Raw genomic sequence first — 285,991 nt, 5'->3', positions numbered from 1 at the left:
TTAATACTGAAAAATCCCAATTGAAAAATACAGAAAAGCTGCATGAACTGAGAACAGATTTTGCTCAAACTTGAGTTGAATAGGAATGTTTACAAGCTGCTTTTTTATTCCAGGAAACAGTTCCTTATTCCTGGGAAGAGTTTTATGAAAGCAGAGCATCTCCTGTGATGGTGACAGCCCAAAGGTTCCAGTGCCCTGCCCTGCCAAGCACAGCCCAGGTAAAGAGTCAGGATGACTGAAGGAAAGGGCCCTGTTGTGTTGTCTAACAGTGGGAAATGGGGAAAAAGAAAAAGAGGGAGCGATCTGAATGAAAATTTGTCATCATTTAGAGCTCTGGTGCCACTATAATGAACTTCCTACTGTATTTCAGGTAAATACTATTAGAAGATTGAATTAATACAATCTACTTATATTCAGCATGTAAATTTACTGAAGAAGGGGGAGCTAATTACAGGAAATCAACAGAAAATATCAATGAAAGGAACAGTTCAAAACCACAAGAAAGAAATCAGTGTTGGTAATTATTATTTTCTCCAAGCATAATTATCAGCAGCTGAACTATGTTTTGCAATTGTGAAATTATATTGACAAGTAAATCCAGAAACTCTTCTCTAGAAATATTTATGGTAAGTTATTCTGTAAACTTGTAGGCCAAGAACTAAATATCTCCTTTTTAAGGCAAAGAAAAGGTTCATTCTCATAATGGTCTCTACCTTAAAGATAAATTAGCTATAATCTGTTGTTCTGAACATAATATTTCCTTTTAAGAAGAAACAATAAATCAGCTTATAGCTTTGTAGTAGCTGAATGCTTTAGTAGATGAGAAGCTTTCAAAGCACATAATGAATTGTAGAGATCCATCTTTAGTATGTCATAAAAAGAGTATATAATTTCTGTGAGTAGAAATCCTCCTGTAGGTATATGTAGATACTGGTAAATATAATAAGAACTCACACTGGTGGATGGTTTCTTACTGTTAACATTTGTTACTTGTAATAACAGCCAAAAACTTGGCTGGTTTGGATCTTTGCTTAAGAGGATTGAGCCTCCTATGTCATTTACTTTCATTTTATTAGGGAGACCTATCAGGTTATGTTTAGCTTCATATGCAGTATTTGTTTTCTCCATCTTTGGTTCCAGCTGGTGCAATCAAGTTGTTATTTATTCAAAGAATTAGTGGGAAAAGTAGTGAGGGCTGATGTTTGACATTATAAAAACAGGAGATACCAGCCAATGGATATTTTTTGCATCATCATGTGCATGTCCTACATCACTCTTGTCTGAGTGATGCAGTCATTCTGGTACCTGAGGAGAATACAGTCCTACAGCTGTGTGAAGCAAAACACTTCCTATTTATCAATAATTATTTTATGCAACAGAGTTAGAATTCTCAGCAGATGGTTTTGTCATGATCAGTACAAATGTGATACAGCCTTTACACATGCAGACAGATTTCTCAGCAATTACAGTCGTGGTTCCTGTACTCAACCAGCCTGGTGATCAAGGGTGTATGTGCCCAACTCTGTTTCTTCTGGTGCACACCTTGCCTCCTAAAGTTTGTGGTTGTTGCTAACCAGCAGTTCCTCATCCATTTTTCAGATGAACAACTGATTTCTTTTACTGTTCTTTCCCTTTCTTCCCTCCTGCCACATGTAACATGAATCACCTTGTTGCTTTTTGCTTGCCCAGTATCAAATTTGCATGTGGGTGTCAAGAGGAAAACAAGCAGAGAATTTCTGTTCTCTGCAGGGAGGCAGGAATGGACTGGGAATGGGGAGTCAATAGATCTGGAGCCTGTTTCATTTAGCCACCAGAGGACTCTGGTTCTGAAACAGGTTAGCTCAAAACAGGAGTTAAAACTGCTTCCCCCCTGACCTTGGGACCATGCAGCATCTTTATATCCTACAAGAATGATGCATTTATCATTTAATCCCATTATATAAATCACTGCTTGAATCTGCTTGTTTGCATTTTTTTAATCTGGCTGTATTGCTATTTCTCATTGAAAGCAGGATCCTGGAGACACAGGTAAGAGAACAACCTGCTGAACTGCAGCTGCAGCTTCTTGCAGCACCCTTGATTTTTGTAAAGTATCAAAAAAACCTTTTTATTATGAACACTGGGGAAAAAAAGTCAGGAATCTGAGGGATTGTCTCTTTTCAGTCACACTAAATCTGCTTAAAGAGCTTCAGTATTTCCTCTATAAGGTGAAATTAGAATCACAGCAGACTTTTCTTTGTGCTGAGCTGGATTCTTTCAAGCATCCAGATCTCAAAAGTTAGCACAATTTCTACAAACTTCTTGGGGAAATATCCTTTAAATAATATTTTTAAGCTATGATTTTTAGTCTTATTAAAAATGTACGTTAAACAATGAAGTGTGACAGTTTCATTTAATGAACCTTTAATGGCCCTGGGGCCATAATAATGATATGAAAAGGATATTTTCTATAGAAACAAACTGTTAGAAAAATCTTTTTACTATAGATGGAAAGTAAAAGATCGGTACCTCCAGGAAAAATGTAAATGATGGCATTTGTTTTGAGCTATTTTAGGGTAGTGTGTAATGAGTAACTAACAGTCACAGGTTTGTTTATTCTGAATTCCTGCATTAGAAATAAATTAGTTATAAATATAACTAATATAATTTATTTATAAATAATTTCTAAAGAGCATATGTGAGTTTAAAAAGCTGTTGCTTGCCTGAAGCTTTTCATTCTGGAATCTGCCCTCAGCATCATCTCCTTGGCCCAAGGTAGCATAAATTGGGTGTGTGTTTAGACTCCCTTGTTTAGTAAGATTTAATGGAGGCTTTGACATTGTAATATTTGAAGACATGTTTGGATTTAGAATTTTGCATAAACCCTGAAAACTACTCTCATTCAGTAGATCTGTGGAGTTTAATTTTTTTTTTACTTTAGCTAAAATGTTTTAGACACTGAATTAAATTTTTAATTTTATGAGAAAGTAGGAAAAAGAGAGAGCTGTAGATAATCACAGTAATGTAGTTAACAGAACATAGCAGGCAGAGGGCTGCAATTAGTAGCAAGTTGAAAAGCTGACAGGCTCTAGGAAAACTGATATGAAATAATAAAAAAATATTAGAAGTGGTGCAATTTAGGTAAAGAAATGTAACAAAGCCTTTGGAACAGGCTTTGAATAAAGGTCATGAGGTGTTCTGCTGGTAGTGGTTGTGAGGTAAGGCTTCTGATGATTTGATTTGGATTCAGTGCTGGAAGATGGGAGGAGCAATAGGACTACCAGTTTAATGTTTGCACCAAAAGTATTGTTTGACACTATTTGTTACCAGTTATATGACTAAAACAAGGGCCCTGTTGTACAGTTGCTTAAACTAACAGGGATGACTAGCAAGGAGCATCCAGAATTAGTCCACCCCTCTGTTCATTTTAAGTAAATACAGCTTTTATGGTACATGGAAACATTCACTTTCTTGCCTTACAAGTAAATAGATGGGGGAGTACAGAGCCCTGGGTAGTTTTTTCCATAGTCTTGCTGTGAATTAAACCTGAAACATCCTGTCCCAAGCATGCTCCACCCACACCAAGGCTGGTTTGCTTTGCAGTGCTGTTGGTCACTGTTGGGCCTTAGGAACAACATGGCTTTGGTTTGGCCTCTCTGATATTTCTGTTTGGGATCTTGGGACTGTGCAAATTGTAGTGATAGTCTTCAACTCTGAGGCTGCAAATTTCTGACAGATACCAGTCCTAATTGCAGAGCAAAGAATGTGAGCTTTATTTGGCTTTTATATTCCTTTATTGCTTAGTGAGCCTGTCAATGCCCAGAAATCTTATCCTGTAGCTGCAAAAAGCAGCCCATCCCAGCACAAATATTCTGTCTGGGTCTAGTGCAGGCTTGTGCAGCTTGCATGGAGGTAGATTTAGGCATAAAAGAAAAGGATTGTACCATCTTGTAAGGTGCAACATGTAAAAACCATTTCAAGATGAAGGTTTTTTCTGCTCTAAGTTACATGTAAGTTGCTGGCCTCATTTGTTAGGATTTATTTCGTGAAACTTGAAGTCAACCTAGAAATGTACCAGAACTGCAAAGGCAGGTTCTGTGTCAAACTATTACAGCCTGACATTCACGAGCCTGTTGTTCAAGTGACAAGACCGTGGCTGACAATTGCAGGGAACACAGTTTATCACAATGATGTGGGTTTTCTCTTACAGTCACACAATAGAGAATCCAAAGCAACTCTTCTCCACCAATTCCCACTGATAAATTCCCCTTACTTCACAGTCTGGCTTCCCTTCTAGCAGTAACAAGCTGCCCTTGTTACTGGAGGAGTGATCTGCCACTGGAGAATGCTTGATTGTGTCAAAATAATTTGCTAACCATCAGCAAGTTTAAGGAAAATAATAGGAAAAACAAAACAAAAAAAATCCTTCATAAATGCAGTGTATACAGAAGACACATAAATTTGAGGTTATCTGTTTATTCACTGAAAGTACAAGACTTGGAGAATGAGCAGCCATTTCCTTCCAGGAGACCAGCCTGTTACCCAGCCACTAAACACCAAAGATGCAACTCAATCAAGGTGATTAGCAGTTCTCTAATTGGTTTCCTTCATATAGCATCTAAAACACTTTAGATGACCTGAAGAAGAAAAAGAAGGGTTTTCTTGCAGCAGAGTTTTCTTTATTATGTTACTGGAAAGTTGGTTACAAGGAAGAGACCTTGTGGCTTTCTGCAGAGAATTGTTGGAACAAAGGGTTTGGAGAATTATCCCAAAATGAAAGAGCTAAATCAATCCTGACAAATAGAGTTTTGCTGCATATGATGACAAATTTTTACCATTGAAATACCCCCATTTTGTGTTCAGATATTTTCAAATCAAGTTTCTGGTGTTGAGAATCGATCTCTTAGAACCTCACTTAAAAATTTTCTTTCATTTCAAGTTGCATTGTCTACAATTATATGTTTGGATATGGTGCAAGGCACTCTGGAATAAAATCCACACTTTCTACAAAGTTAATATTTGTTATCTTAGATACTCCTAGTCACTATGGCTCTCTTTATACCATTAAGTAAAACATTTTAGATGATGTTCTCTGGCTCTGAAGGCCATGGCACAGCATGGCTTGCATCTCTTCCTCCTCCAGACAGGGTGGTCATTAATATCATCTCCAGTGACAGCCTCTGCCCTGCATTGTCCCAGGCAAGTGCCAGTTCATACAGAACCATGCCAGGGAAGGTGCTCACAGTGCATGCCTTGAGCCATTCTCTGGATTTTGTTTAGTTTACCAGTATAGAAGTAGCCTAAATAGCTGAACTGGTCTCTCTTACATCCTGAAGTAATTTGTTCAGTCATGTGTAGAAACTTCCATATTATACCATAGACCTGCTCTGGTGAGGTGCAGGAAGTGCTGCTGTAGTTGTGGTGCTGGAGGAGGTGCTTAGCTGTTGCAGTGCTGGGTTTCATAGGTTGAGTTGACTTTAAGGCATTTCCTAATGTAATTAATCTGTGTTTTCTTTAAGAAAATAGCTTCATTGAATGTTCTTTTTCGAAACTAGACTTAGTAAAATTAGGATTGCTTCAACTTGAGTGAATGAATTTGTGGAAATCTTGGCAAAAGAAAAGATTTGCATCTTAAAGCATTGTGAACTCATTAAAATTCTTCTCATGGATAATTAAAGAAAAGTGAATTAAAAAGAAAGTTTAACAGTAAGCAGCTCACAGGCACTGCGACATTTCAAGCATGTTAAAATCAGAAAGAAATAGCTTTTGTAGCAGTAGACTCCTCCTCTTGCATTACGTGGTGGTTTTTTCTAACAAATAACCAGTTACTGTTGGTTTCTTTGGTTCTCCAAGTAGCTCATTTATGCCTGATCTGCACAGTTCTTCAGCATATTTGTGACCAGCTTTGCAGGGTTTGTCAGCATGCCTAACAGTGGCGAGACTCTCACAACACAACTGCAGACTGAAAATGCAAGGAATGTTTCAGGAAGCTGTGAAAATGGGTAAAGTAGCTTGAGCATTTATTTTAACAAACTCCTATACTGATTTTTCCCAGCTTCTCTTGTGCTACTGTGCAGATGCACAAGAATTTTTCCTGGTGTCTCTACTATCTAATGAAGAATAAGGAGTATCTTTTGAGGCTAGAATAAGAGAAAATTGTTAATGAAGATTATAAATAGGTTTATTCTCCTTTGCTAAATCCTACTTTGGCTTTAAACCTACTAGCATCATTGAGTAGGTAATATGTTGCTTGTATCTTATTGGCATATAGGATACACCTGTATAATGTTTATTTTCTAGCACAGAGGCTATTTAGCCTCTTCTCTTGTGGATTTGGGGGGTAATCCTCAGGTAATAATTGATCTTTGTGACAGACCATCTTCTTCCTGTCAAAGGCAACAGAGCTTAACCAGGTAACCCAACTCTTAGAGGTGGGAGTGGGCAAGTGAGTTTTAGAGGAGTGTATTTTGATGTTTATGTTACCTTTTACAAAAATGATCCTGCTGGGTGCTGTCTCCTCCTTTCTGTCCTAGGCAGCCCAAAAAGAACATGTTGTGTCCTTCTACCTGTTGATCTATCACTGGAATGGGATCTCCTAAGAGACAATCTCCCCATCTCTAGAGTTTTTGGAAGTATTTAAGATTAGAACAAGACATCTCATGGGAAATATTTTAGCTTCTGATTGTTAGGAGTTTGTCAGTATTGCTAAGGACCAATATCCATTTCCAGAGACTGAATTTAGCCTTCTGTTAAGTTATATCTAACTTCACATTTATTTAGGGAATAACTTGCATGTTATGTCTCTTGGAAGATTTGTTTGATCCTTTCAGGTAAAGGATTGGTTGGGATAATTTCTGCCATAATGGTTTCTTCTGTTCTGGACTCTGTAATCCTGGATAAGAATCATGAGGAGCAATCCAAAGACTTAAGGTTTTCAGGACAGGAAGAAGTTTAAGAAATCTTTGAAAACTTTTGAATGTATTGCTGTTGTGTCTGGAATCCCAGTGTAGTTAAGTAGTAGAATTGTCATTTTTTGGTTTAATCTGTCCAAAGATCATAAACTATTATTTGACTTGTGATCTATATAGGTATGCATACACTCCAACTCATGAAAGTTAGGATTTTGCTAAGTTAGTAATAATGCCTCTATTTTAGTCCATGCATGCTTCTATTTGTCACATACTTAACTCAGATTTTAATTTTTTTATTTTCTTTATTAAAGAAAAAGGTTAAAGGAGAATTTAAAAGTACAATGGTTTGCATCCACTGCAAACAGGAAGTTTAAGGTTCCTGTATTAGAAATACGTTTAGCATTTGGGTTTTTACTGAATTTCTGATGGAAGAATATCAGACCCTAGAACTCAAAATACTTTTGATGCATTCAAAGTCTTTGGCATAAAACATCTGTGTTTGTTTGTTTTTGAAGATGCCAGTGCATGTTGCCATGTTTATGCTGTTGCATTAAATGCTGTTGTTTACCTGGTGTGGTTTGAAGTTAGGTAGCAAACTTCTGTCCTTTTTTTAGTATGCTGGAAGTAGGATTCCAAGTAGAAAGGACTAGACAAAGAAAATGAAGTTGTATCAAATGGAAATAGGAAAGGAAGATCTTTTATAAGGCTGAAATTGAATCAGCCAGTATGACCTTAAAAATGAGGCAGAGATGAAATAATGAGTTCTGTGTGACCTAACTTTGCTACATTCCCTGCAAATAGCCATTCAGAGACAGACACTGGGAGATTTCTGCTTCAGGTCTGGGCTTTTGCTGCACAGGGGAGGACAGAGCCAGAAAATCTGTCCCAAGGTCAGGGCAGGGTTGTAGTATGCTCCCAATTGCTGAATAGAGCCTTTTTGGGGGAGAAGAAAAAGGGCTCGTTACATTGTTTATTTCTTCCCATTCAGCCATGAAGTTCTCAGCTATCCTGAAAACTGCTCTGCTCACCAAAATAAATGACCTGATTTTTGAGGATGTTTATTCCTAACAAGAATAAAATGCTTCAGTTCTATTTTTTGCAAGTAAAGAAATAGGTTTTACTAGAAGGTGTGTGCCAGCTGTGTTATATGGTAAAATAGATCTCAGCTGTTTATCACTAGTATTTTGTTCTTTATTCAGCATTTGTTTAGCTCTTAAATATATCTTTGTGAGAGAAGAAGTTGTGTGTAATTTCACAAAGACTGGTTTCTTGTGCACTGGGAAAATCAAAGTGATTGTTGAATCAGCTGAGCCTTTTTGCAAGAATGGGAACATATCTGGGCTGATCTATGGCCCTGTTTTTAAATCTCATGAGGGCATGGAAACCAATTAACAGCTAAATCTAACCTGTTCTTCAAGGGCAAAGGGGAACTTTTAAATAGAATTAATAAGGAATGTATTCTAATATTGCCCTCATTTGAATAGAAGAGTAATTAGTAAATAAGATGACCAGTCATAATAGACAGCAGTGTCCTGTAAAGAGCCATGGGGACTTCCTGAGACTCTCTACTCATTATAGGAAAAATGTTTCATTACAGAAAAAGAGGGTTTAAAGAACTGATGTGGTGTGTCATTACTGTGGGGTTTTTTTCCCTTATGTTGTAAAAAATGAGAAAACATCTTCAGAACATCTTGGCTAACAGTTGGCAGCACCTCAGAGTCTGGAGACAGAGTATTTTCTTGACTGTTTCTGTGCCAGTCTCTTTAGCTGCCAATCTGTCAAAGCTGTGGTGCTATGTTGATTTAAGTCAGAGTGACTTTATTGTCTTTGTCTAGAACTCTAGGTCAGATCTGTGATTCTGAATTTATTGTCTTTGTCACATTGTAGAAATGTCCTCATTTCTACAACCAGTCCCTAGAGTTCTGTTTTAAAATACTGGATTTGGTATTTTGGTCTCTTATAGGATACATGGGGATTTGGGAAAGGATTTCTCATGAATGGGATCCAGATGAAGATATTTAGTTTCTGAAGTCTCTAGGCAAAATACCAGAATCATTACAGTTTTCAGAGGTTACCCATAGGTAGTTTAAGCCATTGCTTTTTGCTGCCAGAAGAGTTGGCAGATGAATACTTAATGATTCTCTCTTGAATTCAAATGTCCCAATGAGCTGTTGAAAATGTCTAACACCCAATGAAAGATTTTTAAGAATGTGCAGATGTAGACCCAAAACACTCCCCAAAGCAACTCTAATGCAGAGTAAGGCTGGTGGAATGTGTGTAGCTGGGTTGGCCTGGAGAACATGCAGCAAAAGCTTGGAGGGGGGAATTCCTCAGTGTTGGAACAGAGATCAATATTTAGGACACTTGTCACCAAGACTGAAACAGCACAAGATGGACACTTGATTAGAAGAAGGATGTTTTATCTTCCACTTTGTAGTGGATTCCTTAAATAATCAAGCCACTGAGCTGCAAGAGTTTAGAGAAGGAATTCACTAAGTTGTCCCCAAGAGAAGCAAGTAGTAAAAGATAAAATCAAAATTTATGAAGAAATTCTGTCTTGGAAAAAGGCATATTTTCCACTTCAACCTATTTTTTGTGTTTATTAAATAGGATTGATATTTAATAGTTAGGAAAACCAGTTCAACAAAGAAGTGTCTGAAAAAAAAGTGCTTGTGCAAATGGGGATCTGCACACATTGCTCCCTAAGATAAACACCTGTGTCTTACAAAACATTTCTTTGGGCAAGGCAAGCAAAGAAAGGAGTTTAATTAAAAGGTGGGGACTTTGTTGTAAGAAGTATGAAGTAACATGGCCACTGCCATGTGAATGCACTCTCTGGTGAGCCTGTAGGTGATATGCCCGGAGGAGCAGCAAGGCAGAGGAAGGAACTGCACTGCTTTGGATCATCACAGTGAGAGCAGAGCAGCACTGAGCTTTCCTGAGAGCCACTGAGTCTGGCAGCAGTGCTGTCAGAGCATCCCCAGGAGAAGCTGAACAGGATTGCTTTTTGGAAAAATCATGTAAGGGGCAGAGAAATTGTATGCACTCTGCAGCCACTGGAACTGAGCTTTCCCTCCCTACTGGCTGTGTTCTCTGTTGCAGACAGTCTGCAGGATAATTTCTTTTGAGAGGGCAAAAGCAGAAAAATCGTGCAATTGTGCAAGTTTTATAATAAAAGCTTTGGAAGTTAAGTAGACCTGAGCTGCAGTAACATAGCTGACCACAGCCAGAGCTTTGCACCTTGAACTTACTGTTCTTCTAAACAGAGGCATCACATCACAACCTCAGCTTATCCCATAATGAATGCAGCATCTTCAACAGTGACTATGTCTCATCCATTAAACCAGAATAAGAATAATTATTAATAAAAATATTTTGCTGCATGGTGATCTCACATGTAGTACAACAGTACCCAGGAGCAGGGTGGGAGTGGAAAAGCTGTGTAATGAAGAAGCCTCTGCAACAGGAATACCAGGAAAGGGAGGAGGAGATGATATCTTCCTTGTGAATCTGACAGCACAGGTCTGGAAGCTCAGAGTGTGGCTTTGAGTGAATGTGTGGTCTGAACTATCCACTGGTTTTATGACCAAAAAATGTTTGAGTCTTCTTTGTGAGCAGTTGTCAATGTGATTTCCAAATGTTAAAGTACTTTGGCTTGCTGTGTGTGCATAGAGGGTTCTGAGTAAATATTCTGACAGCTAAAGGAATACCCTGTCCTGAATAATGTATTAAGAATTTATGTATGTAATTATTTGTTTAAATGGCTTATTTTTGCAACTTTATAGAAAGCCTCTCTCTCTCTAGAAAGGCTGATCTTTTAAATTTTTGATAATTCCTGTAGAGAGCTGACTGGTAAAAACTTATCATTGACAAGATTACAGGAGTTGAACAGGAATAGGATAGGGAATGGGAATACCAAGAGAATGAGATGTCTTTTTATTTGCTCCCATACGTGATCTGCTTAATGAATAGGTTCCCCTTAAACTTCATAATAATATGATGGCTGCATAACAGTGTTCATATTCTCTTGGTGCAGATTGTGGTAGTAGAAATCAGTCTGCAGAAACAAGGCCAAAATGTATCCTAGAACATTAATTTCATAGTTTTTAAATTTGAGAGAAAAGCTACAACCTAATTATACAGGACACTCAGTGTATTCTGTAAGGCTTATTCAAGTGTGAGTTTCTATAAAATGTTTTTTCCAAAGAGGAAAATGGTTTATTATCATATTAAAGACTGACTTAGTAGACTCTCTTCAGTTTTATTGTTTGTATTTTCACCAGATTTTACTATGAGGAAACAATTTAGATGACAGCAAATATCTGTATCTGGCCTAGAGCGTGAGTTTAAGCAGAAATTCTAATTCCCAGAACAGGAAACAGAGCCTGTGGAAGGGAAAGGCTAATTCCAAAGTCCCTTAAAACAACAATGAAAAAATATGGAAATGAGTATCACGGTAAGTAGTGCCATTAATCACTAAGCATCATTATGGTAACAGAACAAACAGTTTTTCTAGTGTGCAATTAGCAAAAGAGCACTCATTTTGTTATGATAAAAGCAGAGATTTAGCTGTGGCATTAGTTTCTGTAGTTACAATAAGCAGTGATACTGTATTCAGTGGTTGCTATCAAATACACTCAGATCAACCCAGTAATTGCTATGACAGCAAATCCAGCTTGGATGCTTCTCCTCTGGTGACTCACACCCAGCAGGAAGGGCTGTCAGTAACATCTGTCATTATTTTACCTCACACACACATTGCTCCCTGGGTTGCAAAGACAAATCTCACTAGAGCTGTTACAGTCATGGAAACACAGAGGGAAAGGAAGCTCTCCCTTTGTTAATAGAGAATGTTCAGAATCTTGCTTTTCAGGTTGGCCTGGTGTGTGAGAGCAGCTTCAGTGTGGAATAGCATCCAGGGGGCACAGGGGAGTGGTGGGAGCTGTGGGTGGGGTGGGCAGTGTTGGGCTTTGCCCCAGAGCTCTGGATAAACCAGCCAGCCTGAGCTGTCTCAGGTGAGAGCAGAGTGTTGAATTCAGGCAGCAGATGAGGTCATGTTTGCTGGAGCAATACCTTGAAATGAAAACCCAAATTACCCCAGGAAATACTGTCATTCAAAAAACACCCATGCTAGTGGAGTTCTACAGAAATATGCTTTGGTTAGTTCTAGCTGGTCAGTGTTTTGGAACTCTATCTCAGTTTGTCCTAATTGACTTGTTCAAGTGATCCCTGCTGTTGAATTCAAGCTCTCTGTGATTTGCAGAGGTTTTTGCTTATTATCTTTGGAATTGTAAACTTGCAGAGACCAGATGCAGAAAGTCCACCTTTAAACTGGTAGTTGGATTTTGGAAGATGCTGGCCCTGCACTAATAACACTGAATAATTTATGCAGAACCTCAGTCTTAATAAAAAATTTAAGAGCCAAAATCCAGATCTCTGAAGCATTTTGGTTTTGCTGGGGCATCTTGGCACCATGCCATGGTTCTGCAGTGCCTTTTCTCCTTGCTGCAATTTATGCTCACTAAGCTCTTGATCAGGCAGCCCCACCAAATTCTGCTCAGTTCAGTCTAGAACAATTCCAGATACCATAACCATTCTTGGATATTTACTTAATTTTTAAAGGAATAACTCCTAATAAAAGGTGAAAGTAAAGTCATCAAAGCCACATTCTTTCAATCAGAAGCATTGGTTCTGAATATACACAGAAGTTGTTGTTGGAAGAGAAAATGTCTTAATTGTACTTTCAGGGAAAAAAACCTCCCTCTCAAATGAGCTGCCTGATTCATGGGGACAGGTAAGAACTGTGTGGCATGGAGTGTTCCCAACTTTAACACTCACAAAGGTACTGAATGTGTAGGGATCCTCGTGGAAGTTTTGCACCTTGAAGCGTTACCAGAGGAAGTCCAGAAGTTCAAATGTTGGTTGGCTGTTTTTCTATAAAGAGAATATAATGTAAACTGAACCAGTGTCCTATAATAGGTAAGAATACAGCAATATAAAGAAATATTAATCTGGGGAAAGTCATTACTAATGTTTATTAAGGTTTTGAGTATCATCAAATGAGCCTCTTTGGATACATTACTAATCAGAGTTGTTTTATTCAGAAGGCTTTTCTGCTGTTTGTTTTCATCAAAAAAGTTTTGGTTATCTTTGGACCAAGACTTCAGATTATTTGTTTTGTAAAATAATAAAAAGCTTTTTTATTCACAAGATATTTAAAGGAAAAGGTTCCACTGGATTGTTAAACATCAAATATAGTTCTTCTTTAAAATAGGAAAAGAATAAAGAATTCTATCAAGTGTTTTGAGATGGCAGACTTCCATATGTTCTTAAGTTATTTCAGATGAGGGTTTTTGGTTTTATTCCCAAATAGATCTTCCTGGTCTTTCATTCTATCTTTGCAATCCCACTTCATTAAGTCACCATTTCTTCCACATATCAAACACAGGCTTACCTTTCAAAATGTGGGATAATCCCCTTCTATATTTAAATTACTCCGTTTCTCATCAGCATCTGCCTTCGCCAAGCCAGTGACTATTTTCAGATCCTCATTTTGCTTATCAGGCAAGCCCTTTCATGTTTCATGCCATTATGCCATTAACAAGAGAGGAAGTATCCTCACAGGCAAGATTAGTGATGACTCCTTGTTTTTCTTCAGCTGCTTTTGTGACCTGTGCCCTGCTCTGAGGGTACCTGAGGCAGGAAAAGAACTGTGGTTGTCACTTCTGAGGGGTGAAGAGTTACATGGCCTGCTGCATTATTGTAAGGGAGATACAGCTTGCTTAAGGCTTTTGTGACAATAAGAAATTCTAGGAGTGTCCCACATATATAAGTGTTTTACAAGTGTGGTTGTTAATATGAAATGGGAAATAGTGCCTGATGTAGTGTTTGGTCCTGCTGTTTGCTCCCTGTCATCACTGTGTAAAAACTGCTTTTGAGGTTGCATTTATTTGAAAGCTGTGAGGGGTATTGTTTCAGCTTTTTTTTTCTACATTTTGAGTTAATTTATTACACTGTGGGGGGAAGGACTTCCTTCCTCAGGAAGCTTCACTCAGGACTCTTCTGTTGTATGTATGGAGAAAGAATGAAGGAAGTTCTAGCTTCTTCTTAGCCTCTAAGGCCTTCTGATTCCCACCATTTGTTCTATGAAATGAAACTAGCTAAGTTAAAAAATCTTTATGCTGCTATTCTTGCATAATCTGTAGTGCATTGCTATATTTGGTAATTTCTAAATGCTTATGTTAAGGTATTTTGCACATGGAATTTTTAGCAGTCTGTCACCTTACAGACTTTTTGGGTTAGAGTTTGTACTTGTACTTTAAACTTGGTCTGTTTACTTTTAGGAGAAGTTAATTTCATTCATGTGTTAATGATAATTTGTTGTGTTGGTAACATTATTGAGAAACTTTATTATTATTAGTAGTAGTAGTATTGTTAAAATTTCCTTCTCTTCCTGGCCTAAAAAAAAAAGCCCTGACTTCAGAGCTTCATCAGGTACCAACAGTGACAATTTACAAGGTGTTGTTATAGTAGCAGTGTCAGTATGATCAGGGTTAAGATTGGTAACTCATTCTTTATACTTGGATGGTTCATGGCCTCTTTGTGGAAGTTCAAAGTTAGTGTCTTCATCTGGTACATTCCATGATGTTTTAACCAAAAGTGTGAAATAAAGAATGTCATTCTTAGGGTAAGGCATTTCCATTGCACTGGGTCATAGTGGAGTGTGCAAGAGTGAGAATGTATTTGATAGCCCTGAACTTTCCAATTCCACCTGCTTGTATTTCAAAGGGCTTGCAATCTGTGTTTTTGTTTACCTTTTGATATCTATTTTGCATATTTGTATGTTGATTGTAGTAGATCCTGCTAGTGCTCCTGGATAACATCTTAATAGTTCTATTTGCTTTTAGAACCTTTACAGATGCAGAGACTGTCTGCAGGGATCTGCTGCCTCATTTGGAGGAGACCCAGGGTGAAGGCATAGAGCCAGCAGGTAAATATGTAAGAGATGATCCTTGGAAATTTGAGCTCTTCTTAGTTTTTTTTGTTTTGGTTTGGTTTTTTTAAATGTAATTTTTATGTCTATTCTAGCAGGTTTTGACCGACAATTTCTCAATGCATTAATGAAAGACAAAATTAAAACTGAAGTGAGTCAGGGCAGCTGAAAATTCTTCAGGAGTTGCCTGAAAATCTGCATGTGTTTCTGCCAGTGTTTGTCTGTATTTGAAATGATGACTAGATAAAAATTAAAAATAGCTTGATCTTATTGAGAATCATGCAAATTGTTGTGTTACCTTTGACATCACAGCCTACTCACCAGCTGTCACCTGGGCAGGATTTGTGTGCAGTGGAGGCTTTAAAGGAATATCTGTGCTTTGGTCAATTCTGGGTTGCCTCAGAGCATGTGCACACCGGTGTCATTGAATCCAGCTGCAGTGCTGAATGGCTTGCCTGAGCTGCTACCATGTGGCTTAAAGGAGGTTTGCTAGCAGAACTTTCTGAGATTCTTTGGAGGGTTGCAGCCCTAAGAGAGTTTTCTGTTGCCTTGGAGAGGCTGCTACTGGTATCTAAATGTGCTCATTACAACAAAACATTTGTTCTAGGAGAAAACTGAAGCAGTGAGCACATAGCTATCTGATCTATGTAGGAATCTTGCATGCAGACTTTATAGTGTGTATAAACATTTATCTGTATGGATATATAGTTACTTTTCAAGAGGCAGGCCTTTGATACACAGTAGGTTCTTTCCAAGAAGTGAACTGCTAGCTATATGCTTCCAGTGAGCAGGAAATAAATGTGGATGAATAAAGGCATTACCAACCTCCTGTTTTCAAATTTACAAGGTATCTTACTGTACTGTTTGAGCTACACGTTCTCTATGGAGATTGTCACTGAGACTGATTCTGCAGAGTGCTTGTGTGCCTGTGAAGGCTCTGACCTATTTTCCTAAGCATTTATCTGGGACAGTGGTTAATGCTGCCAGCTCCCTACCTGCTTCTCTCCCAGAGGTTGCTGCAGTTTAGAGAAGTAAGCTGGGCTGTAAAGCAGTGCTCCAGCAGGAATGCACGTGGCACTCAGCCACTCCTGCAGGGGTGACCACAGCCTCTCCACAAAGGTGAGGTGAAAGCTAAGGATAGAAGCCATTCCAGCTGTTCCATCATAATTTTCCTGCAAGCACAGGTCACACCTTATCCATTTTAATTAAGCAGTTCCTTTATTGGTGTTTAGATGTGTTTCTAGTTGATGAATCAGGAGCTTACAATTTGTTAGACTTTGTCTTCTATTTGACCTTGGGAATCTGTGGCACTACTTGTTATCCATTTAAATGGGAAGCAGTGTTTAACTTGGAAACATCATACTGCTATGCAGATGCTGAGTGGTGAAGTGAGGACTGGATTTCAAAAACTCCTCCCAGAAGATCTTTCATGAGAAGAAAATTCAGTGACTGGTTGCAGGAGGTCTACATTGTATATAAAGAGAAAAGGAGGAGATTCTGATGTCTTCTAGTTGTTCAGAACTGACTTCCTCACTTTATCATTGATACATTCTGCAACCTCAGATTTATCTAATGAGGACCACAGGTTGTTCTATAATTTTTTCCCCATTCCTTTCTACCAATGTATAGAAGCTCATTCCTGTGGAAGCAGGATTTGGGGGTTTTCTAATGCATATGTAAATCCAGAGTACCTTTACTGTTGGCAGCACACATTATATTGACTTAAAACCAGTGTGAAGTTAGAGGAGAACTCATCCATGCTGGTTTTATACTGATGGAATCAACAAAATAATTTATGTCAGAAAAGACCACTGGAGGGCAACTAGGACATCTTTCTGCTCATAGGAAGCCTTGTGGCTTTGTTCAGCTGAGTTTTGAGAACCTCCAGGGAAATTGTATAGCTTTTCAATACCTCTTCTTAGGCTGAGTCACCTACATTGTGAAATTCTTGATCCAGCAAGAATTTTCCTTGCTGCAGCTCATGTCAATTGCTTCTTGTCCTTCTGCTGTGTGCCTCTGAGAAAAATCTGTTTTCCTCGTAGTACCTGCTTCAGTCTTTGACAAACTGCAGGTAGATTCATTTTTTATCTTCTCCAGACTGGAGAAACACAGTTCCTGCAGGGCTTCTTGTATGTGGTGTGCTCCAGACCCCTGACTGCCCGAGAGTCCCTTTCTTGGGCTTGTGCCAGTTTGCTTGTCAGGATCTCTCTCTTGGACACTGTCTCAGGGGCAGCCTCAGGGGCACTGAGCAGGGGGAAAGAATCCCTTTCCTTGGTCTGCTGGCTTAATCTTGCCAGTGCAGCCAGGGGTGTAGTTAGCCTTCATCTCCATTGGGGCAGACATCTGACTCACAGCCAACCTGTTCAGCAGAACCATGGGGGTTTTCCTGCTGAGCCAGCTGGCATCCAGCCCATGCTGTGCCATGGGGCTGTCCTTCCCCGAGTGCAAGACCTGGCTTCACCCTTTTCAAGTTTTCAGGTTGTGTCAGCTCATTCTTCCAGTGTCCTGAGGTCCATCCAGATGGCCTCCCTGCCTTTTGTGCTGTCCATCACTTCCTCAGGTTTGCTCACTGGTGAGGGTGCATTCTATTGTCCAGGACAAGAGTGCCATCATTGTACGGTGTCATTCTCACAAGTAACCCCTGAAGAATGTCACTTGATATTGACTGCTAACAAGACTTAGAATTGCTGACCACTGTTCTTAAAGACTACTTGTCCAGTCAATATTTTATATACCTGTTCCTCCAATTGTAGCTGATTCAAACCTTCCAAGGATGCTGGGCCATGCAGAAGTTGTCAAAGACCTTGTTAAAAGTAGAGTAAGCAATGTGCTGCTGCTCTCACTGTGTCAGAGCTAGTCAACTCATCTTGGAAGGCAGGTGGGTTATATGTACAGGGCCAAGTTAAGGGTGGCCATTCTAGCTGGTTTCAGTCACCATTTTATAGCTCAAAGTGATTTCTAGGAGAGTTTTTTGTTCTATAGCATTTCCATGGACTGAGGTGAGGCTGATTGGCCCTTAGTTTTCTGCATCCTCTTTCTTCTGCTCTTTGAAGACAGGTGTGGCATTTACCTTTCTTCTTGTGATGGGGACCTCACCAGATTGCTGTGATTTCTAGAAGATGACAGAGAGCAGCCTTGGGATGGCTTTGACCTGGTTTCTCAGTGTCCACTCTGAAGGAACCCATCTGGTCCCATCAACTCTTGTATGTGTGCAGTTTGTGTAAATGGTCCCCACTTTGATATTCTGCTGCTGTAGGTAAAACATCTCACCTTCCACTAGGCATGGAAGCTCAGGAAGCCTGACCTTGCCAGTAAATACCAGGTGAAGAAGGCACTGAGAGCATCAGCCCTTTGCATGGCTCATGTCAGTGAGTTGCCCACAGTATCACTGGTTCTCCCTCTGGTTGCCACTGTACCTGTAAAAGCCCTTCTTGTGACTTTTCACATTACTCACCAATTTCAATTCTGAGTTTTGACTTTCCATTCCTGCATGCCTGGGCAATGTTTCTGTAGTGATGTTTCCTCCTGATTACACCCTGCACACGCTTTCATTTTGGTGCATCATAATCAGTTTTAGAAGCGTCAGTATTGTTAGGAGGCTTATTTTGTACTTGTCCTGGTGCACCACTCCCTCCACGTCAGCTCATGGAGGCATTCTTTGGAGGATATCTCATTTCTCTGGTCCACACTACAGGGGTTTACTGATATGAGGAGGAGAATGTTTTATTGTAATTAATAATTGTTCCCTTTTCCTGCAGTGGAAAAAGTAGAAGTTTCCATTAATTGAAATATTTTTGTGTGTTTTGGCTAATTTAAATATATTTCCTCTATTTATTGTCTTTTCTGTTAGAGAGGGTAAAATTATTTGTTTATTGTGGAAAACTGGTAATATAACAGAAAACCCTTTTCTTCCCCCAGCTGTGGCAAGACAAGCCACAGGATCTAGTTGGTGAGTTTTATTAGAAGAATCACTATGTGTTTGGGCTGGCTGAGACTTTCAGGTTCTCTTGAAATTCCAAAGTTCTGTACCTTTGTTTAATCTGTTTATTGGCAGAAGGAGAAGTTTGACACAGATGCCAAGCTTGCAGACTCTAAACAGTGTTTATTCAGCTCCAGCTCTTACTAAAATGAAGTTAATCTTTCAGGGTCACAGTCATCTTGAAGAAAAGTGAAAAAGAGTGGGTGAGAGGAGGAGTGGTGTATTTCTGTTTTCAGCAGAATGTGATGGCGTCATAGCTGTGGAATCTTGGATGATGACTGACAGGAATGCCTCCAGCAGAGAGCTGAATTCCTTCTCTTGTCATTAGGGCAGAGTGATGTTTTGCAGCATCTGGCATATAATCAAGACCCTGTTTTGTGAGTTAATTCTGATTCATTTTCAAGCAGAAGTGAAATTACTGGTTTACTTTTTGCTTCGCAGGGCATATCTATGGAATATCACTTGGAGCTGCTCAGATCATGCAGCAGGGCCATTCCACAATCAGGCTGTCTGTTTATCTGTCTGAAAGGTGACCTTGGGTCTTTTGCATTGTATATGACTCTCAGAGCTGTTCTTCCATAAACACCTGAATTCATTTACATTCTCAAATCCTTTCTGGCAGTCACCAGAATCCTTGCAGGTCAGGTAGCGAACAGAGAGAAGGTTTCACTAATGATATTAGCTTTAAGCTGTAGGATTAGTGTATTTCTCTTGATCCTTCATATATCCCAGAGGTCCAGCAGTTTCAGCCAGACTGATTATACATGGGGAAAAAAAAATTGTTATTTGTTTGTCTGTTTGAAGTAATTTTTCATATCTGGGCTTGTACCATGTCAGAACTTCCCATTTTACTTGGTGGAAGGAATAAACTGGCTGTTAAAAACCACAAAATGTGTAATGTGTTCTAAGTTGTGTGTAATTTCAAACTTGGTATAAAATACTTGAATAACAAATGTACTTTGTACACAGTATTCACATGTAAATGGTTCATAAGTTTAGGATTGTATTGTGAAAGATCAGTTGAAAACTGCAAGTGTGTATTTTAAGGGGTTCTTAACTAGGTTTTTCCTCCTGTTAAGTTTCTTGTTGAAAATTTACACTTTAGTTCCCATCATGGCAGGAAAACTGCCCATCTGAAATCCCAGGTATTTAGATCAGCTTTTCTTAGAACAATTCCCAAGACAGGCTGCAGTACAATGATCCTGTTATAACTAATGGATGAGACTACCCTGAGCTGTCTCTTCCTTCAGCAGGGAAGGCAGTGAAACATGAAAAATGAAGTCTGGTTATGGAGTTTTTGGCCTTGGAGGAGAATGACATAGGGAAAAAAATGTCCTTTCAGAGCCTCAAACAGTGACAGTCCAGATTTTATTACCTGAATCAAATCTCTGTTCTTATCTGACAATATAGCCTTCTTTAAGCAGAAATCTTTTTGCAACATCTCTGACCTTCAGAATTCATATGAAGGACATGAGCCAAGGTCATATAGTAGTGGATGAAAAAGCATTTTGAGTATGAAGTATAATGCAGGTAGCAGGAGTTAGTGGAAGAAAGAGGAAAAGAACAACTACTCTGCTTGCATATGGAAAACTTTTGGTGGCATCAAGTGCTTTGAGCTGGAGTACTGGGTTTTGTCCTTGTACTCTGTGAAGCTGCAGTTGTAGAACATCCAATGCTAAGAGTGTTATTGAGGGGTTTTATTCTGATCTCCACTTTGGTTTCAGGAAGTACTGAGTTGATTTCCAGCCTAGACATTGCAGTTTAACTTTCAGATGCTACTGAGGCAGAACACCTGTTTTGCTTCTCCCAACATTTATCATTGATGCATTTAGGATTTAGCCAGGCATTCCTTACCAGGCACTTTCTATGAAGAATGAGCCCTCTGCTCAAAATCCCTCTGCAAACTGACAGAGGAATATATTGTTCATGTTCTGGGTTTTTTTACTAACTCTGGGGACAGACAAATTAGATTTTTAGAATTATTTGGCTTATTGAGATTTCAGAACTGTTTTGAGATTTAAGTTCTACCTGCAAATACATGCAAAAGCAGACACTGAATGGGCATTCAGGTTTGTATTTGTTTGCACTGTATCTGGAGTATTATGAAGGTGATGCACAGAGTCTCTGAAAGTGATTCTGTTCCTTGTCTTTGATATGAATCAAAGATGCCTTTTTAACAGCAGAAAAACCTGCATAAGGAAAACAAAAGGAAACCCAGTTTTCAAGTACATTTTTTGGTTTCTATGTATAGATATTTCAGGGATTTGATTGATTTTCATTATTCTCTGGGAGCCGTGCTGTTGTTTGCTGACATGTGAAGTGAAAAGACACTATTAATGCAACTTCTGTAATGTTATTGTAGTAATGTTGCTAATATTTTCTGTTTCCTTCAAGAGAGGAACGTCTTTATTCAGGAATGTTTTTAATATATGGACCAGAATGTTGTATTTTAGCTCTGTGTGCTGTGACTTTGTTTTGAACAGAGCAGTCACCTACCTGTGTCCAAGCACACCTGCAATCCCTGATACCTTTGTTTTGGAAGCCAGAACATCTATATATATCATTTTTCATCTGGGCTTTGGTGTGTCACTGCATACAGCAAACATTTGGATTAACAATAGCTTCTGTCTCTGACAGGTCTTACCTCTCATCCTTTTCACACCTGCTTTGGGGTTAAGTGCAGAAACAGCTGCTTTGCCTCCTCAACTCATAAAGTATTTATTGGGTGCTACTGCTTACACTTTGATAAAGTCTGGCTATTGCCTAAACTCCTTTACAGCTATTTGTTTCTAAACTGTCTGGATTTATGATGCCCTTTCTCCAGTGACCTAAGCACAGCTCCACCCCTATGTTTTGAAAATCATTATGTGCCATTTACACATGAGAAAATGAAGGTGCCTGGAGATGAAGCAGCTCAATTTGTACTTATTGTTGTCATTAGCACCTTCTGTTTGTCAAGAGAACAATGCAAATCTGCCAGCCAGGAGCAGGAATGGAATGAAATGTTTGTGAGCTTGCAGTAGTTTGCTCTTGGTGCAGGCTGCAAGTGTGTTCTAAAGCACTGGTGTGGATCCAGCTGTGGCTGATGTGTTTCTGTATTGCCACAAGTGCTCAGAGAGGCAGTTCCCGGACCTCTGAAGCAACTAGAATAGCATTGGAGAGGGGTGTGATGCATGTTGTACTTTTGAACACTCCAAAACTGCTCTTTTTCAGCCACTGAGGTAGCAGGAAACAGCACAGATACTAACTGAGCTTGCTTTACAGTTTTTGCTTTCCATAGCTGTAGTAAAATACAATCATGCTTATTAACTTGTATTAGGAATTACAAAAAATACTGTTTTCTGTTACTCTTAATTCTTACAAACCCAAGCACTTTGGTCTGAAAATTTTTCACCAGCTCATTGTAGAATATATCCATTTTTATGCCTATGCTAAAAATACTGCTTCATTTATGAAAGTACATCTAAGAAAAAAATTCTTAAAAATGTTCTTGTACTGTTTTGTTCATAAGTATGGGAACTGTTTGATGGGGGAGTCATGGGAGGGTTTGTGCTTTCCTTGTGAGAATTCACCTGAATTTTGCCAACTTATAACCCCTAGATCCTCTAAGGAGTGTATTCACACTCAGCCTCTTGCAGGATTTGCAAGAGCCAAGGACAGTCTTTGAGGCAGACATTTCTTGTGAGTGCCAGGGACTGTCCCAGTCCTTGGCACCAGTGGCGAGAGCCAAGTGACATTTGTTGGTGCTCTGCATCTTTGTCCTGTCAAAAAGGGCAGAAAAAAATAACAGGGAGAAAAAAGTGGATGGTATAAAGACAGAGTGAGGAAGACAAGAACAGAAGATGAAAAATGGAACCATGGAACCAGGGCAAGACAGGAGTGAGTGGAATGGACACATTAGAACATGGGACAGATGACCAAGGGAGAAACTGTGGGAAGTAGTGAGGAACAGGGAGAGGATGAGGGAGAATAGCTGGAGGGGCAGGAGGAGGGAAGAGGTGTCACATGCACAAGGAGCTCGGGTACTGAACCGGGCCGGAGGTTTCGTATCTTGGATCTCTTCAGCCTTCAGATTCACCAGCTGCTCCATTGGCACAAGGGGGAGTGCAGAGCTGAGCACAGGCAAACAGATTCAGCTGGAACTGGGGGTGTGCCTGCAACACACATCATCAACATAATTCTGTATGGCACTTTCAGTCAAGATGCAGAATCAAGTACAAGAAATAAAGATTTCTCTTTCTACATGGTATATTTGATAATAAGAAAATTGGAAAACCCTTCTCTCAAGAGCTGGGGGGTGCCAGAGTTGTGCTTAGTCCTGGAGTCTTTATTCAATCCTCTTGTCTTCTGGTACACAGTCACATGGTATTTTTCAATTGCAGATTACCTTGACAATGGTGCTTTACCTTCCAGAATCTCTGTGGACTTCTTTTGCTGATGGCAGAGTCAGACTGAGAATAGATAACTCATGCCCACAGACTCCCATAACAGTTCATCAGATGTTCAGGGAAAGCCTGGAAAAATATGGATCCCTTAATGCTTTGGCCAGCAAAAAGAATGGAAAATGGGAGAAAATAACTTTTTCAGAATATTACTGCCTCTCTAGGAAAGCGGCCAAGAGCTTCTTGAAGGTAGGTGCAGGAAACAAAACCAATGCCTTTGATCCTTTTGTGTCCTTTAAAAACCTAAAAAACAAATTAATAAAAAAAGCCCAACCCTAAACTCCACAATATATAAGAAGGTTTTTGTATTACTTGAAGATCAGTATTCAATATTCTTTATTGAAATGATAATGATGAAAATGACTTTTGGTCAGAGGTAACACTGCTGTCAGGGAGCCTTGACTGCCAGTGAGGAGGTGCTGTGTTGCACTGTGTCTCTGGGACTTGGGTGCAGAGCTCAGAAGAGCTCAGTGGCCTTAAGATTAAAAAAAAAAAAATAGGGGAAGACTACTATCATGAATTTGGTGAGATAAAGACAATCTTGAAAACATTCTAAATATAGGGTAATATTAGTATTCATTATGCTCTTGTTCATATTGAAATAGTCTGGGTCTTGCGACTTTCTGGGCAGCAGAGTTCAAGCAGACAGGAGAAGGTAGTGGAAAATTCACATCCTTTTAATTGCTTATAAATACCAGGTTTGCTATGGATACCAAAACATGCTTTCACATGCCTTGTCAGTACTGTGATAATAAATCAAAAGTTTTCATGGTTTATATTTGTGTGTATGTTTCTCTCCAGTGGGCCTATATTATATAATCTTCTGTATATTATTTTTAAGCTTGGTCTTGAACGATTCCATAGCGTAGGAATCCTTGGATTCAATTCTCCAGAATGGTTCATCTCAGCTGTTGGAGCTGTTTTTGCTGGGTAAGATTTTTTGGGGGGGAGTTAATTTTTGAGGGGGATTTGGGGATTTCTGTTTTGCTAGGTCTGGGAATGTATCAAGTCAGTATTTTGTATCATATCTTGGAAGTTGTGTTGCTACTGATGGACACTTTCAGCAACCTGCTGGAGTCTTGCATCCCAAATAGTTCAGACATCATAAATGGATCCTGTTTACCACAGGCTTAAGCATGACAGTCACACAGAAGCTGTTGTACAGGATTTATCAATGTGGGATGTGGGAAATAGATGAGAATCCCAGTTTTATATTAATGATAATAATACAATATTAATGATATCTACGGTAAGATATATTCAAACAGATGAAGTAACATATGAATATTAACTACCCTGATTTCTTCTGCCCTGATACCTGTTAATTTGGGTTTTACTTCTTAAGCTGTTCTGTACCAATGGAATCCAAATTGGTATCTGTGTACAGCTGGAACAAAAAAAGGACATAAGTGAGGATTTTTTTACCACTTCCTGAGCTAACTCCTGTGTAACCTTAAGTGAGTTAAAACACTGAGTCCCAGCATCTTCTACTGGATAGTTTAGAGATTACTTTTTGCAATGAGCATAAATCAGAGATTCATGTATATCTGAATATTTGAAACAAACATTAGAGCTGTCCTGCTGTTTGCTTCCACATCTTCATACTCCTTCAGGTTTCATCTGATCTTTGATTATTATTCTCTTTTGATACTATGTGCATGTGTATATATATAAGTGTATGTTCTTATACATACATACATACATATTTTTATATATCTATATATATAAATTTTTGATGCAGAGGAATTGTCACAGGGATATATACAACCAATTCTCCAGAGGCCTGTCACTACATTGCCCATGACAGCAAGACTGATATCATGGTTGTGGAAAATCAGAAACAGCTGGACAAGATAATGCAGGTAACAAGGTGGCTGAATGATTACTGAAAAGCCACAATTTTTCATTTCTCAATGCTGTGTTGGTACCAAATACCATGTACACTCTGTGTATCATGAAACCTTTCTTTGTGAAGTGTGTGTTGTTACTCAGAGATCTGGTATCTGGTGTCAGAGCTCATGGGTGGCTCTGACCCTCTGCAGTGTCTGTGGCTCCAGAGAACTCACTGGATGGTTCCCTGCAGGTTTACCTGAAAAAACCCACATTTTGATCCCATACTTTTACTGTCACCACCTGATTCTGTTTGGAAAAACACCATCCACTTGAATGGAAGAGATTATGCTGATGTGGGTTTGTAAAGGTCTGTCATTTAAATATTAAGGATGTCAGTGTTCAGAATTTTCTCTTTCCAAGGTATCATCTTTTCCTGCTTGTAATATCAACCATAGGCTCTTGAGTTTACTGCACTTTGGCTAACATGAGACAGAGCTTAGTGAGCCAGCAGGATCTTCCTTAAGTGAACAGTCTCAATTTTGACAGAACTCTTGGGCAGCTGGGCCTGCCTTTCAGCAACCTTGCCAGATGGAAAGACCAATGTGATGGCAAGGTGACTTGGGAGAGGAGCACAGGCAGCTCTTGAGAAGGGCTTGTCTGTCTGTCAGATGTTGAGGGAAGCCTGTGGATTCATCAAACTTGCACCAAATGGCACTGTTAGCTGAAGCAGGAGGGCCCTCCATGATGGAGCTTTCTGCCAAGACCACATAGCTGCAAGAGAGAAAATATGCAGGTTTTTTTCAAATGTATTTAATATAAATTGTTCATTAATTACTTTGTATTTTGTAGTTGTGTTATATATGCAATATGGAGGAAGAGAGATTTGTGTAAGTATTCTATAAAAATACACAGTCAGATAAGCTTCTTGCAGTGTCATTGACACAATACCAGACTATGCTGTTGTGAACATGGGGAGAAGAATCCAAGTGGAACTCAAGGGGTTTGGTTCATACACATTATGTAGAAAAGGAGAGCTCTGGCCAGCACTGCTTTATCCAGCAGAAGGTTTTTTTGAAACTTTTTTTCTGGAACCCAAGACTGAAATAATAACATCTCAATTGCTATCCTTCTAATAATATGTACATACTGGCTACCATCAAGCCACTGCTTTTGTATTGTCAAAATTCAGTTCAAAATGTGATTAATTGAAAGGTGTCTGTGAGGCATGGGGTCTCACAGAATTCAGTGAAATCAATGCTTCCTATAGGCCATGCAAAGCACACAAAGAGCTGCTGAAAGCAGCAGCCACTGCTGTCTGCATGTAAGCCTGCAGCTTTAGATTTTTATTTATCCTTACAATGTGCATACAGCTTCCTTTGATTTTTTTTCCTTAAGGAAGTAGAACTTTTTTTAGCACTTGAACATCATTTTTTGCTGTGGGACTTTATAGGTAATCACAGGCCTGGGTCAGCTTCTAGCTTGGCCTGCACTGTTCCTTTGTGTGCCCTTTTGTGCATTATGAGAAAGGATGCTGAGGAGCCATTTCTGGTCTATTTTTCATTTTTTAAACCTTTTGACTGAAACTAGATTTCCTGGAGCAGACTGTGTAGTCTGTGTGGACTCTGTAGTTCCCTTCCCTCCCCCCTGCCTCTAGTTGAGCTGTTTGGTGATGAGTTTAGGGGAGATTATTTAGAGGTGAAGGGAAATGGGAGGTTTTTGTGCCTGTCAACCCATTACAGTTTTGGCAGCATTAGAGTGGATAAAAGGCCACACAAGATATGAGTAATAAATAACTTTGTTTCAAAAAATGCAACAGATCTGGAATCGGTTGCCCCACTTGAAGGCCGTGGTGCTTTATAAGGACTCCATTGCAGAGAGACATCCAAATTTGTACACGGTGAGTGAATACTAGAACAGAGGCATAACCAAATAATGCATGGGGTCACCCCCATGTAGTACAGTAAATATGTGGGCTGTTATTTATTTGATACATTTTTACTGGGATTATCTGCCTTTAGAATGCATTGCTGTGTTCCAGCAAACACATTCAACAGCTTTATCAGCTTTTTCTGTTCAATTTACCTTTGATACTTCACATTTAAGAAAAGAGCTACCTTGCTTTACTGTCTGTCTCATGTCCTCCTAATTTTTAACTTTACTGGGTTATTTAAACACCTGTAGGTTTAAAGTGGGAATGTGTATTCTCAAATGGTTAAAAAAAAAAGTTGCTCCCTGGTGCCTGTGAATTTGGTAATTTTTTAAAAAATCCAGTATTTTAACTGGACTACAGATCAGATTTTAGGCTGAAAAACTTCAGCTGTTGAAAATACATATTGAAGAGAAATACAATATGTATTTCTCTTTTTTATAAGATACAATATGTATATATTTATATATTTATAATATATATATATTTATAAAATACAATATGTATTTCTCTTTTTTATATTATATAAAAATATAATGGACAGTGAGCAGCATAGAAACACTTTAAAATACTTGCAATTTTGATGATCAAACAAGAAAAAAGTCTTCTGTGCCTTTTTTGTCTTGCATATAACTTAATAATAAATCATTACTGTTCCAATACTATACATACTGATATAGAGCATGCCTTGCATCTTGTACAATAAAAATGTTAATACAAAGATGATCTTACTATTTAAAAAGACTTGGTGCTAGCATTTAATTCTTGAACAACTTGCACTTACTGAAATCTAAATGTGTAAGAATTGCCGTATTTTTAAACACTGGTTCAGTGTTCAGGTGTCATGTTGGACATTTTCTCAGACGAGCAGGGTAGCTGTCTGACAGGTGCCATAGTTTATGTCATCTAAAGGAAAAATGAGAGCTCAGCTACCAGAGGCAGAGATGATTGTTGCTGAAGTGTGATGCAGAGCAAACCCCCGCCCACGCGGTGTTTGGTGAGAGGGATTTGTGCCGTGCGATGAGTGGCGGCAGGGGCAGGGCTGGCTGAGCAGTGCGTGTTTCCAGAAGGCAAATGCAGAGTCAGGAGTGTGGTGTGACTGTTTCTGTACCTTCCACACATGCTGGAATGCCAACACCATCTGTTGCAGGTGCTGCTCAGTAAACAAAGCCTGTGCAACAGATTCTCAGTGATCGGTGCATTCCACTGTGAGAATACAGTATGGTCAGGAGAGCAGGAACAACTGCTCAGTGACATACAAACAATTACGTCCTTCACACCACCAGGCTTTCCAGGAGCTTGTGAAATTGATGCAGCCACATTCTGTGGGGAAGCAATAGAATGTGACAAATCCCTGACTTGCTACAGAGCTGTGCAGTGCCTCTCTTTTCAGAGATGTGGTTTGTTGGAAGAAAGTATAAAACTGATGAATAATCCTTGGGACAGCCTTGCCACCCAAGAAAAGGCGATTAAGGTGCCACAGACGCTGACTATGGTAATCTTAGTAGCCCAGGGCAATGCCAGATGTCTGAAAGAAGAAATTAACTACCCTCAAGCAGAGGCTCTCCTTTTTTACCTCTGTTTTCTCATCATCCCCATTACTGCTTTGTGGTCCTAGATATAGCTCCAAGAAATTGCTGAAAAATGAAGGTACTGCACCTTGCATTTAAATATTGCACTTCTGTAGCACAGTATGAATCACAGGATTGCAATGGGAAACTGACCATTTGGTTATCAATTTTCTTTAAAAATTCTGTGATATTCTAGTTTCCAATTAGCATTGCAATCAATGCTACACTTAAGAGCATATTGGGGTGTGCAACAGAAGTATTGGGGAGCAACCCATATAATACAGAGGAGCAGGTTCAGGATTCCTCTAGGCCAATTTGTGTGGCACAAAAGTCCAGTGTCATAAAAGTTTTATCTCACTCTAGAATGAGTGAGATTTGAATGGAAGTTGTGACAAGCATCATCATATTTTTTCCTATAAAAGAGCACATAATTTGGGCAAACATTGACACATCTAGATAATGATGCTTTTCAAAGAAGCTTTCATTCAATTGCTTTATAGTTATATTTATATAGTGTACAATGAATGATAGATGGGCTGTCACAAGTGTACTTTTAAAAGTGATGCATCCAGATTCCTTTAAATAATACTCAAAATCATTCTTACAGTGTGAGAATGTAATAGAGTTTTAGCCTCTGTGACTTATTCATAGTACCCACGTTGGAGGAGGAACAGTATTACTATTCCTTCTTAGACATTAAAAAGATTCATGACAGCACAATTTTAGATAGTCTGTTTGCAATTCACACATTAAGCTCTAAGATAGACTCACCATATTTCTTCCATAGCCAAGGTCTGGGGAAACTTGCCTTGGACATGTGTTCAGCACTGAGATGTTCTAACATTTTTGAGACAGTAAAGATGCAGTACCGTGTCAATTTGTAGGAAGTCATTTGGTATGCTGTATTTTCTGTTCCATGTTCTAGATGGAAGAGTTTCTGGAGCTGGGAGGTGATGTCTCTGACAGTACTTTGGATGACATTATTAACTCCCAAAAGCCAAATCAGTGCTGTGTTCTGATCTACACCTCCGGAACAACTGGGAAGCCAAAAGGAGCCATGCTGAGTCATGACAACGTAGGTACTTTAGGCTCCTGTAGCAGAGGAACAGCAAAGTGTGGGGATATTTATTCCTGTGGTTTGAGATGGCTGGTACATCCTAGAGCCCTGAAATGCTTTTGCTTTTACAGCATGGATAGGGTACTGCAAAGCAAAGGGCAGTCAGCTGTTTCTGGTAAAGTACAAACAAGGTAAAGAATGAAACTCCATTCAAACAGCCCTTCACAAAGTGAACAGTTCTTTATGAATATGAAATTTTTATTTACGGTATTTCTTGTGAGATCTAATGCATAAATTCATAAATATAGTTCACAGATTGCCATAAAGTCTCTCGAGTGAATGTCATAGGTCACTGTGAAATGAGCAAATCATACACATCAGCCAGCTACTATCAAAACAGCCTGATGGACTGCTTTTGCAGATTTTATTAAAATTGGAGGTGGATGTGTGGATTTTTTACTTTGGTGCTTTTTGTTCCTGGACTTGTGTGCAGGTTTCTGTGTCTGCCACTGGAGGATAATACAGCTCCAGTGCTCAGTGCTGGTGCTGACAGTAACCCTGCCTGTGTTGTTGCAAACAGAAAATTTCCAGTTATAGACAGAAGCAAAGTTGTTTGCTAAAAGGACTTTCCACAGAGGTTTGCTTGGAAAGATATGTGTTTGGTGTCTGAGCAGGAGTGGAAGGTGGCAGGAAACCTTTCTGAATACATAGAGAATCTGTGCAAACGGATGGTCTAAGTCAAGACCTCACCCCTTAAAGCAGAAATTATTGCAGACATGCACAATGTGGAAACAGCAATTCACCCAGATGTAGGGAATTAGTGCACTAGTACCTGGAAGCAGAACATAATGAACTTGGGAGACAAAAAGACTGATTTGATGTTACAAATCTATGCTCTTTTATATCAAAGGAGTCTGGTGTCATTTCCATGCCAGCTGCCAAACTATTCTTGGCTGCTGATCACAAACAGGCTATTTTTATGTTGACAAACAGTGGAAAGCATGCCATGCCTGTAGCTTTGCTGCTGCCTTCTTTAGTCAAAGATGTTTGCCACTGTTCATGTGCAAAAGCAGTGCTGAATCAGTCCTGCATGACCCTCCCAGATCTGCTGTGAGTGTGCCTGTGTACTGTGAAGCTTGAAGTAGAAGCAATGAATACAGACACATCTTAAAGCCATCCTGTTCTTCCTACTGTGTGAGTCTCCCTTAGCTGCTTGTCCAGTGCTGCCACCTAAACTTGGATGGCCTGGCCTGGACTGGCAGCACACTGCTCCTTAAAACCCTCTCTTGAAAATCTCTGTTTCCTTAGGCCAAGCCTACACTTGCACCTTCTAATTTTTTACAAAGGAATGTGCTGTGATAACAGGAATACATGTTGTTTATGTCTGTACTCTGCCATCTTGAATACTCTCATTTCTGTATCCTGCACTACCCAGTTTAGATTACAGACTTGTCTGAGAAAGAGCTGTTTCTTTTTGTTGCTTGGCATTTTCTCGTTTGCTTTTTTGGTTTTTTTGGGAGGTGTTGTTTGTTTTGGTTGTTATTTTTGTGCACATATATCTTCTCCATTGTCTCTCACGCCATCACGTATATTTATGTGTCTTCCATATGCTGTGTTCTGATGATGAAGAATGCATATGCATATTTAGCATCCTTGAACTGCATCTTCTGAGATAAAATGGGAAATAGGAAGAAGGAGGGGGAAACATCATCCAGGTTCACTAAGTCAAGCAACACAACTTCAAAACTATTCATGTATGTGCTGCCTCTCATGAGAGGGTGGCTGTGTATGTGTCACTTGGGAACCACTGCAGTGAATATCCCAGAGGCTTCCAGAGGAATAGAGTACAGCTGCTTTCTTCCTCCTGAGTGCTTAGCCAGGGGATGATCAGTACCAGGCAATGAGCTTGTGGCTGATTCTAAATTGTTCTTTGAGCTCACTGATCACTGAGTATTTATTGTTCCTTTTCTAACTTGCAGATACAGCACTGGTGGAAGGTGCCAGTTTAATAGAAAGCCTGCAAAGATGGAGAGGTGGAAAGGAAGGGACAGATCAATTTGTTTGTCATCCATCCAGCCCATGGCTGCCTGGCTGAGTGTGTCACTAGGGCATGGGCAGCTGCTAGCGTTCACAGCCCAGTCAGGCAGTACAAATGCTGTATTTACTTATGTTATCTGCTCTTCTGTATTGCTGCAAAGGTAATCTGGCTTTTGGCAGTGTCCCCAGGGAACTGACAGACTGGTGTGTGGTCAATACTGCAATGTCTGTCTGTGAGCACAGATTTTTCACAGTTTCATTAGCATAGCAAGAGGATAACAAGTTAAGAGGAAGAAAGGAGAATAACCCAAACCAAAATCCCAACCATACCTAATGTGTTGTATCATTTATTTAAACAGATAACTTGGACATCAGCCCACTGCAGCAAAGCAGGAGGTATGCAACCTGCAGAGGTCCAGCAGGAGTCCATAGTCAGTTATCTCCCACTCAGCCACATAGCTGCACAGATCTATGACCTGTGGACTGGAATCAAATGGGGAGAGCAAGTTTACTTTGCTGAGCCAGATGCTCTAAAGGTACCTTGTCTTACATTACATCTAATTAAGATTGCACTTCATTCTCTTAAAAAACATCCCCAGGAGAGAATATGATATTTGAAAAGTTGTAGAGGATGAAGATTGAGAGTCCATTGTTGTAAAAGTTATGGAAAAATAAAGCTCATTGTATTTGTGCCCTGGTGCTCTAGATTCTAATTAAAATATATAATTCATATTCATAAGGCTCTTTTAAGGCAAAAGAGGGATAAGCAGTTATTGGAGAAAAGGGATGCTGGAGGAACTAACCATGTGTGGTTTTCTCCTCGTGTATGTACCTCCCCTAGTGTGTCACTGACACATATTAGTGCCTATGGGTGACTGATGTGAGCTCAGCCAGCCCTTTTTTATCTTCTACATATTTAGTGATGTTCTACAAAATGAAACATTCAGCTTTTACTTCACCAAAACTCCTTCTCTCTGCTGTGTGCCTTTTGTTGAAATTATTTCATTATTATAACAGGGCAGCTTGATCAACACACTAAAAGAAGTGCAGCCAACATCTCACATGGGAGTTCCCCGAGTATGGGAGAAAATCATGGAGAAGTTAAAGGATGCTTCTGCTCAGTCAGGATTTATGAAGAAGAAAATGCTTTCCTGGGCTATGTCACTTAGCCTAGAGAGGAACCTGAACGGCTCAAACAGGTGTGTAGTACAATGAGTGAGATTTCCAGCAACCTGAAAGTAGCAATTTGCTTGTAATAAACCATGAAGCCTCAGTGAGACTCTTTGTATAAGTGGGTAAAATCTGGCTTGGCAACACAGCAAATAGGGTACAGGGGGGAGGGTGTACTTATCAATTGCTATTGATATGAATTGTTTTACAATGAAGTGGGGGAAATTTCTTATGCAGAATGGTATTCCAAAATATCATTCCATGATATTCCTTTGCTCGTCTTATAATTCAGTTTCTCAGATAGATCTTGCAAATTTCAGATTTCAGTGGTGTAGGTTCTCAGAGACACATCTAACTGATAAAAAATCAGGTATACAAGAGCTGTGTTGTATAAAATATATTTTTATAGATTCTTTGTATTTGTTGAATTCAGATACCTAAAGAGTTGGAGGTAGGAAAGATCCAAAGATAGGAGAAACACCAAATAAATGAAAGAAGGATGAATGTGTCACCTTACTTAGGTTCTAACTGCTGTCAACACCCAAAACCAAATGACAAATACAAGTCCAAACAAAATCTGTGCCTGATTGTGTTTTGAAAACTTCCTTGGTTGCTCTGACTTACTTGTGTATTTGTACTCAGCAGTGATCTAAAGCAGCTCTGGACAAGATTAGCAGACTACTTAGTGCTTGCAAAAATCCGTAGTGCACTGGGGCTCTCTTCCTGCCAGAAGCACTTTTCTGGTGCTGCTCCTCTCAATACAGAAACACTGTATTTCTTCTTGGGTCTGAACATCACCCTCTATGAGGCCTATGGGATGAGTGAGACCACAGGCCCACATTGCCTGTCTGGGCCTTACATTTACAGGCAGCACAGGTAATTTTGCTTTTGTTACTATTTTTAAAATATGATCTGTTTCATTTTATCTATGAAAAAAGGATTTATTAAACTCAGCAAAGATACTACAGCTTATTTTATTTTCCAAGTGCATTGCCACTCTGTTGTGACTTTGGGAGTCAGAATAATTTCCAGGTCAGAATTTGAGCAGGTTGACTCCACAGCACACTGTGCCAGGAGCAGTGAAACTGAGTTGCAGCATTATAGCCAAACACAGTGACTACATCTGACATAAACCCTAACCCTTGCCCCAAGGGAGGAATGCAAGACCTCAAAACCAAAAATGCTTTTATGCCTGCAGATACAGGGGGGGAAAGCAGCAAGCACAGGCCAAGACAGACTGCCAGAAAGTGCTCAGACACCCTGACAAATCTGCCCTAATGAAGGAGTATTCCCTGGCTGTTGGACAGCTACAGCATGGTGATGATTGCAGTCATGGATACTTTGACAGTTTCAGGGATTTGGCATGTTGGCCAGCTTACCAGTATTATGTTTGATGTTTCTGTGATACTTGTGGGGTTTTTCTGCTCTTCTCTGGTAGCTGTGGTAAACCAGCACCTGGATGCAGAGTGAAACTGGTGGACAAAGATACAGAAGGCAATGGAGAAATCTGTTTCTGGGGAAGGACTGTTTTCATGGGTTATTTAAATATGGAAGACAGAACAAAAGAAGCCTTTGATGAGGAGGGGTGGCTGCATTCTGGAGATTTAGGAAAGCTAGACAAGGATGGCTTTCTCTATGTCACTGGAAGAATTAAAGGTAATAGGCAAAACCTTGCTCTCTGTTTATGGTAAATGTTCAGCACTATTCAGTCATCTCTCAGTTGTCCATCTAATGAAGTGTCTTTCCTCTAATACCGGCAGCATTGCCCTAACAGGAAGGTAAAATAAACTTTGCTATGAGAAAACCACAGTGTGCTCTGTGTTCAGGGAAGGTATCCCTCTAGTCTGTAGTAGGTGGAGATAATTCAGTTCCTACAACCAGGCTTTCTATCTCCCACACCTTTACTCAGTATTAATTACAATTAGAAATATAAACTACAAACACAGGTTTAATGTGTCATGTTTGATTTGAATGATATCATTAAGATGTCCAGTCTCCCTCTGAATCTTGCCAGTGTCTTAATTGCACATTAGAATGTTTAGGGGGGAAGGAGAGGCACCCTCTGCTACAGAGAAATTGGTGCTGTAGGTCAGAGGTTGCTTCCTCTGGTGTCTTAGGTTAAGTGTTTGCAGAGACCAGAGCTGAAGCTGGAGAGCAGAAGGGAAGCTCCAGCTGAAGCAATGCACTGAGGTGTTACCACAGGACACTGGCTGGAGGCTCATGAGACTGAGACTAGTCACTGCTGACTTGGAGGCTTCCCTCATGGTATGTATTCACACAGTGGGATTGGTCACAGGCACGATGTAACTGAGGAGGATTTAAGAATTGAGTAAATATCATCTTAGAACTTCAGATGAATCACTAGGGAGATAACACAGATGAGTGAATCTGTCACAGGTGGCATCATGTCCTGCTGGGAATCAGGACTGAAGTTGGTAGTATTAATAGCCTGCACCAAATGCAGCTGTCTTGATTTTAACTTTTCTTGTCTGATTCATTTTCCTTTAGCACAGCAGTAACAACCCCTTGTCTCAATTCATAACATTTGTGTTTCTCTTCTATCTGGCTGGATTGCTTAACAGCAGTTACTGTAAATGACAGGATAGGTAGATAATGTGAGATAAAATAACCATATGTCCAGTTTCACTGAAATTTGAAGTCCAAGTAAGGACAATGAAAAACTAAGGGCCAGAGAGATTGGTAGAGGATCTGAGACAAAGACAAGACTATTACAAAAGGAGGGTGGAATGAAAGGAAAAGTTAGACTTATAAAAGCCTGTCTCTGTTATTTGTTGGAGCATGTTCTGAACTGCTGCAAAGACAATTATTTGAGCACAACTGGAAGTCACCAATATAACATAAACAAAGAATTGCAATTTACTTAGAGAATACTCAAGTTTGTAATAATTTCATGGAATATATATATTACACTTCAGAACAAATGTTGTTTTTATCAAGCCTTCCTCCAGTAGTAACTTATTTTTGTCTGACCTCTCTTGGTGGATTCGAGAATTGGTTTTAATCACGATAACAATGAACAATGAACTTGCTTTTTGGTGAGATAGCAATAATAGAATAGTGGTTGAATCCTATGCTAATTTGGAAGAGATGATCCCTCAAAGAAAAATTCCAGTTATGTAACAGTCCCTTGAGAATAAGCTGTTACTGGATAATGTAAAAAATATCTGGAGCAAATATACTGAGGGACAGCTGAGAACTTGAGCACACATTTGAAAAATAGTAGCATTTTTGTTTTGAAGATAATTAATAGGATTTGTGGTATTTGAAAAATATTATCTTGGAAAAAACACCTTGTATTTTTTATGTCAGAATAAGAAGAGCAGGTTGAGCCAGACATCAGCCTGATCTCTGGAATTTATTTGAATGCAACTAATAGCCTTTCTTTTTTTACCTAGATTTAATTATTACAGCTGGGGGTGAAAACGTGCCTCCAATTCCAATTGAAGATGCTGTTAAAAAAGAACTTCCAATTGTTAGTAATGCTATGGTGATTGGAGATAAGAAGAAGTTTTTGTCAATGTTCCTGACCCTAAAGGTAAACCAGTTTTAATACTGCCTTCAGTGAAGTTACACACCTGCATCTAACAAAAGAAGAATAATTTTGAACCATTTGTAAAAAGACCTAAAATTAGATAGGAAGATACTAGCAGTGGGAAAAAATATGTAGCAACTACAGACAAATCCTGCTGGCTCTAAACCTAGGGTTACCTGGTCTGCTAAACATCCACATATTTACTGCTGTTTCTCCTACATGTACAATAAGAGCTATTTTCTATTTAAATGCAAATTTTTATATAAGAAATGCTGGGAGGTTGAGAAGTCTTTGTTACAGAACACAACAATATCTTTTATGCTTACACATGAGCAAAACCAACAAATGTTTCTGTTATGGGCAAACTCAGAAACCTTCCAACAGAAACATTTCTCTGCAATTTGTTATTTTTATAACACAAGAATGATGACTGTGGAACAAAATAATTAATAGCCTTGTTGTGGTATAAGCTTCAATTGAGAAATCACTGTTCTCCTGAAACATTTGCAATTCAGTTCTGTGAACATACCTAGTGAATGCCACTTTAGGTGTTTTGAAGTTGTTTACCTCTATGACTGATACTCTCTATCTTCAGGTACAATAGAAATAGTAATTTAAGAAGTCTAGGGACAGTTCTATCTCAAGCTGTTTACATGACACCATAATAATTCCATTGAACATGAGCTAAATGTTTCCTTGTAACAATGGAGTCATTTGGAAAATATGGCAGAAATTCAAGGTCAGAGATGGACTCTGTGGCCTAATTCATTCACACGTTTTAAGTCTGTTCATGACATCTGCATATAAGCTGAAAATATTTACATTGGTAGCCAAGTGGAAAGTAAAGCCCTTCATGATCTGTAGGTGTTTCTGCTTTTTAAGGCTTACAGAATGTTTGTGTGTTTATCCTGAGCCTTCTTCCCAAGGGGGAGGGCCTGGTCAGAGAACCTGTTAATGCCTTTTAAGAGCGAATGTTTAATGATTCACTTCATTTGATATTTTAGAGTGTGCTGGACCCAGATACATCTGACCCTACTGACATTCTCACAGAGCAAGCCAGAGACTTCTGCCACAGGAGTGGTAGTAAAGCCACCAAAGTGTCCGAGATTGTGGCTACAAGAGACGAGGCGATCTACAGAGCCATCCAGGAGGGAATCGACAGAGTCAACAGCACTGCTACCAACAGGGTTCACTGCATTCAGAAATGGATCATCCTGCCAAGAGATTTTTCCATTTCTGGGGGAGAACTAGGTAAGACTTACTGTTTTATCTTGAGGTACACAAAGTTAAAAGGCTGCTAATCTAAGAATATTCAGTAGAGGAAGAAAAAGTGGTTATGTAGTGTGTGGTAACGAATACAAAAATTGGAGTTTTTGCTGTGCACACATTTATGAATCTGTGCTCATTTGCATGTAGAGCTCTTAAATGTCAGATTGTTTGGGGTAATTAAGCAATTTTGGTAAACTCCGTATGCATTAAAGTATTAATAACTTCCTGTAATAATACTGAAAGTGATGCCTGGAATGGCTACCTAGAACAGAGGCTAGACAGAGTTAAAAGAGAAAGGATAGGTTCTTATTGAAAGGCCTTCACAAGATGTATCTTGTGAATGCCTTTCAATAAAAGTGCAGGGGTGTCACAGAGACTACACCCAAGATGGGCAACCATCACATATTGTTTGGTCAGTTTGCATTTTGGAGGTTAATGTCCAGTTACAGCTTTGGGCAGTGGAGTCTCATTCCCCTAGTTTGCCTCCTGCCTCCCTACCACTTCACTGTAGTTTACATGTTTCAGGGCCTGTGAAAATAAGGTAGCCTTGGGTTTCAGGCCTAGAAAGAAACTGTTTTTTCTGAACTAAGTGGGAGAACAGTAGCTGATAGGCTGTGGAGTTTGAGAGCTATACACTAAAGCAGTCCTGATCTGGAAAACATAAAAGCTAAAACTTAAGGCATCAAAAGTTTCTCCTTAAAAGAAAACAAAAAAAAGCAGCAAGATAGTGAAAGCCTGATAATGAGCCCAAAGCACATTACCAGGCTCTTTGAATAAACTGGGAATCATTTAAAAGCTTCCAAAAACGTATTTTTAGCAAAAAACCAGTAGCCAGTTACCACTTTATCTGCAGCTCCCTTTGAAGTCCTCATGCTTACGTGGAGGCAACCTCATGTATCACACTTACTTCTCACTTTTAGCATTTATCTGTGCTGAGAGGGAGGTGTGTTCTTCCCAACAGGCTCTTCAATAAAAAACTCAGGCACCAAAGCTCAAACTGAGTAGGAATTTTTGTTCCTATTTCTGGAATTGATTCTCCCTCTTTTAAGGTCCCACAATGAAGCTGAAGCGACTCGCTGTGCTCGAGAAATACCGAAATGAAGTAGACTCCTTCTATAAAGAATAAAAAGTGTTTCCTCCAAGCATTAAGAAAGATCTGTGAACAAAAGGAAGTATTTTCTCATCAAAAGCATTAACAAAGATTTTTGCTTTAAGTTTGTAGTCTATTGAACCAAACCACTTGAAAGCTGCTGTCAATTTAATTGTTCCTGATACTCACCTGATCATTTGTCCTCTTTTTACAGAAGCATTTTTCTACAGTGTGTCCATTCTCTAATACTGCTTTTACTTTATGACCTTAATGACTAAAACATCTTTCTGTGTTATATAAAGCAGATATAACTAAATCCTCTAGATCGAAACATAACAAGTTTTTTATACAGTCTTCCATTTTTCTTTTTTTTTTCTTTTGTTCTACAGGATGTTTCCTGCAGCTCATGATATATTTAGCTAGATAGCAGTACTACCTAATGAAACTGTCATACCACTCCAGTGATAATTATTAAAAAAGTTTAAAAAATCAAAAGGGCTGGGATATTTTTTCCCTTCCCAGAGAACACTTTCTTGTTCACTAACACATTTCAGAACCTGAAGACATCTTGTTTCTGTAATGTCTAGAATTCACACTTCTGTGAACATAGCAGTTTGCTTCTTAAGTCCATGTTGGAATAAGCATTGTTATTTCTCATAAAAACAAATAATCAGAAGTAGGGGAATAGCTTCTTAAGACTGAAAGGCACAAAGGAATAACTACAGGAGCTCTCACATTAAAATGCTATTACAGAAACTTCTTTAAAATTGTTTACAGTGCTATTCTTTGAGCAGTGTTTGTTAAGTGTGTATCTGTATGTTCCAGTATTCACATTGCACTAATTCTGACAAATGTGGGCTACATTTCTTCTTACCCATATGCAAAATAAATCATATTATGAGAAGGAAATGCTTGGCATGAAGTTGTCTAAAGGGTGTGCTGTAAGTGATCTCTGGCAGACAGCTCTAGTAGCTCACACAGGCAAGGCAGGCCACAGCCCGTTACTGAGACAAAGAAATGATGCAGAACAGGATAAGGTTTCCATAAAAGTTCCATTACCAATCTCACACATCTTACAGACCTAAGATTTGTTGCAAGTACCAATAATCAGCTCAATATATAAGACAAAACAGCAGCCTAGGATTATAAAAACAAAACGAGCAATAGGACTTTGAAAAGTTTATTCTTCCCCATTTTGTGCGCAATGGTAATTCAGAATTTCTTTAACAATATTAATCTGAAGGAAACAAGGAAGCAGCAGCTGGGAAAACACAGAAAGAAATGTTGCCCTATTCACAAAAAGCTGAGTGTGGGAGGAATAAATCTCCTCCAGCATGTTGTCAGACTGTATAAAAAAGCTGGGATGCTTACTTTAGAGAGTGACACAAGAAGTTGTTACTCCAAAGTTGTTTTACTTCTGAAACAACCAGCCCTAAACAGTCGTACTAGATATTACTCCACTTAGTTGCTTTCTATTAATAAAATGAAGCTGTAAGAAGCCTGCTTCTGGCAGGAGGGATAATCCTGTGCTATACTAACAAGTATGAAAATACATATTTACTTGTCAGGTGCAAGAATGGCAGCAATACCTTGATAGTTACAGATCAGAATGACTCGAGGGACAATCTGCATCTGATGGGGAGGCAAAGGGAGGGCAACGAGTTGCTTTTGCACCCATTAAGCTTAGTAAGCAAGGAAAAAATAGATTCAGATCCCCTTGAATAGGGATGAAATGTATTTCTGGAACATAGGCACCAGAGCCAAACCGCTGATCTGTCTTAATCCATTTAGGACTTGTCTCTTACATTCAGTTTCTAGAATAAAATTACTAGTCAATACAGCACGACACACTGAGCAGACTGTGCAGAAACTACAACACAAAAAGCATTCCAGCCGAAGTCATGAAATATTTAGTGTAAATTTGTAAAGTTAATACTTTCCTCTCACGATATATGGTGGAAGTAATTTTGTGTTGTTTGTCCTCATTAGAACTCTATTGTAAAGTGTGTTTCAGAGAGGAAAACTTGTAAGAATTATTTTGGTATATAGATTTGAAAAATAACTTCAGCATTAATTTTCACCCCTTGTTAATGGTTGTAAGTTTGTTTAAATACAGAAATAGATTAAATCTCTAGAATTTAGTATTTCTTAATTCATGCCTTTTGTGGGCAGGGCTGTATTTCATGAATCACCAGAGTATTAAAGTGGTTTTCTTGTTGCTTCTAACACAAAATTGCTATTTTAAGTTATTTCATACCCGTTTCTGTGCATGAAGATCATCTTGTGCTACTCTTAGGCTGAAAACCTATCTTTTTAATTTCAACAAGATCAATAAAGTAGGTTTTAAACATTAAGGTGCATTTATATTTCACTAATCCGTTACTGGTTTGTTTGCCTAATTTTTCTATGTGGAAAGTAAAACTCTCTAATTGAAATATTAGACAGTTACAGTGCCAATAAAGGAATTCACTTACATAAAAATGTTCACCAGATAGAAAAAAATAAATAAAACAAAGCACTTGGAAAAGTCCACCGAAAGCAGGCACAAGCATCATTTGTAGCCATTTGGACTAGATTTATTAATGGAGAGGCCTCAGCTAAAAAGTTTGCTCTCAGGAGATAAGCAAACTCTATGCATGTGGATATCAGGTTACATATATTGTACTCTGTGACATGTCCTTCCAGAGTCCTCAGCAGCAGCAGGAGCAGGTTTAGTCTTTGTCCTGTACTCGGCGGCAGATCTCCTCTGTGAATTCCGAACACTTGGCATTGCCGCCCAAGTCTTTTGTCAAGACCTGAAAGAAAGAAAGAAAAATCATAACCTTACTGAAATGTATTATGGGGCAGTCTTGTCTCTGAACAATTCTGGATGTTCTCATGATATGTTGTCTATGGATGGTAAATAAGGTGAGCAGGAATACATCAAGTTTGAGTTCTGAATCCCATAGAGATTTTGTCAAAAAGGACTGTGCAGGGAGAGAAAACCTGAGTATCCATATAGTACTTATAACATTACTAGATTTGAATGTGATTTTAACATGGTTTTATCCTAACTACAGGAATAAAGTGTGTGTGGTCAAAGCTCTACAAAGTGCTTTAATGGTGTAATTAATGATTAAGTATTTACATTTCAGTAAGAAGTTTGTCCTTTGGAAGTAAAATTCATATATGAAGGCTCAGCACAAGGACAACTAATTGAGAGTAATTCAGAAATATTTGGTCTTTTTTTAAACAAAACCCATGCAGAACAAGCACACATAACTCTTAGTGCTGCATGTTAACAATTCTCAAAATTTGCTTCATTTATTTAAGAGAGAGGAAATATAGAGTTCAAAATCTCTTTCATCAAGTACAACTCCTGTCTGGCATCATGAAAACGGTAAAATAAAAATAAAAAAGTGGGCAACATTACTTGCATTACTCCATTACATTACTCCAACCTAGCTAGATTAAAGCACTCTAGGAGATAATTAAAATTATTAGTTTCCCTCCCATGCACACGTATCTTAATTAACTTTTTGAGGGGAAGGAAGGAATAACAAGCAAGAGAAGCAATCATGGTTACTATTTTAGGATCTTGTAATTTAAATTGCATTATGGGGCTTTTCAATTAAAAGATTGTCTCCATTGTGAGCATATAATTGTAACATTGTAAGTAGCCATGTCACGAAACTTGGACTGTTATCTTCCATGGAATTACTGACCTGCTGATGGAGGATATCATTTCCAGAGCAGTGAGTGGGAACTTTACAGGAGCACCTCTTTATTCAGTTGTAAGTTTAGATTTTAACTGGCTCCTACATACAGCAAGATAGCTGCAAACTTACAAAATGATGACAACTTTTGGTTTCAGCATTCTTGTTACTTTTAATTACAAAGCAGCTTCTCATGGTCCTGCCTAAAATAAATGAACCAGCATGACTAGCTAATCCTCTTTAACTGCAATCTTCAAAATCTTGACAACTATGTTTTCAAGAGATGGACATGAATTTAGAAGAGTGAACCAATAATGGTAAGACCACAAATTTGTCATGTTTCAGAGCCTAAGTCCCCTCTCCCCCCAGTATCCCATCTGAGTCCTTAATCTGAAGACACTCTCTTCCAAAGAGAAACATATACAATTCTCAGAGAAAAAAGTTAATACTGGATAAAAACTGTGTTCTTTTCTAGTCAAAAATGAGTGAAAGCCATAAGAATGAAAAAAGAAAATAATTGAGCTGAAAAAATAGAAACAGAAGTATTACAGTCAGTACTGAAATGCTATACACAAAGTGGATGATGAAGCCTGGGAAAGGCAAATGAGTGTCCTTCACTTCAGGATCCAGATATCAATATATATGCTTTGTAGGTTTTATAAACTTTATAAGTGAAATGCTAAGAGTTGCTTAAAACTCTGATCCCCTTCTTGAAAAGCAGCCATCCAGTTCACTATTCTGGAGTTCATAAAGCTGTGGAAATCTAATATGAGCATTGCTGAGACAGAAGGAATGCTACAGCCTGTCCCCTTATTACTGCAGGGCTATTTAATATCACCAAAGATAACAGAATTACTGTCTGAGGACAGTGGCACTGCTCATGCAACAAGCTAGCTCAGCAGGCCATCCCCCACCCTGGTGTGAATCTTCCATGTTAATTCTTGCTTTGATAGGACATGATTTTAATTCAGTGCATTTATTTGCACACCCACACGTTACCTTTCCATCTTTAATTGTATCAAAGCAAGCTGACTCAATCTTGGAGGCGTGTTTGTGCATTCCCATGTGGCGCAGCATCATCACAGCACTCAGAAGGAGGGCAGTTGGATTTGCCATGTCTTTTCCTGCAATGTCTGGTGCTGTTCCATGAACCTAGAAATGAGAGTAAACCTATCTGTTATGTCATTAGGGCTGATTAAAATGTCCTAGGCAATTGTGCAAGCAACCTCAGCCACAGGTCTTCATGTTAAAACAGGACTTACTTTGCTGTGATACAGTCAGTGGATAGGAGATAAGGCTCAAAACAATTCAGTTCAAAGACCTCAGAAAAGGAAAACTAGGTCACCTAAGACCTTTAAGTTGAGCCCATCAAGTTCTATTTCATAGAATGTATTTATCATATGAAAAAGTGGGAAAATAAAGTATCGGCCAAAAATGGATATGCAAAAAACATACATGGAATATTTACTTGAACCAGTCTCTCAGGGTAAAGCTTGAGAATCTTCACAGTAAAGAAGAGTTCTAGGAAGAGCTTTGTTAGATAACTGTCAGCCACATTGTATGGCATGGAAAAGTTTCGATTCTCAAGCTGAGACAAAGCTATCACTGATCTCCCTTTGTGTGTAACAAGAACTTACGGATTCAAAAATGGCCACGCCATTGGCGCCAATGTTTCCGCTGGGTGTTACTCCAAGACCCCCAATGAGTCCAGCACACAAGTCACTGAAAAAAAACCAACCACCAAATTAAAGAATCCATGAGTTTTTCCATATATGGTTTCCTCTCTGCAAGGTATTAAAATATTTTTGTTTATCAGTCAACTGCAACTATAACTTAATTTATACACCTGTACAGTCTGAGAATAATAAGGAAAAAGAGCAGATGCTGTTAGCCACCTGTATCCCATCAGAACATTGGAAAATTCTTAGAACTTAGCAGAAGATAATGTAATAAAGGAAAACTAAAAGGAAATTCTAAATACTAGAATAAAGCTGATAAGACACAGGCAAATCAAGAAGTACTAGAAGCACAGCATATGTACAGAAGTCTCAAAAACTAATTATGTACAGTTCCCTGTAACTATACAAAAATCCTACTTCCTCTGAAGGGGCCCAGAACTACTTTTCATATGTAAATTCCTTCTAAAAATGTGGAGGAATTTTGCTCAGGTAGGTGAATTACTGGTGGTTTTGTGGTGTACTGTGTGCAGCCTAAGGAACGTTTTCCAAGTGACACCAGACTAGCTTTTCCCCTCTTTATTCAACAGCCTGCAGGTCACAAGTCTGCCATTAGCAGATCATCAGATATAAGCAATCTGCATTTGGTTTCCACCAGAATTACCATGGGGAACAACAAACCAACTGTGCCTGTTGTCATCATCCTGTAAGCCCCAAGCTGAACACACTGATTAACAAAGCTCTTAAAACTCTGTTTCACATCCATTCACATCCAATTATTGCCTACAAACTAAGCTAAGTTAGTCCTTAGCTTAGGACTAACAAGGAGAAAATTTTGGATGACTTTACAGAACAATATTTTAAGCTAAAAATAAACCACTTAAGTTACAAAGAGCCTGGGGAAAAACTGAATACAGTCTGTATTTGTCACTCTAAATATTTAATGCTTAAAGAGAAGAGATTGTCTTCTACCTGTTCAGTCTAAGGAATATACCTGGCATTTTGTTCATACTTTTAGAGCAGCAGGTGAGACCTCACCCAGTGGTGGCAGTGTCCTCTTCAAGAACAGACTCAAATTTATTGAAAATTTTTAGAATGATGAAATTTTTATGGACTTTCTATGAGAACTTTAAAATGGTTGACAATGAACTGTCTGAAAGGGTATTGATGATGACACTCCTCTGATTTGATCTCTCTTAGTTAATACACAGTAAGAGCTGCTGTGAGGGCCCTGTGCACACCTTCACCAATTCTTAAAACAAGAGGCTTTAGTCAGAAATCTGATTTTTCTTAGCGTGCACAGCCTTATCACAGAGAGAGTGCTGTTTTAAGAGAAGCTTAAGAACCATTTCTTCTTATACTTAAGTTACCTTTAAATTTATTATCTGTACAAAACCAGGAGATGGATTCGAACATGTGAATAGTCAAACTTGTAAATAAAAATTCCAGTTCAGGATCTTTTCTCAATCTCTCCTTAGAGGTGTGAGAAGAAACTATTTTACATAATACACTTAATAGTCCAGATTTAAACACTTCATTTTACAGGTGTTTAATGGAATTTACCAAATAATTTTACAGATGGAAAATGTGTGCTGATAGGTTTTGCCTTCAAGACACAAAGAACCTCTAGTATTAATGTTATTCAAATATAAAATTTAATTTGACAGTAAGAAAAAGTAATACATAAAGCAAGAGCTGGCAGAATATTAAGAGGCCACACATTTAGTTCTTCAGTGACTATGCAGACTGATTTAAATGTATGATGAGCTCCCTGTGTACATCATACTCCCACAGAACCCTACACAATCTTTATTAGTGCTGAGGATGAGAAAATTTTTCTCCAATATCTAACCAGGCATTCATTCTCTATTTCAATGTAAGCCATTATATTCTTCACACATTTGGAGAAATTTCTGTCTGTACCATCTGAACAATATTCACAGCCTCCATAAGCAGAAACAGATTTTTTAAAATAAAAAGTACATTCTCATCATACAGCCCCTCCCATTAGTGTATTAGTAATTGAAGCAGTTAATGTCTGTTAAGAAGTCTAAGTGCATAAGATGATCTGACTTGCATATGACCTCAGTGATTGCTGGGAAAGTATCAGTATTTTACATGTTGAGGGTATAAATGAAAATCTCCATACCTGAGGATGTCACCGTACAAGTTTGGCATAACAAGCACATCAAATTGAGATGGATCTTGAACCATCTAGAAGGAAGTATATTTTCATTCAGGTTAAGAATTTAAACTAAAAAAAAAAATAAATAAAAATAACCACAACTAAAACATAAATACTCACATTCAGACATACAGTATCCAGATACATTTCATTAAATTTAATATCTTTACAGTTTTCTGCTGCCTCCCTGCATTTTCTCAAGAAAAGCCCATCAGACATTCTCCTGCAATTAGACAAGCAAGAGAATATTGCAGTTATTGTAAGGAAGCATTACTGGAGATAAAGAAAACTGCATGCAGCAGGGGTTTAATTAGAATTCAGAGACTTGATTTGTGACTATTTATCCCTCCTAAAATATTTCTGTATCAGTAGTTTTAACAGCATACATTAATTCTCAGAAGAACTTACATTCATTTATGAAAGGCTTAGTGAATTTGTGAAGGTGATGTCACACAATATCACGTGTTATGACTCAGTTCAGTTTTAAGTGGTGTGGCAACTGCAAAAGACACCAGCCACTTTCATCCTCAGTTTTAAAATTAATTTTCGTTGTTTAAAGTTTCTAAAATAAGAAGTCTGGGAGGAAGGATTACTACAAACTTGCTAATAAGAACATTAGTACACAATTACCAAAGCATCAGTATTGCCCATTTTTCTTAGGAGGCATTTACTTGAAATTTTCCCATTTTACTGACTCCGAGTGCCATCAGCAGAAGTTTCACATTTGAATAAGACTTAAGCAGTTATTTATGATTAAATTTTTGCGGATTTTCTTTTTGTTTTTCTCAAAGTAAGTGTCAACATACATGATATTTGCCTTGTGCACAGCAGTCACGTGGCTTCTCTGATTGTTTCTGGCATACTCAAAAGCAAACTCTGCAATGCGCTTGCTGGCTTCCTCTGTGATCAGCTTGATGCTTTGCACAACCCCATCAACAATCTGAAAGACAGGAAATGCATCAGCAGTGCAAGTTCATTCTTCCCATTTGGAACCAAGCAGCAGAATTCTGAGTGAGGCAGAATGTATTTCACAATGGAGAAACTTTTTTATGGGTGCCAAATGTAAAAAAAAAAAATCCCACTGAACCCCAGTGAGATGGGCAAAGTTAGCAGTGCTGTGTGGGAACCCAGGACATCCCTCTGGCTGTCCAGGATGGCCAGGACCCCTGCCAGGGGGCTCAGAAGCCCTGGCATGGAGCCCAAAACACCTGTGGGTTTGATCATGACCCAACTTTATATGAAGATCAGCAAGCCACAATAGTTTAAGTAGAATATTAGTGAAGTTATCATGGGTGGAAAAGTAGATTTTAGGGTTTTTGGTATGGGGGTTCAGAAGGCAAGATGGAGGGAACTGGGTGTGTCCAGCCTTTCTGCTTCTTCTTCTTGGCCTCCATCTTCTGCTGTGATGTTGGCACTTTTGGATTGGTTTAGAGTAGAAGCTCACTGTCTAACATAGGTGATGGGTATTGGGAAGTAATTGTAAACATTGTATACATAGTTTTTAGTATAAAGACATAGCACCACCCTGGGGCAGGCAGAGTGCCTGGAACTGTCCTGCTGGACGGACCTCAGCAGGGCAGGAGAAAATTTTTTATAGATAAGACACAATAAACACCCTTGAGACTGAGCAATGAAGAGCTCAGACTCATTCTCCAAGCGCTTGGGCTGGGAAAAGAGACTTTTAACAATCTCAGGCTGGCAGTGACCCAGAAAGGCCCTGAGAGTGCTGCAGCACAGCGGCAGCAGAGGCAGCACCCACCACGTGCTCGATGCCGCTGTACTCGCCCTCGGTGTTCTCGCGGATGGTGACGATGTTCACGTCCGTGTAGGGCGTCTTGTAGCCCTCGATGGACACGCACGGACGCACGTTGGCGTAGAGGTCAAAGGTTTTACGCAGCAGCAGGTTCATTGATGGGTGCCCTGCAGCAATTGGGGTCTTCAGAGGCCCTACAGGAAAAAAGGTACACGAGGATGAACAAGAAAATAAACCCCTCCATGGATCTGAGAGCAGAAACTATAGGTAAGGTTGGACTCCTACAGAGGATCTCCAAACTCCTGTTTAACCCTTATACTGCAATGCCATGCAAATTCTCTGTTCTGTCAACTACTGCACAGGCACATTCATCAGTGGGGTAAAGGCGAAACTGTGAGCCTTACATGGAACAGATTTTACAAAATGTATTCATTAAAACATACAAAGGTACTGTTCATTAGTAATGTAGTTATTGCATACTGCTGTGTATCTTAGGAATGCCTTCTGTAGAGAGTCCAAAGGTTGTTATGTACCCAATTATAACTACAATAACTGTCAAACTAAGGGCTTGGAAATTGCAGGAACCTTTCCTGCGAGGACTGTTCCAAGATTACAGACAACTACCTGCCAGGCTCTCCCCTATTTTATTGTGCTACTCTGGCTTTACATCAAACTCATGAGAAACACAAAAGTATTTAATATCTGTGTATTAACCCCTAAAATACCTTTTAATCCCATTTTGTTTTTATCCATGGATTCTTTGGCTTCTGGGGGTATCATCCACTTCCCTCCTGGTCCTTGGATAGCCGTAACATTCCTCTCTTCCCACTGAATAGGTGCCTAAACACACACAATCTATGTTAACTTTCATGTCATAACTTTGCTTCAAGTTTTAACTATCACAAGAAGATGTGTAAGGAATTTTGACCAGGCCTTTCTAAACAGTATTTTCTCTGGTGAGTGAGGGTTTGAACTAAAGTAATTTTTGAAAAATGTAATTAAGTAAGTGGAAATTAAATAGTGTGAGCAAATCATCATAAATGTGAATACCACAATGGCACCCTAGATGTCATATACACAAGTGCTATTTCTTTAAAGGTTTCAGAGCTGTTGAGTTCCTTGTATACAAGGGACAACATTTTAAAGCTGGATTCATTGAGGACTCATCATCCCCACTGACTGGAAGACTGTGTATGACATAGATATGTATCTGTTATCTCACTGAAAATCTGCACATGCTCCACAATGCTTTCTGAATTTGCATTCACCACAGGACTCTAAGTGGAGATAGGCTGCCACCCATTCATTTCATCAGGAACGACCACAAAAGAAAAGGTACGTCAATAAAGAAACTTCACGTTTTCAAATCCATGTTGGATAGTTGTAATACAAAGGGAATATGCCTGGATACTGTTACTAATGTGGAACAATTTAACAGGCATCTTGCCTGAAGAGCTGCATTTCCTTTCAAGGAAACTTGACAAGCTCTAGTGAAGTTTCTCAGATAGGTAAGGGAAAGTTGTTGGATACAGTAAGTTTTCATCTCACTGAAGTGAATGTGTTTGGCAGCACAGCAATTGGATTGCTAAAATGAGCCAATCCTTTCACACACACTTTTGACCTGCACTTGAAGTCATAATAAATGAAAGAACATCCTCTGTCAGTTGCTCAGGATTACTAGATCAACAAGGTGATTTCACATGACACCGAGTTCGTGTTTCCAAAAATCAAACACAGCATTTGCTCTCAAGTCTTTCCTCCTCTGTCAGCTCTGCCAGTTTCAAGGCGTGCCTTGCTATCACATTCCTGTCAGTTATTAGCTGAAGCTTCAAACTCTTTCTATTGGAAAGAGGTTTTAATAGCTTAAATATGACTTAATCTCTTAAAAGAGATTTTAAGCTTTTTAAAATATGCCTAATTAATATTTTTTTGCTGTAGTTCAATTTGCAATGCTTATAGCAAGAAAATATGACTTACTTTGGCAGCATCAAAGATCTTCATGACAGCAGCAGAAATCTCAGGTCCTATGCCATCTCCTGGGATTAAAGTTACTGTTTGTACCTAGGTAAAGAAATATCAGTAGTACAACAAATGAATGTTTGTTTTCTACATAGAAAACATCTTCATGTGTTGTAGGAACCAAGTAACTATTAGAAAACAAAATAAATTTTCCTTTACCAAATATTCACTATGAAGAACAGCAGTCCTGGACAGGAGAAGGACTGGCTTGCTTTCCAAGGGAGTGTACAAATGTTTTGAGAGAAATGTTTAAAAATTCACCTACTACCTATTCCTATTTCACAACAGAGGCTGAATATGAAAGGCATATTCCTGCTCAGTACTGCTTGAAATTAATTAATGTAGCATGCTTTCCTCTGGAAATCTGGAGAGCAAGTTTTATTACCTCGTTATGGCTCTGTTCCACATATGTCTACAATATTATCAACATGCTGCATGATACTGACACATGCTAGAAATGATTACATATATGAAAAGATACATTCACCTTAAAAAAAAGGTCATGCCAAGCTAAACTTCTCAAGTGACCTCCTAAAAATCTCAGACCCATTTTAAACAATACAAACTTATTTACCTCTCATAATGTCCTCAGTTTTGTTTCTTTTATCATTATCAAACAAGTAAAAGAATGCACAGCTGAGGCTCAACAAATAGAAGGAGAAGAATGTATTCTTCTTTGAAGAAAAAATAAATTACGATCACTGTTCTAAGGGTATGTGCTCCAGCTCATTTTGTTTTATTTAAAGAGATCCAACAGCTTTTATGGGCTCATTATTACCTACAGAAAAGGCAGCTCACATACATTATTTGAAAAACCCCCAGCAGAATCAACTCACAGGCCAGAACTTCAGTATGTATTGACAGACTGATTTTTTAACTTTTGAGCCAAAGAAATTCACTGTGCACAACAAAAAACCAGAGCTTCAGATAAAAGAACACTGCTGCTGAGCAAGCTGTCACTGATGAAATGCCTTGAGAACAGTATAGTGCTGTCTGTCAGCACTGCAGGGTCCACCTGAGCCTGAAACTGTTGTGTTTTCACTAGAACCAGGGGTGCCTCACATTCTGATTCTTATACTCTATAAGTGACCCTTCAGTTTCTTTTCTAACTTTGTACCTGCTACCTGTTCTACAAAACTTATCATGTTAGATAAGTTCCTCTAAAAGCCACAGTTCCTCTTTAAGATTAAGTCCTGCTTAAGAGTGCTGAGCCCTGCTCCTGTCTTCACCAAAAAGAAGGCCCATGGGCACTTCAAACACATACACAAAGAAGAAGGTAAAACATCTACAGGGAAATTCACAACGTCTAAGATAGTTTAAAGAGGACCTTGAAAAGGCAGAATTTTAGATGCAAGGAGTTCTAAAAGCAGCAGTAAAGTAAATCTAGTGCCTAGAGGGAAGTCTGCAAAAGAAAGAAAATGAGAAGCTTCTCAACAATCTTTCTGCTTTGCCCAATATATATTTGCTCATTCCCAGATGAATTCCAGAAGACTGGCTTATGTCTGTATTTTGTGAAAACTTTCCATACCACTTCTATTTTTTGCTAGAGCCTTTTATATTCTCACATTGATGTGCAATTGCCAATGACAATGATTAACTGATATAAATCCAGGATGGCATTAAGAGCACGCATGTTCACTTGTTTGACCCTTATTTTTTGGGAACGTAAGAATAACAACAGTGATCTTAAAAATTGCCAAACCCGCTTATTGAGAAACTTCTTAAAAGAAAAAAATGGGACTATTATACTCACAGCATTACCAAAACTTCTGGTCACCTTTTTTTGGCTTTTGAAAGCACCTAGCAATCGAGAAACCTGCAAAAATCCAAAGCAAAAAGATGCTCTTTTACTGCACAAACGGGATTTTACAAGTTTAACACCATTGCAGCAAATCTTCTTTTTAAAGTGATATTGCTTTAAATCTCCTATCTCAAACTAGTATAAAAATCCAAATGAAACCAGAGTACCCAGTGCTTTGCCAAGTTGCAGTCGAACACTCAGAGCAGCAACGCCTTGTGGGTATTCTTAGCACAAGGTGAGCCCAGGACAGCCGTGCTCTGCCCCATGCTCCTGTCCTGCCTGGGGGCCCCTGCACCCCACCTGCAGTCCTCTCACACTTGATGTTGGAAGCAAACATGCAGGAAAGCAGCAACTCTAACTAAACACATCATATGCTAAGGACAAAGACATGCGGAAAGCAAAGTGAAAAACCAAACGCTTCACTGGACAGTATCTTTACACATTTTAGGTGATGTTTCCAAAACTACTTTACATTTTAGTGTCACTTCTTCCATTCAAACTGTGGTGAATTTTGTTCTTCTACCTTTTATACCTGTAGGTGTTGTACTGTTGCCTTCTGCATGCCTGATGGTTTTTTAAAAGTGGAACTGAAATGCACATTGAAGACAAAATTCACCATACCAACAAGTCTACACATCACAGTTAAAGAATTACATTTTCTGAGTATTCTGAACTGGCATTAAGCTTCAAAACTGGGTTGGTATCTAAGCTTGGGCTCTTGCCCAGCTGAGCACCATGGACAAAATCCCTACCCTGCAGAAAAATCACAGCCTCCCAATCTTAACCTCTCTAGGATTATTGATGCCTCTGGGACTTAAGAGCCAGAAGACTTCTAACTGCTCACCCTACTTCAATTCTGCCATACTCACATATGCAGGCTGTCTGCAGCTATCAGGCTAGAAATGACTGACAATTTGTATTCCTCTCCTGTCCCACCTGCATTTGTTATTTCTTTACTGACAGAATGGTGTGTAGCAAAAGGAACAAACTATGTTGGCACCAACAGAAACAATTAAAAATAATACAATTCTCATATTGTAACGATAATAATATATTATAAAATAATATAATTATTGTATTGCAATGAACACTGGGGGAGAAGTAATCTAAGCTAGATCTATTTTTACTTGTAGCCCCACACGAGATGTACAAGGTCACTGCAACAGGCAAGCAGAGTTTACCAAAGCAGGCCCTATGGTTGAGGATGAAGGCAGAGCAATCAAATAAAAATGTGAGGCTGACTGTACAGGGTGTTCTCATGGTACAGTTCCTGCACAAAGAATCAGGATTCACATTCCAGAGTAGCCCTGGAAAGGGCACAGTCTGTCTTGTCAGAAATCACGGGCCTAGTACATTATATTGAAGTTCAACATTGGTAACACCAACAAAGAATCCACCCAAGGAAAACTGATCCATTCTGACCTTAAAGTCACGTGTCAGGATTAGCTCTTGAGAGTTCTTCCTTACTTTAGCAGATAAGGTTAAATGGGGCGGCCCCAATGACTTTGCCTCAAGCAGGCTGTTATTTAAAGGTACAAAATAAATTTCATTTACTCAAGGCAAAAACCCGTATTTCCGTGACATCCCCGGGATAAGGCCTGCGTTTCGGAATGGTTCAGAGCTGGAAATCCCAGAGGACAGGTGTGGGGACCAGAAAGTGGCCAGCCAGAGCCCGGTACAGTTCAGCCCCGCCGGCTCTGCAGTGCCCGGTCCCGCGGGCTCTTTGCGGCAATGGCGTTCCGGGCTGTGCTGTCTGCCCCGCGCGCACCGGGAGCTGCCCGCAGCCGCGGTGGTCCCGCCGCTGCTGTGACCTCTACGGCGCGACCTCTCCGCAGGCCGCTCCGAGGGATGGTGCGGCGCCCCCCCGGCCCGGCCCGCTCGAATAACGGCCCCCATGGCCCCTTCCCGCCGCCGTCCCGGGGAGGGGGGAGGAGGAAGGAGAGAACCCGCGAGCGCCGCGGGGCCGCCATTCGGCCCGAGCCCCGCGGCCATTCCCCCTCGGAGCGCTGCCAGGGCCCGGCAGCACTGCGACCTTGCGGCCGGGCGGCCGCGCCTCAGGCGCCACCAAGCTCCGGGCGCGTTCCGGGCGTCGCGGATTAGGGTCCGGCCCGTCCCCCTGCCTACCGTGGGCATCCACGCGGCCGCGGCCATGACGCTCCCGGGCACCGCGGCTGCCAAGGCCCGAGAGCTCCGCGCCCGCCGCTAAACCGGAACCGGCGCGCGGGGAGCGGCGGCCCCGCCCCGCTCCGCGAAGTCCCGCCCCGGGACCGCCGCTGCGGCATCCACGCGGCCCCTCAGCTCCTGCCCGCCGATGCCTGAGGCGGTCCGAGCCTCCTCTCCGGCCCCTCGGCTCTCGCCCACCGCTGCCTGAGGCGGTCCGAGCCTCCTCTCCGGCCCCTCGGCTCTCGCCCGCCGCTGCCTGAGGCGGTCCGAGCCTCCTCTCCGGCCCCTCGGCTCTCGCCCGCCGCTGCCTGAGGTGGTCCGAGCCTCCTCTCCGGCCCCTCGGCTCCTGCCCGCGGCCCCCTGAGGCGGTCCGAGCCACCTCCCCGGCCCTTATCCCCCGGCCCGGTGGAGGTGCTGCCGGGGGGCTGCCGGTGCGGGAGGCGTCGAGGCGGACGGCCTGGTGCCGCCGGAGGATGCTGGTCGTTTATGGGAAAAAAGTTGTTAAGAAAGACGCCAGATTTTTCAGAAGCCTCCTAGGCCCATGTACTTAAAGTGTTAAAAACAAAGCTGTTGAAATCGCGACAATTTAAGACTTCTTTTTGCCCTCATTTCTGAGGTTAATAATAATAACAATTTGTTTCGTTATTTTTAAAAGCTGATTCTGTGTCAGTTGGAGGAGCGGCGGGGGCCCTGAGGCGCCTCACGGAGCCGCGGGACCGGCCCGCCCGGGGCGGCGCATGGGCCGGGCACTCGCGCTGGGGGCGGCGGGAGAGCCGCGGCCTTCTGGAGAGCAAAGCACCGAGCTAGAACTAAGGCTAGAATTCTAGTAAGGCAGTTTGAGCTCGTACCTCTGGGAATGGCCGCTTTTAAAAACGTCTACCTTTTTAAACTCGGCAACATTAAAATTTGAGGTTTGTCTCAGACTAATTTCGTACCAATTTTTGGTGATAGAATTAGAAGATTATTAGCAGCCTTTCCAGTTACTTAGCTCAGTATTGGTAACTATATACATAGCGAACAGATATATTCATGTTGCATTCTTGTGTTTGTGACTGTATCTGCATCTACATTGTTAAGTTGCACTTGGATTGAAAAGTGGGGGAAGGGGCGATATTGTGGAGAATTCTTTTACACATTTTCAACACCCATTTGTCTGTGTCTTGTGGGTGTTACTATAATAATGCTACAGTAATAAGGCGTTAACAGTGGCTGGTTTGGATCTGTTCCGAGAAGGGATGCACGAGGCAATAATAAACCCATGAGTAGTTATTTTGCTTATGAAAATAATGCCTGTGAGGAGACAACAATACTGTCTTTCCCCTAGTGATCACTATATTGTCACTCCCTATGGGGAAATTCATTATATTACATTTAGCCTGCTAAGGCAACCATTTCATTTATTATTATTTTGTCCCTGAGGCAAGACACTGTCTTGCATAAAATACCTTAAAAAAAAACAAAGGTAATTTCTATTTATTATGGATAAATTAGGCTTAACAAAACGCACTCAGAAACCTCTCTTTTCTAACGAGGGGTAGTTTTAAGCTAGATAGATAAGATCGTAAAACCAACACATTTTCACACAAGGTTTTCCCTTTTGTTTATTTTCTTTAGCACTAAAACTCCCTAGAAAGTTCCTGCTCCTCATAGCAAAGTCGGCAGCTTTCCCTGGTTTGAGAGACGTGAGTTTTGCCTGTTTCTCAAGCTGTTTATTCATTCCTCAGACAGAGCTCTGATCATCCTCCCATCCACCATGTGTTGGAAAAGCAACTTTTTAACCCATTGCAGTAGCAAAAACTGTCATTTTACACATATTTTAGGTTTTCATAACTGTGTATTTACAGTTCACTTTTTATTTATAGTTCGTGCAGTTGTATTGTTTTCTGGCTCTGTAGCATCTTTAAGGAACTTTCTTTTTTTAGCTCCACAGCAGCTGTATAAGGTGAGTGTTACTATATTTTCTTTATTTTATGCAAACAGAATTTTGAATAGCTTTCCAGTAATAAAACAAATCCCAAAAACGCAGGGGGGATTTTTACAGCATCAGTGGAGAATAGAACTTCTCCCATTGCACGTAGTGATCATGGTTACTCACACCTGCATTGGGCCCTAGGGACTTGTGCAAAGTAACAACAGCATAAATGTACAGGCAGCCCCTCTGAATCAAAACTGTTGTTTTTGCTAACAGAGTAACTGTTCTTTATGAACAGTTATTCTGCACGGAAACATCTGTGTGAGAGGGAAGTTGTTGGAATACTTGGTGTAATGGGCATGAAATTTCTTAGGTTCCTTTCTCCCCTTCTAAAAGCTGTAGCAAACCAATATGTGAAAGCAGCAGATATGCAACGTGATTGTTAAAACTCTGTGTGGATCCTCTTGTGGTAAAGTGGTCTGTTCAGAGCAGCTTGAGCCTCCTTTGGTGAAGGATTGGAGTTTATACTTAAACCACCTTTGCATTCTCACTGCATAATTTACAGAGGCAACTTAAGGTACTCTGACCTGTCTGTTGGAGGCCATTGAACTTACACCTCTCTAATAAATCAGATCAGTCACCTGTTGTGACAGCCAGGGCTCCAGAGCAGAGAAATTTGCCCCAAAGGCTGTGTGGAGCTGCCAGCCTGGCACGTCCCACTGCCTGAGCTGTGGCTGTGGAAGCAAACTCCTGCAGCTGTGGTCAGCTGAGGCCATGGCAGCTGGCAATACTACACTGACAATACTACACATCTTGCTGTCCAGATCTACACTGGGGTGTGTGAGTAACAGTGTATTCCCTGCTCTGGGATTTAAACTTCTAAAGCAAATGAGCAGGGGCTATTTAACCATTGTGTCTGGTACAGTGGGCAGTAACATGGCAAGACTATTCTAGATATGCTGTCCCCCTTACAAAACTTTATCTGCAACCTATTGCAAGATGTTTGTTATCTATTTCTAATAGCTTAAAACCACTCAATTTGGCAAACAGTTTTTTAAAAACTGAAATATAGTGAAATGTAGTGCTGCTGGTAGTATTTAAGGTCAGTTCTTGCTGTGCACATTGAAAACATTAGATTTGTTGCAGCAACATGCTGGCAGTAAGTTTGGTTAACACCCAACTGGCAAATAAGCTAATCTTTGATAAATAGGAACAGATAGAAAAAGTCCAGAAGAGTAAACTGGAAGATCATCTGAACTTTGACACGTACAAACAAATAGGAGTGAAAAAGACTTTGTGTATTGTACTGTCTTTAAATGTTACCCAATTGGCACAGCAAGGTAATTGTGCATTGAGATGTAGTTAGCTCTGTGATAGGCTTGAGAAGAGCTAGCTGGTTAACACTGCTATCTGAATCCTCTGGCCTACACTGGAACCACAAGTAAGCCTTACCTGGTTAATGCTTTCCATTAAGCTCTGCTGCTATTTTACTGCTGTTATTTTGATCCAAAAGATAGAGACTTTCTGATGTGTTTGGCATCTAGGGTACAGGGGAAGCAGCCAGGGATATAAAACCAGGTGAAAACCAAAGAGATAGGATGTCAGCTTTTCACTGTAGGAATGTTGTTAAGCACAAAGAATCACAAGATGAAAAGATACGGAGCCATATCCACCCCTGCTGATGATTAACTTCTGTATAATGACATTAGAGGTAATTTGGCCATTTATACTTAATCTGATTTGCATAGATGGGCAGCTTGAAGTAGGTGGCTGTGAATGGAATGCCATTTCATGCAAATCACTTGCCTAAGTATTGGCCTGGTCTGATTGAGAGCAGCTGTTATCTCTTGCATTTTAGTAGCACCAGATCAGAGATATTAACCATGCTTAATTATATGTATAACCACTAAAGCCAATGATGGAGCTCATTCAGAGTTCAGGACAGGTAAGAACTTTCAGAACAGTGCAAGTTCTTAGTCTCATAGGGCCCTTATATATTGGGTTTTTTTAATTTAAAAAAATTGAAATACCATATTTTGCAGATTTTTAAAAATAATTTTTAATATTCTGACTTACCTGTGGAGAACTTTTTGGAACAGAATAGGAATCCAATGCCACTACACACCAGGGAAAAAGAGAAAAAAAGCACTGGTGGCTGGGAAAACAGAGATTGGTTTTGCCAGGTGACAGTCAGTACAACTGTCTGGTATTTGAACAGATGATTGCTGCTGTCTTGGTCTGATGGTAAATCATTCTGTTTTATTTTCCTTACTACTGTAGCTTCTTCCCTCTTATTTTGAAACTCTGCTGCAATATGCTCTATTGCTAGAATGCATTCTTTGATGTTACAAATCTGATGTTTGCTTATTGCTAATAAGTCTTATTGCCTACATCCTCATCCCAAGGCATTTATTTTGTATATGGGATATACCTTGTAATTTTTGTAGCTCAGGGCAGTGCTGGTTTGCAGCTAATCAAACCTGCATTTCTAAATCTTATAATTTGAATAAGCCATCTCTTACAACAGTCTGTGGTTCAGCACTTTTTAGAATGTTTTTACTACATATCCAACACAATTCATAGGATGTTTTTAGTATGTATACAATATTTTACTTGTATCTACAAGCTTTCACTATTACTTTTAAATGTTTGTTGTTACATGCCAAGGTAAAGTGAACTCCTATTATCTAATCCTGCTATCAGGCCAGGATCATTAGAAGCTGTAGTGAAAAGCACACGATAATTCTATGAGTGTTTTTATTAAACTTGCTATCTTGATGAGGGAATAATGACCATTGGCAGACTACAAATAGAGAAGTTGGAAATTTTACCCTGTTCTGTTCCAATGTGCCTGAATGGAAAGTGAGCTTATAATGGGTCCTTCTTTCCCGTTGCCATCCTTTCTCACTCAGACTTCTTCCTGCTGTTGTCATAAGAGCTTATCATTCTGCAGATGTTAGATAATATGATTTTGTCTGTCTGCTTCTCATAGATACTCTTTCATTTTTTTTACTTTCCCGTCAGTAGGGTTGTGGTGCGCTAGAACACACCGTGAGCCCTCTACTGGCACTTTCTGCTGTTGCTTTAGGCTGTGGTAGAGGTTTTTCCTTCCCAGCTGTGCTTGCTTGAGCCTGAGGAGGGAGGATGGCGTCTGTTTAACTACTTTAATCTTGCTGACTTTTTAAAATGTAGTTCCTGTGCGAAGGAGTCCTTGTGCTCAGTGCTGTAACCGGCAGTTTGGTGCCTTTGGGGGTGCACTCCCATCCTCGCTAGGCACGGGGCAGACACGAGTGTTTCCCGCGGCAGCGGGGCCGTGAGGACTCGGTGGGGCTGCGCCCAGCCGCGCTCCCCGGGCAGCCCGGGGCAGGCAGGGCAGCTCTCGGAGCCGCCGGGGCTCTGCCCGTGCGCTCCGCTGTTCCCAGGCTGGCTGGGGAGCCCGGCAACACGGCTGCGCTGGCCAGCGCCACCGGCTGACGCAGAGCCGCTCCAAAACCTGGAGGTGCCGTGAGGAGCGCCCTGAGCGAGACCCCGAGGCAGGAGAGCTGCGTTCTGCTGGGAGCGGCTGCTCGGGGCTTGGGTTATAAAAGCTCCGTATGCCTCTTAGAAAAGCATCTGAAAAGGGGCAGATTGGAATCCCTGGTTTTGCACGACACCTGCCTGTGATTTTAACACTTTCCTTCCTGGCACACTCCAGTCGAGCCTTTGGAAAGATTTCCCAGACTGTGTCCTTCCTCACTGGGCAGGTGCAATCCAAACCAGTTCAATGCAGGCTCTGGGATTTTTTCAGCACGCTCACGGAGTATACGTGCTCTAAATGCCTACAATACAGAGGAATCCAGCTACTTCTAATGGGATGCATTTGCCGAGAGGAAGAATTCCTCATTTAAGATGGGCAATAAGCAAACAATATTTACTGATGAACAGCTAGATGCCTACCAGGTAAGATATCTTGGTTTGCATTCGGGGACGAAAGGGACTAATCTACGTATGTTTATGATTTGGGTTTTTGTTTGGTTTGGGGAGTGGTTTTTTCCAATATAATTGAAGACTTTCTTTCTAACCTGCATGTATATATTCTACTGTTCCTTCCAGCAGCTGTAGTAATATTCTAAGGCTGGGTTGTTGAATATATTCATTTAATTCCCTCTCTGTATAGAGGGAGAATGGTCACATCCTCAGTGTCTGAACTAGGAAGCAGAATAAAGATTGTGACTAGCTTGACAATAGTGTAGCCCTTCTCTCCCTAATGCCTTTTGCTGACAATAGAGCAGAAAGGAATGAAATAGATCTTGTCTAAATTCACTTCTCCTAAGGATAAATCAGAGAAATATGCTTAGTGTAATTCCAGAATAGGTGTTGCTATACTTGTATCCACTCCTGGAAAGCAGTTTCTTACCTCATCGTAAGTAAGTGGGCATTTCATGTCAGGGGTAATTTAGTACTTCTTTATTTACTTAACATTGCATAAACTGCTTTTAAATAGGGTAAAAAGAAAAAAAAAGGATCCTCTGTTTTTAGTCATGTTTCATCACACTGCAAATCTCACTGAAATGGATTTCAGGAAGCTGTCTGCACAGTGGGCATCTTGAACAAGTTTCTGAAAATACAGTGAAGCAAAGCATTGAGTAGAAGTGTGCTCAAGAAGGAGGCAGCTGACCCCTTATTAATAGAGGCAGACAGGGCTGGCTGCATTGCTCTGTTCTCCTACATGAAGTGATAGACATTGAATTAGCAGCACAGGAAATCAAGATTTAGTTTATCTTGTGATAACCAAGGGACAGATACTGACCCTTAAGGGACTGGGTAACTTAATAACATTTTACCTTTGTGATATTTGATTAAAACTATTTGAAGTAGAATCTATTATTTTAGTCACTAATTTTATTTCAAGTCATTGCTAACGTGGACTTGTCAGAGGTGTAAATATTGAGCCATGGAGTGAGGCCAGGTGTAAATGATAAAATGCTTTCAACCGTTATGCCACACTGAAAGTAAGGCATAAACTAAATGCTTTTATAAATACCTAGTGGGGTTTTTTGTCATTGTAGGAAATGTGACAGTGGACCTTCTTAATTTCCACTTTGTCACACTTCTCCCCAGCAGTCTGTAATGTATTAATCTAAATTAATGATCTTAGACTTAACAGTCCAAGATCCAAAAAAGCTTTTTTGCATCCCTGCTGGAGAAGCGAGAGAGAAATCAAAGATCTGTAAAGCACAAGTCTTCCTACTAACAATAGAAGTGAACACAAAACAGAGCACAACTGCAGTGAAACAAAACAAAATCCAAATGTAATTAATGTTATCCTCTTGACATAAACTGGCAAATGCAAGAGCTGAAATGTCATCCCTAATTCAGTGCTCTTCATGTAGAAATTGCCTCTCTCTAATGGCTTTTGCAGCCCCTGCCTTTCATAATGCTGGGTAATTGATCTCAAAGCCTGGCAGGAGTTTGGCCCAGTGGATTGAGTCGCCTTTGGGATTTCTCTGTTACAGGCAGACTTGCAGTTCATTAGTGTAGAGCTAGACAATTTTTGACTACGTTTGGCAAGTACCATAAAATAACGGGTTTCAGGACAATACCTAGCTTGCAGAATTTGTCAGGAAGGAGCATTAGCCTCATGCTGTGAAGAATCAGATAAAGACATTATTTTGATGGTGATTTGCCTCTGATTTATTAGTTTTGCATCTCTCTCCAATCTTTTACACAAAAAGATCCTGGGCTGACTGCTGGAGCCACCCACACAGAGAGCTCTTGCCTCTCCACACCATCCTGGGGGAGATGGCACTTTGTACCTGGAGCTGTTTGACTTGGAATTTGCTGTCTTACCTGCCATCTTCTCATGTGTGGAATTTCTTCAGAATAGCAAAAGGAAGAATGGGGCAATGTTTCCATAATTTTTTTTGTGCAAGCTTTTCATGTCTTGAGCCAGCAGCTGAGTTAGCAGGGCCACTAAACCATGGACCAAAGTAAAACACTGTGTACCACAGTCCACTTTGCAACAGTCTGTTGTGCACATCTGTACCCCAGTGACCAGGAAGGCATCTACATATAAATTGCTTTTATAAATTGATCATTGAGTCTTTTTTTTTTTTCCCCTAAAGCAGTTTCTTGTGAATTTATGTGTCTGTGAGTTAGTTCTGTACTCCTTACAACAGTGGTCCAGTGATACTATGAACAGTGGTACAGTGTTCATAGTATCAGCATTCAGAAGGAAAAGTGTCAATCTTTTTTGTAAAATATATCTTGGTTCTTTTTTTTTTTTACTTCCTCACAGTTCCTATTGGTAAACTGTTCAAAACCTCACTCACCTCATGGTTAGACTTACAATTTCCTTATTGAAATCTGTTTCTGGACATTGTATTATCTGGTTGTACCTTCTATTATTTCTGTCTTTTGTACAAATTGCTTTGAGCTCATAGCACCTAATATTGTTTCAGGTGGAAAATGTTTATAATTTTAAAAAAATTCATTGTGTTTTATGTGCTTGTTCCATAAAATACACTATGAGGTGAAAAAGTGAGAAGTTCATGTGCCTAAAGTATGGTAAAACCTATGCAAGTGGCTTCGGCTTTAGAGTGAAGATTAAGCTGCAGAAAAATCACCTGCTTGAAAAGCTGGCATACATAAATCTCAGGTCATTAGTGTGATATTAATGAAATAAAAGAAATCAAATTGTTTGATTTATCCAAAACTTTCTGAAAAGCCTATGTATGCACCTTTTTTGCATGTAAATTGTCATATTGAAAAGCCAGTTGTTAGCAGAACTTTTGACTTTATATCCAAGAATTGTATCTGTGGTCACCCACAGGATATTACACCTCAGTGTTCTCAATGGACAATTTTTAAATGCTCTTCATTAAGACTGGTAGCCAGTTGAAACTCTTTGTACAAGAGACCTGTGATAGAATTCGATAATACTTAACCAGTCAGGTAGGTTTGTTTGTTTGTTTGTTTGTTTTTTAAATTCAAGTAGGTAGAGGCAAAGTAAAGAAAATAAATTTTCAGCTTTCCAGGCTAACACCTTGTCCTAACACCTGCTATTAAGATCATATTACCTGTTATTATGATAGTGTCCTTGTTGGCAACTCTTTACATTTTCAGAAGATTAGTGAAATGTTTTGCAAATTAGGCTTGTGCTAGCACTGGGTTGCTCATAGAGATTCACATCATTTAAAATACTGGCCTTCTAAGAAAAGGAATTTGACTGGGCATTTATGATTCTTATGCCCTTAGAGTTCTGCCTGTGGGTTTTAGTTTTTTGGGGTTTTTTTTGTGAATGGGGCTTTTTTAATACAGAAAATGTGAAATCTAACCAGGGTCTGGTGAGGGAAAAGGCAAGTATTGATAGGCAAGAAAGATGGGTTTCATTGCAATAAAAGAACATTTTAAAATTAAGATTTTAAAAGCTGCCTACAGATTTTGGAGGTCAAGTCTCATATTGAGAAAAGAAAATTAACTGAAATTTTAGGGTGTTTTGAGTGTGCACAGATGCTTGAAGCAATGGTAAATACAAGTATGCTGTAAAGCAACTTATTTATTCATTCAGAGCCATTTATTGACCTCGATGCACAGCATTTCTAACTGTAAAACAATTGTATTGAGTAGGAAATGCAGAGAAACTGTACTTGGGTTGTGGACAAACTCCTACACTGTTCAGTCAATCTCATTTCCTTTTCTGGGATTACTTGAAACAAGAGATCTGAATTCAGTACAAATTCAGTGATCCTTTTGTTTGTTTGTTTTATTTCCCTTCTAGAACCAGAAGATTATAAAGCATATTACTGGTTTTATTGCAAGCCATTTGTATTTGTTCATTAATGGTATTATTTACTCTGCATTATTTAATGCAGTCTGGCAGTCTTATAGGCAATATTGCAATACAATATAGTACAGTGAAGTAATGACTTTCTTCTTTTACACAAGAATTTCTCTGTTACAGAGCTCACTTTTTTCCTTTTATCAAAATTGACCTCAGACTGCAATTCAACTATATTTCATGAGCATTATGCAAAACCAGATTAAACAAGTGATGTTATGATCTGTCAAGAAACACCATTTGTAAAGTAAAACAGGTTCATCAAGCTGTCTTTTAAAAAGCCATCCAGACTTCATCCAGGGTCTTGGAAAATTAATCCTTTGCAAGAATACAAGAAGTGCATTCATAGGTTCCCCAGGATCTTCTGTAAAAAGTATTTTTCATTTGATACAGTATTGCTGTTATTGTGCAAGTAAAAGTAGCATAATAATGGAGCAAGTTTTTTGTGAAAATATCCTTTGCTCAGGTTCTTGTTTCATGTTACCATTTGGTGCATCTGTAGATGGAGCAAAATTACTTTTGTTGGCAGTTTGCTTTTTTTCAGTCCTTGCTAATGTCTGACTTGTTTTTACTCCCCTGTTGCCATATGAATATGTAAACAGGTTCTTACAGATGCAGATTTTTTCCTTCTGGAACTCAGTGGGTGTTTTGGTTGGTTGGAGTGTAATTGTGAAGTATATATGATAACAAGTAAGGATGAGCTGTGTGGTAAAATTTTCATTGGTGTTCTGAGGCAAACAGCATTTTTAACTCATTGACTCTGTTAACTCTATATACACTAACAGTGATGAAAATACATAAATATCTTGCAGACTCAGTCTTGCACAACTCCGTGCCAGTCTCAGTCGTGTGGAATGTAGAACAAAAGTATTGCATTTGTAAAACATTGCTAGAACAGTTAATAATAGATCTTATATAAGAGTTCATTTGTTCTGTCTGCTACCAGATTCTTGGTTGCTTCACAGGATGATATTTTGATGATGCTTTGATTAAATGCTCTTACACACATTTTGTACTTTGGCACAGTACAAAATGTCATTTGCAATTTTAAAAATGAAACCTCTTAAGTAATTTGCTTTAACTATTACCTTTTAAGGTGCTGCAGTATCTAATAGCCAGCATTTTTTTAAGAGCTGCTCTCTCAGATAGCTATGCTCTACAGTGTCTGCATTATCTTTGAAGCTGGGTTTTTTAAATTTGCAGTGATTTTATAAGACTGATTAATATTATTTTTGTATTTATAAAAGTTCCCAATTAAGCTGTTCCAGGATCAAAGTAAACCTGACCTTATGAAACTATACATATACAAAGCAGAATATATATTTTCTTAGAAGAGAAATATGCATTTAATGGCTTTCAGAAATACTATTTCACAGCATATTTGTAGATTTCTATTCTTCCATTCTGTAGTTCATTTCTCCAGATTTGTTCTGTAGAGGAATGTTTTGCATCCTGCCCTGAGGTTAGCTTTGTTCCAGAGCTGTACTTTATGCACAGTACTTGTTTCTGGGAGTGGTGATTGGGAACTCCCATTCACTGGACTCTGCTGCCATTCATGAGCTGTGTGCTGCTCTCAGAACTGGCATGGGCTGAGTGGAGCCACCCCTCCTGGTGTGCTGGATGGACACTCTACAGACAGCTAAGTAGCAGCATTGTCAGAGCATCTCTCTCTCCTTTTTTGCTTTGTTCAAATCACTGTAGAACTCAATACAAAGCAGAACCAACCAAGGAGTTTGCAGTCAAGTCCTGCAGATGACTGGACAAGGTGGTGGACCACCATATTTCAGTCTGTTCTGTCATAAATCTGCATTCATCTGACATAGGAAATAAAAGAATAAAACTGACAGCATGTGCATGCTGCTCTGCTATAAAAATGAAGTTTTAAGAGCAGAGACTGTTAACTGCACTTCACAAGCAATGCTGAGTGACTTGCAGAAAGTCCAATTACCAGCCATGAGCCAAGCTACCCATGGAACCTAAATACACCAGCTGTCTGCCTTTTCTATCTGCAAAGTATTTTAAGAAGTAGTTAAGCCATCTAAATGCTAAATCTGAGAATCAAGTCCCATTATACAAGATCGTGATCTCATGGAAATCAATGGGAAATTTATTTTCTGTTTGCTTGGTTTTATTCACATTGTCACAAGATGCTAAGTAGATAATTGCAGATTGGTTTTAGTGGTATCTTACCTCCAAACAACCATCAGTGATCCCATGTTGGACTTGTAATTTACTGGATTATTAAGGGCATGAGGACAGACTGAGCAGGAGAGTTGATCTTGGAAAAGTTGCATGTTTGTTCTCAGGGGCTGGAATCAGTGAACTGTCAAGGCAAAGCCTCTGTTCTCAAGAAGCTAAAGCCCCTGAGGGCCTGCTGTTAGCAGAAGTTTTTCAGGCCATTGTGAAGCACTAGAAATGAAGGCAATAATTCCCAGGATAAATTCTTGCCGTAATGTTGAACTGATAAGAATGATGAAAACTCTGGTAATATTTGTTTTGTAGTCAGTTTCTGCTTTTCTAGCAGGACTCCCAGACATCTTAGTGTCCAGACAGAACAGACAGGTTGCTTTTTGTGCTCTTAGTAAACTCAAATACAATCCACAAAATAGCAAATGTGTTCTGTGATATCTCTGGCTTGCAGGAAAATCGAAGTTATCATGTGCATAAATGACAAATGCTTTCCAGAGCCAACTTCACCTTTCCTTATGAGAGAGTGAATTTAACATGTTAATTTACTATTTATTGTCCTTCATTATGTATTTTTCTGTATGAATGAAGTAGCCAGAAGAAAATTGGATGATTCACCTCCGTGTTTCTTTGGCCAAAAGTCTTTAATTAAATTGGAATTAAATTGCTGAAGTTCCAGCAACTACAAAATGTAATTATGTTATTTAGACCTTTTTTCCATCATGATTTTAATCCAACTGAGGGCTGTGATTTCAAAAAAAGGAAAATTAGCCCAGTCCTGCACCCCTTTTCTGCCATCAATAGATACTTGTTTCACCTTTGTCTCTTGTACCAGCACTGCCAACACTGTATTCTAAGTCACTAGAAGAAAATGATCCAAGCTGAAAATGTGTCCATGATTGCTAGGTTCATTTGCAAACACATTAGTTCCTTCCTTCAGAGTTCTCTGATGCAGTTATTCTGTTCATCAAGGTGAAGTCTGCATAAAGGAACAGGCAGAAATAAAAGGGTGGGGGAAGCAAGAGGGATGGCTGGACTGCCCTATCAGAGGTCACATGGAGCTGTGGTTTTGCACTTGCATTTGGCTTTTTTATGGTAAATTGTTTCATAGCTGGTATCATCTGGTGGATCAAGACTATAGGCCAGGTCACAGTGAGTCTGTGGTGCTTTGACCTGAGTAGCTTTAAGATCTCTCTTAAGAGTGAGACCATTCTTAAATTTTTTTTGCAACCTTCATCCCTGACAATTCCATGCAATTGGCAGGTGTAATAGAAATAGAGCTGTCAGTAACAGTGGTCAGATAGATAGTTGCAACTGCTTCTGCTATAGAGGGTTTCAGTAGCAAAACCTCTGGGGATTTAGGTTTAGGTTACATTAGTAAAAAACTTGTTGATCAAAAAACAGGCAGGCAGCAGTGTTTATTGTCAACATCATGATGCAACTCAGAATAAAATATAAAAAATGTGTGGACTGTCAGCAAAAATGGTTCATTATCTGACCTCATTTGTCTTCCAATAGCATTTTTGCAGGACTTCTGCAAGGTAAAGGGTAACTTTTCCTTTTAATATTTGTCTCCATTTGTATATGGCTTTCCTGTCAGCTTTCTAGTTAAGTGGCTGCTTTTTCCCCCAGCCTGTAGAATTACAGATGATTGCTGCTGAGGGCATTACAGTTATTTGTGAGATTACACCTGCCCTTTCTTAGTAAATGAAGCATCCTTAAGTGACAGTTTGACTGTGTTGATTGTGTGGAATTAAGGAAGACTTGAGCAGCTGGCTCCAATGTCACTTTGTGCAGCTGCAGACAATGTGACATCAGTGTCAGCAGCTCCCAAGGTGCTTCCTCCTGGGCTTTGTAACTGCACAATCCACTGGAGGAAAGCTGCTGCTCTGGGCACCTCGTATGGAGGAGAGCAAGGCAGGTCAATAATTGATACCTGCGGGAGCGATCGCGTTCCTGGACACCCGAGACGGGCTGTTTGCTTCTGCCAGCAGGGATCCTTTGCTTCTCCCCTCCTTGGAAGAAGCAGCCACTTAGCCCCAGTGAGTCTCAGCTTGAGAAAGAAATACTTTTTCCCTGGTTGACTGAAGAGCAGGACTTGTAGAGACAAAGTACCTGTATGTACCCTTTAGGGATGACTTATCAAGTCTGATACTGTTGTCTTGTCCCAAGCTGATTTTCAAAGATGATATATTCTAAATATCTTTCCATTAAAGGGGGGAAATTACAAAGAGCTGAATGGTTAGGCAAATGCCCTGCCACATCACATGGGCCTGTGAGAGAGGTGGGTAATCAGGAGGAATTTTCTGTGTTGGTGCTTGTCCCCTATATATACACCCTCAAGAGCTGGCTTAAAGATCAAGTTACATATTCTCTGAATCGATGGATGAATGGTGTTCTCAACTGATTATCAAATATTTCATTACCACTAGTGTTCCTAGTCTTGGATGCAGGGCAGAATTTCCATTAAATGCATACTAGGTAAGAGTGGAGATTAAGGGATTGTTTTTGAATGGGATGGGACTGATTATTGTTTCCTCACAGCACCTGAAGTTATATTTTTTTTTGTGACTGAAGTAGAAAGACATGAAATGCAAACTCTGCCACTGCTGATATTCTGGTTCTTTGGTGAAGTGTTGGAATTCTAGTATAGAAGTGGTATTTATTGAATGAATTAAACCAATGTCAATTCAGTCACATCACAGAGCCATTTAGAATGCAAGTGAATGCTTGTATGCTCTTCTCTCAAGTCCAGCAAGCTCTAGTTTTGCATTTTAGTTATTTCTAGTTCTGTGATAGCACAGGGAGAGCTGAATGGTTTGCTGCTGTTCAGGGCAGGGGCTATGCGTTTATCCATGCTCCTAAAAGAGAGGAGTTTGCAGCCTTCAGCAAAGTGACCACAATGCAAGCTGATTGTTAGCAAAAAGGGTTAATAACTGATAAATAACCACATAATTTTATTATTAAAATAAAGAATTGTCTCCAGTTGTCTCCAGCAGGGGGATACTTAAAGTAAGAAGACAGTTTTTGTCATCAACAACAGATTGTTATTTGTAGTTTTCCATATTCTTTTAATGAATACTTTTGGCATATACCTTCTATTTTAGATTTTATTGTTTCTGGTCTGGTCATTCCACATTGGAGAAATATCTCAGCAACCTGGTTTTTCCTCCTGAACTATCACACTATCACTATCTTTCTTTTTACTGATAGGCCTATCCTTGAAATATTTCTGCTATTTTATACTGTTTATTCCTTTCTGAGTCAAATGTAGATGGCACCCAAATGGCATCTTTAATGTTTCTCTGTCAGATCTGAGTTTCCTTCCAAAGGGTTGAGAAACAACTCTTTGCAGTTGTTTTCAAGATTTCTGTAGTACAATGACATATTTTGTTTCTTTAACAGGACTGCACATTCTTCACTCGGAAGGAAATCCTTCGGTAAGTAAACTCTTTTAAATTTCTCCTTTGTGATCCATGCGGAAGGGGCTAAGTGTTTTTATCTGACTTGTGAGGAAACCAGATAAAGCCTGTTATTCTGCAGGAATTAATTGTATAGAGTAGAGTAGGATTGGATTTAGGATACACTTATAATGTATAATTGTCATAAGGTGGTGATTAGCTTAAAGTGAGTATCATAGACTGTTTTAGGGTTGAGCCAGTGACTTGTATGAAAGGGATTTGCTGCTTTTCTGCTCAGTGATACCAGTGAGGGCACATCATGCAATCAGTGTAGAATCCAGAGGGGTTTCTACATGTCTGAGGTGACGTTTTAGTGAGCAGGAATAAAATGGGTTATGACTCCCTGGTTAATTAGTACTTATTGATTTAAGCAGCCAGGTACTGGCTGATTTAAGTGCCCAGGTACTGCTGGGCACTTATTTACCTGCAGGATGCTCACAGGGCTGATATGGAGGAAATGCAGGTTGAGTCCTCTTTAGGCTGAACTGCATTCCTTGTGCAGCTGCCGACTTCAGTGAGATGATCCAACAAGGAGCATCCTTACAAAAAGAAAAAAAAGAAAGCCCTGTCTGTCTCACCATCCATTTGCATGGCTGTTAATGACTGTTGTGTAGGTGGGGATGAAGGAATGAATGTGGCAGCTTCAATTTAGATTGCTATAAACTGATGTAAACCAGCGTGAGACTGCAATTAGGTGAAATGGGCTAAGTGTTTTTATCTGTCCCTACAGGGAAAGTAGCCCACCAAAACCCCAAACAGCAGTAAATCTATTTTCTGCTGGTTTAATAAGCTGAATCAGCTCTCTGAAGGATCAGATGAGAGCCAAAGCTGGCATGAGAGACACAGCAAGCAAATGCAACTGAAAATGAAGAGAACATTTCCCTACCAGTAATCTGTTAGATTGACTTACATACTGACTTTAGAGTGCAAGGCTTTGGTGTCAACAGCAGCTCAAGTCACCATAAATACAGGATGTGGTCAGAGGGGTTGAAGACACATTTTTTGATTAGTAATCTGACTGTGGATAATGTGCAAATTATTAGAAAATAGTATAACTTATTAATTTAAAGTGAAGAAAAGTTTAACACAAAATGCTGAAAATGGATCTAGGAAAAAATATAAAGTAAGACTGCAGCAGAGGCAAGTGTGCCTGGTGAAAGAGAAAAATAGAAACCATAGCTCACTATTGCTGTTTGGTAGCTGTTTATCACCAGAAAACCTAAATACCCTCCTAAGTCTTGATTAAAGATGGTTAATTTTTGGAAGTGCTGATCACAGCTATGAGCATTCAGTCATGGGCCCAGGGCAAGAACATATTAAAGAATGTTGGTTATTGTAGACATATTTATGTTATCACTGACTCAAAACATTATCTAAAATATTAATAGAACAGCTGACAAATTTTTAGAGCTGTTACTGGTTGCTTTGGTGGTGTTAGGGCTTTGAAAACATGCCCCAGTTTTCTTAAGAAGAATATGGAAATTTAGACCACTGTGTGTAGCTTCAGGACACAACTTTTCTGCATGGAGAGATGCCAGAACACACTGGTAGACAATCAATCTGTAAGTGCCTAGAACTTAATACATGCTCAGAGGTGGCCACTGCAGATTTGTTAAAAGCAAATCTTCCTGTGAGTATCTGCTTTTGTAAGTCAGAGAAAAGAGTAGCTGCAACATGTCTTTGTTTTGGTAAAGACTTCTACATATTCCAATTTGTAGTCGTCCTTTTCTACTTGTGTAAGTGCACTGAACTCTTGGTCAAAATACTCCTGAATATAGAAAATTGGTGAGAATGGTAAGAAACATTGAGGTGAGGTGAGTTGCAGATGCTATGAAGATCGAGATGAGCTTTTTCAACAGCACTCAGTATGTTGGAGAAATTACTGGAGTCAAAGTGAGCAAAAGAAAATTCACACACTCAAGTCCTAAGAACTGAGAAAAAATTGGCAAGTGCAGAATGGAGTGTATCAAAATAATGGGCTGGGGAGTTGTGATCTGAGCAAAGTGAGCATCATTTTAACAACACCAGCCCCACAATGCTCTTGCAAAAACAGAGAAATGCATTTCTAAAATGTATTGGCCTCAGCAGTGTTTATAAAATGGGAGAATTCCAGTTAGCAGTACTGTGACCTCAGTAGGAATGGACTGTCCAGTTTTGGGCATCACAATTTAAAAAAGATTTGTTATCCTGGAAAACATCCTGTAGAGAGGAACAGGAATAAAAAGAAAAAAAAAATGATGTGAAGAAAAGTTGGAAAAACCACTTTAGTTATAGCAATGAATCTGTTTGTATAATGTGCCTCTCTTGTGATTGTAAGTGGGAACAAATGGTTGAGTTGTCTCTCATAAGGCATTATTTCTCTTTGTCAGTTTTACAAAGCTGATTTTCTGGCAGACAAGCTTTCACTCTAGCAATAATGCTTAACTGTTCATCACCCATCTGTTTCTGCTTCTCCCTGTAGACTGGTGCAGTTTGGCACCCATACAAGCACTCAGATGCAGGTGTTTTGGATGTCTGTCCTAGCCAAAAAGCATAGAAATTGTCAATTCAAGTTGTGTTACTTGAGAGTAACTTTACCTAGTTAGACAACTGCCAGGGGAATATGGCACTAAATGACCAAGCTGGCACCATTTGAGACATCAGCAAACCTTTGAACCTTTTGGTAGCAGAAAAATAGTTCTCCTGTTGCCTTCTCCTCTCTGCCTGTTTCATGGCGTGTTCTTGATGGGTGAAAGGGGAGGTGGCAGGAGCCCTTCTAGCCAATCCAGCTGAATGTTGGATTTTAAATCTGAAATCTGCTAGAGAATTAAGCAGTGGCCCCTTCAAGTGTCTGGAAAGCTTCCTTATAAGGGAGCAAATGCAGCAAACTGCTTGGGAGGCAGCTTGCTGTGGAGCAAGTTGCTACACAAATGGAGGGAGGAGTTAGAAAACAACTCCTGGTTTTCTTTTGAAGAGTTTGAAGTTTTATTTGCAGAAAGGGGAATTGCCCTATTGTCAGCTTTGGAGGAAAAGGCATCAGCCAAAAGAATGAAATTAGTAGCTCTATACCCTTAGGAATCTTCACACAAAGAACATATCCTGAAGCTACTCTTGATCTTCTTGATAATTATGTTACCATTCTTGTTGTTAAAAATGTTTCTGAATCTTCTATGAATGAAAAAAAAAAAAGTACTTTAGGCAGTCCCTGCATTTCTGTACCATAAAATTTTCCTGTATTATATTTAAGTCAGATTGAGAGGAGAGAATCCCTGTCAGTGTTGATCTGCATGGAGTCCAGAGTGCTGCTGTAGTGTGTCCAGTTCTGGGCTCCCCAGTGCAGCTGCTCCAGCACCTGGCAAAGGGCCATTGGGATGGATAGGGGACTGAGGACTCTCTCATAGGAGGAAAGGCTGAGAGAGCTGAGATCTGGAGGCTGTGAAGGAGACAGAGGAAAAGGGGCAGTGGGTACAGACAGAAACACAGGAGGTTCTGGCTGAACCCAGGAAAGCACTGGGAGGGTGACCAAGCACTGGAACAGGCTGCCCAGACAAGTTTTGGACTCTCCAGCCTTGCAGATCCTCCAAAGCCATCTGGATGTGGCAGCCTGCTCCAGGTGCCCTTGCTGGGCAGGAGGTTGCACCAATTCATCTCAGGAGTTCCTCACAATCTCAGTCACTCTGTGATTCTTGGAATCACCAGCAGAAAGATGCCTGTGAGCAGGGGTTTGAGTGGCACTTCAAGGAAGGAAAAACTTTATAAAGTGTTCTTATCTATACTCACTATGCATCATGTGGGTCTGGGAACAGTGGGGTACATATATTGGAAGTCAGAGTTTTCATAACTATAACTGGATTTAGAATAAATGTATTATAAATTGTCTGCCAAAAACATTTCTCACAATTTCTTTTTAATTTTACTCTAGATTATTTGGGAGGATATTTTTGTACTATTCTCTTAAATTAATTTGTGCTGCTTCATTTTGCATTGCAAGGATGAATAAATACATGCTAACTAAAACCTAGCAGAAGACTCATCTATCCACTTTTTCTCATCTTACTATGCTGCCTTCTTATAAATCTGATTTCAGTGCCCAGTTATTCTATTTTATTGATACAATGAAAATAACTTCAACTGGAAATCATAAAAGGGGAAATGCATATCAGTAACAGAATTCCTTCAACTTTCAACTCTTTCTGCTTGTGTTTCTCACTGTCCTTTGTTCTTTATCTGTTTGTCAAACTGTGGCAATTCAGTGAGTTGTGGTTTCAGTTTCTGACTGAATTTCCTTGTATCATGTTTCCTGTCGTTTTGGTTTCAGCTTCACATGGTATACCACCTTCTCTAATAGACTGTTCTGACCTCTTGCAATCTTTGGAAGCAACAATTCACTGAGGAATTGGTGCAGCACAGGGATTTATGCCTCCATTACCATGTGTAACATTTAACATTTATTGTTGCAAAAACAGTTTGTGCAAGTATGGCATAAATCTGAGACCCTCCAAGTGCTATATCAGTTGCCCTGAAGGCCCCAGATTAAAGAACCTCCTTCTTTTTGAGCTAGAGTAACTTTTTCTCCCTGTGTGGCAGACCTGCAGGTTTTGGTCTGTCTGGCTCTGTTCCCCAGCTGTCCATTAAAGGACTGCAGGACAAGAGAGCACGTGCAGTTCACTGATTTGCATCAGTACAGGGCTACAGCCTCTGTAGCAAGGGTTGTAAATCAGTTCCCATCAGTGCATTCTGTCCTGCTTTCTGTGCGGTCTCATCTTCAATGCTGCTGCTTCTTTTACTTCCAGCCATCTCAGGTGCTTGGAAGGGCTGATTGATGAGACCTGGCTCTTTCCAGGGCTTTATGTTGACTTGTCAATTCTCCTGCTGGTCTCTGGAGTGGTGAATTCTTCTCTGTGTATTACACAAAGTCCTTCTCCAGCTGTTCCATTCAGCTCTGGCATCTGGACAGGAGCCTATAGCTCTGATTGTGGTGAATTATAGTAGAGGAAATGTATTGTACCTGAATATCTGTATAGAGGCTTTGCCCAGGAGGTCCCGGTTGTCCTTGATGGGCTGCAGCTGTGATGTCCTTAATTGGGCTGCAGCTGTGACCAATGAAGATAACTGGGATAAAAGGGGGTGGGGTAGCCAGTCAGGGAGAGCCTTGGAGGAGCACTGAACTGAGAAAGAACAACATGCAGCAGAAGGAGTCTGTGCTGTGAAGATCTGCAGCCGTAAGAATACGCCAAGGAGGTATGGACTTTAGAAATCTGATAACAACAGTATGGGACTCCAGAGTGAATAACCAAAAGTACAACTGAGCAGCAGCTGTGCACTTCTGGTCTTGCTGCAGGCACAGGTTGTTCCATCCTGTACAAGGAGTGTATAGTCAGGTCATGCCATGGCTCCTGGGAACCCATGGTGGGACTGTCCATCAGCACTCACTGCCTGCTTTCATTGCTCTAGTTAAGCCATTTGCTATTTTTTTTTCTGACAGTGCAGAACGCTGCTGAGCAATCTAGAATTTACTCCTTGAGATGGTCTTGAGTGTAATGTACAAGTCTTTGAATGCATCCCTTTTACTCAGGAATAAATAGGATATCTATTGCTGAATAAAAATGTTTCCCCCTTACAGCATAAATCAAGTGACTATTGCTGTGGGACCCAAACTGGGAAGATGTTTATTCATTTCTAAAGGCCACTTTAAGGCCTCTCCTTATTTCTAATCAATGAGCCATTGCAAGCTTTTATCTTTTGTTTTCAGCTTTCCTTCAGTGCAGAGTTCCTGTTAAAAGGGCAGCTCAGCCAGCTGTAATGTGTTGTCACTACATTTAATGCTGGAGATGAATGTACACCAGGCCAAGCAAGGGCTGCTCTGTGTTTTAACACACCCACTGGTGACCTTGGCTACAGTCTGACTCCCTCCCAAAGCTCAATAGTGAATTTAAATGGTTGCTGCAGGGTGTAAGCTTCGAAATCTCTTTTTTTGAATCTATTCAGGTAGAGCAGGAGGCTCTGTTGTAAGAGACATCCCAAACTATATCCAGCAAATTCCCACAGCGTCATCCTTGCTGACTCTGGGATGCTTCACCCTTGAGAAGTGGGAACAGACTCTGAACTACTTTTTGCCATGTAAAAGACCCAAAGTAGTAAAATGAAAGTTATCATCAATCAAAAGTAGGCTGTGGGGACAAAACTGTGTTGTGAGCTTTTTTCTGAACACAGCACTTTTGGTTTTCATTGGTTGATGGGCAGCTGATTTTAAAACTACTGCTGTCTACAGGGGTAAGTCTTAGTCTGCCTTAATAGAAGAATTAAACCCCCATTTTCTTCTGCTGCTGTCACAACTTCTTCAGTAACCTCAAGGAGCTAACTGTGAAAATGTCTTTATTTTCAAACACATCCGTTTCCTGAACCTCACTGCGGATTCTTAAATGTTAGTGCTTATACAAGGGACATGAGTAGCTGGTGGGCTTCACATTTCTGCAAGGGCAGATCAGCAGTCTGGGTTTAGACTGGATTAAAACAATACAGAATCACAGCCTTAGTCCTTGAATGTTGTACATGAAGTATAAACATATACCAGTACCTGTGGGGACAGAGCATCATCAGTTAATGAAATCTGCCATTAAATTTATCACCACATTCCCTCCTACTCTCATTTGTGGAAGGGAAGACAGTGCCAATTTTTCATTTCCTACTTCCATGCAATGTTAGTAAGGAATCCTGCTGACAAAGAGAGCACATCCAGGAATAGGAAAATGTTTCTGCATGCATGCAGAAGAAACTTTTAAAGGAAATACAGCTGTAGTAGTTATTGCTACAAAGACAGTGAGGCTGGTCTCAGGCTTCTGAATGTACAGGATGGTCTTTGTATGATAATGGCAGCTTTTCCAAATCTGTCTGTTCAGACAGCACTGCAGACCTTCCATTACCTCCCTGACAAGACATAAGTGTTTCTGTGTCTAGGACAGATAAAGAGGTTTGAGGTTGTTTTCAGACATGCTTTTGTGAAGGGCATGCTGAGTAAAAGGACAAAAAGCATTTATTTCCTCTAGGTTACAACTGCTCTGATGTATTCAGGTCACCTGAAAAACCTTCTGCTTCTCCAAAACAGGAGAATATCAGAGCCTTTACCAGAGCTTTGTTTCTTCTCTATTTGTAGTTAGGAATTAATGTTTTTGAGAGATGTGAGAGAACAGTCAGTAATGAGAGCAGCATTTGGGAAGTGATTACTGATTTGTCATAGTGCACAACACTGCAAGGTGTAGTGAATTACTGCATACAGGCAGGAGGATTATGGGTGTAGATAACCCTGATGTCTACTGAGCTTTACATCATGTTACAGAGTAATTGATCAGACATGGATTGTTTCCTTGCCAAAAAGTAAGTATTCTCCCAATGCAACATAAGTTATTCAACTGAACAGGAGTTTTGGTGGACCTTCAGCAAAGAGGACTGTGTTCCTTATGACAGGTGGTTTTCTTAAGATGCTGAAGCAGGTCTGTGTTTTTTTCTGCAAAATCCAGGATTTGATACTGGCAATCCAGTTGATTATAAAACAGTACATAGTGTCCCTGAAGAACTTTCCAGCATCAAGATCTTACAGAAGGAAAAGGTGTTACTGTCTTTTGTGGTTGTTCTATTGGTTGGGGTTCTTTGTTTATTATTTTGAAGGCTAATGGAGTAAGTGCAATATACTACATGTTTGGTATAGGGAAATCTTATGGCCCTTTTCATGGTCTTAAATGCTAATCATGCCATGTGATAAGGCTATGACAAATAGAGTTGCTGGATCCTTGCAGATAAAAGCATGTGGAAGATGTGTTTTATTGCTGTAATTTAGTTTGCAGGAGTTAGATCAGAGCCACTTCCTAGAGACTCATTTGGATGCTTTAGTGTGAAATCCACTCAGATAGAAAGCTCTTACATCCACAGATCTTTGACTGATTTGGTGAATTAACAGCAGAGTTAGTTGGGAGGAAAACAGGGTATGAGAGCTCCCTGAAATCTGCAGTTAGTTACCTGCTTGTTTCTGTGTCCAGCACCCGCCTTCCAGACATTTCTGTCAGTCTAGAGTTGGGAGCTGTGTCCTTCTTTCAGCTGCCAAAAGGTATGGCTGAACTTCAGTATAAATAGATTGCAATTTCTGTGGACAGGATAGTGAATTCTGTCAGCAAGATGTGGCAGGTTTACTTTGATATTGCATCTTATAAAGAGGCAAGTCTAATATTAGATAAAGTAAAGAAGGAAATCTTGACAGTTAAAATAAGTAGGGATCGTCAGCTCCTGAATTTCTGAATGTTGTCCACAATGGTCAAGTTTTGCCAATAAGGAGTGCTTCATTTTCTTGAAGACTAGAATGCCATTTCAGTATTCTAGCTTTTAAAAAAGTAGGTAACCCATAGATGGACATTGGACTTGAAATTTTTGTTTTCTTTTACGTTTTTCTTTTTAAGTGCATTTAAGTTGTTTTTTCTGTTGTATTTAGAAGCATCTTTTTAGCTGCTGTTTACAACAGAGAAATCAATTGCTAGAGAGGGAAATGGCTATTGCATCTTGAATTACACAGTATTTATGAAATGTCAGGGTGAGCTGTGGTAAGCAGCTGAAATGTGCTGAGATAGTGGATATCCAATTTCTGGTATGGCATAAAATATTGCTGTGCAGGATAAGAACATCAGTTTCCTACAATGCAGAAAAAATGTGTTTCTGTGTGTCATTTTATGTGTTCTTTGAGGCCCATCATAATAATGAGAAAATAGATGCCTGTAGATGATTTTCCCCTAGTTTTTGAGTTTATTTACACACAGGAACCTGCAGTAGTTCAGTTGGGTGCGGATCTGCTGCAGGTAAAGCTGGGGAAATGAAGGGGTTGCTGAGGCATTTCTTCCTGTATTACTGTTTTGTTTATATTCTGCTGTTAAAACACAGTAATCTCTATATGTAATTGTTAGTATGCCTAGTGAGCAAGCAGGACTTTTTGTTAAAAGAAAAGTAAGTCACAAGATACATACAGCTTTATAATGTATACAAGTAGTACATATGCCCTACTGAGAGATCAGAATACACTGTGTTACATACATAGGACATGACAAAGGGGCACTTGCTGTCCTAAGCAAAAGTTTATGAATTAGGTGTAAGACTTAACTTCCGCATATGATAACAATTGCATTTTGCAGTACATGCCTTGGTTCAGGCCTTCTGTGCACATACCTGGCATTGCCTGAATGTTGCATACACACAGTGTGAAACTGCTCAGCTACAGACCTCAGGAAACATGTGGCTGGATCTGCTTCAAAGCCCTCTTGTTTTCAGGAAGATGGCAATTTGGTGGGCTCAGACTTGTGCACTAAAACCAAGGGTTAGAGCTGCAAGGCAAATTTGTATGTGATTACTGTCTGAATGGAATTGGTTATTTAAAGTTGATTATTGGCTGTTTGTTTCTGTTTGTTTACAGGTTGCACGGCCGATACTATGAAATGGCACCAAACGTTGTGCCCATGGACTATACAAAGGACCCAGATGTTAAACTACCTATGCAGCTTATAATAAACATGCCTGAGCTGAAGGTATCACTTTTGACTGCTTGTAAACTATATCTTAACTTTTCTAGCTCATCTGCCAGACCTTTTTCCAAAATTGATATCCAGAAGCGCTGTGGCATGCTAAGGTCTTCCCCTTCCTGTTATTGTTCAAGGGCAAAACCAGCCCCAGAAACGGGAAAATATTCAGGTGAATGTCTTTCTTGCAGAGATAGGGTAGATGTGAAAGGAAATGAATAGGAAATAAATTTAGCAATCTTTGCTTTTTGTGTATATGCCCTGCGGAAGCCACGTATCCACAGGAATCTCTGTATGAAGAGCTGGTTAGAAATCTGAAGTTCTTATCTCAGTCTGTAGGAATTTTGCTATCAATGTGCAGAATATTGCTAATAAAAAGTAAAGGTTTTCCCCTTTTTTCTCAGCTACCTAAGCACAATAAATATTATTTTTCTTAATTATCAGGAGTTTTCATTTTTATAGGGACATTACATGGTAGGAAGTGGAGAAACAGTCCATGTAACTGCAAATGAGAGAAGCAGTGGGTATAAGGCAATAAGTGCAAAAAAAATTGAGACACTATTTGTTTTTATTCTCAGTTCAACAATTCAATAATTTATGGTTTTAATGGGACAAATGTGGACTTTTAGCATTTATTTTTAAACAGTTCATTGAATTATGTTGTTTTTTGTCACACAGTCTTTTTCATGTATGCTAGTTGGCTGATGTCTATAAATTACTATAATGTGGAAACAATTGTATGCTCAATCTGATAGTTTCATGAAGCATTATTAAGCTTTTTAAGAGCAATGCTATAAAAACCTTGTAATTGATGGCTTTCCACTTAATTTTAATGATCTAGAAATTCTTCCTTAGTATTGTATTTTTTTCAAATATCTGGTATTTTACAAGCAGAAGCCATGCTTTAGACATTAAGTTGTAGAGAATGCTAAGTCAACATGAAGTGAAAAACATTTGAATTAGATTTCAAGTTGAAGGTCACAGAACTCTTTGTTCCTTTACTACCACACTTGCTGTATGTTTGATTCTGGGATAATATAATTTATTGAACAAGAACCATTTTTTGTTAAAGCATGTGTGTTAAAAAGTATTTGACCAGCATTTCATATAAATGGAAACATTAAACACATGCAAGCATTTAATTCAATAGAAAACCTTGGGAAAAATTTTTATCCTTCAATTATTCTTCAGACTCTGATTTAGCAGATGCCTATGGACAGCCTGGGTTTCTGAAGAAGCTGAGAAATAATTTAGAATTCTTTTTCACAGTAAGCATGGGCTTCTTCAGCAAAATATATTTATGCTTTTTCTAATGGCATCAGTATTCCTTAGGGTTTATGTTATCATCTCTGAGATCTTGATAGCACAACATGAATCCTTTGGCACAGTTCTTTGACTCCTCAGACTTTAACTGCCAGACAGCTGAGAGTTGCTTTGTGACAAATCAAGGCTAAGCTTAGAAAAGGAAGTGAGAAATTATGATCACACAGAGTCTTTTTGGCTTCAGTGACAGAGGATTGAGCACTTAAGGAACAGCTCATTCTATGAGAATTTTTGAGATGGAAGGCCTGGTACTGAAGCTGACCTACAAACCAGAAATTTTATACAGGATCATATTTAGATTGAGATTCAGGAGTGTATCATGCTAGCTTAGCAAACTTAGGTGGTAATGACAGACTTCCAAGAGGCTTCCATGTATGAATCATAATCATGTGTGGATCATATATGGATCATAATCCATCTACTGGCACCACAAGTCTGGGAGGCTTTCTCACCCTGCTTTAGAAGATGTCTCTAGGGAATGGAACTTGACTTTATGAGAGCAATAGGACAAACTCAGTGTTGAATTTTATACAAATTCTCTCTCAGGTCTTATAAGTCTGTGGAAGAACCTTAGAAATATTGATTGCAAACCACTCATTTTATTTCAGGAATTCTGGGAGCTCACAGAGAAAAGTGCTTTCAATAGCTACTGAGCTTGTTTCCAGTAAAATCCCAGCAGGAGGAGACTAGGTGATATTCCATAACTCTTTCAAAGCATTGACACTAAAAGGTGTTAAAATGCCTGGGATCTTTGTTGTAAACTGGGGTCCATCTTGCTCATGAAGCATCTTGTGGGCACCTGTGCAGGTGGGGGTGAGGGGGAGAGAGGCTTTCATCAAGAGTTTATTTTTGAAGCAACCTAGGTACTAACTTCAGCTCATACACTAAGAAAAAAATCTTTGACCTTTGCAACTTGACCAGACTGCCTAACAAATCATGATGGTGTTTTCTTTGGTAAATTTTCATCAAGGTGAAGACAAAGACAACATTTACTTCTTAAAATAGAAATAAATGGCCTAAATATCTATTGAATTCTAATAAAATTAGTGCTAATTTCAATGCACCTGGCTTTTTTCATATACACATTACATTTCTAGTTACTGGCAATGTTGAGCTCAATGCCACTGCAGGTTCTGACAAACGGATAGAATCAATAATGCACTTTTCTAAATTAGATTCTGCTAATATAAAGAAAGATCTTTACCTCATGCATTAAAGCTTTGAGCCAGGTGTTTTGTGTTTCAAGGGAAAAAAATGCTGATGGTCATTCTCTTTAATTGATAATGAATTATTCACTAACTCCTGATTCTGAAAAGTTGAAAGTTAGGACAAGAAATAAATAAATAAAGAAGGGGAAGGTACTTTCAGGTGATTAGGTCTACCATTACAGTGAAGTTAACAGAGCTACTTTCCTCCATCAGTTTCATTGCAGTCTCTGTTCTCTAATTTTTGCAATCTTGGTTACACAGGCACCAGTCTAATAAATTAACTTTGGGGCATCTGGACACCTGTGAGATGGCAGTAACTAATATAGCAAAACTGTAGCCATGGTATGGACTGCTCAGTGTGGGACCAGGGAGAAAGCAAAACTTTAATTTTCAAATTGAAGCTGATTTTGGTCACATTATCACTGTCATTGCCCCAGAGCTGCAGGTGGGAATGCAACCTGGTGTCAGAGACCCCTGTGGTTGGTAGCAGTGGTGGGTGTCCCTACCCACATCCCAGATTGCCTCTTCCCTGGATTGTGAGCTCTCTGTGGGCACTGCAGTGCAGAGCAATCCTTCTCTCCAGAGCTGGGCACTGAGGGCTGCTGGAGGGGAACCACTTTTGTTTCACTCACTTTAGCGTCTTTTGCTTCCTGCGTTTTGGCTCACACAGGAACTTCACTGATCCTTGCAGGCCTTGTGTAAGCTGCACTGGGGAGGAGGTTTTAGATGGGATTTCAGTAAGTCTTCAGGTTCAGAGCTTTCTGTGCACTGAGCAGTGACACCTGGGCCTTCTGTGTAAAGGGCAATGCCAGGGCAGGGTGATCTTCCCAAGCCCCAGCCCTGCTCTGGCCGGTTTTTGTCTCCAGCTCATCTCAACATCCTTGCTGCATTGTGTTTGTTGTTCCTGGTTATGATGGGATGTTTTACTCCCTTTGGAGGAGCAAAGCTTGACTCCAACCACTCTCCTTGCTTCTCTGAAGTCTCTTTATCGAGTGTCCTAGGCGAGGGCTGTTTGCTCTGCATCAAACCCCAGGCCTGCACCTCCCCTGCAGCCTTGTCTGTACACTTCCCTCTCATAGTTAGGAATCAGTTCTTGTCACAATGCCTTATCTTCCCACGAGGTGCTGGTAGGTTCTGTAATATTTAAGCAATTCTGTATACAGCTTGAATCTTTGGGTTTTTGGTTGTTGTGACTTCAGTAAAGAGTCATTGTTGAACTTAATATGCTTCTGCTTTCTGACAGAACAAAATGGTCTTTTCTATTAAGACATAAATGTACCAATTTAGCTCTGTCTTAGCCTTGGTTTCTGCAGGAATTTCTTAAATAGTACCCTGCAGGCACTGCAGAGAAGTTTGATGACATTAATATAATCATAGAAACATAAAACCCAGGTTATTGATTTTGAGGAAGAAGAAAATTAAGAAAAAAACCCTGCAAAGAAACTTGCTTTTTTCTGCTCCAGGGACAATTTGCTGTCTCACTTATGCTTCCCTTTTGAAGCACCAGTCTTTCCTATGGAGCTTTTGTAATTAACAATTTAGCTACTTTTATATTAATGTTTGTCTGATAGCAATTTTTTCCCCCTCTGTTTTGGAATAATCCTGAAATTTGAGAAAGGCTAGTTTTTCCCATTGCTGAAAAAGTCCTGATTAAAGCATCCAAAAGGATTCTGACTTGCAATAGTCTGCAAAATAGACTGCTTTGTGCTTTTAAATATATTCTCTAAAGTCAGTGGGGACTTATGTTCAAATACAAAAGGGAAAGTCATCATTGTGTTTCTGTGGATATAAAAATTAAGCAGCATTTTGTAATGACTCTCTGGTATCTCCAACTTAATTAACTTGACCCATCTTTGAACTTCATTTGCAACCTCTTATCTCCAAAATGCAGTCAGCCTGTGGGAATAGGATTGGATGCTTGAAATTAATTCTTCAAACTACAAAGCAGATAAGGCAAAAGGCCACCAGAGTACTTTCCTAGAGTCTGGGATGGAAACCAGAGGACAGAAGAATATAACAGGTGACTCAGCTGCAATGCCAGGAGTAAACCCTCAAACAGTTTGTTAGAAAACTAATGGTTGTGTTTTATTGTAAGCTGTTAAAGGTCTGAATGTTGCAATAGATGCTGTGTAAGGTTTTAAAATGCACAGAAACACAATTATCTGAGTAAAAGAAGTGTTCTTTGCAAAGATGGATTGCACATTTAGGATTCTCTCGAGCCACTACAGCAACAACATCAATCTGCAAAACAGCAGAGTTGGTTTTTGGTTCTGGCGATGCTTTATTGTTTCTGTCTCCCCTCTCATTTTTATCATGAGATTACAGAAAAAGCTTTTTAAGACAAGTGTAAGTTTCTAGTTTTAAAAGGAATATTTTTTTCAACAATTAGTGCTTATGGGAAAGCAATCTAGGAAAAAACAATATAATTTTCCCCTTTACTCCCTTCCCCCATGGCTCTTCCTTTAAATATGATGGAACCCTAATCTGTGCTCTTTAGAGTAGAGGTAATGAAATTACAGAAAGGATGTGAAAAGTATCTGTGAAGGTAAGCTAATACTTTCCATTGTGTAAGCCACAGATATACTGCCTGAAGTCACATAATATGAGAAAGTTAAAGGAAAGAAATCAATATGAGGAAAGATTTTATTTTTCATTTTGGTTTTAGCAATCCATTTGGCAAAGAGTTACTTAAGAAGTATGCTTAGGTTCATTGAATTCATTCTTAATTGATCTGTATTTTCAAGACCTCTGACATGCCAAATAAATAACTCATCTTATGCAACTGCAATATGCTTATTGAGTCAGTGAGATCCTGCCCCAGCCTTTCTAAAGCACCAAGTCCTGGGTTTGATATTCACTGCTGATAAGGATATTTGCATCTGTCTGCTCCTGGTTTGTTACCCAATGCTGCCTCTAAGATGTCAGTTTTACTACTGTTACCATGACACTTACTCCTCATCAGGTTTGTTCCAAAGAAAGCTACACAACATTTTAGAAATGAAAAATAAATTTCTAATGTGTTTTGATGCCCATTCTGATGTTTGGCATTCTCAATTATTAAACAAAAAGCACACTATTTTTTGGTGTGCTTTTAGGAAGAAAGTGGGCCTTTTCATATATTTCAGCCCAAATGAATCTTACTTTGGTTTATTTATAAACTGGCAGTTTGAAACAATAGAACCAATTGTTCCTCCTTGCATGTCTGTGTGTGCATATCCCACAAACAGGTGTATGTGTATAACCACAGGGAAATCCCACAAACAGGTAAATGTGTATTCCATTAATATCTCCAGGGCCATTTCCAGGCATTTAAGTGAGATACTTTAACCTGAGCAGTACCCACAGATGCACACCTGCTGTACCTACACATCATTCATGAGACAGGAGTGATCACTACATATCCTTTTACAGTGAGGTTCTCTCAGCCATCTGCCTGGGTCTGGGGTGTTATTTTTCATTCTCATGCTCTGGAGAGATGTGACCCTTTTGTTTTTTGAGGCTGCTTTTTATTTTCAGGAATCCCTCTTTTCTATTCTATTTAATTTGGTTTTATCTGCCCTGGTTTTGTCTTCATCTGAACAGTGAACTCATTAATCTCCTATCCTTTGAAATCTGTAGGCCTGTTCCCAGTTGTGGATTCCTTCAGTCATCCAACCCTGCAGGAGAATTTGTATTTAGTATTGACTAATTTTTTGGGCTGGCATTTGAGCCTAAGGCCCTGTGGTCCCTGCTTCATCTGTCCATAAAAACAGCCTGGTAACTGGTCATTACTTTTTTAGTCGCCACAGTTATGCCAAAAATGCCTTCTATAGATGCTTATGTTCTTTGTGTGAATTATCAAGAAAAAATTCAAGTAAACTGAAAAACAACATTTTCTGGTCATTTGTCTCTCAAATATAGCTAGTTCTTGAAATTTCATTTAAAATAACAGGATGGTTTATGAATACCTGTTAGGTAATTAAATTTACTGGGAAAAAAAAGAAATTAAAAGGAGATATGATTGAACTTCTGAGCTTTCACAGTACTGCTCCTTTAAAAGCCAAACAAAATGCTGCATGCATATTAAAAATAGTGAACCTGATATGCCACCAGCACAGCTGTATATAGTTATGGATCAGTATGTTAATCAGTGTCTTGGCTTCAGATGAGATCTGTATCACAGGTTTCATGAGATGCTGCTCACAGCCCAAGTGATGTTTGTGTTCTGTTCATATTCAACTAAATTGAACTGGTTTTCCAAGTTTTATTGATACAGCTACAAATTAGTGTTGGGGTTTTGTAAGCTCTGAGAAAGACAATGGGTTTTTACTGTAAAAACATTTGTTTTGGATTTCATAGCGATAAAGCAGGTTTTCTTATGCTTGCTTGTGTGTTTATGGTTTTAGAATATTGTCTTATTCTAAGGTGCTAGAAATGATTTCTGGATCATCTCCAGTGGTGATTATATTTCATTTAAATTTCTGGAATTTTTAGTCAATCCAACCACAGGCTGGACATTGACATGTGTCAGTGAAAGTAAAAGGTCAGAAGTGGTACTATGCAGCAGCAAGGACTGCTGAAACTTCCTGCTAAAGCATACAAATGTAAGTTTTTTGATGCATTTTTGGGGAGAAAAAAATGTCTTTAAAGAGCCAACTATGCAATTAAATATTCACTATCAAGGAGTCTGCAGATTTTTTCATCTTCCAAATTCCAGCCTATGTGTGTCTTTCACAGGAGAATCCCTTCAAAGAAAGGATTGTGTCATCTTTCTCAGAAGATGGAGAGGGGAGCCTGAGCTTCAATGACTTTGTGGATATGTTCTCCGTGCTCAGTGAAATGGCTCCCCGAGAACTGAAAGCAATCTATGCCTTTAAGATTTATGGTACTGTGTGGAGGGGCTCTGGTGTGCTTTTTGTGTTTGGAGTGAATGAGTGGTACACTTGGTGATCTTTGGTTCTTCTATTGTTTAGATTTTAATACAGATAACTTCATTTGTAAAGCAGACTTGGAAAAAACCCTCAATAAGCTGACCCGGGAAGAGCTGACAGCGGAGGAAATCACTCTGGTTTGTGAGAAGGTGATAGAAGAAGCTGACATGGATGGTGATGGGAAACTAGGATTTGCAGATTTTGAAAACATGATTTCCAAGGCACCAGACTTTCTCAGGTATTATTTTAAGAAAAGCAGAGTCTCTTGCATACTTGCAGGTATGTTTTAGGATATCACTGTGCAGTCTAATACAAGAAGTGTCATATGTAAGTATTTTACTAGAGAACGCACTAGGGGATGACTTCTTACCTAACTCAGTTTACTTTTCCAGGGCATATTCCAGTTCTCTCCTAATTTAAGACTAAGAGCTCAATGACTTTTAATTATCACCTTTCCTGCTCCTCCACCCGTCTTGGTGCAGTTCAGGAAAATACTTTGATCCATTATGAGCTCAAATTCAGCCTAAAGCAAGGATTAAGCCTATAGCAAGGATCCTAGCTGTCTGCATAGGAATGTGTGTAAATACTGTATACATGTTACAAATATACATAGAAAGACATTGATCTCTTTGCTGTGAAAGTGTTTTTTGAAGAACTGTAAAGTGTCCTGCAGAACACAGAATAGTATTTCTTTCATGAATGAAACTTCTGAGGAAAGAGGTTAAAAGCGATTCAACAATAAAGCAGAAGCACATGATTCCAGTGAACCTTGAGAAACATCAGCTTCTGGAGAGGAGACATTCAATGTGAATGTCTTTTATACATTTCAGGTATTCTTTGACTAATCAAGTGTATCAACAGAAACCCTTTAGAACAAGACATGTATTATCATTATGGTGAGGCTCAGCTCAGTAGGTATTCTAATATTTTGTTTACAGATACTTCCAGCTAAGAAAACATCATCTTTATACTGCCATCCTAGAAGCTGCTGGGATCAGGTAGGGTTTCCTTTAATCAATCAAAAGGCTGTGCTGCTCCTACAAATCTGGTAGAGAACAGTGATCAAATGTGAAGAATTGAAGGCAGATCTGAAGATTCAGTAGAAACTGCAGTTTCAGAAGTTTCCTGTGCCATGACTGATTTTACTGCTGTGTTGTAGAGGCTTGCAAACTGCTGACTGAGAATTCCAAGCTGAGGATGCTGTGCAGTCCAGTCATTTCCTGAGAAAGTTGCAGAGAGGAATGTTTGCCAGTGTAGCCATTGGAATGACTGTCACAATTATTTTTCTTTTCCAGTGAGGTGATGTTTTGGGAAGATGAGGAAATGAGTGAAAATCACCGAGTGCTGGCTATTTAGCAGGGCAAGATGATGAGTAAAAGGTGGGATGAAGTGGGATGTGTATTATAGATTAGGTGAGAGAAATTGCAGAGTACCCATAAAATCAAAGGACAAGGCTACCAAGTATTGAAAGACTGAGTGTCCAGTTGCTCAGTTTAAACACATGTACTTGGATCTGTGTCTGTGACAAGATATCTCCTTCAGGTCTAAGATGGCAATGTGCATATTTAATGTTGATGTTTGGTGTCCCTGGCTTCCAGAGGAATCGTGACTTGCCCCTCCATTCAGGTTCAGGAGTTTAGCTGGGTCATGGGATTCATCTCTGAAGTCCTCAAGCCTAAGAGCTCCTGGTGATATATAGAAGGGTCTCCTTCCACCTCCTAACCAAAACACTGGTTTAGAGCCTCTGCCCAGGCAGTTTCTGTATAAAAGCAGCTTCTGTGGGGATAACAGTACAAAGAAAACAATTTCTTAGCTGGAAATATATGTAAAGAAAATATTAGAATCCTCTGAAGAATCTGATGCTTCTTATGGTTCAGCAACATGTGTCTTTGAAGCTATATTGGAAAATGAGAATGTAATGGAAAAAAGCCTCAGAGTTGAGAATGTGTAAGTTCTCTAGTTTGGTTTCTATTTTAATTTTAAGAGTTAACAGCTGCAGGAAAAGAAAGCGACAGGGTCATAAGACTACTTTTATCCAAACTGATTGACATGCAAGATTTGATACCTCTGCCTTACTGTGGTTTACTGTTCTTTTTGTCTGTAAAGGTATTTTATTTTTTTAGGACATTGTTAGTTCTATTTTTCCTGTATGCACTGCATCACAGACTGGCATACTTGTTAATACTGAACTTCCTGTTCTGAGGAACTTATTCTAATTTTTTAAATACTGGGTAAATACTGCATTCTAAAGAGAGATTTGACTTTTGCAATGGAATTCATTAAGTTTAATGCCACAATAGCTTCATCAAAGTCTGACTGGGACTGAACCTAAACAAGCATGCTCTGGCAGGAGCCAATGCCTGCCAGCATGTGACAGACTTTGTGACATGGACAAGAATGCAATTCCTGTAGCTGATCTCTCACCACAAAAAGCCCAGTTCTTTGTGCCATAACAGTCTTGGAAACATTACCTATTCATTTACTGAAACAATGCTTTCTTACATCTTTGTGAATTCATCTCCAGCTCTGTCTCTAGCCTCTCATTTTCTTCTGAGTTTTCAGCTGTAATGGTTGTCTTAAATGATAGCCTTGGGCTGTGTGCAGCCACAGGGCAGGCAGGGCTGTGCAGCTTCACTGGGTAATCTACTACAGAGCATGCAAAGCACAGGAAGTGTCTGAATAGCAGATGACCAACCCTCTATGCCAGTGGAAAACGGAACTAGCTTCTTACTATTACAAAAAGATATAAAAACATGCTTTCATCTAAAATAAATTGGCCATTCGAAATCTTAACCAGACATGTGGAAGAAATACCAACCCATCAATGTCCAGAGGCAGTCACAATTTCATTTGCTTTTGCTTATCTCCACTTTTTGTGCACAGTTGAATGCATTCCAGAATTTAAATTCAAGGAAGCCCAAGAGTCTAATGATTTACACTTCCAGGTGCTCAGCAACTGTGAAAATGGAACACCTAGGAACCAAAGCAATAGCCACACTGAAAATGATTGCCAGTGAGCAATTGCAGATGCTGGGTAACTGCAGTTTGGAGGGATTTTGCTGTGAAGCCATGGGCAGTCAGTAATTCTGAACATCTGATCCCAGAATACCATCCTGGCAATGTGGTATGAGAGCCTTCTGAAAATGCTGAATAACTTGACAGGCCCCAGATGATTTTTATCTGTTATAAAGGATTTACTCTGTTCTTTTCCTTTTGTCCCCACCTCTTCACATCATAAAAGGGGGAATGTAGGATTCCAGGCAGTTTGGTTTTACCCCTGGCTCTGCCATTGCTTGAGCAGGTGATCTGTACAAAGCCATAGAACACTTTTTTCTCTCTGCTCTCTAATGTGTGGCCAGTGCTTACCTGACTTGTGACAAACGTTGAGAACTTTCATTCAGCTGCAAATGATCAGCAGCAGCAGCATAAGATTTGAAGTTACTGAGGAGGAATACCTTTACTCTGTGGAAAACCTTTGAAGGCCAGATTCTAGTAGCAATATGCACTCAGGTTATGAAGCACATGTTGGGGTTTTTTTAAGCTGTCACATTATCACGCCTACTTAACATACACAGCAGGCATTAACTTTGACACCATGATCCAGGCTTTGACCTGCTATGAGCTGAAGTTCATCCACTCTAGGTTGACTTATTTTCCTTATCTCATCACTCCTTTCTCAAACCTTTATTTAATGACCCTGTGTAGGTTTAATCTCCTACAGGCAGCCTTTGCCAGCTTTGTGCTGCTGTCAGGCAAATGAAGATGCAGTAAAGTCTGTTGCTTGATTTGCACTGCTGTCATTGAGGAATTTTTTCCAGACTAGAAGAAAACACTGTTAATCATTAACCAGGGAACATCTATGCAGTTGGCTGTTATCCCAGAAGCTGAACTAAGCTGTAAATGATAATGACAGTTACTAGTTCAGAAAATTGGATCCCAATAGTTTTATTTCACTAAAAATTGTTATCATTAAGAAGCTGCTTGTAGTTTAATGGAAGCATTGGCAGATTGAGCTGGCACTAGCTAAGTGTTCTGTTCTACAAGACTGGTTACGTTTTCCACAGGAAATTGTTTTATAAATCATCCTGGAAGTTTCAGCTTATTTGAATGCCTGAGGGTGAAGCCTGCTGTAACAATAGATAATGGGGTTTGAGAGGAATATGGCATTAGTAATACCTGGGAACTGCCAGAACCAGACAGGGAAACAGCACATTAAACGTTGGAAATGCAGTATTTCTGAAACTGTTGTGGGCCTTTGCCCAGACACTAGTTGATTCTGTGACCCCAATCCAACCAAATGCTGAAGTAAAGGAAGCTCTCTTATAGGAAATGCATCTCTCATAAGACTGTCCCAACATGCAGATTAATTGGTTCTTAAGGACTAATTTTAGAGCTAGTGACTAATTGGCAAGAGATGCTTAGCAAAGAAACAGTGGAAGGGAATAATTTTTGCTAGTATTTTTTTCAGAGTATTTTAGGTGCTTCTTAGTAAACAGCTGAATCTTCAAAGGCCAAAATGACACTCTATGATAAAACCAGAAATTTTTCTAATAAATTGATTTCCAGTTAGGTGGATTTGGGTGGATTTTTTCTGGGGAATCATGCCTCAAATGTTTTCACATACAATGTGATGGATTTTTAGCTCCTAGATATTACCTGCATGGGAGTTAAATTTTCAACAGCTTGGATTTATATAGTCTCTAGACATTTCTTGAATTATGAACAAGATATTTATAATTCTTTTATTTAAAAAACCTTAGTGCCAGTAAACTATTTGCATCACTATCTGCTTTGTGCCACAGTGCTCAGGCTGGTGTGCCAGGCTGCTATACAGCATATCTTTTATTGTCACCCAGACTGAATAAACTCCTGGAGACAAGGTTCCTAGGGACCATGGTGAATATGAAATTTTATCTCCTCCAAATACATGCCACAAGCTTCCTTTAGTGAATTTCTGATTCAAATCTAATAACCGTTATTAAGTTGGAGTATTCTTTGGGTAAAACAAAATCCAAAGAGTGTGCATCCAGAAAGTCTGCAGCCTCTCAAATCTTCCAAAAAGGTTTTCTTTCAGTGTAGGCAACAAACTTACAGAATTTACATACAAAAATACATAATAATCTCTTTTCAGTCAGTTGAGAAAAATAGTTGATACTGTCATGACATTGAACAGATTGCTTCCTATAGACAGTGGGGTTTCAGCAGACCCTCTTAAAATTGTCTCTCCCTGTCCTGCTGAGATGCTTGGGAGCTCTTCTGAAGCCTGGTGGCAGTTGTAAGCCATGCTGCTTGCCTGTATTAAAGAACAAATAGAGGCTAACAACCAGAATCTCTTTGGCTCAACAAGAAAAACAAAATTACCTGCCTAATTTGTCTTGGTTAGGACCCAAATACTGTGCCATAGCAAAAGTACCATTGGGAAACACTTAGCTCTGCTCTGATGCCTTAGGCTTTAGCTTTTCTATTTTTCAGATTCTCTACTACTTTAATGTGTAGTTCTGAGCTTCATATTATGGGATAGTAAGCTCTCTTCACAGAGTAGGGAGACAATTCCTTCTCTAGGTTGGGGCCAAGGACAACCAATCCAAATCTCAGGCCCAAGAGCATAAACAATGTTGACTGAAGAGAGAAAAACAAGAAGGATGGGACTCCATAGCCTAGAGCTATAACTGGACAATTAACCCCAATATGCAAATGGAGCAGGACTTATAAAAGTGAGAGACCTCGTGGTCAGTTGTCCATTTTGGCTCACCTTGGGTGTATCCCTGGCTGGGCTTTTGTACTGCTCAAGATGGATCTTTTGAGATCTTTTAGTAAATCCCTACTTTATCCTTTAGCTAGCCTCTGGCCTAGGTCTGCTGTGGTACCGGATTTCCTCAGCCTGACTGGCTCCTGACACCGACAGCGGGAGCGGGCTGCCCCCATGGAGCTGTGGAATTGGGGTGCAGCTCCAGGGCACAGCTGCTCCAGGGCACAGCTGCTCCAGGGCACAGCTGCTCCAGGGCACAGGTGGACTGTGTTGGGGATAGGACTGCACTGAGGGCAGGGACAAGGAACACGAAGAGGTCTTGTGTATGTTTTCAAAGGAGTTTATTCCCTGGAGGGTCAGGGACAGAAAGACACTGACTCAAAGTCATTCATCAACTTATAAATGAGCAAAAGTCCCAGGGGAGGATACAATCTTTAACCAACTGGGAGAAACTGGGGGTGGAACACAAGGCGGGGAATACAATGTTTAAACCCATAGGGGACTACAGGGGAGGAGAAAAACTTAAACCAATGGGGCCTCGAAGGATACAAAACTGATAGGGAAGTTTCTAGAGAAAGGGGCAGGCTTGGGGAGGGATTGACATTCAATGGGAGGAGGAACAGGGAACAAAAGGGCAGATCTTTGGGGAGATGGACAAGTAGGGCAAAAACCAACAACACGGGGGGAAAGGAACAATCCATTAATAATAAAATATGCCATAGCAATACAAAATAAGGGGCTTTCTAAAACTGACTACTAGGACTGAATTACAATGAAAACCACACACCTCAACATAGGTCAGCCTTCCCAAGGCATCAGCTCTGCAGCCAATAAATTGGGCAATTTAGACTTGATTTAATCCAGTATTGAGCTTGGCCCCTGAGCTAACATTTTCAGAAGATGGAATTTTCTCCCATGAGATTTAAATCTTCTCAAAGCACAAAAGAAGAAAGTAATTTTTTTTTCACATACCTTCCTTTTTGTGCTTAAAGAAAAATTTTTTGCATAGTGACAAATGTGTTTGTATGTCTTAATCTTTTTCTTTCTTTTGCAGTACTTTCCACATAAGAATCTGAAGATGTTTTTGCCAGTCCAACCTTTCTGAATCTCAGGCACTCCAAGGATTTTTGTCCTCTAGTGAGGGCTTCCTAGAACTCAGCAGAAAGTACAGAAAGAATTCTGGTCCACAAAGAGACAGAAGCATCATGTGATCTACAGGATATTTGGAACAGACACATTTTTATCTTCTCTGCTGGCCAAGCACTCTGGCGAAGATGATTGATTGTTGGATTGTGGTATTTCTTTTTTTCCCTCTTTTTTTTTAACAGTCAGAATCAGAGTATTATTAAAGGTATTTCCACAGAGTTTTTATATTTATGAATATTTAATACTGCTCTTAATAGTGAAAAAACCCAAAACCAAAAAAACTGAGAGATTAACTTTGGTGTGTTTTCCAAGAGTATTTGAAAGAAAGCACGGGCCTTAAATAATGAGATGCCTCTATCACTGTGTTGTACAGCTGGGATCTTGCATGGAAATTACCTGAGGTGAAAGAACTGCAGTCAAGATCAAGCTCCCAGTGTTGAAGACAGCCACAGCCCAGGTTTGCCTTTCAGCCACTAAAATGGCAACTGCTGGGTTTGGTGCTTACCTTCAACCAATATTTTATGGATTGTTGTGTCCTTATAAAACTTGAAATATTTGCCTTTTGTATATGATAATTCTGTACGTGATTAATTTCTTCCCAAGATAAATGTTAAAACTGTGTCCTTATTCTCAAAGGGGCTCCTGCATTTTACTCATTCTGTGGGCTGATAATGTTCTTGAATGGAGGAACATGGTCATCTGTAACTCATGAAGAAGTTGAAGAAGCACAGAACTACTATTAAGGACATGAAAAGATATTTTCTTTTGAAACAAGCTATGCAATCTCTCCCATAAAATGCATGAATGCAGTTCTATCTTTTCCTTTCCTCTCCAGCTGGAAATCAGCTAGATCTTTTTGTTGGGTTTTCTTGTTGTTGTTGTTGTTTTGGGGTTTTTAATTTTTTTTTTAAATTTTTACTTCCAGTATTGTTTAGGTACTGGGACCTGAAGACAATCATATGTGTATTAATTATTGTTCTAACAGTCAATAGAAGGGCTCTGTCACTTACATGGCTTCTGTATCAAGGTCATCACAATTAAAACTTTTGAAGCATTCTGTTGTGCTTTGAGAATTTTTAGGCTGACCACATACTAATTTCCTTTCTGATCATTATTCCAATTACTGTAAAGTTAAATCTCTCAAAGAATGAAATGTGTTATATAGAAAACTGTTAAAGTAGAGAACCTAACCTGTTTATCATTTCTGTAGGGATGGTGATGCCTGTCTACCTCAGAAACTCTTCTGTGTGGTGAGCTTGCAGGGTAGCTTGCTGTTCAGATTTACACACTATGAATAAAGAAGAAATATTTATCTAGCAGCATGTGTGTACATTAAAAGATTCAATGGAAATTTTGGATATTCAAAGTATACAGGACAGACATGTCCAAGATTGTACAGTGGAAATGACAATAATTTTTACATTTATTTGTAATACATATCTTAGAGCTATCGTGTTCATTGATGTTTATAGCATTTTAATGCTTCCTCCTACTGATTTCTGTTTAGATAAGGAAATTAAAACCTGAATTCCCTTACCCAAGTTAAAGTTAACAGAAATTAATTTTCATATTAAGTTCTGATTGAGTAAAAAGAGATTCAAGCCTGTTTTTCATTTTGAGCAGATTAAGTTAGGTGTATCACCTGATTCAAAATATTTGCAAGACATTGACATTAAGAGAGATTATGTTAAAGTTACTTCCTCTTAATTGAAGGACCAGCCTAATTTATAAAAATTTATTTCAAGACAGACATTTAATCTTGGAAGCCTTGTGAGGTGTGTAGGAAGATATGATTAGGATGTATTTGTAAAATACTAGGTTACAAGATTTGGGATCAGATTATCCAGATAAAAAGGATCTGGTGCTGATGACATAGCTCAGTTCCTTTTGGCATCAACATTCTTCTGTGTGTTATGATTGTTATTAGCTAAAATTCCTGTTCTCCTGACACTGTGTGTCATTCTTGGGTTATATCATACTCTGCTCTTAAAGGATGAGTGGCCTTGGAAGTGCTCAGTGTCTTGTTTCCCTGGGTCCTCTCTGACCTAAATGCCACAAAGCCCTTAGGAGACTTGGGAGCTTGCAGCCAGACGTTTGACCTTGGAGTCATCCACCTGAGCTGAGAAACAAAGAGAAAAATAAACCAGAGGCACGTTGTGGAGAAATGTTCCTGTTCATAGAGATGTGTTCTAGCAAAATACTACAGATACAGATGTCTGCAGCTGTCCTAACTGCCTTTATTTTTTTGACTTACATTCATGTCCTGTAACAAAAACCAGAGCAACATTGTGTGTCCCTGGTGTTTGAGAGCGGTCTGTGCACTCAATCCTTCAGCACTGCCTGGTGGTGGGTGAGTATTTCCAGCCCCTGATGGCAAAGGTGAGGGATAGAGTTCTGCAGAGCTTTGTGTTGGTGCTTTCACAGTTGACTGTAGCTGATGTCTTGCAACTAGCAGTTCTCTTACAGCAGGATTGTTAAGTGAGTAGTTCAGTGGGATGCAAATTTAATCCTGTCAAAAGGTACCAAACCTGCTGGACTTTGGCAGTTGTACAATTATTGGTACAATCTAGCAGATTCTCTAGCAAGTGTTTCCTCAACCAGCCTTACTCTAAAAGAACTATCAGGCCACGTGGAAAGAAACTGGAACAGTAAAAGAGGTTTAGATTAAAACAGTTTTGGAGTTGGCCCAAAAGTAAGAGGACATACATTTTGAATTGCAGAAAAGTGTTAAAAATAAACAGACATTACTATATTTTTTCAAAAATGGACAAAGAAAAATGAAAACTATTACCTAAAGCCTCAATCAAAACAGCTGTGTGTGTGATCTCTCATTTATATACAGTTAAAGCATCTTGGGGACAAAAAAAGAGTTGTGAAAGTAAATAAAACAGTATCAAAAAGTAAGAAATAACTTGGTTATTTTAAGTGATGGTTGTTTTAAGGAAATACTGTAAGCCAAGATTTGCAACAGCCTGCAGGCCAAAATCTGATTTGCATTACTTCCACATTAATCTCCAGTAACTGCTGACTTCAGTGGAATTAACTCATGTCTGTAATTGGATCTGTGTTGGGGAAAGTACTTGAGGTTTTGCTGCAGTTCTTTATGCCCTCTCATGCCCTTTAATGTAATCTTAATATGCTGAATGCTCTTTTCTTAACCAATAACCACATGCTCTTCTTTGTCAACAGGCTCACTGTTGGAATCTCTTGCAATTTATTGCAGTCACAGAGGAACAGTCTCCTTTCCTTTTCTCCCTAGGACTAATTTTTATCTCCTTGTGCATGTTAGAGGCACTTACAATGAAACCTCACAAGGTGGCACCACGCCACCATAACGAGTCATAACTTCATTTAACAGTTTAAATGTCCTCAAATACAGGATACTCTATAGAATCTATGATGCCACCATAACAAAAATATGAACCTGTGATTAATTACTGATTTTAAAGCTGTAAATAATTACAGAGAAAGTTTTTTGTTTCTCAACAGCATATTAAAAAAAATATGTTTTAATAAAGTCCCTGAAAATTGAAATGTACGTTAAAAATTAAAGAGGGACTCTCTTGCTGAAACTGTAAACAACTCACATTCTAGAAACTTGAATTGGTTAAGATTATATTCTAAAATAACAGAATATAAAGTAGAGTAGAGTTTTTGTTGTGGTTGGGAAATATTACGCTTGTGAGCTCAGAATCCCCAGTAAATCAATTTGGGCTGAAATAACAGCAAGATTAAGAAGAGTTTATAATGTTATTGCCCAGTACACCTTGTCTGGGACAGACAATGGAGTGAAATTTGATGAGGAAGACATTAAAGATAATAAAATTATCATTGTTCATGTCCTTAGGAAGATGAGTGTCTGAGACAGAAGTACAGAACCCATGAACAGATGTTCTCCTCTTTTGTCTGTATAATTTTGCAGTTTTGGGTGTCTTGTAGAGATGTTAGTGACACTGAGTGACTATCACGTTCTCTTTGGTGGGGAGAAGGAGCAGACTGTTCTTGGTAGAATTCAAAGAGCATCAGCATTTAAGATAACAGTGCCTTTATTTAACTCTAAGTTCTGCCATCCTTGGCTGTAAGACATTTTCCAATCTGAACTCCAGGTGAAATTCCCAACTGTCTTTTCCTTTTGACTGCCTGATGTTGGCAAGAGCAGTGAGGAGCCCAGCTGTGCCAGCCCTGGGTGCTCTGCAGTTGCAATGTAGAAGAGTCCTTCCCTCTGCTCCTTCCAGTCAGGATCTGCTAAGATATTTTCATGCACAAAGCCCTGAATGCCTTGTGCCATTCTGCAGGTCCAGGCTCCGTGGCTGTGGGGTGCATGCTCACGAGCCCTGCAGCACAAGGCACCATCTGTACCCTGCTCTCCAGTTCCTGCTCAGGCAGCTTGGGGCCACATGTGCCTGCAAATGTAGGCCAGAGTGGTTTAACTCTGCTGAAGAGGGTTGTGGGCACCAGGCCAGCCTCCTCCTTTTCGAACTGTAACTTTTCTTCACTGAAATCAGTGGATGTGGCAGCCTGCCAGGAGCAAGGCAACTCGTTGCTGTGGGCTTAGTCACAGCTTGGGCCATTCAACAGGGATCAGGCTTGCCCTGTGCTCTGAACACTGACAAGCTCTGGGAATTGGTAGCTGCTGGTTGAAGGGTGGTAATTGAAGACTTTGGTCTGGTCCCTCATGTAGAACTCTGTTTACTTGGTGGAAATGGTTTACAGTTTAGTCTGGGAAAGTATTCATCTGTCCAGAATTCAGATCCAGCTTTTTTGTAGGCATCTAATCCCCTTGGTTCTGGGTGTTATGGGCTGTTTCTCACATCACTCTGGAGGCAGCACTTCACAGACAGTGAATTCATGTGGATCATTAGTAACCTTTTCTTAGCAATCTAATATTCAGGGTTACTTCAATGGCACTTAGAAATAAATTGATATTCACCAGATTTCCCCCCCATCCCAGCTGAAAGGAAATGATCTCTTACTTAGACATCTGCTTATAGAATCAGAGGATCACAGAAGATGCTGAGTTGACCTGTCAGGATCATTGAGTCCAGCTCCTGGCCCTGCACAGGACACCCCAAGAGTCACTCCAGGTGCATGAGAGTGTGCTCCAAACTCTTCAACTTTGTCTGGTTTGGCACTGTGGCCACTGTCATTGTGGACTAGTAGGCCCTGAGAGGAAAAAGAATATTGATATTTTAACCAAAATGGTATTTTGGGTTTCCTGAAAATGATGATGTTTTTTTTTCTTTATACAGATGAAAAGTTCTGCATACAAAAAGCTGTAGATTCAGAGAGAATTCCCTCTAGAAGAAGTTTGAAACTGAAAGACTGTTACTGTTCTGCCTAAACAAATAGGTTAATTGATGTATATGTTCACAGAAATAAATTCAATTCCAGGAAATTCAGTGAGGCCTTTCATATGTTTAAAATTTTTCATCTCTTGTATGGCCATTTTAATAACTATTGTTCTTCTAATGTTACAACCAAATATGATAAGGAAGTATATAAAAATTCCCTATTGTAATTTCACACATCCTCATAATGACAGTAGCATTAGAATTTGCATTCACTAATCCCTCTTACTACAGGTCTTTAAAATTTGGCTTTCTGCAGAATTTACTTGTAAATATTCCTAGTGAAATTACCTAGTCCCACATGACTAACTCTCAGTAATTTTTTCATTTCCAGTTATCTCCTCTCACTGAAAAAGCAGAGGCAATAATTGGTATCCAGAGACATTAATGTGTTTTGAGGTATTTTCATTCTGAGGAGCTCACCAAGTGGAACAGTGGGTTATTAATGCCACACGCTCTCCCAGATTGGCTTAGAGGAGTTTTTCTCTCACTGTGATAATTCTGTAGTAGGCAGATATCCTTGAGGGCCAGATCTCCACAGGACTCCTACTCACTTCAGTAGGCAGGCTTCAGATCAGGTCCTTAAATAATATTTTGTGTTATTCAAGCATAGAATGCATAAAAAAAAAAAAGAAAACCTGCAAATAATAAATTATTCTGTTTCTGAAGAAATACTAATATGCAGGCAGAGATGGAAAACAGATTTACTGCAAGTATTTTTACTGTCTCTATTAGACAGTATGTAAAATGGAAGAAAACATTAAAATTTTGTATGACAGATAAGTGAAGAGGAATTGTAATTATCTTTAGTATGTCCCTTTGATTTTGAAGAGCTTATTAAAACATGAATAGCTCATCTGAGAGTACTGAAAAGTGCAAAAAAAACTTGCTTAGCCATTTCATCTGTGTCTGACACATTTTGTTTGAAAGTCTAGGCTTTACTACAATAAACAAAGAGCATTGGAGTTCTCATAAAGAACACAGGCATTAGAGTTCTCACTCTATTTTTATTTCCTTTAAAACTGTACAGAACTCAGCTATCGTTGCCTCTCATTTGCTTCCTTGAAATGAGGACATTCTGTACACAAAGAGGCTGCAGACTTCCCACTAATGCCACTGCCCTTGGCATTATGAGTAAGCATTTCACAGAGTAAGTTCTGGTAAAGCCAGAGAAAATACTTTGAACAGTATCTTCATATTTCTTCCCAAATTCCTTCTGGGAAGAAACCTGATATTTGTTCTATCCTTTTGAAAATATCAGTGTGTCCTTTGGAGATTCCCTCTTATTCATATCTTCAGCAGAGATGGGGTAGAACACCCACAGTTTCTGCAGTTCCCCTGTTGTAGTGTGGAGAATAACACTGCAGGGAAAATTGAGCCTGATATCTGAGAAGAGCCTAGGAAAAACCTTGACTTAGGAAAATGAAGCTGAGGGGGTTATGAATGCTGATGAAACACAGGAAGCTTGATTCAGTAACTGAATTTGGAACCCTACAAAACCTTCTACCTTTCCTTATCCTATTTATCTAAGATTTAAAACAGGTGGAATCATTTAATTGATGTCTGATCCAATAATCTACAAATGTGATTCTTTGTGGCCTTTAATTCCTTTTATATTTCACTAAAAGGGGGTGAAATGAAGGGTTTGCCAAAGAAAAGAGAGTCAAGGGCATTTCCCTGGACATCTAATGATTTATTCTGCCCCCAGGCACGATCTTCAATCACCTCCACTGCTGATGTAGCCAATTTCTAAATGTTTTATCTTAAAAGGCCATTATAGGGGCAGGAAGAAAAGAAAATCCTGGCAATAATTTTAAATCAAGTTCATAGGTGATTCCATTTTTGTGAATGGGATTTCCTTTCTATTTAAAACCATCCTTCTTTTATATTTTTCTACTAACAGTGACACTGGAGTAGTTGCTGACTGCCTACATTATCTTTTTATTTCCTTTTGGGACTCATGAAACAATTTATATTCTTTCTTTAATGATTTTTGTTAGCTCACAATAGAAGTTTGGGGGGTTGTTGTCAGCTGTGATTTACAATTGTCTGTGATGCATAGCAGGGACTGATGATCTTTTATCTATGGGCATAATGAGCTGCTAAAAAGAATTTGTTTAAATCAAAAAAAAAAAAAGTATTCAAATGCTAGTACCACTGAGAATGGAATTTTGGCCTGATGCTTCTTTGAATGCACATGGTCAGTGAAAGCAAATAAAGAGAATGGAAATAGCTACACGTGCTTCTGGAATACTCACATTACTTTGGGATCTGGAGGATAGAAATTCCTCTTCATTGCATTTCTGTCTTTAATCCAGTTGAAATGCCAAAGTGCAGAGTACTAGTAGATTTTTTAATAGAGCTTTTCTGAAGTTCACAAGAAGATACAAGATATTTTTGTCAAAATTTTAGATAGATTATGGAAGATGAGCCCAAACTGCTGTGTTACCCAGTATTTTTTTTCATGGGTGCATGATTGCAGGTGTTTTTATTCTGAAGGGTTGTATTTTGTCCATCACTAAACTAGAACAAGATGTGTAGTTTGTATCCAAAGTCTGCCAAAAAGCACAGGAGAATATCTAGACACTATGAGAAAGAGTATTTTCTTAGTTAAAGAGTTATTCCACTTTAAGTATGATTATTTTGTCTGCTTTAAGATTAGTGTAATTAAGTGTAATAAAGTGTAATTAAGTTTGTCCCCAAAAATGGTCATTTTGGGGTATTATTTCTGTTCTTTTATGGAAGTGTGTTTATTCAGCTGTAAACACAAGTGTCTAACAGTACCTTGAGGAGGTCTGAACAGAGAAATAACAACTATCAAACCTTGGTGTAGAATACCAGCAGAAAGCCTTAGTGCTGAGGGTATCCTCAGTCCCAGCAGTACAGCCACAGCAGCACAACCTGTGCAGTACAGGTGCAAACTCTGTACCTGTACAATTAGGTACAGTTACCCTGCCAAAACATTGTACCAGAACTACCAGGCCAGAGCTGCTTCTGCTTCCATGTCAGGCTGCATTGTTCAGTGGACCCCTTAGTTTTATTCTTAACAGATGTTTCTTGTCTCTTGATCCACTTGGTATTAGAGCTCTCCACTAGAACTGCCCCTATCCTACCCTTTTTCCTCAAGTAAATTTAGCACTCCTTCAGGAATTGTGTCTCATTTGGGACTGAAGAGTCTGGGTTGACACTCAGTGCACTGACAGTAAAAAAGCCATCTTGGTTGTCCTCATTACTCCTTACTTTCATTTCTTCTAACACCCTTCTGTTAGCCCTCTCTCCTTTCTACTTTCTGGGCAGAATACAATACTTGAGATACTCCTTTTCTCACCAAAAGCTCTGCTTCTTTGTGTAGAGGTTGCATGCAGGAAATAACTGGGTTATGTCAGTACACAGCAGTCTTGTGACTGGGGAGCTGTTCTGGTAAATGCTTGAGGTTAACTTGGTGAAGGCCTCTGAAGTTTCCAAACAAAAGTGATTGCTAGAGCTGTTAATTGCTTTGAATAGGATCAGTATCCATTCCCTCACCTTTGTGAAACCTTCCTCAGTACCCAAAAGGCAACAGAATGCAGTGCTGGTGGTATAAACTGAGAGTCCTCAGACTGAGCACACATGGACAGTGTTTTCAGACAAGTACAATTGCAAACTTGGCATACGTGATTCTGGTAACATTGGATACAGGAGAGAATTCTCTAGTATGAGGGCATAATTTTCTCCTCACCTTTTCTTAGATAACACTGCTATTCAGTATCTGCCTCAGTGGGGCAGGACTTGGATGAGTTTGGCTCCAGATTTAAATGGTGTGACTTACTCTTGAATCTGTATTTCCTCAGTTGTCCATTTGCTTCCTGTCTTTCTACAAAGCCAAAACCAGGAGTTCCAAAACAGAAAACCACAGGAAAAGCTGCTCTGGTAATGTTTGTCTTGAACGGAAACAAATAGCAATAGATATTTCCTGCAAAATAATTTTCATGTGACAAATGTAGCCTGGATTCTAGACCAAATAGTCTGGCTGAATCTCTCTATTTTTAGTTCAGATTATATCTGTTATAGCTTTTTCAAGTTTTAAAAATACGTGTCTTTCAGTTAACCATCTGCAGGGTTTTTTAATCCCATTCATCTTTGACAAATACAATTACCTTTACTAGAATATTTGGTTCATTTATTGAAAAGTGATGAATAGACTTGTTATACAGTTAAGAATTCAAGAATTAGAAGGATTTGAAGAAAGCTTATTTGCAAAGAACTGATGTGACTGTTTGATGTAACTTTAAGCTCACACCTCTAAGTATGTTAAGCAGTTCATGGTCTACACCAAAAGTCCCAAGAATTTAGGCTGGAATTCATTTCATTTAAGTTCAAACACTGCAATAATTTTCTCTCCATCATCTGCTGCTTTCCCATTGACACTAGATGGAAACTGGAGGGAATGGATTTCTCGCTCACAATGTACCTTCCATCTGTGGATTATATGGAATTTGCCACTGCAGCATTAAGCCTCAGTTAAATATCTAAAGACTGGGGAGAGGAATCAGCTTTCAGTGAGATGGACATTCAAACTAAAGGTAAAATGGTGAGAAATAAGAAGAGCATGTTTGGATAAGAATTAAAACAGTGGGTGCTGGTGGCACTGGGGGTTGTGTGTAAACTGTAGCTGTAAGTACAGAACCATTCACTGAGGCACACACATTGTCTGGGCTTGTTCCTACCTGCAATTCCTGGGAAAAACAACTGGAACAAGACAGTGAAAGTTTCTCAATATTCCCATGACTGCAATTATCTGATATCAGCATTAAGCTTCAGCTATGAGCTTTTCTCTCATTGAAGAGATTTCTATTGCAGTGTAAATGGAGGGAGGGAAGTGGTCCATGACTACTGTACATGGAAAGAAAGAAGTTTAGGAGCTACTGAAAATATGCAGTTTCATGGTTGCAGTTAATACAATGGAAGGGTGTAAGCCAGGCTACAGTGTCCCAGGAAATGAGTTAGAAAGTCAGGAAAAAGGCCATAGTGTGATTGACAGGTGAGAAAACTGGCTGGGCCTCTGAAATGTTGTGCTGAAAGTAAACACAACTTAAGACACTAATGGGCTGTATAACTGCTATTTAGCCTCACCTAGTATCACCTAGTAAATTCAGGTGTTCACAGAATCTTTCTTTTTACTGGACACTTCTGTAAGCCCCCATTGTATGTATATATTTGGTTCTCCAAAGGAATGAAGTATGACATGGAAGTAAATCCATTTATGTAATAATATGAAGAAAACATCTCTATAAATGGAAGTAAGTTACACTGTATGCTGCTGAAATAATAGTGTTTTATTAATTGTGTCATTAGCTTTGGTTATATCTCTTACCCATTAATCATTTAATCTCTATAACAGTACTCAAAATTCTGCTTTTCCTCTTCAGCATACCTGCCAAGCCCTGTAGCAGTTCTCCAGCTCCCCAGTTCTCCATGGGATCCACATGGATGCTGACAGGCCAAGGGCTATGTGCATATGGATTGCTCAGCTTCTTGCCACAGTTAAGTAATTCCTGCTTTTCTATTCATAAGGGTCTAGTTAGACTCTTTCTCTTCTACCAACTTGCCTGGATATCTTCACAAGTCAGATTACAGATTTCCAGCTAGAAATCAATACTGCCATTCACTGAATTGTATATTGTTGCTTTTTCATAGTGAAGAGTACTTGCTAAAATGCAGTGCAATTACAGCAAAAAAAGAGTAAACTCATGTATTAATGTTGTCATGTAGTCAACTGCTGTTAGATGAGACAGTTAACTGAAGTTAAATAAGATCTTTCCTACTGAATCAGAAAGTGCAGCTAAGCTTCCCTGCTTATCCACAGCTTGTATCTTTTTCCATTTTGAGAGGGGAGCACAAATGGTGAATGTGCAAGAGGAATGGAGCACCATCTAGTGCTTAAAGAATAATGCTGGAAAATGAGACATTGCTAGCACTTAAAACAGCCCATGTAATTGTTTGGCTGACTTGCTTGCAGAGAAGGAAAGAGTCTGTGAGTACTGTGATGTTCTTCATGGACTGTGTGGTGACTGAGAGGCAGGGGGATGTAGAATGACATGTCAGACTGCATCAGAAACAGTCATTTGAAAAAATACTTTGCCTGTTTATTGGTTAAAGAAAAAGCTTAGGAAAGTTTTTCTCATTCTCCACCTCCAAATAATTTAAATAATACTAGGCCAAAACCATTCAGCCTTCAAAATAATGGGTGATAGAATATGCAAGTACTGTACATAGGCTATAGCAGGGTGACATTACTGACCTTGGCAGTGACAGTCATAGATAACATTCTGCAGGAACCTGCAAAATGTTTGTTAAAATGGAGTAAAAGTAACAGTTTAGCCCACATCTCAGCATGCAGGTTTGGGCTAACACTGTGTGGGACAGGAATGGAGAGGGGCAGTTGTCTGTAGTTCCATTGCTCTGGAAAGAAAAGACCAATGGATGTTCTGTGTGAGCTCTGAAAAACTCTGGGATTCATCTCTAATGGAATCCCTATTTGTCAGAAGATATCAGACAAGAGACAGTAATTTTTGCTTTCTGTGATTTTTGCTTTCTGTGATGCCCAAAGGATAGGCTGGAAATAAATCCCCATAGACCAATGTCTATAGAGCAGGTATTTGTTTAATGCAGTGCTGGTGGTGAGGAGGATAGCTCCACCTAACTCACCCACCCTTGCTAAATGCTGTGGCATATTTATACAGTCAGTATTTCTTAGTCTTCCTGTGTCACTAAAACTTCATCACATACACACAGGAGCTAGTTTATATAGTATGATCTCATGGGTATAAGATTTTGCACTGTGCTTGCTCCTCCCCAGTTTGGGGTCAGGGGTCTTTGATGAATGCTTCCAAGGTCTTCTTCCCATCTGAACTTCTCAACTTTGCCTGCAGAGCATGCGTAGTTAAGGTGTTCCTAGGTCTGTCTGGTCTGAACAGGCCTAAATTCTTTGTTTTGTGGCTAATTTGCTTTACATTTGCCAATTTCTCATTAGTACTGTACTTGTCTATCTCTAAAGTTATCCACCTGGTGAGTTTTTTCTTCTTTTTTTTCTATTCAGCATTAAGCAACTGAGTTAATTTTATACTAACCATTGCATTGTACAGAAAGTTATTTATATCAGGTTATATAGGTATACAATTTATGATTGAGGTTATACCGGTATAAAAAGCTATAATTCAGGTTATATAGATATATAAAAAGTAATGATTTAGGTTATTTTGATATCAAGTTATATAAATATATCAGGTTATATTGATATAACTCTTGTAACTTTGATGTAAGTTATATAGGCATTGTGGAAAGAAGCAGTGTATGCTCTCAGCCACTCTAATTTTGGAGCTATGATCTCCCTTTAATCAAAAGCACAGTACAGATATGCTGTTTTATTTATGCATGTTTCCTGCAATTCTGTAAACATGACAGCATGAGCCTGGCACAGACACAAGCTGTATCATCTCTGCCTCCATATTGATGACAGACTTCCTTTTTCTTGGATATTTACCTTTTTTCAAGAATAATTGTTGACTTACTCAGGAACCATGAATGCCCATATTCATTATAAGATAAAGTCACTACATTTATTACAAGTTAGACCAGTCTCAACTTCTTGAGAGTAAATACATTTCTATTTTTTATGTGGAGTTTTTTGCCTTGTATGCCAAAAGTGCTATAACTAAAATACTAGTTAACTTTTAGGAGAGAAAACCGCAGCAGAATAAAAGGGAATTTCGAGTATTTTCATGTTTGACAAGCTTTGTGGTCCTTTTAGGAGTATAATGACTGTCCCACTGTGTGTAACATTGGCTTGCCTGTTGCATTATGCTTAGGAGTTTTGTGCACACCAAAAGCTTCATTGACCCTGGCCCCTGGCCAGGAGGGAAATCTTGCCTCGTGATATGCTATTTTTGGTTGTTTTCTAGACATTTGTGAGCAACAGAATGTCATCTATGCATCCTGGACATGAAAGGAAAAAGCAGGTAAATGTATTGTTTTCATTTAATTCACCACAACAACTTAGAGATAAGTTGCTGTTATTTGCCAGTCCACATCTGGATCTGTTTGTGAAAAAGTGCATACATGAAATAAGGAACTTATTTCCCAACAAGGGGAAGTGTATGCTTACATGAATCAGCTGTGAAATTAGGGGATTCTCCTGCTATGAGAGTAGTAAGGAAGCTAAACAGAAAATTTTAAAAGAGAAGTACTGACAGCAAAAGTTTTGAGGATTTGGGATCCTGTGATTCTTTGATTTGCTGCAGGATGTAATCACTGATAGCCAGCAGGAGTCCTGGGTGCTCAGCTCACAGAGAACAAGGCCACACTTCAGTACACTGATGAGATAATGTAACAGATCAGGGACAAGTGCTGGGGCACTTCAACTTGTCTAAATGGCCGAGATAAGAAAGCGGCAGCTTCCAAAGGGAATCAGTGTTTCCCCTGTGTAACTCATGCTCTGGCAAATGACACTTGGCAACAAAGAGCATGATGAATACTTTGTATTTGGGGAAGAAGAGACTGAGCACTACATGTGGAAGAAACATTATTGACCTGTATTAAAGCAGGATCAACCCTTCTTACTGTCCACATTTACTGAAAGAATCCCAAAAGAAAAATGTCTAGCCTTAATTTGGAATGTGTAATCTTTCAGTAGATCCCACTTATGTCATGTGAGTTGACTGGGGAGGGAACTTCCACACCTCATTTTCTGTAACAAATTACTCATGTTTTCCTGCCAGCAGAACACTGGCTATCTCCTCACTTGGCACATTTCTGGTCAAGAGGTGACAGCCACAGGGGAGGAATGCTGCAGTTCCTTGTGTCAACATCCAAGTAGAACTCGTGGACAACCATAAAAATACTCAGGTGCTTTATATCCTTTATATGCTTTACCATGGAATGGAAATATTTTCTGATGAGACAGTTACTTTTTAATGAGAAATTCATGAAGGCATTTAGAAATGAGGACAGAGTGAGAAGCTCTGGAGAATTTAGGATTTCTGGATAACGGGAACTTCCAAACTGTCAAAATTCAGCCAGATGCTATTTCATAAATAGCATTGTACTGATAAAAACACCATAGCTCATATCAGCTTCAACAACTATTTTGACAGCAAACCTTCCTTGCTGTATTTAAGGGTGAGAATGAAAAGCTGTGTGTTATTAAACATGGAACAGTCTCCTCCCATTTTTGGATGCTTATGCCACATCAGACTGTTTTCTGCATTAGTACCAGAGCATTAGGCATGTTTAAAGGAAACACGCATATACTGTGCTCCAAACACTCCGAGAAATGAAGTTCTGTGTACCTCCCTGTGGTAGCCTGATGTCTTCACAGTCGTTTCCTATGTTAGAAGTTCCTTATTATTAACACCAGAAGTTCCCTAGAGCCCAAAGTGTGCTAGGCGTTTCAGGGGAAAAAAAAAAAAAGAGTTTGGTCTGTAGTCATTCACAAGCCTAATCCCTGTAAAATACAGCTTTTTACCCACTGATGTGCCTTCATTTTCCATCTATTTTTCGCATTCCTTTGGCTGCTGCTGCGATGCCGGGCAGGGATAGGATTCAGAATAGGAAACTACAGGAGACTACAACACAAGGGTTTTAATCTGATCATAGGCCAAGGTATGATTTGGAAAACCGTATTTGATTCGGTCAGAAAAGTGCCGGAGCCCGGCAGCACGGGAGCCCGGGACGCGCGGAGCGAGGAGCGCCGTCCCACGTCAGCAGCGCCCGATTTCCTGGGGCAGGGCCGAGCCCGAGCTCGGGGCCGGGAGCGGCGGCGGCGGCGGGGCCGCGCTCAGGAGCCGCGCTCGGCCGGGGCGGGCGCGGTGCCGGCGCTGCCGGGGCCGGCGGGGCGGGCCCGCACTACAAGTCCCGAGAGGCGGCGGGCGCGGGCCGAGCCGTCCCCGCTCCCTGCGCGGCCCCGGGGCTGCGTCCGCGGCGAGCGCGGCGATGCCGGCGGCGGGCTCGGAGGGGGAGGAGGGTCTGGCCGGGGAGCAGCCCGGCCCCGGCACCCCCAAGCTCTGCGGGTACTTGCAGAAGCTGTCGGGCAAGGGGCCCCTGCGCGGCTTCCGCAGCCGCTGGTTCGTGTTCGACCCCCGCCGCTGCTACCTCTACTACTTCAAGGGGCCTCAGGAGCCGCTGCCCCTCGGGCACCTGGACATCGCCTCCGCCTGCTTCAGCTACCACCAACCCGAGGCCGGCGCGGCCGCTGCGGGGGACGAGCTCACCGCCTTCGAGGTGCACAGCCCCGGCGGGGCCGTCACCGTTCTCAAGGTAGGCCCGGGGCGGGCGGGACCCATCGCCGCTCCTGTCCCGGCCCCATCCCCGGTGCCGCCCGTGCCCTCCGCCCGCGGTACCGCCCCGGCCGGCGGGGCCCCTCCGCCGCGCCCGAGCGGGCTGCTGTAGGAAGGAAGGTGCTGTTTCGCAAACGCCGGGGAGATCCGCAGTACCGGGCTGGCCCCAGCTGTCTGTTAGTTGCGAATTTCTCCTTTACGAGTTCGTGTTTACCGTGCTCCTCTGAGAAGGAGGAAATGCTTCTACTGAGCATGGGCTGAGTGGCTTCTCTGGAATTGTCTGGGCAAAAAAAAAATTTCCGAGGAAATCTGACGAGTTGGGGTTTTGGAAGTTTGGAGGGAGTGGTCGGGTTTCAGTTTTGGAGTGTTTATTTTGAAAAGACGATGCGTGGCAGGAGTCTGCGTCTAGGCTGCTTTGGGAGGAAGGAAGAGGAGGGAGAATTGTTTCCTCATAGTAGCAGAGCTGCTTATCGTCTTGTCTGTTCAAGGACTCAGATTTTCTCAGGACAAGAGGTAAATGTTTGGATTATTTAAGATATCTTTCCTCTATTGTCACGCCTAGGAAAAAAAGCCAACAGGGAAACCATTTTGACTCAGTAAAGAAGAAATAAATTATTCTGAGCATCCATTGTTTTTTAATTCTGTTAAGGCAGATATGTGTCCTTCAAAGAGAGTTCTTCTGCATAGAATGTAACTTTTCACGTGAACTGTGTACTTTCTGAGAAACATTCTTAGTATTAGAACATAATCCATTAAGTGTTAAGCAGTAGAACTTCCTATTGAATACTGGAAAATACTTCTTACATACTTATTCAGCAGTGGAGATTTGAGCACTCATGATACCTGCTGGGACTGTGGAGGATGATTGTGTCAAGCTCTTCAGCGTTCTGTTTTGATGAGTATAAATGTCAAAATACCGACTCATTGACTTGATTTACTAGAGAATAAGAAATTTATTTACCTAGGAAACTAATACAATAATAATTTTAACAGTATTTGCTTAGGTAAAAGCAATGTAGTCAGTTGCACATAAAAACTACCTTTGTGTAGTTGTAAAAGATTTTACTACTTTCAGTGAATCTGCCTTTATAGCCCAAGTGTTTGTGTTATGCACATTAAAACCGCAGACTTGGTTTAAGCTTTGCTTTCAATAGTTTGAGGAGTTTTCTTTGTTTTAATTAGCATCTAGTGATTTGTGATTTTACATGGAGATCTTCAGAAAAATTTTGTGTTGAGGGTGCCTTTTGAACAGGAGGGGTTTTGTTGAGAACCCAGGATGTGTGATAAAGATTGCAGTGTGAAGTGCTGTGTTTGACTGTCAGACAGTACTTTGGCAGCAGCCTCGGATGTCTTCTGCAGTCATGAAGACACAAATCATCCTCAGCACTGCTACACAAATGTAAGACATGGGGGGTTTCTTTTTCATTTTTTCTTTTTTTGTATCTTTTGGTCTGTGATGTTGCTACTCTGCCCATATTTTATGTGTTAAGTTTTTTCCGGTGCTCTCTAGGAAAGAACGTGCAAAGATTGGAACTTTCTTCATGTTTCCCTTATGAGGATTGAGAAATGGTGCCAGTTAAGAAAGTCAAATTAATTTCTGCAATTAGCAGAAAAAGATAATTTTGTGTTGTGATGCCCTAAAGCAGCCACATGTTTGTGCATAAAGATGATGTTATGTTGTATGTGTTTATATAGTAAAGAAGGAGTTAATGAAAATCTTAAGGGATATTGCAGGATCATCTGGCGTTTTGTGGCCATGTCATTCACCAAGGAATAAAACCAAATAAGGTTTTTGAAGCTGAAATTAATTTTCTTCAGTCCAGCATGATAGTTCTTTAAGGCCTTTAAAAGCATCCTTCAGCTAACTTAGGTAGAGTTGCAAATGAATTCAAGATGGTAAATGAAAAAACCCAAACAACCCAACCCCTCTCCCTCCCCCTCCAATCCAGCCCCTGTTAAAAGCAAATGTGATTTTCTATCAAGAAAACATTACACACAGAGCACGAGGAATAAAGTCAAGTGAAATGCTGTCTTCAGCCTGTAATTCACATGCTTTGTTTTCCTCAATTTGCTGTTTGTTCAAAATTTCCACATCTTGTGATCTGGCCTTTCCCATTCAGTGTTACAGACTAAGAAGAGCAATAAAAAATAAGCTGCTGGAATTCCAGATTGAAATGATGATACTATTGAGGAATGCATTATTTCTTATCATGCCTCAGTTTCGTGTTAGTGTAATGATTCCATCATCTTGATTGCTCAGACTTTTGTCAGGTATTGGGAGCTGAGAACTCTATGATGTACTCTAGCTTTGTTGCCCAGATAAGAATTTTGGAAAAAATATACTGCAGCCTTTACAGCAAATAAAACAAAATATTCATATTTTAGAGGTGTAGAAAACCAGCCTGCCGTTTGTATGATTGTGGTTTTTTCTGTACATTTCCAACAGGTGCAGAAGAAGTTAAGTGTGTGTAAAAATCTTTTCCATTTAAATATATAACAGATACCATCCCTTTAGGTAAAGGAGCACAGAAAATTGTGTATTTTATGAATATGGATAAGTTATGTTTGAGAATATTTTTATGGAAAGGCATGCAAATACTGATCCTGCAAATATGTCCTGTAACACAAAATGCTGCTAATACTATCAAATAAACATTTGGCTGTGTTTGCACTGCAAGGCCTTGCATTAAGGGGGGAAATAATTAACATTATGAATGTATAAAAATGAACAAAGGCAGCATTTCTCATTTATTTTTAAAGCAGGTAGTGAGTGATATGTAGTGATCTGTTTTGCTTGCTTCAGAACCAAAGGAACTCTGGCCAGTGATGCTGGACTGTGTGTCTGGTCACTTCTCTGTGAATAGTGGTGAATTGGGAGTGGAACAGAAATTGCACAGAGTTGTGAAAGAAAAAATATTTTCTGGGCTATTGGCCAAGTGTAAGGATTCCAGAGACTGCAGAGATTTCAGGGCCCTGATACTTGAAAGTATTGGACCCCAAACTTGCTGAACTGAGAGTGGCTTAGGAGCGGATGCTGGAATTTGTCAGTGATCTCACAGGATGCAGCAGTGATCAGTGAAGTTGAGCTTGAACAGTTTTGCTGCAGGGCTTGACACAGCAGAGGAGGGAGCTCAGCACTGAGGGTGGTTTGTTTTCTGAGCTGATGCTTCTTGCTCAAAACTTTGCTGGTTAGTGGTTGCAGTGCTTTAATTAAAAGTTGGGCTGCCCTCCAGAAGAAGCCATCTGGCCCCAGATTTGGTGTTTGAGCATAGCAGGAATAGTAAATCTTAAGAAATGCAAACTTTCTGGTGATGTTCCCTTTTTACAGAGTAGCTTGAGGGAGAGTTTGTCTGTGTTCAGAAATGTAGCAAGAATTTTCATGGGATTTCTCAAAATGTGAGGTCTGCTGGTTGCATTTCTTTGGACTCTTCCTTTAAAGTATTTAATGTTGGCATACGTGTTCCACCACTGTGTCCAGTGGCAGTCCATGGATGGTTTCCTCAAATAATTCTTCTCTGTCATGTCTGGATCAGAAGGTGACAATTCTACATCATTCTTAGTGGAAGAATTTAGGAGAATATTTTTAATTAAGTTACAGTAATTTTCCATTGCTTAAGTTGAGAATTACATGGTACTGTATGGCTCTTCACTTAAGAGTGTCTTTTACTCCTAGTGTTGCCTGTAAGTTTGCAGCAGTACAATTACAGTGATTCCTTATTTCACACCAGTTCAAAGGCCATTCATGGTAGTGTTTTTTCTCACAGAACTGCATCCATTAAAATGTGACTGCATGGCTCTGCAGTAAGAAAGCACCTTAGCAATACCTTAGTAGCTATAAGGATTTTTTGCGTAATTAATTGCTACTCTGCTTAATTAAATGTTTTGGCTCTCATGGTGGGCAGTAGCCAAATACTAGTAAAAGTCATGAGAAATGGGCAAGCATGGCAGTGTCCTTTCTTGACAGATAAAGGAAATTTAAAAATATGTTTCAAAACTTGCGCTCTTTGTGATTAGGGGAAGATGAAGACTTAAATATTCTATGTGTAGTTCTTGGTTTTATTTTGTTTTGATTTTTTTAAACATCTATTTCAAACAACAGCTTAAACGATGAATTTTGTTTAAACAAAACTAATTTTAACAGAGATTTTTAGGATATTCTTTTAGTTGTAAATAACTGAGATGACTGTAATAAAGTCAGCCAAAACTGTTCAAAGGGAGAGGAAGACTCCAGAAGAGGAGGACCATGTATGGGAGGAAAAGAAGGCAAGGTAACAGGCTGGGAGCAGCAGGAGGGCAGGGAGTAATTCTTGGGGAAATGAGTTAAAGCAGGGGCGTGAGAAGCCTGTGCTGCTTTGCCTTGGCACTTGGTGCCGGAGGGCGGGCACGGCTGCCCGGCCCTGTGTGTAACAGCCTCCCCTGGGAGCTGAGCGTGCCTCCCTGCAGCTGGGAACTGAAAAGCAGCAACTCCAAGAACAGTGATTCACTGCTCTCTGAAGGTGATTGGTGAGATGGTAGCGGGACAAATTGTGAGAGAGGCTCATGAAGTTCAGGAAGTCATGGGCAGGAGCTAATTGTAGCTATAACTTAGACTGACTGCAGTGGGTTGCCTCATTAGCTGTGTTGTGGTAGCAAAGAGAACCACGTAAGCTCTGCATCCTGTGCTAGTGGAAGCTCTTTGGATTCTTGGTGGTTTTTTGCTGGAGCACAGTAAAACATTGCTTTACATGGCCTGTCAGCAGGTGTCTCTAAAGGAAGTATAAGCTCTCATATTTACCAGAACTGAAGACTTGCCACTGGCTAAAGCTCCAAAGGAAATACTTCAGTGCTAGGAATAGAAGGGGAGATGTTTACTCCTGGCAAGAAGTGACTGTAGTCTATAGACTTAAAAACCTGCTCCTGTGGTCATTGGAGGTCATTCCCAAACTGCCAGAGGTGGCTGTGGGGATTGGCATTTCCCAGAGTCCAGTTCTTTAACCTTCTGAACTATTCTTTACCCTATGTATTTTTTTATGAGGGAAATAGTTTTCTCTGGTTTCCTGTGAGTAAGCAAGAAATAATACATGAAGCTGATTTCCATTTCAGATTAGAAGTATTTTGGTTACATATCTTTCTTACCAACTGACTCTGCAGTGTCCTCATGTGTCACTTGTTTGTTTCACTTCTTGATTTATGAATGTTTATTTGATTTATATATCTTGTATCCTGCCATGTGCATAATGTACTGAAAGGAGCTGGAGCAGCAGCTTCAGGAATAACTGAGGTTTTCTGCTTTATCTCCTTGAATGGTCCTTTGGAGCCATTTGCTGTAGGGTGTCATGGATGTTAAAGCTCGTAGGGCTACAAAGAGCCAAAAGGTAAAATAAAAATCCATCTCTCTCATGATTAAACTGAGATTACCAATTGCTGAACCAGAGAGAGCACCCTGGGGAAACATCAGTTTTTGTTTGCCGTGCTGTTTATGCTTTGTGTTGTCATTAGCTGCTCTTGGGGCCAAAATATAATGGCCAATGAATCTTCAATTTTACTAGACCAGAAGTGTTCTTATGTGAAAAATATAGACAATTCTGTGCCATTGCTGTGCTTTATGCAGCACTTACTGTATGCCTTTGTATGTAAATGTGTGTTGTTTGTTGCTCTCCATTCTTTTGCAGCTGTGCCTTGCACAGGTGTCCTCTTAATTTCTGAGGAACAGAACAAAAAACTGTTTGAAATTAGGTTGTCTTTAAAGAATAAACATAGTCATCTTTTCCACTGATAATGCCGTCATGCACTTTGGGAGGAGGTAGGAGAAAGGCCAGCTAAAAGATAAGCACTCCATGTGCTACCAAGCCAGAGGAGTTAGGGGAGTGTCTCCTCATCAGTGCTAATTTTTTTGTTCCTAAACAGTCCATGTTACCAGGTCAGGTGCTTGTCCTAGACTGGCAGCTGGAGAGGTATGTTGAAATAACAATTACTTTTCCATAGAGCACCTGCAGTGTCAGATACCTTCATTTGTCCCTCCTTGCTATTTGTGTATTGTCATTTTACGTGCTTTGAAATCACTTAGAGCTCTGATTCAAGGTATGTTTGAATTCCTCCTCACTTACTGCCCATTCACATTTTTGACTGTAGGCTTGTAGGTTAGGCATTAATGTTGGATTTTGGGGTTTTTTTGTTTTAAATCTGATTTTTCTATAGAAGGTAGTTAGCTCATGGTATCATCAGGAAATACAGTGTGTAGATTTAGTCATTAAGGTAAGAGGCATTGCAATGCATTATTCAATTATTCATTTGTTGGTTTCTGCTGGCAAGAAAGCAAGTTAAAAGAAAATGGGAATCTTCCTGAATGTGTATGGGATTTTTTCCAATAATATAGATTTGTAGTTATATGTTCAAACAGTGCTTTGTGTGTAAAATATATGATGCTGCTGTGTTTTCCAAAGTCTGAGTGTAAAACTGAAGAAGAGGAATGCGTGAGACTGCTTCTAATGAAAAATTCTGGCGTGAAAATCATGGATGTGCATGTGAGCACAGGGTGCACCTGGTGCATTGTGGTTATTCCTTTAAAATCATACTGATTTGGAGTGATGGTACCTTGGTGACCTGCTGCTGATCTGTGTGGGGTTTATTATTGCACTTGGAATTGCTGTGTTCACGCACAAGGGCGTGCAGGGGTCTCACCAGCGCTCTGCTCCCGTGTCCTGCAGGCTGCGACTCGGCAGGACACGACCTACTGGCTGCAGGAGCTGCAGCAGAAGAGGTGGGAGTACTGCCACAGCCTGGACAGCCGCACCTCGCCCACACCCAGCGACTTCTCCAAAGGGCTCGTTGCCAAAGACAACCCTGGTACGTTGGGAACTGAGTGACAGCAGCAGGCACGGCTCTCCTCAGTGTCAGCTCATAGCACGAGGTGTTGCACTGGGGTAGAGAACTGCCTGAAGAAAGCTTTTTCACATCTGTTTATCAAGTAACTCTAGTAAACTTCGCATATGCTACAATATTTAACATAAATGTGATTTTATATGTGATTTTGTATCCTTTACAAAATCTGTTGATTTCTTGAAAAACAGATTTTTGGAAATGAAATAAAATCGAGTAGTCTTACGACTAGGTTTCATTAAGCTTAGGTAAGTTGTCTTTTAGTGGTTGCAACATCTTAAAAAGTTAGCATGGTAAATATCCTGAGATGTAAACTTCAGTTTTTAATAGGAGCAGGTATATTTTGCATTCTGAATGACCATGCTTTGTTCCTGAAAAGGTATGATGTGGTGGATCTATCTGACTTTGATAAAAATGCAGTGCCTTCAAAACTGAAAGACAGTCTGCGCTGGTATTACATAAGTGAAGTTCAGTCTCTGAAATACCTTTAGGCAAGGAAAACGTAATTCTACACTAGTGTCAGACTTATCAAAATGGCTGTGCATTATACAGAATTACTCTGCATTTTTTACTACATTGCACAGGCACTTGTGAATTGTTTTATTCCTCAGTCCCTACAGAAATGGATTCCTTGCTGATTTCTGTTATCCATAAGTAAGACTGAGTACAATCCAGTTCTGTGCCAAGTTAGGCATTAGTAAGGCTCTCCTGGGTTTAAGCAGTCTTGCAGTCAGGCATATTTCATCAACAGATGTCACATTTGGTTGATGTCACTTTGCTCCCTCTGTAAACCCAGCAGTGTTGAGCTGTTGTTATCACACCTTGTCCCCTCCTGAGTTTCGGGTCCCATTTTAGTGTTGTCCTCTAACCCATTTTCTTCTTTGAGAGGATGTGCTGCTTGTGGCTGCTTGCTCAACACAGCTGGCCTGACATGTGTTTGCTGGGGGCTCAGCTGGGCCTTTGAGGCACTGCAGGCAGCTCCTGCTGAGAGCAGAGCCCAGCCCTTGAGCTGGTGCAGGGCTGGCCCTGCCATGTGCTACTGCAGGGTCTGCAGGCAGCAGCAATCAGCCTCTTCTCCTGATCAGTTTTTTGGCCAGTGTAGTTTCCAGAAGTGGTTTGCTGTAGGGACAGGTGGGTGGCTGGATTAGCCCAAGAGAATTGCTGGGAATGCCAAGTGGGATGGTTTGAGACCCCTTTTTTTGGCAGTAGCCAGTCTGGGTAGCAGCTTGTCAAGCCATGTGCTCCAGAGCACATGCACTGGTGGGCAAAAATCTAAGTGTTGCAAAAGGGAACAGGCTTTGGCTCTTTCAGCCCTTTGTCTTTCTGCCTTCAGCCTCTTGTTCTCTGCTGCACAGGCTCCCTTTTTTTGTTGTGTTTAACTGACCCTGTGCTGAGTAGGTTGAAGTCATATGTTATCCAGAAAGGAGCACTTTTTTTTTGTTTCCGCAAGATTGATGAGTGAAATATGTTCAGTGTGCAATCAGGTGATTGCACAGCTGGTGGACAGGAGGGAACAAGGCACAGCAACCAAATACAGGAAGGCAGAGTAAAGCAGCAGACAGGCCTGCCCTCTTGGCAGCAGAGTGTTGGATCACATCAACTGTAATGTGTAACTTGGCCACAGAATCTGTTCTTTTTTGTGCTGCTTCCCTCAGAGCTCGGGTACAATGTGAAACAAGCCTCTGTGACTGCAGCATGTGCAGGTGCTGTTCCCTCACACCTGTTTGCATCACATCCAGTCGTTTCATCTCTGACCTGGTATTTTTCTGTAAGTCATTGGGGGCTTTCTGGATAAGCCAACTGAATCTCTTCATGTGATTTTTTTTTTTAATTTAAATTACTATTGTTGTTATATCCAGGACAAGGAATGTCAACATAACATGCATGGGCTGAGTAGGCCCATCCCTTTCAGGGGTAGCCTGCAGTTAAACTGCATGATGAAGAATTTGGAGCTGCATCTAGAATATCTCATTTTCTAGGACAAATCACAGTGATAACTCTTATCATCAACTGAAGTGTTTAAGTAGGGATTCCTTGTGGGGAAAATGCAAATAGCCAGAATGATTGATGCTTGTTCCTTCTTTTAAATCAAGTAGTCCAGGAGTTTCTTCTAGAGTTACGGGATTCTCTAAGGCTCTGGTTTCATGTTGATGACCAAGAAATGTGTCTTGTGGCTTTTTTTTTCTTTTTTTTTGGAAGAATTGAATGTGCATGCAGTGTTGTACTTTATACCAGAGCATAGAAATTGGTTTATTTTGCTGGTGCTCAAGTACAGATGCTATCATAAATGTTTTAAATGGGGAAGTAGTCTGCCTTCAGTCCAAACCCAGAACTGCTTACTGCAGCCTTGCCTGTCTGTCCTCTCCCCTCCCAGTTCAGAAATCTGGACTAACTGGGGCGTGCATGGAGCTAGATAAAGCTTTGTGGATCAGCCTTGAAAGGTTTTTAGGAACATTCAACATAGTAAAAATACTTCAAAGTATTTATCACAGTGGGATGTGGGAAATTGAATATTAACAATAATTACACTGTAGGATTTGTCGTGGAGGTGCCTTACTACCATGGAAGTCAAATAAATTATTTATTCTTTATACCATGTGGGATTATTATTTTTTCTTGAAATCAGTTAAATGTTAATGTAGTTTTGATGATTTCAGTTCTTAATTTGCATTAATAAAACATGCAATGCCATGTATTTATAAGATTGTTGTGTTTTGAAATAAGTTCCAAAAAAAGATTTTTTTTTTTTTTTTACTTGGAGGTTGCATGAGCAGCCACTATAATTTAATTTGCAGTGCTTTGTGTGCTGTGCAGTCCATGGGTCTAACAAAGCTCCTGGCTGGTGTGGGCAGGGGATGATGGCCAGTGAGCAACCTCAGGGTGCCACATTCAGACAATTGCCATGTCTGGGAGGGGAAATGCGTTTGTTGGGAATTCAGCTCTTGAACAATTCCTTTACCTGGACCATCCTCTAAAAGGACTTAGCAGAATCAAACAGGTAGAAGATGAAACAAGCTGTAAGTGTGAAGGCAGAATGTTAGTATTCCACCTTGGCTTTGAGTATCCATGAATTTTTTGTCTGTGTGTTGTGGGTTGGGTTGGTATTTTTGCCCTTTGGGATGTTTGGGTTTTCTGCGGGGGGGGGAAGGGGGTTGGGTTTAGTCTTGTTTTTAATTATTATTTTGCAGTTAAAACCTACTTATTATCTTTCCTCTTCGTTAGACAGTAAATAGAATCCCATGTTTAGTTTTATCTAAGCTATTTTAGCTGAACTGTGCTTAGTTCAAACAGCCACAGTGCAAAAGAACTTGGAATTCCCTTTGGCTGATAAGGCCCTGAAGTATCTGTTTACAAAAATCAAGGCAGTGTAACTTGTACCTCTATTTGAAACATGACATGATACATTTCTGTGTCAGAGACCATTTTTCAAGGGTTTGAGACATTCCTAGTGTCAGAGATCTTTAATATTTCATATTCTTTATCACAGAATGTTCTTTCTACTTCTAATCTTTGATACTTGATAAAAGTAACCCCCTGCTGAGTAATTGGAGGGTATGGTTTGCTTAAAGATGGTCTCACTGCTGGTGCCAAGCAATTGTCAGAGCAAAGGCTGAAAGACTCACCAGTGATAAAAGAGGGTATCATAATTTCCTAGGGTTTTATTTAAGTCAGAGCCCATCCAATGTGTTACTTTCTAATATAAATGCTGAATCAAGTCTGAGAGTGTTGTCAAAAAGTCTTTAATCCACTTCAGTACTTTATGAATTATATCAAGACTCTGAAAATTGCATTTGGGTTTGTTTAACTTGCCTTTTCAGAGGGTTTATAGAAGGCTGTGAACCACTTTATGCTTCTCTCTAATGCTTTTTGCTACTTATAGTATATTCTGTATTCTGGGTTTTTTACTCCCTCTTCCTCCTGGAGGGAGAAAGCAGCTCTCCAGAGTAATGGAAGCACAGAGGTAGCACAGGCACTGCAGATTGTGCAGTCTGTGTTTGCCAGGGTGATGTGTTGGAGCCCTGGTGTGCTGGTTGGGTCAGCCTGGCTCCTCTGGCCCTTGTGAGCTGTGGCTCAGGGCTGGGCCAGCTCCAGGACTGTTCTGCAGCTCTGCATGGCCTGACCATGGGGCCCCCACTTGCTGCAGTGCACAGGAGATTGGGCTGGGCTGAGGAGGAGCTGCTTTCAGGAATCCTCACTGGTGCAGGAAGTGTCTGATGTCCTGCAGAGCTGTGCCAGCATTCTTGGTTCTGGCAGTGCCCAGCTGGCCTTGCACAGGACTGCCTCAGGGCTGTGAAGGTCACTGACTTGCAGCTGCAGTGTCACTTTTGGGATGAATAACTCACAGGATGAAGCACACCCTGAAAGCTGGGTCAGTGTTTTTGTGACACTTGGTTCTGATTGCCTATTTTGTCGATCACTCATGAAATAATGCTTTGTAAGCATCACACAGCTCCTGTCTGTTATCAAAAGTATGTGGCTACAGTGAGATCTCACCGAGAAGTTTGTGATTTATAAGATTCATTTGAACTGAATGTTTTATAAAGTTTTTTGTTTTTAGCAATTTAAAGTAAACCCTGAACAATATCACGAGCAGGCTTAGTAGTCTATGACTTTACATAGCCAATATTCTTTTACTTTTTGAAGGTTATGTTTATTTTTTTTCTCTCTCTCTCTCTCCTTTTTTTTCTTTTAATATAGATTTGAGTATCCTAAGTCAAAATGCTTCAGCAGAGAGAGCTAGAAATATTCTAGCTGTGGAGACTTCTCCTACAGACCTGGTGGGGGAACAAGCAGCTTCCCAGCCTGCACCAGTCCAAGGAAGTGCCATCAATTTCTCACTTAAACAATGGAGTACTGAGATCAAGTAAGTTGTGAACCTGGGACAAAGAGTTCCCATGAGATTGGTAGTTCCTGACCAAGACTATTTCCTACATTGGTATGTGGTCAGTGGAGCTTCTTAGAATGATGGGAGGTGATGGGGTGGGTTTGTTTGTTGTATCTCTTCAAGTAAACAGATTCTTTATTTACTGTTTGAAGGTTTAAGGGAGCATTATTGTGTAGCTATCACTGATAGCTGAAAAGTCTTGTACAGCATTTCCAGTGGTGGCTTTGCTCTCTGAACCCCAGTGGTTGTTGAGGCTGAGTTGTATTCTCAGCCACTGCTGCTTTTTCTTGGAGCAGTCAATTCCCAGCATTGTATTAGACATAGTACTCAGTGCATAGGAACTATTTTTGGTGATGAAAATCAAACCAATATAAATCCTTGGTTTTTGTTTTCTTCTTAAAAGAAATGAACACATTTGAAGTGGGTACAGATTTGAAGTGGATGTAGTTCAAATTCCTGAGCAAAACTGTGGCAGACCCCTTCTCTACAGCATCAAAACCCCTCACTCACAATGAATTTACTCCCTACTATTAATTGCTTTAAGGAAAGCAGTCCCATTGGTTTTCAGCTCTCCTGTTGGGTTTCTTTCTAAAGAATTTTGTGGTTTGCTTTGCCCACGTAGATGGATTTTCTGCTTTTGCTTAAAGCATGTTACAGTGCTAATGCAGAGCAGCTCACAAAGCAGAGCTGTAGCTTTGGTTAAAAAAGCTACAGCATGTAAAGCATGTCCTTCTTGAGCTGGGAGGAAAATGTTCATTTTCATCAGCAGTGCAAAGTTAAACAGATCCCCTTGAAAGCTTTCTGGTTTAGTGCAGAGATCTGAGAGGTGAGCAGATGGTGCTGGTTTTGGCTGTGGGTTGTTTTGGGTTTTTTTCCTAGTGTTGTGGTTGGTTGTTTTCCTCCCTTCTCCAGCAGTTCTGTACCATTTGGGACGGGGGAAGATCTGGCAGCCTTTGCAATATGTGTGCTCTATGCAGTGTCTTACTGGATTGTGATTAGTTACAGCCCCAGTGTTAGAGGATGGATCAAAGTGTGTCTAAAACTGCAGAGAGTTTCCTCTCTTGCTGTGAGCACATTTTTGGTTTATATTTATGAAGTTGTATTAAGGTGTGTAGATGTCTCAGTAAAAGCCTTTGTCCTTCCTCCTGAATACAGTTACACACATTTAGTGTGATGCTGTCTGACAGAGAAAATATTGCTATAATAGCTGTATTTGCATCCTAGGTAGCAGTTGTCATGTAATAGTGGGGGGGGGGAAAGAAAAATATATCTTGGAGTTAAGCAGTGTATATATTTACAGTAATTAAAGTTGAAATGTGCTTCTCTACTTTTAGAAATACACTATCAAATACTATGATATATACAGACATTGAGGCTTGATTTTTTTTTTTCATTTTCTTGCTCTCACCTACTTATTTAAGCAGAATATAGATTTGGAAGCATACTGAATTACTGTAACCTCCAGTTATATAACCATAAAAACAAGACTGAAACCCCAAACATTTAAAAATAGAGACTCATTAGATCATATGATTGGCTCTTGTGTTAAGTGTCCAATTGTAGTTAGGGAAATAAATGCTGTTTTCAAATGTATCTGTTTAATCTTTCATCTTATTTTAATCTAATAGAAAGCATCGGAGGACTGCTGCTTGAATGCCCTGAACAAACCTGTGCAAAAGCTTTACAAAACTCAGCATCAGCTATGGTTTTTCATGGGCCTAACAGCAGTTCTTTAAAGAAGCTGTTCTGGAAGGCACTTGACTTGTTCTTTGTGGTTTTTTCAAGCTTTAGAAGGTGGTGTTCAGGCTTTTAAACGTTAAGGCTGAGTGAGTGCAGAACAGGCCCAGAGAACAGAAGGGAGGATGTGGAGTTTGGTAAGAGATCAGCCACCATTTGGAGAAGAGGTATAGAGATGCCAGGGAGCACTTCCTGAGACACTCACTGATATTGGGTGTCCAATCTATCATTGCCCAGTTTTATCTATGTAATTTGTGTGGAATGTCTGAACAAAGAAATTAGGCTTCTTGCCCCTAACAGGAATTATGATTCTTTCTGGAAGAAAATGAAATCTGTAGTGTAAATGAGTCTTTGCCAAGCTTGTAAATTGATTGCTGAAATAGTTTTATTGATATCATTAGGATTATTTTTAAATTGTAAATATTTATCAATTTATCACATTATAAAAGTTGTGCACTACTTAATGATTGGCTTAGAGTTCATGTTGATAAGATGTTAAATCTCTTGTGAAGCTGAAAGACTGGCTTGGATTATCAAATGATATTGAAAGTATAACATGGGTTATTTTCTGCTTAAGTTTTGAAGAGAGAATGTGGATGATTGAGTGAAAGCATCTTAGTGAGCTTGCACAGACTCTGTGGAAAATGCTGAGATACTAAATATATTTCCAATTCTATGCCAAAAATATTAAACTGGTTTATATGGGTTGATTTGGAATGTTCTTATGTAGTTGAACAAAGGCTTTGCAATACTGAGCTGTGTTAATACTCATGGATGTAAGAGTGGACATTTCCTGAGTGCATGATGGTCGTGGGGGAGCTGGGTCAGGTAATCTCATCCTGCTGGGAAATGTATTGTTCTTCTGTGGAATTACCTGGCTGGAATTCAGAGGCTGCCCCTGAAATGTTCTTGCAGATAGTTGGCCATGTTCCACCGTAGAAAAGAAAAACTGCAAAGGAGTCTTGTCATCAGCAGTTCAGCTGCAGCAGGTCTCTGGGATGATCCCAAGTTTTCCCTTGATCCCCAGTGTGGAGCTATAATGTACATTGTGTTTTGACTGCATGCTGTTCAGTTTAATGCTTGGCAGTTACCCTAAAATTCTAAACTACAGCTGATCAATACAGAGATGCTGCTTGTAAATCCTAACTTTGTTTTGTACTCGCCCCCTGCAAAAACAAAGCTAAAACAGGGGGATGCAAAAGACCATGGCATTAAAGTAAAATAGTTCTTCTGTTCTTGGAATTTAGCTGTTGATTGCAAATGCTATTTGGTAGTGTATGTTTTGTTTTCTTTGAGCTTTTATTTGGTATTGATTTTGTCTGTGTTTGTAGCTTATTTTTAGTTTGCACTGTTTGAACTGTGAAAAGCCCTTTATAAAAATAATACAAAATGGAGAAATATTTGTCACATTTTCCTGCTGCCTTTTTCACAGAAATTCCATGTCCTCCTTAAGAAAAGGAAGTAACGAAAATCGCAGGAGTATATTTTATACCACTGAGGAGTGGGAATTGCTGGATCCAACCCCAAAAGACTTGGAGGACTCAATGGCTCTGGAAGAAAAAAGGAAGCACCTGGCAGAAGGAAGTAAAGGTAGAAGTGGAGGAAGGAAGGGGGTCATATGCCTTACCTTGTCAAGCATGGAGTAGCTTGTTATGTCTGTCTCTAGGAGATAAGTGGAAGCTTATCTTTTTCTTCACAAACCACATCCAGAGCTCTGTAAACTATTTTTTAAAAAATCGATTTCTTAGGATGTGTTTGGGGTCCTCTGCCATTCAAATACAAGAGAATGTAGACAAAGCCTTGTTATCCACTGGTTTGGGTTTCCTGAGCATGCTACTGGTTCGTTTTGTCACATGACTTGCAAAGTAACAAGGCAAAGGGAAATGCTGATGTCTGTAATTGCTCACTTGAGTGTCACCCACTGAAGCAGAGTTGCCTTTAGACTCTGTGTATGTACCTGTTACCTTGGCTTGCTTCTGAAATGGGACAGAAGTAGGGATGGACATGAGGCAGCAGCTCACCTGTGTATTGTAACTGGTTCTCAGATTTGACCAGTGTCTGGAATAACCTTGTCAAGATATTTTTACATCTCTTTAAGAGCACCTTAGGTGGCATCCAAGTGATTTAATCTGTTAGAAAATATCCTGTATGTGGAGGTGAAACCTTACATTGAATTCTCTTACAGGAGCAGTAGGCTGTGATATCAGAGCTGGTTTTGCTCTGATTATTTGAAGCAAAGTTTCCTTTGCCATAGTTACAGATACCTTTTATTTTCTGTAATGAAATGTAAAATTCTCTTCATGTCTTATATGAAAAGTGGTAATTTATGAACCAAGTCTTTCATCTTGGATATCTTGGAGGGGAGATATTTTTGAGCTTTTTTTTTTCCGCCACCAAAGGAAGCAACTTGGAAATTGAGGCATGTTTAACACTATTGTGTTGAGTGGTTTGAAAACTGCTTAAAGTCTGATGTTAATGAGTATATTTTTTAAGGAAATCTGAATGCTTTGAAATGCCTTTTTACTAAGTGAACCGAACTAGAAGAAATTGTTTTATGCAGGACTGACGACAGCTTTTCCATTTGATTTTGGCCGCATTCCACACAAAGCAAGGCGCCCCTTGAAAGATATGATTGGATCAAGCAAAAACCGCAGCAGCAGCGACTCCTCCCCAACAGAGTGGTGCTCTGGCAATGGGAACAGACTGGTCTCTGAACTGCAACTGAAGTATCAAAGCCAGCAGGAAGAGTTGGAGAAGCTGAAGAAAGATCTTTTGAGCCAAAAGGTAATTAAACCTTCAGGCAAAGTGCACAAAAGCAAATGGGTCTGGCAGGTGATTGTGAGTTTTACCTTTCTGGCCATCTGACTGTGTTAAGAGCTGGTTGGTTGTTATAAAATGATGGTTCTAAACAAACATTTGTGTGCAAAAAGTCTTGAAACAAGAAGGACCATCTTTTATATCTGTTGAAGATAAGATCCCTGAATAAAACTTCCTTTGCACACTGTTCATTGAATTGGTTTATCTATCTTCCTTGTTCTCTGAAGTTAATTTGTTTGGTGTCTGCCAGGATCCTGGCTGATAGTCATAGCTTCTTTTTCCATATGTACATAAAATATCTTGGGAACTTCTCCTTTCAGATTCTCTTTGTTTGTCTTTTGATTCTTTCAGTGCTAGTGCAGTGGGTGGGAAATAGACCTGGCTTCTTTCTCTCCTCAGGAGGGGTTTTGTAAGATAAGCCTAACCATAATGTGTATATATAGACTGCACTCACACGGTGGTCATGCTTGTGTGCCCTCAGAACTCCAATCTATTCAATACCTTGCTTTTATCTAAAAGAACTTCTACTCATTTTAAGAAGAAAAATATTTTAGATCTTGTGTGGAGCTGCTGCTTCTGCTATTTGTATTTTCCTATGTGTGAGGTGATCAAAGGGAAACCAAAGAAGGAGTCTGAGCCTCATATTTATACTCATTTTAGGCATTATCTTTCCTAGGAGTACAGTTGAGCTTCTGAGCTGCTGCTGTGGGAAATCTCTCCGGTCTAGTGCAACACTGCATTCACAGCTGCTTCTGTTTTAATAAGAAGAAAAACAGTGTCTTAGGTGGTCATTTCTGTGGCAAGATTTTCTAAACAGCCTTTCACAGACTTCCTTTTTGACAAAGCAGCGTTTGTTTTTTACCTCCTTTTATTTCTCCACATCCGTTAGAGAAGAGAGCTCTTAGTTACCTTTGCTTTTTCCATTCTGTAACGATTTCCTGTTAACTTTTTGGGCTTGAGCCTCTTCCTGTTCACCCTACAACAGGATGCCTTTCTTGCAAGCAAGGCTTTTTTCAGCTTCCAAGTAACTGGACAGCTGGGCCTCAGCTGTCCACTTCTTTTCCTTAACCTGTTGTAGCCATTTCAGGCAGGACCCTTAGCTCAGTGAAGGACACTGAAGCCATCTATGTAGGCCAGTCATTGTAAGGTGTTAGCCTGCTAGAAATCAGGTTGTAAAGTGTTTCCTTTTCTCTTTAAAACACCAGCATGAGGTCTTAATTGCAGAAACTTTATTTTGCTTGACCTTAGATTTCTAAGCTAAAAAATTTAGAAACTTAAAATTTCATCAGTTTTTTTTGCTGTTGTTTTGTAATTCTCAGGAACTTGTTCGACTTCTGCAGCAAACAGTCCGATCTTCCCAGTACGATAAATACTTTGCAAGCCGCCTTTGTGAGGGGGTTCCCAAAGATACATTAGAGCTGTTGCACCAAAAAGATGACCAGATTTTGGGCCTCAATAATCAACTTGAAAAGTTAAATCTGGAAAAAGATAGTCTCCAGCAGGAAGTCAAGAATTTGAAGTGTAAAGTTGGAGAACTCAATGAACGGCTGGGAATGTTGATGGAAACTATTCAAGCTAAAGATGAAGTCATCATGAAACTCTCTCGTCAACTCAGCGAGTGTGAGGACAGCACATCCTCTCAAAGTGGAGCAATAAATTCCCCCACAGCCACCTGTACTAATAAAGAACTACAGGAACTGGACAGACTAAAAGTAAGAGCACTGTCTCTGTCTTGATGCATAGGGAAATTTCTTCTGTCTGTAAAAGTACTTTTTAGTCTGCTGTACTGTTTGAGATCACTGCAGAAGTTCCCTCATCACCACTCATCAATGGAGGCTTTCTCAGCTTGGAGCCTCCACTTGGAGCTGTTATGTGACAATCTAACCAGAACTTCCTTCCTTTGGGCCATCTAGTGCAGGGCTATACTTTCAGTAAATTAATCATTGGTGTGGAGCAGAAGAAATGTAAGAAATAATGAAAGGAGCAGGAAGGATTAAGGGTAAGAGGAAAAACAAGCATGGAAAATACAAACAAAAAGAAAGCTTGCTTTGGTTTTTTTAATTTTAAATATAACCCTAACCCTAACTGACTGAGGCTTCGGTGTGAGCTAGGTTGCCAGCTAGTGGGCAACAAAGAGCATGTGGAAAAGCAAAGGGAAGCTCTGAGGAGCCAAAAAAAGAGGGAGGAGTATAAGAAACTGTTTTACTAAAGCTGCTACAGCTCCTACTAATGCTTTATTTTTATTCTGTAACATACCTCTCTGAATGTGTCACAAGTTGGTAATGGAGTTACTGAAGTTACCCACTTTGCTCCAAAAAGGCTTTCTTGCCTTTGCGTAAATTTGTATTTCAAATTGATTAATGTTCCAAAGCATTTGGAATATAAATAAGTTGCTTAAAATATGCTTAAACATACATAATTTTCTTATATGTGAGCCTAGTAAGTTTTATTAACTGAAGTTGAAACTAGAAGTCAGTGGTCTTGGCACAAAGCAGTCAGAGCTCGCGGATGCTGGGGAGTGTGAGAGTCTGTGGCTGCTGGGAGGTACCAGCCTCATCCCACAGGCTCAGCTTTCAGAGGTAATGTTTGTAGCCAGGATCTGAGTGGATTAGGCAGGGAAGGTCATTTATCTTTCAAGGATTTATCTTTCTAGGAGGCAGACATGACACTTGTACTGTTAATGAGGGCTGGTGAGGGTGGTGAAAACCCAAGGGACGTTCATCCCCCTTTTTTAGTGTTGCTGTGGCCTCTGGATGGGCTCACCTGCATGTGCCTGTTCTCCCTGCCTGTGCCCTGCCAGCAGCCAGCTGCCTTCTGCAGGCAGTGGAGCACTGCGAGGGGCGCAGGTGAGGCACAGCACCACCCTGTGCTCATATTTGGCATGCGCACTTCATTTACATGAAGTCCAAAAATAACACTTGATTTGTGCCTGATATTTTTAATTAAAATCCTATTAGTAGCTGCTGTTTCTATGCTCTAAGGTGATCTTTATCTGACAGGCATAATCTACTTTGTTTTTTTTTTTTTATCAACAGGACAATCTTCAGGGTTATAAGACCCAGAATAAATTTTTAAATAAGGAGATTTTAGAACTTTCTACTCTACGAAGAAATGCAGAAGCAAGAGAGAGAGAATGGCAGGCAAAGGTCAGCATGTTCTCACTTAGCAATGTCTAAAGCAGTTTTCCATACTTTAGCCATAAATCTACCCAGGAAATTGAGCCATTTAAATGTATTAAATATGATAGCTTAAAAAAAAAGCCCTCTCAGTCCTTACAGACCAATCTTTCTGAATGGGTTCTTGAAAGAAGTAATTGTTTTTAAAATTGTGTGACCCAGTGGAACATTTTGATAACTTATGAACAAAGGCATGTACATGTCTGAAAACATTGTTTCCTCAGAATTAAGGCTGTAATGATTTTTTTAAAGGTCAGTGACAGGATGTGTAAGGATTTGATATTTTGATATTTCATATTTGTCACTATCAAGCTTTCTCCTGAGCACAAAGGATGACTATGGTATGGTGAATGTCATTTCTCTCTGGATCAATTTGAGTGTAGAGATGTTGCAGGTAAATAATAAAGATTTCCAGTGCTTGGGGCTAGGGAAAATGCACTCATCTGTAACTAAGGTTAGATACCTGTAGCTGGTTCAGTAGGCTTTGCTTTTAGTTGTTTGGAAGCCATGCACTCGGTGGCCAGCCTTAAATGCTATATTTTTGGCACAGAGGTGTGTGCTTACAATTCTTACATGCTATTACCTAACTCATATGCCACTTGAGTTGTCCTTGTTCAAACATGCACAGCCTAAAGCTGCTAAAATGCAACCATTTTGTTCTTTTAAAGTATTTCATACAATGCAGTGATAATTAAGGTTTGCTCAGAATTTCCATATGGAAAAATACATGTGGTGGAAAACATCTGGTCTACTATGCTGCCTTATGTTACAAAAATGGGAAAGTTAAGGTGGCTGTTCTTGACTTAGATGTTTCTAAGCAGCATAAACCAAGAGAATAGCATTGCACCAGGTTTTAAAAGAAGTGTAGTACAAGGTGTCTGAAGATTTGTATCATGTATTATTTTCTGCAGTATACCAGCTTAGAAGCCAAACTCTGCCAGATTGAAAGTAAATACTTGATCTTGCTTCAAGAAATGAAAACTCCTGTTTGTTCTGAGGATCAAAGTCCTGCTCGTGAGGTTATCACACAGTTACTGGAAGATGCCTTGAAAGCAGAACCTAATGAACAACCAGAACAAGCATTTTTCAAACCCCACCTGGTCAGGTAGTTTGGTCCTGTTAAATTAAATGTATGTGTGTCTTGGCCAGTGGGCTCTATTAAAAGACTGGAAAACAGACAGTGAGAATGTGTTTGCAGGTTTGGGTTATTTATTGTGTTTCCCTTCATTAATGATGGAATGGCCTTGAAATCCTTTTAGCTGTATAAAAACATGGTCTTGGGGAAGATCTGGTGCAGGTCAAGATGCAGGTTGAGGTCTGGGTGGTCTAATCTGGAAGATGGGGCCACAAGGCCTGGTGGCACCAGCCAGGTGAGGGACACTGGGAGACACAGCGAGGACTCAGGAGGAGGAGGAAGAGGAGGAGGAGGGCTGTGAAGACTTGGACTGGGAGGGGTTAAAGCCCCAGGATTCCTTTGCTAAGGGCACTTGGTGGCACTGTGGCACAGCCCAGGCTGTGTCTGTGTGCCTTGAATAAAGTGTTCCATGGAGCCTGGGACTCTGCTGAGGGGCGGAAGCTGTGAGGAACCCCGGCCTGGCTGTGAGTGTGGGGTGTGCAGGAGCTGAGCGGGGACTGTCAGGGGGCTTTGGCAGTGACAGTCTCTGCCAGGGAGTCAGAAATGGTCCCACTGGGAAGTTTCACTGGCACATTTATTCATTAATTGAGATGCAATGTCAACCTTAGACAAAGGTGTTGCCCTACAGCTGCTGAAGGTGAGCTGCTGAGGAGATGGGTACATTCCAACTCAACCATGTTGTTAAATAAATTGCTTAATTTGTGTAGTAATATATACAGGAGCATGGGCACCAAGTCTTTTGTATATGGAATTGTACAAGTAATTGTTAAATAAAGAATATACTTCAGAAAAATGTTTAATAAGAAGAACCTGAGAGTTATGGAGAGTGGCTTTGAAGTAACTTTATGGTGAGAACGTGAGAGCTTCTGGGCTACTGAACATATTTTTAAAACCTTTTAACCTTTTTTCTTCCTCTCCCTTACAGTGAATATGATATATATGGTTTTCAGACTATCCCAGAGGATGATGATGAGGAGAAACTAGTAGCAAAATCACGAGCTTTGGACTTGAGATCACTTTCACTCAGTGAAAATCGAGAGATCTCCACAGGAGTGAAATGGGAGAACTACCTTGCAAGCACAATGAATAGAGAGATGATGCGCTGTGTGGAACTGAAGAACCTCATTCGGTGTGGAATTCCACATGAGCATCGGTCCAAGATGTGGAAATGGTGTGTCAATCTCCATGTTAAAAAGTTCAAGGACAGTGCAGTACCTGGCTACTTCCAAATCTTGCTTCAAAAAGCTCTGGAAAAACCAAATCCCGCCTCTAAACAGATTGAGTTGGATCTCTTGAGGACTTTGCCAAACAACAAACATTACTCCTCCCCCACGTCTGAAGGGATCCAGAAGCTGCGAAATGTGCTGCTGGCATTTTCCTGGAGAAATCCTGATATAGGATATTGCCAAGGGCTCAACAGGTAAGATTTTGCTTATCTTGGTTAATAACTATGCAGTGAAACACTTAATGAGCCTTTCAAATCCCATGTATAGCAACATGGTTTTGAACAGCAGTTTGCCTTATGGATCATATGCCCATAATTTAAAATAAACAAATAACTATCACATTTTTAAACCAATGAAAAAAGCAGTTGACCTGAATAACAAATTTTGTAAAATCAACTTGGCATCAAAACTGGAACTGGAATTAGCTCTTAAGAAATGAACTACTCAAATGTTGTTTTACATTGACTTCATGTCAGTTGTAGGGGATTGTGCTGCTTTTTTGTATGAGAATTTGTTTTTTCTTCTTTTAAAGCAAGCAGAAAAAAATGCTTGAAAGTTTTTTTCATATTGTTAAGACAACACATTTCAGCATTTTCCACTGATGTCTTCAATCAGAATTGTAGAATTTAAAGGGGATTCCTGTGTTACAATGCTAAGAAAAATTCTGATTCGTTGCAGTTGCCTTTGCCAGGATAGCTTTGCTACTTGGAGATCTGTAGTAAACGAAGGTGCTACTTGAAGCAGGTGTGTTGGTCTAACACCCTGTCTCATCCCCATGATGTAATACTATAGATGTCCACTTGTGCTCTATTTTATGTACTAGCACAGGCTTTGGAACTTAGAGCAGCTTTGTCTTTTGAAAGAGCACTGAAGAAGTCGTAGAACAGAAGCAGTGAGTCATGTAGTAGAGGTGGTGAGGCGGTGGTGGTAGCAGTAGTAGTAATGTGGAAACCTCCACCTAACACTCTTAGGATAAATATCTCCTTTCTAAACTAGACTCTGTGTTTAGAGGGCTCTTAAAATTGGCAACACCAACACTTCAAGAAATTTTTAGATCAAGTTTTTGCCTTTTCCTGTTTTCTTATTTAGCTGAATACAAATACTTGATGTGGCTGAGAAGACATGGCTTTGCCCCATCTTAAACTTCATCAAGTTTTGCTGTTCAGTGCTCTGCTGTTAATACATTTATCTCTGTTGAACAGAAAAGAATACTGTAATGGTTCTTACTTCATCTTTAATAACCTTCTCCTCCAAATAAACCCTGTTTTCAGGTTGGTAGCAATTGCACTTCTGTACTTGGAACAGGAAGATGCTTTTTGGTGTCTAGTAACAATAGTGGAAGTCTTCATGCCTCGTGATTATTATACTAAGACACTGCTGGGATCCCAGGTATGTGCTCTGCTGGGATAAAGTCTGGTCCTGCTGTAAACTGCAGCCAGTCCACAGCTTTCCTCTGCAGCTATCTGATAGGCCTCTATGGAAGGGGAGTGGAGTTGACTGGGGTGGGTTCCAAACACAAGGACCCTTGTTTGGACAAGGACTCTAACAGGGAGATAGTTGTTCAGTGTCCTGCTTGGGGTCCTTTAGCCCCCTTCTCATTGATAGCTTCACAACCCTGAGCTGTATTATCGTTCCTTTCCTCACATCTGGGGGAATGCTGGCGCAGGGCTCTGGGGGAGAGCGGGGTGAGAATGCATTTGCAATGCTCTGGGCAGTAGCCACTGTAGCTTTCCTGCTTCCAGGTGATGCTCTGGTCCAGGCTGCCTTCTCCAGCCAAGTATTTGCCCAGCATTCTCTCTGCTCCTGTGCTCCTGCACCAGTGCAGCACTGGTGACCAGTACTAGAAACACCCCACGTGTGTTGGAGGAGCCTTGTGAGACTGGGGCTGGATTGAGAAGCAGACAAGGGCAATCTGCAGTGGGGTAGCTGTCTGTGCTTTGGGTGGATCTAGCTTGGAAGTGTGAGACAGACAATCCTGGCCTTCCTGGTTACCTCTGAAAAAACTTGTACTTAAAGGTTGGTAACAGCCTTGTTCTGAATGATGTGCTGTAAAATTGGAACAATAACACTCTCATTTGTCATCTCTTTAGGTTGATCAGCGAGTGTTTAAGGATTTATTGAGTGAGAAGCTTCCACGACTACATGCTCATTTTGAACAATATAAAGTTGATTATACTCTCATCACTTTTAACTGGTTTCTTGTGGTTTTTGTGGACAGCGTGGTTAGTGACATCCTTTTCAAGATCTGGGACTCCTTCCTCTATGAGGGACCAAAGGTGAATTTACTGGCCTGAGTTTGTTCATTTGTTACCTGATAACAAAGTGTTACTGAGTGTGGGGCTAAAAGAAGGTTGCTTTGCAGAACTCCTGTTAGTTAAAATGACATCTAGGAAAAAAACAAGGGAGGAACTATGCATAACCTTTCAAAAGATTTTCCAGCTTTTGGAAATAGGGGCTGGGGCAGGGAAGGGAGATAGAGAGAGATGTGACTGAAGAGCGTAAGTGCAGCCTGTGCATGAGGAGCTCTTGTTGGGGGGTTTATAAAGATGGTCATGAGACTCAGTGTATTCTATATTTACAAAGTACCAATTATTGTATGTATTCTTATCAGGTAATATTCCGATTTGCCCTGGCACTGTTCAAGTACAAAGAAGAGGAAATCTTAAAGCTGCAAGATTCAATGTCTATTTTCAAGTACCTTCGCTATTTCACACGCACCATCCTTGATGCCAGGTGGGTGACTCACACTGGGGTGGCACTGAGGGACTTGTAGTGGTCCATGGAGATGTTGGAGATGTCTGTCTTGTGGCTTTGGTGTTGTTTTCATCTAGATCCTGATTCTTATATAAAGCAACTAGAAATGCAACCAACTGCTAGGATTTGTCATGAGCACTTTTATCTAGCAGAGACAAATCAGAAGTGATGTAGGCCTGAATAGTAATTTTTCCTTGTGAAGGAAATTACCTTGTTTAGGTGTTGTATCGTGGTAGCAACAGGTCAGAATTTCAACCACAGATGAAGTTTCCCTCTACACTGCAGATGTAACTTGTTACTAAAATGCTTTATGATAAATAAAAATGCGTCCTGCTCAAGCATTAAAGACGTGAGCTCTGTCCCCCACAGCTTAAATCTCTTATATATGGTTAATGGACAGGCTCTTGCCACATAGTTCCAGCTGGTTTTAAGATATACTTGGAAGCAGAGAATAAATACAAATTAGATACTTTTCTTGTCTTCAGTCCTTGCATAGGACTTACAGTTTGTAAATTAGGGTCTAGTGTTTTTAGATTTCTGGTTTCGAGACTGTACAGCAGCAGGTTAATCTTAAAAAGAAAAGTCATGTTGGGATTGGTTTATTGTCTGAAAATGTTTTGCACATCTTTTGAAGCTCACTAATTTTCAATTTAGAGAAAAACTGTATATTGAAATCTGAGATTTTTTTTTAATGTGATGAATTCTACATAAATTGCAGCTTACACTTTGACTCCTGCTGCAAGAGCGCTATTATTTTTACTTCTTGTGTTTCAGTTTTGACTGGAGAGAAGTTAAAGCTGAATAAGCTTGTGCTTGAAAGGGATTGCTGGGATTGATGCAGAGAGAAAAAAAATAATTTTTTTGTTCTTACCTAATCCAAACAAAATTTTGATACTTAATCAGAGTTGAAGTTGTGGCTTTCCATTCCTTTTCCACTTGTGGGAATGATGTCTTGATTCTTCTGTCTAAACTTTCTGGTGCTGAAATAATCTATTTTAAAGATTTCTGAAATTGCTTAGTTTGGTGTTAACAAAATGAACTAATTAGGGATCACTGAGGGATGGGGAGTTCAAGTGAGGACAGAAGGACAGAATTCAGTACATCAAAGATATTTGCAATACAAATATACTCTGTGCTGATCTGCAAGTCTGCCTTTTGGGGTTTTAAGAGTGGAAGCAGTGCAGTGCCACCTAGGGAATACAGATTTGCCTGCTAGGACTGACAAGACAGAATTCAAACTGCCTGTTTTCTTATTCTGCCATGTTTGTACAAGTTTTACATCATCAACATTTGAGCAGTACAGAAGCACGTAGAATGAGGCCTTTCTTGATATGGACAAAAAATGATCCTGTTGTAGAGGAAAAATTCAGAAATATTTATTTATATAGAATTCATGGATGTTCTGAATGGTTAAAACCATTCTGCACAGAGTTTCTGAGTTCAAACTCTGTAGTAAGAGAAAGGTCTCTACAGACACGTACATAATTATATTCTTGTTACAGGATGTCATAGCTGGTTTTTCTACAGAGCCATGGCATGTTGTGCACAGGTAGAGAAGCTGCTGGAATATCTTCTGTGTAAAAATAGCATGAAATCAATACCTGGTCACTCAAAAACACAAACCTGCCATTAAATAAACTGTCCAAAGAAGTTTTCTTAATAGTTATTTCTGATAATTCAAATAGAATAAATTAAATACTCCAGTTCCCCTTTTTTCCTTAGTAAACAAAGATGGTTTTGGGTGTAGATCAGCAATAATGATGTAGTTGGATGCGGTCTCTTTGGACTGATTAGACTGACCAGTTGCTGGGTTTGCTGGCACTGCAGGATGATATGATGCAGTGTGACTCTGGGAAGGGGGCTGGATCCTCTGTGGTGCTCTGCATTGTGCCCTGACAAGTTTGACTTGATACTGATCCAGAGATCTCTGTGCTCCAGCCAGCAGAACCCCCAGAGCGTTGGAAACTTTGGCTTGTCCATGTTCTGTATTATCCTTGTCCATGTGTGTGTTGTTCCTGGCTTATCTGGTCTCTTGATTGCTAGGTTATCTTGGTTAACTGGAGAGCTGAGTGGTTTGGGATTGAAGGAGCTGCTGTGGGCTCTATGGAGGAAATGATCCAATCTGTACGGGGAGCTGGATGTACTGAGTATCCAAGTGTAGCCAGGGAAGCTCTGATGACCCAAGCTTATGTCTTCTGCTCAGCATCTCAGATCTTTGTAGCAGAGTTTACATGTGGCTTAGAGAACTCCTGAATGTTTGATTACACTTTATCACTTGAAATAACCTTAAGAATGCTTTATAGAAATTTCTTGAAATATTGATAACATCTGAGACCTATCAAGTGTGAAAGAGACTGGAGATATGTCACATATGATAAAAGCTGACATGGATGAAGTTGAAAAGCCCACCAAATATGAATGATTGTCTTCTACTCTTGTGTAATCTTGCAGGAAACTGACTGCTATTGCTTTTGGAGACCTGAACCCTTTTCCCTTACGCCAGATCAGGAACCGCAGGGCCTATCACCTGGACAAAGTGCGCCTGGAGCTGACGGAGCTGGAAGCCATCCGGGAGGACTTCCTGCGTGAGCGAGAGACCTGCGTAGAAAAAAGAGACCTTATTAGTGATGATGAGGAGGATAGCTGAAACTGCTTAATATAAACTGTTCTTTGGGATCATGACCAAAGTGAGTTAACCTCCAAAACACTTGATTCATCCTGTGAAACAGAATGTAAACTCGTTGCTTTTGGAAATATGCGGGACAGATTTCCAAATCCCAGCACTTTCAGAAATACCACTTAGTATGGAGGCCAAACACTTCTGTTTACATTTATGTTCCTGGAATCATTTGTAGAGCACTTAATATCTGTCTCAGTTTAGTCAATCAGCTGAATTGACAGTTGTTTTCCCACAGTGCACCATTAATGCCTGGATGTGAAACAATAAGAAAAGTCCATGCTCTGTTACATTCATTGTCATTCTGAGTTTAGGGTTTTTTTGATGTAATCATGTTTTTCATAGTGCAGGCTCAATGTGAGAGGACATCCATATTTCTTGGATTCAGGTTGGCTCCATCCAGCCTTTCTTGAGGTAGCTAACCAGGAAACCATGGGATGAAGATTCCTTTGTCTTTTCCTGAAGTGTCATGCAATGGATCACCAAACAGAACCCTTGAATATATGTACTCTAAAGTAAAGGTAAAATAAGTACCTATTTCTGTCACTGCCTGTCGAGTGTGTACTGAAACAGTGGTAGCAAACATCTTTTCTACTTTTCAGAGCAGCTGTGTTGATAAAGATTCTCATTAATGGAAAGGGGTTTATAGATCAAACTCTCTTTAATCAATTTTATTTGTATTCACTGTTTTGATTTCAGTGGTTTAAAAAGGCCACAACCAAACTCCAGGTATTATGGAAGAATGGAGCTTGTCACAGGAGTACCATGCTTTAGGAGCTAATTTTTTGCATATCTGTTGAAGGGTTGTTTTGTTACGGCTTTTTGTTTCTGTGAGGGTTTTTTTGTTGGGTTTTTTTTTCCCTTTTCTTTTAATGCTTCTTCCTCTTTAAGACCTAAGGTGAAGTCTTTCTCTTTAAGAAGAAACACAGCATTCTGTCTGCATGATTGCAGAGCTATTGTACAATAGTGGTAGTGACTGGGTTCATAAAATATTTATCAATCAGTCTAAAGAAACCTAAAGGTCACGACATGCACACGGGAACTGAAGATCCTTTTTCAACAGAAAAATGCAATATTCTCCTAATGTACTCAGCTTTACTGTGTGTTGGATGCACTTCCTGCAAGACAGCTCTAAGGAGCAACCCCTGGGCTGTTGAGCTATAGTGTTTCTGCTGTGGAAGGGTTACTTGGGACCATTTTCTCTCCTTTGGTGACTAGCAGTATTCATAAGTGGTTCTCAGGAGAAGGAGGGTTTCTTTCTTGCTAGATATTCTCTGGACTTTTGCAATGTTTTTTCTTGGATTTGTTGGATTTTCAGAATGTTGTATTGACTACAGTGTGTTATGATAAATCTAGGATTCAAATACTAGGCAGCAAATCACCAAGCTCTGGGGAAGTGGTTAATTAGCAAAAAAGAAAACTAATCATTGGGAAGAGTGAAGTGCATCAAGCTTGTATTTTATGTGCTTTGGTTTGGTTTTCTAGAAGTAGTAGTACTTTATTTGGTATAATCATGTAACTGTTTTAGTCAACTTAAGTGGGGGCAGAGAGAAATCCTGCTTCTGTTTCACAGCACTTTTAAAAAAATTTATTTTAGATAATGTAGTTGTAGCCTTCTCCAAGTAAGCATATCATAAGTTAGTTTATATGGAAGGGAACTATTTAATCAGAGGTGAAGTTGTAACTTAGAGGACTACTTTTGATATAAAATTTATGCTTCCTGCATGACACATAATTTTTACCTAGCCAGCAAATCCTTGCCAATAAGGAGCGGATGATGTGATCATCTTGATTTGTATGTTACTAGTCTTCTGAAATGTCTCCTATGTTGTCTGTGGTAGGCAGTAGCTAGGGATTTTTTTCTAATTTCCTAGTTACTTTTGGTTGTGTACTGGAGGGCAGGGTTTTGATATTATTGCATGTACTGTATTCTTTTTCTACTTACAATCAGTATTTGAATACAAAAATGGGACCAGGTTTTCTAATTTTCTAGTTATGCTGTCTTGGTTTTGAAAGAGCTGGTCTCTAAATCAATATGTAATGCAGGCTTCTTGTTTGTATGTTTGTTTTAATGATGTTGTCAAGTGCAAAATGAATTTTTTTTAAGGTGAAGATCTTCCTTTCAGTGACCACAAGTGAAATATTAAGGTGAAGAATTTAGATACTTGTACTTATCCTATTCCTACAATCCATTTTTCTTTGGCTTTGAGTCTTCACTATGAACTATAACTTCAGGAGATGTTTTCAGACTGATTCCATTGAAGAGTTTGGGTTGTGAAGATAGAGCTAAGTTTGAGGCAATGGTTCAGGAAGCTCTTTAGCTGACAAAACACGACCTGCAATATTCCAGGACCATTTCTGTTAGAGTTGTGCTGATGGTTCAGCTTGTGTGCACATGTGTTGCTGTGTTTCATTGCTTTAAGTTGTTTCCAATTATACTGTAAAGCTAAGTAGCTCTGTTTCTTCTGCCATGGTGTGAGTGTTACCCATGAATGTTAGGAATCCTGTGGAAGTTGTGTTGTCTCTGGGTGTTCTGTCAGCTTGCAGATAAGAAACGAATCAATGATGTTATGCTCAAGTTCCCAGCAAGCTGTTGGCTTCATTTTGTTAAGCCTTGTTACTGATTTAGTGATGAGCTAAAAGGTCAAAAAATTGCAGAGGCTTCTCACCTCTGGCCACTAGAAGTCTCTGCGGAACAAAAATAAGATCTATAGCAGGAGCTAAGATCAGGGGAGCTTGCCTTGCTTGCTCTTGCAAATGTCATTGTGTGACGTGGTTTTCTAGTGGTGCTTAAACCTGGTTACCTTGGAGAGTAGTAACTCATTAGGCACATGCAGGATACACAGGCAGTGTTTAACCCTGATGAAACCAGGCCAAAATACTGTGCCTCAGTGGCCTGCCAAAGCTGAACTGCACGGAGCCCAAGAGTTTGTGCTTGTGTGTGAACTTCTGAGGTGGTGCATGAGGTTTACCATTCATGCCAGCCAGATAGTGGGCATGTGATCTGTTCATGCACATAAGAACTGCCAAAAAAATATTTTAACTTCAAGGCCTTGCACATAATGTGCAAAGAGTTCCTCATGTGTGGTTCCCAGAATATGTGATGTAACCCAAACCACTAAGTTGTGTTGTCCAGAATATTCCTTCATCTCTATTCATGTGTGCATGGCTTCCTGGTGAAACTTTTCATTAGTTTTTAAAAGGGTCTATCATCTTCTGTTAAATAGGCAAAAATTGGTGCACTACAACTCTAGCTATTAGAACTGCACAGTATTTCAGCTTGACCTGTACATGTTTACAGGTAGTGTTATCATTCAGTATTATCCCATTGTTTGGTGGTCTTCTTTTTACCAGCTATGTAATCAATAAAAAGGATTTTTCTGTTGCCCTTTTGGTATCTTCTGTGAGAGAGTCTCCCCTTCCCTTCAATGTTTGTAAAGATGGTAAGGTCTTTCAGCAGAAAGGGAAAGATTTCTTTTCTTAGTTATTAAACATCAGAAATGAATGAATGGTCTTAAATTTGACAGAGTTGGATGTTCAGACACATAACTGAGAAATGGCAAATTGATTAATTTAATGAAATTGTATAGCTGTTTAAGTGACTGTTCCCTTAAGTGCCATGTTAAACATCAGCAATATGCGGTACAAGAAATTTGAATCACAAATATAAGTGATGTTATCTTCATGAAGATTGATGTAAAGAAAAAATAAATTGTTTATTACTTTATAGATTGCTCTGGTTCTTCTTCTTTTTTTCCCATAACAGATGGAAATATCTGCAGGTGTCATCAGAATAAACCAGTGGTAGAGCTTGCATTTTTGTCTGATAATGAGGTGTGAGAGGATCTCTATAAAGGAACATCCACGTAAATTTGGCTTTGAAGCATGAAGATGTGAACCATAGACATGTTGCATGCAGGTGACTCTGACTGGGTAGACTTGTCATTGGTGTCCTTCATTTCTTGGGAGAAGAGGCGGGGGGGAGACAGAATTTGCATGAGTGTTCACAGGAATTTTCTGAATTGACACACTTTCTGGGAAACATATTTGTATAATATCTCCTGGCACCCCAAAAGCTTTTTTAGGAGGCTTGGTACAGATGTTCTGACACAGTCTTTTGTAGTCAAATAAATAATTTCAGCTGTTTTGAAAATTTAACCAAGTATTCCATTAATTTGGAAATCAAGTCTCAATATCTGTCTTTCAGATACGAATTTTGCACTTTGGAATTGCTTGAGTCCCTTAAAGAGGGAATACCTCAGCTACTTCATGTTATTTAATAGCTAAGTGTAAGGGAGGAAGGAACATGACTGTAATTGCATATCCAAGCCTGTCTTTGGTATCAGAGTGCACAGTTCTTGTCCTCTGGCTCTGCTACAGAATGGCAAGCTGTTCTAGGAGTACATATTGGCACAGCTGGAAATCTGTTCAAAGGGGTTGCAAAACAGGATAGAGATCAGCAATTGAGGCAGAGCACAACTATGGCCTAAGGACCTTGTGTCCTTTATACTGAAAATTTTAAGTCAGAGAAATAAACAGAAAATTCTGGGAAGAGAGTGCATGGGGAGCAATGCCCTCACATGGATGCTTGGCATGTTTAGCTTGAGTAGGTTGTATTGGCCTAAGCAGCTGCTGGGGCCTGCAAAGAACAGCTGAGACTCCCATTTGCTCCTTAGAACTAGATTTGAAGCTTCTGCTCTCAGTGGGATTGCAGTAAGGATGTGAGTGTGGCTGATGTATGTTAAAAACCTGGTTCCTAAAAAATGCATAACTTAGTATAAACACAGCTGGCCTGCTCTGAACCGAGACCAAATACCTGCAGAGTCTCACTGCTCTGGCTGCCTTAAGGAGACAGAGAACACTCTGAATCTGCTGGTGTTACAAGGTATCAGGTGTTCCTTCTCTGGGATTTTCAGAAGTGCTAAACATAGCTTCCTTATCTGCAGCTCCTTGACCTCAACAGAAAGCAGAACCCATGTAGTGCTGAAGCTTTAAGAATTCCCACACATGAAGTATGTTCCCTCAGATAATGCAAAGGAAGGGTGTGCTCTGCTTTGGAAACTTCCCCCCTGGATAACAAGGTAAAAGGTTCAATCAGAAGTTAGCAGAGTAGTATTTTCAGTGTAATTATTAGCTGTAAAAGCCACATTTGTCTACAGTTCAAGTATGTCCACCTGTAGTGCCAGCTTTTCAGACCATGAGATAGAAAGCAAAACTCAGGACTATATACTAAATGTGATTTTAAAAACCACAGTTATTAAAAATATATCCCTCCAGTAATTATAACATTCAATATTAGAATATGCCTGGTAAACTAAGATGACTTTGGCCAACTAAGATTCCCCCTGGTCTCAAGCAGCTGCATTCTGCCTTTCTCTCTCAAATGCAATGTCCCTTTGGTATGTACCAGCTAGGTTGTGCAGTGAGTTGCCCCTAAGATGTCAGGTTTGAGCTGATGAATGGAATCATTGATGTCTTCAGGCACTGTGATTGGTGATTAAACTGTGGAATATTGCTATTTGCCAGTTTCAAAAAGTGCAGGTGGTGTTCTTCTGGTTTTTAATCCTGGAAATCCCCCTTTGGAACATGTTTGGAACCCATAAGATACGGGTTTCCTACTTTGTCACTTCTAAAGGGGGCTGGCGAATGTGTGGCTGCAGTGTTTGCTGGTGCTCTCTACTTGAAACACTGCTCAGGTTTGAGTTCTCTTTCTTTCCCTGTATGCACATAAAGGCTTTTACCTTCATCCAAAGATGTTACAAAGAAGTCTTGAGTTAGTGTTTTAAGGGTGAATAACAGAAGCATGAAAGTGCAACATCCTATTTAGGCAGAACTTGCATTTGGGCTTACAAACCCTATGGACATGGCAGCAGGGGTGGGATTCAATCTACCTTCGCTGCCCTTGGAAACCCTTATTCAAAGTGAGGTTATTCTTGGTCTAGGGAGAGCTTGTTGCAATTTGAAAAGCAGTTACAGCCTCTTAGGGTGTTTTGTTCCCTTCCTTGCAGCTAGGAGTAAACAAAAGTGGTGGCCTTCCTCATGTGCCCTTTTGCTCTGAGAATTTTGTAGTATGATTGCTGTAACTTCCACGTGATCATATCCTGTTGTAGAACTAAAGATGAGAAATTAATTATCTTTATTTCACTTTGAGACAGTTCTGAATGCTTCCACTGCCCTTTGAAACATTTACTATTGCTCCCATTTCCTTTTCTCCACCCTGTGTAGTATCAGATGCAGCCACTTTCCTTTTGGAGTTGGAAGAGCTGGGTGGAACTTGTGGGCTGTGAACACCACTCCCAGGGCAGGCGATCAGGGGCACAGTTCAGGCCTCTTGACTTGGGACAAGCCAAGTTTCTTTTTAACTGTGACAATGAAAACCACTGCCTTTAGGTACTTGCCTAGAATAAATCAGTCTTAAATTTAGCTATCTTCACACCATACTGCAAAGGAAAACATCCTACTTATTTATGTATGATAGTTTGACATTACCATTGTGTTATCTTAATCACATAGAGGATTGGAAGAGAAGGCAACCTGGTACTTGTAATTTATTTTGAACGTGTGAACAATCCCAGTTTTTATTTTCATTAGCAAATAATGGATATTAACTTGCCCAGAGGAAATGTAGGAGACCTAAGAGTGTTTACTGCGATAACTGTGTGTCAAATAAAGCTGAAGAAAATCTAGTTTTACAGGTTTTGGGGATGTGTTTATGATAGGAGAGTTCACAGATGAAGGGTATCATTGTTGGAAGGCAACACTAGCGCTACGGCAGCTTGGGAAGCAGGCTGGCAGAGGTTTGTTACAGTAGTGCAGAGATCTGGGAGCCTGTGCTGTTCTTTGTCAAGTGGTCTCTTGAAACAACGAGCAATTTCACTGGGTAATGGTGAGTTTCAGACCATGCAGTAACCAAATCTAGGCTTGTGTTTGGGCTTGTAGAGAATACAGAAAGAAGGCTTATACAATTTAAGTGCCTCTCCATTGGATTTGCCTCCTCAGCCTTATTTTCTTAGTACTGCTTTCACATATCCTGTGTGTACTAAAGCAAGGAAATGGGTTGCTACATCTGAGATGTTCCCCAGTCAGCCTGGGTGAGCTGTGTTGGACTGGAAGGCTTTGGACCGGCCCAGCTTGAGGTATCTGCATCCCATCAGGGGCGGTGCAGGTCTGGCACAGTCGGGGTGGTGCTGGGTGCCCTGCAGGCTGCATCGGCCCACCCTGCCATCCAGACAGCGTTGCTGCGGCCGGAGCGCCTGTCCCGCTGCCCCTGCAGCCAGCCCGGCCCCGCCCGCCCTCTCCTCACGGCGCTGCTCTGGGCGGAGCGCGGAGCCGAGCCCTTCCCTCAGGGCCCGCGGCGGGCGGGGCCCTGCGGCTCCTCCGCCCGGCACAGCCCGGACCGGCCCGACCCTGTGCGCTCGGGGAGCCCGGCAGACGCGGTAAGTAGGCGCTGCCCCCTCAGCTGGCGGCGCCTCCGCAGGTTCCCTTCTCCGTCTTCATCTGGGTCTGTCCCTTACGCTGAGCCGCCCTCACGGCGCTCCCGCTCCGTCTCCCGCCTGTGAGGGGTCGCGGCTGTGCAGCCCCTCTGGCGGGGCAGCTCCGGGGCCGGCGGCGGGTCCCTCCCGCGGGGCTGGGGGATGCGGACCCCCGGCCTCAGGGCGTCTGCGCTGGCTCTGTGTGTGCCCGCAGCCGCCAGCCGGAGGCAAAGGCAGCTCCCGGCAGCATCCCCGCCGCGAGCAGCTGTCCCCGAGCAGGTCCCACAGGGGCCGGGCAATGCCGCGGTGCCACAAGTGCCCCTGTTGGTGTTTGTAGCCCCTCGGTCTGGCGCGGGTCCTGTCCGAGGCCATCGGGGACATTTAGCCAATGCTGTGCTCAACTTCCATCGTTTATCCGCAAGTTTCTTCCTGCCTTTTCCCTCAAGCAGCTTCACTTGGGTTTCTTTACACCTGTTCCTCTGGCCAGTGAGCCGGGGGTCCTGGAGCAGCACAGCCCGGTGGAGGGGACTGGTTTGGCTGGCCTGCGTGCATGTAGAGGACAGTCCAGAAGGAAGATGTGAGTTAGGAGAGTGAAAATGTGTGGCAATTGCTCCTGCTTTGACTGATCAGTCGCCAGATGCAAAAGGACCAAAGTCACAGTGCTCACCTGCTTAATGCGTGAGGTAAAAGCTCATCTCTGACCCTTTTTTGAAACATTAGCTGGTTTCAGACTTTCCTGTGCCTTTCAATTGTGCAAGAAACACAGGTCGCCGAGGGAGGTTTCCCTTGACTTTGGGGCAGTGCTGTGAATGATGTGCAGCAGTAATCCTTGAAGGCGCCTCAGGGACGGGGACAGGGCTCTGCCCGTGCCAAGCCAGCGTGCCTGGCCTTGCGGGCTTCCCCTGCGGCCCGAGTGTCCATCCAGGCTGTGCTCCCACCCAGCTCATCGCTCAGGCACGCCGGGCTTTGGGATCCCTGCACTTGGCCGGGAGCTGGGCAGCTGGATCAGCTGCAGAGCCAATGTGGTTTGTATGTGTGCTTGAAGCAGAGGCTTGGAAATAGTCTTGGGTGGTTCACCACACATGTAATTACTGCAGGGTAAATTTGGGAGCCCTTGAGAGTTAGTGGCAGGAGCAGTGATTCCATACCACTGGGATTGAATGCTCAGATGGTCGGTGTGTTTTGTGTTTTTTATGGACACACAGTAGTAATAGTTGCCTTAATTTCCTGGCAGAAGAATTTTTAGGCTACTTTTGTTTTCTGACAGGAAAGTTTCAGTGAAAATAAGGGTTTGCTGAAACTGATAGAACTTTTAACTGTGCTACGCTTATTTGGAAGTAGAAGGTAAAACCCTCTTGGGTTGTTTGGGTTTTTTTTTTGCTGTTGGAATTGCTTAGTCTTTTGTGGGATAAAAGAGAAAGAAAGATGAAAAAAGGAGTGAAAGTGAAAGAAGAAAATACTTTAATGCTTATAAAAATCTCTTTACTTTTAGCATAAAATGACAAAACTACAAGACAATATAACTTTAATTTGTTTAATGGGTTTGGTTTCTTGGTTTTATTTTGGTGGGGTTTTTTTTTCTTCTTTTCTCTTTGGTTTTTTTTTGCCTTCATTTTCCAGATCATTAATCGTTAATTTAAAACAGTCCAGTTTCGATTCTAATTTGGTTTTGGTCATTTTTCAGTATTATAAAAGAGTTCATATGGGAGGTTTTTACGTTGGTCTGTTCTAATGGGTTTAGCGTAACTAATGTTTTGTAATATAAAAGCATACCAGGGGAATGCTCCTCAGTTTGGCAAAGGGTTTTATGATTCAGCTCATGTCAGGTGTACTTGAGAAAGTCAGATTATTCAGCTGTTACCTCAGTCACTTGAAACTTGTTTCCTTAGGACAGAGGAAACCCTAAGGGAAAAAAATGCAAGGCTGTTGGCAACTGAAGTGCTCCAGCAGTTTTGTTCTCACCTCTGATTTTGGTATTCTGCTCTTGTTTACTGGTGGGTGGGCATTTAATGTGGGCTTGACGTGTATAAACCAGTCACTGATTGTCACATAATTTGGTAGTGATGGGCTAATAACTTAACCTGTGCAGGGAAAACTTCATTAGAGAAGAGAAATAGAACTTACTTTCTTCTGCTCCTGTTGAGAGGAACTATGAGGAATCCTAGAGCAAAGAGATGAGGAGAGGAGAGGAGAGGAGAGGTGGGCCCAGTGTGGGATGGTTGGGGAATGGATGTGGCATGTTCTGTGAAATGGCACAGGAGCTCCTCTCCTCTGCTGAGGTTGCCTTGGAGCAATTAAGCTCTGATTCAGAACTCACTGAAGCAGGTACCTTCATCACCCTGGGTTTAATGAATTCTGGTGCAGCTCTTAAGCGATGGGAATGGCTCTGACTCACTGGATTGTGGTATTGTTTGGGCACATGCCCCTGAAGTGTTAGCATAAGGTGTGTAGCAGGAAAAAAAGCTGGCTCTTGCTTTTTCCTCAGAAGTGAACAACTTTTTTGTCTGAGTCCAAGATGAATGTCTGTCCATCTCTAATTCAGCCTGCCTTCACTGGCCACCATAAGAAAAAGCACCATCTGTCTAGGAAAAAAAAAAATAATTCCTGCTCTCATTCCTGCTTTGATGTACTTGTGCTCTGTATTTGTAAATGGTGTCCAACAAAAACCTTATGGTGTAAGAAATCTTTGAAAGTGAAATCACCTTAGTTTCCCAAGGTGAGAGAAGGGTAACATTCATGCTTGTGAATGGCACTTCTATTTCAGATGAATTTTGAGTGTGTGAGGATTATCTTTCGTTGGCTTACCCTCTTGTGCTGTGCTAATGACAGTTGCTTTGGATCATCAAGTGTGTGATCTATTTTGGGCATTTGCTTAGTGTGACTGTTGGGTGAAAGCCAGGGAGGGATATCTGTGGAAGGCAGGATAGGATAACATGAAGTGATAGACATGGGAAACACCAGCACATCAGAGGGGGTCTGAACATTGTGCAACAGTTTTGTCTTCAGCCTTCAAAAACATGACTCTGGGCTTGAAAGGGTTCTTTGTGGGAGATTTAACTCTAGTGCTTTGATCTCTGCAGAAATGGGTGTAAGAGATCAGCAGAAGGGAGGAGAATTTCCTGGTTATTTTTGCATGGATTCTACTCACCTGCAGAATCAGCTGTGTTCTTTGGAGGATGCTGAGAAATGAGTGAACTTGTCAATCAAACATTAAGTGATTGTGTTCACAGAGGCAGTTTGGGTGGGTTCCCCACTCTCAAAGCAATCTTTTTAACTTGCTCTTCTGAATGGCAATGAAATCCTTCTTAAAACAATGACTTTTTAGGTGTATTTGGTTTTATGTTGTTTATAACCATGTACCTTAAATTCTGATGAAGGGAGTAGTCAGCTTGAGGAAATTACAATCTTTGGGCAAGTCTCAGCAGCGTCTCTTTTTACCTGGGCATTTTCACATAGCATACTTGCGTGTGCTCAGAATGTAATTTTGCAATTCAGGGTGAGCAAAAGCTTTGGGTTTTCAGCAAGGCTTGGCTTTGTCCTTTGCTTGCTTTTTTGAACTCTGTAAAGGCTGAATGCAGCCAACACTTAAGAAAATTCTTCTTTGAACAATAGCAAGCAATATTACATAAACTTAGTTAAGGATCAAATAGCTCAGACATGTCCTCAGTCTTGTAAATATGACTGAAGCATTTATTGACTGTAGTGTCAAGATCTGAGCAATAGTGGTTGGTGATCTTTCAGTGAGATGATGAAAGGTTACTTGAAGAATATATCAAGTATCAAGTATTTTTCACTTTGCATAAATCACTTTCTAATTTGCTTACAAAGTGAAATTTGAGTTGCTTATTTTCATTGAAAAGTAAAATAGACATTTTCATCCCTAGCATGAACATGGGTTTGGGAAGGAAATTATTGAGCAACAGAGTTAACAGAACAGTTCACCTGGCTTCACCTTGAAAAACGATGAAAATATCAACAAAGCCAGGGTAGAAAGTGGAAAAATAATATCATACATTGCAGTGTATTTTATTAGTGTGGTGGTTACCCTGGGCTTCAGTGTCACAACCCGTGTGGTTTCTCTTGTTTGCCTTGGGTAGCCCAAAAATAGAGATCATTGCTAAAACACAGTTACACAGGAGGGCAAGGGAGGTGCATTTGTCTCCATTAAAGAGCTTTGAAACTGGGTTTGAGCAGGTGTTTTGATAGAAATGCAGCAGCCTCAGAGCCCTTGAGCTATCCCAGGTGCAGTGCAGACCTGCAGCAGTGCTGTTCTGGAGAGCATGTGAGGAGTACCTTGCATCTCCCTCTCCTCTGCAGAGGCACCTGCAGGTGTGTCATGAGATGATCACTTGTGACATATGGCAGGAATGGCTGTGTTTGGGCCAGACATGCCTGTCACCCCAGCCTGCCTGTCACCCCAGAGCTGTGCAGATACCTTCAGAGGGCACAGGCTGCAGTTCTGATGTATAACTGAAATACTCCTCATCATCTGTGGCTGTAAGGATTGATGTAGTGGCCCTTTTGCTTGACATAGAGCAATCCAAGAATTTTGCTCCTAATGCGTAGGTTTTGCTAACATCAGCTAAAAATATATTTATGTAGAAGTGCTAGGAGACTTTCTGTTCCTTTGAAGTAATAGAAGGAGCATATTTGGAAAGGAATTGAAACTCAACATGCCACCCATGTATTAGAAGCCAGTGGTTTGTAAAAAGGGCTGGGGCAAACAAAGCAACCAATCTTTTTATCTGAGGTGAGTGAATGACGACAGCTTGGGTGTGTATTGAGGAATTGTTAGATTTTTACAATGTATTTTCTGCTCACAATACCCGCTTTTTTTTGAGAAAAATCTTCAATTTGTGTGCCTTTCAGTTTGTCAGGAATACTGCAATTGCTCTTTGATACTTGGTCCTGTTTTATAGGTCTGCTGAGTCTTCTTGCAATACTGAATTGAACTTATTCCTAAAGGATCAAAATGGAGCTTTTTTTGCTTGTGAAATATGCTTCACAATATGCACCAGTCAGTTGCCAATGACTGCAATTTAAAAATCTGCAGCAGCTGTATAGAGATAAGGAACTTAGAAGTCCCCAGTGCATCTGAAGGAAGCAGCATCTGGGATTCATAAAGCAAACAAAGCCCATTACATTGACAAGATAGGCTGTTGGGTGTAGAGGTGTGTGAGAATAACTATATATCTCAATGCAATTAGATTTGATTGTGCTGCTAGAAGCCTTACAGCTATTTTACATGTTCTGATCTAAACAGTGGATATTTGGGCCATTGGGCACAGTGCCAGTGTTCATCTCCACAGGAAACAGCAAATAGTTCATGACCTGACTGGCCAATTACTCTGTTCAAATCTATTCTGTTTCCATAACTACATTGCTGTGGAGGTGTATCCCAAGGAATTATGTGAGTTCTCATCTGCTCCTCTTCCAGAAGCAGCCCAGCAAAATGCACAGATGTGAAGCTTGTCACAGAGATGATCAGTTTAAAGGATTGTGTTCAGGACACAAACTGCACAATTACACAGAGTAACACCTGTAGCAGATGCTGCTGTTCTCCTCATTTGAAACATCTGCTGTGCATGATGGAAGATGTGCTGAAAGCTCTGGAGAGGGAATTGGCACTTTTTTTCCAGCAGCATTTCAAATGTCTGTGTGCTGTCCTGCCTGTGTGCTTCAGGAGCACTGCCTGACCTGAGAAAAAGGAAGCTCTGCCTCCTGGTGTCCCTAGCTGAGGATCTGGCTGAGGGAGTCTGTAATGCTGGTTTTTGTGCTCGCTCTCTTTGGTGTAGTGTGGAGGCTTTATTGTCCAGAACTTTGTGAAATTACTAATTCATTTTCCTTTCACCATGTTTGTGTTTCTTGGTATGTTCTGTGCTTCCACTTAGTTGTGTTCTTGGGTACATCAGTGGTGGCCAAGAATCTCCTTCACTGAAAGGTGCTCATCTCTTTCCAGATTGGAGCCCTCACTATTTGGCTGAGACTGCTGAATTAGTTATTTTGATTGATCAGTGGTACCTTTGGTCATGAATGAGCTGCAATGGATTCAAAGTGCCTATACCACAAATGTATGTTAGTGAGACTCAGCCTCTTGCAAGATGTAATGAATGTCATTCTTCATTAATATTCTAGTTGCATCATCCTTGAGTATCAATGAAAGACCAAGTATGGCTTTCTTCAAGCAACAGAAGGTGGAGGACATTTATGAAATTGGGGAAGAGCTGGGAAGGTAAGGTCATACTGATGACACCACATGATTCTAAAAGCTGACACGTGAGGATATTTGCTTCTTCCTTCTGCCTGGGATAGCCTAGATCAGTTACAATGTACTACAATAGCAACACACACCTTAACAAAGACTGCACTTTGGATAGGAAATTTTGGTAGTTTTTTTGGCTTTTTTCTTTAGATTAAATGTGCCAACTGTTTTTTTCTGTTTCTTTTCTTGCAACTAGGACAACAAAAGGTATGTTTGCATTGTCTTTTGTAGAAAGGTGTCACCTGTGTCCGTGCTTTAGACTTGAGTTCACATGCCTGTTCTCAGAGCCAACTGGGAGCCAGGAGCCTGTGGTGCTGTCACCACTGACACAGCACTTTCACTTGTCCTGTTGTTTTGAGCAGCACTCCACAGCACTGTTGTTTTCAGCTGGCTCCAAGCACTGACATCACTTGTTCATGTATCCCTGAAAGGCTTTACCTCTCAAATCTTCAGTTGGACTGGTTAATGCTTGTAGATAGTCTTTAATGTATAAAGGCTGATCTGCAGGTATTAATTACAGGTGTAATTACCAACTGTTACCATGCTTAACCATGAGCATGTGCCTAAACACTGCTGGGTTTGTGAACTGGATACCCAGGGTACTGGATACTCAGTCAGCAACATACAGTGCTCTGGGTGAGGATGGCTGCTTCCCGTTCAGTGTCCAACCCTCTAATGTTTTTTGTTTTAATATGCAAATAGCTAAATTAGGGCTGTACACAGGTTGCCTTCTTTTTCTTTCCCAATGTGTGGCAGTTGGTTTCCATACATGACTGTGTATGTGCCATCACCCTTTCTTTAGGGCCAGTCATCAGCTCCATTAAAACACCTCAGTTGATGTGATGTCCATTTGGTTTTTTGGTTTTTTTTTCACTCTCAGCTATTTAAGTTTTAGAGTTACTGAGAAGACTTCTTTTAAGGGGAGAGGGGTTGAGGTTTGTTTGTTAATTTGTTTTCCATTCCCTTCCCTCTCAGGAAGGCCATAACTATTAAGTTTCCTGTAACTGCTTGCTTTTAAGTATTGCTTAGTACTGAGAGTATCAGTCTGACAGTGAAAACCTGACAACAGTGAGCAGTAAAGGAATTCAGTGCATGCATGGAGGGTGTAAGAGGTGTGGTTTTTAACAATGAGGTCCTAGCTTAAACAGTCAAACTACTAAAGTGAGAAACTGAAGACTGAGTAATTTATTTTTACTTTGGTTTCTGAATTGGTTTTGGGACTCTTTTGAGATGATGAACATAATTCTCCAAGCTGATGGATATTGGGGATTTTCAATGGAGAAGTGTAGCTGAACCAGTCTGGTGCAGGCTGGCCATTGCTTCTTGAATCAGCCAGAGAGGCTGGTCAAGGTTTGTGTGGCCACAGCAGCCCTCCTCCTCTTCAGGCTGCATGTATAATGTCACACTGTCTTTGTCAGTGTATTTTCACTTTCAGGTTGTTGGGGCCAGTGACAAATGGTATTTTGCTTTGCTAGGAGGAAGTTAACATGCTGGACAGATTGCAGTGACTGATCTTTTCCAATGCTGACTCATGCCCTTAGAACCTGTAGATGCCTTCTATTAGTTCAGTTTGCAACAAGCTGTTAGCTACTGACAAGTAGAGGTAGGTAAAGGATTCATTTATTGTCATTCTGGTGGCAGAAGTCACAAAAAAAATGTTTTCAAGCAACATCTGTGAAGAGTCTGTCCTGTTCTTGTCCTCCTCACTGAGTTTGTCACTTCTTGAGAACAAAACTAGTTGTTAACATGGCCCTAGTGCTTGTTCTAGCTGGGATTCAGCCATCAGATAAAACAGAGTATCTCACTGACAGAGCCAGCAGTTGTTTATCTGAAAGTCTTTGCACAGCACTCAGGAAAGGTTGATCCCACCACAGACTGCAAAGCCTGAGCTCAGCTCTGGTGATGAAAGGAGGCACTTCCTGTCATTGTGCAGCATTGAGGGTGACCAGAGCAAAGCTCCCCAGCCCCTGTTAAACCCTGCACATGGAGAATGTGGGCGGGCAGTGCCCAGCAGATCATCCTCGGGGTCCCTGTGGGGCTGGAAGCAGCTCAGAGAGAGCTGTCAGTGGTGTGCCAAGGCAGGGGGTGAGAGAAGGCATTTTGCAGAGAAGTGAGCAGGTTTTCCATGGCTGCAGCTGTGTGCTCTGACCAGCTCCAACACTCCCTCAGTCTTTCAAATATTAATCTTACACCAACCTCTGTTGCCCAACTTCTCCAAAGGTACACACAGGGAGCAATCTGTCGGGCATGTGGCCTTAGAGACAACTTGCTGATGGCCTTGTTCGTTATAGCAGCTCCATTTGGGAAGCTTAGCATGGCCTATGCTGAATGTGTGCAATACTTCAAATATACATTTATAATTGTGTTGCTTCCCTCAAGATAGTATCAGTCACTTTCAGGTCTGTGGGTACTGAGGTTCTCCAGCCATAGCTGAAAGGAAGCTTAAAAAGAGGACTCTCTAAAGTGAATTTAGCAAATTTCAACATTATAAAGAAATAATACAGCTTTAACAATTTGTGCTGTTTTGAGGAGGGTCCTGGTGTAATCCATTTGCAGGGATGTTAACGGCGTGACAAATCAGTGGAAATACCCCTTGAAAAATGTGAAGAAGTGAAGACTAACTTGTCTTCTTGGGAATATGCAGCAGGTCAAATAGCTGCTGCTTCCTTCTTGTGGCAAGGGAGGTGACAGCTGGAGACAACCAAGATTGGAAAGTCTTAAATCAAGAGCACAGTAGGCCCAGAGAAAGAAGAACTGTCCTGCTGAGCTAGGGGTATAGTTTCCAGGAAAGTGGCAGCAGTAAAGCTCACTGGAAAGCCTTTAATGCAATGTTTCAGTTGTTCTGTTTTGGCTGGGTAGTTGTGGCTTTTTACAACATATAAAGTGTTGTACGAACATGCAGGAGCCCTTTCCAGCTGTACTAGCAAACACTGATGGTGCTGGTAGGTACTGGAATTTGAGATGCACAGTGTGATTTATAAAAGGATGTATCATAGAGTCATTAATCTATTACCTAAATGTGGTGCCAGTGAGGCTGTGAGAGCTGTTGACATTTGTGCCTTCTGGGCAGTGTCACTGTTACATGCCAAGTTGGGGCTGAGGGTAGGAAGTGTCATGGAGCTTTTCCCAAAGTGTTTTTAACAGTGCCCATTGAGAAAGTGTGCTCCTCCAGGGTTGTGTGGGCCTGGCACTGCTGTCCTGGGCCAGTGTCCTGCTCCTGCAGCTCAGCTCTGCAGCGTGCAACACTGAACAGAGAAAAACAGACAAACCTTGGAGTGATATTTCTGAGCATGGAAGTCTCCTCCTTTCCTTCACTGTTGTCCTCTCACTGTAGGGAAGGGGCTCTGCCTTCCTCCACAATGTGGGCCAGCCTTAGCACATGCCACTGCAGTTTCTTGCCTGTATCAGTAACTGGCAGCTATGCTCATTCCTCATCTCCTGGGCCAGTCAATGCCTTTGTGCAGAAAATAATCACTGTGATTTCTGTTGATCAGTTTGGACATAACTGAGCCTCCAGTTTCTCAGCCCCTACTGACCTGAGCTGTGGTTTCATATTTAAAGCCAAGCTCCATCTTTCATCAGTGGCTTGTTGTGCCTCCTGTAGTTCCCCATCTCCAGGTACAAGTTCCTGCTTCCTCTGTGCTTGTGTGGGGAGAATTAACTCTGCTCTCTGAGAGAGGAGATACCCCATTTGCTGGGTGAAGCTTTAAAGGACAGCAAATGCAGCATTTTACCAGTGATAGTAGGACCTTGGAGCCTGGCACAAGTCACTGTTCTGACAGTGTAACTAAGTATTTATTTATGTAGTGAAAACAAAAATCAGAGATAACCCAGGTGTTCTTTGCAGGGCAGGAACCTGGACAATGAAAAGTCATGGCCCCCAGCTAGTTGGACTCTCCCTGCTAAACAGAGCTGTGGTTGCAGTTGGTGAAGTCACCCTTAACTCACACCACACCGTATCTTCATACCAGGAATGGTTTTTTTCTAACTGTAGAAATTGCTCAGGACTGTGCTTTCTCAGACATGAACTTTCACTCTGTTCTTTGATTCGTTTGCACTTTAAATTAGTTTTTAAAATTTTGAATAATAACTCTGGATTATTTTATCTTACAACACACACAAAACAGGCCTTTGTGTTTGATGCAAAATGTTAATTTAGTTCCTGAGGACCACCCAGCACTTCTGTTAATGTTTCTTGTTACAGATCCTGTAAGTCATGTTTCATGTATGTGAATCTCCTGCTGAAACAGTTTTGGCATCTGGAACTTGGTCACAATCGCTGTGATTGTTATCAGCTGTCTGATGCAGTCACTGTTCTTGTATTTTTTCTTTTTAGTCCTTCTAGCAGGTTTCAGTATTAGTTTTCAATGCTACCTTAACTGTTTCCAAATTAAAACATTTGTTACAGAGAGTGCAGAGAAAATTGAAGGTTTTTTGGGTTTTTCCTAATAACAAAGTTGCTCTACCTACAGTAAGAGAGAAGAGTTGGCCTTGGCCTTAATTTGTAACAAAGTCACGCATTCCTTATCATCAGCATCCACCTTGATGATGGAAATGATCTCAGTCTATCTCCTCAGTCCATGTCTGGCTTTGAGAGTATAATTGGAGATGATGACCAGATGATGTGGTAGTTCTCACCAAGCTCAAATTTTGTAATTTATTTAACCATTGAAAAATAAGCAGAATAATAATCCCAGGAAAAAGACATTGAATATTAATCCCAATCTTTGTTTTGCCATTTCTGTAAATATAAACCTATTTTTTCCATTTTGCATTGAAGTAGAAAGCAAATGGAAATTTCAACAGCTGAGAAAATATACTGTGTATAGTGTTAATTCCATACTTTTAAAATGAAAAATATTACTGATGAGCAAAAATGTGCATGAAATAAACATAGTACAGCTCAAATTCAAACTGCACTGGACAAATTGTTACCATCGATGCAGAACAGAGCTCACAGGTACTTGTCTGATGGTCAAGGTCTCAGGTGACATCTGTTAATCCTTGTTAACACTCTACACCAGTTTGAACCAGACTGAAGACCTGTTGTAATAGCTGAGCAGTGAAAAGGGAATTTCAGCAACTCTTTGCAGTTTTGGCCTTACAGATCATTTCCTGAAGTCTTGAATGAAATGCCAGCATGGTTTCCATTTGTTTGATACATGGGGAAGGAGAAAAATCATTTTTCTCCTTCCCCATGTATCAAACAGATGGAAACTCCTTCTCCAAAGGTGAGTTGTGAGCAAAACCTCACAGTGTGTTTAACTATTTGACCTTAATACTTCTCCCCTCTTACAGTTCATGTGCTCCTGGGCCTGTTGCTCTCAGTCCATATCTGGGTGTATTTGGACCTTTACACACAGGTGCAATGTGCTACCCTTTCTCACACACATTACATCTGTGCTGCTGTTGCTCCACATGGTGAGAGGAACAGCTTATCAGATCAGCTATTCCTGCAGAGCATGAGTCAGCTGTGACCTTCCCTGGCTCTGTACACTCTGCTCATTGCCACTCTGAGCACTGATACTCAATCCAAAAGCTAAGTCTGATAAGCAGGGAGGATTTTTCATCATATGCATTTTATTCTTGGGCTTCAGATTACACAGAAAGCTTGCCAGGCTGTCGGGGACTTGTCAGAGCTGCTGGGCTCATGCTCTCTCACTGCTGACTCTGCATCTCCAGTCTCAGGAGGAGCTGATAAGGGCCACATTGGTGGCCACTGCAGGATTGGGAAGTTTCCAAAAGCATTGAACAGTTTCAGGAGATGCTGTTGACAATTCAGGGGGTAGCACAATTTCTTGTGACTCATGGCTAAGGACCCCACGAGGTGTTAAGGTATTAATTGTGTTACTGTACTGAAAGCTTGTAATAATCCATAGCACTGTTCAGAAACATTAGATTTATCAAACTTTCTTTGAATTTCAAATGAGCTGCTCTCTACTTATTCTAGTAAACCAGATCCTTCTGTTAAGAGTCAATATTCTACTCTTCTGACTCTTTTCTGGCACTGCACACAGAGATCACCTTTGGGTCAGGGTGTGTAGGTTACCCTTGTGTGAGTTCAGAGAGATGGAGATGAGAGGTGCCAGACAGTGACTTTATTAAAGACAGAATATGTCCAAAGGTGCTCAGCACTTCCCTTCAGGAATATTGAAATTTATCCCCCAAAGTCACTTTGCTCTAGAGCATTACACAATCAGTAAAAGGTGAGTTGTGAGCAAAAACTCACAGTGTGTTTAAAAGTTGCAGCTGATTTTTTTTTTCTTTTCTACTACTTTTTAGTAGTCCAGTGAAATTCCTATGAAATGATCTATTTAAAAAGGTTTTGGATCATTCTGTTATAATCTGGCATCTGATAGTTTAGGTTCTGTGGAGTTGCTTTAGGAGAGGTAATAATTTCCTTTGCATTTTGTTGGGGGGGGGGAAGAAAAACAAACAAGTAAACCAAAACTCAGTTTTATCTGAAGCTTAAGCAGTAGTGACATTTGTGACAGTTTTATTTTTAAAACTCTTTATGAAGATACAAGAGATGCCATCAGAGTATTTAACAGCAGAAGGTTTTGGGTTTTTTTTTAGTTTTATTCCATAAAGCCTCACGGAAGCAGTGAGATACTTTCCTTTTGGTGACCTTGCCTAGAATTTCTGATTTACTGTTTCAACTATCCTACTCTAATTTCTTTATAAATGCTGTGCTATTTGACTTCCTATTTATTTACTGTGTAGATTAAATTTTGCTGTACCAAAATCCTGGTTTAGTCTAAAATAAAAAGTCTATAAAAAATCAAATGTACTGCAAATTATTGTCATTTACAGAAGGCTTTTACATCTTTATAGCTGTGACTACAGAATTCCTGCAAAACCCCTCCATATATATTTATATGCTTTAATGCATATATTTTGTGAACCTTGCATGGCCTTTGGTTGATCTGTGTTTCATAAATGAACAGAAAGCATAAAAATAGATTCTCACTGCTGTTCCAAGCAGACCCCTGTCCTCTCTGCTGGGAAGAGCACTCAGTGCAGTTGCAAATAGCAGAAGTCATCTCTGAAGTGTAAGCAAAGAGGGAGGGGAGTATTTAGTTTAATAAAACTGTGGTTGAGCAATTGCTCTGATCACTTAGAGAAAAAAAAAGGCTGAAAAATATGTTTTCCTCGAATTCAACAAGAATTCTCCAGGGCTTTGCTTTGAAAGTTAGCAAAAAACCCAACCATAAATGGATAAAATTGCTCATATATTTTTCCAAGAAAAGTAAATAGGAATGAAAAAGATGGAAATGTAATAAGGTGCAGACTTTCTAAGCTTGAGATGACCAGTTAAAACCAGTCAAATTTAATAGTGGCAAAAAGACATGATGAACAAGGCTGTTGACATTGTAACGATGGATGTAAATGAGAATGAATTATCCTCTGCTGAACTAAACACACCAGCCTTGAATGTAGAGAAGCCCTGTGTTCAGGTTGGCTAAGTACTGTTATTGTGGTTATGTTTCTGTCTATTAACTCATGCATGTACACAGGATGATTTCATAAGATATTTTTAGTATTTTTAAACTATCATGCAGTCACAGTACTGCCTGTGAATTTAAGCAGATAAAAACTGGTCTAGGTGCTGTTCAGTTTTATTTTAGCCTCCTTTCAGGTCATGTATTCTTGTGCAGGAACACCTAGTGAATAAAATATGAATTACTATAATTACTAGTGATATCTAGTGACATGAAATTAATTTGTATCCTTACCCCATATAATGTTATTTCATTTTCCAGTAGTATTACCTGTATTTTACAGACTTTGGGAAATTAGGTACAGAAGGACAAAGGTGTTACTTTCCATCAGGTGTGTAGAAACCTAATTACTGTTAAAGTCAGTGGGAGGCTGCCTAAAATCCCTTGCAAATCTGTTCCTCAGTAAATTGCCCTGGCTCATATAGGGAGTTGTGTCACCTCTTGACTGGCAGAATGCCAGAGCACTGTCCTTTGCCCAGGTTCATTTACTTTCCAATGAACTTGTTGAAAACATATTTCAGTCTAAAGTGTATCTGTCAATGTGTTCTCATATATCATGTCTTTTATGGGAATTTCAAATTTTAACAACTAAAGCATCGTCATCCTATTTTTTAGAATTCTTTAATGAATGAAATGAAGTTGAATATGAACAACACATAAAGAACTAGACTGAACATGAAGAAAGGGATCATATGTTTGGTATTTGGGGAAGAAATGGTTTGCTGTTCTCAAATGATAGACAGAATCAGCTTCCTGACTTCTCCTCACTCAGGCCTCAGAAAGCCTGCCTGGAGTCAGGTAACCTGTACTGTCATCTCAGTACTTTTCTTATGTATTTTCAGTGTTTTGGGAAGAGCTCCTGAGCCATGCAGTGTTTCAGGAACATCAGAGGAAGACTGGAACAAGCCTATACTTGTGCAAGCAGTTGCCTAACAGCTCTCTTTATTCTAAAGCTGTGGGGCAGCAGCACTGCTGGGCATGGGGCCTTTCAGACTGGCATCTGCACTGCTCTTGCTCTCAGTGACGTTCTGCCCCAGAGCATTACCCTCCAGAACCAGTATTAGAAGGAAGCTTTGACAAAGAGCAAGAAGTTGTCCTGTCATTCTGGATTGTCCAGCTTTGCTCTTCCCACATCCTTTCCACATCCTCTCCTGAAGTGCATGATGATTAAATGAGCTGAACTTGTGCTCTTCTAAAGCATGCTTCTGAAAATAGACTCCAAAACCACCCAGTAATACTGTCTCTGTGTTCTTATTCAGTGGCAAACCTCCTACATGATAGTAGCAATGGAGATGATAGGTTGTCTTCATTGCTGGGATAAATTCCATCGTTACTGATGGACAGATTTGATGTTGTAACTAATTATATTATAACTGACACGATGCAGCTGCTATTGTTCATACTCTTCAGCTGTTTCCACAATTAAGGATGCTTAGCATGTTACAAGGCTGTTGCACAGCTGTCCAAAATATTTCTGGAAGGGAACAAATGTAACTTCTCGGAAAAAAAAACATTTTAGAAATTAAAAATCGTAGTGTCATTAAGTTTGGAGAAGATTTCAAAGAGCAGTGTCAAAGCCAGGCGCATCCAGTTTCTCCAGGAGAATGCTGTGGGGGACAGTGCCAAAGGCTTTACTGAGGTCCAGGTAGGCTCCATCCACAAGTGTCAGCCTCTGAGCTTATCCTGCATGTGTTGGAAATACTTCTGTTTGTGATTCAAGTCATCTTGGTTTCAGCACTGTACTAAAACCCATGAATTCTGGCAAGGTCTTTTGGCTGAAATTTGGGTATCTGAGCTGTGAAATTAAAGTCTAAGATCAAGTACAAATGCCACATGTGAAATTATCTCAATGGCTTAATTTCTCAGTGCTGTCAACTTACATGTCAGGAGGACATACTTTCCTTTCTTCTGCTTTTTTCCTAGCCTAGGTCAAAAGTTTTGGAAGCTGACAGAGTTTGACTCTTATGATCTGAATGCAGATGGACAAAACCACTGCAGTCTTGCTCCTGACCTTACAATCTCTGTAGCTGACAAGGAATCCAAAGTGTCTGACTGTGATTGTAAAATACCTGTGAGGCATCCTCTTGTTTCATAGCTGAATGGGCCTGCAGGAGCTCTTCATTAGTAATTGCATAGCAACTGTCTTAAATAACACAGGATAAGACATTGAGCATTTGTGTCCTTCCCTGTTGCTTGTAACCTCTTCTCTTCAGTCCCAAACTCTCCCACTGAAGAGCTGTCTGCAAAAGCCTGGTTTTAATGGAGATGGGAAATGGCATGAATGCTGGGACAGGAGCAGCAACAGTGTGTGTTGGTGACCACACATGCAGGGGAGCAATAGTAGATTACAAGAGAATTGGTAAAAGAATTGGTACTGTAATAGTTATAGTCTAGCACAATTATTTATGTCAAAGGACAAGACAGAAATTCCTATGCTGTGTCATTATGACTTTTGTAAGCTTTTGCATCAACAGAAATGTACAAAATCCACAGTATCACTGGAATTTCTAAATGCAAAAATGACTGTGTTTGTTCCCATAATCAGCACTGATAAAAAAATATTTTCTCCTGAACTTTGACAAAATTTGTCCCTAGAGAGGATTCAAGGAAACAAGCACAGGAACATTAATACCATGTTTCTTCAGAAAGTCTGAACCAAGCAAGATGCACATCTTGCAAAATATGGTCAAGCAAACAAGAAAAACATGAAAATCATGATGTTTTACACAAGCAGCTCTCAGCACTACAAAACAAACTCTTTTAGTAGAATGTTTAAGGCAAGTTTGGGAATTTTTTAGTGGGAATTTCTCTAGGGTTTGCAGGTAATGATAAAAGCAGGAGAAATATGAATGAATGAAAGCATGTGACAAATGGCCACAGTCTCAATTCCATTTGTGAATGATTATTCCCAAAGGGATAAGTACTCTTGTCCCATCTGTTCCTGCCCCCCTCCTGGGAAGGGTTTAGGATATATTATGTAAATGAAAGACTAAAAGAAGTATGTCAGGCTGCCTGGCATTTGTTTGAACTCTGAAATGAGAGGCTGCCTCTGCCATAGGGTGGGAGCCTTTGAGAGCAATTGAGCACCAAGTGACAGCCTTAATTTTTAATTTCTGTGTCTTTGTATTTTTAAGACGGGCTCTATTCAGATGTCTGTGTTGATGAAGCACTAAGTACAGCATCTAATGAGGTGCTGAATATAATTGCTGTGTATGCTGCATAAATACCAACTGTACTTGGATTCCTAATTTATCAAGTGAATGATAGAATAATATTGAAAACAACAGCTCAGTGCTTATACAGTGTAGTCATGGGAGGATGCACTTAATGAGTTTGTTTGTGATTCTTTTTATAAAGAGATCCTATCTGATAAAATCACAGTAGCTAAAGGTTATGGTTACCTGAAAGATGAGTCTTTTCCTTCCAAGTTTGGATATAATGTCCTAAATAAGGAAGTATCTGATCCTAAATGTGTATTCTGGGACTGGAGATCTGCCAATTCCTAGGAGATAAGGCAGGAATTTTGCACTTGGAGTACATTAGGAGCCACAGTGAGGAAGGTTTTACTAGCAAATTGCAAGAACATGCCTTTTAACCTTAATGCAGCTACTGTACTATTTGGTACAGTGGGAAATTCTTTGTCCTTGAGGTGCAGTGAGAAACCTGCACTTACTCTAGTTATATTTACAGCCAAATTATCAAGTAAATGCATAAATATGAATAAACAATTTTTTAAAATTTGAAAATTGGTTGCTGGAGGCCAGTTTTGCATTTCCAAAGAGTTTGAGTTCTCTAGGGACTGTTCTTAAAGACAAATATTTTAGTGTGTGTGTGTTCTTTCAGAACACCCAGTGGTGTGTTGCAGACTTGAATGTCTTAAGCATTATCAAGTGAAGTAGTGATAACTTGAACCTTTTGAGGCAGATCTCACTCATTTAAACATGAACTGTTTTTAGAGGTTTACACTCCTTTTGTCAGTCATTGTTTGGTTTTGCTAAATTTCAGACACAGTAGGAGGTTACCTTGTTATGCTCTCCTGCCTTTGACTGCAGAGTCCTGACAGTCCTCACTCTTGTACCAAGAACAAGCTCAGTAGCGCTCAGCAGTGCTCAGCAGTGCTGCTTGGGGCTTACAGGATCAGGCTTTGTATGGGACTGGCTTATTTGGGAGGCTGTCATGTAAAAGCCTTAAGAGCACGTTTGTTGTCTCCTGTCCTCGCAGTGGCCAGTTTGCTATAGTGAAGAAGTGCCGAGAGCGGAGCACGGGGCTGGAATACGCTGCCAAGTTCATCAAGAAGCGCCAGAGCCGGGCCAGCCGGCGCGGGGTGAGCCGGGAGGAGATCGAGCGCGAGGTCAGCATTCTGCAGCAGGTGCTGCACGCCAACATCGTCCAGCTGCACGACATCTATGAGAACAAGACAGACGTGGTCCTCATCCTGGAGCTGTGAGTATGGGCCCTTCCCTGCAGACAGGGCTGAGGTGGAGAGAAACCAGAGAGCACAGGGGCACTGATAAATGGAGCTGTTGCATTCTCAGGCTTCACAAATCTCGCAGGAGCACTGAGTGAGGTTGGTGGTAAACAGCTTCCCCAGCTCATCCCTGTGCCCTGGGGACACAGGTGCACCTGAACATCAGCTGAGGTCATTTGATACTGGGCCAGGGAATCTTGTCAACTTGAAAACAGTTTACTAAGGGAGGGATTACCTCATTCTGCCTAGGGCTGCCCTGACATGAACCTTGGAGGAAGTGCAAGTGGCCGCTGAATGCTCATTTTATTTTTCTTCCTGCTTTCATCTCTTTCAATACATGTGAGGCCATCAAGCCTTTTCCAAAATTCACAGCCATTCTCACTACTTCCATATTTTCCTCATCTAGATCAGCTAGAGGGGAAAAGGGGAGGAGGGCAAGGGAAGAAGGTTTTTTAATTTCTTGGCATTGACTGTTGAGGATGAATAGCAGCAGAATGGGAATGAAGAAAAGCTGTTTACTCTTGTGCCACCATATGAGGGGGGAAACCATTGCTTGCACTCTGAGTGCAGGTGGTGGTTCACCAGCACCCAAGAGTAACAACTGTTTTGTGGGTGTCCCCAAAACTGAATCTGAATGAGAATAAAACAATAATATTAATGACAGTGTGAACTGGCAACAATAAATGTAAACATAATAATGAATAATAGCTGCAAACAATGCCTAATTCAATATTTAGGTGATCTTGTTTCAGATAAACAGAAAAATAGCGCTGGAACTCTCTGTAGAAGGCACAGAAATGAAAATAAAACTTATATACTAATAAGGGTGGAATGGACTTCAGTTTTGATGTGAAAACTCATAGTAACTAAGAGCACTTCCTTGATTTGGGAAAACTGGTTTTGGTACCTTCCAGCCTGCTGCAGTCTGCTTTCTTCTTAAAAAATTCAGCACCAAAGAAATCCTTTCCTGTTAGTTATGCCAGGCAAGGATCTGTAGTAGAACAGGGTAATGTTCTACTAAAGAACATTAGATTCTGTTGGCACATTTTACTACCTCAGGTTCTGATGGGAACTGCTAAGAAAAGTAATTCTTCAGCAGTTGTTGACTCTTACAACTTGTTCATACAAAACAAAAACGTTGAAAAGTAGCAGTTGTAGTGGTTAAGTTGACCTTTTGAGATAGGTGCATGTCTGGGGATTCAGCAAACAGTGTAACTCCAGACCTCTGTGATCCTTGCAGCATCAATGGAAAAGCCAGTCTTTAATTTACAGGGAAGAGAGCTGAAGCCAAAAGAAGGTTTGGGCACACCTGGGACCAGAGCACAAAACTTGTGGTGTCTGCACGAGTAGACTTTTTCTTACTGTATTGAGGTTCTTTGCTGCTTTACTTTTCTTTGCTTGCATGTATGTTATGGATTACAGTGCAGGAGATAACAGGAGGCTTTTTGGTGTGTTTTGCAGGGTTTCTGGAGGAGAACTTTTTGACTTCCTGGCGCAGAAGGAGTCTTTGAGTGAAGAGGAAGCAACCAGGTTCATTAAGCAGATTTTGGATGGTGTGAATTACCTTCACTCTAAGAAAATTGCTCACTTTGATCTAAAGGTAAAGATGTTGATTTAGTCTTTGGCTGATCTGTAGCTGCTAATTTTGATATTTAATATGGGTAAGGTCAGGTGGTTCCTGAAGATGTTGCAAGAATTGCAAGGTAGAAATCAGAAAGCATAAGTAAAGAATCATTAAACTGACAGTGGCTATCAAATGACCTATGATATATTCATTTCTAACTCTCCTGGGTTTTAAAGGACTGGGTGTGGAGTTTAGCAAGGGTTAAATTAGAGATGTATTTTTAAGCAGTGATCTGATCAGATGGAGGATAGTTCATCATTATTTTGTCATTTGACAGGGCTCCATTGCCTGCAGTGCAGCTATAATGGTTTACACCACCTAAGGAATAAAACAGTCCTCCATGAGGTAGTGACAGTGACTTTTTCTACATCAGTCTGTTCTGCCTGTTCTAAAGAAGCTTACCTTATGTGTCTGTGGTGAACATACATGCCCTAGATCCATGAAAGAAAACCAGGCTTGTTACCCTGAGGCTAAAACATGGTTGGTCCAATGACTGTGAGAATAAATTATTCATATGCTCTGCTTCCCAGTGCAGCTCTGACTGAGAGAATGTGTTAGCAGGAGCAACTTCCACATTAGATTCTGCTCTGGAAAAGCCAGGCAGCTGCCAGCAGGGAATCAGACTCTCTGCTGCTGCCCTTGAAGTTATGATTAAGTTATGAGAGATTAATGCATTGAAGCTCATCATATGGGAGATAAATTGAACCCATTGTTACTCTGAAACCTGTGAATTCGGGCCACGGTAGGGAGTAGCTAAGGCTGAGAAATTTAGTTGAAGAAAGGACTTTATGAAATGTGTTGGATCTGCTAGAAAAGTAAAGTCTGGTGTTTAAACATGTTAGTTTTGATTTCACAGTTCAAGCTTCAGCTTTTTCTTACAATGCTGTGAGAATGCCACATGTTCTTTTAATAGCTTGGTATGATCTAGGATCTCTGATCCCAACTGTTTGCATTTTCTGGACTGTTCAGCTGGTAAATCCTGAATCTTTTCTTGGCTTTGTTGCAGCTGTGACTTTAATCTCATGGAGACTTTGGTTTTTCCTTCCCTGAATAGGTTCAGCATTTACCAAAACATTTCTATTGGCTTACAATACAGTATAGAGTCAACTGGGCAAATATTGTGAAGTGTAAATTCCAAGAACAGATCAGTAAAATTGCTGTCAGCAAAATATTGTGCTGTGCAGCTGTCACTCAGGGCTGAGCAGTAGCATTTTGTCTGCAAACACCTGAACTGCTTCAGCTGCCTGCTACCTCAATCCAAAGAGCTGTAAATGGCTAAGCACAGGGATGTTTTTCTTGTTCTTTGATGATGTATATGCAAAGGACAAAAAACACTTGAAAACTCTGTTACTTTCCAAGATATTAATATTTTAATAGCATAGGTCTATCTTTTGTCATTTTTAGCCTGAAAACATAATGCTTCTAGACAAGAACATCCCTATTCCACACATCAAACTCATTGACTTTGGCCTGGCTCACAAAATAGAAGACGGAGTTGAATTTAAAAATATATTTGGAACTCCAGAATTCGTAGGTGAGTGACATGTTCCTTTGTCTTACTTTGCAAATGTCAGGGGAAGTTGAGACATCTTGTCAAAGTTAAAAATTGAGGGATAGAAGTAGTTTTGATCTTATTTCTGTCAAGGCCACTTAAATCTAGAGGTTTACATTATTTTTCTGGAATAAGCAAAGGTGCCTTCTGTAAATCACAAGTGCTACTCCTGTGAGATTAGGCTACTGCCAAATAAATATTTAGGGATGTAAATTCAGGATTGAGATTGTGAAGCTCTGCATATACAAATTACAATCTTTTTACTTGTTGCCTGGGATAAGTAGATCTCTGCATCGTGGTACATGAGTACACAATTACATGGGCATCTGTCATTGCTTTGTAAATAAAACCACCTCACACTGTACACCTGCTGAGTGCCCTCATGTCCCCTTACATTTTTCCATGTGGTTCTCTTTTTGTTCCTCACTGGTCATAATTCTGATCTGACTCGCCTGGATTTTAAGTTATTCCTGCTCCTTTCTATTAATTTCTATTTTGGGGTTTGTTTGGGGGCTGGGTAGAGAATTGTAATTAATATTCCAGTTAAACACAGCTGTTACAGATTGTTTTGTTCAACTTATTTCACCCTTGCTCTTTTCTCTTGCATGCAGTCTTATATGGGGATGTTTTCCAATGAGGGAATGTTTTTTATAAGGATAATAGAGTTTGACATGGATAGCAGTGTAGTCTGGCATGTTATTTCAATCTCTTGCTCAAGGGCTCTTTCTGACTGGCATTTACAAAGTTGCTATAATGGCACCAGTTAAAAACCAAAACAAATGCTCATGCTTAGGGGCAGCAGCATTCTTGGGAGGTGAAATAATTTGTTATTTGTTGTAATTTGCAGTATAATTACTATATAATGTCTGTTTTACCCTTATTCTTGAGTTGCATTATGCTCCAAGTTGTGCTGTGTAATCTCTTCTGAACAGTTGTATTTGGGCTGTAAAATTATAAACAATGTATTCCCTAGCTAACTTTTCCCTCTTCCCCTTCTCCCTCTTGGTAATTCTTGGCCTGCTACTCCAGCCTGGTAAAAATTTGTTACCTAAGTTGCTGATGTTTGATTAAATGTTTCTTACAGCTCCAGAAATCGTAAACTATGAACCACTTGGGCTAGCTGCAGACATGTGGTAAGTTTTATAATGTGTTTGTGCTTTCTTTACCTGGTTATTGTACAATAGAATCCATTGCACCACAACGAATTTAAAAAAAAACTCAAACAAAAACTTAAATACAGTTAATAAGTCTTTGTTCTGTCATTCTATTTTTATACATTATTTTAAATTAAAAGATAAACATTTAATTTCTGCAAAATTACATTGAAAAACTGGAGTGATGGCAGTTCCAGAGTTAACTGTTTGCCACTCTGAGAAGGAAACATGTTCCTGCAGAGCTTGTGACAGCTTTATTTGTAAGAGTCCTTCATGCAGGGGAGACCTGAGTACTAATGTAATGGGAAGGCAGGCAAAAGAGGTCACCCCAAATCAAACATCCTGTTTCTGCTCCTCTGTGTTTCATGTGTGCACTGTAGTAAGTACCCAGTGAGTAGAAATACACAGAGACTTCCAATATCCACATTACTTGATGTTATATGAAAAATTATTTTTTCCTCAAAACCCTGTTCTGTAAGAGATGTTAGCAGTTATCTAAAGTCACAATGGCTCTCCTGCCTCTATTGCAGCTACTATTGACTGTTGTGTATTCTGCACATTAGGAGGAATACTGGTCATGTAGAACCCCTGCAATTAATGTCCTTTGTTTTTTAGGAGCATAGGAGTCATCACCTACATACTGTGAGTACAACAATTCACTCCTGTAGCAATGTTCCTAAAGCTCTGTGGCACTGGTACAGAACAGTTCTTCCCTTCAGCCATTTAGGGACCTGCACACGTGTGGTGGGCAGGGGTTTGTCTAAAAGACAGGGGTTATCCCACAGCCTTTTCAATTTAAAATAAGAAGTAAAAGATGAGGGGCATTCTGAGCAGAAGAAAAACAAATGTCCCCAGCATCACTAGGCATTTCTGCATTTTATGGGATCTCATCAGTTCCAAATGGTAGAGGATGGAAAAGCCAAGAGGATTAATAGCTCCTGGAATGACTGAGAGTTACCAGTGTGAGAGCATAGAAACAGAACATTTACAAGTTGGATTATTTCAGGTGGAAACAGTGAAGTTTTTATTTGCTTGTAAAGGTAGCAGTCTAGATTATTATGCATAAGTAAGGTCACCCATTTCAAAAAGGTGAATTTAAGCTGAAAGAGGAGCAGAGAAGTTGACACTGGAAACTGATAATTCAACTTACAGGAGGAAAAAAAGAGTTTGTTAAAGCTAGGAAAGCAAAAGTTGGTAGGAGAGATCACCATAGTCAGTAGGCATAAAGGAAAAATAGATCACAGGATACTTTTTAGATACAGATTCTCTTTAGAAGAAAAGTGTGTCAGCTGGTGGTGAATAAATAAAAGGAGGGAATTATGACGTGCTCAAGCTCTCAAAGAAATGAGTTTCTGTGGGCATCTGAGGACAAGTAGTTGAGAGTTTTAAGATGGAGCTTGACAACTTGGGAAACTACTTGTGTGACAATGAATGCATGGAACAGAGGAGCAGCACTCCTTGCTTTTCCTCTCCTTTGACATGAGAATTGCAGGAGTGGACAGTGATCCTTGATCCCAACTACCTCCATGGAAATGCTGGGACTCCTGGGGAGCAGGGAGCTGACACTGCTTGCTGGGAACGTCACACCATGGCTTTGGCTGTTCCTTGTGATACTCAGAGGAATAACTTGCTGCCAGACTTGAAGAAGGTGGACTTCTGTATTAGATGGATTTGCACTACACATTTCAGGGGTCAGGACAAGTACAGAGGCTTGAGGGGGAAGGATTGTCTTTTCAGTGTAGAAAATAAATCTTGGCCTATGCATAAGGGTTAGAACTTAAAAGCTGTAGAAGAGAGGTAGGGTCTGAGGAATCAGATTCAGTGCAACAAATTCCCTTCTTTTCTGCAGTGCAAAGAAAAGGTTGGGGTCTTGGTTGAGCCCAAGCTCAGGTAAAGGGATTTAAAATACTGTCCAGACCCTTGCTTTTTATCAGCACTCAGATCTGCACTGACACACCTGTACTTGCCGGGACATTAAACTTTGTGAATTTGTAAAATGAATGTTCCTGTTTGATGAGAGGAAAACTTAGGAGTTGAGGTCAAGCAGCAGGTGGGATTAGCATGTGATTAGTGATGCACAGAGCCAGCTGCCCCTCAGATCTTCCTGTTATACTGAGAGGTCTGTGCTGGAACAGAGTAAGGGAGCCGTTCCTGTACTGCATCCAGCACAGGAGAGCTGTTTTACCTGCTTGGCTACTAGTGATTGTTGTGGTCATTAAGGTAGAAAAATGTCTCCACACAAATGATCAGGAAAAAAGAGTACACTTTTTACAGTGGGAGGGATCAGCTTGCATGATAGGCTATGGATGAGAAATTTGCATGCCTTCAACTCACGTTGCCTCCCAATTTTAAAGCCTTTTGCTCAGAAGTGTTCTGAATAATTGGGGTGTGTCTGTGATACCACCTACTTTAGCAAACGTGGCAGCAATCAAATGGATGCCATCATCAGGTGTAGAGTTCAAAATGCATCCAAGTCCTCAATTCAGTAACTCTGCAGTGATTCAGTGGGTTATAAGGGCAAAGCCTTTATTACTGAGGTCTGCTGGTACATAGTTACAGGCACTGTGTCAGGATATGACAAAGCCAGTTGCATTGGATATTAGGATTTGAGAATCCTCCTGTTTCACAGATTTCAAAACTGAGCCCCAAAGAGGAAAAAAAAAATCAGAGAATAGCGGACTGTTGATTTTGGCTTCCAACAAAGGGCCAGAAGGTGGAATTCCAGCTGCTTCATTGCATAATTTGGGGAAGGGGAAGAGAAGCCAAGGCCCTAAGGCAGGTTTCCAAGTTGCAGTTTTGGAGCAAAGGTCATGGGCTGTGGAGAGGTGCCTACTTGTAGCCAGCAGAAATGGAACCAAGGCTTAAGAGAAAGTATGTAAAACCCCTTAAGAATTGAGACTGACTGTGGTTTATGAGATGAAATTTACTGCATCAAAGACAGCTGGAGGACCTCACTCATGCTCTCCTGCCTGTTTCAGATGCTTTGGTGGTGTTGTGTGATTGTAGAGGGGGGAGGAAGCAGTTTATGCACTTGAGTGTTTATTCTGTGGATAAGATCACATATGGTAGCTGGGGATTGGGCTGAAAGGCTTGGGTGGTCCCATCTAACTTTCTGCTTATCCCCCAACATTCCAAGCCAACCTGGGGGTGGCAATACAGACAAGATTTGTTGAGAGTGGGGTCATGTAAGTAAATGGTTTAGTATTCAAAACCTCAGTTTAGTTCCCTGGAGTTTGCTGCAGTCCTGTTTTGAGCCTGCTGCATCCTGAAACTGTTATCAAAGCTGGACATAATAGATCCTGAAACTGTTATCAAAGCTGCACAATAATAGTCCAGAAGGTTATAAGAAAAGGGGTGAGATCAATCTCCTTGGTACAAATAACATTTCCCATAAACCAGACTTTTGCAAGTCAGCATCTCTTTGTGTTAGGGGAGAAGGAGCCTGGAGGAAAGGCAGGGCAGGAGGGGCCTGGGATAACTCTGTTCTGACACAAGTTTTTTGGAGCAGAGGTGCAGAGTCATCAAAGATGAAGGTTGACAATCACAGCTGAGAGATGGGCAAAGCAGCAGGAAACCTTTTTCTTAAGTCAAGATTGCTAAATGGCATTTTATTATGATGCTGTCTCCATTACATACTTGCAGTTGGAGCAGGGTATCAAGAGAAAGAAATTTTGTGTTGTTCTGAAACAGTTGGATTTTATTGCAGCCAAAGCCCTTTTGCTTGTAGATTCCTTCTACTGAGCAGCATGGCCCTGCCTCTCCAGTGGAGCTGGCTCCTAGGCAAGGCCACGTGCCTGGCTTCTGATCATATGTTGTATTCTGCTTCCAGCTGAGAAAGGTCTCTTGGTTGAACCCACTGTGCAGAGAACTCATCAGCAGCTTTGCAGAGAGAAAAGAAGTAGGGGCAGAGCTTTTCCTTCCTGAAGAAAAACTAGAGAAACACTATGCTATCAGCTTGAAGGTTATAGAAGCTGCAGCCTGGTAGACTTTGTGGGCTCACAGGGATAGAGACTCTCCTGAGCTGCAACTTTTTCTAGTTTGATTAGCAATGACTTAAATGAGGCACTCAGGAGAGGAGAATCTGTGCATTTCTCTCTGTGTGCATGCATTAGTGCTCCACTAGAGACTTTCAATGCAAGTCTGGCTCAGCTAAGTGAGCCACAGCTGTAGTGAGCCAAAGCTGGCCATGTTTTTTCCTACATGGCAGAGCTGCTTCAACACAAGAGCCACAAATGTCCTGAGAGTGTATTCCACGGTCACTGTAATTTCATTAGGGGATTTCTGCTGTTTATTTTACCAACTGATTCCTCTTTCTGGCTTATCTAGGCTTAGTGGTGCATCACCTTTCCTTGGAGAAACTAAACAAGAAACACTTGCCAACATCACAGCTGTGAATTACGATTTTGATGAAGAATTTTTCAGCAATACAAGTGACCTAGCAAAAGACTTTATTCAGAAACTACTGGTGAAAGATACACGGTAAGCAAAGATTCAGAAAGACCCATTCATCTCTAAAATAAACCTGCTGAAATGTGGCTTGACAAGTGAAAAAGCTTTTCTTGCAGTATGTATTGCCAGTCAAGAGCAAGGCAGGTGGATGCTGCTGTTATCTAGTTAATCACTGCATCCAGAAACTCTGAGGAGAGGAACCAAACCTCCTCAGCTAAATGCCATGTTCAGGACTGAATTCTCACCTGAGTCAAGCTGTCACAATAGGCTGTGAAATGATGTGCACAATCTTGAGTTCAGGGTAACCACCACTCCACTATTTCAGTTTCTTATGAACGACTCTACCAAGGAGGCAATACCATCCCAGAATACGCCCCCAGTGGTGCAATGCCAGAAAAATCAGTACATGTGCTGATATGGAGTTGTTCTAAGTCTCTGTATCTGTGGCAGTCACCTAGGGTTTGTGTGACAGCTAAGCAGGTCTTTGTTTCCAGGTTACAGGAACCATTGTTTTTGGGATTTTTGGGGGTTTTTTCTTTGTTGTTTTTTTGGGGGTTTGTTTTTTTGTTTGGTTTTTGTTTTTTTTCTTTGGTTTTTGGTTTTTTTTGGGTTTTTTTGTTTGTTTGTTTGTTTGTTTTTGTGTGTGTGTGTGGTTTTTTTTTAGTTTAGTTTAGTTTTGTTTTACTTGCTTTCAATAAAGTGCACACCGAGGTAGCATCTCCTTCCCTGTAACCGTCTTTGTCCTGGAGGAAAGTCAGACCATTGTGATTCTTTTTAATTGGCTTCATTAGGGGAGAAAATAGCTACAAGAGAGAAGGAGCTGTTCAGTGAAGATTTCTGCAAATCATCAGGCCTGGGTGTGGGGTAGAGTAGGTGTTTGATGAGTTTTGCACAGGTCTAGCAGCTCCAAGGAGAAGTCAGTGCTGTTGGTAGGTGTCCTGTGTGCAGACATGGTGCCTGTGCAATGCTGTGTTTCTGTCTTTGATTCTCAGTGCTCTTAACATGCTGTTCACCAAACTGCTACAATGCAGAAGGAAGTTAGGTTTGATCCACTTTGATTAGGTTTGCTGTGTTCCTCTCAGAAATGTTGCTTTCAGGAAACAACAGCTCCTGCAGTGCTGTAATACTGTGTTCCAGAGGACAGCTTTGCTATAATTACTGTTGATTCAGACACAGATGTATCAAAGGTGTATAGCAAGAATGTATTTTCTAAGCACATCAGATGAACAAAACAAAGGAATGTTGTATAACTTTTTATGGAAGAGTGCACAAAACTACAGGTAGATTTTGATGAAATAAGAATTAAAGTTGTGCGGAGTAAGGACAGTTACCTGCTGAAGTTTAGAACAGTAACTAAACTGCACACAAGCAGTGTGCCTCAGGGAGAAACATAAACTTGAAATTTGAGGGTTTTTCCTGGAATTATCCTGATAAAGGCTTCATAGGAAGCCCAGGAAGAGTTTGGGTCAATGGACTTCTGTACCAAGTATTTATCATTCAAGTCTTTGGGGTTTTTTTGTGTTGTTGTTTTTTAGGAAGCGGCTTACGATTCAGGAAGCTCTGTCTCATCCATGGATCACGGTAAGACTGAATAAAGAAAAAGATCTTTTTTTTCCAAGAGCGAAGCAGAGATCATATTCTCACTCTTACCAGTGTGTTAAATGGAAAACTGCCCCCTAAGTACTTTGTGATTGATGCTGGGTGACTCAAAGAGATGTACAGGGAGAAAATTGCTTGGGTCTGACCAAATCCTTGGATTTCTGCAAATTACTTCCTTTATTATGATAACATTCAAAAAGAGAGTAACAAAGCTCTGATGTTTATTGTACATTACAGTACCCATATTGGACTGGGCTTTGCATTTTTCCATTCCTCTCTGCTTGCATGGGCATATACTGGGTGTTGGCTTTCATGTTTTCTGGATTTGAGAGTTGACTGCAATCAATATAGAAAATATGATTTCTCTGGAGAGAGAACTGCTATGTACCCCATGTTCTGGTTTGCTTACATTTGTGTGTCTGTATGTATTTTTTCATCATAAACATTGCTTGCTTATGTGGATAAGTCTCTTACTGAAAATGCATTTAGCTAGTCTCAGCATGACTAATGAGGATTTTTGAAATTCAGGTTTTGCTTTGCATTGCACAAAACATTAGTTGGAGTGGTATTAGGGTTGTTGGTTTTCCTCCTACAAATATTGATAGCTTTGACACTGTTAATTGCTAAAAATTAGCATGAAAATAAATTGCAGCCATGTTGTTTGCACTTACCACATTGGAATGAAAGCATTTGTCACATTCAGTTCTGGGCTTACATGTTTGGTGTTTGTTTCTTTTAATCAAATGCACGAAGGAAAATCTTTGTGAGCAAAGAATCTCCCAGCATTGTGGAAGCCCTTTGTCCCTGCATCCTTTGTGTAGAATTTTTGAATTGCTGCAGTCTTGTAAATGTTCAGTAATATTGGTTCCTCTGTCTGACGACTCACCAGCTGAAAGATGAAACCAAAGTCCAGGAAAACAAGAAGGTGGAGAATGCGCAGCTGAAGACGAAACGCCTGAGGGAGTACACCATAAAGTGCCACTCGAGCATGCCCCCCAACAACACCTACATCAACTTTGAGCGCTTTGCCCGCATTGTAGAGGACATTTCCCGTGTGGAGCAGGGTTTCAGCACCTTGGCTGCATCCCACGATTCCTTGCAGGAGGACATGGATGCTTTGCTTTCCATTTATAATGAGAAAGAAGCTTGGTATAAAGAAGAGAGCGAAAGCGTGAGGCACACGCTGTCCCAGCTGAAGTACGAGTACCGTAAAATGGAGTCCCTGAAAAGGCACTTGCACGAGGACAGCGAGGCCGTCGGCGCCAGCCTCGCAGGCGTGTGCGGGAAATACGCTGAGCTGCAGAGCCACTATGAATCCCTCAGACAGGAGCTTGCTGAGGAAATCAAGTGGGTACAGGAGTTAATGAGCAGTTTTCAACTGGAAAATGAAGCCTGTGTGAATGGAAACTTTCACTCTGTTTTCAACAAAGATATTAATGAATCGCTAATGGAGCTGTTAAATAGATCTTGCTGTGAAGAATTCCTTGCAGGGTTGAATCTTGATGTGACAGAATCCCATCAGTAACACTGAGATCAGGCTAAGTGCAGGGTTTGTTGCTTGTTTCAATGTACATCAGTTTAAAAAGGTTCTGGTCCAGAGATTCTACACAAAAACATGACCTAGAATTGAAGTAGAAGTTCTGATGTATTGCACAAGCTGCTGACCAAGGCCATCATCTCCCCGTGGTTTGTAGTGTTGAAATTTTGGTTTTTTGTTGTGTTCAGTGTCTGAACTTGCAGGAATAAGATTATCACAGTGGTATGGACACATGTAACGCCAAAACTTTTGGTATTGCCTATATTTTACTCTGCATCGTGTATTACAGTTCCTAAAGATTACTAGGTAATTAATGTGGAATAAAGAATAAGTCTGTCTGTACTTACTAGAAACTGGGTGCCTGGAAACTAATAAAAAATCCCCTTATAGCATCTTTGGCTGGAAACAGTTGGATAGGCCTGCTGCAGAAAGTTCTATACACCTTATGATACAAATATTTGTAAAGGTTAAATCTGTAAATTAAAGCAAATGGTGTAGTAATTTAGCTGATACTGTGGAAATTTGCTGTGAAATGGCTGTCAATGAAGAACTTAAGGATTAGTGTTTAGGCCAGTTGTGCAGAGTGAACTCTTTTACCATCAAAGGTAAGGTGAATTTTAAACTAAAGGATTGATCAACAGCTGAGTTTCCTGTCCTGTACCAAAGAAATTCTATTCAAAAGACACCATTGGGAACTTATAATGATCAAATGATTGTGCAATTTTGCAGTGCAAATGTCAATTTTAGACTTAGTGATAATATAGTCATCTGGTTTGTTTTCTGCAGTTGAAGAAGATTACAAAGCTACAACTAATTTAATGTATGATGTGGCATTGAGATCAGTGTTCTTGCTATAAAGATTTTTTTTCCTTAGGTTTTACAAAGTAAAAGAAAATCCAGACTTGAATCATGCCCTGCTGTCTTGTATTTCAAAGAAGTCGTTTGATTATCCTGTATTAATATGCACAGATGTACCAGTCTCATTTTTGAACACAATAAATAGTTATTTGTGCAGGATGGAGTTGTTCCCTGATGGTTAGTGACTGAAAAAGAAGCCAAGTTTCTGTGGGCATTTGCTGCATGGTGACTGTTGTGCAACTACAAGAATCAGTGAGATAATAGCTCTAATCCAGCTAGAGTGAATCTTTACATATATGTATTAGAGTATATCTTTCACTGCCCCTCCTCCCTCCTCCTTTTGCAGAGAAGTGAATGACCTAAATAAACTGAATTGTTGTTCTTCCTAACATGATTAAGAATAATGTTTCCTAATTTGAGATAAAAAGATAAAAGCATACTCTCATCTAATTTTTTGGAGAGTACTGTGGACCTATTTACTGCTATGTCCTCACAAAGATGTGCAGAGGCTGATGCAAATTCAGAATTGTGAAAATAGTTATTCACTTGGGATATTGTTGCTCCCATCATTGTCCTGGAAGGAGGATGGAGACTGGATGTGCTCTCTGTGTCATTGTTCTTGGCACAATATGTGAAATTTTCAAAAGCTTCTATAGTGTAAATAACCAGGATGTGACCCTGGCAAGCTGGCGCTGATGGCTGGGGAGAATTGGGCTCTACTGTGACAAATAGGATTGAGCATTTTGCATGTGTCCATTTTTTATTGTTTCAGAATGCTTCTGCAGGTTTCTTTGAGCTGGAAGATCCATTCTAAAACCTGTCCAGGAGAACTGGAACACAGGATTTTATTGTCAGGGGGAGAGAGCCTTAATTCCTAAAATGTAACTTAAAGCCTAGTGGGATTTAGAATTTGCAGAAGACACTCTCAAGAAAGAGAGTCTGCCTCCCCTCAGCCATGATCTCATATTATTTGTTCATATTGATTTTCTTTATGAACAAATGCACTGGCACGATGAGAAGGAGCATTAAATGAGGCCACCTTGTTCCTGAGCATGTTTGGGTGAGGGCAATGTTGTTGTGACTCTGTCCTTGAGGCTAATCACACACTGCTTTTGAGAAGAGATCCTGATGATTTGAGAGAATGACAAGGTCACTGGGTTGCAGGGTACTTAAAATGAAGAGGTGGTTATTAGCACTCTGCAGTAAAGTGAGTTATTTAGAGTCGGTGATGGTTCTGAAAGGGCACTGGGAAATTTTTCATCATGATTGTACAGCTGACATTTAGCCAGTGATGTTTTTTCCACTTCAAATTGATTTCTGCTTGCCTGTTCCACCAAGCTGGCTGTTTGCAGCGTGAGGAAATTATATTTAATGCTTAATTGTCCCAGTTCTGTTGAATGCAATTGGTGTGTACATCTAAATGAGAAGGGGGCCCAGCTGATAGCTTGGCTTCTTTAAGTGCTGCTGAGATACCTGCAAAAATGCTAAACCTACAGCATTTGGTGAGAAGAGTGAATTTGTTGTCTCAAACGTTTTAAATTATTTTGCTGAAAAAGATGTTTAAATCCTCACTGATGTGTGTTCCATTCTCCTTTGGTACTCTTGCTGTTTCAGGTGCCTGGCTTGGCTGCATTGCAGTCCAGTTCAGTACAAATATTTCTGTGTTATCCACCTCCTACATACGCAGATCAGAAGGGCTGGAATGGTTGTCACCCCATACTCTTTGAAGGGCTGATTCCTGGCCTTTCTCTTTTCACTCTTGTCTGATCTGGTTTTGAACCATTTCTTTCTTGCAATCTGTCAGATTTGGTTTTAAGATTTATGCAAATTTTGAGGTACTTTTGGAATTGAAATGTGCTTCATTTTCAGAAGGACTGTGTCAGGATTTGTGGAACATCTGTTCCTTAACACCAGGTTGACATCCAAAGCACTAGGCACATGTCTGAATTCTGATCTATATTCTTCTTTATTCCTATTTTTCAGTCGTCAGATATTGTAATTATTGCCTGGGTGTCAATGCCTTGTGCTGTCATACTCTGGCTATGGTTAAAGGACAAACCTGAGTTTTTTCAGATAGCATGTATCCTTATCACTAATAGTACATGACAGCTACCTTTGTTCCATTTTATTACAGTGATGTCATCTAAAGAAAAGGGACATGGGGCAGGTGTGCATGAGAAGCACCTTAGCAACTTTACAAAGTGAAAGCATAGCCTTAGCACCCACTAGTTTTAGGATTTTATTTGTGATCAAAAGGGTCCTGTCTAGGCCCAGAGTGGGCTAGATTTAATTATTTTTGTATGAAAAAACCTGTATGAATCTGTAGCTTCCCCAGCTTTCTTTCAGCTAGCTCCAGTTCACATGAGATATCTTGCATATTTTATGTACCAAAGGGAGCTGAAGAATAAAATTGCTCTTTTATCTTCCAGCCCACGGACAAGCAACAGGCTTTGGTTCGGAAATCATCTGTTGTTAACATGGAAAACTTCAAAAGGCAATATGCTAGAAGGCGATGGAAGGTATGACAACAAACCTTTAATCCTCCTCACACGGGGCTTCCCAAGCCTGGTGGGATCAGAGGGCAAGATAGAGCTTGAATGTTAAGTTGTAATAGGCAGTAAATGAATGAGATGTGTTTGGGTATGTCTGCACTGGGTATGTGTGATCAGATTGGTTTTCCTCCCTCTCTGCACAGCTTTCGTACCGCGTTGTTTCACTGTGCAACCACTTCTCGCGCTCGCTGGTGAAGAAGGTCCTGGCACAAGATGAGAGTTTGGTAGGTGCATTCCTCACACAGGAAGAAGAGAAGAGCTGGTCTTACTGTGCACTCATTTTTGCTGTCCTTCATGGATGCACAGCCCAACAAGACAGCAGTGGCTTGGAGTGGGAAACCAGAGGGGGACCATGGCATCATTTGTGTCTTTAATACTGCTGTATGTCCTGTTACTGTGACAGGAATCTTGTGCAGGGAGAGCCAGTGACTTGATCAACCTTCAAGGGGCTAAGCACATTATTGTGTAAAGGAGCAGCAAGGAGCCTGCAGATGATGTCTGGATCACAGGCAGTGACCGTGGGGTGTGACAGATCTGAGCAATTGCAGGGGAGCTCTCTGCTTTGTGCCCAGCTCTGTGATGGAGGGTGGGGGACCCTGGCACTGCCTGTGACCTTCTGAAGTGAAGCTCTATGGGCTCTATTAGCTCTGCTCTTCTCAGTAGATGATACTGATCATATTGGAACAGCATGTTCAAGAGCATGGTATCTGATTTACATGAGACTTTTTGGCTTTCTGTTTCAGAGAAACTGTGAAAGTGACAGTGAGGATCATTCACAAAGGAAAGCCCCTCCTCAGAGGAGAAGCAGCATATCATAATGGGATGAGAATTCCATGGGCAGGAGACAGGAAACTTTCATCCTTGCTGAAGCAAGCAGCCCTGGCAGCAGACTTGGACTTCTTGTCTGAGTCCTTGGTATGATGCTTCTTGCTTCTCAAACTACCCCAACAACTTGGATGGTCTTAAATGCCTACTAAGCATTTTAGAAAATTGGGAATCAAGATTCCCCAGGAAATGCTACAGCACAAGCACCAGTTGGAGTGCTTTTACATGTTGAGTGTTTCAGTGATACTGATGTCAACTGCACTCAGGGTGTAGGGTTTCTACTGACAATCTTTACTGCAGAGTAATTCACATTCCACACCGTGGTTAAGACTGTGGGCATTATTATTTCAGTCAGGGAATTGCTAGTGACTCTAAGGATTTTCTTTAAATTCAATTTTTACAATTGTTAATAGCATAAATATTTGATGGCAGGTATCTGACAGGTTCTGTTAGCTGTATGCAGTACTCTGTTATTGCTGCCACTGAAAAGAAGATCACAATGTCATTACATATCATAACCTTGATTTTGTGAACCTGGCACTAAATAGTTCTGAAATGCAACAAGAGCTGTGCTCTGGCCATGGTCTCTGCCTGAGGGTTAGCACAACTCTCATTGTTAGTGTGAGTGCAACTGACTGTGGCACTGAGGTAGGCTAAGGCAATTTTTGGATGAAAAAGAGAAAAAAATTCTGTAGTGATTTACATGCACTCAAATAGAACATTTTCATGGAATGATGACAGGATGCCTCACCAAAAAAAAGAGCATTTATAAATCTAAAGCATGCGAAGAAATAGTCTTTATTAGACTTTGTTATTGCTGTCAATATTATTTATTTTCAGCAAATTGGAGACTCTTTAGCACCTGTTTGTATAGGTGCTGTTTACATGTAACCCAGACTGCAGACATCTGTATTTTATTCAGGGAGTTGTATCCAAAATTGAGGAAATAAGCACTTTGATATTGATGGAATATCTTTGCACAGGGAAGTTGCATCATTTAAAATATATTAGTTTCTAAGCCAGTATTGTTCAATTGGTACCAAAAAATGTGCATAGACTAGGGTATTTTTTCATTGAATGTATTTGCTGTTAGAAGTTCCTATTTATTTTGCAATTTAATGAATTAAAAATCAGAAAGCAAGTCTATTAGAAACAACTATAATGGACGAGGAAACTGATTTTGTTTGGCTTTACACTTGTCACCTTTAGGCTGAGGTTTTAGAGCAGAAGGGGTTGAAAACTAGTATCAGGTTAATTGTGATGGCTTCCAGTTTCTAAGAAAGAAAGAAAAATATGCTACTTATATTTGTAACTTTGTATCCTTGCTTAGTTGGAGACTAAAATGCAGTTGGTAAGAAATTACTTCTGTGAAAGGAAGGAAATGTATGAGAAGCTTTGGAGGTGAGGCAGAACATAGGATTTGATGGAAGAAACATAAAATGAAGGAGGGGGTGGGAAAAAAGCAGTGGAGAGGAGTGAGTATGAGAGGGATGTGGAGCTGATCCTGGACTGGGAAAGTTGGAGGAAAGGAAAGAGAATGTGGATATATGAATTGTGGAAGCTGGAGAGTGAATGTTTCTGCAAATATGGCACTGCATTTTTATACTACTTACTGAATTTCTATTTATTTTATATCTTGTGCTGCCATAGCCTGTGACGTGTGCTGGTCAAGGGATGAGGTGCAGGGCATGGGCTCCTCTTCATATTCAATTAAAAGGTATATTTCTGAACTTTCTCTGTAATTCTTGAGATAGAATCCTCAAAAAGTGTCACAGTATGTATTAAGAGGGAGCAGTAATAGGGAAACCTGAAGTTTCAGTGTATCCTAATTTCAGCTGGAATAGAGTTAATTTTCTCCTTAGTAGCTGGTACAGTGCTGTGTTTTAGATTCAGTATGAGAATAATGTTGATGAGAAGATGCTGATGTTTTAGTTGTTGCTAAGTAGTGGTTACCATAAGCCTGGACTTTTCAGTTTTCCATGCTCTGCTGGTGAGGAGGTGCACAAAAAGCTGGGAGGGACCATATCCAGGGACAGCTGACCCAAAATGGTCCAAGGGATATTCCAGCCCATGGAATGTCATGCTCTGTATGTAAACTGGGGTGAGTTGGCTGGGAGCCACAGGTCACTGCTCAGGGATGGGCATTGGTCTGTGGGTGGTGAGCAGTTGTGTTGTGCATCACTTGGCTTTCCTGGGGTTTATTCCTCTCTGTTCCTTTCCATTATTATTAATTATTATTATAATATTTTTCTTTAGTTGAACTACAAAACTGTTCTTATCTCAGAGTAACCCTTGAGGTTTGCTTTCCAATTCTCCTCCCCACGAGGGCCAAGGAAAGGTGAGCGAGGGGCTTTGTGGGGTCTAGTTGCCAACAGGGGTTAAACCATGGCAGTGTCTGGAGGGAATCTTTCATAAACAGAACACTAAAAATAGATATTTGGATAAAAAGCCTCCCAGCTTACCTACCAAATTTTGCTTTCTGCTTTCCCAAGGATGTGGAAAACCAAACAGACTCCAAGCCAGTGGTATTTTTCTGAATTTCTGGACTTTGAAAACACCTTTGGTTTTCAAATTTGAGATTGTGGGATGTGTATGTAAATTACACTTCTGAAAATTAGGCCCTGGTTAAAATAGGTGTTAGGTTGTTGAAACAGGATTGTGCTGTCATGGAGATGGGGTTATTCTCATGTAAATCCTAGCAACTATTGAGAAAGATGGGACTCAGCAGAAAGGCAGACAGAATGCAAGGCTGTATGAAGCTCTGGCTTATTAATTCTACCTTTATAAAGATGTAAGGTGGTGTTTTAACAAACACATTACAGACAGCTCACTGTTCAGTCATTTTTGTGCCCAGGTTAGCTAAGGCCAGGCCTTTCTCTCTGTCACTCAGTCACTGCACGTGGCTCCCAAGCACCTTCATTGCACAGCAACCACAGCACGCAGCACTCGTGTCCACACAAACTCTTCCCTGCCTGTTCCAGGTAGGAGCATGCTGCGAGTGTAGGATCTCTTGTACTCAGGACTAATGCTGGTGATGCAGTAGGAAGCTTTACAGTGTTTTCCCAGCTGCGATGTTCTCTGTGTTCAGTGCCCTGTGTGTCCCATGAGGCGAAGCTCAGCCTGCTCAGGGAGGCACAGTGTAATTGTGCTGCTTCCAGCCCTGGCAGGACACCTGCTCCGTGCAGGGCTCCATCTGATATCCACTACCAGTGCGTTTTGAACAACAACCTACAGGTTCCTTCCACTAAAGGGCCAAAAAAAAAAAAAAAAGAACTACATGGAAGGAAAGGGAACATGAAAAGAATTTTCTGCTTTGCTGGGAGAAAAAAAAAAAAATCCATTTTCTATGTATTATTCTGTTTTGCATTAGGGAACCTGGAAATTAAGTGATAGTCTGGGGAAAAAAAAGAAAAAGCACAATTAAAAAAAAAAAAACAAAAACCAAAAAGAAACCACAAAAGCCTGCAAGTATTTTTATTAAAGTATGGCTGTATGGCTACTTGGCTAGTTTTATTCTTATTTTAGTAGTGATTTTTTTTAATCTACATATATTTTTTATTAGGAAAAACACTGATTTTTAATTTTTTTGTTTGTTTGTGCCTGGAAATAGTACAGACTGTCAAAAATGGCAAAGATATTTGTTATTTGCTAATAAAATGTTGGAAAGCTGGACGGGTGTGTGTCTGTGTTTCCCCGAGACCGGGGCCTGAGGCGAGGCCCCTCAGCCGCAGCTGTGGAGCCCAGGAGGGCGGGAAGCGGCAGCGCCTCAGGGCCGCGGGAGGGAGCGGGCCGGGGCCGGCGGCTCCGGGCGGTTTCGAGCCGCCCTGCCCCGCAGCGACGGCCCGCTGGGGGTGAGGGGGCTCAGCGGGGCGCAGGTGGCGGGAGGGCCACTTTGGGGCTGCGGAGGAGCCGCCGCCGTGGCACCGGCTCGCCTTTTGGTCCGAGAGGGCTTGATGGGCCCGACAGACCGGGCTTCCCCCTCAGGAGCGGGGCTCCACAGCTCGAAGCGGTGTCCCGCGCCCCCGGCAGCGAGGTAAGCCTAGCGACTGCCGAGCCCAGCAGCTCTGCTGTTGCTGCCCTCGCCTCTGGTCTGTGCTGTCTTACTCCATTTACTTTCATTTCCTCCTTTTTTCTTTTAATAAGAGCTGTTGTTCCTATCCATACTTGTATGTAAATCAAGGAATTTGTATGTGCAGGGAATATATTTAACAATGTTCAGTTGAGAATCAAAGAACTCGGAAGCATTTCTTTTCCCTCTCTCGTTTCTATATGATCACTGTAACTGGCTGACATTCTGTATTGCTCACATAAATGTCTCCTCTGTCTTCATATGAACTTCAAACTTTAATAACTTTGGTGCTCAGATGGTAGGTCATACCTAATTTTCAGCGTGCAAATTTCATGGAGTTAAAGTGGGACAGGTGGAGAGGAGTTAAAGCGGGACAGGTGCACCTTGTTACTTGGTAGGGCTGGCAGGGAACCATTGCCTGTAAGTGATCATGAGCCTGATGAAGCGATACTGCAGCAAAGGGTCGGAGGCTTGTGTGGGATGGCCACACCTGTACCCCTGCTGGACTGACCGGGTGTGTTGCTGAGGCTCAGGGGCAGAAGTTTGGCCCTGAGGTAGAGCTCTTGATGAGTTGAGAACGTGAAGGTTTCAAATGGACAAGAAGTCACAGTGAGTAACTTTGCTGAGGGAAGGGTGGATTAAGGAGAAGCCTTGGGGAGCCCTGATGGAGTGGAGAATGGGCTTTGGCTGTCTGAGGAGATGGGAAGGAATGGCTGATCTGGCTGTGGGTCTGGGGCTGGTGTGTACACAGACAGGGATCTGTGACCATGCCCTGTATGCAGTGTACCCCACATCAGAAACATGGGTGATCCAGAAGTCTAAGCATGGATCTGGGTTCTACCTGCAACTCCTTGTGCCAGAGCCTGTTCAAGAGTCTCCTCACAGTGTCATTGCTGGTATATTTGCTGTTATTTTTGAGGGATTGGTGCAGAGACTGTCACTGAGCACTAGCTTTTTATAGCAGTTTGCTACAACTTGTGGCCATCCATCTCAGAGGTGTGACATTTCCTGTTCTACTTGGAACTGTGCTCAGTCACAGCCTTTTTAGGGTAGGATGTATCCACTCAACAGAAAACCTAAGAAAAGTGGTGCCACATCAGTATTTCCTAAAATGCTTTTCCCAAGGATGAACCTTGTGAGCTACGTACAATGCTTTGTTAAATATAATTGTTTGAAGGATCTTGTGTGTGTGTGAATTGTCTTAATATAACAATTATTTGGTAAAAAGAAGCTCTTAGGTAATCCAGTTACCTTTTAAATCTTTTTACTCTATTTACGTAAAACATGTTGTAATGTATTGTTATTAAATTTGAATTTAATTAGATTTACTGTTTTGAAATGTGGAAAAGCCTTTCTAGTTTTTAGCTTACAGCCTCTCATTCAGCTAGCAAAGGACAGGAAATGCTACATTTGGTTTAGTCCTAGTCATGTAATTCAAGAGAAAACAACATAAAGATGGAGGTTTGGTCTTGGTGCTGAGCCTTTAATCTTGTTTTAGTGCATGCTGGGCCTTTAAAAGCTGTAGCATATAAAGTTAAGTCCTCAGAAGTCTGCAACAAGCGAGGTCTGATTTTGCAATGTGAATGACTCAAAGCTCATGATCATGAAAAGTTGGCAATATGTGATGCTGCTCTGTCATCTGGAGTGCTCTGTTTCCCGGCGTCTGCACCTGGATCAAAGCAGGAAGAATGGCTTTTCTGATCTGGCACAGGAGTGCTCTGCAAGCCAGTACTTCAATATGCAGTGTGCCCTGCACAGTGTGTGTGTGTGTGTGCCTGGATTTGTGCTCCTAGGAGCAAATCAACGAACTAGAGAGTCCAGATCCTTTCCTGAAGTTTGGTTATTCTGCCAGGAAGAAATTCTCCAGGACTCTGTAGGACATCTGGAATGGCATAAAGCAGGAGGCTGTGGAGTTGAAGTGGATCCAAAGCCACTTGGTGGGGGCAGATCAATTACCAAACATGGTCTGTCATGCCAGGGGTCACAAGCTGACAGACCTGTGGTTAACTGGTTAACAGACTTGTGACTTGTGGCCCAAGGTCGTGCTCTTACGCAAATACTGACCTACATTTACAGGTTTTGGGTTTTTTTAATCCTAAGGCCCAAATTCATGAGCTATTCCATTTGATGTGTGTAACGCTGGAAAAAGTATAATGTGCAGGAGAATATACCATCTCCCAAAGTTATTAATGCAGAGTCTATATTGAGACTGGAACGCCATTGTAAATGGAACCATGCTTATGAAATGACTGATTAGTTAGCAGAGCAAACTGTATAAAATTATTAAGTTCTCTAGTTTTGGGCTTTCTAGAGCATGTAAGACAATTTATGATTTTCTTGAGGAGTGTATCCTGGTGTTACTGATGGAGAGGTAAAAATAGTCATGTACGTGGAGCTGCAAGGACCTCAGTTTTTGCTGTAGTTGGTAAATACAGAATTTTTAAGCCTGCTGTTAGAGGAACCTGGGTGGTGCTGCTTTCACGAGGGACAGTTGTATTTTCTGCACACAGAGATGTCTCAGTTGCACACAGTGAAGTTGAACACTTCTGTCCTTCAGAAGCCTCTGCTCTGTGGAGCAAAAGCCGCTTGTTTCCTTCCTGTAGTTTCTTTTCATAGTTAGTTGTAGCAGCTCCATTCCAGAAGCGATTTCCTGGGTCTCAATGCTCAGAGCCAATGGGTGTCGTCCCCTTGTTTTGCTTTGAAAGCTGAGGCCATTTAGTCACACACCATGGCGTGTGCTTAAGGCATTTGAGCTAAAATACAGAAACTGTCCTTGTGTGCCTTGTGGCTACCAGAGGTCTCACCCCTTCTCAGCTGAGAGCCCTCAACACCAGGGTGGTGACAAACGCTCACTCCCCGTGCTCTGAACAGCCTCCCTCGCAGAGAGGGAGCGAGAAAAAAGCTGCAGCGCCTCTGTAGCTGTGTTGAAGCACTTGGCCATCTGCGCAGGAGGAGCTTGGTGCCTGGTTCCAGGTGACAGTTCAGGGCTGCCTCCAGAGGCAGACACTCTCCCACGGTCCAGTACAGCACTGAAGGAAAGAAGCCTCCAAAGAGGAGTTAGGTTTCAGGTATGCCTTTTTTATTCTCTGAGTTATCTAGGGCCCATTAGTAATTCTGGAAATGTTTTTCTATTATGTGTGGAATGATTTGAAGGCTCTGATGAGGTGCTGAAAAGCACTTGAAAAGCTGTTTAAATTTTTTTTTTAGTGGTGGGGAAAAGCACCTGCAGTTGTTTATTTTAACCTGGAGTAGTAGGTCCGTGCCCTTCAGTGTCTTTTTTGAAGGGATTGAATGCACCTCAGAGGGCATGCAGTTTGTTGGATATGCTAATTAATAATTGTAGAGTCACACCAAGGGTTTTGAACATGAGCACATATCAGAATTGCTGTTCTTAGTGGCAGATTCTTAGAGCCTGCCAAACATGGGTGGGGTGCACCTGAGGTGGCACAGATGAAGTGCTGGAGATAGCCTTATCACTGAGATCCATATGTTCTTAAGGAAAGTCTGCCAGCTTTTGCTTTTCATAAAATACTGTGGAAACAAATGATGCCGTTTTCATGAAAATGAAAAGTTTGCTTTTTGCATCATAAGGGCTGAGGAGGCAGAAACCGTAAGTTCAATGCATGTGTTCTGTCTAGGAAAGTATGGGTTGGGGCAGATGTGACAGGGAGGGGGGGTTTCAGAAACAGCAGTGATCTTCAGTAAGAGAACCTTAAGGGAAAGACCTCTGAACAAAATCTCTAGAGAGCAGAATGAAGATAAATGTGCTAGTACACCTTTCTAAATTGTCAAACAAGGGAGTATGTTTGGGAGAGTTTGTGAGTTCCTTTCTTACTGTTTTTGATGCAGATTTCTTGTCTTGCTCTCCTCACCCCAAACTCTACTTCCACACAGATTTTTCATTTCAAGGAGCACTGACTGTTTATTTCTTTTAAAAGTCACTGGAAGAATTCCAGCTGTTCATTCTGTTTGTTTTGTAAATCAACAGGCTATGGACTGTTAGAAATGGAACTGAGAATTTTTTTTCCCCATTGATGATCATGAACATTTATTCTGTTTAATGGCTTTGGCTCCACTGAGTAAAGCAAAACTTAATGGAATTTTCAGATGGGGGTTTCACTTTTGCAAAGTTCAGTTACATGATAAGTACCAGTTACATGGGGCAAAAAGCCCTGTGGGGAAATAGAGGCTTTTTCACCACTGGATGTCATACCAAGTCCATGTGTCTTTGGAACTGTCTGTGCAAGTAACTTATGTCTAGTTTAAAGGTAGACCAAGCAGGGTCTCACACCACTGAAAGTATCTGCTGCTAGAAAACTCTTATTAACAGAAGAGGGCAATAAAAATTTCAACTTATACGAAAATAAAAGCACAGCAATACCTGAATGTGAGAAAAATGGCAATGCTGCCTGCAAGTCTGGGACATGACTTTCAGTGCCTTTTGGGGCGGGGTCTTCATGACAAAACCTGCACTAGCAGTTTGAGTGCCTCAGCTTCAGGCAATTTCTGTAATTGAAATTAATTAAAGTATTTACTAGCTGCTGGGATCTGAAGCATTTGTCTCTCCCTTTGTTACTGCTCATATGAAAGGGGATGCCTGCTCTTTAATAAACTGCATGGTCTGCAGGAACTTCTGGCAGAACAGTGTTACTTTGGGGGACACAGATCAGCAGTCAAGGAGGTGAATTTTAGCAAGGAAGAGGACTCACCTGTCCCTGTTAGTGTTTTTGTGAGCATTAGAGCTTCTTAGAAAACGTGCTGAAAAATCAGAGGGCTGAATTCTGGGGGTGCTGCTACTGTCCAGGAGCTGCTCTGTGTATCTCTGGTGAGTGATCCAGGGCACATGGCTAAAGGGGTCTGATGCTGTTTGTCTGAATGGTCATTACTGGGGAGACACCTTCTTTGCCCCCTTAACAGATATCCAGTATGCAGTAGGGTTAAGGGGAGGCTGCTGGCAAGGTACTTCTGATCTGCAAGATGTCATTTATCTGCTAGTGCTAGATAAATACTCTTCTGAGGCTGTGGTGGATGTAGCATTTCCTTCTCCTTCTGCTGTCACTTCCACAAAATGTAGCCTGGAAGCAACACCTGAGTGATAAAATTCTTATCACTCCAAATGGCACTGACAGGAATGTGGGATTCCCAGTCCCACAGGTAACAGGGCTGATGGAGGGAATCCTTTGGACTCCAGAAGGGTGCCTAAAGGAGACTTTTCAAGCAGTCCCCACATGGTTTGGCCTATGTTCCTGACTCTGCACCCAGTGAACTTTTCATTTGTGAAAAGAATTAGATTCTTTTCCACTCCCTAGTGGAAGAATCAGTGAAAGTCCCTCTTCTACGACTGCAGCAAACAAATTTTCCTCCAGAAAAAGTTGCATTTTGTGGGCCCAAAAGACACCTTTCAAAACAGGTATTCTAGTACCTTTGTTCATGTCTCCTACTAGAGCATCAGATGAGCTCAGTGGGGCTTTCCTGGCAAGCTGGTAGAACCCATGCCCTTAAATGAGTAAATGAGCCCTTTTCCACTTTTCTCCACTGCTTGTGAGCAGCACAGATGGTTCTGACTCAAGTAAATGCACCTCACATGGCAATGCTTGCAGTGCTATGCATTACACTTGTGCCAGGACCCCAGAGTGGGTTCTGAAAGGTGTTTTGGGTATTGAATCTCTGCACCTGAATTTAAGGCTGATAAAGCAGTTGACAAAATAAAAAAAAAAATTGTTAGGGAGTTCAATTAAACCATTGTCTAGTAAGTATTATTAGGGGTAGCTGAAATGTTATTTCTCTTGGCTTTGGTTAGGACCAGCGTCTATCTCAGTCTGCTTTGAAACTAATTAAACTCAAACCTGCAAGGTGATGTGCAGTAATTAAGAAATATAATTAATAAAATCAAGAAAAATCTGCTTGGGAACCAAAATGTGTGACTTGCTTAGTTGAAGGCAAAAAAAAATCTACAACTATCTGTCAGAATATATTTCTTTGTCTCAGAAGAAATGGAAACTAGGGAAATTGAGCAAAATGAACTTGAAAAGCTAGTTTCTGTATTAAATCAACACTAGTGTTCATCTGTTATCAAGTTAAGACATTTTATTTGGTAGCAAAGGAAAGCTAAGAATGTTTAAATGCTCCTTCACACAGGTCTCCCTTACCCTACCCAGCCTCTTATGCTTTTTTGTACTTGTTAGCAGCTTTGTTTAACAACTCCCTAGAGAAACAGGGAACAAAAGATTACACAGATGTTTTGTTAAAAAATAAAAAAAAAGAAAAATATGAAACCACCAAATTAAAAAAATGGGAAAATTATAAAATCTTATGTACTTTTCAAATCAATTTTTATGCAGCTGCTTTTAATCAAGCTTTCATAATGTTTATCTACAGTAAACTTTTCCTGTATTTAATAGCTATGTACAGCTATTGCCAGCCAAAAGAAAGGTCATGTTAATGTCCTAGTATCGTTCTAATTGCATGAAGTACAGATTTGCTCTCCTTACCAATTTTTCTTTCTACTGAGTGCAGCAGCTTTCTTATGCTCTGTTGAAACAGTGTGTTAGTGAAGCTGTTCTCAGGCAGCACAGTTCATGCCAGACCTGTGGGTTTCACCCAAGCTCGTGTTAAGGCTTAAGTACTTTGGAAGTGACACACTGTTTACTTTTGATTTTTGTTCAGTCAAAATGTAAATAGGACAGTGATTTTGAGGGCAGTGATTTCAGAGAAAGTGTAGAGCTCTAAAACGTCAGCCAAGATCTCTTCTGATCCAAATGCTAAAGATCAGCAGAATTGACATGCATTGTAATAATAATGTATGTGCTCTTCAAATGGCTTAGCTAATTAACACATAAAAGAAACTAGCAAATTTGTTACAGTATTCTATTTAAAATCCCTTACCATGTTTGTACATGGTGTCTGAGCATTGTCTAGTCGTGGGCAGCTTTCAGAATGGTGTGAAATATCCTCTAAGGCTGAGCAAGACACTCATTAACTTGACTTGTTCTGTCACATTGGTTCTTGCTCACAAAAATCGAGCATGTTTATGAAAAGACTAGATTCAAGCTTATTTTTAAATATAGGCTTAAAACCTTCTTAACTTCTTACTGAACTGTACCTTAAGGGCAGTTAAGCATCTGATCACTTCATAGTTAAGATACAGAAATGATGACTCACTGCTGTGAGAAGTTGCTGGGCATTTGCTCGGCGGTGTTTTTTGTTCTCTGTTCCAGTATCCCAAACTAGAGAGTGACATGCTGTGTTTGGAGGTGCCCCGTGGCTGGCACTGTCAGGCTGCAGTGCAGATGCCCTGTAGCTGTGGAGCAGGGATGGCTGCTGGCCTGGCAGGCTGGCACTGGGTCAGGCTGCAGTGCAGATGCCCTGTAGCTGTGGAGCAGGGATGGCTGCTGGCCTGGCAGGCTGGCACTGGGTCAGGCTGCAGTGCAGATGCCCTGTAGCTGTGGAGCAGGGATGGCTGCTGGCCTGGCAGGCTGGCACTGGGTCAGGCTGCAGTGCAGATGCCCTGTAGCTGTGGAGCAGGGATGGCTGCTGGCCTGGCAGGCTGGCCCGTGTCCATGGCACTAATTGCTTTCAGCACGCCTGAGCTGTACCCTGCTGCTCTGCTGGCATCCAATGGCTGTCCTTTGTTTCCTGTCCTATATTGGCCTGCACTCCTTCTCCCATGTCACATTCCTGTGTCCAACTATTGTGCAGCACAGCCTGATTTCTCATGCTGTACAAAGCATTATTTTCAGATAGAGGAGAACATCTAGAATTGAATTAAAAGTCTGACCCCGAGCTCTCAGAAGGGCAGGGTTACAGGTGTCTACCAAATGCTCTTCTGAAGGAGCTTTGACCTATGCTGCACTCTCTCTCTATTTAGATCTAAGCATTCCTGTCTTTGCAAAACCTGAAAATCCTTCTCAGTGTCCTCCTTCAAAGGAAGAGCCCATGTCTGTGCTCTTTTCGTTGCTGTAGACTTTCTATCTGTCCTGCCTCAGTTTAGGCATGGCTCTGGATCCTGGGGCATGTTAGAGCAGCCTGGGCTGGAATGAGCTGTGGTTTGAAAATTCCCATCAGTGTGTGGAAAGATGGACAGGCAGATACCTGCCCTCCCTGTTATTTCACTATTGTTTTGCCTAATTGTCTTCCTGCTCCATGTGCTTGACAGCCTAATCTCTTCTCCAGTGCCCAGCTCTGGTACAGTTTCATCCCCATAATTCCCTGTAGGGCATGGGATCATAAGAAACCCCAAGGACTGGGTGTGTGCAGGGGTCCTGGCAGAGGGGTGCTGGAGGGCATCACTGCAGGCCCTCACAGGGTTTCTGCCCAAGAGTTGCCAGTAATGGACAACCAGCAGGCAGAGTAGTCTGGGTTGATGGCTGTTGTGTCAGGGAGCTTCTTTTTTGCCCAGGCCACCAGGACTGCACTTCTGCTTTTGGAAATGCCTGGTGTAAGCAATCGCTCTCTCTTTCACTAATCATACCAGTGTATTTATAAAAGTTTTCCACTTCATACTTTGTCCTTTGAAATCTGGAGGCAAGACCCAGCAATGTTTCTTCAGGCTGCCTTCTCTTTCAAATCCTGAGCAGGGGTTTCCTCTCAGCATTCTCAATCCATATGTCCCAAATTGCTTTCCTGCAAACTGCTGCTGCTGTGAATGGTACTTCTGCATTACCTTCCTGTGGTGTTGATTCCTTGTTTTCACAGTAGCATTTCAGCTTCTAATTCAAGGGGGACACCCTTACATGAAATGTGCAATGTAATAGAAAGTGTTGTCCATGTTGCTTCAACTGCCTTGCTGCTTTTGGTTTATCTGGGTCATGACTGTTGCATTGCTTCTAAACTGTGGCCAAAGTAAATGACTGTTTTTTTTTTGTTTTGTCTTCAGTTGTGAACTTTAAAAGTTGTTCTTCCAGCAGCACATGAACAATAATATTAATTTGTGTTGTTTAATTCAACTGCTGCATTGAAAGGATGACATTGGTTTTGGTTTTAATTCCTTTGGCCTATGTTTCTTAAGATGCCTGTTACATGGAAGAAGAGCTAAAGACATTTCTTGGAGTGGCATTTCCAGGTATTAAAATAGTTTGTTCTCTGTTGTGTATGGCTATACATCTGACAGAAAACTTGTGAATGATGGTGGGCCACTTAGAATCCCAGCATTGAAAATATTGCAGACAAAATAAAATACCAAACTGTCTCACTCCTGTGCCTTCCCCAGCTTCTCTGTTATACTCAGCTGATGCTGGAGCTTCTCCTGTGCCCGAGGAAGGGAATGAGCCCTGAGCTGGGACACGTTGCCTTTCCTAGCAGCAGGTCACAGTGTTCCACTGGAGCTCCTCTGTGCCAGGCTCAGGGACACACATCCCCCTGGCACTGTGAGGCAGCACTGCTGCACTGCTCATGTTGTGTGTACTGAGCACAGGCCAACTAGAATAAAGTGTGTTTGCACACTGCCTGGCCTTGCAGGGCAGAGGGCTGGCTCACGTGTTGATGACAGAGAGACAAAATGGAAAATGTTCTTAAGAAGGGGAGAAAGGGTAGTGAATGAGGGCAGCAGGGAAATGGCACCGAGGAGAAGCTGGGAGAGGTGGGAAGAGGTCACTGCATTGGACAGTGTGGGCAGCACACATGAGGGGAGGTGCAGGAGATGGCAGTGGGTGTGGGCCAAGCCCACAAGTCCTTAGGCATTGTCCATTACCATGTCCTTCCAATACAAGAGGAGTTTGGATTCTGTGACATCCCACAGCACAGAAAAGAGATGCCTATTTTGGTTCCCATGTCACCATGCTGAAATTGGCCATTCTGGCACCCTTCTTATCAGCAGGTTCAATTCCATAGCTTGGACTTGGTTCTTAGCACCAATATTCAGCACTGGATAACCTCACTGAAATACAGATGTGAGAGCAGGACCAAAAAGGATCCCAAAGCCTCTCCTTGCTCAAAGGCTGGCACAGCAGGCACCTAATTGTACATTGATATGGCAAACTCTGTATGTGATAGCAGAGAGTAGGAACTTGGTGAGTGCTTCAGCTGGAAGCAGAAAACTGACATAAAGAATTTCTAAGCTAATTAAAAAAATGATCCATGAAGTTCAGATAGTGATAACTAACATCCCATCCTAAATATGCAAATTACTCAGAGGAGGTATTGATGGGCTGTTCTTTAGGACACCAGCTTGGTTAAACAGGATGCTCTTTGCAGCCCTTTTTGTGCAAAGGGTCTGCCCTTTCTAATCATCTAGCCAAACATTTCTATATAATGGAACTGCTTTCCATTTCAAAGCAAAACTTGGGCTTATTTTGTGTTTTTCTTTTTCTGTTAGGGGAATTCCAGGCTTTTTTTAAACAAAAAGAGAAAACTGCTAAGGTGTGTTGGGTACTAGTTTGGTTTCACTCTTGGGAGGAGGAGTGAAAGGTTTTAAATGTTATTTTCCATGTGATTCTGTAATTAAATTCATTTAACATTATGAAGAGCTTGATATAGTCCATTTGGAGAAAATTCCAAGGTAGGTGTAGGTGGGGTTTTAAATGAATTGTCTGTTGTGTATTTGCCTTGATCTTCTCTTACTTCTTCCTTATTGTTTTCTTTTAATCACTTTTATTGGCTCTTACCTGTTTTCATAATTCTCCTTGTGGAATTGGCTGAAGTGTTTATTAGTGTTTCATGACATAAATGTTTTAACTCATCTCTTTTCTGGGTGATTTAGGGCTGAATTAGCTATGTCAAAGAGGAAATGTCTGTTGGATGCTCTGTGGTTCTGTCCATCAAGTCCAGGACTTCATGGCACATACAAATCCAGAATACATGTGGAAGGAGCTCTGGGCTTTTGGGTTAAACCCTGCTATTGGAAAAGTTGCTCCATCTGTCTAGGCTTAGTTTTGACCTCTCTGAAATGAAGATGATGATAGCACTCCAAGTGAAAGATTTTTTTCCCCAGTATTCATTTGGCAAGTGACCTTTGTGCTTCCCAGTCTCCCTGGTGAGGGGGAGCACTCCTTGCCCTGCAGCAGCCCAAGGAACTGTGTGGGACAGGAAGGAGTAATTTGGAACTTTTCCAGTCCCTTCTACACAGACCACTATGAGCAGGTGTTTCCTTGTAAAAGGAGAATATTAGGTACCATGCTGAACTGAAACACTGCCTGTGCTAGACATATTGGGATGACATAACTCTATCCTATTTGAACATTTTTCCCCCCTCATCTAAGGGAAAGAGGATTCTTTTTGAAAAATATCGTGAGATCTCAAAGTGAAAGGTGTGAGAGGGAATTGTTTGTCTTGTGGTGTTTGCTGAAAAAAAAAAATGAATGCAAGAACAAATGGAATGAGAGGAAATGTGAAAACAATGGGAAGAGAAAAACTGCTTTTAGCCTTACAGAGTAGTCATTGATTCATGAAAGCACAAGGATAATTCCTCATTGTACAGCTTTCAGACAACAGCTGGAATATTCACTTTGAGTTACAGACTAGAAAAATGTTAATGAACTGACAGAAGCCAAAGAAAAGTCAGTAAAAAACCCCAGCAGTTAGAGGACTAGACAAATAACTGTTAGGAAAAGGGAGGGAAAAGTAGTGGAATGGAGCATGAGCAAGGAAGACACACAGGTGGCAGAATTTAAAAGAAAGATAAACTCAGAGAAAAATCAATTGCTTTTGTAGCTCAAATTCAGAAAGAGGAATTCTGGGGCAAAAATAGAGTTGTAAATTTGGGGTTTTTTCCCTAAAAAGATTTTTTTGAAAATCTGTTGTTTTAATTTTATCTGGTTTATTCTGAGGAATGATGTAGATAATGTGGAAAATGAGATTCTTTCTAGAAATGCTAAAAAATGCATTTGAATATGCTGTACAGATGAAAGGTTTTTCAGTATCTTTCAGGCCTTCAGGTTTCATGTGGCACAATCACCTGAGTAGTGTGTAATCTTGGTCTTGGAATGTTACTAATTTTGAGGACAGCTCTTATCTTTTTTATGCATTTCAATTCTGCAAAGAAAACCTAACTCCCAATTATAAAAAAAAATGCTTTTCCTAGGTTTAATATTTGCCTTTTATGAGATTATTATATATTCTGACTTTCAAAATTAAATTCTTGATGAAAGAAATTATGTATAGGACCTTGCATGGAAAAAATGTGGTAAAGGATAATATTTTGCATTTGTGCCAAAAGATTAGAGTAATTTGAAAGCAGGTCTGTGCCAGTACTTAGATGTATAACTTATTTCAGAGAGAAATAACAAGGAAGGGGACTTAGTCAGGGTCAGATGGCTTCAGTGAAAAAATGAAGCTTTTTGCTTTACTGAAGCCCTCTAAATAAAGGCTTTTTTCCTGCTTATAGAAATGGGGACTGGATTAATGTTGTGCTTGTGAATTGCATAAACTTTAGTCTTTATTTCGTAAACTTTTCACCTGTTTTGGATTCCATTGAAGAAACTACAACGGTGCTTGCTCGAAACAGCTCAAGTGCCTTTGCTGCTGAGCCCAGTTTGATGTTCTGCAACTCTCTGTGGATATTAACTGGTGCAACCCTGTGGGTGCTCCCTTTGGGGGGGCTCTGCACTGCTGGGGGTGCACACAGCTCTTGCAGGCTGTATTGGGCAGAGCTTGGGTCCATCCCCCGTGTCCTGCCAAGAGCAGCTGCTCTGTTGGCTCCTGTTGCTCCAGGGCCATGGAAGCTGGGTAATGTCTCCAGGAGGAAGCACAAAGGGGTTGTTGGAGCCCTGTGCTGCCTTTTTTCCTTGCTTCCATTCAAAGCTCTTGCTCACTGAGTAGGAAAGAGTACAGGGTGTGGGAGGGAGAGCGATTGTGACAGGCACTTTGCTTTTCCTGACCGTATTGCTAAAAGCACGGGAAGTGGAGACACACTACAGGCTTGTGCAACAGGGGTTTTGAATGCAGAGCACCAAAATTCACTCATGAGACCCCAAAGGAATTGAGAACAACCCGGAAGAATGCAGCTAGGAATGGCAGTCCTATGAATGGTACTTTAACCATTGGCCATTCTCTTTTGTTGATTAGTACTCTCCATTGTTTTTATGCATATGGGTATTATTGTGAGACAATATTTAAGCTGCACTGTAGCTGTGCACTGGATGCTACCATATTGAGAATTACTAATCCCCTTCAAGTCCTAATAACCTGCTTGCCACATATGCTCAAAATGTTTCCTACCCATGCATAGATTAGTTTGGAATCAGTCTTGTGTATGAATTCAATTGTTACTTAGTTGCTCACACATAATCCTTTTAATTTCCCCAGTATATTATCATTCATTGTCTTGCAGTGCAAACCCCTCTTGATTCCCTTGCCTTTTCCCCAGTGGTTCACTGGAATGTTTGCTGTCATGGCTTGGCCAAGGGCATTTCTGAGCTGTGGAACCTAGATACAAAGCTAGGCTGAGCAAAGCAGTTTGAAAAGGTTACCAGCTAGCCAAAGAGAGAGATGGCCATGGATTGCAGTAGATCTTACATCTGAGGTTACTTCAGACTGGTTCCTACCCTGCATTTCACAGCTGAATCCAACAGTAGAAGAAAAGAAGCGACACTACTACCTGCAGTCCTGGGCTCTGAAACTGCTGATTGTGTGGCACTGATGATTTGTGCTGGGGTAAGAGCCAGCTGGCCGTGTGCATGTGGCTTTAGATTGCTTTTGAATAAATAGCACTTAGTATGGCTCAGCTTGATATGAACAGGAAGTGCCAGGCAGGGCAACTGTCACTCCAGAACATGAGTCAGAAGATGAAATTAAGGGCTGACACAGATGCATTTATTTCAGTGCCTTCATATTTGGCATCTCTGCCTAGGCAAACATCTGATAACAGCTCCCCTCACCTACCTTGGATCCATGGGAAAAGAGCCAGTGTTGTCATGAGTAACATATAGAAGACATATATAGGTGAATGTCTAGCTCAAAAGAGTGTTTCAATGCATTTCATAGACTGGTGTAGGCTGGCTTTAGTCATGTTTTTTAGTGCTTGCAACTGCTCTGTCCACACCTCCTCAGTGAGTGCCACAAGCTCCTTTCCTCATCTTTTCATTGGCAAACTCGCCCCCCCTTTTGCCTCGTGTAAATTGTGAGCCATGAGAAGAGCCTTGCCTTGGACTGAGCCCTCACAGAGATGATGGCTTCAAGACTTTTTTATTGGGATAAGTCCACAATTCAAGACTCCTCATGTTTCTAAACACTAAGAATGTAACTTCTTTGGGAGAATTGGGTTCTGCTATGGTTAAGTAACTGCCCAGGCAGATCACTGTGATTTTTAATTACACTTGGGGATGACACATAGAGACCTAAATGCAAGAGAGGGTCACAAGTTATAATTTGGTGTCTTCTATCCAATCAAGTTTTGTTCAGTATCATTTGTTCAGATTTGGGATCTTTCTTTTTTTTCCATTGACCATTTATTAACTGGTGCCACAGAAACATTCAATGTCCTTTGTTGTAATTGTTGGCCCATTTCTGTATAAAATTTTTTGTGAGTCACATCCCAAACCATACAGACTCCTTTCATTGCCATGACAACAGCAAGGCATGCCAATGTTAGCAAAGTCTGCTGGAAAAAGAGAAGTCAGTAAAATCAAAACACAGTTAATTGAGGTATTTAATATATAAATTCCCATTTTCTGTAATGATCCAAAATTATCCTGCATTGTGGAAAAATGGTGAAGAATAAGCTCTAGATAAATAGCATAGCCTCATGCTGGATGTTGGGTCTTGTCCTAGGCACTGCATTATAAAAAAAGATCTTACAAAAATAGTGAGAGTGGAATTGCTCATAGACCTGGTGAAATGTTTGGATCAGAAGAGGATGAAGAGTTAAATGTGGTTACTAAAAAAGTAAAGAATAATTATTAACAGTCAGAAAAATGTTTGATGTTAAATTGTGTGTTGTTCTGTCACTATACCTATCTTTTAATTGCTTAATATTAAAAGTACATTTGATGGGATTACGTAACAGTACATTTTAAACTAATAAATAATGCAGTAACTCATGCAGAGTAATAGGGAATCATTGATGTAAAACAGGTCTTGTAGAGCTAAATGCTGGAAGAAATCTGCCTTAGTCCAAGTGAAGCTGGGAAGGAGGAAGACTGTGGGTGGGACTTGGGAGGTCTGCATCATGAAGGATTATTTCTGTTTTAAAGAAGAGGTGAGAGCACAGAGATAACAGAGATACTATGCACAGCCTCCTTTCTCTTGAACCTCCATGATCCATCATATAGGCTTTCTCTTGACCTCCCTCTATGCTTTGAAGGTAAAATATTTTGGAAATAGAAATGGAGGATGAGTGTCCTGCAGGCAGGGACATTAGAGGCTGAACTCTTGAGATTTGTAGTTTTGAATTCTTCTGCTTCTGCTTGCTGTGAAGGAGGGGGAGAGGATGAATGATGTTGCCTACTGAAAAGCTGTGATTCAGGTATTCCTGGCCTATGTCTAGGGCTGTCCCATAAAACTCTTCTCAACTCTTTTTGTTACATTCACCCTGTTAATATATAGCTGCAAGTGGCTGGAGGGCTCATCTTTCCTCTGGTATGTCCTCAGGGTACCCAAATGAGTTTCAGGAGCCTCTGCAATTTCCACAGGATGCAAGTGTTATGTTTTCATTTAATGATAATTGACTCTCAGATGAGGTGGCCGAATGGTGGTGACAGCCATTAGTAGCATCAGAGCAAATGTAGACTTGTTCCCCTTATTTATGTCCTTCTTTTCAGACCTACTGGAGCTGCTGTAGGCTAGAATGCCGTTTGCTTTGTCTGGGCTCTCAGTAATTCTGCCAATGCTTGCCTGCTTAGTACAGAGTGATGCACTAGACCTCCTCATCCTGCATCACTTGTTTTATTCCAGTTTGGAAGCTCCTGAGTCCAGCTGGCTGTAGATGCAGACAGTAGCTCAGGCACTGGGGGTCTAGCTCTGAAGGAGAAACTATGGAAGTCACTTGACTTACCAAAGATTGTAGTTAATATTAAATATTAACAGTTGCTATCTAATAAACAAGCTTCATGTGAGAATTCACAAAGATGCTATTCATAGCAATAGCTATTCACAGCATTGCAATAGCAATGGTCCTCCAGTGTCACTTCAATTCTGAGATCAGGGAGCCTCTGGAAACAGCCCCTGCACCTGCCTGCAGGCAAATGGCAAGGGGAGAGCCCTTGACACTGCAGAGTGAGTGATGGGCTGGGTGAAGACTTGACAAACAAAACAGAAAACCTTGCAGTTTTGTGAACTTAATATTTAAGTGTACGTAACTTAAAAGCATTAGGCATTTGTGAATCTAAGAAATTCCTTGAGAATTATACAATGCTTGGCTGCAGGTGGAGCCTACAAGCCATAAAAGCTGCAGTTAATGATAAGATTTTGTCTTCATGTTGTGATTAATGTGTGTGGGTGTGGGGCATGTGGACAAGGAGAAGAGCACACACTGCTGAGTGTGTCTGTTTGTTATTCTTCTGTGGAATGGACATGTCTGCACTGAATGTGTTTTCATGCATCTGTTGATTTTTTAAAGTTTATTTCTTATACAGCATCCTTTAGGTGACATATTTGAAATAGTTAAGGAATGCTGTAAAATGTTTGTATAGTTTGCCCCTAGTTTGATGGCATTTGTTAGCATAGGTGGTCTCATCAACACAGAAGGTGCTCATTCACAGCAGAGTTTGACTATGATTTTAGACAAAAGACTAGCTGGTGTAGTTAGAGGTACAAAACAAAAAAAATTACAACTTATTGAACAGAAATGGCTTGTCTTGACCATTATTCTCTGGGTTGATATTACATGGGTAAATTGCCAACAGAGACTTTTTTCTTAGTCTGTGATTTTTAGCTTGGTTGGGTCAGATTTTTCAAAGCAAGGCATTTGAGTTTTAATCTGATGCAAAACGCTGTGCATCCCTGAGTTGCCTTGTAGGGGACAGAATGAAAAGCCATCAATACCTGGGATGTGTTTCCAAAGTGGTCAGTGACATTTAGTCCAATTTTGGTTGGAACTCGTGTCATGAAATGCAGCAGTCCCTCCAAGGAGCTGAGCTCTGCCATTGGGACCTCCCCTAAGACTTGATAACTCAGAATAAAGCATTAATGAGGAGAGATTGATCCAGGAAAGCCAGGCTATAGGATAAGAACACAAGGATGGCATCACTGATCCACTGGCACTGTCTGAACCAGCCATCAGCCCGTGCCTTGGGAAGGAAAGGCAGGAGCAAGCACAGAGGAAAGTGTCCCCAAATATTGTAGGGCTCTCTGTGGGCTGGGGCATTTTTCAGCCAGAGGAGATGTCTTTGGTAAACTGATGAGTTTTTTTCTTTCCTGTATTTTTCCAGTCTCTTTTTGAGTCCAGGTAAACTTCTATTTCATTTTGTCCTGCATCAAGGTGTTCTATAGCTTAATTATATGTGAATGAAGAAATAGTAATTCTTTTCCTTGTTCTGAATTTTTCATCTACTAGTTCCTCTTGTTACCTTCTAGCTCTTCCACTTGAAGAGCATAAACAATTATTCCCTGTTCATCTATTTCACATCACTAATCTTTGTAAGCTTCCATTGTATTCCTGACTTAGGCTGATGTACTCAAACGTCTGCAGTCCCTTCTTGCAGAGTTTTCCTCTTGCTTCTTGTCAGTTTTCCCATTTACTGAGTCTATGAATGTCTACTGATTCAGTCATGACATCCCTAATGTTGTATGGACTGTACCAGTTCATGTGGGTATAACTGAGATTTCTCACTGTGCTGTTTATTGCCGCTGTGGCCTCACTCATCTTGGTGTGCTGTCCTTGCTGCCACCATCTAAGCCTGTGACAGTGTTCACTGCATCCTTTATCCTTCTTCAGACTTGGAATTTCATTCCTCAGTGACAGTTTTACTATTTGCTGTTATGTTGTTCATTTTGTTTAAGGAAACACTTTAATATACTCCTGCTTGTCCTCTAATGTGATTCGTTCTGCCTTTTCTGCACTTTTTGTCCCTGCATACGGCATCCATTTCTCTTCACTGAATGTCCAACACATCAATTCCATCAGGATCCCGGCCTAAACGAGGTGCTTCGTTTCCCTGACCCGTTTCTTTGGTCGTTTTTATGAGAAAGCATTAGTCTGCTCTTCCTCACGCTCGCAGAAGACCAATAGACCCCACAGTGTGGGCACTGTCTGCATTCCCAGTGCCCGCAGCGCTTCCCTTTAGCCGGGCCGAGCCGCTCCCGCCGCACGTTCCGCCGCCGCTCCGGCCTCGGGGGCGCGCCGCGCGTGCCCGCGCACGGGAGGCGGAGGCGGGGAGCGGCCGGCGCTCTCGCGAGAGCCGCGCGGTAGCCCCGCGAGATCGGCGGCTCCCCGCCCGCGTCATGTTTTCCCTGTGACAATTCGGGCCGGGAGGACGCGGCTCCCGGCGGGATCTCCGCGCTCCGCTCTCCGCGCCCCGCCGGTCCCTCCCGCGGGGCTCCCGGGCCGAGCGCCGCCGCCTCCCCCCGCCGCTGCCTGGTGAGCGCGCGGCCGCGTGGGGCTGAGAAGCGCGGGCAGGGGCGGGAGGCCTGGGCGAGCCCAGGGCCGGGATGGCTCTCCCCGCGCCCTCCCCGCCCGACAACACCGCGGGGCCGCAGCTGCAGCCGCGGGCGGCCGGGAGCGGGGGAAGGTGCGGGCGGCCGTGAGGAAAAGGGGAGGCAGGTGGGGCCGGTCAGGTGTCACTGCCCTGTTGCTGAGGGTGGGACAAGGAAGGGCGTCCTCCGGCAGCTCTTCTTCCTTCGTGGTGGATTTTGTGCCTTTTCAAAGCCGTATAAACTGTGCGAATTCTGCACTGTGCTTCGACTGAGGTCCTCGGAGCCTGTGCTTTTTTCCCCATGAACCTCATGAATGCTGTTGTAGTGTGGCCGTGCATTTTCCTCTAAATGTTAAATGCATCTCTGAGTACGTGCATCCCAGGTGGACCCGGCAGGTGTCACAAAATTCAGTCTGAAATTTGTCATGTTTGCCTTCATCAGCTGTGTGCATGACTGTAGGTAGGTGTTCCTCGTGTCTCCAGACCTGTCATCTGAATTGCACCGTCTTCCCGTGGCATGTTTGTTGGGTCTTGCTTGCAATACTGAAAGATTATATGTATACTTTTACTTAGAGATGATTTCTTTTGTATTTCAAACTGAGGTCCTAGCAGGTGTTTTGTTGTTATGTTTTGAGTTTGTTTTTTTTTAACTGCATATGGTTAATTTCATTGGGATGTTGCTGTACACAAGCTGCTTTTCATGTTTTTTAAAGGGCAGAGTCCTATTGTTATGCCCTCTCCCTTTCACAGTATATAGGAGAGATTTAGTGCAGTTGAAACATTTTAATTTCTGTTGCCACATATCTAAACTGATTGATTCCTTGTGAGTCGTGTAATTTCTTTAGCTGGAACTGTGTGCTCTATATACATGGAAACATATCCTGTATGTGTCTGTATATGTACATGTGTATATTGTCTTATGAGGTTGATCAGATTTGTAGTTTAGCAGAGTGTTCTATGCTGGTATTTCATAATAAAGCCTCAGTTTACATGTGCTGAATTTAATGCTGTTGTTAGAGACCCCATGTATACTATGTCTGCTCTATTGGGATGTGGGACTGTGGAGGACTTTGAGGGTTAAGTCTCACATAGTTTTGGGGAAATTATAATAGATATTTAATGTGGAAAGGTAGACTGTGTACCTGCTCAGTCTATTACTACTTTGCCACTCTGAGAGGAATCTGTTTTTTGTGTGAAAGATTAAAAGCTGTACAACGTTGTGCTACAGGACAGAGTGGCACTGCCCGTCTCCTGTAGCCTTGTACCTTGTGGAATTTGTTAGGTGGCTGTATCACGGTGGTTGTGTTTTAAAATGAAACATCTTTAAAGCTTTTTGTCTCTGAGTGCAAACCTGTAGTGAGATTTTCCTCTGTGCTCCTGTGGTCTTATTTAAATATGTCGTGGATATTTTGTTCTTTGAACATTAAGACTAGACGAGTTTATGGGGTTGGAAGTATGTAAGTTGAAGGGGAAGTGGGAGTCTTGAAATTTTTTTTGGAAACTGTGTAAAGGAGGTGTTTATCTAATTGTTATTAAGCAAAGGGATGTCAGGTCTTTGACTTACTTTTGCCAAGAGACTGCTTGGCATAGTAGGAATATAACACAGTATTTTTTTGTTAATTTAATCTGTAAACTGAAAATAGTTTAACAGTGAAAACTTGTTCTGCTGTTTCAGACCTGAATTAAATAGATAGTAGTTGATTAAAGATCTTTGTTGGGTTTTGCCTTTAGTTTACCAATCTGAGGTAGCCATGAAGTTTATTTTTCAAAGAAAACAGTACAGGGGTGCTCTGCAGAAGCATATGAATATTTAAATTTATTAATAATATTAATATTTTAAATGATCAGTAATGACTGGAGTAGGACCATTTTAAGCATGGGGAAGCTACATATGAAATTGGCAGTAATATTTGTGTTTGGTAAAATTGTGTACGTTTAAGATGTTAAGACACATGTAGTATTCCAATTTTTCTTTCTGTTTTTAGTGTTATTATTCTTGTAATACTCATGGGGTAGAGATGCGCTCATTCCCATTTTAAAAGTAAGTAATGGAGACAGAAATGATAAGTATTTTAGGTAGGCTTGGTGGAGCAGGTCTTAGGTTGTCAGGAAGTCATTAGCCTTTCAAAGCAATGGCCTTAGATCCTGTACAGATATTTAATCTTCCTCTGTTCATGTAACTTGAAAGATTTTTTATCTTGCACTGGTGTGTTTTAGTTCAGAGCAGGATGCAATTCTCTGTGGCTGATTTTTCCTCCCTGCTGTCAAAGTCGTGGGCAGTGAATGGTGAGCACTGTGCTGGTTGTGTTTGCTGGGATTGGCTCTCAGAAGTACTCAAACTCTAAATTGCTGCCACGGTTTCTTTTTGTGTGTTTCCCTTGCACTGACTTACCGTCAAGTGGAGCATTCAAATCTAGTAGGTGTTAGCTCTTTAAAACATCTGAAGTAGCCCTCAGAAATCGGAGCTCTGTTGTCACAGGGCTGCTTGAAATAAGTGCTGGTGTGCTGCAGCTGCTTGCTGTGCATTCGAGTCATTCAGAGCAGCCCTTGTAAATTGTTAATATGAAAAAAGGAAACAAAGCCAGTCTGGAGCCCAGTGGCTGCAGGATCTGCCCATCAACCGCCGGTGTAACTGTGACCTTGGACTGGCCAGGTATATTCCCTGGTCTCTTGTGATTGACCTGATGTCACCACGCTATTTGGGAGAATGTTCAGGTGCCTCAAGCAATCATCTTCTCTGCTGGAAGTTGGAATTAATTTGCTGCTTTAGGAAGAGCCTGCAGTTTGAGTCCTTACTAGTAACAATTTTTTCATTTGCTATCAGGACTAGATAATTCTGAAATTTCATCCTCAAAACATTTCCTTACAAATGCGTGAATCCACACAACAGAAGTTTCTTTTTCAAGTAGTTCTAATAGGAATTCTCTGACTGAAGAAATGCAAATGTTAACAGGAAGTGTTAACACAAAGGTGCATCCACAACTTAGCTGGGCAACCTGCTCCAGTGTCTCACCACCCTCATTGAGACGTTTCTTCTTTATATCCAATGTAAACCTACTCATATTCAATTTAAAACTTGAAAATTTAGAATTTCCTGTTGTCCTGTCACCTCAGGCCCTGATAACAGGTATCTCTCCATTGCCCTTATATGCCCCCTTTATACAGATATCTATATCTATAGATATAGATATATTGATCTATCTAAGGGCTGCAGTCCACCTTTCTGCTTACATACAGCTAACTTGAAAGTTGAATGTGTTTGAATTTTGACTGTCTGTATTGCACTCTCCTGTCTGTTGCTGAGTTTTTCAAGTCATGATTTCTAGTAAATACATCTTTAAAATTTCTGTAGTTTTTGCAAGAAAATGTCTGTTCCTATGTGTTGTGGTTTTTGATAATATTGTTACTACACTACACAGTAGAAGTACAAGTGATTGTACCTTTTGGGGAGAGTGGTAGTGCTAAAACCTCACCATAGTTTTCATCCCTTTTCCAATGAAGGATCAGGCACCTTTCTTTGCTCAAATTGTTGGGATGTTTTGGTGCATAGGGAATTTCTGCTTCTCTGCTCCTCTTCACTAACTACTTTTGATGATTGTGTATGTGGAGCACCTTGCATTCTCAGCTTTTGTTTCAGTAACCTTAAAGCATCTGAAGAAGTAATGGATTAAATTGATTTTTCTAAGTTTATCTGCTGAACAATAATGATCATTTTTATTTCTTCTCTGCTTGGGTAGATTTTGTACAGCCCCTGGGGGTTTACATTGAGAAGCCATGATGAGGTTTTTGTATCACTTTCCTTTTAAACACTAAAGCCAAAAGGGCAAATAGCTTTAATTTCATATTAACTTAAAAGTAATTTCGTCTTCCTTTAGTCTGTCTCCAAAAAGATTTTTGGAGTAACCAGTTGTGACCAGCTGAAAGCATAGGGTTATATTGGTTTCAATACTATCCCTGAGAATGAATAAATAAATAATCCCACAGGAACCTAAATCATGTAGGAAGACAAAAAGTGGAAGAATATCAAGTAGAACCTTACCATGGCTTACTTCACAAATATAAGGTTAGATGGAATTCAGTATTTGGGAAGAAAAGTAGATGGTTGTTTGCATAATGAATCTTACTCTGAATGATTATGTCACTCATTCAGTTCTCATATGCTGAGCAGGAGGCTGATAGAAGGAGGAAGGCACTGGTCCTTGTGCTCAGTGGAGGCAGATGTTCACATGAATTGATGCTGGTGTGTGTTTCACTGTGATCTTTCAGTAGGGAAGGACAATCTGCTGTAGCTGCTGTTCTTGGCTTGCTTTCTCTGGGTTAGTTCCTTTTGTTCCTTGCTTCCCAGTTCAGATTTGTAGGAGACCACAATTTATTTTTTCTCTGCTGTTTTACAGTCCATCTCCTGTTATTAGCACTGCTGCCTTTTTTATTTTTTTGCTGCTTCTGAGGACATTTTTTGCTTTCAATTCTGTGTGAACTTGTAGTAATTTCTCTGCAGTGCAAACACTTTCTAATTTATCTTTTTCTCTTTTTCTGTTCTGTGGCTGTTTTGGATAGATTCCATTCACCTTGCATCTCTCATGACAGTGTGTCCAGACTACATGGACAGGCCAAAAGGAACATTTGCAGATTCCTGCCTTGTACAGTGATCTGCAGTGCTTTTTGGCACTAGTGGAATAGTGAACAGATAACTCTTCTAGCCAGCATTATGTCCTGCTGGTTTCAACTGTCACGGTGTCCCCTTGCTGTAAGCCAAATGAAACGTCTCGTGGGTTTTACATTTCTGTACATTTCATATTTTTGGTATGTGGCAAGGCAGGATTTTAATTACTTTTATGTATTCTTGGTTTCTAAATCACCTTTCCAGTAAAAGGCTCTAAATGTTGTTTGGAGCTCTGATACCTGCTGCTAAATCCTGTATATACAGTCCCTTATTTAGGAAAAAAGGGAAGCTTTCATTGTAAACTTCTAATAAGGATTGCAAAAATTGCTGCACTCCAGCAGCTGGCAGCACATGAAGCAAGATTCTTACTGGGACTTCATGGCTTCTTTGTAAGAAGTATGAAAGACTGAAATGATAAAAACTTAGGGTAATCTGTCATTTTATGGAACATCAGGAACTGTTAGGAGTGGAACTTGGCAAAACCAGAGACCAGGCCTTCTGCTGCACAAAATAAAGGTACAGCCATATCTTGAATTTCACATTCAGCTCTGGAGTTGTACAGGTTAGGAATTGACAGAATATTGAGAAAATAATTTAGTAGTCTTGGATGCAGACTAAAGACTTTGGTTTACTGGTAAGAACGTTACATGTATTTGAATGAAAAAATAATTTAAAAGGGTTCTAAGTGTTTATGCTAAGAAACTGAAGTGTTGAAACTTGGAAGAGATTCCACTTGTATAATGCAGCTGTAATTCTGTCATCACAGTGAGGCAGTAAATAGAAACATATTATATTAGGTTTTCTGTCATATTTTAAGCAAATCAGCTTTTCCAGAGCTGTGATTGGCAATGAACTCAGAACTTGTACTTTATCAAAACTTATCTAAAATAACATCCCAGAATAAGTTCTTCAGTAGTCGGTGTCACTTGCAGTGAATGAATTGATTTATATTTTTAATGAGCTCCTAGAATTATCTGATCATTCTGACTGTGAAATCTTTCCTGTGTTTTGTGTGAGCCACAAAATGCTTGGTATTTCTGACCCATCACAGAAGTTAATTTCTCCCTGTTGCAAACAAAGCTTTAACTACGTGTAGCAGCATCAAGAGCTGTAGTGTGATCTGCCTGCCATCTGCTTAAATATTCAATTTTCTCCTCCTTTTTAGAAACCACCCAGGTGCCATCAGGCTGAAGGCACCTTGAGCACAGGAGGTGCTCTAGGAGTGCCTCAGGTTGAAAATAACAAATGGAACTGTGAGGCTCCAGGAAGCTCATTGTCATGAGCACACAGTGAGGAGCTCTCTGTGTGTGCTACAACATCGCAGGCAGGCAGTGAACAGAACTCAGTTTCACAACCAGATCTTTATATTTCATTTTGGTGTTTCCTGCCTGTGATTTGGCTGTATAGACAGACTTCTTGTGTTGCAAGCTTTTGTAATCAGGTTTCCATAAAATAAATGTAGTCAGCTTCTGACAAAGGTTGCTGAAATTGCTGATTGTAGAGAGGGAGAGAGTGAATGCTTGTGAGGTTTATTTTTCCTCTGAGAAAACTTTTTATTTTTAGGATATAGAATATTTACAGCTTGATAGGTGCAGTTTTTCAAGAGCTTTGCAGAAAATAAAGCTTTCAGCTACTTTTGTAGGAGTTCTAAGAGCCTGAGCACTTGGCTTCTGTCAGAATAATTTTGTGTGTGCTTGGTTTCTGCTGTAGTCAGGCTAAGTTAAAGAAAACTGTGGTAGTAAATTCTGTCCTTGTTGTATCTTCAGTGTGTGTGCTGGTGTCACTGATTTTAAAAAAATTGATTTTCTTCATACTAATTGAAGATACTGGACATTATTTTATGCAATTTATATTTTTAAAATCTCCATGGACTGTGAGTAGTTCTGCCTACCTTAAACACTATGTTAAAATACATCCCTCTTGTTTGCTGTGTTCATTTGACAACACTTCATGTAACATGAATTTTGCTTTTTATCCCTGTATTACAATGTTTACTTCTTTGGACCTTGTACAGGGAGGGAAGCACAAAGCTGTAAAATAACAATTAAGCAGGAAGATTCAGGTTTGTACAAGCAATGGGAAATCACTGTGCTTCAAGATTTACCTACATTTCTGAGCTGATTGTTCATATTTTCCTTGTCACAGCCTGAACAGCAGTTGCACCTTCTTCCTCCCTATCTATGGATTTGTATTATTCTTGCTGAATACCAGTGATTACCTGCGTTTGGCAGTGAGGTGGAGCCAATCTGTTGGAGGCAATGATCTTTGGGGGAGGGAAGGGCCCTAAATCAGCTCCTCCCTTCCACGTGTTCCGATGGTTTCTGTGCTGATAAGCTGAGCGTGTGTGCACTGAGGACTTAAAAAGCAAAACATGTTTTGTGGGGAGACTACTCTTACACTCTCTAATCAAATCAACTAGATAGTAGTTCTACTTTTTAAGGATCTTTTCTACAACTTTCTTTAAAACAAAACATAAACCCTTTGTTTTTTTTCTTGTCATGACTTCACACTTACATGCTTCCTGCAGGCATTCAGTGTCACCTCTTTTGATTTGCCCTGAGCTGTTCCTGATCTCCTCCAAAGGAGCTGCAGTGTGATGTAGCTGCACTGTACAGCTTCTGCCCAATCTCCACCTTTCTTTAAATTGTTCCAGCAATCTTTCTCTTAGATCTACACTCAGCAACTTCTGAGGAGCTTTTTTTAAATTCTAAGCATTTTTTAAAATCTAAACCCTAGAAGGGAGCTTCCTATTTACTTATATTAGGATAAATTTGTTGGGTGCATGGAGGTGGTTCTTGGGTGACATTCGAGTATCTCCCATAATTTCTGAGCTGACATGGAAAGGGAAGACTATGGCAATTCCTTTGGGGCATTGTGTATGTTCTGTCCAGGACCTGTCTGTCCTGCTGCACTCAGAAACAGGAACTTTAGAACTTTATGGACTTTAGCCTTCAACCCCATGCCAAAGTCCTTTGTAAATTACTCTCATTTCCCCTGTTCCCTTGCAATATAGGAGTATTTGGGGCACTTTCCAAAGTCCTCACTCTTGTGACTGTGTTGAAGTTGAGAATTTCCCATACTAACTTCTTTAGTAATGTTTTTTCCCCCCTTGTGAGTTCTTATTCTTGCATTTGAAGGTGATCAAAGCTGTCCCACTTACCTCAAAGTGGCAAGACCTAAAAACTTCTTGGTTTCCTGAAGCTGTAGTAAAAATCTGAAAAAAATGTTTGTTCTTAGAGGTTTGACAGTCTTCATGTCTGAGCCAACCAAGTGGATTTATGAGAAATATTTAGTGTCTCCTTTGTTCCCTTTCTAGAAAAATCTCTTTCTATAGTTAATTTAGGAGATGGTGGTAAGTCGCTGGAAAATCTACTGTAACTTCTCAGCCCCATTTTACCTTACATATATCACTTTTATATAAACAAAAAAAAATATACAGAATTTTCTTGATAATTTCACTTTGATGTTAACTGAAATGCTTTGGAAGAATTATTCCTCTTCGAAAATAAATAATTATTGCAGAAAGATTCCTTGTGTTTCAGACACATGTACATGAAACACAGATTTTTTTAGTATCTAATATAAATACCAAAATATAAATATATATGTATATATGCATGTATGCATATCTATATATAAATATTGGAATATTTGTGGTGGAATACCTATTTTGTTGTATCTCCTGGTCAGTTGTGCATTAAGGTGTTAGTCATCCATGCAATCAGTGACTTGGTATTGTATATATGAAATAAGCAAGGTGGGATTAATGACAAGATCAAATTCCTCTTTTGTGATTAAATTGCTGTGGTGGCAGAGAGAAAGAAGGAACAGCATTCATAGTTTATCTCCTCATCATTTATTTCTGTTTCATGGAAAGAACTTGTAAATGTAGTTAGATGCATCTCCAGTCGCTTACTTTATTCTTGTTTGAGAAGGGGAATAGTTCTTTTTCCTAAAAAAAGGTGCAGTTTTTCTCAGTGAAAGAATTGGCTGTTTGGCCTATTTCATTATTGATATAAACTTAATTTTAATTTTAATATGCCCAATTGTCTGTTGTATTTAATAATGACTTGCAATAGGCCATTCACAATATCAATACATGTAATGTATTAGTAATTGTAGGCAAGCTTCCACCACAAAAATTAATATTTGAAGTGACCTGTAAAAATTAGCTGGAGGTTTCAGGCTGAATTGATTCCTATTTAATAAAAAACAAACTCTTTAATAACACAGCATACTTTAAATTCTTTAACATTATTTGCTCAGCCACTGCAGACTGCATGCTTTCCCTAAAATATGACAACTTTCCTCTTTTTCCTTATTTTTCTCAAGAGGGAAGATCTTAAGTGTATCAGTTATTATTAGTGTATACTCTGTCTTGCTGACAAACATTTGCAGGCTCTTGGTTTTGTGTTTATTTTTTCCTTAAATGCAGCAAACACATCTAATCAAAAACTTCTTAAAAATCATCATCTAACTAAATATATGAAGAGAAATAAACAGATAAAGGGGTAATGAAATTTGTCATCAGCTTTCTTTCTGAGTTCTTGGCTGTGTGGAAATGCATGCCAGTCACTGAGTTATTATGGTTTCACAATCACCAGGGCTGCTTGTAAGTTGATTTCTTTGAATTTGAAATGCATCCTATTACCTCCTGTCTGTGCTTACTAGTTATGGCAAGAGGTGGAAACTTGATTCTGAGCTTACAATTCAGGTGCTAGTTTGGCTGTGTGGTGTGGGTTTTCATATGGGGAAAACCATGGACAGACCAGAAGTACCTGGTTTTGACTTTTGAGCTTGAAGAGACAGAATCTGGAGGGACACAGTCAGTCTGCAGTGGGATTCAGCTTTGGGAGTTACAGGTTCACTTCAGGTGCATTTAAAGCAGTGGACTGATAAAAGGAAAAAGAGCCTTTGTCTCTGCTGCAGGTAATTTTCATGTTTCTTATAACATTAAAAGAGACCTCTCTTAAGAGTATTTTCTTCCAAAATTTAAATTATCTACTCTCCTCTTAGCTCAGGCAAAAGCCTTCCCTGATTATATTCCTTGTGTTTTCACAGGTTTCATTTTAAAATTCTTTTCCTCACATTCCCTTTCAGTTGATGTAAGAGGAGCAAACAGCAGTTGGTGTCCAGTGCAGTGATGGGTAACAGCAGCTCTCCCTGTGCTTGTGCACTATTCCAGTAGAGGATTGGTGATCCTGAGCCGTTCCTTGAGTTCCGTGGCTGCCCTGGCCGTGGTTCTCAGGGTGAGCACTGGAGGCAGGCTTGCTTACCTTATTCCTTATTCCAGTAGAGGATTTGGTGAGCCTGAGCCGTTCCTCGAGTTCCGTGGCAGCCCTGGCCGTGGTTCTCAGGGTGAGCACTGGAGGCAGGCTTGCTTATTCCTTATTCCTTATTCCAGTAGAGGATTGGTGATCCTGAGCCGTTCCCGTGGCAGCCCTGGCCGTGGTTCTCGGGGTGAGCACTGGAGGCAGGTTTGCTTATTCCTTATTCCTTATTTCCTTATTCCAGTAGAGGATTGGTGATCCTGAGCCGTTCCTCGATTTCCGTGGCAGCCCTGGCCGTGGTTCTCAGGGTGAGCACTGGAGGCAGGCTTGCTTATTCCTTATTCCTTATTTCCTTATTCCAGTAGAGGATTGGTGATCCTGAGCCGTTCCTTGAGTTCCGTGGCAGCCCTGGCCGTGGTTCTCAGGGTGAGCACTGGAGGCGGGCTTGCTTACCTTCACGAGTCTTTCCGTGCAGCTCAAGCTGCTGCCGCTGCTGTTCTGGAAGAAAAATTCTCCATCCCGGATACACAGAACTTGGCTTTCAGGCTTTGATGGATGCATTTTCCCCCCGCTGTTCCCTGGAGTAAGCTTTTGAAATAGGTGTTACATTTGGTAACACTGTTGAAATCTTTGTTCACCTCTGAGTTTTAAGTTGATTTACCAATAGGCAGCAGTAAAATATGTGCAATAATTTACTGCCCCAAAATGGTGATTTCCTCAACAGGAACTGTGGTTCTGAAAGATATGACAAATAAGTTGTGTTGCACATTCTCACTGTTCACTTCTTCCCCCCCCCTGCTGAGGAGCAGGAGGAGAAAGGGAGGAATAAGGGCAGATAGAGTGGATGGTTTGTTTGTTTGTTTGTTTAATATAAATCCCAGAAAGTTCTGGGTACTTTAGTTTGAAGTGTTTTAAGTGTTCAGTGTTGAAATAGTTTTATAAAGCTGTTGTTATGCATTTAGATTGTTACAGGTTTATGATGACAAGAGAAAAATACTTTTCTCCACTTGTCACATGTTTCTGGCTTCTCCGTTTGTGCTTGGCCGTGTGATCAGCATGTTCAGGAAGTGGTGGGACTGCACCCTGTGGGACTGGCCCACCCTGCACACTTGGTACCTTCCACGTGTTCACCTGACCCTGCAGTGTTCAAATACAGTGGAACAGCAGTGAGCATTCAGTTTAGTTTTCAAAGCCAAATGTATTTTCTTTTTGTCTGCCCTAAAAAGAACTCAGATGTTCGTGTCTAGGCTCTGGAGCAATTATAAACCTTGTATTTGTGGCAGTGAGCTGGAAGAAATGAACCCTACCTATACCCTGTGTAACTGTTACCTGGTTTCTGCTTAGCTTCAGTGATCTGTAGTTGTTACATGCAGAGAGAGATCTTTTACAATTGTATTCAGAGAGTATTTCCAGGATTGTGAGCAGTGTCTGGTTAAAGCCTTGTGCCTGTCACACGAAACTGAATGTTATTTTCAAGGTGGACCAACGATTTCTTCTGAAAGCTGCAGAAGGAGAGCAGGGCACTGCTGAGGGCTCAGCTTCAAGCTTCAGTCTCTATTTTTAGAGATGCATACAAGGGCAGGAGGGAAAAAAAACCTATCAGTTTTCAGGAAAAGCAGCAGTATTTGCACCTTTGAGGTACATGAGCACATTTTGAAGTTTCTGACAGAAGAGTAGCTGGTGAAAGCATAAAGCCCATGAGTAAGTCAGTTTGGGAACTTCTTAATGGAGCCACATCCTCATGTTTCACCTCTTGATAAGGCACAAACCTCACGTAAGACCAGAGGTAGGACGTTTTCATTCCTTGGCCTTACAGTTTCTGTTAGGATCCAGTGGTAGTCAGCAAATACTTCCTGCCAAATGAGATGGTGTTGCTCTTCCCTCGTCAGCAGGGTCCTGGGTGTAATAGTACCTGTCTGTGTCCCTTTGAGGCCCAGCTGCTGGGAAGTTTTGTGGTGTGAGTACACAGAAGGTGTGTCTTGGATGAAATGCAAGGAATGCTCCCTGCTCTGAATGGTGCTTGACAGCTGTGGCTCCAGTTTCTGTGGGATAGTCCTGGGGAAGGGGCTGCTCTAGTGCAACAACAGTTGCTTGGGTAAGGCTCACTGGGGCTCATGTAAAGCTTTTCTGAAGGTATTCATCTGTTGTAGGGAAAATTTGGCTGAAATAAAAGTAGGTGCTTAATAGCACACAGTATGCTTTTTTGGCAGATCTGTTGGCAGAATAACTGTTGTAGTTGATGTTTTTAATTTATGATTTTAGGTGTGAAATGTCAAGATAAAACAAGGACCAAATTGCACTGCCTGTTACCCGCTGTCCTACAAGCACGACATGGCAGCAGCACTGACTGTCCATGCATGGCAGAGACTCTCTCCACCCCCAGGAGTTTAGTTTGAAATGAGATCAAATAGGGCTCACACTACCAAAGGACACAAAACTCTCCTTTAGGCAATTATAGTACTTTTTGGTCAAATTGTAATGCGTTAGGACTTAGAGGGTCAAAGAACAGAAAGTAATCATTCAGAACCTGTGTAACCCGTGGTTAATGATTATAAAACAGGAGTTAAACACATCTGTTTTGTACAATGGGAGGTAAAGCACTACTTTAAAGAAAATTCTTTTAAAAGGAGCAGTTTGAAAACTGCACTTTGAGGAAGCCTCTTTGCATATTAAGCTATAAACTACCTTGGCAAAACTTAGAGTTGACATCAAGAATCCTCTTGAAGAACTGGAGTTCTAAATGCTACTGGCATTAAAATTAGTAACTCAAGTGTCTCTTTAGGATCAGAATGTTCTTTTAATTTGTTAAATTTTAAAATTTTCTCAGACATAGGCTTAGAAGAACCCTGGACTCAGCTATTGGTGATCAGTCTGTGTTCTTGTATGTGAGAAATTTTTCAAACTCAGTATAGGTTTTTAGGAATTGTGATCCTTTATTCAGATAAAATAGCAAAATATCATACCATTACATGGATGATCCTGCAGACATAAATCATGATAGTGGTGAGATATGCTTATCAGCCCTGCACTTTTGTGGTTCTTGACATCTAAATCTTAAATTGCCTTATCTGTTGAATGCTGTTCATGTCACTTAGAAGAATTAAATCTGCTTTATGTGAATTTTTGTGCATATGGATTTAGAAAATGCAGACTAACTTACACTAAAATTCTTACATCATGTTAAGTAAGTTGCACATGCATATAAGGTCAAACGGTGAAACTGGTAATTCTTGGTGGTCAATCTTTCTCTGCTTACCTTCTGGAAGGATTATTTGGCTTTGTCCTGCTGTCAGTAATAAGATCTATAGGTAATATTTCATAACCTATAGTGACAGTTGTTTTCATTTGCAGGACTAATGGCAAAGAAGTGAACCAGCATGGCAGCTATGGTCCCACCTGTGAAGCTGAAGTGGCTTGAACACCTGAACAGCTCCTGGATCACAGAAGACAGTGAATCTATTGCCACAAGGGAGGGAGTTTCTGTCTTGTATGCTAAGTTAGTTAGCAATAAAGAAGTAGTGCCATTGCCCCAGCAGGTTCTGTGCCTCAAGGGACCTCAGTTACCAGATTTTGAGCGGGAATCTCTATCTAGTGATGAACAGGACCACTACTTGGATGCTCTTCTTAGCAGCCAGCTGGCACTGGCAAAGATGGTGTGCTCAGACTCTCCGTTTGCTGGAGCTCTTCGGAAGCGTCTCCTTGTGCTGCAGCGTGTCTTCTATGCACTTTCCAATAAGTACCACGATAAGGGTAAGGTGAAACAGCAGCAGCACTCACCAGAAAGCAGCTCTGGCTCCACAGACGTGCACTCTGTCAGTGAGCGCCCAAGGTCGAGCACAGACGCGCTCATAGAAATGGGAGTTCGGACTGGATTGAGCTTGTTATTTGCACTGCTGAGACAAAGCTGGATGATGCCTGTGGCAGGACCTGGCCTCAATCTCTGCAATGATGTTATCCACACTGCAATAGAAGTTGTGAGCTCTTTACCACCTTTATCTCTAGCAAATGAAAGCAAGATTCCGCCAATGGGTTTGGACTGTTTGTCACAAGTAACAACTTTTCTTAAAGGAGTAACGATTCCAAACTCTGGGGCAGATACTCTAGGTCGTAGATTAGCTTCTGAGTTGCTTCTTGGTTTGGCTGCCCAACGAGGTGCCTTGAGATACCTTCTTGAATGGATAGAAATGGCTTTAGGTGCTTCAGCTGTAGTAAACACCATGGAGAAAAGCAAGTTACTGCAAAGTCCAGAAGGGATGATCAGCTTTGATTGCTTTATGAGTATATTGACCCAGATGCGGCGATCTCTGGTAGGTATAACCACCTTTGGATTTTCTGCATTCCAGTGTAGTTGCATTCTTAACTGAGTAGTTTCTCCACCCCAAATGCAGTTTGCTGAATATGTTAGAAAGGGGGCTTTTTTTGTGATTTTTTTTTTCTTCCCCCTGTATTTTCTTTGTTACCCACCATCTCTTTCTCTTCCTTCCTGCCCACCTGTTTCCTCATAGGTAAAGATGAAACAGCAAAACAGTCTCCATGTTGCATTTTGGTGTTATTCTCTAACTTCAGGGAAAGAGTTGAGGACATACTTGATCCACTTGGACTTGTACATTTAAGTTCATAGCAGAAAAAGTTAGAAAATTCAAAGTTCTGCAATACACCTTGTTTCCTGTTAGTTACTTTTACTGCACATTCCTGCTCCCCCATTCACCTGGGCCTCTGCTTATTCATCTTCAGGATGTTCAGCAGTTTTGCTGATGCTCAGAATTTAATGTGATAGAAAATGAACTAAATTGGAAGTGTGGCACATTGCTTTGTATATTGAGTGCTCGCTGCTGGTGCTAGATGAATATTGCTTTTCAAGGTATGAAATTATTGCACAGTACACAGGAGCTGTGGCAGCCTTCTGTCTTGTGGTGCTCAGACTGAAACAGGAAATGACTTTTTTCCTCAAGTGGTCATACTTTTTTTTCAGGCTTGTACTGCTTGTTAATAAACTTTAAAATCTAAAAAAGATTCTGAAAAAGATCTAAAAAATATTTTGAAGAATGAGGTCCATGAGAAGAGCATGGCAGTAGCAGTATCTGAATTGGAATAAATGTTGTGATGGGCAATATTATTTGCTGCTGGGTTTGGGCTATATATACAATTAGAGACCAAAATATGAAAGATATGTAAACATAAAATTATTTATGATTAGTAATTTAGAAATAATTATCACTTTAGACACAAATAACATGCATTTCATTGCAAAATAATATTGGGAGAAATTAACTCCAAACCCAGATACCTTCACAAAACTGAATTAGTAAGAATGTTGGAATAGCACTTGTGACAGTTTTGTTTTCCTGAAGTGTATGCAGGTAACACAGCTCAGGAGAGAGGTAGTGTACTTATGCTTTTCTAGAAAGAGATGTTAATTTTTGCTTAGCCATAAGAACAAATTCCTGATGTATTTTGTGCAGGTGGACTGTTGCTGTATTGGAAGTGTATTTCTCCTAATAACAACATTTAAACATTGCAGGGATCATCTGCTGATCGAAGTCAGTGGAGAGAGCCAACCAGAACATCAGATGGCTTGTGCTCTCTGTATGAGGCAGCTCTGTGTTTATTTGAAGAGGTAGGTCTTGAAAAAACCTTTAAGTTACTGTAGTTTGCTTCCTCCTCACACATGTGATTGGTGTGCACGTGTGGGTGTAGTTATTCTGGGGTCAAAGAGGAGCAAAAGACATTGAAAAATAAAGATGTAGTGAGAGAAGGTCATTAAGCTAATTAGTCAGCAAACTAATGATACGGTCATGGTGATTTGGATTTTAGACAGTTACTGTTGAGGGGCAGCTAAAGCTGCATTAAACACTGTGACTGTACAGGAAGCAATATGCAATGCTATGAGATGTGTAATCAATCTCTGGTTTGAGCAGGTTTGTCGAATGGCCTCAGACTATTCAAGGACATGTGCCAGCCCTGACAGCATTCAAACGGGCGATGCTCCCCTTGTGTCAGAGACCTGCGAGGTGTATGTGTGGGGCAGCAACAGCAGTCACCAGCTGGTGGAAGGAACTCAAGAGAAAATACTTCAACCCAAGCTTGCTCCAAGCTTTTCTGATGCACAGACGGTGAGTGACATCTGCTAATGGTACATTATGTAACGTTCAGCAGCTTCATAGTCATGGTATGAAATTGAAAAATAGTACTGTATTTCTGAATGTCAGGTTGTAATGAAGCAAATTGTAATGAATGATGTTCAGAATTGGTCACACAGGTTATTTTACTGAGAGTATCTCACTACTTTTATTGATGCCTGGGAAAAACATTCTGGTTTGGTCTTAGTGACATGCACACATAAATATCCATGTAACAAGAATGACTGAATCACCTGACTTGCTCTGTGGAGACAAGTGTAGCTGCCTGTAGTTTTTTTTGGTGGGTTTGTTTCGATTTTGGTTTGTTTGGTTTTTGGTGGATTTTTTTTTTGTTTGGTTTGTTTTGGTTTTTGTTTTGTTTGGTTATTTAATTGTTGGTTAAAAGGTGCCTTAATGACTGCATGCTGTTTTCCATTGGTAGTTTTCACACCAGAGATTGCTGAGTTTAAAGCTCCAAACTGGACTAGCTGCTGACACAGCAACCTCAATTAGCTTTCTGAAAATCAGTCTGCATGCTCTTTCTGCTCTCAGTCACAGATTCTGCAGTTGCAGCTGGGCACTTCTATTGATGCATGACCCAGAATATAATAGTTTGCTTTTCTGGTACTACATTGGCTTTGCAGTGTTGACTTAAGTAAAAGCACTTTCTGGTCACTGGACAATTTAGGTGCATTTTGTGGAATTGTTTCTATGGAGGTCACTGATTTATTTTATATTTCAATGGGTTGCAGGACTGGACATCATAAGGCAAGTTTATGCATTCAGAAAACTTTCAAAACATTTGAAAGACTAATACACAAGAATGGAATGCATGATCTGAATGAATCTATTACTCTTCTAATAGTACTGTATACAACTATACAACAAATTGATGTGATTTTTCCACTTAGCCTTCCACTTGATGATTGTGGTAGGATTATCTGTATGAAGAGATTCATTCCCATTGAACAGGGCTGTGGCCACCTGTTGGGGCTGGTTTATGGTGTGCCTTTATGTGTCAGATGGAGCCTCTCACTTCTGCTGTGTTAAGAGTCCTGTAGGGAATGATTTCTGTCTTAGTCCATTTGCTGTTGGGTCATTCCTCAGCTGAGCACTGACTTCCTAAAAGGGTCAAGTTCTTATTTTCTTAAAAGCTTTTGATCTTATTTCTTTGATGTTCACGTGATTATAGTCTCAAGTGAGCGGATTTTTAGCATTTGGTTTATTTTTGGGATGTTACCGCTTGGTACTGGTTAAAATTAAGCAAAACCTACAGTGTTTTATCAAGCTGTTACTTGGTCTTTTTTGCTTTTAAAACATTAAGATTTCCATCTGTGAGTTTTGGAGAGCTGAATGCAGCACAAATTCTACAGCCTGTAGAAGAGATACAAGTAAATAAAATAATCACTGTTCATATACTTTAGTTGATTATGAAAATAGATTTAATTGTAACATTTCTCAAGAATTTTAGTTTTACTGCTTGCTGAAATCTAAATTATTTTAACATTGTGTTTTATTTAGTTTTTACATTATTTTATATGAAGAAATCTGAAATTCTTTTAAAAAATACAGACTTCTAGACCTAGATGTAAATTCTGGATTTGTCTAATCTCTGTATTTCTCCATTACATCCTTTTTTCTCTTTGTAGATTGAAGCTGGACAATATTGTACATTTGTTATTTCTACGGATGGTTCTGTTAGAGCCTGTGGAAAAGGCAGCTATGGGAGACTGGGACTGGGAGACTCCAACAATCAGTCCACATTGAAAAAATTGACTTTTGAGCCTCACAGGTCTATTAAAAAGGTGTCATCTTCAAAAGGATCTGATGGTCACACTTTAGCATTTACAACAGAAGGGGAAGTCTTCAGCTGGGGTGATGGTGACTATGGAAAACTGGGACATGGAAATAGCTCAACTCAGAAATATCCCAAACTTATTCAGGGTCCCCTGCAAGGGAAGGTACGTTTTGTATAGTGGAGCACGTGTTTTTGTTCAGCTGGGATGCTGTGTAAAGTTTGAAATAGATAAAATCCTAAGAAAAAGTTCTGTGTTCTTTCTAGACTCCTCTTTGGGGCTGGGTCTGCTTGCAGCAAAACACAAGAGCTTGTGGTTGCCTGTAGGCCTGTGATTTGGGCAGTGGCATTGTCAGGAAAGCTTCTTACAGCCTTCAGTCAGAGTTGTTCAGGGGCTTTCGCTGAATCGCAGTTTCAGTTTTGCTAGCTGCAACATCAAGGCTTTCACATATAGATTGTTTAGTGTCTTAAACATCCCCTGATGCTGCTTTTTTCCTGCTCTAAGACTAGATATGATGATGCTAAAGCTGCTTGATAAATAAATCATTAGTAGTTTTACATATGAACTTTTTATGTATTTATTTCCCCTTATCAAATGAACAGAAAAGATTGCAAAGATTATGTTTGTACTTAATCCCTGTGAATGAACAAGTTAGTTTATGTAGACTCCTTCTGAAACTTGACTCTCCTAATTTTTCAAACTTCCCACTTGATTTGTGTAAAAACGTTGTCTTTTTTATGTGTGTAATGTAGGTGGTGGTGTGTGTATCAGCAGGCTACAGACACAGTGCTGCTGTTACAGAAGATGGAGAGCTGTACACATGGGGAGAAGGAGACTTTGGAAGATTAGGTAATTTGAAAATTTCATGAGATGCTTTTGAAAAAATTCCTGTGTCTAGTAATGATTTTATACATCTGTTTGCCTTGTTCTCTAATTGTCTACTCTGTGTTCACATACACATGTACTCGGGTGGGTGCATACAGCTGACAAGTGCAGCAGCTCTTAAAAGTTTTCAGTTCAGTTAATTTTACAAAGATTATTTCTAAAAGATTTTTCATTTCAAGGCAAGTTGCTTTTTATTCATTCCTAAGAATGAATGTAAAAACAGTTGACATTTAAAATAAACTGAAATTCTAGATAAACTTCATTTAGTGTGACAGTGGAATGATTCTTTGAAGAATCATAATAATATGGCTAATAATATCAAGGGTCTGATTCTAATAAGGATACTTCATGTTAAGTCTGCCAGAATGGCTTTTACCTTAATACATCTAAAAAGTTAAATTTAACTGAGACAAGAAACCCTGTATTACTATTTCCTTCAAGTTAACTTGTCTATTTCATCATCTTTGCTGTAGAGCTGCTGTGCCTGGTGTAAAACTACTATTCTTGAGCAGGTTCAGTTGAACCAATAGGTTTTGTGTAGAATATTTTTTCAAGTTGGGCTTTAGTTCCCATCTGTTTTCATTAAAGGTCACAATCATCAAGTGTAAGGGGCAAAAGCAAGCAAGTGGCAGGGGTGGAAGATGAGGAGAGTGTTTGACAGTCACAGCTTTCAAGGGAATCAGCAGAAGTTCTGAGTGTACCCCTGTTGTTAAGAAAAGAGCTCTGTGTTAGAGGTTTAACTAGAATTTTGGTGGGAATTTTGGAAACCTTCTCCTTGAGTTTTAGATTATTGTGGAGTTTTGACATCCTTTGGGGGTCTTGGGGTGTACAGTGGTGAGTTCTAGAATGTAGCTAAATGTAACATTTCATTGGGTTACAGGGCGCTCTGAATATTTAATCAGTTATGGGTACCAGTGATATTAATTTTCCTCTGTTCTCCATTTTTCTTCGGTATCCACAGACTTTCTGGAGTTTAGTAGAAATAAAACTTTTTATGAAGTAGGTGTTAGCTGTAATGTACAAGGTTTCTGCAGAAAGGACCCGTTAGAAATGTGGCTGCTAAGGCAGCTGAGGGGCTGATCTGTCCAGTCTGTGCACTATGGACAGGAGTGACAGAGGGCCCTTCTCACAGCTTCCTCATGCTGTGCAGGACACCTGCTGCCCAGCACTGGCAAGTCTAGCCTCCTATCAGCTGCTATTGAAGGCAGTTGTACTAGCAATTAGTTGTATTTCTTTTCAGCTAGGTGGAAAATAATCATAAGTTTTAGAGGCAGTGAGATCTGACCAGGTGTTCTGGAGTATGTCTTAAAGATTTAATATTTAACTTTATGACGGATGTCTTTCAAACCTTACTACAAATCTTTCAAAAAAGTTGGCAGAAATCATCATTTGTCTGCAATACACATGGAATTTGAATAATCTTATGATTGCAAAACAGATATAGGACTTTAATTGCCACAAAAAGAAAATACTTCTTTCTTTTTTCCTTAGGTCATGGTGACAGCAACAGCCGCAACATTCCAACTTTAGTGAAAGATATTAGCAATGTAGGAGAGGTTTCCTGTGGCAGCTCACACACGATAGCTCTGTCCAAAGATGGGAGAACTGTGTGGTCGTTTGGAGGAGGAGACAATGGTGGGTAAACCAAATGTTTTTGGGAGTAATTCTTGTCTTCTTCCATCTGCCTCATAGTTTCAATACTCCTTGCAGTTTGGTTCTGGTTTTTATTCATCATTTGGTAGCTGTTCAAGAAAGGGATTCTTAAAAAATCTAAATACAATATCTGAAGTTCACCTGCAAGATTATAGGATTAAAAAAAAAAATATTTTCAGCAGGGGAGGAGTTTCACAGCACAGAAAGGTCAGTGAATAGATGAACAGTTCTGGAAAAAATGCTGTGCTGATGACTTTCAAATAAGCTCACTCATGATATGACAGTAGCTAATTATGTCCTACAAACTATTGCATATAAACTGCCTGGGATTTGTGTTTCAATTTTAAAATAGACTATAATAAATATATATTTATATATATATGTAATTACAAGTCTGTAATTACTGTAATTGAAAGAAAATAGGTTTTATAAAAGTTGTATTATGTTTTAATTTTAAAAATCTACTCTGACATCTTTGGAAATCCAAAACAATCTCTTTTGGGGTACTTTTTAATTGTTGTCTATCCATTAAAAATACCTTTGAAATACCATTGAAAATAAGAAAGTTGTGTTTCCTCCCTTTGCAGGCAAACTTGGTCATGGTGATACAAATAGAGTGTATAAACCCAAAGTTATAGAAGCCTTGCAAGGAATGTTTATTCGAAAAGTTTGTGCTGGAAGTCAGTCTTCACTTGCCTTGACATCAACAGGGCAGGTAGGCAAAACAAGTTTCACTCAAATTGTGGGAGTTGGTGAAGAGGGTCTGGGTTCGTATTATCTCTGCATTTGTTATTTTAACTGTTGAGAAAATGTTCAGCTAGTACTTAAGGAGAAGTGAAGTTCCTGATTAGAGATTGGAGTACCTAATGCACAAGAGTATTTCAAAATGAGCTAAGAGTCATCTAAGACACACTTCTCAAGATTCTTGCTTAGTCTTAGAAAACATGTATTAACCTATGTTTTTAGATTAATAAATGTAACCAGTATAAAATCAAATTGGATTCAAGACACAAACAAGAATGAAATGCTTGTAATTTTTAATGCAGTAAGCAATTCAGGTGATTAAGTGATTTAATAGATTTTTAAAATGTATATGTATATTAGAATATAGTTATGACCTGCAAGTTTTATTTCTAATCTGAAAAATCTCAGGAGAGCTTGGAACTGAATGTTGAGGTGGTAAACAAGGGCCCTTCCTGGCATGATGGGTGTATGTAATCCAATAAATATTTCCACACGTGTAACTCAGCTGGCCTTCCCTCCTTCAGCTCTGTGACTCAGAGGCACTGGCTTTTCTAAATGGGGGTTAGGAACCTTGACATTCACTATAGCAGTTTGTTTTCACTATAGCAGTTTGTTTTCACTATAGCAGTTTGTTTTCACTATAGCAGTTTGTTTTCACTCTAGCAGTTTGTTTTCACTCTAGCAGTTTGTTTTCACTCTAGCAGTTTGTTTTCACTCTAGCAGTTTGTTTTCACTCTAGCAGTTTGTTTTCACTCTAGCAGTTTGTTTTCACTCTAGCAGTTTGTTTTCACTCTAGCAGTTTGTTTTCACTATAGCAGTTTGTTTCCCTGCAGCAGCCTCCCTGGTGTGTGCTCCGTGGCACCTCAGTGGTGCCATGGGGAAGGAATGCCCACTCTGTGACACATGTGTTCAGTCAGGAAAGCCCTGTGCACATTGTGCTGATAGTGTAGTGCAGTCCTTGTGCAGGTGGTTGGCTGGGATGTTGTTGCTGTGCTGAGCAGTAGCTCAGGTGTGACCTGCAGCTGTTGTGTGCTTGCTTTGCTCCAGGTGTACGCGTGGGGCTGCGGGGCCTGCCTTGGCTGTGGCTCTTCAGAGGCGACTGCTCTCAGACCCAAGCTCATTGAAGAGCTGGCAGCCACCAGGATAGTTGACATTTCCATTGGTGACAGTCACTGTTTGGCACTTTCTCATGGTAAAGAGAATAAGCTCTGAAATGACATCATCCTCCTCTAGATCAAAAGCAGTTGTATTTCAGCTTTTTTCTACTTTATTTGTGTTTATAGATAATGAAGTTTATGCTTGGGGTAACAATTCAATGGGACAGTGTGGACAGGGAAACTCTACTGGCCCCATTACTAAACCAAAGAAAGTAAGTGGTTTAGATGGAGTTGCAATCCAACAGATTTCTGCAGGAACATCCCATAGCCTTGCCTGGACAGCTCTTCCAAGGGACAGGTAATGATGACATTTGGGACGGGTATAATTTGATTCTTTTATGCAAGTCCTCTTTGGGATATATTTAACTATTTCCTGAAATACATCTCTGTCAAGCATTCTGTTGTAATGTTTTGTTCTGGAAAGTCTTCTTCCTCTCATCTTTCCTCCCTCCTCTCTGCTAATTGTTGCATGTTACAAGCAAAAGGGTATCAGCACCAAAGATTTGGATATTTCTTCTTTATCTATGAATGTTTCTTACATGCAGTTAGACAAAACCTACCACTGTTTATTAAATATTGACAAGGGAGTCAGTGGGAGGTGAAACAACTCAGTGTTCTTTATTTTTTGCTTCTAAGGGGATTTTTTATGACTTGGGAAGTTTCTTTTAGTGTAATAAGTAGTACACTAATCAGGAGACTTTCAGAAAGGGGAAGTTCAGACAAATTACTGAGGTGCATTTAAAGATCATAAAAAATTTCTGTGCGGTTGCATGTTAAACTGAAAATAAATAGTTTGGTTATTAATAGATAGTAACTCAAATAATATTTTTACACCAAAGATGTTAGCAAGTGATTGAAGTGAAACAGTAAACGTTTATGTATGAACTAACACAAAGGAACAGAAAAACTTAATATTTGGAAGATAATTCAAGAAGAATTTCAAATGCCCTGTTCTCAAGGGAGCTGTCAAATCAGGAAATAATGCTCTGTGCATTTTATCAAAGTCTCTAACCTGACATTTATGCTAAAACCAGCTTTGTGAATATTGGTCAGCCTTTGGCTGAATCAGATTAAATGCATATGGCTTTAGATTTATGGCATTGAGGTGTTTTTGTCCATAAATGTGGAGTGTTTGATTGTAAAGAGTTTTACAAAAAAGAGAGAAGAAAATACCTTTATGGGTCAGGAAGTTGGTCTGCCATAGTTGTATTACTTTGCTCTAAGAAAGAAACTGGTTTAGTTAAGTGTGTATTCAACTTGTTTAAACTATTAATTTATTAAAGCAGTTCAAGATTTCCAGAAGGTAATTTTCCTTGATGTTTGATTCCAGGCAAGTTGTGGCATGGCACAGACCCTATTGTGTTGACCTTGAAGAAAGTACCTTTTCACATCTTCGTTCTTTTCTTGAGCACTACTGTGACAAAATTAACAGTGAAATTCCTCCTCTTCCTTTTCCTTCATCAAGGTACATACAGCATATGTGTGGTACAGATTTTTATATTTGGTTTTTCTTTACAGCAATGGTGCATGGCTTAGTCTTGGTTACTCTATTCTTTAACAAGCATAAATCTGGTTTACCTGCTCACTCAGGTGCCATTTGTGTAGAATTACTCTAGTGCACTTGTATAACAGAGGAGCTTTACAGTGTCTCAAATATAGCAGGATCTTTAGTCTGAAATTTGTTTCCATTATGCAGTGAATTAAATGCTTTATTTCAGATCTTTCCTTTAAAACTCATTTTTCTGTTGAAATGCATTTACTGTTTCTGTGTTGTCAGTTCTTACTCCTGTAACCAGTGTTTCAAATATTTTTAAGAGGACTAGAAGTGAATAACCTGACTTCTTGTTTTTAACCTGCTTGGTGTAGTTCTATATCTTCTGAGAGAAGATTACATTTATTGCTTCTTAAAAGTTTTTTTTTTCCCCTCTGTGTATCATATTATTGTTTATTTCTGTATTTTGAGACTGTTTTGCTTAATAATTCATGGGACTACTAATCTAAAGTGAATGCCTCTTACAACCATTGTCCACAAAAACACTTCTCTATTCTAGTTTCAGTTTTTGTTCTTTTAAGGAGGTTGGCAGTAAGTTTCTCAGAGGAGTTTCCTTCAACTCCCAGTTGGAATTTACTTGCTATTCTAATATGAAAATACAAAGGAGAGTTAAAAGCTTAGTGCGCAAATAAGTGGAAGGGAGTCCTGCTAACAGTAGGAGAGGTTAACAGATACATATTTCTTTTACAGGGAACATCACAATTTTCTTAAATTGTGTTTGAAGCTGCTTTCTAATCACCTTGCACTTGCACTGGCTGGAGGTGTAGCCACCAGCATTCTTGGCCGGCAGGCTGGTCCTCTTCGGAATCTCTTGTTCAGACTCATGGACTCTTCTGTCCCTGATGAAATTCAAGAAGTAAGTCATGCCTTGTTGTTTACATGTGAAAATTGTACTACTCTCTTCTCTTTTTTTTCTGTGTAGTTGGATATTTATTAGACTTTCTGAATGATTCTGACTTGCCAGTTTTACTCAGTAAAGGTAAAAAATGTAGTCACCATCACTGTTTATGATCTGAAGGCAGAGGAGAATGTTTGCATAAGAATTTCAAAAAGCTGCTCTATTTTGTAACTTCTAAATTATTCTTCCCTGTAATAATGAGCCTAAAATGTTTTTGTTGTGGATTGAGTAACCGACTTGGTTGAGTAATTCTCCTAAGATGCACTCTTACAGGAAATAGCAACTTTTGTTGGTCTTGTTTCACTCCTTCAGTGTACTGCACATTGTTTGTGTCACAGCATAAAAGATTTGTGTGCTATTGTGTGGAGAATTCTGATATTAAATGAAATTAAGCAGATATTTGGGATATATCATGTATGATGTATGGTAATTTTGAAGGATACAGGTGGGTTGATTATTTCCCATATTAAGAAGTATTTTTGGCTGCTCTGATTTTAGGTTGTAATTGAGACACTGTCAGTTGGAGCAACAATGCTACTTCCTCCATTGCGAGAGAGAATGGAATTGCTACATTCTCTTCTACCCCAAGGTCCTGATAGATGGGAAAGCTTATCAAAAGGACAGGTAAGGTCAAGTAAAAATATACCTGAGAGCAGTTGGGCTATGCTTTGGGTTTTTCTGTGGGAACATTTTGAGCTATGAGGTGAGCCTGATGTGCAGAGTGCATTTCTGGGGAGATGCAGCGCAAGGCCCAGCCTAACAAAATCTGCAGGGCAGCCTGGCTAAACCAGAGGGGGTGAGGCAGAGAGCACTGCTTGTTTTCTCAAGTGAAGGTCCACTACAGAGAGCTTATGGATTGCTATGGTAGTGTATCCAGACAAGTTTAGAGATAAGATAATTTTGAATACTGGATTGATTGAACAAGCCTTGGTCAGAGAAAATGAACTGTTTCCTGGGATGAATACTTGTATAACGCTTTCCCTACATGGATTTCACCCTACATTGCAAAGATGACTGCCAGGTTCATTTTTGTACCCTTTTTCCTATGTACAGTGTAGAGAAATTGTGTGTCTCACACCCATCTTCCCAGATGATCAGATTTCTCCAGGATATACTAGAGAAAGTGTTTGGTTCAGTGTCTTACACTCATTGCCCACCATGTGGACAGTCTGGTTTCTGTCTCTCTTAATCTCAGATTTTTACTAGGTGTGGTCAGTGCAATTCAGTAAATTTATCCATTCCTAATAGTTCAAATCTTCATGAAAACCTGGAATTTTTGGTAAAGCCTTCCAGCTTATTTCTGTGTCCCATTAGAAGATTTTTATTGGGTAACTATTACTAATGCCTTTTTTCTCCTAAGCTGATTATTTTATCTTTACTAACAAGAGTAATTTTTGTGTCTAAACATTCTTGTTTAGAGAATGCAGTTGGACATCATTCTGACAAGCTTGCAGGATCACACCCATGTAGCTTCCCTGCTTGGCTACAGCTCCCCATCTGATAGCACAGAAACTGCCTCGATGTGTATCAGCTATGGAAACCTCTCTGATCAAACATATGCTGTCCAGAGCAGTCATCCAGACACTCATCTAGCTGAAATCTTAATGAAGACTCTTCTAAGAAACTTGGGATTTTATACAGTATGTACAGGCTTCATTTTAATTTTCCTTTTAAAATTATAATTAATTTTTGATATTTTGAAGGATTAATATTTTCCCCCCCATCTTAAGGAAATGGTGCTAATTTTGTTTATCTGAAGTAGCACTGCCACATGTATGTGTCCTTAAGTGGACTAAAGCCAGTTAAATCATCCCTAACAATATGGTTCCAATACTGCTCTAGTGGTATTTATTGTTTAAGGTGACTTATGTAAGTGCAGCTGGTTTCATGTCAGACTATTTTATTGCTCTTGCTTTGGTTTCAGATTTTTCTGGAAGAGAAAACATAACACAAGATGTAAATAGTTTATATACAGTGGTAGCCAGTATAATCTCAGCCACCAGGGAACAATAAGCAGACACCAGGAGCATTAATCTATTTAATTAACTTCACTGTGGTGGTAACTACCTTGTAATAGAGCAGCAAGTACAGGTCTTACTAAACACAGTGTGTCAGCCAGATTGTTTTTCTTAGAAAGTGTAGGGGAGCGTGGGAGCAAATCACTGACTCAGTTTCTTAATCAATCAGCCAGTTGAATTCAACAGTGAGGAGAAATCAGAGCTTTGGACTTCTTGGCATAGTGTGGAGCTCCTCAGGATTGGCAGTGTTTTGTTCTTCTCTCTAGACCTCCTTCAGTCAGCAAGGTGCACCTGTCTGCTTTGAATTGGCTGCTTAAAACTATTTCAGTTTTTCCAATGGATTCCAAGGGAAGTCAGGCAGCCATCCATGTTCTCCTTCTACTGCCATCCTGGATAGTGCAGTCAGGGATTATAGTGTGAGATATATTATGCATCAGCCCACAACACATCCTAAGGAATTATTCCACAGTTTTAACACATGTGCCTAAATTATTTTAACCCATTGTGCTTTGGGGGCAAGGTTAGGAACTGAGTTTCTGAATCTGGTTATCCTTGGTGAGGAATAAAAGTGTTACTGCATGTGAAAGTAATATGGTAAGAAATGTTCACCTGACAGCTACCACAGTCATTCCAAACAATTGGAATTTCAAGTTTGCTTATCCCACAATCCACTTGACACTATCCAATTTCTTCAGTAATTACAGGTGCACATAGTAAAGATGAAAATGCTTCTTTTTTAGGTGATAATAAAGTATTATAGTACTTGAAGCAGAGTTAATTGTTATCTTTTTCCCACTTCTGTCTTAATAGGACCAAGCCTTCGGAGAACTGGAAAAAAACAGTGATAAATTTCTGCTAGGTACATCATCTTCAGAAAACAGCCAACCTGCTCATTTGCATGAGCTTTTATGTTCTCTACAGAAACAATTGCTGGCTTATTGCCACATCAACAGTGTTACTGAGGTGTGTATCCTTATTTTTACCATTTAGGAGAGAAAAAAAAAATTTGGTATTCATAAGTATCAGAATGCTGTAAGTTTCCTTTTGAAAATCTTCTGAGTATTTGAAAGCTGAAGTGTTTTAAATAGTGAACCCCTTATCTGTATTTACAGAATTATTCTTGTGTTTGTTTCCTTCTAGAATTCCAGCAGTGTGGCACTGCTTCACAAGCACCTTCAGCTTTTACTGCCTCATGCTACAGATATCTATTCCCGTTCTGCAACACTGCTTAAGGAAAGCTCTTGGAATGGTAGTGTTGGGGAAAAGCTGAGAGGTAACTGTCCATGGAAAAGCCAGTAATGGTGGCTCTATCAACTTAGGCCACTTTTTTTTGCTTAGGTTTGAATTTAAAAAATGCCTTATTTTTCCTATATCTGCATAAATTAGGCATCCCAAGGCTCCCCCAGAGGAGGAGATGAGGTATCTACCCAGGAATGGCTGGTTCATGTTTTTGATAGGACACTTTGTGTGCAGGAAAAGCACAGGTTGGAGAATGCGAGTTCTCCATTCTGTTCACCTTCACTCCAGAATGTGAAGTTGAACAGAATACAGAATGTGCATTATTGTTTCAGTTTTGTTAGTTGTAGATTTCTCTTTTTAGAAGTACAATTATTGTGACTAGTGAAAAGTGTGTAACTAAAATAAGAGATTAAACAAACCCATCAAGTCAACCTTTATTGCTTAAGACATTCTGAGATAGCTGAGGTGCAATTCTTTGACTTTTAACATTGTGCTTACATAATTCCATAACTGTAATTAATTCAGGTTTGGTTTTTTCTCTGCAGATGTGATTTATGTATCAGCTGCTGGCAGTATGCTCTCCCAAATTGTCAACTCACTGTTGCTGCTGCCAGTGTCAGTAGCCCGGCCTTTGCTGAGTTACCTGCTGGATCTGCTGCCACCTTTAGATCGTCTCAACAGGCTCTTGCCTGCTGCAGCCCTTTTGGAAGATCAGGAATTACAGTGGCCTCTTCATGGTAAGTGTAATAACAAACATGCTTTTCATCTGAAAAATAAACAATGGCATCTATTCTAGTGGAATTTAGCTCTCCCTTTTAAGATGTCTGTTTTTTTTAAAACTGCTGCATCTCCTTTTCAGTTTCCTTAATGTATTAATATCCCTTGCTGTGAAGTAATTTTTCTGCTCTGAGTGCTGCTTCCAGTTGTATCCTTAATCTGTACTTGTTTATCAGAACACAGAGAAGTGTGTATTAGACAAAGCAAGTTCTTGGGCAGAGTTTAAAAGAGCCTTTACTTCATGAGCAGCTGTGCCATGAATGGTGGTGGCCTCTGCTGTGCTGTAGTTCCAGCGTTCAGCAATCTGTTTGTCCTAGCTGCTGTTTCTTCAGTTGAAAGGTGGCTGATTGAGGGGCAAATCTGCAATTAACTGGGAAACATTAACAAGATCTGCCATTAGCGTTGGGATTTTGGAATTGTTTGTGCCACCTGGGCATGTGTGACTAACCTGGCACTGAACACTTGCAGGTGGCCCTGAGTTGATCGACCCTGCGGGCGTGCCCCTGCCACAGCCTGCCCAGTCCTGGGTGTGGCTGGTGGACCTGGAGAGGACGGTGGCGCTGCTCATCGGGCGCTGCCTGGGGGGGATGCTGCAGGGCCCTCCGGTGTCCCCTGAGGAGCAGGACACGGCCTACTGGCTCAAAACCCCTCTGTTCAGTGATGGAGTGGAGATGGACATTCCTCATTTAGGTGAGCTTTCAGTGCCACTGCCTAATGGTCAGTGTAAATACGGGCTCAGGTGTGAAATTTCTGATGATGTTTGAATAAGTCCCTGTACTGAAGGTTTGTCTTTCAGCATTCTTGTCTATTTGTGTAGTAATACAAAAAGTTCCAAAATGGTATTTAAGGTTATGATGTAATTTATAAAGAGTCTTGGAAATGCATTCTGGAGAAAAAAAATCGCAATTTCTCAGTGGAAGACTACAGACTTCACACAGTTAATTGGAAATGTTTTACTCTTGGATGCTCAGCATTTAACAGACACTCCAGGAATTTAATTTTTCATGTTAATGATTGGAAAAATCTCTTCTATTTTATTCTACTTGCAAAATGATTTCTTAATTAATTAGAAACAATACTGTTAATAGCAAACTTCATTCTTTATGATCCACCAGAATTATCGACAGCTCAGCAGTGGTGTTCCAGTCATCCCTTCCTATCTGAATGGGACACTTGCTTCTTTGTGCCCTGTTCCTCCCTCTGGTTCTGAGTAGGCTACTCCAAGTCTTAAAAAAAGTGTTTTAAAGTGGGTCCAGGCAGTAATTGCAAGTGCACAGCTGTGCAGTTCAGGTAGAAATAATGATACAGATTTATGGAGAATTCTTGAAAAAGAGTTGGATAATGCTTTTAAATCTTCATAGATATTATATAGATTGTCTTTTAAGTCACTTCCCTATGTAAGGTGAATTTGTGACAGTGACATGTCTTGATTTTTTTTTTTTCTTTTTTCCTTCTAAGAGGAAGGTCAAAGGTGCTTTAAATGCTGTTAGATAGATGTGTCTAATCCTCAACATTTGCAGAGTTTAATTTCTTTGGTATTTCCCTTGTGTTAGATAAATGCATGAGCTCCTTGTTAGAAGTGGCCCTGTCTGGAAATGAGGAGCAGAAGCCCTTTGATTACAAGCTGAGACCGGAGATTGCAGTCTATGTTGATTTGGCCTTGGGCTGTACAAAAGAGCCAGCAAGGAGCCTGTGGATCAGTATGCAGGACTATGCTGTCAGTAAAGGTAAGCTGTTGACAATACCTGTGTATGTTAACAGCAAGTGAAGCACTCCAGCTACGCTCCTGGCATAATCCTGCATTTTCTTTGGCAGCAATTTTTAATCCTACAACATGATAAACTTAATTTACTGTTATGTTCCATGATCTTCCTTTTGCTTTTCCTGTTACTTACTTTTGACACTGATTTCAGTGCTTGGCAAACATGTAGCTCAAGGCTGTTTTCCCTCTGAACTGGTAAGAAGAAACTCTTGTTTGCTTACTCAGTTGTTTTTTTCTATTTTCTGAGTAGAGCAAGGTAAAACTTGCAATTAAAAAGAAAAATTAAAGGGGACGAGATGGGGGAAGGCAAAATAACTTGCAAAATATTTTAGGAATGGAATGAAGGGGCAAGTCAGCTTTTGTTTTTCAAGTCTCTGGAAGGCTGGTCCTACAGTAGTAGTAGCTTTTCATGCTTATTGCCTATAATATAGGTTCTTGCTCAGTCTTTCCAGGTTCCTTTTATTGAGATCCACTGATCATTGTAGTTGTACTGTAACTGCTGTATCCAGAGATAATTTTCTGTAGCTCTGGCCAAGCTGAACCAGATGAAGAAAAGAGAAAATGGTATTGTGAGCCTGTGGAGAACAACACAGGGAATTCTGTTACAGGATTCCACAGAAGTGGGAATTCCAGTAAAAACAGTGCTGGTTGTCTGCTTGCAAAATCTGAGTTGAATGGGCTGATCTGTATAATCAGGCTGTGGAACTGGGTTCCTTAGAAGTTGATAGGGGTCTGCTCTGTTCAGCTCAAAGTTGAATGCTCACGTTAGTAGAGCCTCACAGGCAGTGTCATGGAACTTGCTGAGGAGCAGGTGTCTTAGACTAGACTTTCCTATGGCCAGGTATGTTTTGTCATTTCTGCAGCTGTTCACAAGGATTTATAGATAATATTTAACACAAAAATGTACTATTAACTTGTTTGTAAAGATGGGGGACAGTAATTTTTTATTTACCCATGGAGAATTACGATGCTTTGTGAAGGTTTGCCTGGCAGTTCAGTTATGTCATAGTGGAGCAATATTATTTTCATACTGGCTCTTTTTAAAGTGGGGGAGAGTTTTTTGAAATTAAAAAGTCAGTTCCTTAGAAAAAAATTAAATGGTTGAAGATATTGAATACAATATTGAGAAAAACAAGTATTTCTGGTTTTTGGGAATGGTAGCCAATTCTGATAAATCATTTCTATTTTCAGATTGGGATACTGCAACTTTAAGTAATGAATCCCTCCTAGACACTGTGTCCAGATTTGTCCTTGCAGCTCTTCTGAAACATACGAGTTTACTTAGTCAAGCTTGTGGTGAGAGCAGGCAAGTAACTCAAAGCTGCTATTAAAAGTTCAGCTTGACTTTTTTGAAAGGAAGTTTGTGTGATTTTTTTCTGGCTTGATGTGGTTTTCTGTAGGTACCAGCCTGGCAAGGCCTTGGCAGAAGTTTACCGCTGTGTGTATAAAGTTCGGAGCCGCTTGCTTGCCTGCAAGAACATGGAGCTTATTCAGACCAGGTCATCCTCCAGAGACAGATGGGTAAGGCTCTCACAGTGCATCTCTTTGCAGTTCTTCTGGCTTTACTGGCTATTTAGAAAATATTACATAATTGCCAGGATTTTTTTCTATCCTGTTGTAAAACCTTCACGAGTTTCCAAGTGAAAATGGGCAGGGTATAATTAGGAATCCATTAGTCTAGAGTATGTGATATTAATTCAGTTAAAGGAAATGATTGGTTGGCATCATTTGATCCAAGCCCAGCCTCGAGCCTGGTTTTTCCCTCTTCCCATCTCTAGAATGCTGGGCCACAGAAGTCCTACAGTTTAGCTGGAGATAGCTCAGCTGTGTTGGGCAGGCCACAGCTTTGTCTGGTTGCCATTCCTGAATCCAGCTGCATTATCTGGGCCTCGGATCTCTGAACCTCTCTCTTCCCTTTCCTTGCCTACCCCTTCTTCCTTCCTCCATGGCCACATTATCTTCTTAGTCCTGGCATTACTTTAGGGCAACTTGTCCTTGTCAGCCTTATGTGAATGTCTGATATGAGAGCACTGGGCCTGAAACTGGCAACTTCTGAAAAACTTTATTAAGCCAGATCAGCATTAATGATGCAAGTGCTCAGTGAATTACAGGGGGCCTGTTTGGCAATACAAAGTAGCCTTAAAGCAGGTTTCTCTGATAGGATTTTTAATTGTGGTTTACAATCTACAAGCAAGATATTTTTAATGAACAAAATTCTCATGCAGCATCAGGATTAAGAGGCTTTTTAGCTGTATTGTAAAGCACTAGTGGTGCCCTTAAAAATAGTGTATATGTCTCCTACTTTTGGTTAATATTATGGGGATGTGTGTCACTTGCTCACTTCCTTTCTCAGGGTAAGGGTTTAACATAGTTACAAGAGGCTCAGCACTTCTGAAAGCATTGGGTGTGCATGCAATAAGTTCTGTTACTCCCAGAAATCATCAAACTTACAGATGCAATACAGCAAATCTGATATATGCAGTAGATTTATTGCTTCAGATTTAGTGCCATTGGGAAAAAGGACCTGGTTTGCTTTTACACAGTATACCCAGGCTTATGGTTTCTAAACGCCTTGGTGCTGAAGTGTCAGAAGTTTGACTGTAGAGTGTAATTAAGCATTACAAGGAGACATTTTTCTGCAGATAATTTGAGTCATGGTTACAAAAGGGAAAATTAAATTTTCCAACTTAACTATTTAAAACCTTGAATGTAAACAACTGTCTTCGTTGTATATTTCACACAGTATCAAAAATACTTTTTGGTAGGAAGAAGCCTCTTATTCAATGCCTGTGTCCTTGTACATTCATCTTTCATTTTGGTGAGAATTTCACTTCATGTGTGTAATTTTTTTAATCAAGATGCTAGATAACCAAGAATCTGCTGATGTTGATACTCAAGAACATTCTTTTACTCGTACAATTGATGAAGAAGCAGAAATGGAGGAGCAGGCAGAACGTGACAGGGAGGAAGGACACCCAGAACAAGAAGATGAAGAGGAGGAAAGAGACCATGAAGTTATGACAGCTGGGAGTAAGTACTGGTTATGTGTGTAAATAATGCCATGTCCTTTGGAAGGACATGTCTTCTTCACTCTGAGGTAAAACTGAAAAATTATTTAAAAGATTATGAAAGATCTGTCTGCATAAACATTTTGAGAGGTTTATTTTTATGCAATGATGTAGTGTTTTTTATACTGCAGGTAAGTTTTTAGGCACAAAGGAATGTGAATACCAAGAGAGTTCACTGCAATTCAGGGCATATGACGTATACCAGCACTTCTGTATGCACTGTCTGCAAAATACTTGGTTCCATCTTGTTTTCTCTGAAGTTCTTGCCATTAGATCTCTGACTTTTCATCAGTATTTAGATACAGAATTTTGGCTGTGTCTGCACGTGTTATTGTTTTATGCTTTTAAGGGTAATGTTATTCTGAAGTTTGGAAACAAAACTGTTGACAATAGTGGACTGTGTTGGAATTCACTTGTATGTGTAAATATTTCTGCTCTTAACAATGTGGAGATTTCAGTCAGAGTTCGGTATTTATAACAGTATTTGCCATATTTTCTCCTGGACTTTGTGAACATCTTGTTTAATCTTCAGAAGATAGCTTGAAAAGGTGAATTTCACCAACTGTTACACTGACTGGGGCTTGTAGTCCAGCTTGATGGTGTAGTTAATCCTTAATTTTTTCAGTTTCAGTAAAGCAACAGACAGTCACACAGGGTTGGTTTTTTCTCTGTTGTGAACTGAGTGTTGCCAAGACAGCATTTGTGTTAGCTTTGGAACATTTCTGTAGGATGCATGTAGCTTAAAAAATGAAATTGGCTGACTTGAAATATTTTCCATTGCCGCACAATTTTCTTTTCCAAGTATTGTTCCTGTGGATACTGCTAAAATGTTCATCTTTTTCCTGTCTCTGCTGTTATCTCCTATTCTGCTGACAGTTTCCCATTAGGCCTTCCCCTCCCATTTCTCTTTGGGACCTTATTGACCAGAATGTATGTTACACCTTTAGTTTTATAGAATGTGTCATTCCATGGAGTGCAGTGGAGCTGAAGTGCACATTCATGAGCTGATGTGTGGTTCTAGAAGATTTACATGTCACCCACTCAGTACTGGCAGTGTGTTTGGCTGCTTGATTTGCAGTTCTTCTGGGCAAATGCTCAGAGCTCTCAAATTCCACCTGGACAAGGCTTCTGGGTACAATAAAGGAAATGTATCCAGAAACATTCAGACAGAAAAGAGTCTTACATGCACAGATAAGCAGGAAGATGATGAATCTCTCACTTGTGTTCCTAAGGGACGCTGAACCTGGCATGTGGAGTTCTATTCATATCAGTGAAGGAAGTATTTGGTTTTACCTTTGCCTTTCCAAAGGGGATCTGAATCCTTAAAGAGATTAAACCAAGAGAACTTTAGATCTTTGAACATAGATGAGGAGGGCTCTCACACATACTCTTTAGAAGAATCTGACCCTTAAGACTACAGCAGAATTAAGTAAAGTGTAGGCTAAGAATTTTGATAGGATCTTCATTGTCCTGCCCAAAGCTAATAAAAGCCTGGAACTGTTCCAGTGTCAAATTGGAAATATTCTGATGTCTACAATACGGATTTACAGAAGCATTATTTTATATGCATCTGCTGAAAGGCAAATGTGAAATAATCTCTTTGATGCTATTGAAATATGAGTTGGGTTGCAGTAAGATACTGAAAGAGTTTTGGTGGTCTGTCAAAGTGCATTGTCCTTCATTTTAAAGTTAACCTTGTATAAATGCTTCATTTAACTTGTTTGCATGACTTCTTTATGGCACTGTATTAGCATTGTATTCTTTTACTGTTAGAAAAATATTAGTTGCTCTTTATAGTGGGGCAGTTCTTGCCCCAAAATGTAGATGAATATTTTCTTCTCTGTGGCTTTGTCTAGAAGCTAAGACTTTCTTTTTGTGTTGCATGTTACAGAAATATTTCAATGTTTCCTGTCGGCCCGTGAAGTAGCTCGCAGTCGGGATCGAGACAGGATGAGCACGGGGACGGGGACAAGAGCTGATGATCCCCCTGCTCAATCCCAGCAGGAGCGAAGGATCAGCACTGATCTGACAGAAGGGCAGGATGTGTACACTGCTGCCTGCAACTCTGTGATCCACAGGTGTGCCTTGCTGATCTTGGGCGTGAGCCCTGCCATCGAGGAGCTGCACAAGCGAAGGGAGGACGGGCAGCTCCAGCAGCCTCCCTCTGCTGCTCCAGAGGGCATCGGGCTCATGACCAGGTGGGCTTTGCTGACTCTTACACCGTGGTTAACTCTTCTCTACTCCCTTTAGAATTGATTATACAACCCCAGTTTTCCTCTGAGCTTTATTGCAGTTTTATTTAGGAGAAAATTACTGCTGAGAGCCTCTGTTGAAAAGAGTGATTTTTCTCATTTTTCTTGGCCATGCTAACTAAACCTGAAGAGTTTTATTCTGTGTGTACCCTATTTAAGTTTCAAAGTTGAGCTTAGCAGTAAGTAGTTCAGATCATCAAGTGTACAGACAGCGTGAGGTACTTTGAAAAATTGTTCATTTTTTTTGTGTTTGGATTTTTTTTACCATATTTGTGGTTTTTTGAACCATACCAATGTCCTATATAGCAGTGTTAAAAAAACCCAACTGTGTATGTTTAAAACAAAAGATTCAAAGCCTATTACAACAAAAGTGTTGTTCATGATTGACTTTTACCGATATTCCTGTCATAGGCATGGATAAGACTTGCTAGGTGTCCTGTTTTGATATTTTAAATTAAGATATTGATGGGAAAGATATTAAGATATTGAGGAGGAAAATTATATATATATTTACTACCCTTTTATTCTTTTTGCCTCTTTTTGGAAATCTAGTCCCTAAAGCACGGGTGGCTACCTCTGTTATTGTGAAAGTGGCTTTCATCTCCAGCATATCAACTTTAGGATGCATTTTTTGGGTGGGTTTTTAATAAGTTCAGTGCTTTTTCACCCACTTACTCTGTCTCTGTTTCTTGTCCTCTCAGAGTGTTTCTGTTACTCTGTGTAATACTTATGAAGGCTCTAGAGCAATCACTCATTTAAGGTTGACATTTGTTCACTTGACCAGTAAGGCTGTTAAGAAGTAACAGAATTTACTAATACCCTTTTAAAATAGACTTGAAGTCATCAGACCACTCTTTTCCTCTTTAATGTGGTCTTGTGATGTTCTGTGATAGTCTCCTCCCAAATAAAACTGTGGCACCTGCTAAATCTGGCCATCTTACCTTTGTGTAATATCAGCATTTTTTTTTCTCTGTGTGTGTGCACACGAATGTGTGTGCACCTGAAGCAGGAGTGAAAGTCTTACAGCAGAAAGTCGCTCCATCCATGCCAGCTCAAGCTACAGACTCATGAAGTCAAGAAGTGAATCAGATTTGTCTCAGCCAGAATCAGATGAGGAAGGTTATTCACTGGTAAGTAAACCAGTATGCTGTATTTAGAGATTGTCAATAGAATGTTTGGCTGGGAAGTTACATCTGAAACATTTGTTTAGCTCTGTCTTTCGGTACCTTAATTCATCATTGTTAAGAGGAAGCACTAATGGTAAAATAATTTGAAAAAATTATAGCTCTTTCAACTGTCTCACTTTTATAGTGAGGGATGAAATGTAAATACTCTAATATTATGCACCACATATGATCACCTGAGGAAATGAGGCTTTTATTATTCTTTTAATTTAGAGTGGAAGACGAAATGTTGATTTGGATTTGGCAGCCTCACATAGGAAGAGGGGTAAGTTCTCTTGTTTACCTGGTGAATACTAACCTGATGAATGTTAGGAGTATCTCAAGTTAAACTGTGTTTGCAATTGCATACAGTTTATAGTTACATAGCAGGTGTTAAAACTGAGCATTTAAAATAATTGTTACCCACTCTGTGTTGTGTGAACTTCTGTTGCTTTGTGGCTTGGTTATAGTATTTCCTTGATTATTACTCTTCATTCTGGTTTCTGCAATTGTAATGCTCTTTTGAAACAAGTGAGGTTTTCTGTTAAATGAGTCAGGAATCTGCATTTTGTTTTCACTCATGTGACTTGAGGAATAAAAATTTGTGAGAGAAGCTTATGTGGAATATTCCATTCTTGTGCTAACAACAAGCTTTTACAGTAAAATGTGCTTGAACCAGGAGAGCTTGTATTCAGAAGACACTGCTTTACTTTGCATCCTTTGAACACCAGCACATCTACAGAACCAAGCAGCCACATTTCCTGGTGCTCTTTGTTACTGCTTCATACTGGGAAATCTCAATAAGCTCCCTGATAGAAGGTGGTGGGGGGAACTAAAAAGTCCCACTGCCATCTGGATGATGCAGAATCTGCCTGAGAATCACGACTCAGGTCTGCTGTATCTGTAAAAAGCATGGGATTGTGCAAACAGGAATTAGGTTGAGTTACAATATTGATATTCCTCAGTAACAGAAGCCTTGATACTGTTGAGTAAGGTAAGAATTCTGGTTTAAAAGGCTTAATCATTGAGCAGAATACTCAGAGGTTTCATGCCTTTGAAAGTCTTTTGGAATTGCAAAGGGTGTTATCAGTGGCAACACTCATTAGATTTCAATATTTAATGTGGAAAGTGATGCCTTGTCCATGCATAATCAGTTGAGCAAATAAAGAAATGCCCTAGAGCTGCTTTTACTGTGACAGCAGATGTATCATGGCATTCTCTGGGTTAGAACATCTGTCAGAAGGCCTCTGTCAACCCCTGATCTGCAGGACAAGCTTTGAAGTTGGCATTTTCAGCTTTGCCATTACTCTGACACAGAACTCTGTACTTGATATCCTCTGTGTCCTAAGAGTAGCCTAGGAAATAATCTTGGATTAGGTCTCAGGTACAATATGTCTCCTGAATTATGGTTCCTGGACTGTTGCTTAGGCCAATGTTACTTCTGTCACAAGCCTCAGGAAGTGAGGAATAGTGCAAGAGTAGACTTCATCAAAACTTTTATTGCAGCAAGAAGATTCTCTACCAGGTCTGAACACTGAAAAGAAACAGGTAAATACAGTGAATCTGTCCAGAATCTAAAAGGACACTCAAACAGCTCATTTGCAACCTGAGCACTGTCACAACATGTACAGATGCCACTGTTTTGGTACTGGAAGACTTCCTTGGGAGTTAGCACACAGTAATGCAGGCTTGTCTGCTTGTGCTGGGTGATCCATATGCCAGTTTTGGTTGATAGCCAGAGGCAGAGAGTGCACCTATAGGAAAACATTCCTCATACATCTGTCAAGGTCAGACAAAGATCTACAAATACTTGTGTGGTAAATGGATGGGCTGTTCAGCTCAGTGCTTTTTATGGTCTTTTGTCTCTTGTGACACGTCTGTTTTGTGAATCCTAGTTATCTCCTAGAACTGAAGCATGTCCCAGTGTTTGCTGAGGGTGTAACTTGCAGCTTTTTTGGATTGTCCACCCCTTGTCATGTGGCCAGCACAGTGCAGTGGCAGCTGTGGATGTTTGGTGACTCCCCTTCAGTTTTATCTTTATTCTTGTGGTGTGCTGTGACCAATAAAGGCAGTAATACTCTGAGTTCCTATGGTTTTTCAATGAGTATGGAAGGAAAAGCATTCTCTTTTAACTTCATTAACATCATAGCCACTCAGTCCAATCTTTATTCTAATTACCTTCCTAAATTATTCTGTCTATTCAGAAAGAGAACTGGGCTATTCCTGCTTCAGCCTGAGGATCCTTTGAGTATCTTGCTCCCTGCTATTATTCAGTTATTTCTTTATTAGTAAATTTTTCCTTCCATAGATACAGAAAAAATCTTTTTGAGTAATTTTGCAGTAAGGGGTAATGAGCAGCACATTGCTCTTTTCCCCTTGTATCTAAGCCCTTTGTTTTTTCTGTTGCTTAGGTGATTTTTTTCAGTTTTGCAGATCCAGAGTGTGCCTGCAGATGTTGTACATGTTGTGTACAGGGCCTCTGGGGTGCTGTACACCATGTTATGTGCACAGCAGTAAGGAAACCACAGCCAGCAGGGCAGTCACAAACAGCTACAGATCAATGGGAGTCCTCCACTCTTGGCTTTTGATCATCTGTAACTTAACTCAGTGAATTTCAGTGTACTTGTGTGCACTGCTGTGCCTTACTAACACAGCTGGGGTGTTTCACAAAAAACAGCAACTTAACTGAAATCCAAACGGAATGGAAATACTTTAGTGTACCTGTAATAATGAATTCTACCCTGGAGAATTGACAAATAATGCATAAGGAAGGGACTTGAACCTGCATGCCAACATACATACACATGAGTGCATACAGCTGTGCTACAGGGGATTATGTCTTCTTTCCTTAAAGGTGAAGAATTGAGAAAGATTGGTATCTAGGCTGTATTCATGCCAAACAAGAGTAAATAGTTTTTCCACATGCCTTGCTGCTTGGTATATTGTATTAATTGAGATGAGACTGATTGTGAATAACATGAGGCAGAGATTTTATGAGTATGTTACCTTCTGTTTCAAATGTGTGCTTTTGTCTTCTGCTTCTTGTGTGGTGTAGTGTATTTACTCCTTTTTGGCCAGTTGAGCCCCAGAAAAAAGAAGAGCTTCAAGCAAGTAACTGATGGCATGTTTATTTTTTGTCTCTATAGCTTCCCTACATAGCTTCCTTTGTTCTATAAAGTGTGGATTGCAGCTCTGCCACATTCATTTAGAAAGCTCATTATTACAAGCTGGCTTTTAAGGACAAGTAAAGTTCTTGTTTTACTGTAAGCTTCAGGTTTATTCATCTGTGCAGCTCTGTTCATGTGATTGTGCAGGCTTCTGGAAGCGCTGTACTGCAATCAATTCTGTGTGATTGATGTTACACAGAATCAAGCTGAGCTCCAATGTAGTCACATATTTGATTATTCTGCTGATATGTAGTATGTTCAAGAGGGAAGAATTTACTCTGTGCCCTAATGGTTAAACATCTTTAGTTCTGGAGTATTCTCCTTTGATTCCTGATATTTGTGTTTAAACTCTCTCCTTTCAATTATAACTTCTATTGTTCTATATTTAATCTGTAACTCGTAATCATTGCACTTTTCTCCAAATTAGAAATATTTTTACATTGGTTTTATATTTAAACATTCTTGCATTTTGTACTAAAACAATTAACTAAGATGTCATAGTTTCTTAAAATATTAAATAATTTAGGGTTTTATTAATTTGTGCTTGGGCTTCTTATAAGGTTTGTTGCCTATCAAAACTAAATTTTCTTCTGATGTTCTGTAAACCTGTTAAAGATTTCCTTTAGCTTATGATTCAAGCCACTGGAATTGGCTTTTGTTTCTTGACAAATGCTTTGATTCTGTGCTGTGGCACAGTGCAGTGGGGCAGGTGGAGGGGAGGAAGCTGAAGTCACTGTGGGGTGCTTGGAGCTCTCCTGCTGTACAGAGGCTGGAGGGCTTTGGGGCTTTTGGAAAGAGCTCTTGCTCTGTAGGCCATGTTCTGTGGACTAGGAAATGGTTTAGCTCTGCTTCCTGTGAGCAATCTGAGGCTTCATTTATCCTCTCTCCTGGGCTCTGTTCTCCATGCACTTGCCAGGAAATTGCTTCCTACATGAAACCAAATATTTTAGCACCTGTTTGTTCTGTTCTGTCTTACTTATATTTCTCACCAGCCACTTCCCCATGTAACTTAGATTTTCAAGAAAAGCTTTAAAGCAACTATTATAACAATTGATGTTAAAATTAGAGAAATTAGAGTAAAGGTGATCTATTTTTTTAAATATTATTGCCAGGTATCAATTGTAAAATTGAGTAACAATTTCTTTAAATTTTTTCACAGTAAAGGTGATAAAATAGGTTGTTCTCTGTAAACCATGTAGTCTTCCTGTGTTATGTAAAGCAGAAGAGATTAGGAAATTAGATTGCACTTTGAAAAGAAGTGTTTGAACATGATCTTTGCATTTTCCAAAATAAACTTGAGTCTGTATGGCCTAAGTACTGTGATGGCTCTTCCTGAAGCCTTAACAGTCTGCTTAGTAAGGAATACTATGGAAATGCACGTTAACACTATTTACTGAAAACAGAATGGGGTGTGAAGAGGTTTTCATAATTCGTAGCCCTGACAAAAAAATTAAATTTTTGGCAACTAAGTGAAGGTAACCTGGTTGACAGAAGGGAAGCAAAATTTCACAGTATTTTGAATTTGTAAATTGCATGAAGGTGCAAATTGTGACCTGCAACGTGCTGACTCATTGGCAGAGTAACAGCATTTTGCCTTTACTTCAGGAAAAAAGTTATGTAGGTTCTAGGAAAGTTAGCCCAGGTTCAAAACTGCTGTGTCTGTCTTTGCTTGTTCCTGTGAGCAGCTGCTGTAGGGAGGCAGCATTAAAGGAGGCCTTGTCACTTGGATCTGGCTGTTAGCACTGGAACTCAGGTTTACTGTTGAAAGCAAGCTTTGGACAGATGAATTCCTATGACTTTGTGTGACTTTTCTCTGAAAATGGCTATGTTTAATAATGTTTGAAGCTGATACCCTGCAGAAAGATTTTTAAAACTGAAGTAATACAGATGTCTATGAGTACTGTGAGCAGGTTGTGATTCTCCAAATTATAACTTACTGTACACAAGGTAGATAAATATTTAAACATTTTTTGTACACAGTTTAGGTTTCCACAGAGGTGTCCAGACAGTCTCTCTGTACAGATGGGAAGTTCTTCTGAGCAGGGTGTGCCCTCTTGTCATACTTTGCATGGCTCCAAGTGGGCAAACAGCACTTACAAGAGGAGTAAAATACTGACTGATGCCTATCAATTGACTGCTAATGAAGTTATGGCTTGAGTGGCATGGCACTCATTTGTGCCAGGGAGAGAGTTCTAGCAAAACTCTCTTGGAAATTGGATCAAACCTGTGGTGATGAATTCCAGTGCTGCAGAATGAGGACTGATGCTCATTTGAAGAAGTCCATTTATTAGTGGTAGTAAAGTTTCAGGTGATGACATGCTGATGATAGGAAATACTTGAAAATAGACTTGTGAAACTGCCAGATGGCAGAGATCTAACACTTACTCTAGATAGTGTTTTAATAAACGTGTCTATCTTGAGTCAAAGTTCTCTTTAGTCTAAAAAAAATTTCTGTTCTCTTCTGCAGTCATGAATTCTGTAAATATTTCATTCAAAATAACATTGTGCTTTTTCAAAACTATGAAATACAGTGGCTTGATTAAAATCCACTCTTGCTTTATGTTTAAACCTCAAAGTAAATATCCAAGTGCATAAGTTGTGTTGGTAGAAAATCTTTTCTTCACTGTTATGTCATTTAGCTGCAAAGCATTTTTATTCCGTATTCCAGCTTTAAGCTGAGCAGTTTGAGTGGCTTCTTTTTGTTTTTTTTTCACATGGCAGCTTGTTACAGTAGTGCTGAGCATTTAAAAGAAATACAGCCTTTTCTTTAGGGAAATTGCTGTAAATTTAAATCAAGTGTTTTGCTCTAAGTTGCTTAATGCATGGTATAAATAACATGAATATTCATTTTCCACCTGTGTCAGTAGCAGCAGCTTAGTCTTTACCTACTGCCAAAATGTGTTACCTGAACTGGAGTTGATGAGACTTCCTTGTGTGTACCTTTAGGAGCAATGCACAGTCACATGGAATCTCTGAGTGACTCCTGGGTTCGACTGAAGCACAGCAGAGATTGGTTATACACATCCTCCTACTCATTTGTTGAGTCCGATTTTGATCTCTCAAGATCCCTTGGAGTTCATACTTTGATTGAAAACGCTGTCAGTTTTGTAAGTGGAGATGTGGGAAACTCCCCAGGATTTAAGGAACCAGAGGAAAGTATGTCCACCAGTCCACAAGCATCAGTAATTGCAATGGAGCAGCAGCAGTTGAGGGCTGAGGTAATTTTCAACTCTTCTTATTCTTCATATGTTATGCTCATTCTAGGAATTTTTTTTGAAACTGTGTCCACATTCTATTAAAGTAATTTTTCCTTCTTTTCTGTTAAATATCTCAATTGGAGCTGGGAACGTTATGTAAACAAACTAAAACTGAAGGTGTTCCCTTTTAGAAAAAAAAAAAGTGAAGGAGAAAGCAGTGACCTCATTCATCTTTGCTGACAGTTCACTAGAATCCCCTTTCCATTTCTAAGGGTTCTGGCTACTGAGTTCATATTGTCTTTTGCCTGCCTTTATTTTTAGCTTCGTCTGGAAGCGCTTCATCAGATTTTGGTGCTTCTGTCAGGAATGGAGGAAAAGGGCTGTGTGCCATTAATGGGAAGCCGCCAAGTACCAGGATTTCAGTCTTCTTCACTGCTTACTTCTGTCAGACTCCAGTTTCTTGCTGGCTGCTTTGGTCTGGGCACTGTGGGACATGCAGGGGCCAAAGGAGAGAGTGTAAGATTGCATCACTACCAGGTGTGTACTTCAGCAGTTTCTGCTGTTTCAATAAGCCAGTGATAAAAATGTCTCCGTTTTTATAATAGTTATTTGTTTGTTTGGCCCAGGATGGTATCAGAGCAGCCAAGAGGAGTATTCAAATTGAAATCCAGGTGGCTGTGCACAAAATTTACCAGCAATTATCTGCTACTTTAGAAAGAGCTCTGCAAGCTAATAAGCATCACATAGGTAAGTGAAAAGCAGATTTGCAAACCAGACGTTCCCTAATGTACAGTAGAACAGCTTGTATGTTTTCCAAGGCAGACTTTGATATTAGTGACCAGAATTCACTGAATTATCTATCTGACTTCTTTTCCTGAAAGAGAAATCTGCCTTGGCTGGTAGAACCCAGTGGCTGTTATTACCTGGGTCGTTTCGGTGTTTCACTTTGAGAAACAATGTGAAAAAAGTACACAATGAAGTATTTCACCCAGTTATCCTTATCTCAGAGAGAAGATTCTGGTTTGAGTTTTAGCCTCAGAACATTAAATGATAAGCTGGATCTGTGTGCTACTCTTTCTTGGACAATTTTGACATAGAGTTACATTGAGCTAAAGAAGAGTGCAGTGGTTCATCAGAAAGAGTACCTCAAAATGTCTGACAAAACTCACTTTTTCTTTGAAAATTTAATTAATTAAATTATATTTTAAAAATAATCTGCTAATCTTCTGTCTTATTATTCTTACTCTGAACATCTTATTAATAAAAAATGACTTTATTTTAATCTTAGAAGCACAACAGCGTCTTCTGTTGGTGACAGTCTTTGCTCTCAGCGTGCACTATCAGCCTGTTGATGTCTCCTTGGCCATTTCCACGGGGCTGTTAAATGTGCTGTCCCAGCTGTGTGGCACAGACACCATGTTAGGACAGCCCCTGCAGCTGCTGCCCAAAACTGGGATATCTCAGCTCAGCACAGCTTTGAAAGTAGCCAGCACGAGACTGCTGCAGATCTTGGCTATCACCACAGGGTGAGTGTCCCTTGCTTTTGGGAAACTTCATCACTGAGCTTATCAGCACCCTTGAAAAATGTGTGGGCTTTCATTAGAACAGTAAATGTTGCTCAGAAATACATAAGTGAAGGGGTGGGGGGGAAGAGTAGTCACATTATTCATAGGAAAGATACATGTAAGGCTGACAAATATTTTCACTTGAGAGTGTTTGAACTTGAATAGTCACAACTTTATGGTCTGTAAACACTGGATTCCAGTTACCCCACTTTGCTTCTTCAGCTTTGTGTGGAGGTGTTCAGTTGATGTGATAAGATTTCCTGTTGCTGTGTAAAAGCAGTACTGGTAATGTGAGAGTTTCTCAGAGCAGGACATAGTGCTTCTTTCCAGAATATGAAAGAATTTTCTGAGAAAGAGTGCTAGACCATGGGCCAGCATGCAAAGTCCTAGCAATACTTAAATATTTATTCTTACTCAGTAAAGAAAACACAAGTGGAGAAGGGGTTTTCTAGTTGAAGTGAGAGTGTTGTTTGATATTCAGTATATGCATCTTCCTTTCAGTCTTTGTACAACACATTGCATTTACCTGCCAAATCTATGTAAAAGAGCCCAATAATCCTACACCAAAAAAATCCCCCAAACCCAAACAGCACCCTGTGCATAGAAATTGCAGTGGAATTATGTTTAATTAATGGAGTTGTTCCTCTTTACCCTAGAAAGTACTGAAAACTTATCCTTTGACTCCAAAGATTAGGACTGTTTTCATTTGTATTAAAGATAGGGTTAAAATACTAAAAAGAATTTAAGCCTGTAATGGAGGATGGGGAAGAGTAACCTTCTGCAATTACTGTTCCTTAGATCAGCTCTCAAGTACTCTTAATTTTTTTTTTGTGTGTGTACAGAACCTATGCAGATAAACTGAGCCCAAAGGTGGTACAGTCCTTGCTGGATTTATTATGCAGCCAGCTGAAGAACTTGCTATCACAAGCTGGTGTGATGCTGATGGCTTCCTTTGGAGAAGGGGAAGCTGAGGAAGGTGAAGTGGAATCAAAAAAGGCAGATTCAAATGGGGATAATGAGAAGAGAGACTTCAGAGGTAATTATCTTACATAATTTCTAACAATTGTAAAATACCAGGAAACAGAAGAAAGCACTGAATGCTGAGGTGCTCATCCACTCTATTGTGTATTGGTTTTTGTTGGGTCATTTTTAATTCTGTAATTTAGATTAAAGTCATCAAGTGATTTTGTGCTCAGTTCAGATTTACACAGAATTGATGCACAAAACTGCAAGGACAGGAGCAAGCTGAGAATAAGAATTACTTCATTGCGCTTGGAATTAGGAAGAGAATATAGTTTTCCTTAAAAAATGAGTTGGTTGTCGTAGTGTTTTTCATAAATGCGGTAATAGAAATTTAATTATCTAAATTAATAAATACAGCTTTATTCAGGAAATTATTGTATTTGGTTTGTATTATGCAGTTTTGCAGTCCGAGTGGATGGCAAGAAGGTGACACTACTGTGTCATATGGGAAAATCCACAACAAAAGATTTCAGTACTTTCTGAAATAAGCTTACTGGTATCTTCATGTAGCTTACAATCCCTTAATGAGCATTTTGAATTTTGGTGGAAATGCTTTTGAAGAATTTTTATTGTAGCTTGGTTTTAAGGATATATATGTTTTTGTTTGTGCTTTTAACTGTCTTCACTTTAAAGTAAAGCCATGCCTGATGAATTAGTAAGATAATTAATCAGGAATTAGAATATGAGGTCTTTGCACAGAGGTCTCCCTCCCTTACCTTGGCCCACCAAAGTTTAATGTTATTTTCTCTCCGTGTCCTGCTGAGGAGCTGGAGTTGAGAGCACAGCTTGGTGGGCACCAGCCAGCTGAGGTTAACAGCCAGCCACCCTGTAATAACTGATCCTTGTGCTTTTACCTGCAGAACAGGTTGTTCCTGGTAACCAGGACTGCCAGTCAAGTTGTAATATTAAGGCTGTAAATGAAAACTTTTGCTTTAACTTCCTAGCTGCCCTCCGAAAGCAACATGCAGCAGAATTGCACCTGGGAGACTTCCTTGTGTTCCTGCGTAGAGTTGTGTCTTCAAAAGCAATTCAGTCCAAGATGGCATCTCCAAAGTGGACAGAAGTCCTTCTTAACATTGCTTCCCAGAAGTGTTGCTCAGGTATGATCATGTCCAAATGTGCTCCATGGTTACTTTGCATTTCTGTAGTACAATTCCAAAAACTAAGCCCTGTTAGAACATGTATTGCATAGTGAGTTCCTAGTGAACAATTCAAACCAACTGCAGTATAGGTGTACAGGGCTTACACTTTGGGGCACTGGGGGCATGGAACCGGGGGCAGGCCTGAAGCTGAAGTAATTTTAAGATTATTGACACGTTGTTCCGTCTTCAGGAGTTCCCTTGGTTGGCAATTTGAGGACTAGACTGCTTGCACTTCATGTACTAGAAGCTGTGTTACCTGCATGTGAATCTGGCGTTGAAGATGATCAGATGGCTCAGGTCTTTATATTTTGTTATAAACTTTCACATTTCCTCAAAAATCTCTCTCTTAAACTGCTAAATGTTTCATAGGTTTCAAAATCCAAGTCAAACAAGGCTCAGTGTATTTACTTGTTAATCTAAGAACACTAAATATTTTGATGTTTATACCTACAAAGCAAAGTAAAACAATATAATGTTGCTGCTGTCCTCATGTTGGCATTAAAATGATCTGAATTGTATCCCCATGCCCCAGGTTGTTGAACGGCTGTTCTCACTTCTGTCTGACTGCATGTGGGAGAGTCCCATAGCCCAGGCCAAACATGCAATTCAAATAAAGGAGAAAGAACAGGAAATAAAGCTCCAGGTAACAGTGCTTGTACTTTGTCTTGTGACTGAATGCAGCTGAATTACATTTACTACAGATATTTTGTTCTATTTCTCGTAGAAGCAAGGAGAGTCTGAGGATGAAGATGAGAATCTTCCCATCCAGGAAGTGTCCTTTGATCCTGAGAAAGCTCAGTGCTGCATAGTGGAGAACGGGCAGATTCTAACTCATGGAAGTGGAGGCAAAGGATATGGCTTAGCTTCCACTGGAGTTACTTCTGGGTGTTACCAGTGGAAGGTAGTTTGCATAAATGTGTATTTCTTACCTTCTCTCTCATTGTTTTGGAAATGTGCTATGTTTTATTAACAGCAGCTGCCTGTGTTTTTCTTGAGTAAATGGCAGTGTTACATTTATGGTTAGACTCAATAATTGTAAGGATGTTCTCCAACCTAAGTCATTCTGTGATTTTTCAGTGCCAAGGGAAGAGTTTGTGTCTGCTTTTGAGTGGTGGGATTTGAGTATTTCAGCATGCAGATTGGAGATTGTTATGTGTTATTAGAGGTAATGGCAGTTGCCCCTAAGGTCCATAGTCAGCATGCATGTGCAGTTTTGCAAAACTTACCTACTGAATTATGTAGATTTAGGATTTTTTTTGTAGAAAAACATTTCACAAAGCATGTTGTTTTCCTGCAAAAAATACACATCAGCCTGACTGATGAGAGCAGAGTTAAATACATCATTTGGAAGGATTTTTAAAATGGTTTTAGCATATAAACTTACTGTTTTTCTCATTAAAAGCTTCTGTGACAAACAGTTAAAAGCAGACATACATTTATGTAAGGAAGATTTTCATTGCTCTGTTGTGTTCAGGTGTATATTCCTGATGTTTTTCCCTGTGTGTTTGTTTTGCCCTGTTAGTTCTACATCGTGAAGGAGAACAGAGGCAATGAAGGCACTTGTGTGGGAGTGTCTCGCTGGCCCGTGCATGACTTCAACCACCGCACTACCTCGGATATGTGGCTCTACAGAGCCTACAGTGGCAACCTGTATCACAATGGAGAGCAGACTTTGACTCTGTCAAGCTTTACCCAAGGAGATTTCATTACATGTGTGTTAGATATGGAAGCAAGAACTATTTCCTTTGGTAAAAATGGAGAGGTATTTAACATAATTAGTTTTTTGGTGGGTTTTCTTGCGAAGGTAATATGGCATGGATAAGCATGAGAGTTAAAACATTTGGCAGTTGCAGTACTTAGAAGATTTATAATACAAACATAACTTTCTCGTGTTTCATATTTTTGCTTGTTAGGGTGTTCTAAGACTGAGGGGTTTTTCTTTTGCTTCTTCCCTAGGAGCCAAAACTAGCTTTTGAAGACGTGGATGCAGCTGAGTTATACCCTTGTGTTATGTTCTATAGCAGTAACCCAGGAGAGAAGGTAACTGAAATGTTCATCTGTGGAGGTTTACTGGTTTAGACTGGTACAGAGTCAGTATTCATCAGAGCAGCCTCTATGGTGCTGCTTTGCATTACTGGCCAAAACAGTGTTGCTAATACAGAGTGTTTCAATTATGGTAACCTATTGTAAAGTTAAAATGTATTTTAGTATTTAGAATAGATTTAAAGGCTTCATGTTCTACACAAAATATTCTATTCCCCAGAAACCAAGGAAAGTGTAGTATTAGGATTTCTAGATAGTCTTGTGTGAGAAACCATGAAATACGTGGTTTCAGCATCCTTGAGTCTGAAGGATGGAGGTTTTGCTCACTGTTAAGGTGGATATCCTAGGGATTCTGAGGGAAAAAAAAGACAGTGCTAGTAATTATTTCTATTCCAGGCCACTCCAGTATTTATAAGAAGAGCTTATTGAGGTATGTTGAGAAGATAATTTGAAAACTGTTCTCTTAAAACAGGTGAAGATCTGTGATATGCAGATGCGTGGGACACCAAGAGATTTGCTGCCTGGTGATCCCATCTGCAGCCCTGTTGCTGCAGTGCTGGCAGAAGCCACCATCCAGCTCATTCGAATCCTGCATCGCACAGACCGCTGGACACACTGCATCAATAAAAAAATGATGGAAAGGCTGAATAAAATCAAAACATGTCTTAAGGAAGCAGGTCAAAAACTGAAGAAAAGTCGCTCCGTTCAAAGCCGAGAAGAGAACGAGGTGAGAGAGGAGAAAGAAAACAAAGAGGAGGAGAAAAGCAAGCACAGCCGCCATGGCCTGGCAGAGCTGTCCGAGCTGCAGCTGAAGATGCTCTGTGTGGAGGTGTGGCCTGTCCTAGCCGTGATTGGAGGAGTGGATGCTGGGCTCAGAGTTGGAGGTCGATGTGTCCACAAGCAAACGGGCCGTCATGCCACCCTGCTGGGGGTGGTGAAGGAGGGCAGTACCTCTGCCAAGGTCCAGTGGGATGAAGCAGAGATTACAATCAGGTATGCCCATTTCCTGCACTTTTTGCTGTGTAGTGGTAGTGGTTTGTGCTTGGAAATCCTCAGAAGAAACCTTTCCTTTATATTAGAGTCATGCTGATCAATTACTTCAATTGTAGACTTCAGTGATACCGAAATTAATGCTGCCTTGAGGTAGTGTTCATTCATTCTCCCACCTGCCTTCAAGTGTTCAAGGCTGGAAGGAGATGCTCCTTTTCCCACCTGTCTTGCAGACAAGCCTTCAAAGGGAAAGCACCTGGAGGGAAGCTGAAATGAAGCTTCTCTGAGCTTCTTGGTGCTTTCACAAGAATTGCCTGTGTTTTTGTGTGGAGAAGACGTGATTAACTTAGTTCCTTGAACTCCTTCTGCCTATAGCTGAAGAAGTCTTTTGAGGAAATTGAGCAGTGACTTTTTATTTTTCTTTTCCCTGCCAGTTACAATTACATTCTGAAATAGCCGAGGTCACTTTGCTTTTCCAGCTGTTGCAACATTATGTCTGTTTTGTCTTTGCAAAGGCTGTGGTCCCTTTGACTAAATGTCAAAGGCTGTGGTCCCTTTGACTAAATATACCAAAGTGCAGTTGATTTAGTTCAGGTGTAAATTCTTTCAAGTATGCCCATGTGACAGTGTAGCCCTCAAAATAATTCAAAGTTTTATTTGAGTAACGTGGAATAGCACTTGATCATAAGCAAGCTTTTGATAAAGCATTTAATTAGGTTCATTTTTCACCTTTTTAATTAAAACCAGGCTAAAGCTTGCTTTCATTTTTAGGTAGAAGTTTACATTGTAAGAGTAGAAAAGTTTTTGGGATAGTAAAAGGAAGATTTAAAAGTCATTTATCTGCTGGATGTATGAAAATACAGGCTGGTGAATTTTTGTCCTGCTTTAAGTGAAAATTAGTCAAGTGTAACAGTCCTAAATAGTACCAGAAAATATCCCTGAATATAGATGGACAGGTAGATCTGTCTGTTAGGTTTTCTGACCTGTGTTTTTCAAAGGTCACTGTCCTCACTGGGTGGTCTGTCCTGACACACCAGAGACAGAATTGTCCTGAGCTCTCAGTAGTGTGCTCGTGGTGATGAATAGCTGAGGTCAATCAAAGCTTTTCCTTAATGTTTAAAAGTTTTCTTTATAAGCTTTTATACCTGTTAAGATTCGGGTATGATGATAATATTTACGTTCAGATAGTTTTTCTTAATAAAAGTCTGTTCCATATTTCTGATAAGTATTATATCCAGAGCCTGTGTTAGCACAGAATGGATGGCTTCTGTGGGGCTTCTGGGTTTCAGTGCTTGTTGTTGAAAACCTGTGTATGCTTTGTTGCATTTGCTTTGAAACCATATCTCCCTGTTTTCTGATCATAACCTCATTTTTCCCTGTTTGCATTTAATTTTTAGAATTGGTTTGTTTTATTAAATATATTTTGCATCTTATTTGCCTACATTACTTCCTGAACTTTCCTTCTGTCTCTCCCTCACTTGCTTTTTCCTGTGTCATTCTGATCTTTATTAAAGCTTCCCAACTTTTTGGTCGCCTAGTGATACTCCGTTGTATAATCTGGAGCCCTGTGAACCACTGCCTTTTGATGTTGCAAGATTTCGTGGGCTGACAGCTACTGTGTTACTGGACCTTACCTATCTGACTGGCATTCATGAAGATACGGGAAAGCAAAGCACCAAGAGACATGAGAAAAAACACAGACATGAATCTGAAGATAAAGGGGAAATGGAGCAGAAAATGGAGGGTGACATTGGATCAGATACACGATTAGGCCAAAGTGCTGATGATAACAAAGGACACGGTGCTACAACCTCTAAGTCGGAAAATGAAATTGTTTCCTTTTCTCTAGAACCATCAACACTAGGTATGGAATCCCAGCACCAGCCTGCTGAAGGAAGAAAGAAGAATCATGAGCACACCCCACGAAGTCACGATATAGTGCAGTCAGAAATCCGAGCTGTGCAGCTGTCCTACCTTTATCTTGGTGCTATGAAGTCACTTAGTGTTCTTCTTAGTTGTAGTAAGTATGCTGAGCTGCTGTTAATCCCCAAAGTGCTGGCAGAGAACGGCCACAACTCGGACTGCGCGGGGTCGCCGGTGGTGCACGAGGACGTGGAGCTGCGCGCGGCGCTGCAGTTCCTGATGCGGCACATGGTGAAACGCGCCGTCATGCGCTCGCCCATCAAGAGAGCGCTGGGGCTGGCTGACCTGGAGCGGGCACAGGCCATGATCTACAAATTAGTGGTGCATGGGCTGCTGGAGGACCAGTTTGGTGGCAGACTTAAACAAGGTACGTTTTCAAAAAGAGATGAAAATGAATAGTAACAAGGCTAATACAGTTAACGTAGTCTTGCTGATTTGTAGTGGTTGTACTTTGGGGGGAATCTGAATCAGAGAAATTTTACAGAACTCCGTTTACTGTTTTATAGATATAACACTGATTTTTTTGCCTTTTTCCTAATTCCTTATCTTCATAAAAAGTGAATGCATATCAATCAGAAATAAGTTTTTAATGTCTTTAATATTTCTAAAAATGATCAGTGCTCTGTATACTTGTCAGAAGGATTTGCGTGCGCTTCTTCTAAACCAACAATAAAAACCCCTTAAAATGCTGTTGCACAGCTGAGTTAAAAATAGGTTTATAGTTAATCAGCTGTACTTTTATCTAAGACCTCTTCCCCTTTTGTCTGTTTTGAGAACAATCCAGGCTGTTACAACCATAAATCTGAATATCATAGCCTTTTGCATAAGTAAATGGTTTGTTTGATGTTTACCTTGTATCGCTGTGAGAACAGCAAGAGCTCCTGGACTGATTTCTTTACTCAAGTCCATGAGTTAGTGGCAGAATCTGCACACCCCTTTCTTTTTCTGGGATGAATTCTAAATAACAGTAGTTACTTTTGAAAGTTTAGCCATGGTTACTGGTTTGATCTGCACAATTAATGTTGCTAGAACATCCTTATTTTTCTGTTGCAGAAGTGGAGCAACAAGTAGAAGAAGGTGATCAGTCTCAGCAAGCCCAAACACCAGTTACAACCAGCCCTTCTGCTTCTAGCACAACATCTTTCATGAGCAGCTCTCTGGAGGATACCACCACTGCTACTACGCCAGTGACTGATACAGAAACAGTTCCTGCATCAGAATCACCTGGTGTTATGCCTCTCAGTCTGCTGAGGTAAAAAATCCTTTTAGCATGTATGATTCTGTGTAGGGAACCAGTTTGCATGGTTTAGGTAGAATATATGTCTTCAGCTGCCTAAGCCCTTAAAAATGCTGCCAAGAACTGCCCCTGCAGAGGGACACTGTTTAAATGTTACTTTGCCTTGCACGGCATGTGTTTTTTATTAGAAAGCTGTTAAGCTTTTGCTATACACTCATTTATAAATGTAATAACTGAATTCTTTAAAAAGGAGAAAATGTTCTCCTTAAGTTGTTCTTCAGTTCTCATGTTTATCTGGTATAGTTTAAATTACAAATCTCTGAAATTCATTTTAGTGAACGTTTGATTCTCAGACCAGAATAGATCTTGGTAGGTAACATCCTGTAAAGCTAAGATGTTCTTTCAGCTTACCCTGACATACTGAAATGGAAGATAAGCTACTCAATTTGCAGAGGCAGTTTGCACTGTTGAAGGAAATCTGCTTTACCTTGCATAGAATACATTTCTAAGTTTATTAATTCATAGAAGTTTTGCAGACATCTTTTGATAAAAGCCAGAACAATGTCTTCATACTGTGACAGTGAACATCAAATACTTACCTTAGTGAGTCTGCCTTAATTTATTAGTCAGCCTGAGTTCTGAACAAACCATGGAAATGGGAAAAGTGTTTATTTATATTTTATCTCCTAGGGGACCTCCTGGTCTCTGAGGGGTCTTTTATGTCATGCTTAGAACTTAACTGTAGAGATAAAGTTGGTAGAAGTGAGCTATTGCCTCAAAGTACGTGTTGTGTCTTACCCTTCCTGAACTCAATTGCATCAAGTAGGATTTGCCAAGTGCACTCCAGTGGGATGTACTTCTTGTGTCAGACCTTTTTTCAGCATGGCTCTCTTCAACATAAATGTATATTGTTCTTTTTTCAAGGCAAATGTTCTCCAGTTACCCTACTACAACTGTACTTCCAGCACGACGTGCTCAGACTCCTCCAATATCTTCTTTACCAACATCTCCTTCAGATGAAGTTGGAAGGAGACAAAGTTTGACCTCTCCAGATTCCCAGTCTGCAAGGCCTGCCAATCGCACAGGTAAACTTGTCAGTGGAGTAGAAGGGGGAACAAGTTAGGAAAGTCACAGGAGCTCAGGGGCCATGTTTTAAGAGATGCAAACCCAACAGAAGTTCTTCTTAAGGCAAACAAACATGCTAAGCATTGTTGAAAACCTTTTAGTCACTATCTTAGGAAAAAGGTTACAGGTGATATAGCTGTGGGCTTTATCAAGCAAACAAAATGAGTGTTAAAAGCTGTGGATTGGATTCAAAAACAATAATGAAGTATAATTGGTAACTGCTTCAAAATGTTCATCTGATTTGGGCTTGTTTACTTGGTTGCGTGCTGCTGGTAAGTGCAGTAATTTTCTAGCTTTTGTTAGATCACATACCACACAGAAAACAAGAATTAATGTATTTTATGGTACATTCACCAGTACTTTTTATTCTTGCCCTTATATCTGTGCTATTAATTGGGGTGTTTAGTGGTTCATGTGTTGCATAGCAACTGATCCCCTCAGTTTCATGTCTCTTTTTTTTTCTTTTGATTTATAGATGAGATGACTTGCTTCTAGTTGCGATAGTGTCTTCACAACAGTGTTTGTTTGTTAGTGCATTTTTGTCTTCACTGATTAGACATCACTTTTATGGCAAGTCAGAAAGAAACTGTGGGTTTGGGGCAGTAACTGACTTCTTCAGAGTCCCTTGAATGACTCTGCACAGAATCACAGCCATCATCCACTAAGAGGTTTCTCAGATACGTTCTGAGTTCAGCTGAGGTCTTTTTCTGTACCTTAAGAGGAATGTATAATGATCTCACCCCTTGGGAATCTCTGATTCAGACAAGGATAACTTTATCTAGGCTACCTAAATATGGATCAAATAGATAATTGATACAGTTCAAAATGAAAACAATAGAAATTGCTTAATTAGTTTTTTGCATATCATCAGTATCCTACTTGATCAAACCAAGTCAGTGAACATAATCTATGTTACAAAGAAGAAGGAACTCCATCTGGTTTTGTTACAGAAAGTGTCTTATTATGTGGAAAGTAATTGAGAGGAAAGTTGGGAGTAATTATTCCCTTAGTTCAAGCTGATTGTTTCTTGCTCTGCATTTCCACATGTAGTAAGGTGTAATAAAGTAACACTAGAGAAAGATTTATGTGCTTTACAGTTATCATTTTCTGTCTTTTAAGCTTTGTCTGATCCAAGCAGCCGACTTTCAACGTCCCCTCCTCCTCCTGCCATTGCTGTTCCCTTGCTAGAAATGGGGTTCTCCCTCAGGCAGATTGCAAAAGCTATGGAAGCTACAGGTAATTATAGCTATAATATCAGTTTAACTGAAAGACTGGATACACATGAAACGCTTGTTTTCCAGTAGAATACTTAATTTTTAAGTTTTATAACCATTTCTGTAAAAAACAGATTGCTCTTTTTGTAACCATCAGTGGTAAAATACAGTTCCAAAGTGTGGTTTTCCTGCTTTCAGGTGCCAGAGGAGAAGCAGATGCACAGAACATCACAGTGCTGGCCATGTGGATGATCGAGCACCCTGGAAACGAAGATGATGAAGAGCCGCAGTCAGAGGGGACTGGAGAGTCACGGCACGGAGCAGTCGTCTCTGGCAGCAGTGGGAAATCTGGGGATCATTGCTATTTGCAGTCTCCAGGTGATATCCCTTCTGCTGATGCCCCTGAATTGGAGGAAGGCTTTAGTGAGAGGTAGAAGAATTTTCTTGTAATTGCTTGTAATCTGTTTCCTGAAACTGGAAATCTCACAAATTCATTGTTGCATTACTTTGTAATGCAGCTTTTGAATTTTGTTACAGCATGAGCAGAAGCAAAGATGCAATTAAATTAGGTGTACATGGTGCATTTATTTTCCTGTACTGTTTGTGTGCAGAACTGGGGAAGAATGTAACTGAACATGTTTTCTTCACAGCAAAAAAAGAAAAGAATGAAGAAAAAAAAAGGGCTGATAGTATAGCTGTATTTTAGCTAAAAGACCAAGTATTAAAGCAAAATTCCATTAAATTCATGTTTTGCCAAAATTCACGTGTTAGGCCAAAGGCGAATTGACCCAGCCAGCAACAGCAGAGATGATTTTATTTCTTCAAAAGAGGAGAAAAAACTAGTTCAAGCTGATTAATTAACTATTCAAGCTACTAATTAACCTAGTATAGAATGAGTGCTCTCTCAAAATTTCTGCTGTGCTTAGGCCCTCTGGAAGATCAAGTAGGTGTTGACTTTGCTGCATCTGATTTGTTTGAAGTAACTCTTACAGTCAAAACAGTATATACCTGCTCCTTGAAACTGAAGATTCTTGAATTCCTTTTTTTTCTTCCATTAAAGGAAGGGAAAATTGCTAATAAATATGACTTAGTTACTGTATATGGTTGTTTAAAACTTGGTTTAATTGACCTGTAAATTCCATATTCCTGCAGCCCTGATAATCTGGATCATGTGGATAATGCAGCTGCAGCAAGTGGCCCTCCCTCTCGAAGTCGGTCAGCTGTCACACGGAGGCACAAATTTGATTTAGCTGCTCGGACGTTGCTGGCACGTGCTGGTAAGGGACTGAAAGAATTCCAAGGGCTTTGCTTATCCAGGAAATGAATAGGAAAGGGACTGGGACTTTGCATGACATTTAGAAAGCTCCTCATATGTGTGCCAATGTATATTTAAGAGTTTTATGTGGTGATAAGGAGATTGTTCAGCAGAAGAGTTAAAACAAAAAAGAAATTGAAAGTACAGCCAGCTCTCTGCCGTGGAAAATAAAAGTCCTGCTTTCCTGTTTCTCTCTTTTCCCACCTTGAGCGGGATTGTACCGCTCGGTGCAGGCCCACAGGAACCAGAGCCGCAGGGAAGGGATCTCCTTGCAGCAAGATCCAGGGGCACTGTATGACTTCAACTTGGATGAGGAGTTGGAGATCGACCTTGATGATGAAGCAATGGAAGCTATGTTTGGGCAAGACCTGGCTAGTGATAATGATATTCTGGGAATGTGGATCCCAGAGGTACTGGATTGGCCTACCTGGGTGTGTGTGACTGCAGCAGGGGCTGCTTTAACTTACTGCTTTTTGCATGCTTATATTTGCAAGTTTAAAGCAACATGTGTATGTTTAGAGCCTCTTTGAAAGTATCTTACTGAGTGCCAGCAGTGCTTAAAATCATCTTGTATTCTATAGCATCATCTCTAGATTAAGAATAGTGATTTCTTGTGCTTCTTGCTCTGCATTTCCACATGTAGCTTTCTTATCCCTTCCCTGGAAGATGAGAACAGAACACATAGAGCTGTTCTGATAATACCAATAAAAAATCAAGTAGGTGTTCCTAGATGGTTTAGTTGTGTGAGATAACAAGCACAGTGATAAATGTTTCTTCTGCTACTGCTAATAGTATCTAATCTCTAGCAACGTAATTTGCGCTTCAGTCAGTTTTTCTTGTGTCATGTAGTCCGTTCTCTGGGAAGGATGTGGTAACAGTCCTCACTGAAGTTTTCTGTGCACTAAATAAACTGTTGAGATGGAAAACAAAGATAATAATAGCACTTTGGTAATCTTTGGATTATCTGTGTCAGATTAGACAATCAACCCATAAGACTCAGCTTTTCACCTCCTAGTTATGATGCTACCTAGCTTTGATATGGAAGCAAGTTGCAGGATGCATATTGAGTTTTTCAGAGTGCTTGTGTCACTGAAACATCTCAATGAAATTATTGACTTAGGACACAAGTGTAATTATGAAAAATGGATTTCACATTCAGATAAAACCTTGATATTTGCTGACACAAATAGTAATTTTTGTTGCCCAGTAAATGTAAAATCCGGTTATCTGAAAGCAAAAAAGGATTCTTTTCATTTTTAGCTCTAGTTTCAGACAAGTTCTGAGGAGAACCAGATACAGACAGTGTTGAATGTGACAGTGTTACAAATGAAAAGATACACTGTCAAGAATTCTTGAGTCAGTCTAACATGAAATAGGAAATTAGCTGCTCAGAAGCTTTACTTCCAAATGTTTTTCCTGCTCTGAGATGGTCTTCATTATGTCATAAATTGTATGTTTCTGCTTTACTTTTGTACCAGTCAACCATATAAATATCACTATAAATAAACAATAAATAGAAATGTCAGGGACACCCACCTAAGGATATTGGCATGTTTCATATCTAAGGCGCAGACACTTATTCTGTACAAATAACGTGTGCAAACCTTGCTGTGCAGCACGTCTGTGAATCTGAAGACAGAGAAGAAGTGGTGGTTTGTGAGCTGTGTGAGTCCAGCGTGGTCAGCTTCAACCAGCACATGAAGAGGAACCACCCTGGCTGTGGGCGCAGCGCCAACCGCCAGGGCTACCGCAGCAACGGCTCCTACGTGGATGGCTGGTTCGGGGGCGAGTGTGGCAGTGGGAACCCCTACTACCTCCTGTGTGGCATCTGCAGAGAGAAATACCTGGCCCTCAAGAGCAAATCTAAAATATCAGCCTCAGAAAGGTACAGAAATAGGAGACAGTGGATAAAGAAAGGAAACTAAACACGGTTACGAGCCATCAGCATTTTAGGGATTTGATTTAAGAGAGAAGAATTCCTAGCAGGATTTTCTGATACTTAAAATAATTCTCTGTATTTGACAAATGCATATTTAGGAAAAAAAGGTTGCATTGATAATTCTGGTTTCTAAATTAAGAACAAGGAATAATTTCTTGGGATGTTGCCTCCTCCTTAGTGACTTTTGAAAGCTTTTAATCAATTTTGTCTGACAATTCCAGTATTTTTTCTATGGACTTTTTATACATTAGTACTGCAAAGTGCTTCCCCCCTTCACACACACTTTCAGAAACCATTTTATCTGTTTCTCTGTTACTAGGCTTTTCTGGAATCATTCATAAACATATGTAGACCCAACAGTAAAATTAGACTAAAAAGGGAACCAAATTTAAATTTTTTAGACATATTTATAAAATATGTAGCTCAGTAACTTTCTTTGTTATTTTTTCATACAGGTACAAAGGCCAGGCACCTGATCTAATAGGTAAACAAGACAGTGTCTATGAAGGTATGTTTTTAAGTTGCACAGGGTTTTGTATTTTCTAAGAGGTACTTTCATGCAAATAAACCTGAAGGTATATTTTAAAATCTCTTCCAGTTAGATAAAGTATTTTAGTTTTGGGGATTTATTTAGTTCAAATTGGAAAACAAAATCAGTGGACTCTTTCCCCTGTCTTTCCACTGTAAGCAGCTGAAAGGGCAAACACCTAACTTGGGGTTGATAAGGTCTTGTGAGGAGATCTTACATCCAGAACTGCACATACAAAATCTTATGTTCAAATATCTTTCTTCAGCTGCCTTTGTTGGAGAAATTAATTAGTGTAAGTTAGCGTCCCAAAAGTCTGCCATTAGTCTTGTTCTTTATTTTTCTCCCTTTGTCCAAGCTGAGAGCATCCTGAGGATGGCTTTCACTTTAAACAGATTATTTCTGATGTGTGTAGAAAACCTTTCCCAGTTGGTTCTGTGATCACAATTTTGTGATTTACCACATTTGTCTATTTGAGACTAAATGAGTGCTGCAGTGCTTAGGGCAAGTCTGTCTGCTGTAGATCAAAGGTGTTCTGATTCTCCTGTGTGTGGAGTGAGACAGAGCAGAGAGATCAGGAAATATAAGCTGACTTGTGTGTAAATGGCTGCAAGTGAAGGTAGTGTCTCACTGAATTGCAGATAAAGTGGTTTTTCTTTGTTGTTGGGGTTTTTTTAATTCCCTGGGAATGAAAAGCAAAAGCCTGGGGGTTCAGTTATGACCCATGAGCTAATGAATGCTTTTTTGATAAACACGAAGACCAGAAATTTCTAACATCTGTCTTTACCATTCAGTCCTTAGAAATACACACATGTTACCATGATTTAAAGCATAACTGAACACCTGCACTTTTCACTGTACCCTGGGTTTTGGAGCTGTCTTATGTTGTATGTGATGACCCCCAATGTCTGTCTTGTTAAAGAGTAGCTAGTTTGATACTTCAGAGAATCTTCCATAAAACATTTGTGCAGTATAAAGGTTGAGTTGAATAGAGAGGGCCAAGAACAGGATTTTGTTTTTCTGATTCACTTTGTTATGTCTATGTCAACATCAGAAGCTGAGTTTTTAATTCTGCTGTGCTGTAGATTGCAATACACATTTCATACCATCTACTGTTTGGTTTTTTTAAAATTAATTGAAATTATTTAATATTTGATCTTTTTTAACCAAGTCTAATTATATTTCTCCAATTCTAGAAGACTGGGACATGTTAGATGTGGATGAAGATGAAAAGCTGACAGGAGAAGAGGAGTTTGAACTGTTGGCTGGGCCTCTTGGGTTAAATGATCGACGCATTGTACCTGAACCCGTTCAGTTCCCTGACAGTGACCCTTTGGGTGCTTCAGTTGCAATGGTGACAGCCACCAACAGTATGGAAGAAACACTGATGCAAATAGGTACATTTGTAACCCATTTCATTTAAAGAAAGAATGATAATAAGATAATAATAACAGCAGCAACAACAATAATGATAACAACCATCACCACCTCCTCTCCTTTATAGTGGGATTTTTCTAGAGGCAAGGCAGGAACATCCTGAGAGTATTTCCTGCCTGCCACCATGAGGAAGTGGAGACTGGCTCTGAATTGTTCTTTTATTATAGGGAAATTAGAGAAAGGAGTGTGAGGCATTATGAATTGACAGAAGGATTGAATTTTGCCAATGAAACTTGTGACCGTAGTCAAACAGTAGACGCCAGTAACTTCATGTTTTGCAGAACCCAATGAATGGATTTAAGTTGGGACATAAGAACAGTCCCCTCTGATGGAAGAGGGAATTAGAGGAATTAAGATTGAGTATGTCAGATTGTGTTCTTGTCTCTTTGAAAATAAGGAATAATTAAATTATGGAGTGTATTTTCCTCTCGGTAATTATTATTGTAGTTCTGTATATATGAAATAATGAAAAATGAGTAACTTAGGCCGACTTTGCTTCTGTGCCTATTACTATATGATAATGTTTTGTTTTTCTTTAAACACTAATGCAAATCATCATTATTTCCAAGGCTGTCACGGCTCAATAGAAAAAAGTTCTTCTGGCAGGATAACCTTAGGAGAGCAAGCAGCTGCCCTGGTAAATCCACATGACCGTGTCATGGCTCTCAGAAGAGTGACAGCTGCTGCCCAAGTGCTCCTGGCAAGAACAATGGTTATGAGAGCACTCTCGCTTCTGTCTGTCAGGTTTGTGGCATCTTTGGCAACACTTCCCCCTTTCCTTTTGTAACCAGTTAGCCAGGTCTGTTTGATAACAATGCAATTTCACACTAATTGGGGAAGCAATCCTCGTGTCTGTACTTACATAATACTGCTAAGAGAAAAAGTTCTGTCGATTTTGTTCTTTTGAACCAAGGGGTTTTATGTCCATTTCCACAGTGGTTCCAGTTGTAGCCTGGCAGCTGGCCTTGAGTCCCTGGGGTTGACAGACATCCGCACTTTGGTTCGCCTGATGTGCCTGGCAGCAGCGGGAAGGGCAGGCCTGTCCACGAGCCCGTCCACGGTGTCCAGCTCCACGGAGAGGTCCAGAGGCATCCACAGCAAAACCAGCAAGCCCATCTCTTGCCTTGCCTACCTGAGCACTGCCGTTGGCTGCTTGGCATCAAACACTCCCAGTGCTGCAAAGCTGCTGGTGCAGTTATGTACACAGGTAGGACTTGAGTACTTACTTGAGACTACTACTTGTGCTTTTACCTTCTCAGCTGGGGTGAAACTGCTCTCACTTCGAGGATCTCCTTAGAGTCCTCTTTTGTGGCTTTGCACAAAAGTATGGGGTATGTTTGATTGTTGGTAAAAATGAAGTAGCTGTATGTGTCTTTGCTGAGTACTCTTTTCAAGTGGGGAAAATGAATATGCTTTTTCTGTTCATAAGATTTTCTGTTAAGGTTTTGGTTTTTTAATTGAGTTAATTCTATGCAGAGAACAGAAAAATAAAAGGAAAAACTGTAAAGCTAAGTGCAATTTATGCAACTGAAAATGTTTCTAATATTGACAGTTCTGTTTGTTCTGATTATTTATCATCAATTATTTCTTTTCAGAATTTGATTTCTGCAGCAACTGGTGTGAACTTGACAACAGTTGATGATCCAATTCAGAGAAAATTTTTACCAAGTTTTTTAAGAGGAATTGCAGAAGAAAACAAACTTGTCACATCTCCAAATTTTGTGGTTACTCAAGCACTAGTAGCATTATTGGCCGACAAAGGGGCCAAACTGAGGCCAAACTATGATAAAGCTGAAATTGAAAAGAAAGGTATGATACAGCTTTGTTTTTAAATATTAATCATTAGATCTTAAGTTCTTCATTTGTGTGTAAGGGAGAGACTTGCTAGAATAATGTATAAATAGATACACTTTTAAAAATGGACAAAACTTGCTTTGATCAAAGTAATGTTATGGTTTATGATACACATTTTACTTAGAAATATGGTCTTATTCTGTAATTGCATCTTTCACCACTTCTGATATAGTCTGAACTTGTGTGTATTCAAAGCCATAGAGCTGAGACATTGAGCCTGGTTATGCCTCCTTGATGAAATCAAGGAAGGTAACAGCTGATTACCATTACCCAAGTGCTGTCCTGTGTCTGAGGCAGAAATTTGTGCTGCCTGTCCTCTGAGAGGTCAGAGCTGTGCCCTGCCCCCCAGGCTGCTGCTGGGAAGGACAGGACAGTGACAGTGGCAGGTCTCTGTCAGAGGAGGCTTTTCCTGTTTAGAAAGCACTCGCTCTTTGACCAACCCTTTTCATATCATGGGAATAAAGCTATTTGGAATTCTATTCTTTTTTTTTACTGTAGTTCACATGATTGCAACATTGTGTTAAGATGCTTGTTAATCTCTTTCTGGAAATGCTGGCTGTTGCTGCGTTCACTCATGTAGGCATCATCTCACTGTTTTGTCTAAGCAGGTTTAATTGCCCATTTGTATGCCCATCCTTGCTATGATCCCTCTGCTGTAGGCCCTCTGGAGCTGGCGAACGCGCTGGCCGCGTGCTGCCTGTCGTCGCGCCTGTCGTCGCAGCACCGGCAGTGGGCGGCGCAGCAGCTGGTGCGCACGCTGGCCGCGCACGACCGCGACAACCAGAGCGCGCCGCAGACCCTCGCCGACATGGGCGGAGACCTGCGCAAGTGCTCCTTCATCAAGCTCGAGGCTCACCAGAACAGGGTAAGCGTGGCTCCCTCGCTGCACCCGCTGCCCTGCTCTCTTTGCCAGAGCGCAGAAAAAGGAAGAGTGAATCGTTTTACGGTTATCAAATGATTTCCCACAGGAAGTAGTTTTTTGGAGATAAAGTTGTTGCACATCTGATGCACAAAAATGTTCGGCTTCTTTGAGGCTTCATTTAAGAGGGTCATGAAAATATTGTCGTGATATATCAAGTCAGCAGAATCACTCTGAATATTTCCTTGGATCTTAATTTGCGTTAATTTTTCTGTCATAATAGTTAACATATTTGTGCAGTATTGTGTGCAGTAGCAGCCAGTGGAGCATGGGGCTGTATGAAGTGTAAGCCCGTCAGCCTGTGGGGCTGGCTTTGCCCTCGAGCAGGCAGCAGGAGCTGGATAGCTCAATCCCTCCTGGGGACAGAGTGTCCGAATGCCCAGGCCGCTCGTAGCCGTGGCTACCTTAGCAAGCCTCAAGGATATCAGCTCTTTAGTGACTCAGCTCTCTTAGGATTCCAGCTCTTTGCTTGCTAAGGCACCTGGCAGGCTAGAGGGGAAGCAGACACGAGAGAAGAGAAGAAAATGTCCTGAAGTTCCACAGCAATAGTTTTATTGAGGGGTCTGTGAAGGGTTCCAGCGACAGCTCTTCTGCCAAATGGGCTAAACCAGCCCCTTTTTATAGGCTGTAAAGGGATCCAAACTTGTCCAATAGTAGGGGTTAGGGGAAAGTGACCTGTGGGGTTACAGAGATAAGCCAGGATCCGAAAGGCAGAAGACAGGAGCTTATTTTGCTATTTCATCATGACTCAGCAATTCCTGTGGTTAAGCCTCGGCCCTCCATGGAGCCCTGGCCAACTCCATAGAGCCAGCTGCAGAAGTGTGGCGTCCCTATCAAGCCTGCTTAATTGCAGTAAATGATGCTGTAAAAGTAGAAAAATAAGTCTAGTTTGGTTGTTACAGGGTGTTTCAATCACTGTCTCTCTGGTTAGTGTTTGCTTAATATTAGATAGCAAACATACCCAGGTTGTAAATTCCAGTTTTGCCATGGTTATTTTGGTATTTGTAGGTCATGACATGTGTTTGGTGCAATAAAAAGGGACTTTTGGCAACAAGTGGGAATGATGGCACCATCAGAGTGTGGAATGTGACAAAGAAGCAATATTCTCTGCAACAGACCTGTGTGCTCAACAAGCTGTAAGTTGATCCTTTACAACAGCCAGATATTTAATTTTAGCTGTAATTGTGTAAAATACTGCAGGATTGGCTGTTATTGTCATCTCCTGCTCTTAAAATCTCTCATTTGTTTTCTGTTGCATGCAAAATAAATGAGTTAAAACTCAAAACAGAGCTAAATGTCAACCTGGTAAGAGTCTCTATACAGAGATCATGTCAGTGCTGTTTAAAAAAAAATCCTTAATTAATTGATATAAGGAGAGATGGGTAAAAAAAAATGGTATGGGGCTGTCATGTAGCAGAAAAGTGAGTATCCCTTCACTGGGTTCCAGTGGACAGCTCCAACATATAACATGATTATTGCAAGTCATTGATTCAAGTGTGAAAAAATAATTCTGACTCCTGAGATACAGGAACTAAATGTAATTCTACATGAGCATCTTGGAAGTACTTTTTTTTTGTCATTTGGGTGTGTCCAGAAAAGAAGAAAGCAAAAGGAAAGATTAAAATCTAATTCTTTAGTGAAGCATAGTTGAACTTGGAAGAATGATGGAGCAATAGTGAACTACTAGGTTGTTTTGTGACAATTTTTTAGTGGTTGGCTTAGTTCTTGTTTGCTTGCTGATATTAGATGGGGCCTTAAAAGAAACAACCAGAATGATATAACAGTATTATATCCTTCATTGTTCTGGTACTAAAAACAGTAAAAAAAAATCTGGCTGTTGTGTATGAGCTAAAGGGCAATCAAAGGTATCTGTGGCCCTATTACAGTTAGGCAAAGCAGACTTTAAAATGGAGTTTTAGAATAGTGTAACAAGCTTGTAACAGGAGGAAGAGTTTAAAGTAGAATTGATGGTAAGATGTGCCTCTTTTATTTCTTGTCCATTCTATTGTTTCATTTCATGACTTCCCAGAAAATTTTGTCTTTGCTGAAGATCTTAAATTTGAGATTAAATAGGTAAAGGTAAAGAGTTTCCATTTGAAATCTAATTTGAAATTTCTGGGAAATAAGTAGTATCTCATTCTGTAATTTGAAGTGGTTTTAGAGGGAATGTAGTACTGTGAGCAGAAAAACATTTTATGTAAATCTGCTGCGATGGCAGGACTCGAGGTTCTAGCACAGATATTTTATGAGTTCTAGGTTTTCCTGTCTGCTTAAAGGAAATGCCCTTTTAATTTCATTCTTTTATTCTATTACAGAGAGGGTGACTCTGAAGAAGGTCTGGGGTCACCCAGTGACCTTAGTTTGTCTCTTGTCTGTTGGAGCATCAGTGGCAAATACCTGGCTGGAGCTACAGAAAAGATGGTGAACATCTGGCAGGTCAATGGTATGTCCTGAGCTGCCTGTGGGTGCTGCCTGGTCCAGCACAGAAATATGGGGAGCTGCCAAGTCCCTGTACCTTTGTTTACACCAGTGTTTAAGTGTCCAGTTTAAATGCCTACCATCTCCCACAGTCTCTTGTGAACATGTTTAATTTGAGAAAGGTGCTAACCCCAAGTGGATATGTGATACACACCTTGGAGAGGAAGGCTTTTAATCCCTGTAATTTGTGAACTTCCTTCTGTTGCTTTGCACTTAGAAAAATCACCAGTTACTGTACCTGTAGTCCCCAAGAAAAGTATAAATTTACTGGGTACTGAAGAATTCAGCCTCCATCCTTAGCAAAACTGCCTAAATTGAATGGTACATGAGATTTGTTGCCTAGATTTTGTGTCTGCATAGATTAGCGAACCATTGCTTTGTATTCTTGCAACTTAGGTGCATTTGTAGTATGTCCTAGCTCTCAGTAGGATCTCTTAATTTTTTTTTTCCCCATGGAAAAAGAAAACTTTCCCATGGGAAAGTATTATTGTTTTATTTTCTTGATGAAAATGAAGTAGTTTTAACAGACTTTTTGATCTCCTAGGAGGAAAAGGCTTATTAGATCTTCAGTCTCACTGGGTATCTGCTCTAGCCTGGCCAGAAGAAGGGCCCTCTGCAGCATGGGCAGGAGATGCTCCAGAACTGCTGTTAATTGGGCGCATGGATGGATCTCTGGCTCTTATTGAGGTTGTGGATATCTCAGCCATGCACCGGCTGGAACTGGAGCACTGCTACAGAAAGGATGGTAAGAGACTGCATCAGGAGTTGAAATTGTGAACACATTCCCACTTTTTATTAAAGAAGTATATAATAATTTTTGGTTATTGTTCATGGGATATGATTTCTGGTTCATGGGAGGAGAAAAGTCTGTGGGATCTTTATCTGCACCCTGATTTCCCACAGCAGAGGCAAACAGTGGGTAGTAATCTGGTAAAATCCTGCCATTCCTTGCCCTTGTGGACACACAGTAGCGATCCCCTGCAGTTCTGCTCTGTCTGCAGATGGCCTGTAGTGTCATTTGAATTCCTCAGTGATTCCTCCAGAGTGTCATTTGAATTCCTCAGTGATTGCCATTTTTCCTTTATAGCTTCAGTCCCAGAGGACATCAAGTAGCAGATTTTTGGTAGTATTGTGTGGTTTTACATCTGGCTTCTTCAGGAAGCCTTACAGATATTTTTTGGCAGAATCAAGTGAAGCAATATCTACCTGCTAGGGGAGGCAAGTTGTTTTCAGAGCATTTTTTAGAAGCCTATCTCAGGTAGATGTATAAGATTCAGTCTACCCATTTTCTTTTACCTGGTGTACTTCTTTTCACTATACCAGGAATATAAATTCAGTTCTTTTCATAAAAAGAAGAATGAGAAAACTAGTGCAAAATAATCTCAACAGCTGTCATTAGGGACACTCAGTTTTATCTTTATCATAAGGGTTCAGGAAAATTTTCAGACCAGAATATGTTAAGTAGCCTTGGGGGTGGTGGACATTGTTATGCACCTCATAGTTTAGACAACTGCACTGCACAAACCTCTTTGATTAGGAGTGATATTCAGTTTAGTTTAATGAATGTTTGTGCTGTCTCTTTGTGCAGTGTCTGTCACATGCCTGGCCTGGTTCAGTGAAGACAGACCATTTGCTGTTGGCTATTCTGATGGAAAGTTGCTCCTAGGAACAAAGGAACCAACTGAGAAAGGAGGAGTCGTTCTCATTGATGCACATAAGGTAGAGCTGGTCTTTCTTAAACTAATGTAGACTTTTTGTAGGTAAAAATTTTATTTGTAGGTAAAATCTGTTTAAGCTGTTCTCTCTATTTGAAAGCTATTTATAAAGACAAGTGAATGTTATTTTAAAAATTCACACCTATTTCTGATACACATATTAACATAATGCACTCTAAAGGAACAGTCTACCAAATGTAAAGAAAAGGAAAGATAAACTTGATAACCCTCTTTGCTATCAGACACTGTGGAGTGTATGTACATACAGTGATGGAAGTGAATTAAGCACACAGCTGTGCATTGACTGGATTAACAGACTAATTGTTTTACTTGGTAAGAGTACTCATAATAAAGTTTAATTTTGATTATGTCATGTTTTTGTTTAGCTTCCTGTGCAAAGCAAAAGGTGTTTTTCTAAATATGAAGTTGCAAAGGTTTAGAGCCTTTGCTTGGCCAGAATGTAATAATGAGTCATTAATAGTCCATTAATTATTTGTTAGGCTAAGAGCAGAGTTTCTCAAATGTAGGTGTAGTAAGAGCATCCTGATTAGCTTCCAAGAGCTGCTCTGGTTGTGTGAAGCAGGGCAGTCCCACACTGTGGCAATAAATCTGTCCTTGCCTTCTTGCTATGGGCTGTCTTCTTTTCCTACCTCAGACTCAAAGCTATTTCTGGGGAAAAATAATCAAGAAGGTTTTGCAGTGAAAAGAAAACATCTTTTTCTAAGTTTCCCATTTAGTTTTTCTTTCAGCAAACTTTTAAAAATCTTTTTAATTTGATAGTTCTGAAGTGTAGCATTATGACTATAATTGCAACTCTCTATCTGTGATTTATATGAGAAGAAAATACTTTTGTTATTAGTAATTAAAAGTTGCATTAGCTCTGAGAGTTAAATCTCCTCCTCATTACTGTGTTACTTCATACCAACTTTTCATTTTTTCTAAATCCAACAGGATACGGTTGTTAGTATGAAGTGGGATCCAACTGGGAAGATTCTACTGACCTGTGCCAAAGAGGAAACAGTGAAGCTCTGGGGGTGTCTGGGAGGCTGCTGGAGGCGCCTGCACTCCCTGTCCCACCCAGCCCTGGTGAATGGCATTGCCTGGTGTGCTCTTCCAGGGAAGGGACCCAAGGCCCAGCTCCTGTTAGCTACGTGAGTCATTGCTTTGTTGTTGTTTCTGGAGCTCTTCTGCAGGACTTTTCTACCAGTCTGTAGTGTCAGTAGCAAAGAAAAGGGTTTGTTTTTAAAAAAAATAATATTCCTTCAGTAAGTTACTTGTCATGAGACTTGTGAAATTCCAGAATTCAAATAAAAAGAGTGACCCAGGTTATGTAACCAGCTGTTTTCTCATGACTTGTGGGTGCTAGTCCTGCTTGGAATTTTTTTGCTTCATCCAAATTTTTTTTCTGAGAATATGTTGTTAATAGAAATGGAAAAGCTACAGCTTGTGAGGAATAGGAAAAAATGCATTGACCCATTGGGAACAGGCCCTTCTACTTTAGATTGATTGATGCAATGTGGTTTTATAGGAAGGTCGTGAAGACTACTGGTATATAAGTTAATATCAGACCCCTGATATTTTGTTAGTTAATATCCTAATTTTGTTTTTCTAATGTCACTCGACATGCTTTAGGGGATGCCACAATGGTTTGGTGTGTGTCTGGACTGTTCCCCAGGACATAATAATCACATTGCAGTCCAGCTCAGCTTGCTCAGAAGGATGGTGGGAACAAGAAACAAGTGCCAAGGTAAAAGGATGAAACTTGGTGTGTAAGAGATTCTCTTTGCTAGTTGGGAAGTTGAAAGAGGAGAAGAATATGAATGAGTTACTTGAATATCACTTGAGCTTCCTGAGAGAAGAAATTTGCTAAAAAAAGCTTACATTGCATTTGTGTATGTGTAGGCGGTTTCAGAACAGGAAATTGAAACATTTATTTAAAGTTAAGGCTGAAGATTATATCTTGGTCTGTTTTCTTTCCTTTAAAAGTTGATCAGTTTTTCCTAAAATTTAGTGAGAGTTTGAAGTTTTTTGTAGATAAAGAGTGAAGATTATTTTCACCGACATAAATTGTAATGTGGTCTTTGATGTTGATGGCATTTTGTAAGGGGAAGAAAGCTGATAATGTGATCAAGTTATCTATAAAATATTGCCATGGGCCTGGATGTTTTTAAATTATTTCGTGGAACTTTGCTGTGTGTGTGTATGATCAGTATTTACTGCTGAATGCAGACATGTCATGCTGCTCCAGTCCATAAGTGTGTGATTGCTTGCAGGATGGGTACAGGAAGGCAGTGGAAGTGAAGTGTGTGTTCCAGCTGAGAGGACACATCACTCCTGTCCGCACTGTTGCTTTCAGTCCTGATGGGCTGGCCTTGGTGTCTGGGGGTCTTGGTGGCCTCATGAATATCTGGTCTTTACGGGTAAGATCATCTTTGGTGTGCCTTGATTCTCATTCTTAGTAAGAGTATCTGAACTGGTCAAGGTACAAGACCAACTTCCACCTCACCACATGTTAGATACATTAGAGAAAGTGTGGTCTAAAATAGTGTTATAACATCATAAATAATAAAGTATAAATTGAAATTGTACTTAGCTTTGAAGTACTTTATGGTTCAGTATTGATTGATGCTGTAGGGTTGGTCATGTTAAGCTTTGCAGAACCAGCTGCTTTTGTTATAGTTAAGAACAATATTCTCTTATGCTGAGGACTCTAATTTAAAGCACTAGATTATTAAACTCTTTTAAATCCTTAGTTATATTATCTCCTTAATATGATAAAAATGAGAGGTTTCTGCTTTTAGGTTAAGCTGTTCAGTTTTGAAGCAGTAATTGAAGCTTGTGAGAGTATCATCCCTTAGGAATGTGTATGCACTTGAACAGAACTGTAGCTCTGTTTGCACCTGACTCCAACCCCTTCTCTCCCTAGGATGGTTCAGTATTGCAGAGTGTTGTGATAGGCTCTGGAGCTATCCAGACTGCTGTGTGGATCCCTGAGGTTGGAGTTGCTGCCTGCTCTAACAGATCAAAGGTGAGACAGAAATGTTTGAACCTGTGTGTTTTCTGGCTCCTATGGAAACCAGGAAGGCTGGTGATAAATCAATGGAGCTGAATGATCCTGCTGTGTGAATTTTTAATTTCTAATGTGACTGATGTGACTGCTGTTGAACAGGACGTGTTGGTGGTGAACTGCACCTCAGAGTGGATATCTTCCAATCACGTGCTGGCCACGTGCAGGACTGCGCTGAAGCAGCAGGGAGTTCTGGGCTTGAACATGGCCCCGTGCATGCGCGCCTTCCTGGAGCGCCTGCCCGTGATGCTGCAGGAGCAGTACGCCTATGAAAAGGTAGGAGAAGTGCCACTGTTGATTGGCACTCATGGCTGGCATGAGTTCACTGTTTAGATCTCAGCTGGTTTCAATCTTTCACCAGAGAACCCAGAAGACTTTGCTACATTCTACTTTGAAATACTCTCAAAGCTAGTAGTCTCCTAATTTGAAAATATTTAAAATATTAGAAAAACTTTCTTTAAGCATTGGAGGAAGGTACTGTTCTATGGGGCTAGCTTTTAAGGACTTGTATTTTGAAGTGATTGGTGTATGTTTCTAACTGGGGGTTCCCTTTTCCTCCCTGCTGCCCTGCAGCCCCACGTGGTGTGTGGGGACCAGCTGGTTCACAGCCCCTACATGCAGTGCTTGGCATCCCTGGCCGTGGGGCTGCACCTGGACCGGCTGCTCTGCAACCCCCCCGTGCCCCCTCACCACCAGAGCTGCCTGCCTGACCCCTCTGCCTGGAACCCCACGGAATGGGCCTGGCTCGAGTGCTTCTCCACTACCATAAAAGCTGCCGAAGCCCTGGCCAAGGGAGCTCAGTTCCCAGAGTCCTTCACTGTCCCAGACCTGGAGCCTGTTCCAGAGGATGAGCTTACTCTCCTGATGGTAAAAGTTGATATATTGTCTTAACAGCCAAGTGTGTTGTTACTGAGCACACAGTATGATGCAGTGAAATCCTGAACTGTAAACATTTATATTTAGTAATATAAGTACCAGCAATAAGTTTAGTTTTTAATTAACTGGTTAGAACATACTGTTAAGATTGCTCTGTGTGTGTGTGTAATGAGTGCAAGTCAGTTGCACATTAAAATACAAAACAACCCAAAACTATGACAGTAATTTTCATGTGTGATAGGAAGAAACATAGAGCTTTGTAGTGCTATTTTAAGAGTAACATTTTGTCACATTCTCAGGCTGAATTATTTTGCTAGTGTCTATTTTTTTAAGACTTGTTATGTAAACCAAACCAGAAATTTTTTATTAGAAATTTTTTATAAGCAAGCTTATAACATTTCAAGCCAGTGTTTGCAGTTGAAACTTCAAAATGCCCTATGCATCAGTAAGTAGAAAAAGATTACTTCATCATGAATTTAGTTTTTCTTTCATTGATTTGGATCACAAATCTGTTATTAAATGATTATTAAATCACTGTTACCTGTGGATAACAGTGTCATTGCTAGTCTGCATGCATTTTTGTTTAGAATAATTTAAATATTGTTCTTAGGAAAATATATATTGTATAACAAAAAAATAATGTGCATCTCTTGTGCTGAATGCGGTAAATGTGGCTTTTGCTTTGTAGGATAACAGTAAGTGGATCAATGGCATGGATGAACAGATCATGTCTTGGGCAACATCAAGGCCAGAGGTCAGTAAAATTGTTCGTTTGGAGAGTTTGGGGTGGTTTGGAGGGGTTTTTATTCTTTTGAAATGTGGCAGGCTGTTGAAAGTGCACTTGTTCTAAAGGCTTCTTTCATGCTCTTGCCTAGGATTGGCACTTGGGAGGCAAATGTGACGTGTACCTGTGGGGAGCAGGACGGCACGGGCAGCTGGCAGAGGCCGGCAGAAATGTCATGATCCCAGTGGCAGCACCTTCATTCTCCCAGGCCCAGCAGGTGATCACTTAGAACCAGTCATGGTTTCAGCATCTGCCATCTGTTGTTTGTAAAGCTTGTCAAAATCGCTCTCTAAATGTCTTTTCAATTTGTTGTTTGAATTAACTCTTAGTATCTCAAAACGTGAGTTTCACTAGAAAGGAAATTTTAAATTATTTAACAAATTCAAACCAGGAAGCCACTGAAATCTGACAACACAGAATTATTTTCTATGAACATGATTTTAAAATACAACTTTCACGTAATACATGTGGCAGTTAGGCTTTCTGAAATAGCATTGACCTGATGGAACATTGTCTTGATATATTTGCAAAGAAAACAAATTAAAAGGAAACGGTGCACTGTAATACAAGTATTGCAACAGTGCTGCATTTAGCATATACTTTATTAACATTCCTTCATGTCCTTCTAACCTAGGTGGTCTGTGGCCAGAATTGTACTTTTGTCATCCAAGCCAATGGCACAGTTTTGGCTTGTGGTGAAGGGAGCTATGGGCGACTGGGACAAGGAAATTCTGATGATCTTCATGTCTTAACTGTCATTTCAGCACTGCAAGGTAAAACTCTGATGTATTTGAGAGGAATCCAGTGATGGAGCATAAATAAGCATTTTGGTAGTTAGTATAATTGTTTCTAACAAAACAGTTCTGATGCTATTCTGCAGATTTACTCATTAAAATATTGTAATTTCTAATTTAAAATTTGAACAAATAAACAAGATCTTCATATTTCCTTAAGATTTAAAAAGTATGTTAAATTCTTTAATTTTAAGAAGGCTTCAGGGAAAATTGTCTACTCAAATTAGGAACGTTTAATTTCAGTACTAATGCCAGGACAGAAGCGTAAGTTCTCCATAAGAAAACCAAGATTTTGTTTGAATTAAAATAAATTAATTGCTATAAAAAGAAGCCTTAATGCAGTTTGTTCCTTTCCCCAGACCTAACTGGCTGCCACACAGCACCCATGGATAAATCTATGTAAGAGTTTGCTCTAGGCAATGCTAAGCTTTGTATTCTTGTCTTTGCCAGGCTTTGTTGTGACACAGCTGGTGACCTCCTGTGGCTCTGATGGACATTCCATGGCTTTGACAGAGAGTGGGGAAGTCTTCAGCTGGGGAGATGGGGACTATGGCAAGCTGGGCCACGGCAACAGCGACAGGCAGCGCCGGCCCCGGCAGATTGAGGCTCTGCAGGGAGAAGAAGTCGTGCAGGTCTCAAAATATTTATTTCTCCTTCCAGCTGCAGGCCTGGGAACCCAGTGCTGTAGAACTGCATGAAAACAGGGAACTTGTTCATTCTCTGGGCTTTATGAACCAGGGTGGTCGTTTCCAGTTAAAGGATGTCAGTACCACAGATATATTAATTGACAGTTGGTACTGGAGAGGACTAAAAATAGAACATGGAAGAAAGGGGTGATTTAAAGATGATCAAAATGCTGCCATGATTTATAAATTTCCCTTCATCCTTGTCAGGTGACTTTGAACTACAAAACTGGTCACCAAGACCTCCTCCTAAGTACTAACAATGCATGTATTTGCTTTTGACTGGAGGTTTTTCCTAAAAAAATTAGATAATCAGGCAGCAAATTCTTCATGCAAATATCCTCCAGTCCCCCTCCATAACATTGCCACTGAAGAGAGTTAAGAGATGAGTTGCTGGAGAAATCATTAATACTAAAATGTCTGTATTTTAGCTCTTTAAAAAGGAATATGGTTTAGGGTTAAGAAAGGTATTACATATGTACATGTCATAGTCAATATAAACTTCCAAGTATAAAATGTGTGTAAAAATAATGCTTATTTTACTTCTAGATGTCATGTGGCTTCAAGCACTCAGCTGTGGTGACAGCAGATGGCAAACTTTTTACATTTGGAAATGGTGATTATGGTCGATTGGGGCTTGGAAATACTTCAAATAAGAAACTTCCAGAAAGAGTGACGGCGCTGGAAGGTTACCAGATTGGCCAGGCATGGTTTATCTAAAATTAGCACTGTATATTAGTTTAAAGCTTGTGTTTTTAACATACTTTAGTGTTTAATTATGGTTTTTAACCATGGCTTTTATTTTAATTACGATGGCAGAATTTGAGTATGCATGATTTTTTAAATACTTACTTTCCTGAGTCTTTTGATCATCTTTGTGCAAAACTGCCTATGTTTTTAACATTTCAAGATTTAGGCATTTTTAAGCATGAATTAATGAGATTTTTTGTATTTTTAAGCAGGGAACATGTGTGCCATAATACCATCCTTTGGCTCTATGAGTTGAGATAAAGCAAGTGTTGATAAAACACTGCTGTATTTTTTCAGTCCTAAGGGTCTTTAAGACACTCTAATAAGCAGTGGAAATTTTACTGGTTTTACAGGGATAGTTCATTTTTAAAACACAGCTTTTCTTCTTAAAGGTAGCTGGTATGTTTGAGTTAGTAAGTCAGCAAAAGCAGTGGTAATAACATCATATCTCTCACCCAGGTTGCCTGTGGCCTCAATCACACTGTGGCTGTGTCAACAGATGGCTCAATGGTTTGGGCTTTTGGAGATGGAGATTATGGTAAACTTGGTTTGGGAAATTCTACTGCCAAGTCCTCACCACAGGTTAGTTTCCTGAGGCAATCAATGGTTCTTTGCATAAACTTTCAGTGCTCTTAAAGATGCTGCACGGTGTTGAGAGTGTGATTTCCAGATGTTATTAATTCTGTGCTGTTGTTACACAATCTGGCACAAATAGTTTTGATGATACATTATGCTAAGCCTGGTACTCTCAAGAATTTTGTGTGACTGTGACCCAGTAGCAGTACAAATAGTCAAAATCTGAGGCTTATCTTAGAGAAGAGGGATTTCTTCTTTTGGAAACTGGGGAGAAGGTTCTTTCCACACCCATCTACTTCTTCCCATGCCACTCCTCCTCACTCCCAGGAAAAATAGGTATTTTGAATCATCATACATAGAATAAGGTGTTCATTCCATTGGAAAAAAAATGTTTGTTTGCTGTACTAATTTCCAGGTGTTAATTAAAATAATCCTACAATGTGTGTGCTGCACAGTGGGAATAAAAAAAATTCTTTTTTGGAAGCGGGAGTTACAGATTAAATTTTTGTTTGCTTTCTGTTTGTAATAATATAATCAGCCTTGTAATACTATAGCTTGTTTTCCTTTACCCCATAGAAAGTGGATATTCTTTGTGGAATTGGAATAAAAAAAGTTGCCTGTGGAACTCAGTTCTCGGTTGCGCTGACAAAAGATGGTCACGTGTATACTTTTGGCCAAGGTAAGACAAACTGCTCTTTTGACATTCCCATGTTTAGGCTTGTGTAAATTGCAGTTGAACAGGAAGAATATTAAGACATATTTCTATAGATTGATCTACTGCTACTTTTTAGAAATGTGTTGCCCTAATGTAAATTTTGAAACTTGAACAATGCAATTTTAACATGCACCTGAAATCCAGATTTGTAGCTTTGTCTAGTTTGATCTCAGAACACCTTTCATTTTACTGATTTACTTTCTGAAGAGCATTTTCCTAGAACTTCATTGAATTTCACACATCCAAAAACACTGGGTTACTTCAAAGTTTGCGTTGTCTAATTAAGCGCACGTACTTCGACACATGTAACAGTCTGGGCAGGAGGATTTCCATGTGCACTGAATGAAACATGCATAAACTTCTGAAGTCAGTTAATTCGTGTTTGTTATAAACCCAGGCATTTAGATCTAGAGGCCTTGGTTTAGTGGAATTTGGTCTTGTTTCTGAGTGACCATGGATAAACAGCTTGAGCAGTGTAAACGAGCCCTGTAGGCAGCACTAGTTTGCAGGGAACACCCACTCCCTTTGTCCCCAAAGGGTTGCACTTGTGTCCCAGCCCCAGGGCTGTACAGATCTGCTGTCTGTGCCTCCCTTGCTTGTGCTTGTACTGAAATTCCCCAGAGTGCTGCTTGCTCCTGGAGCCTGCTGCTTGCCCTTGCAGATCGCCTGATCGGGCTGCCCGAGGGCCGTGCCCGCAACCACAATCGGCCGCAGCAGGTGCCGCTGCTGGCCGGGGTCTTCATCGAGGACATCGCCGTGGGCGCCGAGCACACGCTGGCCCTGTCCTCCACGGGGGATGTCTACGCCTGGGGAAGCAACTCTGAAGGCCAGGTACATCCTGTTCTGTGCTCCTGACCTCTGGGAGCCTCTTGCTGCCCTTCACAGCTGTGCTGGGCATGGCTTCCCTTTGGTGGAGGAGAAAGCTTTGATTTTCTTTCCCTCCTTCACCCCTCAGCATGATCGTGTTTTAGGCGATTTCTGTTATTTTCTTGTTTACTCTCTGTGCTCTTCCATGGTACCAGTTTGGGAAAGCACTCCAAACATGCTACCTAAATTACTCTAATTCAAGCTTTTTAAAAGAATTGCAGATTTTCTCCGAATTCATAAGCTGTCATCTTTTCAACATAATAAAATTATGGTTGATGTCAATCATATTTTTGAACTCTTTAGATACTTTCCAAAATTAACCTCTTCAAAGGAATTATTTTTTTGAATTTAGAAAAAACATAGTAAATGAGAAATTCTCCTCCTTTACCACATACATTACTCACATTTTTCAACTGCAGGCTACAAATTTTAGAAAGAGTCTCTGGATGCATTAGCTACTGGTGTTTCAGGAAGTTTGGGCTAAACTTCATCCTGTGGTGTTCTAGGATTGAGTTTTTGAGAAGCCTTGTTGAGCATGGTGTTTGGAATAATTTTTGAGGAACTTATTTGAGGTGTCTATTTTAAATTACTTTTATTAGTGTTTTTTTAATATGGTACTTTGTATTTTTTGGAAGAGAAAAAATAGTGTAAAAATGTTGAGAAATTAATTCAGAAAGCTGTTTATATGATTTTCCTTGTGGTTCAGAATACTGGTTTTATATGAAGTGGGGAAAAAATACACCTTTGTGATATGAAATTTTTAACTCACAGAATATGAAATTAGGATATGATACGAAACTCGGCGAGAAGTCACAACAGCTTCAGGAAATGTTCTCTTTACCCAAACTATGTTTTTGTAAACCAGGATTTACATTCTAGAACAAAAATGCTGTTTAAATAGCACAGGGGAGATGTAGGAGCTTTGCTGTCTATGTATGAGAGACTGATGCAGGACTTAGCAGCATGGATCAGATCCTCAGTCTGGGAAAGATTTTTTGAGAAGTCTCCAGCTGTTTTCAGGTCTCTGACACTTGGATCTGTTACTCTCGTTGGGTGCAGGTGCAGTATTTTGTCAAAGATAAAAGGTGAATATATGTACATGACAGATATTTTTAATCACAATATATGCTGTAAACAAATACGATTTTTTTATCATCTTCTCTGAATTCTTGCTTGGAGAGTTGTAGAAACACTGTCAGTTGTTGATTGTTGCCTTTGGCAGCTGGGGCTGGGCCACACCAACCACGTGCGGGAGCCCACGCTGGTGACGGTGCTGCAGGGCAAGAACGTGCGGCAGATCTCGGCCGGCCGCTGCCACAGCGCAGCCTGGACAGCTCCACCCGTCCCCCCTCGGGCTCCAGGTGAGCAGCTGAGCTCTTGTCTGGCCTTTGCTTTAGTCCTGGTGCCTCCTGGGCTCTGAGTGTGACAAGAATTTCTGAGTATTTAGGACAAAATTGGGGTTTTTTTATATCCATACCTTGTTTTGTTTAATATACAAATTATATTGCTCTCAGTTTGGCTTGTGTTGTGGTTTAACCCCAGTAGGCAGCTGAGCACCTTAGAAGCTACTGTGAGGAAAATCAGCTTCATCCAAGCCAAAGCAATACACCTTCTCTTTCTCAAACAAGTGCTTGGTTTCTCTTTCTGTGGCAGGTGTTTCAGTGCCTTTGCAGCTTGGTTTACCTGATGCCATTCCACCCCAGTATGGGGCACTGAAAGAAGTGAGCATTCATACAGTGAGAGCAAGGCTGAGACTGCTCTACCATTTCTCTGACCTCATGTACTCTTCATGGCGATTGCTTAACCTCAGTCCCAATAACCAGGTAAAATTCCATTGGAAAAAACTGGCTTGGCTTTGTTGTTCTGCTAGAGAGTTTCTGACCAGATCTAGATGGACCTTAGTAATTAGATTAGTAATTATTTTTTTGTAAAAAAAAATTTTAAAATAATTAATTTCACAATAAAGCAAACTTCTTGAAGGTATTGCTTTACTTTTTCACTTATACTGTCACTGGCAAGTGATATGCTCTGGTTTCCAAAAGCTTACAAGCCTCAAGACTAAAACCAAAAAGTGCTGATCTGTGTCCTGAAACACTGAAGTCCTTTTATTCTGTTAGGAATGGAATTATACCCTTTATTGATACATTTATTCTCATTGGTGCTTTATTGCAGAACAGTACATCTCATTACAATGCTGGAACGTGGGGGATAGTGCAGGGACAGCTCAGGCCCTTGCTGGCTCCACGGGTGTACACCCTGCCCATGGTGCGCTCCATAGGCAAAACCATGGTGCAGGGCAAGAACTATGGGCCCCAGATCACTGTGAAAAGGATCTCCACCAGGTCAGTGCTGCTCTCACAGCCCTTGGGTTACACCCTGTGTGCATGCTGGGATTCATACATTGCCCTCTGTTCTGGCATTCTGAGCTCTCTCTGGACAGCTTTGTTAATGGAGTGACTCAGAGCCTTTACATGATTGTGAGTTACATTTTTGGCTGTGTGTTTTTTTCCCCAAAGGGGTCGGAAGTGCAAGCCCATTTTTGTCCAGATAGCAAGGCAAGTGGTAAAGCTGAATGCATCAGACCTTCGCTTACCCTCCCGGGCCTGGAAAGTGAAGCTGGTTGGAGAAGGAGCTGATGATGCAGGTGGAGTGTTTGATGACACCATTACAGAAATGTGTCAGGTACATCTGTGAATGTTTTGGAAATGTGTAACAGGAATGTATCACAGTGCAGTCCCAGGAAAAAAGCCATTGTAGCATGACATAAAGACAGGTCTTGAAATAAACATGTCTTTACTACTTAAAATCATCCTGCCATGTTTACCTTCTCTCAGTGTTTCATATGAATTTGTAAGGAGTAATCATCACTGTAGTGAGATATTCTTTCTTGTAATGCTAAAATGTCTTAATAGTTCTGTCTTAAGTTTGCTTTCCCTCTTTCTAAGAAGGTGTTTTTGTTGTTGATTTTTAAGGAACTGGAAACTGGAATAGTAGACCTGCTTATTCCTTCCCCAAATGCTACAGCTGAAGTAGGCTACAATAGGGATAGGTGAGTTGTACAGGACTTGCTTTTATTGCACATGGTAGTGGGTTAAAATCCAAATTTTTCATCGACTACTTTATACCAAGTTATGAGACTCCAGGATTGTCTCTAGTGTATTTTTTTCCTTCAGGGTGTGTTGTCTCTTCATTGTGGAGCCAGGGCATGGCTTTAAGGTGGACTTGCTGGATTGCTGATGGCAGAATTCAGAGTAGCATCAGATGCCAGGCTTTGTGCTCAGGAGTTCTGCCTCCCTCAGGGTCCAATGTTTTAACAGTTAAAGATAACAATAATCTTATTTGGAGAAACTTATTTGGACAATTGCTGATGAGTGTGCTGGCAGTTACTGTGCTGTGCTTAGAAGTGTTTTCCCTTTTACTTCTAATGAGGTAGCATAGAAATAATACTCTTCACTGCTTCTTTGTCCTTTCAGATTTCTCTTTAACCCTTCAGCATGTTTAGATGAACATCTGATGCAGTTTAAGTTCTTGGGCATTCTCATGGGTGTAGCTATTCGTACGAAAAAGCCATTAGATCTTCATTTGGCTCCAATGGTCTGGAAGCAACTTTGTTGTATCCCACTCATCTTGGAGGATTTGGAGGAGGTAGATCTGCTCTATGTGCAGACCCTCAACAGCATTCTTCACATTGAAGACAGTGGGATTACTGAAGAAAATTTCCATGAGGTAAGATAAGAAAGTCAACACTTTCAGATTTATTCTGAAAGCAGTTACTGTATCAGATTGACCTTCACATCAGCATTTCTGTAATTTCAGTCTCCATTCTAAATGCACAAGCACTTGTGCATTTAGAGTAGTCTGTGATCTTCTTATATGTAGTTCTAGATGACTTGTAGTAAAACACTCTACTTGAATCACTGGAGTGACTCACGCTTTTTCTGTTTTGCATAACAGATGATTCCTTTAGATTCTTTTGTTGGCCAAAGTGCTGATGGTAAAATGGTTCCCATAATTCCTGGAGGGAACAGTATCCCACTTACCTTTTCAAACAGGAAAGAGTATGTGGAGAGGGCAATTGAGTACAGACTCCATGAAATGGATCGACAGGTAAGAACCTCATTGTGACTTGCCCCTGTTGTTGGTGGGAACAGGGGTAATTTGTGCCTATTTCCATTACAGTTTATTCAGTGATAAGAAAAGTTTGGCTTTCTGCATCTTTTTGGGTCTCTGTATTTTTTCTTCCCCACAAACTGTTTCGGCCCTTTTTTAAAATTTAGTCTTGTTTTTTCTCAGTAATTACTCAGTTGGCAAAAGAGTGTTAGAAATCAGAGCTGGTCTTCCATTTGAGTAACCCCTCTTGAGAAAAAAACCTGCAGTTTTGCATGCTGGGTACTCTAACTGGACATGTGAACAACACAGAGACTGGCTAAAGTAAATATTATTGACAAACATTTGTTTAACTTGAAACTATTTATCTTTTGTTATAACACAAATCCTGCAAATATTTCCCAGTATGTTTTGGGAAGTGCTTGTTACCTATTCATAGTGTATTTTGTCATTTGTGAGAGCAGCATTCTAATTAAAAGGTAAAGATGCCTGTGTGATACTGTCTGCCTTAGAAAACAGCTTCCTCATCAGAGGTACCAAATCCCAAGTCTTGCAGGACAAGTACAGCATTCTCATACATCTAATTGGAGCAAAGTCTTTTTTCTATTTACACAGTTGCTTGGTTTAGCCATCATTATTTGTGCTGCCAAGTTGTAATTTTTTAAAATAGTTTTGTGTTGTATCAGAACATGTTCTTTAATGTGCAATTACAATTAAAAATATCTGTAATATTCTCTGGGATTCTGAGAAACAATACAGCCCTTGCAGGGGCTGTGTGTGTGGGAGGCTCTATTTGGAAGACATTGGTAATTCTGTCTCTCAGTGCCATTTCTCAGCTGAAGTTACTTTTGTGTTTGGATAGTCCAGGAAGTGGCAGAGATCACACAGCTGCACTTCAAATGTCTCTCCCGTTTTTGGCCATTAGGTGGCTGCTGTCAGGGAAGGAATGTCTTGGATCGTTCCCGTTCCTTTGCTGTCACTTCTGACTGCCAAGCAGTTGGAGCAGATGGTCTGTGGAATGCCAGAAATATCAGTTGAGGTTCTGAAGAAGGTTGTGCGATACAGAGAAGTTGATGAGCAGCATCAGCTGGTGCAGTGGTTCTGGCACACCCTGGAAGAATTTTCAAATGAGGAGAGAGTCCTTTTCATGAGGTTTGTGTCAGGAAGATCTCGACTGCCAGCCAACACAGCTGATATCTCTCAGCGATTCCAAATAATGAAGGTTGATAGGGTAAGACACTGGTATTACTATTATTATTATCATCATTATTATTACTATTTCCTCTCAAGTGTAGTCTGTGCTTTGGCACTAGGAGACAATTTCCATAACTGTAAATTTACAGAAAAAGTATGGAATGAGATATGCTCTAAGTTAATAAACTCAGACATTTTGGTTGTGTAGAAGGACACAGGCTGCATGAATTGCATCTTAATTTAATTGGTGCAACTCATGATTGGACATCAAGACAAGAAACAAACCTTTGTCTACTTTAACTGTTCCAATCTCTTTTCATTTAGTAATTTTCTTTCTGGTTTTAATATTTGTAAGTAGCAACATACCACTAGCAAACTCTTAGTGTTTTAAAACCACTGCAATGAGTTTACAGTGTATAGTTTTACATACAGGGTGCATTCATTTGGGGTTTTGTGCAGTGAAAGCACATTCTCTGTGAACAACATGAACAAAAAACTTGACAAAAATCTCAGCTAACAGGGTTTTTTTGGTCATATTTGGTTGGGTGTCTCTCAGATTGCCTAATGCTAAGGCACACTAGTGTTATTTGAACACTGTTGGGTATTTAGCAGTGGGCTTCTAAACAGCAGTGTGATCAACTTTTCAAAAGGCTGAATTCAGTAGTGGGTTGTGTTACTTGCAGAGTAGGTGCTACAGTGGTTTTGGACGTACTTAAGGGTGGAACAAATGCTGTAAACAAGGGAGGTCAGTCTGCTTCTTAAAAGGAATTTGAGCTAGAATGTGAAAATGGTAGAGGCAAGGAGCAATGAAATGTGGATATTGTTGCATTTTTAACTTCATTGACAACTTACCAGTGTCCCACCTTTTATCCGTTTCCACAGCCTTACGACAGCTTGCCTACCTCACAGACTTGTTTCTTTCAACTGAGGCTCCCACCCTACTCCAGTCAAGTAATCATGGCAGAGCGTTTGCGCTATGCAATCAATAATTGCAGGTCTATAGACATGGACAATTACATGCTCTCCCGGAATGTGGACAATGCAGAGGGCTCAGACACAGATTATTAACATTCTGTGAACAAAATCATCTTCCTTTTACTACAAATAGTGCCCTAAGTCCAATTCATCGTTGACATAATTTTACAGTAACCATAGATGTTTTAGGAGCATAAAACCAGATCTTAATAGATGGTGGCCACACTTTAGTTACTCTAAATGTAACAAAAAATTAGATGTTTTTATTTTTTTGTGATTGTAAAAAAGGAAAAACAAAACAAAAAACTATGATCGGTAAGTTTTTTCTCCTTTTTTGGTCACTTTTGATAAGTTTGCATGGAGACATTTTGGTGCATTTTTGTTGGGAATAGTACATTTGTAAGCCCTCCCAGTGAACATGAAGAGTTGTACATTGTGTATAATTGTTCATTAGCCAGAACAGTTTTACATGAATATTCACATATTTATTTTGTTTCAATTTGAATTGCCTGTGCAGGGTTCCTTCTGCAGAGAAAAATAAAGCAAATTCAAGACTCGGTTGCTTGTATGCATTTGTGAACTGTGGTTGGCTTACTCAGGCTTCATACTTTTATATTTTGTCTCAGGAAATTACAGTCTTACAGTGTTGAGACAGGGTGTGACATTTGAAGCCTCTTACAATGTTTAGCCTGCTGGACTGTGCTGTGTAGCCCCGTGCTCTGCCTTCTCCTGGCCTGAGGCCCTGGCTGCTCGGGTGTACTGCTGCTCATTCCTCATGCTGCAATACAGGTTCATGCTGTGCTTGCTTCCTTCTTGCTTTTTGTTTAAACATTTTGCTCCTCCCTAGTAATTGTTGACAATAACAGCATGCTGCCACCCTGATTCAGAAAACTTGAAATATTTTGAGCAAAATAGTAATATTTTTAATGGACACATTGATGTAGATGATTCCTGCTCAGAGTACACAAAAATTCAAATGGAAGGGACAGGGTAGTAGTCAAGGTTGTGGATTTTATTCACATTTTTAGCTCTGCCTTTGGTCTCATTTTGTGTCAGCTGTAGCTGTTGTGATCAGCATGGTTTGAGGGACACAGTGATGGATGTTCTGTTTGGTCAGGACAGCAGTGTACTGCACAAGGAGAGCTCTGCTCAGTGCCTGAGGAAAGTGCTGGACAATAGGTAATTGCTGTTGTCTCTCAGTGTGAAAGACATCACTGGTGTCAAGCTACAAACACTGGTGGTGTTGAGAGCAGGATGTCCCTGGGGAGGGAGAAGGGGAGAGGCTGTCCCCAGTGAGTCAGAGCTGCTCCCATTTCCCCTCTGCTCCAATTCTTCCTCCCTCAGCTCCTTGGGAAGATGCTGTGGGAACTGAGGGCTGGTGAAAATGATTATTAGTGTCATTGTCACCTGGGGCAAGACTGGTCCATCTGAGTGGGGAGTGTAGGGTAGAAATTCCTGTTACTTTCTCTCATGTGTCTGTTGTACATTAACAAGGATTGATTGGGAAATTTCCTGGTTGTCCAGACTGAGCTGCTGTATTGCTGCCAGCTGACACTGCTCAGAGGCAGGGCTTGGGGAGCTGTAAAAATTTGCATATCTGGGTTTTATCTGGTGAAGTTCTCTCAGGACTGTGTGTTGGCCCTTGAAAAAGGCAAAAGCCTAGCTATGGTCAAAGACCACTGCAGAGTGACATATTTGAGGGGATCAGGAGTTGTGGGGAAGGAGGGTCTCACGGCTCTGAAATCATGCAGACTTGGTTTCCTGCCTTATTGTCTGTTAGGTTTCAAATTGGGCTGAGATGCTGGTGTTCCATCACTGTGTTGTGAGGATGTGTAGTCACATCTTGGCCTAAATGTGTAGGTTTAATAGGTGAAAAATACAGTATTTAAATAAATGGGGAAAGTGCTGTATTAAGTCCTGTATTATTGCATTCTGTACCTCATGGATGTGTCTTAGTGGCACTGATTTGTCAGCCTGTTTCAGTCAGCACAGGAAATAATAGAACTGTGCCTAGAAATGGCAGTTTCATGTGTGCTGTTAGCTTTCTGGATAATGAAGATCTTTTGGAGGCAGTTTAT

General features: G+C 40.3%; 6 protein-coding genes across 29 annotated transcripts; 5 read left to right on the top strand and 1 right to left on the bottom strand.

The window, feature by feature from the left end:
* Positions 1–5,813: 5,813 nt before the first annotated feature.
* ACSBG1 (acyl-CoA synthetase bubblegum family member 1) lies at positions 5,814–41,165 on the top strand. 2 transcript variants are annotated; one of them, XM_054642005.2, is made up of 14 exons: positions 5,814–5,981; positions 14,798–14,880; positions 23,276–23,493; positions 24,146–24,234; positions 25,046–25,166; positions 26,954–27,034; positions 29,561–29,710; positions 32,089–32,265; positions 32,747–32,928; positions 33,545–33,775; positions 34,338–34,555; positions 36,316–36,455; positions 37,457–37,703; positions 38,771–41,165. In XM_054642005.2, the coding sequence occupies exons 1-14, from the start codon at positions 5,902–5,904 to the stop codon at positions 38,845–38,847; spliced, it is 2,094 nt and encodes a 697-aa protein (XP_054497980.2). In that variant the 5' UTR covers positions 5,814–5,901; the 3' UTR covers positions 38,848–41,165. The 2 variants fall into 2 exon arrangements, with proteins under 2 accessions (XP_054497980.2, XP_054497979.2); XM_054642004.2 differs by having other exon boundaries at positions 33,542–33,775.
* A 200-nt stretch (positions 41,166–41,365) lies between these two features.
* Positions 41,366–54,223, bottom strand: IDH3A (isocitrate dehydrogenase (NAD(+)) 3 catalytic subunit alpha). The gene is made up of 11 exons (XM_054642007.2): positions 54,065–54,223; positions 51,893–51,955; positions 50,098–50,181; positions 48,846–48,960; positions 48,127–48,314; positions 47,174–47,307; positions 46,488–46,590; positions 46,332–46,396; positions 44,144–44,228; positions 43,506–43,658; positions 41,366–41,606 (listed from the first exon to the last, which is right to left on the bottom strand). Exons 1-11 carry the CDS (start codon positions 54,089–54,091, stop codon positions 41,523–41,525), a joined length of 1,101 nt encoding a protein of 366 aa, XP_054497982.1. The 5' UTR covers positions 54,092–54,223; the 3' UTR covers positions 41,366–41,522.
* Positions 54,224–54,336: 113 nt separating this feature from the next.
* CIB2 (calcium and integrin binding family member 2) lies at positions 54,337–94,402 on the top strand. Of its 7 annotated transcripts, none has more exons than XM_077185680.1 (7): positions 54,337–55,014; positions 56,026–56,045; positions 69,427–69,461; positions 78,910–79,021; positions 86,260–86,407; positions 86,496–86,691; positions 93,257–94,402. In XM_077185680.1, the coding sequence occupies exons 4-7, from the start codon at positions 78,932–78,934 to the stop codon at positions 93,276–93,278; spliced, it is 456 nt and encodes a 151-aa protein (XP_077041795.1). In that variant the 5' UTR covers positions 54,337–55,014; positions 56,026–56,045; positions 69,427–69,461; positions 78,910–78,931; the 3' UTR covers positions 93,279–94,402. The 7 variants fall into 7 exon arrangements, with proteins under 7 accessions (XP_077041795.1, XP_077041794.1, XP_077041796.1 ...); XM_077185679.1 differs by having other exon boundaries at positions 55,966–56,045; XM_077185681.1 differs by lacking the exon at positions 56,026–56,045 and adding an exon at positions 55,718–55,785.
* Positions 94,403–108,519: 14,117 nt separating this feature from the next.
* TBC1D2B (TBC1 domain family member 2B) lies at positions 108,520–140,001 on the top strand. 3 transcript variants are annotated; one of them, XM_077185389.1, is made up of 13 exons: positions 108,520–108,989; positions 115,696–115,834; positions 120,566–120,731; positions 123,922–124,079; positions 125,098–125,273; positions 126,626–127,018; positions 128,342–128,452; positions 129,394–129,587; positions 130,543–131,037; positions 132,115–132,232; positions 132,934–133,119; positions 133,455–133,576; positions 136,049–140,001. In XM_077185389.1, the coding sequence occupies exons 1-13, from the start codon at positions 108,666–108,668 to the stop codon at positions 136,242–136,244; spliced, it is 2,778 nt and encodes a 925-aa protein (XP_077041504.1). In that variant the 5' UTR covers positions 108,520–108,665; the 3' UTR covers positions 136,245–140,001. The 3 variants fall into 3 exon arrangements, with proteins under 3 accessions (XP_077041504.1, XP_054498256.1, XP_077041505.1); XM_054642281.2 differs by having other exon boundaries at positions 108,525–108,989; positions 125,050–125,273; XM_077185390.1 differs by lacking the exon at positions 108,520–108,989 and adding an exon at positions 109,093–109,522 and having other exon boundaries at positions 125,050–125,273.
* Positions 140,002–143,594: 3,593 nt separating this feature from the next.
* Positions 143,595–181,798, top strand: DAPK2 (death associated protein kinase 2). 4 transcript variants are annotated; one of them, XM_054642107.2, is made up of 13 exons: positions 143,595–143,710; positions 149,882–149,978; positions 161,732–161,953; positions 163,440–163,578; positions 165,007–165,136; positions 166,239–166,287; positions 166,924–166,950; positions 170,635–170,787; positions 172,293–172,338; positions 173,246–173,703; positions 177,181–177,270; positions 177,447–177,527; positions 178,047–181,798. In XM_054642107.2, the coding sequence occupies exons 2-12, from the start codon at positions 149,917–149,919 to the stop codon at positions 177,496–177,498; spliced, it is 1,428 nt and encodes a 475-aa protein (XP_054498082.2). In that variant the 5' UTR covers positions 143,595–143,710; positions 149,882–149,916; the 3' UTR covers positions 177,499–177,527; positions 178,047–181,798. The 4 variants fall into 4 exon arrangements, with proteins under 4 accessions (XP_054498082.2, XP_054498083.2, XP_077041881.1 ...); XM_054642108.2 differs by lacking the exon at positions 173,246–173,703; XM_077185766.1 differs by lacking the exons at positions 177,181–177,270; positions 177,447–177,527; positions 178,047–181,798 and having other exon boundaries at positions 173,246–174,910.
* Positions 181,799–182,019: 221 nt separating this feature from the next.
* On the top strand, positions 182,020–284,481 carry HERC1 (HECT and RLD domain containing E3 ubiquitin protein ligase family member 1). Of its 12 annotated transcripts, none has more exons than XM_077185755.1 (78): positions 182,020–182,161; positions 213,985–214,940; positions 216,155–216,250; positions 216,552–216,746; positions 218,402–218,713; positions 219,301–219,397; positions 220,925–221,068; positions 221,674–221,801; positions 222,878–223,022; positions 223,114–223,285; positions 224,318–224,452; positions 225,230–225,395; positions 225,936–226,061; positions 226,856–227,077; positions 228,266–228,418; positions 228,596–228,728; positions 229,240–229,431; positions 229,940–230,161; positions 231,025–231,198; positions 232,425–232,539; positions 232,634–232,754; positions 234,092–234,263; positions 236,193–236,499; positions 237,560–237,683; positions 237,951–238,002; positions 243,830–244,101; positions 244,402–244,617; positions 244,707–244,827; positions 245,369–245,606; positions 246,488–246,681; positions 247,613–247,768; positions 248,001–248,107; positions 248,343–248,453; positions 248,535–248,711; positions 249,333–249,572; positions 249,767–249,850; positions 250,326–250,846; positions 252,358–253,133; positions 253,820–254,018; positions 254,928–255,088; positions 256,248–256,364; positions 256,541–256,772; positions 257,495–257,619; positions 257,868–258,088; positions 259,274–259,542; positions 260,052–260,104; positions 261,319–261,519; positions 262,129–262,303; positions 262,496–262,766; positions 263,155–263,368; positions 264,022–264,278; positions 265,341–265,468; positions 266,648–266,775; positions 267,355–267,555; positions 268,399–268,529; positions 269,477–269,676; positions 270,158–270,272; positions 270,799–270,945; positions 271,452–271,553; positions 271,695–271,868; positions 272,166–272,459; positions 273,157–273,222; positions 273,344–273,469; positions 273,887–274,025; positions 274,497–274,678; positions 275,279–275,434; positions 275,939–276,061; positions 276,632–276,734; positions 277,432–277,601; positions 278,860–278,998; positions 279,291–279,460; positions 279,810–279,979; positions 280,154–280,319; positions 280,610–280,686; positions 281,111–281,363; positions 281,592–281,744; positions 282,670–282,975; positions 283,821–284,481. In XM_077185755.1, the coding sequence occupies exons 2-78, from the start codon at positions 214,011–214,013 to the stop codon at positions 284,004–284,006; spliced, it is 14,646 nt and encodes a 4,881-aa protein (XP_077041870.1). In that variant the 5' UTR covers positions 182,020–182,161; positions 213,985–214,010; the 3' UTR covers positions 284,007–284,481. The 12 variants fall into 12 exon arrangements, with proteins under 12 accessions (XP_077041870.1, XP_077041872.1, XP_077041873.1 ...); XM_077185757.1 differs by lacking the exon at positions 182,020–182,161 and adding an exon at positions 182,718–182,806; XM_077185758.1 differs by lacking the exon at positions 182,020–182,161 and adding an exon at positions 185,249–185,265.
* The last annotated feature ends 1,510 nt before the right edge of the window (positions 284,482–285,991 follow it).

The sequence above is a fragment of the Agelaius phoeniceus genome, chromosome 13 (assembly GCF_051311805.1).
Source record: "Agelaius phoeniceus isolate bAgePho1 chromosome 13, bAgePho1.hap1, whole genome shotgun sequence".
NCBI lineage: Eukaryota > Metazoa > Chordata > Aves > Passeriformes > Icteridae > Agelaius > Agelaius phoeniceus.
This window is presented reverse-complemented; position numbering and strand designations above follow the sequence as displayed.

Excerpts from the sequence above, each read along its gene's own strand:
- ACSBG1 (XM_054642004.2), top strand. The coding sequence starts at position 5,902 with ATGCCTAACAGTGGCGAGACTCTCACAACACAACTGCAGACTGAAAAT. Across the intron at positions 24,235-25,045 it reads GTTGGAGCTGTTTTTGCTGG|AGGAATTGTCACAGGGATAT; the intron begins GTAAGATTTTTT and ends TTTTTGATGCAG. Across the intron at positions 27,035-29,560 it reads GACATCCAAATTTGTACACG|ATGGAAGAGTTTCTGGAGCT; the intron begins GTGAGTGAATAC and ends TCCATGTTCTAG.
- IDH3A (XM_054642007.2), bottom strand. The coding sequence starts at position 54,091 with ATGGCCGCGGCCGCGTGGATGCCCACG. Across the intron at positions 47,308-48,126 it reads ACAGCGGCATCGAGCACGTG|ATTGTTGATGGGGTTGTGCA; the intron begins GTGGGTGCTGCC and ends CCTGTCTTTCAG. Across the intron at positions 46,397-46,487 it reads TGGATACTGTATGTCTGAAT|ATGGTTCAAGATCCATCTCA; the intron begins GTGAGTATTTAT and ends ACTTCCTTCTAG.
- CIB2 (XM_054642231.2), top strand. The coding sequence starts at position 59,904 with ATGGGCAATAAGCAAACAATATTTACTGATGAACAGCTAGATGCCTAC. Across the intron at positions 86,408-86,495 it reads CTATGCCTTTAAGATTTATG|ATTTTAATACAGATAACTTC; the intron begins GTACTGTGTGGA and ends TCTATTGTTTAG. Across the intron at positions 86,692-93,256 it reads AAGGCACCAGACTTTCTCAG|TACTTTCCACATAAGAATCT; the intron begins GTATTATTTTAA and ends TTTCTTTTGCAG.
- TBC1D2B (XM_054642281.2), top strand. The coding sequence starts at position 108,666 with ATGCCGGCGGCGGGCTCGGAGGGGGAGGAGGGTCTGGCCGGGGAGCAG. Across the intron at positions 120,732-123,921 it reads CAATGGAGTACTGAGATCAA|AAATTCCATGTCCTCCTTAA; the intron begins GTAAGTTGTGAA and ends CCTTTTTCACAG. Across the intron at positions 124,080-125,049 it reads CCTGGCAGAAGGAAGTAAAG|GACTGACGACAGCTTTTCCA; the intron begins GTAGAAGTGGAG and ends TGTTTTATGCAG.
- DAPK2 (XM_077185766.1), top strand. The coding sequence starts at position 149,917 with ATGGCTTTCTTCAAGCAACAGAAGGTGGAGGACATTTATGAAATTGGG. Across the intron at positions 161,954-163,439 it reads GTGGTCCTCATCCTGGAGCT|GGTTTCTGGAGGAGAACTTT; the intron begins GTGAGTATGGGC and ends TGTGTTTTGCAG. Across the intron at positions 166,288-166,923 it reads GGGCTAGCTGCAGACATGTG|GAGCATAGGAGTCATCACCT; the intron begins GTAAGTTTTATA and ends TTTGTTTTTTAG.
- HERC1 (XM_077185755.1), top strand. The coding sequence starts at position 214,011 with ATGGCAGCTATGGTCCCACCTGTGAAGCTGAAGTGGCTTGAACACCTG. Across the intron at positions 232,755-234,091 it reads CATCCTCCAGAGACAGATGG|ATGCTAGATAACCAAGAATC; the intron begins GTAAGGCTCTCA and ends TTTTTAATCAAG. Across the intron at positions 247,769-248,000 it reads TTCCCAGAAGTGTTGCTCAG|GAGTTCCCTTGGTTGGCAAT; the intron begins GTATGATCATGT and ends TTCCGTCTTCAG.